At 40.5% G+C, this 288,358-nt stretch overlaps 3 protein-coding genes across 7 annotated transcripts; all 3 read right to left on the reverse strand.

The window, feature by feature from the left end:
* Positions 1–26,414: 26,414 nt before the first annotated feature.
* Positions 26,415–117,412, reverse strand: LOC122450857 (28S ribosomal protein S28, mitochondrial). The gene is made up of 3 exons (XM_043483173.1): positions 117,169–117,412; positions 103,041–103,222; positions 26,415–26,842 (listed from the first exon to the last, which is right to left on the reverse strand). The coding sequence occupies exons 1-3, from the start codon at positions 117,382–117,384 to the stop codon at positions 26,674–26,676; spliced, it is 567 nt and encodes a 188-aa protein (XP_043339108.1). The 5' UTR covers positions 117,385–117,412; the 3' UTR covers positions 26,415–26,673.
* A 4,688-nt stretch (positions 117,413–122,100) lies between these two features.
* On the reverse strand, positions 122,101–239,963 carry TPD52 (tumor protein D52). 5 transcript variants are annotated; one of them, XM_043483172.1, is made up of 8 exons: positions 239,688–239,963; positions 152,950–153,065; positions 143,113–143,261; positions 141,222–141,323; positions 140,145–140,171; positions 129,711–129,752; positions 128,156–128,204; positions 122,101–124,889 (listed from the first exon to the last, which is right to left on the reverse strand). In XM_043483172.1, the coding sequence occupies exons 1-8, from the start codon at positions 239,704–239,706 to the stop codon at positions 124,770–124,772; spliced, it is 624 nt and encodes a 207-aa protein (XP_043339107.1). In that variant the 5' UTR covers positions 239,707–239,963; the 3' UTR covers positions 122,101–124,769. The 5 variants fall into 5 exon arrangements, with proteins under 5 accessions (XP_043339107.1, XP_043339103.1, XP_043339104.1 ...); XM_043483168.1 differs by lacking the exon at positions 239,688–239,963 and adding an exon at positions 168,582–168,893; XM_043483169.1 differs by lacking the exons at positions 140,145–140,171; positions 239,688–239,963 and adding an exon at positions 168,582–168,892.
* Positions 239,964–280,741: 40,778 nt separating this feature from the next.
* Positions 280,742–281,185, reverse strand: LOC122451045 (SS18-like protein 2). The gene has a single exon (XM_043483527.1). The coding sequence runs from the start codon at positions 281,124–281,126 to the stop codon at positions 280,893–280,895; it is 234 nt and encodes a 77-aa protein (XP_043339462.1). The 5' UTR covers positions 281,127–281,185; the 3' UTR covers positions 280,742–280,892.
* Between the last annotated feature and the right edge of the window lie 7,173 nt (positions 281,186–288,358).

Raw genomic sequence — 288,358 nt, forward strand, 5'->3', positions numbered from 1 at the left:
AGAAGATATGACTTAATATTCATTATTTGGCATATACCAAAAGCACAGCTTAAAGCCACCTTCAGGGTCTGATACCATGAGACCTTCTTCAGGATGGAATTATTGTATAATAATGCCTCTGACACTTCAAAAATTAGATTCTTTTCCAGAAAGGGAAATACACTCTGCATTATAGAGAATCATATTTTCAAAAGTTTTTCTTGTAGCTAGAAGTAACTTACACAAACTTACTTCTTTACAAAGCTAGAATCATTTCTTTAATAGGGCACTATTGTTTATTTTTTACTATTTATTTATTTATTTGGCTGCATTAGGTATTCATTGTGTCATGTGGGATCTTTCCCTGCAGCCCACTTTTCCTCTACTTGTAGCAGGGCAGCTCCAGAGTGCGTGGGTGGGCTCAGTAGATGTGCCAAGCTGGCATAGTTGCTCCACAGAATGTGGGATCTTAGTTTCCAAAACAGGGATAAAGTCCATGTCCCCTGCATTGCAAGAGAGATTCTTAACCACTAGACCGCTAGAGCAAATAGAGCAGCTTGGGTTCAGGCTAATATGTCATGCAGTTCAGTTGCTTAGTGTCCGACTCTTTGTGACCCCATGGACTGAAGCCCTCCAGGACTCCCTGTCAATCACCAACTCCCGAAGTTTACTCAAACTCATGTCCCTTGAGTCGGTGATGCCATCCAACCATCTCATCCTCTGTCATCCCCTTCTCCTCCCACCTTCAATCTTTCCCAGCATCAGTCTTTTCAAATGAGTCAGTTCTTTGCATCAGGTGGCCAAAGTATTGGAGTTTCAGCTTCAGCATCAGTCCTTCCTATGAATATTCAGGACTGAGTTCTTTTAGGATGCAGTGGTTGGATCTCCTTGCAGTCCAAGGGACTCTCAAGAGTCTTCTCCAACACCACAGTTCAAAAGCATTAATGCTTTGGTGCTCAGCTTTCTTTATAGTCCAATTCTCACACCCATACATGACTACTAGAAAAACCATAGCCTTGACTAGAGGGACCTTTGTTGGCAAAGTAATGTCTCTGCTTTTTAACATGCTGTCTAGCTTGGTTGTAACTTTTTTCCCAAGGAGCAAGTGTCTTTTAATTTCATGGCTGCAGTTACCATCTGCAGTGATTTTAGAGCCCAAGAAAATAAAGTCTGTCACTGTTTCCATTGTTTCCCCAACTATTTGCCATGAACTGATGGGACCAGATGCCATGATCTTAGTTTTCTGAATGTTGAATTTTAAGCCCTGGATGTTGTTTTAAGCCAACTTTTTCATTCTTCTCTTTCACTTTCATCAAGAGACTCTTTAGTTCTTCTTTGCTTTCTGCCATAAGGGTGGTGTCCTCTGCATATCTGAGGTTATTGATATTTTCCCCAGCAATCTTGATTCCAGCTTGTGCTTCATCTAGCCCAGCGTTTCTCATGATATACTCTGCATATAAGTTCAATAAGCAGGGTGACAATATACAGCCTTGACGTACTCCTTTCCCTACTTGGAACCAGTCTCTTGTTCCATGTCTAGTTCTAACTGCTGCTTCCTGACCTGCACACAGTTTTCTCAAGAGGCAGGTCAGGTGGTTTGGTATTCCCATCTCCTTAAGAATTTTCCAGTTTGTTGTGATCTACACAGTCAAAGGCTTTGGCATAGTCAATAAGGCAAAAGTAGATGTTTTTTCTGGAACTCTCTTGCTTTTCAATGATCGAACAGATGTTGGCAATTTGATCTCTGGCTCATCTGCCTTTTCTAAAACCAGCTTGAACATCTGGAAGTTCACAGTTCACATGTTGCTGAAGCCTGGCTTGGAGAATTTTGAGCATTACTTTACTAGCCTGTGAGATGAGTGCAATTGTGTGGTAGTTTGAGCATTCTTTGGCATTGCCTTTCTTTGGGATTGGAATGAAAACTGACTTTTCCAACCCTGTGGTCACTGCTGAGTTTTTCAAATTTGCTGGCATATTGAGTGCAGCACTTGCACAGTATCATCTTTTAGGATTTGAAATAGCTCAACTGGAATTCCATCACCTCCACTAGCTTTGTTCATAGTGATGCTTCCTAAGGCCCACTTGACTTCACATTCCAGGATGTCTTGCACTAGATGAGTGATCACACCATCGTGGTTATCTGAGTCATGAAGATCTTTTTTGTCCAGTTCTTCTGTGTATTCTTGCCACCTCTTCTTAATATCTTCTGCTTTTGTTATGTCCCTACCATTTCTGTCCTTTCTTGTGTCCATTTTTGCATGAAATGTTCCCTTGCTATCTCTAATTTTCTTGAAGAGATCTCTAGTCTTTCCCATTCTATTATTTTCCTTAAATCTATTTCTCACTTCCATTGTAAGGGATTTGATTTAGTTCATACGTAAACGGTCTAGTGGTTTTCCCTACTTTCTTCAATTTAAGTCTGAATTTGGCAATAAGGAGTTCATGATCTGAACCACAGTTAGCTCCCAGTCTTGTTTTTGCTGACTGTATAGGGCTTCTCCATCTTTGGCTGCAAAGAACATAATCAATCTGATTTCAGTATTGACCATCTGGTGATGTCCATGTGTAGAGTCTTCTCTTGTGTTGTTGGAAGAGGATGTTTGCTATGACCAGTGTGTTCTCTTGGCAAAACTCTATTGCCTTTGACCTGCTTCATTCTGTACTCCAAGGCCAAATTTGCCTGTTACTCCAGGTATTTCTTGACTTCCTACTTTTGCATTCCAGTCCCCTATAATGAAAAGGACATCTTTTTTGGGTCTTAGTTCTAGAAGGTCTTGTAGGTCTTCATAGAACCATTCAACTTCAACTTCTTCAGCATTACTGGTTGGAGCATAGACTTGAATTACTGTGATATTGAGTGGTTTGCCTTGGAAGCGAACAGAGATCATTCTGTCGTTTTTGAGATTACATTGAAGTACTGCATTTCAGACTCTTTTGTTGATTATGATGGCTACTCTATTTCTTCTAAGGGATTCTTGCCCACAGTAGTTGATATAGTGGTCATCTGAGTTAAATTCACCCATTCCAGTCTATTTTAGTTTGCTGATTCCTAAAATGTCAATGTTCACTCTTGCCTTCTCCTGTTTGACCATTTCCAATTTGCCTTGATTCATAGACCTAACATTCCAGGTTCCTATGCAGTATTGCTCTTTATAGCATCAGACTTTACTTCCATCACCAGTCACATCCACAACTGGGTGTTGTTTTAGATTTGGCTCCGTCTCTTCATTCTTTCTGGAGTTATTTCTCCACTGATCTCCAGTAGGACACTGGGCACCTACCAGCCTGGGGAGTTCATCTTTCAGTGTCCTATTTTTTTTGCCTTTCCATGCTATTCATGAAGTTCTCAAGGCAAGAATACTGAAGTGGTTTGCCTTTCCCTTCTCCAGTGGACCATGTTTTGTCAGAACTTTCCACCATGACCCATCCATCTTGGGTGGCCCTACATGGCATGGCTCATAGTTTCCCTGAGTGATCAGATTGGTTAGTTTTCTGTGATTGTAGTTTTCATTCTGTCTGCCCTCTGACGGAGAAGGATAAGAGACTTACGGAGGCTTCCTGATGGGAGAGACTGACTGAGGGGAAAACTGGGTCTTGTTCTGATGGGCACGGCCATGCTCAGTAAATCTTTAATCCAATTTTCTGTTGATGGGTGGGGCTGTGTTCACTCCCTGTTATTTACCTGGGGCCAACCTCTGGTGGAGTAATGAAGACAATGGCGACCTCCTTCAGAAGGTCGCATGCATGCACTGCTACGCTCAGTGCCCCCAACCCTGCAGCAGGCCACCACCAACCCACACCTCCGCCGGGACTCCTGGACACTCACAGGCAAGTCTGTTTTGGTATAATTTTCATTTATTTAAAAAAACAGATCCAGGGAGGCCAGATTGATCAGGAAATTGATTATATTTCTCCATATGTGAAAGAAGAATCCGATTGAGAAGGCTTATCTTAGTCGAACATAAGGACAACAGAAGGAATGATTTCCTGTTTGCTTTCTAATGGCATTTTCTGTATTGGGTTGATTGTGGGAAAGAGCTAGGAACTAATGGCTGCCACATTCTAATAAAATTCCTCTCTGACCTCAATGCTTGGAAAAGAAAAAGTATTCCCTGAGAACCCGAATGGCCAAGGATGACAAAAAATGATGGCTATAACACTGACCTAAAGAATTGCCTCCTTCTGCTAGTAAACCCTTCAGTCATTTACATCAGTAGTGTGAACTTGCTTTTCTCTTAAGTGATAGATGGAATTAATATATTTCCCCACAGTTTAATCATTTCACAAATCATTATATAGTTTATAGTAGAGAGTGTTTATTTCCATGACCTCCAGTCACTGTGAACACCTATTATTAGATCACTAGAAGCTTTGATATGATAGAAAGAGGTGCAAGTCAAGATAATTCTAGTTGCTTATGCCTGGCTTCCTGGATGGCAAGTCTGAGGGTAAGATGAGTATCTGATGGCAAGAGGATTAGGACTTCAAAACTTAGCCACTGAAGGCATTTTATTGTCCAGTGGGAAGGGGAAATAAGATTTCAGCAGATAGATAACGAGGAAAGGAAGGGAATTGTAAACCAAACTTCATATGCTTTATGATTTAACCAGATTAGGTCCTGAGTAGGGGCAGAAATATCGTACACCAACCCTGGGACATGGCCCACTCTTGGCAGGAAGGTTCATGCGGACCTTTACAGCACTACTTATTAAGTCAGAAACAGAGGTTACAGAACTGCTATTATTATACATGATTGAGACAATTATTGCTCAGAAATAATCAAAGCATGGCATCCTAAATTATGGGCTTCCTAGGTGGCGCAGTGGTACAGAATCCACCTGTAATACAGGAGACGTGGGTTTGATCCCTGGGTCAGGAAGATCCCCTGGCAAAGGAAATGGCAACCCACTCCAGTATTCTTGCCAGGATCATTCCATGGACAGAGGAGCCTGACAGGCTACAGTCCATGGGGTCACAAAGAGTCAGACAAGGCTGAGCAGTTGAACACACACACACACATCCTAAATTATAACCTTTCAACTTTCCTGGGTTCCTAGGCTACCTATACCCCTAGGTTTACACATTCGTCTTTTACTTCAATAGACAGACCATATTAAGCCTAATTTCCTGGAAAAAATTAGGCTCTATTTCTTGACCAACAACTACAGACTAATCACTTAAAAACATTTTTATTGTGGGAAAATATCTATAATACCATAAAATTTATCTACCCCCAAAGAATTACAAGTATGATAGTAAAGATGATCCAAGATCTTGGATAAAGAATAGAGGCACAGATTGAGAAGATACAAGATGTTTAAGAAAGACCTAGAAGTTAATTACAATTTAACATTTTAACTATTTTTAAGTGTAGTTCAGTGCCATTAAGTATCTTGTGTGCATCCCTCACCACCATCCATCTCCACAATTTTTTCATCCTCCCAAACTGAAACTCTACCCATTAAGCAATAGCTCCCCACCCTCCCCTCCTCCCAGCCTCTGATAAATGCTGTTCTATTCTCTGTCTCTATGTATTTGACTAGGAACCTCATAGAAGTGGAATCATATCTGGTTTATTTCACTTAGCATAATGACTTCAAGTTTTGTCCACATTGTAGCATGTGTCAGAATTTCATTCCTTTTAAAGGCTGAATATTGTTCTATTTTATGTATATACGATATTTTGTTTACCCACTCATTTATAGACGGAAGTAATTAGTTTTTAACAAGCATGCCAGTACTTACATGTAAAAACTACACAGTCTTTCAGGTTAGAGTGGGGCTTTGCTGATAGCTCAGTTGGTAAAGAATCCACCTGCAATGCAGGAGACCCTGGTTCGATTCCTAGATTGGGAAGATTTGCTGGAGAAGGGATAGGCTACCCACTCTGGTATTCTTGGGCTTCCCTTGTGGTGCAGCTGGTAAAGAATCCACCTGCAATGCGGGAGACCTGGGTTCGATTCCTGGGTTGGGAAGTTCCCCTGGAGAAGAGAAAGGCTACCCACTCCAGTATTCTGGCCTAGAGAATTCCTTGGATTGTATAGTCCACGGGGTTGCAAAGAGTTAGACAGGACTGACCGACTTTCACTTTCACTTTCAGATTAGAGCACATGTAAAGCTATACACTTACTCAGTGATGACTGTTGATAATGGCTGAATTGTGTTAAGGGCTGAATTCTTCTATACAGAATTCAAATGCTGAAACACTAACCCCACATATCTCAAAATGTGACTGTATTTGGAGATAGGGCCTTCAAAGAGGTGATTAAGTTAAAGAAAGCTGTTAGGGTGGGCTCTAAACTAATCTGACTAAAGTCCTTGTAAGAAGAAGAAATTTGGACACACATAGATACACCAGGGATGCACACGCAGAGGAAAGACCATGGGAGGACATAGCAGGAAGATGACCATCTACAAGCCAAGAAGAGAGGCCTCAGGAGATACCAAACCTGTCAACACTTCCGCCTTGGACTTCTAGCCTCCAGAACTGTGAGAAAATAAACTTCTGCTATTTAAGCTCCTCTGTCTATATTACTTTGCTATGGAAGCCCTACAAACTTGTGACAAAAATACATTTAGGGAATTGCCTCAGAATTAGCTTAAGCCCAGGTACCAAATCAGCCCTGTTTTCGAGTGACAAACAATATTAGCCAGCTTAAGTGCTAGCTTTATTCCATCATATTTCGCTCTAAATGGCTTTTGACTCTTTTTTTTTTTTTGGCTTTTGACTCTTTAACAAAAAAGTAAATCCTCTCTTAAAGGAAAAAAATGCCTTCTACTGAGCATATTCAAAAGAATACTCTGCCAACTTCACGGGCACTTCTGAAAGGAAATTGTTTTGAGCAATAGCGACAGAGTTGAAATGAGTATTTTGTCTACCATGGTAACTTGCACTGAAGGAAATAACACTCAGTAAGATATGAATGCTCTGTTATATTTGCTAAAAGTCTATCACTTAATTTTATTTTTTAAAAATTTTATTGAAGTAGAGTTGATTTACAATGTTGTTTAGTTCTTCTGTATAGCAAAGTGACTCAGTTATACATACACACACACATATATACATATATGTATATATTCTTTTTCATATTTCTTTCCATTATGGCTCACCACAGAATATTGAATATAGTTCCCTGTTCTATACAGTTTGACCTTGTTGTTTGTCACTTTATATTTCTTCCTTTTTATCTAAATATGATGCATGTGCATTTGGAACTTGCCTCACCTTTTTTTTTTCCTCCCAAAGCTCAAACTCTTCAAAGAGTGCCATGACCCGACACTTAAACCAAAGCTTCAGAGCCTTCTGTTTCCTTAATCTGCAGCTGGATTGCTTTGATACTGTGGTCAAAGGATCAGCTCTCAATGGGGCTCAGTTCACTGGCAAGCTCCAGGGCGACCCTCTCTGCCTTGCCCTCAGAAGGAGCAAGTGAAGGTGGGGGTCATGATGAAAACACTGAGAGATAAGGAGGAGAAAGCAAGTTCTGGGAAACTAGGCTTTTGTGTCGTGAGGGGAAATGACTTGAAGTTGGGGAACTTAAGCTATTACATGCACTGAGATTGGTGGAGACTTAATATTCTTCAGGTACTCTCCAAAAAGCTTTCAATTACATAGTCTGGTAGAGTTATTCCACCAGGAAAGAGGAGTTTGGAACTAGGAATCATGGTCACTGTCATAATCACATCGATCTCTGACTTTACCCACTGTTCTTGTCTGCCAACATCCCATTCGAAAAATTTCAAAATTGGTGCCAACTAAGAATTGCATTTATTCTTCTAAAAAATTGAGTCCTGTTTCTCACTGGGCTGAGCTCCTTAAGGGTAGGGTCTGTGCCTTCATCGCCTTCCTAATTCAGCACAATATCGGGCACCTAGTGCATGCATGCATGCTAAGTCGCTTCAGTCGTGTCTGACTCTGTGCGACCCTGTGGACTATAGCTCACCAGGCTCCTTTGTCCATGGGATTCTCCAGGCAAGAACACTGGAATGGGTTGCCATGCCCACCTCCAGGGGATCTTCCCAACCAAGGGATGGAACCCAGGTCTTTCATGTCTCCTGGATTGGCAGACAGGCTCTTTACCACTAGCACCACCTGGGAAGCCCCAGGCACTTATTGGCACTCTGTAAATGAATAATGACCTGTAGTCCTTCACCAGGATCTCAGTTCCTGTAATTCCAAAACCCATTATCCTCCATTGTGGTCCCTGTTTCTGTTCCATTATCACTTGATTTTCTCTCATTCTGTAATCTTCATGTTGAAGCCCAAATTTACAGTAAAATGTTGCCCCTGACCAGAATAGTTGTTAGGGTCCTCACAGCTGTGAATCTGAATTGTAAGGTGGGTGGGGGCTATGAAAAGGAAATGGGTGCTATAGAAGTCTGGATGTGAATCGGTTGAAAAAGGACTTAGACTCATGCTGTGTCCTCCTTTGGTTGACCATCTCTCAGACTGGTAAAGGTGTGTCCAAGTCAAAGGAACCTGACCATTACAGTGGACTTAAGCTCCTGTAAGTCATTTAGACTTCAGAAGGTTCATAAAATTAGGTTAATGCAAGAGAATTCTTTTGGTTAAGAAAAAAGAAATCCTAGTGCATGGTGACAATTCTTTTCATGGGAAAGAGACAAATGGACCAAAATATCCATTAAAAGATCCACCTTTGTCCTTGGAGTTCCATGGCTGGTGTGAAATTGAAAGAACTCCTTCCACTGTTAATAACCAACCAAAACCTATTGTACAGCGCATGGAACTCTGCTCAGTGTTATGTGCCAGGCTGCATGGGAGGCAAATCTGAGGGAGAATGGATACATGTACAGGTATGGCTGAGTCCCTTCACTGTTCGCCTGAAACTATCACAACATTGTTAATTGGCTATACCGCAATACAAAATGGTTTTGGCTTTAAAAAAATTAAGTTTAAAAAAATGAGATCAGGTGAAAGAACTCTTTTCACCGTTACCCCAAAACATGCCACATATAGAATGACTGTATGTGGACAGAGGTTAAGAAAGATACCCCCTGCCCCATAGTGAAAGAAGTGTGAATTCTTTACCCTTAGGAAAATACTTTTCCAGCAGACTACCATGTAGGCTGGCAGGGGGAGGGCAGTCCCTTTGTGGACACCAAATTCCTAAGCAACTTAACTGTGCCTGAACTTGGCAATGATGCCTATTGAGAAAGAGTTCTCTTTTTTTGCGGACTGAGGAATGCAATATGTACAATGTACTTTTTTTTTTTTTTTTTTGCTTCAGGAATTATTTTATTCCTCATTAAAGCCAAGACAAAGGGGTTATAAGGGCCCTTGACATGTAAATGTCTAATTAGGAAATTTTCAAAGCTGACATCTAAATCTAAAATGCTCATTTTTTTTTAAAGTCAAGAAAAAGACAAGAGTTTGTCATTATATGGCTAAAGAAGCCCTCAAATAAAATAAGCTTTTTTATTTGTATCGTCCATGCAAGCGAGGCTAGGCTGCTGCTTTCATCCACTAAGTCAAAAGTGCAAGTTTAAAAAAAAAAAAAAGTGCACGTTTTCATTTAGAACAGCCCTTGGGGCAGGTGGTATTTATTCACACACTCCTGGTCTCAGCTTGGGTTTCCCTGGAGGAAGAGCTTGACACCAGGGCTTGTGTGCAAATAGATAATTTGGGAGATGATCTTGGAAAGGAAGAGACAGAGAGTAGAGACAGAAAGTAAGAAAACAAAGAGAACACAGGACTATGGGAAACAAGGGCTTCATTCTTTCCAGAGACCACCCAAGAAACCCATTTAATGCCTTCCAGAATCGTCCTCTTGAAAGACAGGAAGTAGGTCCATTAGTTCGCATCCCATCAGTCAAAGATCACCTTTAGGAGTGTTAACTTCCTGATCTATGCGAACGCTTGGGCCAAGCCAACAGTCATTTTATCTGTGGTTCTCCAGGGGAGAAGGCAAAAACATGTGATATATTAGCTACTGCTGCCTGATAGATAACCTTCAAAGTTAGTAGCTTTAAACCACAAGCAATTATTATTTCATAGTTTCTGTGAGTCAGGCATATAGAAGTAGTTGAGCAATTCTAGCTCAGGGTCACTCATGCTGCTGCAGTCAAGATGTTGACCCAGGCTTCTGTCAACAGAAAGCTTCATGAGGGCTGGGGGGATCTGCTTCCAAGATGGCTCTCTCACATGGCTGGTGGCAGAAGGCCTTGTTTACTCATCACTGGGTCTCTCCGTAGGGCTGCTTGAGTGTCCTCACAGCATGGCAGCTAGCTTCTCCCAGGATGAAGTTTCCAAGACAGTAAGGCAGAAGCTATGACGTCTTCTATGACCTTGCCAGTAGTATCTATACTATTGGCCACACAGACCAATCCTGATACAATATGGGGAAGGACTATGCAAGAGTGGGAATACCAGAAGGTGGAGATAATCAAGGGTCATCACTTAGGCTGGTTACCACGTGTGATTATGTGCTGAAGGGGCTCTGGCAGCACAAGATATACCAAAACCTACACAGCCAACCATGACTGAATAACAACATGAGACCATGAAGATAAAAGTCATGGCGTCCAGATATACCTTTTGGAAACTTCCATCACTCAGATCGGATCGTTTCTTGGGCTCCTCCAGTTCAACCCAGAAGGATGTTCAAATTAAACAAAGATTTCAGAAAATACTGATGGGCAGAGCTAAGCTATAGAGTTCTAAAACACAAATGCAACAGATGATCTGAAAATGGCATGCATCTTGGATTAATTAAACCACCTCAGAAAGTTTATTCCTTGGTTTTCTTTCACTCTGAACCTATAGCAAACAGGCTACAGAAGCCAACACGAGACTGTCTGCTTGTAACAGGGAGAAAAGCTGATCTGATGCTCGAGTTTTAGGGAACAAGGCAAAACACAGCCCTAAGGGGAAGCAAATTTGTGTTAAAACACTAATGTGAATTGAATGATTCATCAAAGAAGATTCATTTTGGTTAAGTCCAGTTAATGCTGCAACAGACTCTTTCAGATTGTTGGGAGTCATTGAAATACATGTGACAAATTTTGCATGGGTGTAGAAAAAAGCAATTTCACCTGCAGAATAGGCTTAAAAACTGTAAGTTGCAAAGACAACTAATTGTCCATCCAACACCCATCTTCCCCCTTTTCCTAATTACAGAAGCTAAACTTAACTTTCATACTTAGCTTTAAAAAGTTTCCCATCTTCTCTGGCAAAGTGAAGTGGTCATGTGACACTGTTCTGACCAATAAAATTTATATGAAGTCTGCTGATGGACTCTGTCTGAAGTTTTGCTTTCCTGATACACAAGTCACTGTTACTGCCTGGAAAACTGAGATAGTGACTCGAGCTGGAGCGTAAGCAGCTATCTTGTAGCCATGAGGAAAAGACCAAGAATCACAGATACCTTGAACCACCAACCAGTCACTAAGAACAAGAAACCTCTCTGTAGCTTTAGCCACTATCGTTGACTTTTCTCTTACATACGGTTGAACCTAATCCTTAATAAACACAGCTCACACAAATACTTTTGGATCACCCCTAACCAAGTGGGTTTCCCTGGTGGTTCAGTAGTAAAGAATACACCTGCCAATGCAGAAGACACGGGGTGGGTCCCTGGGTCAGGAAGATCCCCTGAAGAAAGAAATGGCAATCTACTCCAGTATTCTTGCCTGGGAAATCCCATGGACAGAGGAGCCTGGTGGGCTATAGTCCATGGGGTTGCAAAAGAGTCAGACACAACTTAGTGAACAACTTCAACAACCAAGTCATAATTTTACTGCATTAGTTAAAATTTCACATTTTTCTTCAGCTTCAAAGAAACAGTTTCAAAGTTGTCAGTTTTGTAAAACCATCATTATTGATTTTCTCCTGAAAAAATACTCTCCCCAAGATAATCCTGACCCTTCTGCCCATTGATATTTCTTCAGTCTTTGCATCTGGCCAAGCTCTTCCACAATCCAAGGTCTTCATACGTGTGCCTGCCCTCAGTTTCCCCCATATTTCTTTGCTGAGATTCTTCAATCTAAACCAAGTCACCCAGTTATAGTTTCATGTAAACTGAACTTTTTCTTTACAGAACTTATCAAATTTCTGCTCATATATTTATTTTTGAAAGTATGTGTACCCTATCTGTTTCCTCACTGAAATGAAGCTCTGGGAGGCCAGGGCTGTACCAGCTTGGCTCACCCTTGTAGCCCAGTCTCCACAGTAGTGCCAGGGGGAATGTGATGGCCACACTATCTTTCAGGTAAGCCCTGGAAACTTCCAGTGTCTTGCTCTTGTTCTGAGGATGGAGAAAACTCAGACACTGTCAGAGGTGTTCCTCATACTGGATTCTGCTCATCAAGATTTTTAAGCTTTTCTACTTGTTTCTCTTTGTCGAGTATTCCTCACTGAAATCCTCTAGGTAGCAGGAATACTCCCAGGAACGGGGACCTCCACCACACAGTCCAGGTGGGTTTCCATGAAGTCCAGACAATTGGTCAAGCTTCCAGGGGGACAGGCCAGGGTCTTACCCCTCAGTCTCCCTAAATAGCGGAAAAATACTACTAATTGTCCAAAGTTAGAGACGAGAACCGCTTAAGGCTTTTGTGAGTGTGTGTGCCCACGTGTGTGTTTTAAAGTGCTGCATTTTGAAGAGGTAAATACAGACTGGAAAATATCTGTTTACACTCTGGTGGCAGAGCAAGCATCTGGAGAGCATTTAACTATGGTGATACTTTGCTCCCAAGTAAAGGTTCTGCTTGTTACAATATGACAGAGTTATTTGACTTTTCAGAAAGATGCCATTCTCCTTCTGGGTTCTCTACAAAACCAAAGACAAGATAAGCTATTTTGAGAATATTAAAACATGTGCAAACCAAAGTGAAAAGACCAGGAAAAACTGGAAAGGAATCCAACAAACCATGAGAAAATTAGAAAATATATTACCTACTTGGAAAACATGTTATCATTTGCTGCTGCTTCTGTTTCTTTTACGCACCTACTACCACAGAAATGCGCTAGGTGAGTCTTGCCTGCCCCGAAGTCTAATTAAGCCAGACCATCTGAGGCTTGAATGATGAGGAGGCAGGAAGTGAGATAAGAGAGGTAAGGAGGAAGAGGTTGGTTGGACGCTGCATCTCCAGGCAGAGATTACACAATACGAGGCTGAGAGGTCTTAGTTACAGTGGGTCAGCTTGGAGACAAGTGTTCTGAGATATTTGGGTGCTTATATATTCAGATCAAGGAGATCAAACTAGTCAATCCTAAAGGAAATCAACCCTGAATACTCACTGGAAGGACTGATGCTAAAGCTGAAACTCCAATACTTGGGCCACCTGTTGCAAAGACAGGGTCATTGGAAAAGACCCTGATGCTGGGAAAGATTGATGGTAGAAGGAGAAGGGGACGACAGAGGATAAGATGGATGGATGGCATCATCAACTCAATGGGCATGCATTCGAGCAAACTCTGGGAGTCAGTGAAGGACAGAGAAGTCTGGCGTGCTGCAGTCATGGGGTCACAAGGAGTAGGACACGACTGAGCAACTGAACAACCACAAGTATCCAGATAACTCAGGTTCCAAAGGAGCCAAGGAGAAGAATTTCTATTGAATAAATTAAATCTTAGCAGTGACTGAATTCAAGGTAGTAACTTTTATAAATTGCTCATTTTCTACTGGAATTTTAGGATATAAATCCTAAAAAATTAACATTTAAATAATTAAAAGTGAACATGAAAGTAGGCTATATGAGGAGGGACACAAATCAACTTATGAATCCTTTAGTATTTGAGAGATAACTACTTGAAGAAGGAAAATATACTATTATTGAGATTTTTCAGTGTAACCTCAATACACTAAAAATACAGTGACAAAATAACATTTTGTAACTGATGATACTTTTCACTGCCTTTTAGACAAGAACTTATCAAAGGTTACTGGTAAGTTATCTACCACAGAGGTGACTTATCATAAAGCATTGGCCAGATGGAGAAGGAAATGGCAACCCATTCCAGTATTCTTGCCTGGAAAAGTCCATGGACAGAGGAACCTTGCGGGCTGCAGTCCTTGGGGTTACATGACTGAGCATGTGTGCACAAGAGTGGAAGGAGATGGGTTGGTAGCAATAAAGTGGTAGAACTAAAAAAAAAAAAGAATTAGCCAGAAAATATCAGAAACATGGACATAATAAATCTAAGATAGAGAATTGTATACTTTTGTACTTTCTATATCTCTATAACAAGGGTAATGGGTTTAAATTCAAAGAGGAGGTGTTGTCTTTGCCTGAGACAGATATACTAAGTCTGAATGTTTTTCCACTGGAAAAAGTGTTTTAATTTTTAAAAAAAATTTAATATACTTTTAAAGGTTACTCTCCATTTACAGTTATTACAAAACATTGGCCGTATTCCCCCTGTTATCTGATATACCCTTGAGCCTATCTTATCCCCAGCAGTGTCTACCTCCCCCTTCCCCACATTTGTATTGCCCACCCCCCACCACTGGTAACCACTAGTTCTCTCTATCTTTGAGTCTGCTCCTTTCTTGTTATGTCCACTAGTTTGTTGTATTTTTTAGATTCTGCATATAAAAGCTATCATATAGCCTTTGTCTTTTCTGACTTCTTTCACTTAACTTAATGTCCTCCATGTCCATCATGTTGCTGCAAATGGCAAAATTCCATTCTTGTGATGGCTGAGTAGTGTTCCACTGTGTACATATATAACCACATCTTTACCCATTTGTCTGTTGACGGAGACTTAGGTGGCTTCCATTTCTTGGCTATTGTAAATAATGCTGCTATAAACTTTGAGGTGCATGGATCTTTTTGAATTATTATTTTTTTTTTTGGATGTCTACACCAGAATGGGATTGCTGGGTCATATGGTAGTTCTATTTCTAGCTTTTTGAGAAACCTCCAAACTGTTTTCCATAGTGACTGCACCAATGTACTTTACCACCACCAACGTACAAGGGTTCCCTTTTCCCCACATCCTCGCTAACACTTGTTATATGGGTGCTTTTTGTTTAAAGCCTTTCTGACAGGCGTAAGGTGACACCTCATTGTGGGTTTGATTTGCATTTCCCTGGTGATTGCTGAGGTTGAGCATCTTTTCATTTCCTCTTCGGAAAAACGTCTATTGAGGTCTTCTGCCCATTTCTTAGTTTACTTGTGAGTATCTAACACACACACACACACACACACATATATATATATATAACTCATACAATTCAACATCAAAACAATTTTTTTAAAAGCCAAATGGGTCAGAATATCCATCTAGAAGTTATGTACTTATAATTAAAGTCACTTTCAAGTCCACAAAAGCAAGATGCCCTCTCTTTATCTATTCCCTGGGGGATCAGATGCATAGAACTGAACTTCCAGCATATAGATTATATTAGTGACAAAAAAGCTTAGATAATGGCTTAAAAAACCTTTTTTTAATTGTTGTTGCTGTTTTGTGTTAACTACAACTTGGGATGAACACAAAAAAAGAACAGTTGTACATATCTGTTCTGAAGTTCTAATAGATAAATAGATGAATAAATTCCTAGACCTTGCCCATGAGGGTACATGTAAGAAGACTGATGTCATAAGTGAGTCTAGCCGGGCCTTTTACATATCTTCCACTGCTTACATTTTTAGGTAAATAATAGAAATATTTTACCTACTATGTCACAGCTTAATCCGTGGGACTTGGGCTAGAAGAAACACAGATGGAACGGATGGAAGTTTTACTGTGTAGACCGTGCAATTACTCACTATGTCTGAGTGACATTGTTTTGTGTATAGACGTGGAGAAAAGTTTAACAAGCCATTGTTAATTATGAGAATGGTGGCATAAGAGTGGTTCTCAAACCAAAGAGCAGAGATTATCTCTTCATGAGGACAAACTTGACTAAGAGGCATTCTTGTTCACTTTGGGGGCCATTGAACAGGGAGTCAAAAGATTAGCTCCAATGGAGCTTTCCAGCATCCTTGAGGAAAAAGCTGCTTGTCAACATTTGGGTAAACAACATCTCTGAGTGATGGAGGGAAAAGTACCGAGAGGCAGAAAAGCAGTGGGCACTGAAGCACCAGACCCACAGGCAGCTCATGAACATACCAGAAAGTTCCAAAAAAAAAATGTGGAATTCAGGCCTTCCTCTCTTCTGTCTCCTCAAACTTCCCACATCCTTTAGGCTCAAGTACTCCTTCCCTGGTCACAATAAATATAGTGACTACTCTAATGTTTGTGCCAACAGAGAAATAAAAGAGCCCAGTTAACATAAAATAATGAGACACCCTTTCAAGTAACACACACAGTTACTGCCTCTGTCCCTGCTCTGCAGGCCAGCAAAATGCTAAAGTAGGAGACATGAACCCAGCAACCAGTTTTTGCTAGAAAATTATTAGGAGACATGAACCAGACTCAGATGGATACATAAAATCTGTTCATGTAGCATCACCTCTCAGAGCTTCTGTTCAAAGTCTCTAAAACAAGTGGTGGCTTGGAAAGCATGGGGTGGCAGTGAGGGGAGGAGGCGGGGTAGAGAAGAGCAACGTGGAAGGGAATCCAGGAGATTACTTGTACCAGTCTCATTGCTAACTGTCTGCTTCCTACCATGGTGGGCAGAGTTTAGAGACCATCTAAACTTTCTCTGTTGATAGAGGTTTTTCTACAGTGATGACAAAATGAAACCATTCAGTGTACACTGCATCAACTAGATTACATTAAACAGATACAGATGAATATTTCCTCTGTGTCTGACACTGTTGAGCACAGAAGACACGAAAATGAGTAAAACATAATCCCCATCTTGGAGATATTTACAATTTATTAAGAAACTGTAAATAACTCTCTAAGAGATAAATTTACAAAGTACAGTACTAATAGGCTTCAAAGCAGAAATAATTAATCAAACCATTCATCCATCACTTATTTACTTAGATGCTTCAGGCCTAGAAAATTGTATCAGGATACTCTTAAAATTGATCTAAAATCTCATCAATTCTTTTCTTTTTTTTTTCTCTTTTTTCTAAAACCTCTCATTTCAGTGATAGACTGATAGCAATTTTTAGCATCTAAAACAGAGATGTGGTCTTGAAAATAATGGATTAAAAGGCTTCAAATAGAAAAATAGATATCACGAAACATGTGCACATTTCTACAGTTCTACAAAGTGTCTCTCAATCCTCTTCCAAACTAGTGTAAAACAACCATTTAAATTAGACACAGAGAAGAACACTGACATGAATAAAAGTGACAGCTGACAGAAGAGGAAGGAAGGGGCAAAATGTTTGAAGCAAACAGAATAGCTGAAGGATAGTCACTGAGACTCATTTGGTGTACAGCCACAATCCACCGAAGTTAGATTAAGGGCAGCATGGGGATTATGAGAAGAAGCAGGTACACTGGCATAAGTAAAAAAGCATCAGGCAATAGCAAGGGAGGTGATAGGTAACAAGTTTAAAAATTTCAAATAGTGCAATGGTCCTGGACCACTCAGTAGGAACTGGCAATTCTACTCACCTTCTTAATCCCTGGGAAATCACATCATTTTGAAACTGTTTTCCATAATGGTAGCCCTGAGTCATCAAGGGAAACTTTAAATCCTGTTCAGTATTCTCTATTTTGAAAAGCAGGAAATGTCTGGGGGTGGGGGTGGGGCAGAAGACTGAGTAATCCATTTTAGAGGTTTTTAGGCAAGATTTGGTTGTGTAGACATTTACATTTTTCTGAGCAACTGACATGTCTCTGATTAAACAGGAGTTTACCGTATTTTGGATCAATAAAATTTTAAAAGAATTTTCTTTAATAAATACCAAACGTGTTAACATATAATTAGAAATGGCTAGTCAGAAAAATAATAGATTGTTTTCCATATATCTCTAAAATTATTTTTAGGTATAAATGTGGCTTATACTGGAGAAAGCATTTTGTGTTGAATGTATATTGATGAGAGATGACAGGGAGAACATTGAAAGCAGCAAAACAACTTGAAGAATATGTGGTGTTTTGGTACCTTTGCTAAGGCTCGTATGAACTCACTGAGCTACCAGGTCTGTACTGCTCAGCGCATAGTCCAATAAGTCAAGAGGCGTCGGGGCAAGGAAGAGTGACTTTATTTAGAAAGCCAGCAGATTGAGATGATGGTGGACGAGTGTCCCAAAGAACCATCTTGCCCTGGTTTGGATGCTAGTTTCCTTCATGGAACAAAGAAAGGGAGGTGAGGAGGTAAAGCAAAAAAAGGCAGTAAATTGTTGCAATTATTTTCTGGTTCCGGCCAAGACTCTGGAAGGGATGTGTTAATTTCTTGCAGCCATTTACAGGTTGGCCAGGTCAGGCTGTTTCCTGTGAGCTAAAAAAGAGGTATTTTAACTTAACACTCAGGCATAGGAGGCAGAACTCCCAGAGATGGACCATTATGTGTACTTTAAGCTATATATAGGCAACATCCCTTTGGTGATTAACTTCTATTGTGTGTTGGTCCCTCAGTCATGTCTGACTCTTTGCAACCTCATGAACTGTATCGCCTACCAGGCTCCTCTGTCCATGGGATTCTCCAGGCAAGAATACTGGAGTGGGTTGCCATTTCCTTCCCCAGGGAATCTTCCCAACCCAGGGATTGAATCCGGGTCTCTGGCATTGCAGGCAGATTCTTTACCAGCTGAGCCACCAAGGGAAGCCCTTGTAGCAAAAGCAATAGATACAAAGGTTAAAGTAAAAGAAAGGGATCTGGTATGGAGTCGGATTTGGTCTTCCCCATTACCACTGCACAGAGACTGTGGTGGAAAGTGGAGGTGGGACACCGCATGTGAGGCCCTGAGGTTTGGAGAACGTGCTTCTATGTATCTCGCTGCAAAAGATGTGAAGACTACAGTGTTTTACCCCAATATGCAAATCCTGTCCAGGCCCTGGGGAAGTGGTATACTTCTGGGAATGGGAAATAAACCTGACAAGCAGGTCCTTACATAAGGGAGAGAAGACACCTAAGTGTCTCAGAGCCTCGTTTTTCTGGGCTTTGACTTGGAGCTGTCTAGATATGCTTGAGGTGCTGTGTGAAGGAACACCTGGATGAAAGCAGAAGCTGCTGTCTTGAGACAGGAAGGTAGGAACATAAGCCAAAACACACCCTCGGGTCTTATAAGGATAAGCAAATCTCGTCTAATGAGCTCAAGTTCTTTGTTACAGGTGGGTTCTGAGTCTGTTTGCCTGAATATCTGTGGACACTTTGTAGAGTCTTCCCTAAACATTACAGCCTCTTCTCAAGTGGTCATCCAATCCACACCGTAAATAACCATGATGGATGACTTCCTAGGCTTAGAGAATTATTTAGAAGGTAGTCACTGTGAAGTTAGTTCACCTCACATGAGTAAGACCTTAATTTGTGGTTTCCCAGAGGATCTCACTTTATAATCACTCTTCTCGCTCTTTGTGGAATCATGCCTTTTTTGTTTTTTCTAGTTCTGCTCCACACCAATCAAGGAACATTTAAGTTAGAATATGTGGAGGCTGATTATAATATCCACTTGGTAGATTTTCCAGGACATTTTCTCATCCTTTAGTCATTTCAAATTTTAACACCTGCACCAGAAGCTGAGTGGGAAGGGAAAGGTGTTAACAAAGATAGAAATGACTAATGGACCAGGATTTTTTTAAAAAACAAAATTATAGGCATGGGATTACCTTAAATTGTCACCTATCTTGTGTGTTTTTATGGAAATTTACTAGTGTATTGGTCATCACTAAATATACCTAAAAGATAGTCCTGCTGCCACATAACTCAAATGTACCACAATTTCCCACCAAGAGGCTTGCAGGGTTTTCCCACAATCCTTGTCTCAGCTGCCTGCCTGAATGGAATTCCCACTCCTTTGGTCTGGTTTTGGGAGTTAGGACATCATTTTTATCTACTGGCTTCTGTGGTATCTACTGCATCTAAAAATGAAAGACGCTGTATTTAAATGTTGCCTGGAAAAAAACACAGTATCTTGCTTTCTTTTATTCATTTGAAGTAATTATTGCTATCACAGTCTCATGTGCATTTTTCTCAAACCATAATAATTTGAGACTTATAGAGTATGGTAAAAAAAAAAAAAAAAGTTGGACTGTTTTTTCAAGCAGGCAATTTTGTAAAGCAAATGGTTGTAATCTGAGCCACTTTTTTGGTTTCTAAAGATTTCATCTGTCCACAGGATGATTTTAGGGTCCCATGCAATTTCTTACCTGGAGGCTAAGACCCTGTATTCAAAATCCTGTTTTCCATTTCCTACACATAGAATGCAGGTGTGAGAACATAAAAGCACACACATTCATTCATAAGGGTTTCCTATATCCTTTGGCTTAGAGCATTTCTGAGTTCTTTGTAATTCATTTAAAAGAAACATGGGGGGAAAGTTACAGTCATTTCAAATAAACTACAAGCTTCCCTTAGGAATTTATACTAAAATGAGTATTTATTTTTAAAAACCAAATGATATAAATATAAGACATGCAATACTGGGTCAACCCAATGGTCTAACAGTCTGTGGTTTCAAAGTCTCGTAGTATTGCATTAATGTTGGCCTCAGAAGTTTTCGGATTCATTTCAAACTCCCTGGTTTCCTTTATTACTCAAATCTGGATTTACCATTCATAGATTCATATAAATGCTTCCTGAATTTACTCATATCTTTAGGTTATATCAATTATGGAAACAATGAGTTCCCCAGCAGCAAGGGTTCTACACCCCATACATCATGAGACTAAGAGCAGGGGTTCTACTACAGAGGAAAGAAGAAATGGGGTGAAAAAATTCAACCTATTATGGTTGTCCTCTTGGATACAACTATTCACATCTCAGTCACATGAAAAACTTATTCACGCCCATCCAGTGACCACCCTCTCCCCTAAGCCTCATCTAATTATGGTATTTGTCAAAAGTCCAGGATCCTATGATTTGCATCAGGTCCAGACTCCGCTACTCTCAATCCAGAGACCTATACACTGAATAGAAAATTATGTCTTCCACATACCTGAGGCAGGCAGCCTCTAAGATGACCCCAATGACCCCCACCTCTTGGCATTCATGGCCTTGAGCTATCTGCTTCCTTTTAGTAACCTGCTTCTAACCAACAGAATATGGTGATGGCAAGGGGATGCCAAATTTGTGATTAGGTCATATAAAATAGTGACCTTCATCTTGCCAGCAGTGTCTTTCTCTTTTATCTTGATGACTTTGTTGAAGCAAAGTGCCACATGGAAGATGCTCTGAAGGCGACCTTTACTCAACAGCCACCAGGGAGTTGAAGTCTTCAGTATAGAAACTCCCAGGGAACTGAATCCTGCACCTGCCTCTTGAGAAACCTATATACAGATGATACCATCCTCATGGCAGAAAGTGAAGATGAACTAAAGAGCCTCTTGATGAAAGTGAAAGAGGAGAGTGAAAAAGTTGGCTTAAAGCTCAACATTCAGAAAACTATGATCATGGCATCCAGTCCCATCATTTCATGGCAAATAGATGGGGAAAGAGTGGAAACAGTGCCTGACTTTATTTTTTGGGGCTCCAAAATCACTGCAGATGGTGGCTGTAGCAATGAAATTAAAAGATGCTTACTCCTTGGAAGGAAAGTTATGACAGCCTAGCCAACCTAGACAGCATATTAAAAAGCAGAGACATTACTTTGTCAACAAACGTCTGTCTAGTCAAAGCTATGGTTTTTCCAGTGGTCATGTATGGATGTGAGAGTTGGACTAGAAAGAAAACTGAGTGCCAAAGAATTGATGCTTTTGAACTGTGGTGCTGGAGAAGACTCTTGAGGGTCCCTTGGACTGCAAGGAGATCCAACCAGTCCATCCTAAAGGAGATCAGTCCTGGGTGTTCATTGGAAGGTCTGATGCTGAAGCTGAGACTCCAACACTTTGGCCACCTGATGCGAAGAGTTGACTCATTGGAAAAGACCCTGATGCTGGGAGGGATTGGGGGCAGAAGGAGAAGGGGACGACAGAGGATGAGATGGTTGGATGGCATCACCGACTCAATGGACATGGGTTTGGGTGGACTCCAGGAGCTGGTGATGGACAGGGAGGCCTGGTGTGCTGAAGTTCATGGGGCCGCAAAGAGTCGGACACGACTGAGCAACTGAACTGAACTGAACTGAACTCTGTAAGCGAGTTTGGAAGAGGGTCCTTCTCTAGTCACACCCCCAACTCTAGCTGACAACTTGAATGAAGGCTTGTGACAACTCAGAATCAGAGGACCCAGTTAAGTTGTGCCTGGAGACCTGATCCACAGAAACTGTGAGATAATAAATGTGTCTCATTTTAAACTGCTAAATTTGGGGACAATCTGTTACTTAGCAATAGATAATTACTTTAACACCTAATGTGTAACGCTGGAACATGATGATGACAAATAAATACTCCAATTTGAAAAGGTAAAGAATTGAGGGCACACAGCAATCACTGGACCACAGCAATTCTAAAATCCCACTAGGTGTTACAGACTCCCTATTGTTAACCAGCCAGGCCCCTCTACCTTAAGTTAAGAAGTGTTCCTTAATTAGACCCCTATTCTGCCTCACAGGAGTAGCTCTCAAGTCCATTTTTCTCCGTTGTTCCTGGCTTCTCTGAGGTTCTGTTCCATCATGCTCCTTGCTATCTTGTGACAAGAATACAGGCACATAAAAACATACCAGCTAAGGCATTTTTTAAAGACCCCTTTCTTGCTGTAGGGTTCAGGCCCAAGAAGTCTTTTTATATCTTGAACAGTTTCAATCTAGACTGGAAGCACTTTTGTCAAATTGTGTCTTCCCAAAACTTTATGGGCTTTCTACTTATTTGATTTCAATAACATCATATGCCAAAAAGCACATCCACTTTTTTTTGTTGTTCTGATAAGCCTTTATCTCTCTAAGCTTAATCACCTCAGTTTGGGCACAGTCAGGCTTCTATGACACTCTGTCCTTAAGATTTCTGAGTTCTTCTGTTCATCCGAAAGAATCTACTAGACATATTTTAGTCCTTTTGAAAAGTCCTTTCAAAATGTTTTAGTTACATTCTAGATTTGGTCTTTACCCTGGGATCATGTCAACATTGTGGATTTCACTTTTGTTTGAGGTGTTTTAACACCTACACCTTTGATAAAATTGTCCCTGAATTCATTTTAGTACCTTATTAAATGCAGCTTATGCTTTCAACATTCTGCCTCAAATGTCTCTGTTAATTAGGTAATTTTTCTGCCTTCTAAGTTACCTTAGGTGACAGTTTTAACAAATGTTTTGCTACTATTTAACACAGACTGCTATTTTTTCAGTCCCCCATAACATTTTTTTTGCTGCCCACCACTTAATCCCAGGACCAGTGTCACTTTCAGGTACTAATTTCTGTATCAGTTAACAAAAAGCCACAAAAATGTTAGTGGTTTATAATAAGCTTTCATTTCACTCACTGGTCTACAAGTCTGGGATGGTTCTGTTTTAGGCTTTACCCTAATGTGGGTCCATCAGGCTTGGCTCTACTCTGAGGGTCTGTGCCACAGAGCAAGACCAAACATTAAGGCATGCTTGTCTCTGCTCACTGCCATTAAGATACCATTGGCCTGACAAAGTCATACGCCCAAGTCCAAAGTCAAGGGGTAGAAAAGTAAACTTCTCCATCATGAGACCATGTTGAGAGCATGCATGTACAATATTACTACACTGAAGGGAAGAAGTGACGTCAATAATCCAACCTTTCACACCAAATAAAATTTTATTTGAATAAGGGTTTCTGTGCTGACGGATGTTTTAAATTCCTAGCCTAAATGATTTCTAAAGTCTTTCCTAGTTGTTTGAAACACCATGGAAATAGAAATAACATTTGGGTGGAAAAGGGTAAATCAGAAAATACAGAAAGAATGCAGTACTTTTTGTCAAAACATTGAGGGTGGTTATAGATTTCATCAAACACCTGAAGGAGTGCAAAAAAGGAGTTTGTGAAGATGCTGCACAATGAACCAGCTTATCTTGAATCAGCCCATTATTTATTATGGGATAGCATATTTCTCTTGCGTGCCCCAAATTGTTCAGGTCACAGACTCATTTAATTGCAGGTTGAAAACTATATTCTTATATATAGACCATTCAGGTATGGTCAAATCTCTTATGATTATACAGTGGAAGTGACAAATAGATTCAAGGGATTAGATCTGAAAGACAAAGAGCCTGAAGAACTATGGATGGAGGTTCATGACATTGGCAGGGATCATGACCATCCCCAAGAGAAAGAAATGGAAAAAGACAAAATGGTTGTCTGAGGAGGCCTTGCAAATAGCTGAGAAAAGAAGTGAAAGGCAAAGGAGAAAAGGAAAGATACACCCATTTGAATGCAGAGTTCCAAAGAAAGCAAGGAGAGATAAGAAAGCCTTCCTCAGTGATGAATGCAAAGAAATAGAGGAAAACAATAGAATGGGAAAGACTAGAAATCTCTTCAAGAAAATTAGAGATACCAAGGGAACATTTCATACAAAGATGGGCACAATAAAGGACAGAAATTATACAGATCTAACAGAAGCAGAAGATATTAAGAAGAGGTGGCAAGAATACACAAAAGAACTATACAAAAAAGATCTTCATGACCCAGATAACCACAATGGTGTGATCACTCACCTGGAGCCAGACATCCTGGAATGTGAAGTCAACTGGGCCTTAGGAAGCATCACTACGAACAAAGCTAGTGGAGGTGATGGAATTCCAGTTGAGCTATTTCAAATCCTGAAAGATGATGCTGTGAAAGTGCCGCACTCAATATGCCAGCAAATTTGGAAAACTCAGCAGTGGCCACAGGACTGGAAAAGGTCAGTTTTCATTCCAATCCCTAAGGAAGGCAATGCCAAAAAATGCTCAAACTACTGCACAATTGCACTCATCTCACACGCTAGTAAAGTAATGCTTAAAATTCTCCAAGCCAGGCTTCAGCAATATGTGAACCGTGAACTTCTAGATGTTCAAGCTGGTTTTAGAAAAGGCAGAGGAACCAGAGATCAAATTGCCAACATCCAATGGATCATCGAAAAAGCAAGAGAGTTCCAGAAAAACATCTATTTCTGCTTTATTGACTATGCCAAAGCCTTTGACTGTGTGGATCACAATAAACTGTGGAAAATTCTGAAAGAGATGGGAATACCAGACCACCTGACCTGTCTCTTGAGAAACCTGAATGCAGGTCAGGAAGCAACAGTTAGAACTGGACATGGAACAACATTTCCTGGAGTTTGCTCAAATTTGTGTCCACTGAGTTGTTGACACTAAACAGCAACTTTCAAATGTCTGATACAGTATTAGTAATTATAGTCACCATGCTGTACATTACATCCCTGTGGCTAATGTATCTTGTACCTGAAAGTTTGTACTTTTTAACTGCTTTCACTCATTTTGCCCCCTGTTACCACCATCAACTCCTGCCCTCAACTACCAACAAGTTCTTTATATCCATGAGCTCTTTTTCTTAGATTCCACATATAAGTGAGATCATACAGTTTCATCATTCTGTCTGACATTTCACATTACACAGTGCCCTCAAGGTCAATCCATGTTGTCAAAAATGGCGAGACTTCCTTATTTTTTAATGTCTGAATAATATTCCATTATATATATGATGCATGTGTGTGTATTTATATCACAATTTCTTTATCCATTCATGTATTGATGGACACTTGCAAGTGTTATTCACTTAGTCGTGTCCGACTCTTTGCGACCCTGTGGACTGTAGCCTGGCAGGCTCCTCTGTCCATGGAATTCTCCAGGTAAGAATACTGGAGTAGGTAGCCATTTCTTTCTTCATGGGATCTTCCTGACCCAGGGGTCAAACCTGGGTCTCCTGCACTGCAGGCAGATTTTTTTTTTACTGATGGAGCGACCAAAGAAAACCAGTTTCTTTATCCAGTCTTCCATTGGTGGACACTTCAGCTGCTTCCGTACCTTTGGCTATTGTAAATAATGCTGCAATCAACACAGGGGTGCATATCTTTTTGAGTTAATGTTTTCACTTTCTTTGGAAATACACATAAGTGGAATTGTTGTATCATGTGATAATTCTATTTTTAATTTTTTGAGGACCCTCCATACTGTTTTCCATTGTGGCTGCACCAATTGACATTCCAATAACTAGTGCACCAGGGTTCCCTTTTAAAATTCCACATTCTCACCAACCGTTTTTACTTCTTGCCTTCTGATGACAGCCACTCTAACAGGTGTGAGGTGGGATCTCGTGGTTGGACTCATTTCCCTGACGCTGATCACCCTTTCATGTGACTCTCGGCCGTCTGATGTCTTTTCTGGGAAACGTCTACTCACATCCTCTGCCCCTTCCGCTCTACTCTTGTCCTTAGCACCCATCACTGTCTAACACGCTATATATTTTACTTACTTGTCACCGTCCCCAGCCAAAGGTAAGCCCTACTAGGCAAGCAATTTCATCTGATTTGTTTACCACTGTTTCTTTTGTATTTAGAACAGTGGCATACACATAGAGAACACCCAAAACATATTTATTGAATGACAGAATTTCTCAGTACAGTTTATGCTATTCCAATCCAAGGAAAGAATGGGCATAAAAACAGGGGGAGGGGAGATACAGCTAAAGAAAATTCTAACAAATAAGAGCTATAATTATAGCTTTCATTTACTATGTCTTTTTCTAATCATTTATTCATAATTGTCTAATTGTGTTCTTGATGAATATATGCTTTCCACATAAAAGGAGTGAATGCACTCAGCAAACTTCATTTACTTTTCACGACGTTCCTCTTTTGATTTTGAGTCTTTACTCTCCTGGAGTCCTAACAGAATTGCTTCAGCCTCTAGGATGGTTGTGTCTGTTGTCGCTCCCAAGAACCTAGACGTAAGTTCAAGATCTAATAGTCGCAGCCGGACTCTGGTTCCTTTCTGGTATTTCCTAAATAGTAAGAAAAAAATTCTGTTAATTCTTCATATCATAAAATGAACAACTAAAATCAAACTCAAATTCTAATTCTAATTTGTGTTGGCTCCAGATAAGGAAATTAACACTGGTATCAGGGAAATAGTTGTTTTTGACAGAAAAGTTATTTAGTTGTATCAAAATTTTAATGTTAAAGTCACCTTTAAAGATTTTATAACTGAAATGAAAATGTATTCCAAACTAAATTCAAACAAGTTGGTTCTTGAAACTGACATTTATTTTAATGTCATTCATTTTTAAAGTCAAAGAGTATCAAGGGGAAAAAATGTTTTCAGAAACATTTTGTCTTCTAAAATTAGTATCTTCTTTGAAAAACAAAATGGAAAAAAGTCTCACTGCAAAATACTTACTATAGGGGATTGACTACACTGTAATTAAAATATAACGCTGGCCATACAATGTATGATGGCTCAGTTTGGTAAAAATTAAAATATTCAAGTATTTCACAATACCAAATGAAAACTGATGCTCATTTGTCTTTCTTCCTTGATCAATCATTTTAAGAGCTTAATATCCATATTATGAAAAGGTACGGGAGAGTGAAAATATTGCTACTGAATGAAAATCACAACTCTTTCTTAAAAACATCTAAATACACACCTCAAACACTCTAAGGTAATTTTTAAATTAAAATAATTTTATATAAACAGAAAATGAAGAAACAGAGTTCTCCCAAAAAGAGAAAATGATTTTGGTAGAGCATATAATGAACAGTCTCCATATAATGTTTGATTAGGTATTCTGGAGGAATTTATCGGTAATTCATCAAGTAAACCTTTAGGTTATTTGGCTTTTTTCTAAGTCATTTTTCTTTCTGATTACAGAACAAAACGTCCTTCTGTAAAATTTGAAAAATCACGTCAGTCACACTTCCTAGTCTTTCTATATGTGTATTTATATATATGTACGTGGGTGTGTGTATGTGATGGCATAGATCATACTTCTTTGTTTAAAAAAACTGAAGAGATGTCCTAGAATAGCAAGGTTTATACTCTTAGTTGGCCTTTTGCACTGCAGCGCTGATTGGACTTTCCTTATAAAAAAATCCTATTGGTTCCCAGGAATCCAGGTAGAATGTATCAAACGCAGCCCTGAGAGCTTCCACATTTCCCTTATCAGAATGTAGATTCTGTCACTGGAATTTCCAAGAAAGACAGCATAGCCACAAGTAAGCACAAATGTCAGTACCCTTCACTCACCTCTACTGGTTATTTGTGTAAATCTCTGATTTCTCATTAGATCAAACACTCCCCAAGATCTGTCACTGTTTTTACATCTGTATCCTTCTAGGGCCAATACAGCAGGAACGCAAATGTTTGTCAATAAATTAACAAGACACTTGCTGACAAAAGCCACCACCTCATCGACAGTCTAGATGCTCCATTCTCTTGGCTTCAGCAGCGGTGTGGCCTGGCTTATTCACTCAACCTCTCCGAAGTTTGCCAGGCACAGTGCCTGGTGCATAGTGGTTAATACATGTTAGTCTTCTTCTCCTTCCACTGTTCAGAGTTGGACAATAAACTGACCATGATAAAGGAGAACAGTGATTTTTTTTTTTTTAAATGAAAAGAGTTGAACATTCACAAACACTTGGGACACGCTATCTGGGCATAGTCACACTGAAGGGGCAGCTCTCAGTGGAGACAGTCCTGTGTCTTGTAAATGTTAGCAATCTCCTGTTACAAAAATAAAATCAGAAATACCATGAGTGCCCAGTATGCTTGGTAGTTTGTGGAAAGCAAAGCTGTCCCTATGTTTAGGTGCAGGAGCCTTTATTTATTTATTTATTTATTTTAGGAGCCTTTAATAATATGAAAGTTTTGCCTTCATCTCTAAAAAGCATGGAAATTCTAGAAGCAATCCAGTGAGTTGTAACAGAAATGAAAAGTGAGCTGCAGGCCTTTACGTGTGCTGAATGAGTAAAGAGTCACCCACACTGTGCACTAAACAACAACAAAAATACCTCTAGAAGATTCGCTGACTTCAGTTGTCTGGAAGCAGCTGCTTCTACTTCTATGGTACTTAATTTTCACTGTGCATTATTTCTCTGTGTTATCTTCCCTAGCAGACCATAAGCTGGTTAAGGGCAGGGCTTTTATCTCACCTGTCTCTTACAGTACCCAGAAACCTATACATTTCATACATCAAAAGCAACTGCGGTGCTCCTTAAAAATGCAAATGAGGGGAGAACCCCCAGAGAGTGAGTTGGCAAATCTGGGGTGGGACTCAGGAATTTGCCTTTTTTTTGTTGTTGTTAAGAGTTATGTTTTATTTGGTGGGAATTTTTAGGACTTCAAGCCTGGGAGACAGCATCTCAGGTAACCCTGAGAGAACTGCTCTGAGGAGGCAGGGGCACGGAGGGGCAAGGAGCGGGGAGAAGTCAGGTTACAGAGAAGTTTGCAACAAAGGGTGGGTAGTCTGAACATCAAAAGTATTTTTGTGAATTAAAGAAAACCAGATTATCTCAAAAGTTAAGGAATTTAGTGCTTTCTACTTTTCTATGTATGGGAAGATGCAAGTGCTGGGGCTCACTGAAATCATTCCTTCCACAGGCATCGCAGCGATCCGGAGCCAGTATGCTGAGATTTTTCACATCCTGAGTTCTTCAGGGCTCACTGTAGGGAGGGACTGCAGGGGAATCTGCCTTTTTAAAGCTCCCCAGGTAACGCGGAGGCAGTCTTCTCTGATCAGCATTTGAGAAAAGTCTGGCCTAGAATTACCTGTATTATATACAAGGCATGGCACCCTACGTACACACAAAGGGCCAGTAAAACGAGGCCTTCTGATGGACTGTGTGGCCACCATGAACAGCCTTTGAGAGTAACAGACGTTTTCCACAAGTGATGACAAAACCAACAAACTTCAGGATGACTAATTTAGATAGACCAAAATAATAATAATAATAGAGCCAGGCAATGACAATATATAGTGGAGAAATGCGTCTTAAAAGAGTCCCTTGAACAAAGCCTAGTGACCACTGGGGCGGGACTGACTCTCCCACACACAGACTGTCATCTGAGAAACCTAGGCCGTGGAAAGGTCAGAAGTCCTCACTCAACAGGGACAGCAGCCATACCTTTAATGTGGAGTTCATCCTTGCTTTAAGTTTGAAATAATTCATTAGAGGGCAGTAAAGAAACGACTGATGTACTTCGGAGAACTCCATTTCTGCCAGTGTAATTTGAGGTGAACCTCCAGTACTGCGGTCTCTGATAATCACTTACAGGGCTTAGTCTTCCCAGTCGGGTTTCCATTGTTCCACATAACAAGATTTAAAACGAATATGCCAGCACACTCTTTCCCCAAGACTGCATTGTTCATACAGTTTCCAAATGCTCCTTTTAGTCAAAGATTTTGGCCTAAGTATAAATATCCAGAAAAAGCAATGAGGTGGTGAAGACTGCAGACTCTGGAGCCAAATGACTAGAAACGTGCCCAGCTCCATCCACAAACATGCAGCTCTGAGCTAGTTACTTCATCTCTGTCTCAGTTTCTTCATCGGTAAAATGGAAATAATAATTATGGGCTTCCCTGGTGGCTCAGATAGTAGAGTCTGCCTGCAGTGCAGGAGACCCAGGTTAGATCCCTGGTGCAAGAAGATCCCCTGGAGAAGGAAACTGCAACCCACTCCGGAACTCTTGCCTGGAAAATCCCATGGATGGAGGAGCCTGGCAGGCTACAGACCATGGGGTGGCAAAGAGTGGGAAAGGACTGAGCGACTCCACTTTCACTTTCAGGTTACTGTGAGCATAAAATGAGTTAACACCTGCCAAGTCCTTACACATGCTCAATAAATGACAGCTACCATCATTAATCACCACCACTACCACCACCATCACCATCAAAACAAACCCAGTCACAGCAGATGCCCCAGCCTTGGCATGATGGAGGGTACAAGAACACTCTCGGGGATACAGGTATATGTAAGGCTGACTCACTTTGCTATACATCAGAAACATCAGCAGTGTATAGCAACTATACTCCAATTAAAAAAACTGACTACAAGAAAAAAAATAAGAACACTCCAGATATAATTTCAAGTTATAATTAAATCAGTAAAGGATTTCTACAGACAGTAAGCTTTGGGGATGGGTTTTCTTTCAATAATTTGCTTTGATTCAAACCTTACTTATTTTAGTGGTATAAACATTCCTCTCTTAAAATATATTATAAATGTCCTACCAAAAAGAAAACAACTATTTAAAATGAATGTTGAATTTCTTTTGAGGATGTGAGGCAAACTAGCACTGAACAAAAGCAAGTAAAACTCACAGAACTACATGCCACATTTAAAGGTCCACATTTCCCCGCATTAGCTACATTATACCTGAAACAATAAAAGTAGAAATATACGGTGAGTCACAGAAGGGTCACAGTGACTCATACTCCAGCATTCCTTTTGACAGGGGTTCAATGAACACTGAGGGGCAGGCAGAGCTGTCTAATTTTACCTTCTCCTATCACTCCTTAATTCTTGACGGATTTCAATGAATCTATTTTTAGCACATAACTATTTCTTGGAAGGGGAAGATGATCCTTTCTATAGGTTCATAATTTTTTCTTCTAAGAAGCAATTTTTAGCTCCTTTTAAAATTTACCATTTCAATAACAGACTTAACTTCTAACCTGTCAAATATCCCTTTCTTTATAGAACTGACTCTACTTCCTCTGTCTTCTATGTGTGTTGGTCACTTGATCATGTCTGACTTTTTGTGACCCCATGAACTGTAAGCCCCAGACTCCTCTGTCCCTGGAACTCTCCAGGCAAGAATACTGGAGTGGATTGCCATTCCCTTCTCCAGGGGATCTTCCTGACTCAGGGATTGAACCTGGGTCTCTTGCATTGTAGGAGGATTCTTTACCATCTGAGCCACCAAGGAAGCCCTTTTCTAAAATGAGGTTTTATTCTTCTTTTGGACTTCCAAGGAGACACAGTTGGTAAAGAATCCACCTGCCAATGCAGGAGATGCAAGAAACACAGGTTTGATCCTCGGGTTGGGAAGATCCCCTGAAGGAAGAAATGGCAAACCATTCCCATGTTCTTGTCTGGAAAATTCCATGGACAGAGGAGCCTGGCATGTCCGTGGGGTGCATGGGGTCGCAAAGAACCAAACACGACTAAGCATGCACGCACAACAAATTATTTTTTTCATTATTTTTCCCTCATTCCTTTTCTTGTATCAGTGGACTTTTCCTTCTAAAAGTCACACAAATGCCCATAAACATACCTGGGCTACAATTTCAAGAGGCTCACAGATTACCTGAAGGTCATCTACGGAACTCTAAGATTAAGAAGTTCTGTTCTAGATTTTAAGTCTGTTTATATTTCTGGATATAATATAATTGGGAAAGGAGTACAACAAAGCTGTACATTGTCACCCTGCTTATTTAACTTATATGCAGAGTACCTCATGTGAAATGCCAGGCTAGGAGAATCACAAACTGGAATTAAGATTGTTGGGAGAAATCCCAACAACCTCAGATATGCAGACAATACCGCTCTAATGGCAGAAAACAAAGAGGAACTAAAGAGCCTCTCAAAGAGGGTGAAAGAGGAGAGTGAAAAGGCTGGCTTAAAACTCAACATTTAAAAAATACCCTAAGATCATGACATCCAGTCCCATCACTTCATGGCAAATAGAAGGGGAAAAAGTGGAAACAGTGACAGATTTTATTTTCCTGGGCTTCAAAATCACTGTGGATGGTGACTGCAGCCAGGAAATTAAAAGATGCTTGCTCCTTGGAAGAAAAGCTATAACAAACCTAGAGAGTGTATTCAAACATCACTTTGCCGACTTTGGATAGTCAAAGCTATGGTTTTTCCAGTAGTCGTGTACAGATGTGAGAGCTGGACCATAAAGAAAGCTGAGTGCCAAAGAATTAATGCTTTCGAACTGTGGTGCTGGAGAAGACTCCAAAACTCCCTTGAAAAGCAAGATCAAACCAGTCAATCCTAAAGGAAATTAACCCTGGATGTTCACTGGAAGGACTGATGCTGAAGCTGAAGCTCCAATACTCTGCGTACCTGATGAAAAGAGTCAATTCATTGGTAAAGACTCTGATGCTGGGGAAGATTGAAGGCAGGAGGAGAAGGGGCTGACAGAGGATGAGATGGTTGGATGGCATCACCAACTCAATACATGAGTTTCAGCAAACTGCAGAGATGGTGAAGGACAGGGAAGCCTGGCATGATACAGTCCATGGGGTCGCAAAGAGTTGGACACGACTTAGGAAATGAACAACAATGGGTTCTCATTCTATTACACAACAACATGGCCTTATGCTAATTATTTCTGTTGTTTTATTTCCAATGTGTTTCTTAAGGAAACTTAGGACTTCAATGAACAAGCTCACCGGGCCACTGCTTGCAGCCACAGAGCTGTAAGTGGTAGAGCCAACCTCTACCACAGCCTCATTTTCTAGTGGAAATAAGACAAAATTCACAGCATATGTAAGTAAAAATGGAATTTTTCTTTTATTACCCCTAGTCACTTCCTTAAATCTAACCCTATTATGAATGAATAAGGACAAGTCTTAAAGAGAATTAGGTGCACAGCAGCATAATATTTTCAATTTAAAAAATATGGAACAGGGTGGGGAGGAGAGATAAATTAGGAGTTTGGGATTAGTAGATACAAACTATTATATGTAAAATAAATAAACAACAAGGTTCTACTGTATAGAGAATGATGTTCAGTATCTTATAATAAACTATAATGAGAAAGAATATGAAACAATATATAACTGAATCACTTCGCTGTATAATGAAACTAATACAATATTGTTAATTAACTATCAGTTCAGTTCAGTCACTCAGTTGTGTCCGACTCTTTGCGACCCCATGGACTGCAGCACGCCAGGCCCCCCTGTCCATCACCAACTCCTGGAGTTTACTCAAACTCATGTCCTCTTGAGTCGATGATGTCATCCAACCATCTCATCCTCTATCATCCCCTTCTGCTCCCACCTTCAATCTTTCCCAGCACCAGAGTCTTTTCAAATGAGTCAGTTCTTTGCATCAGGTGGCCAAAGTATTGGAGTTTCAGCTTCAGTATCAGTCCTTCCAAAGAATATTCAGGACTGATTTCCTTTAGGATGGACTGGTTGGATCTCCTTGCAGTCCAAGGGACTCTCAAGAGTCTTCTCCAACACCACAGTTCAAAAGCAACAATTCTTCAGCGCTCAGCTTTCTTTACAGTCCAACTCTCACATCCATACATGACTACTGGAAAAACCATAGCCTTGACTAGATGGAACTTTGCTGGCAAAGTAATGTCTCTGCTTTTTAATATGCTGTCTAGGTTGGTCACAACTTTTCTTCCAAGGAGTAAGTGTCTTTTAATTTCATGGCTGCAGTCACTATTTGCAGGGATTTTGGAGCCCAGAAAAATAAAGTCTGTCACTGTTTCCACTGTTTCCCCATCTATTTCCCACGAAGCGATGGGACCAGATGCCATGATCTTAGTTTTCCGAATGTTGAGCTTTGAGCCAACTTTTTCACTCTCCTCTTTCACTTTTATCAAGAGCCTCCTCACTTCAATTAAAAAATAAAAAACATGGAAAAATTAAATTAAAAAATGTATGCAACAAAAGAACAGGCTTCAGATGACGATCTTAAGAAGTTGAAGGAGGCTACGATCCTGAATATTTATACCAAATATTTCTATCAAGATATGTTCAGAGGTGCTGTCTGGTTGTTACAAAGATCAGGTTGACATCTGGGAGGTGTGGATGGGATGGAGACATTGTATAATGCAAGGAACTCTTCCATGCAAGAGCTGTCCTGCTAGCCATTGATAGCAGTGAGAAATCTGCTTGTAATAATCTAAGCCTGGAACTCTGCCTGCTAAATATTTTTTAAAGGTTGGTTTTTTAAAAATAAGAGTTTAAAAAAACACTATATTTTCAAGAATGAGATTACAATGTGAATTAGGGGAAGACTGATTTTGTCCAGAATGTTAGCAAGAGTTGTTCACAATTTCAGAAAACTCACACTGTCATAAGCAACACCATCATTTCATTTTTGTGTCTTGCTACATGGGTTAAGGGCTTCCCAGGTGGCACTAGTGGTAAAGAACCCGCCTGCCAATTTCAACCTGTAAGAGATGCAGGTTAGACCCCTGGGTCAGGAAGACTTCATGGAGGAAAGCATGGTAACCCACTCCAGTATTCTTGCCTGGAGAATCCCATGAACAGAGGAGCTTAGTGGGTTATAGCCCATGGGGTCACAAAGAGTCAGATACAACTGAAGTGACTTAGCATGCAGACCCATACACATGGGTTAAATGTATCTTCTTTACAGCTTCAGCTTTGGCTTATCCTTTGCATTGGGAGGAGATCAGTCTCCTTTATGCCTGCTATCTAAAAACATACAGTTTATCTTCTTGGCTTTCAACGGAATACATTGATAAAACTTGGCTTCCCTCCTAGCTACGTTGGTAAAGAATCTGCCTGCAATGCAGGAGACCCGGGTTTGATCCCTGGGTCAGGAAGATCCCCTGGAGAAGGAAATGGCAACCCACTCCGGTATTCTTGCCTGGAGAATCCTAATGGACAGAGGTGCCTGGTGGGCTACAGTCCATGCAGTCACAAAGAGGCGTCGGACACGACTGAGTGACTAAGCACACTGGCACACATACCTACTATCCAAAAATATGCAATTTATCTTCTTGACTTTCAATGGCATACATTGATAAAACAATTAAAATATCAACAATTCCAAAACATAACTTTCTATAATGACAGAAACATTCTACATAATGTGGTCGTGGAACTCTTGAAATATAACTAATGTGGAGAGGAACCAATTTTCTAATTTTATTTAATTTGAATTAAATTTAAATAGCTGCTTGACACTGCAGCTGTAGACAACTTCAAATTGACAATAAAAATAGTAAAATACTTGTCCTACAAATATATAAACACAACACTGACAGAAACTCTAGTTTTACAGGAAAAATAGCATTTTGAGGTAATTTGTTATAATAAATAGCTATTCCTAATTAGATTCCACCAAGAGTAAACCATCAGATCCACGCTTGCCATTCCTAACTGCTCATGTGTTTCTCTCCATTCTGTTATGTTTTATATTTTTCCTCATATCTGTGTGGCACTGCACTAGACACATAGCAATTGAACTATCTTTTAGATATTTGGAGGTTAAAACAAAATTCCCTGTAAAGATAGCTTACTCCATGTTATAGGTAGAAACTTAAGATACATGAAGTCATTTGCCAATACACAAAGTTGTATAAGACGATTTACAGATTTTTTTTTCCACTTCCTTTTCTTCAGTTCTCAATTACCTTGATTTCTTCCAAGAAGTGTAAACCTAATCCCTTTGGGAGTGATAAGAAGTTACCACTTCATGTAGTCCCATAATGTCATCTCTTTGAAATAAAATGTAAACCATGTTGCTGCCACCCAAGTCATTGTTTTAATTAGAAAAATGGTTACTTTCAGTGGTAACAAGCAATAAATTATAAAAAAAAAAAAAAAAAAACCCTGAAACTGTATGGCTTCATGCAAGGTTGTCTATTTTTTATACCTTTTTTTTAATTAGGAGGAAAAAAACTTTAGATATTAGTTTTTCAGGAATGCTGTATTTCATATCAGAACTGTTGAATACTGCTGTCTTGAAAGCAAATAGGACGTCTCCAGTGAGTACGTTCAAAGTGAAAATAGTCTGTGTTTTCACTGGTCAATGTGTTTCTTTAACTTTGAGCGCTTGCCTCTGCTGGATCTTTGTGAATTCCAGCCTGAACGGATTCAATCTCAGCCTTCACCATGACTGCTCTCTTCCAATGTGCACTTTCGCAGACCATATGCTGCAGTAAATGAGTCTGCATGTCTGAGCTGTTTAGGAAAAGGGCAATTAAATCTGGTTTTGCATTTCTGCATTAAGGACATGGTTTAAAAACTTTCCTTTTGGGGGAGGGTAGTTTGACATTCTTTCCACAGACATTCTTTAACATCTGTCAGTGCAGGCTGGTGATGGTTCTTGTAGACTTAAAATAGAGACAGTGTCTTGACTAGTTCTTTGATATACATAAATTAAATAATACAAAGCCGACAAATACAAGTCTTGGATTGAATCTCAGCACCCAAAGAGAAATTTTGTAAGGAATTCTGCCTTTGGGAGTCAATTTAGCTGCCTTACTATAATCAAAGTTCACAGAGATTTCAAGAACAGTTGTTTTGAAATCATTAACCAACCATGTTTTCATCCCAACAAGGTAAAATATTTTAGAACTTTTCCTGATTTTCTTACAATTTGTTATTTTAAAGTTTTAAGATATTGGGAGTAAAATTGTCTTTTCTTTTTTGAAGAGAAACAGCTAAGCTATCTCTCATGGTTTAATTACTCCCTATTTGCTTTTTCTGATTCATACAAACGTTCCCAGTAATGCTGACCTCTGTGTGAAGCCAGCACTTCGTGTGCGTACGCTCGCGCACATGTCTGTGAGAGCACCTGAGCAGGAGCGTGAAGGAATGTGTGCACTGTGCTCTCCCTTAATTGGACTCCCTGGGCATCAACTTCCTCATCTTTGAAAAGCATAATCTTAGAACAGACCTAAGGTCTTCTGCAGTTCAATGATTTTATTCTACTTTTATACAACTTAAAGTGTTTGAAAACTAATACAGTGCAGAGAGCTACTGAGTGCCAAACTGACTGGATACACAAGCAAAATGCAAACTGTTAAGGCTTTTTATTAGCTACATAAGATACTATTACAGTCTTAAATATTTGATTACCAAGTAAAATTTCATATGCAGGCTCTCTGATATATTTCAGATATGTCTCCCTTTTTCAGATACCAGCCCCTGGGTTTCTTTGACTGTGTTTCTAGTCTGCTGCTTCTTTCTGCTCAGTCTGCAGGACGCCTATGAGACTGACTCACCACCACACTATTCTGTCTTATCAAGCACAACAGCCACAGTTTTAAAAAGTAAACGTAAAAAGTGCTAGCTTTCTATAATTCCAATAATTATAACTCCAATAATTCCACTGATTAAAATTTAAATTATTGTTCATAATGCTAAAATATACCTCCTTAAATTGCAATCATCCTGGAATTTAATCTTTTTCTGCAACTCTACGATAAACATAGAATTTTGTTTTTCCCTTAAACAAAACGCTATTTAACCTTGCCCTGCTAGTTAGTATTTTGTACCACAAACAAGCTTTATCTCTTGTTCAAACATTGATTTATTTTATGAAATGAAATATTTTTAAATGTCCAATAAAAAATTTCACTTTTTAATAATGTGGAACATGCATTTAATGTAATACATTACATATAGCATCAATAGTGATAATTATATACTTTTCTCAGAGTTAGCAAAATAAGATGTGTCAAGAAATTAGGGAAAGAAATATCCTAAAACCTAATGACTATATAGAGTCTATTTTTATTTTTTGAAAAAAACCAAACTATGTGTTGCTGGTCAGAATATACATATGTAATAAAAAAGAATATATATATTTGGAGGGACAAAAAAATCCAAAGGAAACAGAAGGAATAAATGCTTTCAGGCACCTGAGATATGCTGATAACTAACATTAGAACAAAGCTGGAACTAGAATTAGAGTATCTAAGCAAAAAAAGGATATACCTTGTGGTATACAAGTTTTGTTTTATGAGAGAAGAAAATATATACTTATATTGTCAGAGATAAGTTTTGTCAGGGTACAGCAGAGGAAGGAATATGAGTTTTAAAATGTCGTAGAAAGGTCTAGATTTGACCATGACTGGGTATGAGGCACTTAGCTCGTATGGACTGCCTGCCTGAGTGCTCAGTGCTCAGTTGCTCAGTCATGTCTGACTCTGAGATCCCACGGACTATAGCCTGCCAGGCTCCTCTGTCCACAGAGTTTTTCAGGCAAGAATACTGAGTGTTGTCAATTCCTATTCCAGAGGATCTTCCCAACGTGGGGATCGAAGCCCCGCCTCCTGCATCTCCTGCATTGGCAGGTGTACTCTTTACCACTGAGCCACCCTGGAAACCTTGGACTGCTTACTTAGCTGTAAAGTGAGTATATAACACTTGGCAAAGCTGCTGAGGTGCTTAACACATTATAAGGTATGGCACATAGTACACGCTCAATAAATAATAGGTATTATGAAAGTCATTACATTGATTCTTATATATAATATAAAGTGTAACAGATAACTGAAAGGATAATAATTTCAAATATAAACTAGAATACTGCTCCAATGGACAAGTCTGACAGCAGCCTTCAATATATACAAAAGAAACAAAAGAAAGACAAAACGGACTGAAGGCATTCTTTGAGTCTGAATTTGGGGCTGAGGGATGAGGATAATAAAATCCAGAAGTTACTTTATAATTTATAGGGACCGACTTGATGACTCTGCAGGGAGTCAGGGCTGGGAGGCAAAACACAATCAATTGGCTGTGGAAGCTTTTTATAATTTTTTTCTTTCCTCTTTTTATTTTTATTTTTTCTTTACTTTTCTTAATAAAAATACTGATGGCTGGGGTCTAACCCAGACCTACTCCATCAAAATCAGTAGGGTGGAGCTGGAGATTCACGCACATTTAGGAAAAACTCCTCAAATGAGTCTGGTTTGAAAAGCATTGGCTACAGTATTCATAAGTTACATTCTCTGAGTCTCTGTCTCAGTCAAACTCCGGATAAATGGTTCATGACAGTCAGGGACTGAGCTGAATCTTGGTCAATTCAAGCTTTAGTCTCACTAATGAGTGCATGCAGTACAGACATTACATAGAAAGTCAAAGTTAGAACTGCACATTTTAAATATTAAATATGACATAAGCAAAAAGTTGTTTTCCTATTATGAAACTGAAGAGATTAATAATATGTATTTCTCTCTAAACAAGGGACTTTGCTGTTGGCTCAGATGGTAAAGAACCTGCCTGCAATGCAGGAGACCTGGGTTCGATCCCTGTGTCAGGAAGATCCTCTGGAGAATGGAATAGCGATTCACTCCACTATTCTTGTCTGGAGAATTTCATGGACAGAGGAGTCTGAAGGGCTATAGCCCACAGGGTCACAAAAGAGCTGGACACAACTTAGCAACTAAACAACAGCAAAGTACAAGTTCCACATTATATTTCCCACATAATAATTCCAATCTCCTTTCACTTTTCTGACCACATCTAGGGAATTGTCATCTGTTTGGAGAGAAGACAGTCAAAGAATCTTGTAGTACGTGAATGAACAATTAAGGGAAGGAGCAGTTTGAACAAAAAGTAGAAAAGGATCTTATACCTGTCTAAAGAATTTGGAAGTCTTTAATACTAAAGAGGTCACAGTATTTATTTTGTGCATCTATTTTGTATGCCTCCAAGAAAGCAGAAATAAGAAAAATAGAAGTTATAGGGGAGGGCAGATTTATAGCAGATTCAGCTTTAGTATGAGGAAGAACTTGTAATAGAGTTGGCTGGAAGGGGAACTGGTTGTTTTGTGCATTACTAGAGGAAATCACAGGGAATTTTCTTGACAGATGAGCACTGTGGCATGGTCATCTCATGACAAAGTCTGAATTCAGTAAGGGCTGAATTAGATGACTTCTAAAATTCCTTTCATTTCTAAAATTTTACGAGTCTATGATTCAAGATACTTATTAGGTCTCCCACCATCAGGAAGCACAAAAGCTGGGAAGCAAGTTAAAGAAAGAGCAGCCAGTCAGAAGGTAGGCCAGGTATGCAGTAAAAAATTTTAAATCAGATCAATTTTTAGTGTACCTTTCAGTACTTAACTCTTTTAGACCATGAAGTACAGTTACTCTCATTAATGACTTACTACCTCCTTTGGTGCCTCGACTTATTTTTGGATAGCAAGACCTGTTAGGCACAATTAACTTACTCCTCTGTCTTGAATTTGAAACTAAACGATGCTTCTTGACATGACTGCTTGCCAGATGGCCAGCTAAATTTTGTTTCAGATAGAATATACACTTAATTGAACACAAAGATATTTTACCCTTTCTACTTGTCACTTCCCCCTGCTTGGATGGACTTCCCTTGTGGCTCAGCTGGTAAAGAATCCCCCTGCAATGAGGGAGACCTGGGTTCGATCCCTGGGTTGGGAAGATCCCCTGGAGAAGGGAAAGGCTATTCAGTCCAGTATTCTGGCCTGGAGAATTCCATGGACTGTACAGTCTGGGGTCACAAAGAGTCAGACACGACTTGAGTGGCTTTCACTTTCACTTCACTTCTGCTTGGATACAAATGAGAAAAGTGACAAATAAGCCAAACATAGCTACCATTTCCTGTTACCTATGGTTCTCTCTTTAATAAATTTATGTTAATGTGATACTTTTAAACCTCTACTTTGTAGCACTGTGCTACACTATACATAACAGGCATTTGATCACATCTGTGGAAGACTATAATCAATACACTGGAGAAGGAAATGGCAACCCACTCCAGTATTCTTGCCTGGGAAATCTCACAGACAGAGGAGCCTAGCAACCTACAGTGTGTGGAGTCAAAGAGTCGGACACGACTGAGTGATTGAACATGCGCACATGCGCATACACACACACACACACACAGTGAATACATATTCTCAAGTGCTGCACAAAACTTCTGCAACTGGCTCTGTAAACTGGGAGCCTACATTTGACCCCAGCGCATCCCACCTCCAGTCACACGTGCCTTAACTGAGCTCCAGGCTCAATGCCACACGGATTTATTCACAGTCCTGAGAGCAGCCTTCGTGCTGTCAGTGTGTTACAGGATCTGCACACGCTGCCCGATTGCTGGGTCCTTCCTAGCAGAACAGGAATGTGACTGCACAGTCACCAGGGGCTTCTGCTCAGCCAGTTGAGGATTTTTTTTTTTTTTTTTGCTTCCAATTTAAGAAAAGTAAATTTCTTAAATTGTTGTTTCCTATTAACAGCTAAAGAAAGCCACTGTTTATTGGTTTATTGTTCAGCGATAATCAGGACCATGGTAACAAACTGACAGTGTCTAAGAACAATTCTGTTCCCCAATTTACTCATCTTATGCAAACAATTCTATGATCATTATGTAATGCTGGGCAAGGTTATCTTTATTGTAAAAAGGGAATCACCACAGTATCTACCTCTTAGGACCGCTGAGAAGATGTCCAAGAGAATGCAAATAAAGGATGGAGGAAGCATTCAGCGTGAGTCTAGTTTGCACAGGCCTTGCTTTAACAAAGCAATAGTTCAGGCATATAACTTGCTCTGTCACAAGTAACGCAGGCCTGGCTATAAGGCTCACTGGGGCCGGCAAGTTGACTTGGCAGGTGGGTTGATCTGGGGATAGACACCAGTAGACAAAAAAAGTTTTCAAAGATCTCCTGCTCAAAGAGATTAGGTTTAACTTTTGACGGATGTCGATTGCTTATCTACTGGCTAAGCAGCTGGATTCTTGATGAAGAAGTGTGTTCCTAGGCCCTAAATGGCCTTTCTGTGGCTAGCAGGACTCCTGTGACTAAGGATACAAGAACAGTATATGAACCCTGAGAAAGGTGGCCCTCATGAGTGCTTGCCAGGGACCTGGGGCTCCAACTCGTCAGTTCGTTGATTGCTTCATTCATTCAACAAATATTTCCCCAAGGCCCATCTGTGGCAGGCACTCTTCCACATGCTGGAATAAGCAACAAGAAAGACAAGGCTCCAGTGCTCACTGGCTCATGGAGCTTACGTCGTGGTAGGAAGGAAAAGACAAATAAACAAGTCAGACCGGAGTAAGAGCTACGCAGAAAATTAAAATAAAGTGGTATTATAGAGAGGAGACATATAATGGGGTAGTGAAGGAAGGAATCTCTGAAGAGTGACATTTCAGTGGAGCCCAGAATGGTAAATCAGGGTCCAGCTGTGTAAAGATGGGGGCAGAGCCTTTCAGGCAGAGGCACGGTGAGTTCAAAGGCTCAAAGGCAAGGACAAGCTGGCATGTTGAGAAAAGCAGGAGAAGGCCACTGTGGCTGGAGGGCAGCCAGTGACAGGGACACTGGGAGGAGTCAGATGGCAGAGAGGAAGGCAGGAGGCAGGCCACCCATAGTGCCTCAGATGCCAATGGAAAGGGTTTGGGGAAATGCACCATCAAGTTTGTTTTTAAGATCATTCTGGCTACTCTTCGGAAAGTGAATTGTAGGAGATGAGGATGGAAAGACGCTGGGTCTGGAGGGCTGAAGTGCTAAGTAGGAACATATCCGTGGGCAAGGGTGTTGCACAGATACACCTGTGTTGGCACACCACAAATCCAGGCTCAAAGATCTAATCCTACTGATAACGCTGTGTGTCTTGGTTACACTTCATCCAGGGTCACAGTAGAACTCGGCTGAACCTTTTAATACACCGCTTGTATTCTTCTTGTTTTAACAAACAATTTACCCAGTGCAGAGTCACCTACTTCCTGTTATAATTGGCAGAGCCTGGCTGCAAGGTCCACTGCGCTGGCAAACTGCCTTGGAAATGGAGTCGGATTCTTATGAAGATAGACAGCGGTTGACAAAAGTTTTCAGAGATGTATGGTGGGATCTGGGGAAGCATGGCTTCTGAGATTTCCTAAAACAATGTCTGCTCCTACATTTGTTTACGGAAGTGCATACTAGTGTGTTTGGGCTGCTGTAACAAAACTGGGTGTTCAAACATCAGGAATTCATTTTCTCACAGTTCTGGAGGCCTGAAGGCCAAGGTCAAGGTTCTGGCTGATCTGGCCTCCGGAAGAGACTCTCTCTCAGCGGGCAGACTGCTGGGCTCTTGCACACAGCGAGAGAGGACTCTCGTGTCTACCCCTCCTTTTGTTGCAGGAAGGGGGACCCCTTCCAGGGCCCAAAATGGCACTCCTGTCTAACACTTGGAAATGAACTGTCTGAGGAGAAACACATACTGACAAAGCAAGAGACTTGACTGGGAAGGGGCGTCCAGGTGGAGAACAGGTGGGCAAGGGAACCCAGGAGGACTGCTCTGCCACCTGGCTCACAGTCCCGGGTTTTATGGTGATGGGATTAGTTTTTGGGTTGTCTGGCCAATCACTCTGATTCAGGGTCCTTCCTGGTGGCACATGCATTGCTCAGCCAAGACAGGTGCTAGTGAGAAGGATTCTGGGAAGTGGTAGGACACGTGGGGTTTCCTTTTGACCTTTCCTGAACTCTTCTGATTGGTGGTGGCTTGTTTGCTCCACGTTCCTTACTAGAACCTCCTGTCGTAAAATAACTCATGCAAATATTCATAGTTACTATGGTGCCTGGCCAGGGTGGGCAGTTTCAGTCAGTGTGTTTCCCCTAACACTTTTATAAGGACACCAATCCCACTGGATACCAACCCCACTTAACCCTTAATGCCTTAGCCTCATCCTGACCTCACTTAACCTTTATTACCTCCTCATAGGCTCTATATAGTCATAATGGGAATTGGGGCTTCAAAATATGAATTTGGGGAAGACAGTTCAGTACATAACATTGTATTATTATGAATTCTTATTTGTGTGAGTACATGCAAATGTTAAACTTATTTGAAACATATTTATTGCCATTATATGTCAAGGAGATATTCAGTATATGAAGAATAAATCTGTGCTCTCAAGAAGTTTTACTGTTTATTTGCTCAGTTGTGTCTGACTCTCTTGCAACCCTATACACTGCAGTCCACCAGGCTCCTCTGTTCATGGAATTTTTGAGGCAAGTATACCGGAGTGGGTTGCCATTCCCTTCTGCAAGGGGATCTTCCAGACCCAGGGATGGGACCCGTGTTTCCCGCATTACAGGATTCTTTACTGCTACTGCTACTGCTAAGTCACTTCAGTCATGTCCTACTCTGTGCGACCCCATCCCTGGGATTCTCCAGGCAAGAACACTGGAGTGGGTTGCCATTTTCTTCTCCAATGCATAAAAGTGAAAAGTGAAAGTGAAGTCGCTCAGTCATGTCTGACTCTTCGCGACCCGTGGACTGCAGCCTACCAGGCTCCTCCGTCCATGGGATTTTCCAGGCAAGAGTACTGGAGTGGGGTGCCATTGCCTTCTCCGCTTTACTGCTAAGCCACTTTATATTAGCTCAAAGTGAGTCACTGTGCTTTGGGTAATTGATCTACCATGAGGATTTCCTTTTTCCTGCTTCCTTTCCCTAAACTATCCCTCCTCCCCATCTGCCCATACCTCATCCTTGGCCCAACAATGAAATGTGGAACACTATACTAGAGGTTAGAGGCCATTTATACTAGAGGCCATTTCCTTCTCCAGAGGATCTTCCCAACCCAGGGATCGAACCCAGGTCTCCCGCATTGTAGGCAGACGCTTTACCATCTCAGCCACCAGGGAAGTCCATGCTAGAGGTAGTATATATGAATGCAGAGAATCCTCTTAGGGGAAAAAATGTCAGGAAACCCATAAGGAGAAGAACTGAAAGTTACATTAAATTTTAGAGAATAAGTGGGAATTCACCAGTGAGGCAGACAAGAAAATCCATACCTACCTCAAAACTCAGCTTCTATGAAAAAGATTTTCCTTGGACACTCTCAGCCTGAAGACATATATCCTTTTACTGAGTTTCAAGAATAATTATTGTTTGCACAGTTCCTTTGGCCTTTAAAGTACTGCTTCAAGATACAGCTTCTAATATTATCTTAAATTATTAAGTCTTTCATTATCAGTAAGTTTTAATGAGTGTATGCTTATGTTTCTTTAAGGTGAAAAACATATCTGATGAATTGTTCAAGAATAGTAAATGAACATTCTTTGATTTGATGAGACTGAAGGATGTACAAGAGAAGACTAAGATAAGAGAATTAAGAGCGTTACAATCAGGTTCTGACACCTCATTCACAAAGAGAATATTCCTGGTTAATTTCTCTGGGTCTTCAAAAGAGAGTTGACAGTTTTTGCCGAAAGAAAGAGTTGACTAGGTAGGTATCTATGGTTCTGTCAAAGTCTATGAACATACAAGTTGAATCTCCATGAACCTTCATGTACACACTAATTCAATCTCTTATTCAACAACCCTATTTAATTAGGGGTTTCTTAAAGGTACTAGTCTTCACTACTTTAAAAAAATTTCCTTTCCCTTCTCATTCAGATTTTATACAATCAATTAAAAGTTCATAAAAATTCACCCAATATGATATTTAACATAAACAGAGGGAAGGAAGGAACAACAACAAAAAATTCAATTATCAATCCTTCAAGTTTAAATGTTAACCTTAAAATACAGTTAACATCTAAGGTAATCGTTCTATTTCAGGCAAACCATATGGAAAATCATGACAGAAAACACTGGCAAGCAAATTAAATACTCACTTTTGCTTTCTAATGATTAGATTTAAAACACATGGTCCACGCATTTCACAATGTAGTATTTATGTTTAAACAAAAACACACTCCAGCTATACACAAAGAGATTGCTAAAATGTAAAACATGTAAGCCATGCACCTTCTATTTTGTAACAAAAGCTCATCCCAAATGATCCAGTGGGTTGAGAAGCAGCAACTCAATTAAAAAGATATTTTCTACAACAATTCAGAAACAGACTAGTTTAGTAATTATCCAAAAACTGAAGAGTTCCAAATTTGAAAAGTTGGTTACAGTTCTAACTTTACATTCACAAACTCTTTTGTGGGGTGATGTGAAACAAATTGGTTGTTAAAAACTAGTGCTTGCAAAAGGAATTCTGATGCCCAAGTAAGGGACAGGCTCCATGACCACAAACCTACGCCAGCTCTACCTTTTCAACAGAGTTTGCCAAGATGAGCGTGTTATTAGCCAGGCTTGGCTGGAACAATCCACTGCCCACAAAGTTACTTTAATGTACTGTCTCTATTGAAAATCACAGTAATCCAACAATACATTACGATACTTTCCCATCACTGCGGCAATTCCCACCACAGGCAACACGTTGTCTCCAACAAAGAAGCCTCACATCCTACGTCTGCACAGACCCTGAGCCTGCCTCGTCCTGTGTGGCTGCCAAGTGGAACAGCTGTGGGCTCCATAGCACACAAAACCGGCTCTTTTCTTTTTCTTTTTCTTACTTTCTGTTTTCTTCTTTTTTATTTCCTAGACAATAAACCGTGTGATTGCTGGTAAGGAATGGTCTTTCATTCCCTTCCTCTTCCCTTTTATTTACTTGTTTGTTTGTTTAAAGTGACAAACAACTACATCTGCCATTTACCCTTACTTTAATTCTAAATCCCGAAAGCACATTATTTTAAGTCCAAGCCCTGATTCCCTACGAGTTTAGACTTGTGATCATCTGAAGAGTATTGACTTTAAAGATAAAGATCCTTACAGGTATATTAACAGAAAGAATATATTCAATTCTAAGAATATTCTAGAACTTCATTTATATTTACAGAGTGAAAAAAAAACACTAAAAAATGGTAATATACTCACGAGAATAAAAAACTCATAAACCAATGTTCCTTGTAGAACATTACAACAAAAAAGCTTACAACAAAGCTATTATTTCCATAAAAGATTACATTTTGATGTTTCATGCCAAAGAAAGACTTTTCTATTATGTTTTTCCTACTATATTTCATCTCAAATAAATAGTTGGGCTTAAAAAAGTAAAAGAAATTAAGGCACACCAAGAGACAACTGCACAAAGAATATGACTAGGAGTTTACTAGAGACAAATTACATATTATAAACCAACAACTTCTATCTGCTCCCCAAACAAAAGAGGAAAAACTGCTCAATTTCATTAGTCATCAAACAGACACAAGTCAAATCTGGATACTTTTGCTATCAATATGACTAATATTAAAAACCAGAGTACACAGGTTTGCAAAGGAAGGGAACAGTGGGCTTTTTAAATTAGCACTACCCTTCCAGAGAGCAATTTGGCACTATGAGTGTTTATACCAACTGGCCCAGCAATTTCACTTTTTGGATTTTATCCAAACCAAGTGAGAAGACAGGCATCCAGATGTCTACTGTAGCTTTATTTAAAATAGAAACAATTTAGAAACAGATTAATATCCAATTATAGCGGCTTTGTTAAATAAATTATGATATATTTCTCTGAGAAGTACTATACAACCAAGAACAACAAAGTTTAAGGGAATGTATAATTCATGGCATAGTTGAAAAAATTTATTGCATAGTTACATGAAAATAGCAGGTTATAAAATATGATACATAATGGCAATCCAACTTTTAAAAAATGTATGCCTGCTTAGGAAAAATAAAAAATGTTAACAGTATTTTTTCATGGTGATGTAAAAATAAACTTCTCTATTTTATAATAAACATCCCTTTAGTTTTAAACCAGAAAAAAGTCCCTGAATTATTTCTTCTTAGAATTGATGGAAAATTTTAATTTATTATTATTAAAAAAATAAAGGGTCATTCATTTCTTCTCAAAGATACATTAACATTTTCCCAGGTTTTCAAAAACCTGTTCCATTGAAAATCATGAAAAAGTTCACATGAAAGCAGTACCAAGAAACAAACAGAGGGAATCTGTACAATAATTTCAGATTGAGAATGGAAAAATCTCTTAGATTTACCACTTTAAGTAGAAGTTGGCAATCATACAATTGTAGCTCAAAAAGTTTAATGAAGATAGATAGAGCTGACACTGATTTCAGAGCCTGAAAGACCAGTCCATGTGAAATGTATCTCTAATTTTAGTAGATTAAAACAACATAAACAAACAACTATAATTTATGTGTGTGTGCTTATTGACAGAAATGGAACAAATAGAAAATAATGAAGTTTTTAGTCTTTAATTCAAAGACAACATGGAGAGCATTTTTTTTCTATCTGTCTTACCTTATACTACAAAACTGGATTAATAAGGAAGTGACTTTCCAGTTTTATTCTAACACGATAAAAGGAATTTTCTGCTACTTTATATTTAATATGTTTACTTTCTTTTGACATCTTGCACAGGAGCCAGAAAGCTACAAAGAGAAGATCTGTGAGTTCTGAAAGCAGACAATGTGTGAGCTTTATCCTTTGAGTTATATCATTCTTATTCTATGACAAACTCTATAAATTAGTTTTGTGCTACAATCATCTATGTATTTCTTTTGAAAAAAAATAAAGTTAACTGCTAAAATGGCCATACACAAAAAAAAGTGTTTGCAAAGCAGCTGTTGAAGAAATGAGACAGGCAGAGCTGTACTCTATTAATTGACACCAGTTTACTACGTGGTATTTAAAAGCCATCACAGGAAAAGCAATAAAAAGCGTCCTGCTTTGTGATCTGGATTTCCTCTCACTGGACACAGAGTGCATGGGATGTTTTTAAAGTATTATTATTCTGTATGCTAACTTGTCCATCTATTCTTCACGTTCACTAGCATATGACCAAATATGTTCATAAGTAAAATTAAAGTTCATAAGTAAAATTATGTTCACTAATATATGATCAAATACATTCAGAAGTAAAATTAACCCCTTGCGTTGGAAGTATGGAGTCTTAACTCCTGGCCGCCAAGGAAGTCCCAGTCAATGCTCTTTTTACCAAGTTATCGTGTCAAGAGAAATTGATTGATTGAATTCTGAAATTGTAGGACCCCTTATGGTTGAAGGTTCAGCAGTGACAGCATCAAATCAAAGATACCTTACTTCTTGCCAGTGTTTTCCCTTTCCTTAAGACACTGGCTAAGTCCATTTGTTATGGCACAAGTTAGATCCAAACCACGTGTTTGACATGAGAATTTATAAATAACTGGACAATAACCTTTTTTTTTCCTCTTTCTCTTTTTTTTTGAAAATCTGTCAAAAAGGCATAGCAGACTGTCAAGTTCTAACCTGACATCCAGAGAAGCTGTAACTAACAGATAAAAATGGGTTTTCTGTTCAGGGAATTTTGATTTGATCACGTAAACAAATGAAAAAGAAACAAAATTAATCTTTACATACATTTGAGAATATTAAGTGAAACCAAACATTCAACATAAAATCCATGAGTGGGGCACTCTCTGCCTGTGGGAGAGGGGAGGAGGGTGGCAAGATGTCTGCAGTGACGACTACTTCCACTTCTAGTTTTTGTTGATAGGCATTAGCAATCATAGTTTGAGACATTTATTGAAAGATTAGGGCAGAGTTTCTCTATGAATTTCTTAAGACCGCATTCAGCCACCTGGTTTCATGAATGATTTTCATCCTTCCCTTCAGGATAATTTTGCTTACATTGGAATAAAATACCTTTTGGGGTCACACCACATTCTTACACATTTCAAAGTCACTACTTGCCGAGGGGCTTATTGATTCCTAAAGTCTCATCATGATACAGTCAAGCAATCAAATATCATCCAAGTCATCAGTTGGCCATTTATCATTTTGTTAATCTGTTAACACTTTGCCTGCATGATAATTTTATTTATTTATTAAATTTTTCTTGGTGAATAGGTGATTTACAATGTTGTGTTAGTGCTAGGGGTACAGCAAAGTGAATCAGTTATACATACACATGGACCCACACTCACTCTTTCTCTCTTTTTTTTTAAAGATTCTTTTCCCATATAGGCCATTATTGAGTATTGAGTAAATACATGGTGATTTTGAAGCAGAATGTATACCTAGTCAGAGTTGCCTAAAATATACATAATTCCTTGCCTTTTTTAGGTCACTGAGTATACAACTGCATTTAAAATATTATTGTACAAGCAATGTTATAATAAGAGGTAAAACTTAAAAAAAAGCCCAACATGGTCTCAGTCATCATTAAGATGACTTGGTACTTGCCTCAATTTCCCATTTAGTTTTTACAAGTAAACCACTTCTGATCTCCTCTTAGCTGAGAAACCAAAAAAAAAAATCTTACTAAGGAATACAGGTTAATGAAGGTTGGTGAAGCTCTTTACAAGCGTAGGAATTATACAAACATTCATTTGGAATGAGCACTTGAAGTAGCTGGGGGATGTGTTAAAGGCGGATTTCTGGGCCTCATCCCCAGATGTTCTGATTCTTTACATTTGGGGTAAAATTAAGGGATTACATATTGAGCAGAAAATGTCTAATAAGAAGATATCAGGTTTTAACACAGAAGTTCTATGGCCACTGTTTTCAGAATTCCACATTATTTTCAGGTTCTCTGCTTTGTTCTGAAGAGCTATCATTATTGGAATCTTATTCTAGATAAGTGAGTTTTAAAGTTTTTCTTATAAATTTTGCTTTTGAAATCAGTTTTGTAGGATGGGGTGCATACTATAAATTTGGAAAGAACAACAGGCAAATGGTTAAGAAGCCCTGACTTTATTTCACAGCCAAAGAAACTACACAGCAGAACTATATCCTTCTATTTTTCTGTATATTTATTCTATTAATTTTTTATAAATTTATTTATTTTCTAATTGAAGGATAATTGCTTTCCAGAATTTTGTTGTTTTCTGTGAAACATCAACATGAATCAGTCATAGATATACATATGTCCCCTCATTCTGTTATTTTTGAAAGTTTGATACTGAAATTCCAACCACAAATCTTAATTTATCTACTTACAAAATAATTGTGATATATAGTGGAACTATCCATAACTTTGTTCTGTATTTTTCAAATCTCCTGTAAATGTGTTATCATACTTTCATAATTGAAAAAAATAAAAAAACAAAGAGAAAAAAGAAAAAAAGAAACTATACAGCAGAATCTTTCTTTTTTCACCATCTCCAAAGGTGGCGTGTAGCTTTCCCACAGTATCGGGTTGCTGGTCTAGGTACAAGTACAACTTAGGTGATAATTCACTCAGATTTAAACTACTCTTTGCAAAGCCAACTTTCCCCAACAATGCATCATCTACATTTTAAACGGTAGGTGAAATTCTACCACCACTCTCAAAGAAAGGGAAAAGGAGGTGTATTGTACTGGACAAAAGAAGTGGAGGAACGTATTGACAGTACAATCTATAGTACCCCTGGGTAGAAAGATTTGTTGAAAGTTTTCTCACACGAGAAAAATGCAATGAAGCAGGTAACATTGATTATATTTCATGATTATTTGGACCGAGGTGTTGAAATACCTGAAAAGAAACCATCATCTGTGAATATGTGTAATTCCTTTTCCCCTACTAGTAAAGAAATCAGTGATATAATCCTATGCTTAAATATAAAATTAAAATGTTAGATTAGTAGAACATTAGAAAAATAGGTGTCTCTAGAAAAAGTAAGACATATAGTCAATCGCTGGTTGCTGCTTTATAAATTTAATCATTTGGAGAAATCTATGAAAAGCTCAACTATTCCAGTCCTTTCTCAGTCCCAAATGTGGGAATGTAACATCTTGATCTATTTGCTCCCTCCGAAAGGTGCTCCGAAGGGCACAAGGATGGAACTGTTATTCTCCACATCCTTACATTTGTGTAACTTTTTTTGCATTTGTATAATTTTTAAAAAAATTTTTATTGAAGTATAGTTGATTCACAATATTGTATTAGTTTCAGGTGTACAGCAAAGTGATTCATTTTATATATATATATTCAGCTATATATATAGTTTATATATATTTAGTTATATATGTATATATATGTTCTTTTTTACATTCTTTTCCATTATAAGTTATTACAATATATTGAATTGAGTTCCCTGTGCTATACAGTAGGTCCTTGTTGTTGTGTTTGTCCAATCTCAAACCCAGAGATGTTCAATACTCACACTAAGCTGACACTAAGTTCCCTACACTAAGCCATTACTGATTAAGAAAGGCATCTGTAGAACAGAACAAACTAAATATAGTATAAAATTTACATTCTTGAGGCTCTGAGAAGTCACCCAGTCAAACCTCCTGCCCTTGGTCCTCCTAAATCAAAAGGCTGTATACAGCCATCCTAAATCAACAGGAGCCTGAAATACAGCTCCTTCAAGATTTTAGGTTCAATTTTTTCATTAAAGTCAAAATTAGCTGGCATCAACTAATGAGCTGGAAATGAATTTGAGAAGTTTGGTTTTATATGTTGAAAAGTTAAGTTCAGTGTTACTTGCAAAAGAAGGAGAAAACTGTCAACAATTTATTCAGATCTAAAGAGGAGACAGATATATCTTCCATTATACTATCCATCACAAGAATTTATAAATTGAGTACTGGAGAGCAGGGCGAAAGGGATTAAGGTGAAAAATGTATTTCATGTTCATGCTCATGCTAAGTACTTTGACCATTGCTATGGAAGAAGGAAAAGCATAGTATGTGCATTTAACTTGGATTAATGTGGTCAGATGGCAAGAAAATTTGTTGAAGAGGTTAGTAAGGAAGCTACATCAGATAAAGCACCTGGAGGTCTGAGACTCGACTTAAGACTCCCTAGTGCACACAGAATTTCTTACTGAGGGGACAAGATGTCTGAGAATGGTGACCTTAAAATCTGGGGGTAAGACATGCCGGGTGCAACTAAGTCCGCACACCCAGGGAAGCCTGAGAAATCCTGCGTGCTGCAGCTAAGACCTGAGACACACTCAAATAAATAAACAAGTATTTTAAACATTTTATCTGGGTAAAAATGAGAACATTTTGATTTGCTTGAGGAGGTTCAGGGTCGGTCTTCTAATCCCGTAGAGACGTGGGTAAGGAGATGGTGATAGAGATTACACTGCCTCCCCCGGCCAGGCCAGGCTGCACCTAAGGAAGCGATACACTTGGAAGATGGGTAAAGGTAAAGTCACAATTTCAAGAGAGCCATACATTTTCAACAGCATAAACTGTGCTTTGCAGCTACCTCAGGATGGCTCGGGTTCAAGAACTGATTCTGCTCAAAGTGAAGGCATGACATTTCTGGGATTTTGAAGATGAGTCTCAAAATCCCGGAATTATCCTCAAATTTCTGGCTAAACGACCAATTCCAGGCAATGTTTGTATCTATCTGGTTCTGTGACACTAGTTTCTTTCATAAAATTTCTGTGAACAAAGCCGAGAGGACCAGTACTTCTAGGCCTGGAGTCAGAGTTGTTATGGGTCAATATGAATTTACCCAACCATTCACAAGAATACCAGTGTATTCACTGACTTCATCAAAACTCATCTCTGGGCAATACTAGACCACTATTTGTACACTTTTATCATCCAAAGTTAATTAAGCTGGTCTTAAGATTGTTTTAAAATACTTTAAAAATTAGTATTTTTAAAGTTTCTAACAAGTCATTATAACTATGGCTAACTTAAGATAAAACCTCATGTGCTGTCTATAGGTAAAAGCAATTTTGAATATGTGGACCTACTTTGAATAAAACAAACAGTTGTATATGTCCCTGTCCTAAGTAACTCGGAAAGGGTAGATTGTGAGGGAAATAAAAGGCTAGCAAGAAACTCAATTAAAACTACTTCACTCTCTGTCCATTAATTATCTATATTTTTAGAGGAATAATAGCCCTATTCCATTTGAACTGGCCAAGATCTAAGATTAAAAGACTCAACCCAGCCCCTGCCAATTGTCTTTTTCATACTTCTGTTAAATTTTGTTGTTAATACCAAGTGCTATTTCCCCAGCTGTGAAGTCAGGCTAGCAGCTGCCATAGCAAACTATGCCAACCAACACTACAACAATACATAAAGACAGCTGCCTTGCCTGTCTTTACAGATGAAAGAAGAGTGCTGAAGGCCTAGAAAAATCTCTAGTACTGGCAATGGCAGTGTAGGCAGCTGCCTGCCCATCATACTGCTGTAGAGTGTGCTATGTGACAATAGCTACAAGAGACCAAGAAAGGATGAATACTACTAATTTCTACCAATGACACATCCTATTTCCAAACTGTTTTCTCTTTGGGATATTACATGGTTTTTGATATTTAAAATTTTAGATTCTTCACCATTCTATGCATAGAGGCAAAACTTCACTATTACATAAACAGTACTGATTTCTATTTTAATTTTAATAAATTAAGCAATAAAGGATCTTATAGATTTATACACAAAAATTTAAGAGTTACAAACAATAATAGATTTTTCTAACATTAACACTGTTATAAAGCTTCAAAATAATCTGACAGTCATCCCAGGGTACAACTGACTTTCAGATTGATAAGAATTTGATGGGAACTAACATGTGTAAGAGTGTTTCTGTTTCATTAAAATGGTCCACTTTGTATACATTTCATATGGATTAAAGTCTACATAGAGTTTATAAACAGATCTGATATTTACATTTCTTTTTTAGAAGACATGTTTACTCTAATAAAAATATTGCATACCATACTTGATCAGGATGCCTGCAATTTACTTTGAAATATTTAAAATTATACTTACATACATTTCAGAAGATGGTTAATTGTAGTCATTAAAAAAAAACAAAAACCATATTCTAAAGGTAGTCCCTATAAGTGCCTCTAACATCTGTATTTCAGAGGACAACTGATCTTTTGCTTATCACCATACTGTCAGAAGAGGTTTTGCTGGTGAATATAGAAGCTTATAACCAGTATGATGAATATTAAAAATGGGGTCCCATTTGGGAAATAAAAAGCATATAAGAAATATGGGTTGGATAAATAGTATTTTATCAACTTGTGTCATTCTTTCATGAGAAGAGCCTAGGGATCAAGTGGGCATAAATGCTTTCCTTGATGGAAAGTACACTATAAAGCCCTAATTTAAAATGAGAAATCTTCCTAAAACTACTAAATCTAGTTTGTGTTAGGAACCAATCCAAAAAGGTCTAACACAATTTCAAGACCAAATTTTGCTTATCCAAGGTTCTTAAAATGGAAATCTAAAAAATCTTTTTGACATCAATGTTCAATTTTAAATATCAATTCCATGGCTTAATACTGTCTAAATATTTCATGAATCCATTCTTGCCTTACATCTCCAATCAGTTCAGTCCAGTTCAGTTGCTCAGTCATGTCTGACTCTTTGCAATCCCATGGACAGAAGCACTCCAGGCTTCCCTGTCCATCACCAACTCCCGGAGTTTATTCAAACTCATGTCCCTTGAGTTGGTGATGACATCCAACCATCTCATCCTTTGTCGCCCCCTTCTCCTCCCTGCCTTCAATCTTTCCCAATCTATCAATCAGTTCTTCGCATCATGTGGCCAAAGTATTGGAGTTTCAGCTTCAACATCAGTCCTTCCAATGAACACTTGGGACTGATCTCCTTTAGGATGGACTGGTTGGATCTCCTTGCAATCCAAGGGACTCTCAAGAGTCTTCTCCAACACCACACTTCAAAAGCATCAATTCTTTGGTGCTCAGCTTTCTTTATAGTCGAATTCTCACATCCATACATGACTACTGGTAAAACCATAGCCTTGATTAGATGGACCTTTGTTGGCAAAGTAATGTCTCTACTTTTTAACATGCTGTCTAGCTTGGTCATAGCTTTTCTTCCAAGAAGCAAGTGTCTTTTAATTTCATCGCTGCAGTCACCACCTGCAGTGATTTTGGAGCCCAGAAAAATAAAATCTGCCACTGTTTCCACTGTTTTCCCATCTATTTGACATGAAGTGATGGGACCAGATGCCATAATCTTAGTTTTCTGAATGTTGAGCTTTAAGCCAACTTTTTCCCTCTCCTCTTTCACTTTCATCAAGAGGCTCTTTAGTTCCTCTTCACTTTCTGCCATAAGGGTAGTGTCATTTGCCTATCTGAGGTTACTGATATTTCTTCCAGCAATCTTGATTCCAGCTTGTGCTTCATCCAGCCCAGCGTTTTCATGATGTACTCTGCATATAAGTTAAATAAGCAGGGTGACAATATACAGCCTTGACGTACTCCTCTTCCTCTTTGGAACAAGTCTGCTGTTCCATGTCCAGTTCTAACTGTTGCTTCCTGACCTGCACATACCACTGCCCAAAGTTAAATCATTAAGTAAAGTTAAATCACACCTTGACCATGGCAGTAATTGGTACCTCTCTTCTGGGCTTATCTCACCCTTTCCTCCATCTAGAAAAAACTCAGACAATTCTGTGACAACAGTCATGCTCTGATACACCACACTGTGGATTCTCGGGTTGCTCTCTTAATATGTGTTTGCTCGACGGAAAGAAGGAATAGATGTTGGAACATGAGTTCTTTCCTACTACTGAAAATACAAACAATCCTCCTAGCCAAAAGAGTCTTACTTTTTTCTTTTTTTTAAACTGAAATCCAATTTAATATTCACTTGGAGGTTCAAAATCTAATAGGATGAGAACCAATTTGCCAAAATCATAGCTAGCTTTTAAAATTATCATTCAGTCCTTCTCTGTTCAAGATATCATACTTGGGAAACAAATCCTTAGACTGCAACACACTGTTCTATTTCCAATGGTCATTTGCGAGTGGTATGACTCTTTTTCTTCTTTGTTTTTACATAATTTCTAAATTTTACAGTAAAAAAAAAATATATCAGCAAGTTTGATCCTAGCTGTAGGTTTTTCATGTGTGCGTGTTAAGTCGTTTCAGTAGTGTACGACTGGACCTATAGACTGCAGCCCGCCAGGCTCCTCTGTCCATGGGATTCACCAGGCGAGAATGCTGGAATAGGTTGCCATGCCCTCCTGCAGGCGATATTCCCAACCCAGGGATCAAACCTACATCTCTGTCAACTCCTGCATTGCAGGTACATCCTTTACCACTGAGCCACCGGGGAAGCCCTGTAGGTTTTTCACATATGTCTGTATTAAGTTGAAGAAGTTCCCTTCTATACCTAGCTTGCTGAATGTTTACTATTGAATGTGTGTTGAATTTTGTCAAATGCTCTATGGCTGATTATATTATTCTAATAACATGATAAATTACACTGATTGTGCAAAGCTTACATTCCCAGAGGAAAAACTACACTTGGGTCAAGACTCCTTTAAAAAGTTATTTTTGGATTGCTAGCATTTTAAGGATTTTTACGTCCAAATTCACGAGATACTGTCTGCAATTGTCTTTTCTTGGGACACTCTGGTCTAGTTTTGGTAGTCTACGTGCATGCACACTCAGTCTCTCACTCCTGTCCAACTCTTCGTGACCCCCATGGACTGTAACTCGCCAAGATTCTGTGTCTGTGGAATTCTTCAGGCAAGAATACTAGAGAGGGTTGCATTTTCTACGTCAGGGGATCTTTCTGACCCAGGGATTGAACCCATACCTCTGGCATCTCCTGCACTGGCCAAGCGGATTCTTTGATACTAGTGCCACTTGGGAAGCCTTTCTATTCTGATCATTATGAGTTGGTGGAGAGTGGGCCACCCCACGGAGATCTCTTGGTGTGTGCCACTCAGGGCCTCATGCACAGAGAGGCTCTGTGTTTGGGGTAATGCTTTACGGTCCTTGACTTGAAAATTTTAATAAATTGATCTTTGCATTTGTATTTTTAAGTGAAATATGATGAAACAATGGTGCATGCACTCAAGGCTTCAAGCCTTGCCTTGCGTGTAGCCTTGCCTTCCTAGGGCAGGGTCTCAACTCCCCTCCTCCAGGCCAGGATCAGGGAGGAAAAGCCCACACTCCATTGTCACCCTCCAACCACGGCGGGGGCGGGGGGGGGGGGGGCCTGGGCACAAGTCCAGGAGCCCCTCACTCATCCACAATCCAGGTTCCCCTGGGCACCATGGCATACAGGTGGCAATCCTTTGGGGTTGCCCCCCAAGGTGAATTAGGGTTGTGGGACCACGGGAAGGGAAGATTAATTTCCCTGCTCCTGATTTGGGCATCACACTTTCAGTCTGTACTGAAATCTCGCAAATTTTGCAGCCAGCCCGAGCAGATCCTGACAAGTCTGAATCAGTCATGGTGGTCTCTTCCACCAATTCTGCTTCGTATCTTGGCATATGTTGAAATTCCAGCCAATAACAGAAGGAGGAATATTTGCAGGGGAACCTTTGGGAACATTTTCTTACTCTTAAAAGAGACATAAGAGATACTCCCTTTTTGCATGTGTAATCTGTCAATTCTGGATGTGATACTTGTACTGTCACCACTATTTTATAATCAAAAAGAGACCAGCCTGAGTACAAACCTATATGGAGGGGAGAGCTAGTTAGACTACAGAATGACAAAGGGGAGGACCCAGGGCACTTACCACAACTAAATTACAACTGTCCTACCTCTGGATTCCTTGTGATGTTAGTTAATACATTTCCCTATTGTTTAAGACAGAGTGGCACTTTCTGTTAATTGCAACTGAAGCATTCTAAGTGCTGAAGACATTTTGATATATAAGATACTACAGCTTTGATAGCAATACAGACCTCATAGAACCTACTTTACCAACTGTGAAAAATAACTGCCTATTCGTCCGAGTGAATTCTATGTATTACACTGCTCACATTTTAAACTAAACCATTCAAAAGCATGCCCTTTCAAAACTTGTGAGAATATTCTCATGGTTTCTAGATCATAGCTAGCTAGATAGAAAAAAATTATATTCCTATAGATTCAGGTGAATCATCATGATGGATTTAACATGGTATATTAGAAAGAAGCTAACTTTCTATTAAATCTATTTTCTTTCTCTTCCCATCTTGGCCTTCCAAAATCAAGCTCATCATCAGTGAAGAGTGAAAGTGTTAGCCACTCAGTCATGTCTGACTCTTTGTGACCCCATGGACTATAGCCCACCAGATTCCTCTGTCCATGGAATTCTCCAGGCAAGAATACTGGAGTGGATAGCCATTCCCTTCTCCAGGGGATCTTCCTGACCCAGGGATCGAACCCAGGTCCCCTGCATTGCAGGCAGATTCTTTACAATGTCTGAGCCACCAGGGAAGTCCAAGCTGGGTACCACATAAACAGAGAATATGAACATATTTCCACTGAAACTAGATATGTCACTGTATTCTATCTGCTAAGAGAATGACAGGAGCTTTTGGGCAGAGGTAGAAATGTTCTTCCTATGGAGCATTCCGGTACCAAGATCCAAATGGTCTGGAATCTCAGCTCCACATAGCAAATCCATCATCAAGGAAAGCACCCCAGCAGAGGCATCCCTGTCCTCCTACTCCATACATCTGGATCCTCCACACAAGGAAGGGTCCCACACCCTCAACAGAGTTCCTTTTTTTCCCAGGAGCAGTTTCACTGCTACAGGGAGCCAGCTGTTTGATACAATAGATGGTTAGGCATCTTCTGAGAGCTGCCTGGGTCTGCACAGCAAACGGTCTATTCATGGACAATAATAAAAAGAAGACACCATGCTGACATTCACAATTGGAGAAACGATAAATCTGTGTTAGGTAAAGCCTCTGAGCTTTAGGGACAAAAATCTCATCAGATTTGGGGGGAAAAAATCATAACTGACTGCAAAAAACCCAACCAGTTAAAACACATGATTACAGCTTTCTTAGAGCTAACTTTTGGTGGTGAGAAAACTAATTAAACATTCCTTGGAAGCCATGGGGCTGAAGTCAGTGCGCTGACAACGGAACAGCTGTCAGTGCCGAGTGGGTTTCCGTCCTCGTCCTGTTCCGACCTCAGACTTGAGCCTGAGAACCTGTCAGAAAGGTGCTCTCACAGTGCAAGACATCGAGCAGCAGCTGTCCGCGCTCTGCAGGCTGCAGCCGCTGTCTCTCGATTTAAAAAAAATACACCACCACTCTGCTTGCATACTGCATGACACACGGGGTGGGCGTAGTTCTCCTGCTATCACAGAGGACAGTGAGGTTTCGACTCCATTACTCTGAATACACTGCTGTCCCACAACAAAAGTGACTCCACTCACGTCACATGCAGGAACACAGTCATCTCAACAGGCTAGCGAAAGAAGCCAGACACAAAAACCACCTACTCCTCCACCGGTTCCATTTAAACAAAGGCAAAAACCAGCCAAATTCATCTCTGGCATTAGATGTCAGGAGAGGCCTGACCTGTGGAGAGGAGAGGAGGTGACGACTGGTGGGGTGGGGTGGGGGGAACATGTGAGGCACCTACGGTACTAGTATTAATGGTTTCCTATTCCTTCAACCGGGCTTCCACGGTGGCTCAGACAGTAAAGAATCTGCCTGCAATACAGGAGACCTGGGTTCAATCCCTGGGTTGGGAAGATCCGCTGGAGAAGGGCATGGCAACCCACTCCAGTATTCTTGCCTGGAGAATTCCATGGACAGAGGAGCCTGGTGGGTTGCAGTCGTGGGGTCGCAGAGAGTCAGACACGACTGAGCAACTAAGCATAGCATAGCAAATTCCTTAAACTGGGTAGTGGTTACGTATGTATGTTCACTTTGGGATAAGTTATTGAACTGTACACTTAGGATTGGTATACTTTTCCTTATGAATGGTATTCTTCAATTAAAGATTGAAAAAAGATTGAAAAAAGAAAAAAAAGATTAAATGCCAAACACAACAAAACTCATAACCACTCTGACCAAGCAACCTACCAACCTCGAACTAGGCAGCAGTTCTGAGCCAGGGTTTCCCACATGGTTTCCAGGCATGGCATGTGACATTAGATATGGCTGGGACCTTAGCTGGGGCTGTCACCCAGGATACCTACCTCTGGCCTCTCCATGTGGTCTGGGGTCCCTCACAGCATAGTGGCTAAATTCCAAAGCAGAAAGTGAGGTAGGATCACCTTATGACCTAGCCTCAGAAGTCAGGTCACTTCCTCAGTCACTTCCACTGCCTCCTATTTGTGAGAAGTGAATACTGTAAGGCAAGCCTGTATTCAAAAGGAATGGAACTAGACTCCACCTCTAGGTGGGAGGAGCATCAGAGTGTCTGTGGATATGTTTTAAAATCACCATAGCCCAGTGCTGCCCACAGATTATTTCCACTCCATGCCCAAGATCTCCACAAGTCTCATTTATTAAAATAGCACCAGGCTGTGGCTCAAAGTCCAAGGTTTCGTCATCTAAGTCAAGCTCAGGTGCAGATGAGATAGATGCCCCTATCGGGGTTTCATGGGAACAGATCCTTTATAAGCAGTCCTCTTGATGTGAAGCTCTGTAAACTGAAAACAAACAAAGATCACACCCTATACATAAACACCCCGCAAACACTGGTGGGACAAGCGTAAGGTAACTGCTCTGAACCCTCTGTTCTAAAAAGCGGGGAAACAGGAGGCACACAGCAGACTGTAACAACTCTGAAATCCAGTCAATGTTGCCACTTGCTTGATTAGGACTTGGTCTCACTATCTGGGAATATCTCTCCAGGGCTCTTCTCTGCCTTCTGCATTCTTAGTTCCTCTGAATTATCTTTCCTTTTTCAAAAAATCCAACCTGCATTTGCAGAAGAATGGTAGTTTTCTTAGCCTGGTACCTCCCCTTAGAAATCCAGGAGTCCAAATACCTCTTCATTTTAGACAGTCTACGTCCCTTTTAGTCAAAGCCAGCAGTGACTCCTCCAATACAATTCTCTTCAAAATTTTGTGAGTTTTCTGTGAGTCATACTAGAAGTCACTCCATTAGATCAAAGCAAAGACACACCACAAATCTTGTTGAGATAGCCCTTTACTTTAAAACTGCTATAGAATAATGTCCTTAAGAATATTAGAAGCTCTATTTAATCTATCTAATGAAAGAAGATAAGTGAGGCAAAGCCATAAGACTTGAAGAGAACCTTTTGTCTGTTTAAAAGGGTCGATAAGATACCACCTTATTAAATCATTCTGAGGTCTTGAAAAAGGGTTTTACAGTGACATTCTTGACTTCATCTTTAGACCATGTTTCCCTGAAAACACCCTTGGATTTCACCTTGGCCCATAAGCCATTTCTTAATTTGAGAATCATCTACTATCTGGAGAGGCTAAGAATGAAAAAATAAATTTATTTTTTGAACCCAGCAAAACTTGGCTGATTTATAGTTAACATCGTGTATTTTAGTTTATGTCTCCTCTCTTGTCATTTTATTACAAATGGTAGAAGAAGCTAAGGGATTACCTTTAACCTCTGTCTGGAAAGTTCTTTAGCTAGATCATCTGGTTCCTTAGGTACATTTTCAATCTTCAATCACAATATTGTGATTATGTTGCTAAATTTCCTCCACTTTACATTAAAGATCCCTTTCCTTCAACTTCTGCTAATATCTAAGCCCTCACTGATGGTCTCCGTAAAGTCCTTTAGGCTCCTACTAACATGTCAAGATTCTTACAGCTTAAATCCACTGCCTTTTCCTAGTCCCAAAGCCAAAACTACATTTTTAGGTTATTTTTATATCAGTATTCTACTTTCAGGTACTAGAATCTATGCCAGTTATCTTTTTCTCTGCAAGATACCACTCCAAAACTCAGTGGCTTAAAACAAAAACAGTCATATACTTTATAAAACTATGACTTATCAAATTTCAAAACAAAGGTTTTGGTCAAAACATCTGTTCTTTGAGTAAAGTTCCCTGGTAACTCAGCTGGTAAAGAATCCATTTGCAATGCAGGAGAACTTGGTTGGATTCCTGGGTCGGGAAGATCCCCTGGAGAAGGGACAGGCTACCCACTTCAGTATTCTTGGGATTCCCTGGTGGCTCAGCTGGTGAAGAATTAGCCTGCAATGCGGGAGACCTGGGTTCGATCGCTAGGTTGGGAAGATCCCCTGGTGGAGGGCATGGCAGCTCACTCCAGTATTCTTGCCTGGAGAATCCCCATGGCCAGAGGAGCCTGGTGGGATACAGTCCATAGCGTCGCAAAGAGTTGGACATGACTGAGCAACTAAGCACATGAGTAAAGTTGACCTTCTATAGGTGAAGATGACAATTTTTCACAATTTCTTAGTTATTACTGGACAGTATTAGAAATGTTTCTGAAAATTAAGAATAGCTAGCATTTACTGAGTGCCACAAAACCTTTCAGCTTCTCATTTTCCAAAAGCAAGTGATAAAGGATGAAAGCTGTTGGAATGGGAATCAAAGAGTTCTAGGTGTCAGTCCTGGTTTGAACAAAGTTCTCTGGTTCTTGGTCTAAAAAATGAAAGGCTGAACTGAATACTTCCTTTCTGCACTTGAGTGATTATATATTTCTTAAATAAGAAATGAACAGTTCTTAGAGCTCTTCTTTTGAGAAATTAGCAAAGCCTATCAGGTCCTTGGTACTAGGACCCTGACTGCCTTTCTGGCCTTGCTGGTCTCAGGTGGCAGCTCCTACCACATGGACTCTGACCTAAGATAAAACCTGGGCCACTTGCAGTTCTTGAATTGTCTGGGCTTGTTTTGTTTTCCCCTCATCCCTAGGCCTTGTCACGAGCCATTCACTCTTTCTGCCTAGAAACCTTCATCTCCCTGGTCCATTGTCTTTTTCCTCCAATTAGACCGAACTCTTGTTCTCAAAGAAACTTCCCTCATGCATTGAAGCAGATATAGCATCCCCCAAACCCACTCTAGGATGTCATGTATGACACTGACTCATGTCAGTTGTGCTTATGCTTTTTTGTCTGTCCACTCTCCTAATGGTGAGACTCTGGAGGACAGAAACTATACTTTTGGTCATGTCTATCTTTTTAACATGTAGACTATACCCAGAATATAGTAGAAATTCAACAAATATTTGCTGAATGAATTGTATTTTAACTCTGCTGATAATATGGTCCAAGAAGCCACAAGGTCTAACTAACAGTCAACTTTCAGGACTGTATTGATTAACTTCTATATTGTGGGTATTATTACAAGATATCAAAATCAAGCTAGGCTAATGGTTTAGTTTACATACAACTTTTATTTACTATGCTAAAGTAGTATAATTTGGGAGAGATTATCTATTATGCAAAGAATATTAATTTTTATCTACAGTATTCTATGACTACAGTTTTTAAAAACAGCTTTATTGAGTGAATTCATACATAAAATTTACCCATTTAAAGTATACAATTCAGTGACTTTTAGTATTTTCACAGAGTTGAGCCACTATGGCCACCAATCTAATCTAAGAACATTTTTATCACCCCAAAGAGAAACCCTGCACTTAATAGCAGCCACTCACCACTTATCCCTCTCCTGGCCCCTGGCAGTGACAAATCTACTTTCTGTTTCTATGGATTTGCCTATTCTGCTCATTTCATAAAAACAAAATGATACAATAATGTGGTCTTCTGTGACTGGTTTCTTTCATGTAGCATAATGTTTTGGGGGTTCATCCATGTTGTATTATTACAACATCTTTATCTTTTGCAATGTTTGCAAAATAAAGAGCTAGAAGAGAAACATGTTATCATCACTTTTGCAAATCTCCCCCAGAGAGCATAATATAAAAAGAGATCGCTGAGAGAAGGAGAAAAGGTTGAGATTCAGAGGAACACAAAGCCTATTTAAAAAATAATTTTTATTGCTAATTTTGATTGGTACAACAATGAAAGACATTTACACACACACACAAAGAACAGTCACTAAGTTGATTTTGTTGGGTTTCTCCTTAATGCAAATGGGAGTTCAGAGGCTTCGCTGATGGGTGTGTATCAGCACAAACTGACATAGAGAATGGCAGCTGCCCTGCTCTTCCACCCCGTCCACACAGCTAAAACACTCACAAACGTGACACATGCTCAAAACTACAGACACGGGGTTCTGCTGGTATAAAGGGTCAGGGTGAATTTTTCCTAGGTCTTGTAAGAAATGTTTCAAATTTAACCCCTAAGTATACCAATACTAGTTTGGATCTGCTCAACTCACTTGAATCAAGCAAATTACACAACTGCAGTTAATAAGGGCTCACTGTAAGCCTTTGTACAACACTGCCTTAAAAAAAATATGGGGTTACAATCTAGTCTGGAGAGTTAAATAAATAATACAAGCCCATCTACGACTAAGTACCAAAATAAATGTGTGATATAGACAATGGCAACAGCCTTTTTACAGCTGAAGTTACACAATAGATTTTAAAATGAAATTCTTTTCTGTTTTCACCTGTCAGTTTATAAACATTAGAGTATATAGGATTATGTTATTTTAACTGCAGCAAAGATTACTGAACTAATGATAGTCTATTGTTAATCTGACTTTAATTGTAGGACCAAATCAATTCCAAAATACTAATTTTCTTATGATGGTGAAATAGCACTATATAAATAATGCTTCAAGAGCAGGTCACAGGCTGAGATCTTTGTTACACAAAAGAGTATAAAGCAAATAAAAAACAGAACTGCTATTCCCAGGGAGGCGTTGTATCTTTTTGTAATAATCATAGGAAAAGTGACCTTTCTAAGTAAAATGACGTTAGCACAGCTTTTTCTAAGATCATCAAGATTTTAAATTTACATGTTTGTTGGAGTCACAGTTTTTTAAAGCTGAATTTTATCCTGAAAGATTAAACAGTATGACACTAAATAAATGGGACAGAAGGAGGTTTCTAATGTGAAGTGGTTTCCCCTAACTGAAAATTCACCCAGAAATTTTTTCTGGCAGAAAGAAATACGTTTACTATACGGATTCTTGGTACAAAAGGAAGTTTACTATAGAAGCTTTAAAAACTTTGAGTTATGAATCATCAAACAGCAAATCAATTTATTTTAGCCAGAAAGAGAAGTAAAAGTATTTAATTAAAATCCTCAGTCTTTTAGTTTTGGACACTTCACAAAACCAGTGTGTATGTTTTAAAAACTCACACTGTTAATATCTTATTTCAAAGGCTCATAACCTTGTGATAGATGTTGATTTTACCATTAATAATGACAACAGAACTCTTATACTTTCTTTTCTTGAAAAAGCACTGAGGCTAAATAAACATTGGTGGATTGAAACTTCTCAACCCTTCCAAAGCTCCCCAGGGACCATTCCCAAAGCTCAAATCCTGACAACATCCTGAGCCACAGGGAGGACCTCTTTCCATACTGGTACAGCCTCAGAGAGAAGACGGGCTTTCCGCGGGGGTTTAAACCAGCCCCTCCCTGCATGGCATGAAGTGAACCACTACTGTCTGGATCACAGGTACCCCTGCTCTCTTTCAAAGAGACAAATTACAACAGGAAAGCTGGATGGGAAAATGCCCGGTGCTCTGTCCCTCGTCTGGACGGCCTCTCTTTCCCACAACAGGTAGGCACAAGCACAGACTGTTGCTGAGTGCTCCAGAGCTTGCCAAGATGCTGAAACCCACTGGTTTCCGCGGCTGTCCCATTCTGTACTGATCCTGGCTCTTCGCCAGAGCTTAATTAAGCCACTGAAAATGCTAGATGGTTAATCCTCTCTGTATTGCACCCACCTACAATTATTTGCAAAGCACTTTGATATGTTTTTCCTCTTCCCAAAGATAAAGATAAGCACCAGACTATTAACAGTGTACTTCAGGGTGTGTGGATGGTGCGTGTAGGCACCCAGGGTACTGGTAATTGCTACCAGTACTTACTGTAAAGGAGAAACTCAACTGCTAAGGCCAGGGCTCAGAAAGCCACTCCAAAATACATGTGGAGTTTGGTTTTATTTGTTAGGGTCTGGAATAAAATACAGAAGACTTCTACAGTTTAATCATGTTTAACCTTAGGGAACTAATTTTCCATTAAGAGAAAGAAAACAAGTATTTGGATCACCCTCTATGCTGTGAGTCCTTTTTATCATACAAACAAAACATTATAGCGCTTTTGAAATTCCCAGAGCCTCTGCTGTTCATTAAAAGGAGAAAGCACCCTTTTAAGACTGAGGTGCTTTATCTTTTACAAAATGAAAAGATCAAACATAAAACCTTATTTGTAAGCAGGGCAATGGTGTCTCTGGGTCTCTCGCTAAGATCAACAGCAATGAGGATGAATGAGGGGAAGCGGTGACAATGGTCAAAATGGGTGAAAGGAAGCTCTCTGTTGAGGCCAGCCTTCCCTGATTGCGATCTTTAGACCCAAGCCCATAACTCTGTTTAACTACTATATCCTGACTAAAAAGTTAATTCTGCTCTAATGAGAAGCAAGTGAAGTCACGTGAGGAGAGGAAGCCTGAGTAGCCTAACTGAGCCCCTACAATCTTATACCAGAGAAGATCTGTATTTGAAGATAATTTAAGGATATCTGAATTGGATTCAGGAGAAATTCAGGAAATTGTTTGGTCAGGGTAATTATTCTCTTTTTTTGACAACAGGGTATCCCACTACACACACCAAATAATTAAGTGATCTTTTCTCATTCTGTATTCTCTAGCAACAGACTCTACAGATGCTCAGCTTCCATCTTCCTGATAACAATGAGGAAATTTTAAAGGAACCAAAGTGACAGGAGTCACTTGTCAGCTATCCAGGGCCAAATTCATATTTTCACTTTATCCCCCAAATTTTCCCCATTCTTCTTGGGCTTCAAACACTTGTACTTAAAATTTCCATTACTTTGTAGGAGAATAACACCAGAAGTTAACTGCTTTTCCTAATAACTATGATGGATACACAGGAATATTCCTGTTTGCTTAAGACAGAAAATTTCACACCTATATACACCACAATATGGTCAAAACAAAAGAGTGGTTTAATTAATTGCTGGCTGAGAGCCACGTTCTTTCCAAATCGAGGCTTCTGCAAGATGGCATATGGTTTCTTATTTCTTACAAATATGTAAAGCCTTTTGAAGTGATTATACTTGTATCTGTCAAAATAATTCTATACATGAAACTGTATAAAATTTTTTAAATATTATTTGTAAAAAAAATTCATTATAAGAATTTGGAAATAGTTTTCATTTCTAAGAGTTAAGACAGTGACCAGCATGCATTTTAGCAAATATGTTAATTTCACATAGTGGTTGTTCCATGCAGAATGTACCAACATTACTTAGGAACATTAACAGGAAATACAACGTTTAAATTTTTATTTATTAAAAAAAATTTTTTTTGGCCATGCCATGCAGAATGTGGGATCTTAGTTCCCGGACCAGGGATCAAACCTGAGCCTCCTGCATTGGAAGAAGGGAGCCTTCACCACTGAACCGCCAGGTAAGTCCCAACAAGAAATGTAATTTTTAAAGTGAAAAGATTATTTCTTCATTTTTGGTCAATGTTTTCAAAGGCAGAATATATTCAACACTCGATTTATTATTATTTATTCTATTAAATTTAATCATTATGCCATTAAAAAAATTGTGCTTATATTGAGGATGATTTTTTTAATAAAAGCCATTTAATCTGAGTTCCCTGATGGTTAAGAGTTTTATATTATTCATCATTATAGCTCCAGCACCTAGGATACAGGAGGTTGTGATGATCTGTCATCCCTGCATAATAACAGTCTCCCTGAATAACCTCACAGTCTCAAAGGCAGCGCACCCAGCCCTAGCACTCTCAGAACAGCGCACAGCAAGAAGGCGTGGGCTAAGCCGGGTCCACAGAACTCTGGCTCAAAAGGCAGCACCATCCAAGCGCTCGGGCATCCGGGGTGTTCTCTCCTCAAGGGCCCAGTGGGATGATAACTATCCACTTAGACACATACTGCTGCTGCTAAGTCGCTTCAGTCATGTCCGACTCTGTGCGACCCCATAGACGGCAGCCCAGCAGGCTCCCCTGTCCCTGGGATTCTCCAGGCAAGAATACTGGAGTGGGTTGCCATTTCCTTCTCCAATGCTTGAAAGTGAAAAGTGAAAGTGAAGTTGCTCAGTTGTTTCCGACTCTTAGCCACCCCATGGACTACAGCCTACCAGGCTCCTCTGTCCATGGGATTTTCCAGGCAAGAGTACTGGAGTGGGGTGCCATTGCCTTCTCCAGACACATACTATATACAGCTAAACATTTAGGAGATGGGAAGTGTCAAAACATTAGAAAAACCTCGAAGCTGCAAGGTCTTAAAACTGTTTTACTCTGTCTCCTGCCTCAGTTCCATCCTGATAGACTTCATAATGCTTGCTACTAGTGATCATGTGAATCAGAAAAACTAAGATGGCAGATTTTTATTTTTAAATGGTAACCCAATACCTACTCCAGAGTCGATCACCTACCAGGCTTTAAATAAACATTGTTCAATAATGAATTATGGAGGTACAGTGTGCTCTCGTAGTAAATGGATTTTCATGGTTGGTGGGAACATATTTCTAAAAGTTTTTTCTTCTGCTAATATAAACGTATTTTGTCTCCAAAGGACATCGAAGATGTAAGGTATCAGGGCTGACTTATTCATAACTTTGGCTCCTTAGAATACTGAAAGAAACTAGAAAGGACAGAATTTATTAACATAGTTAATAACCATAAAGGCTCAATTCACTCCGGTGGACTTCTTATGACTGGGGAACACGGACCTCTTGCATATATGATCCGAAACTGGGGGATCAGGGCAATAAAACACAATGGATAAAGCCAGTAGGCAAGCAAGCGAGACAAAGCTATGAGAGGTAGATCTTTCAAAGTGACTTAGTACGATGGGCTTATATGGGATGGAAACATAAAAATTATCTTTACCTCACACACCTGAGAGACTAAAACTGAGCCAGGCTTTCTCCATCTTGAGTCCTGGGAACACACTGTGTCATCAAAGGGAAGTGTATGTGCCAACAGCTGTGGCAGAGGCTATTTTTAAAGTATCCACCTTGCTGCTCTTTTGGTCTCCCTAATCCATTATCTATTTTCAGTTAAAAATCATTAATGTCCAGCATATAAGAAACCGAGAGACAGACAAAAAACACACATTTTTCTTTTCCTATGGGGGTGGTAACCAGATGTCAATAGCTGCAGCTGTGACTATATAATTACCTGTTTGCATTAACGGAGACCACAGTTTAGATTTAATAGGTCAGATGACAATGCAGGCAAACGCATTTAGCCTATGATTACCCCTTTTCAAACATTCTCTCACTCGCAACTTCGACCCTGGGAACATAGCAGGCACAGACTTAGGTCAATAAGAAACACTGGCCGGCACAATGGGCCTCGCCTCAGACAGCGCTGCTGACAGACACCAGCACAAAGGGAATGAACAGAGTTCCCCTCAGTTCTCACACGGAGCGAAGAATGACTCAGCGCACTCTGCTCTGCGGCTCCGTTTGTACAGTGTGTACGGCTTTTGTCCGGCCCAGTGGGGCTAGAGGGCCGAGGAAGCGGAGGCGGGAGCATGGACCACGCTCTTCCCGGCGGCCAGCAGTTGTCTCCACAGGCACAGCACAGGTCAAGTGAGAACTGGGAAGTCACTCGATAAAACTCCCCCTACCCCAGCTTACAGGACTAACGTGATTTCTGAGTTAAAATACAAAGAGGGCATTATTTAGAGTGCCTAGAAAAGCCTAGAAAAGTCACCGTTGGTTTGATACTAATACATGTATTGATTGAACTACTGGCCTTTTGGCATTTCGTCTTCTGTCACATTTCTTATACTTCTTTTTTAAAAGCTTATGTTAGGTGCAGAGAGAAATTGGGGCCAGCTCGCAGTAGGGAACTAAAGTAATGCAGGCCAGGAGTCACTAGAGACCACAGGAAAAGGGGTGGAGAGCAGGTGAGGAGTCAAAATCCAGGCAGGGGGTCTGAGGCATCAGTAAGGCTGGCAGAGGCATTTCTTCACTTACATTAATAGCATACTGTCCCAGGTATATACACATCTCTCTTTATGCCTACTTCCCAAGTTAACAGGAAAGTGAAAGTGAAGTCACTAAGTCGTGTCCCACTCTTTGTGACTCCATGGACTGTAGCCTACCAGGAACCTCAATGGGATTTTCCAGCCAAGAATACTGGAGTGGGTTGCCATTTCGTTCTCCAGGGGATCTTCCTGACCCAGGGATCGAACCTGGGTCTCCTGCATTGTAGGCAGACGCCTTATCATCTGCTACCAGGGAGTTTAACGTAAATAACCCAACCCAGGGATAAAGCAGACTTCTAAGACAATTCAGTGGAGACTATGAACAGATAGTACCATAGGTTTAAGACTGGTTTGCTTGATACTGGCCAAGAAACCTAAATAAAGTGAGGGACAGGTGCCAGTGATGAATGAAATGTCATTGCCTTCAGCCAAAACCATTCTGGCAGAAATGTATTTCCATTTATGTACATGTTTTGAAATTGGACTGTGTTCAAATTCAAATCATACTAGCTGTGTGATTTTGTATAACCCCTCCAATTCTTAATTCCTGCATCTGTAAAATGGGATGTCCCTCTATTTCTTTATCCAAAAAAACAATTATGGAGATATTAATTAATAGTATATACGTGGACCACTGATGCAATGGACATGAACCTGGGCAAACTCCAGGAGATAGGAAGGGACAGGGAGGCCTGTTGTGCTGCAGTCCATGGGGTTGCAAAGAGCTGGACACGACTGGCTGACTGAACAACAACAACTTCATTGGTTGCTGTGAAGATAAAATACACATAAAGCACCTAGAAGAGGACCTGGTATCGTGTAAATACTCAGTAAATATTGCCTATACTCAGTGCTAGTCCCTATTGCTATCAGAATCACTACTCTAATTCTCTAACTAGCACTAACATCACAAACTCCATCACTGCTCCTGCAGAGAGAACTGCCTTTGCAGGACTCTACAGAAAATTCTTGCCAGATAATTAAGATCACTGTCCTCTGAGTCCAGGGGGGTATTTCATGTACTCAGAGGCTGTTTTTAGTGTTTCCCAGTAAAGAAATTCAAGCTTTATTAACTAACACTATGCTGCTGCTGCTAAGTCACTTCAGTCGTGTCCGACTCTTTCTGACCCCATGGACTGTAGTTCACCAGGCTCCTTTGTCCATGGGATTCTCCAGGCAACAATATTAGAGAGGGTTGCCATTTCCTTCTCCATGTGAATGGTATACATGTGACATAAGTTATAAATAAGACACATAAGCTTATTAGTATTCAAACTTTTTTAAAAAATGTGTATGATTTGAATTTTTCTCAAATCTACATCAATGTAAAGCCTAATAATTATTTCTAAGGGGGAAAACAATAGCGATTTTACAGAAGCACTAGTTACTCTGTTGTCTAAATACTCTTCTAAGAGACTTATCCAAGGTATAATATTTTTACAGTGAAGAAATTAAAGGGCAAAGCATTAAGTAACTTGCTTAAGATTACACTATTAAATAAGTAAATCCAGGCAATAACATTCCATCTTGTGCTCATCAACACTACATTGTACTGTTTCATTAATATTCCTATGAAAGAATCTGTAACAACTTGCTAAGTAGTAACTATCCTTACTCTTATACTTAACAAACAAAAGAAGTCCTTTCATGGAAGGTTCTGGCACAGAATCAAACCAGATACCCACAGCAGTCTCATAAATGATAACATACTATGAATTAAAATGTTTAAGGTATATTCTTTCACCCTTTTTGAGGAACAGGTAGCTGCTGACTACGAGTCTAGCAGGAGTCGAAAAGTAAAATGCTTTGCTTAATTGCTTTCATCACCACACAACTCTAATTAGTTTCCTGCTTATGAATTTAATCTTACATGTTAATTATATCTGCAATGATTCTGAGACTGCAGTGAAGTTAATTAATGAAAAGAAACTGCCTTGAGGATAGATGCTTTAAGAATATAAATGATTACAAAAAGAAAAAAAATGTACCCAACTTCAATAACTTTCAGAATGCCTCCCCACCTCTGAATCTCTCATGGTATTGGTCAATGAAACACCAATACCAAGCAAGAACATGTCAGAAGTTTAAGTAAAATTTTGCCCTTATTTAAAAATTCACTCTGTATGGCTCTGATTTATTCTTCAAAATCTAGACTTATATAAACATAGACAAATATTCATGAGTGACCTTTATTACAATGAAATTAAAAACAAAGATAACAGACTTCCATAACCAGCAGTATGTTAGGATAAGTAAACTGACCAAAGCTCCTGCTAAAAAGAAATAAACACAGTGGTTAAAATACCTTGCAAAAAAGTTTTCTTTAATTGTGTCAGAGTCAGCAGTTTACAATTAATTATAGAAAGGTAGAAAAAGAAAAGAGAGCCAGAACTCAAAGAATAAACAGAGCACTGAAGCTGGGTTTTGAAAACTTGAGCTTCTTTTAACATTTTTATAGACACAAAGAGTCACTACACAATGGGAAAAAAGGGGATAGTTACCTAGAGGATAGGAAATTCTAAATTTGTATAAAAGAGGTAAAAAGTCTCAAGTTAAATACAGTAAAAATTTAAAGGATTCCTGGCAGAAAAGGCAAATCCACCATAAAAATTCTTTTAAAAATGGAACAGTTAAAAAAATTGATTCAAAAAATTGACTTTTAAAAAGGAAATTTTAACAAATATAAAAAATCTGGTAATATTTTCTCTGGCCACAAAACAATTATGCTAGAAATTAATAATAAAAATATATGGTTTGGAAATTTGGAATATACTTCTGTACAATTCATAAATTAAAGAAGAAATAATGGAACTTTGAAAATAACATGAAAATACATAAATTAGCCAAGTTGTTCAAACATACTATATGACAATAAAGCAGTTTAATTCTTATAAACTATTTTACTGAACAGCCTGCAGTTTGTTTGGCTTTAGTTTTTTATAATTCATAAAAAGAATACTTGATTATCACAGTATAATCATTTATGCTAAGTATAAAATGTAATCAATATTTTTTCATTAAAATAAACAATGTTCTGTTTGCATGTGTGCTCAGTTGTGTCTGAATCTTTGCAACTCCACGGACTGTAGCCCGCCATGCTCCTCTGTCCATGGGATTCTTCAGGCAAGAATACTACAGTGGGTAGCCATTTCTTCCTCCAGTGGATCTTCCTGGCCCAGGAATCGATTTGCATCTCCTGCATTGGCAGGTGGATTCTTTACCCACTGAGCCACCTGGGAAGCCCCGTGTTCTATTTTACTTTATATTTATCAGGAAGCTTCCTTGATTAGGTTAGCCCAAAGTATTATCTGTTTGAGTTAGTTTGGCATCTTACAACTTTTCATCTTGAAGGTATATAGTTATGATTCTTTGATTCTTATGTAAATATCCTTTTAAAAAACTTTTGAGCAGTTGCATACATGCATTTAAGGCACCCTTGATCCCTGAACACCACAGAAATAATGTTTATGTCCCCCTAAAATTCATATGTTAAATCCTAATGCCAAAGGTGATGGGTATTATTTGGAGTTGGGGGCTTTGGGAGGTGATTAGGTCACAAGGGTAGAGCCCATATGGGTAGAGCGGTTAATGACCCTCTGAAAGAGACCCCTTGCAACTTCCACCAACTGAGAACACAGCGTGAAGATAGCTGCTATGAACCAGGAAGTAGGCCCTCACCAAACACCAAATCTGTAGTGCCTAGATGATGGGACTTCCCAGTCTCTGGGGCCATGAGAAGGAAACACTTGCTGTTTAAGCCACCTCATGTAAGGTATTTTTTTTTACAGCAGCCCAAAGAGACTAAGATACTGAATAAGTTCCATTTTTCTCTATATTAAAAAACTGGCTATAAAACTTGGCAAGAATCATTTGAAAAAAGTTAGGAAAAGAACAGTAAAAACCAGAACCCTGAATTAAGTGTTCAGAGATATACTGGATATGTACTTGGATTTAAAAACTTGTGTTGGAACCCATACCACTGTGTTTCCCACTTAAAATGGCTAATTGCGGTAATGTTCAATTCAAATGCCTAAGCTGGACTGAAAATATGAAGGCCTGACCTGTATTTTGAATCACTGAATCCAAGGATGTGGTCTGAAAGCCAAATACTTTTCAAAAATGGCAGCCTAGTGTGCTTGACAGCACATCCCAGTCGCATATCTTTTAAAAACCAAGAAAGAGACGAGAAAAAGAAGGGTTTGATGTACAGATACTGACTCTCAGCTCTCCAAAACGGAAATTAACCTAAACTAGCTTAAGTGTACTTCCCCGGTGGCTCAGACAGTAAAGAATCTGCCTGCAATGCAAAGACCTGGATTTGATCCCTAAGTTGGGAAGATCCCCTGGAGAAGGGAACGGCTAACCACTCCAGTATTCTTGCCCAGAGGATTCCATGGACAGAGGAGCCTGGTGGGCAACAGTACACGGGGTTGAAAAGAGTCAAACACAATGAAGCAACTAACACTTTCACTTCACTTTCAGCTTAAGGAGAGAGAGAAAAAATGAATTCATTATAAGGATATATGGTGCCTTCAGCAACCCTGGAGCAGACTTCTCTTGCGTCTCTTGCATTGGCAGGTAGGTTCTTTACCACTGCACCACCAGGGAAGACCCTCAAAAAGGGCAGGGTCCAGAAACTATGAGGAGCCATGAGAGACTCAGGCAGTGAACTTTCTCTAATGCATCTCACCTCTCTTCTTGCCACATGACTATGTAATTCCTTCTTCTTTGAACCAGCTCTGTTCTTTAGTCTGCATGGCATACAATATGGTTACTCAAAGCCTTAGAATGTATGTTAAACGCCAAGATACGTGAAGAGACTAATCACCATTTCCTTGTTCACAATTCCAAAATCCAGGGGATAGAACTCTGGTTTGATTCCAGCTTGGGGTCGGTGCCTACTCTGGTCTAATCAGGTGCAAGAGCCCACATGGCTTCAGCATGACTGCCCACAGACCACTGTTTGAGTGGTCAGGTGTCACTAACGGTGCTGTCGGTAAACAATAATGGAAACTGCAAAAGGCACTCAGCATAAGCAAGAAACAAGGGTTGTGCATGAGCAATATGCTTTCTGATGGAATTTCCTATCGCCCTGTACAGATGGGGCTAGAGGTAAAGAACCCGCCTGCCAATGAACAAGACGTAAGAAATGGGGGTTCAATCTCGGAGTTGGGAAGATTCCCTGGAGAAGGAAATGGCAACCCATTCCAGTATTCTTGCCTGGAGAATCCCATGGATAGAGGAGCCTGGCGGGCCACAGTCCATAGGGTCACAAAGAGTTGGACATGACTCAACTAACTTAGCACTGTACCTGGTAGATAGGTGTCATGTTGGATAACCAAGGTTGAGGGCATTGACTGAGGCCTTGTGTAGGGGGATGGGAAACCAACTGGGCTTCAAGCAAAGAGGTGGAGGGTAGATTTCCTCAAGTAGCAAAAGCGGCTACAGCAGAGAGAAGTGTGGCCAGCACTGCCCCAAATAGCCAACAGGACATGTTGAACGCACATTCAACATGTAGAGAAACATATAGGTTTCTCTACATTTGATTAGAGACTTCTGACAGAATTGCTAAGTTCCTTTTCCCTGGAGCCTTTACTATCAATAAATATCTTGAGATTTTGATGCCTATACTAAATATTCTGCTTGGTCTCAATTCACATAATTCGACACATACTGTTTATATTATCTACTCATTCTTTAGGAATCAATTCAAATATGACTGACCTCCTCTGTGAAGCCTTCCTTGACTGCCTCTGGCATTTATCCACTCCTGATTATAGAGTTTAAGAGGCAATCTAGAGGTGGTTAAGAGTATAGGCTTTGTAATCAGACTCCAAATGCTTGAATTCAAGCCCTGTGAGTGGGTGACACTTGGCCTTGGACAAGTTATTCAACTTCTCTGTGCTCTCAGCGGCCAACACTATAAAACAGGAATGATACTGTGTGCCAACTATAATGTTGTAAGGGTTAATGAGTTGATACATGTAAAGCATTTGCCTGGATCATAGCAACTGATCATTAAATATTAGCTTCTTGTTTAAAAGTTACTCCTATAGCTGAGATTATGAGCTAGACTTTTATATTAAGTCAATCAATTTAAGAATTACCTTCCTTAGGTGTAGTATAAAACAACAACAAAACAAAGAGGGTAAGTTATATGTGAACTTCAATGTAATTTCATTTACTTCTCAAAAAGGGACTGAGGATAATGTACTAAACCTATTTAAGAAAAAAAGGCACTTATATGGAAAGGATTTTCTTTTGAAGTCATTCACTAGGGAAGTAGAAAAAACTTCAAATCTTAGATATCTATTTGAATTTCAGAGAAGAAAGCAAATATTGAGCCCAGCTTTGGGCTATTGTTTTTTAAATGTATAGAAAAAGAACTTAGAAATCTGGACTGAAATCTCACAGAGCAAAATTTCCATCATTTATAAAACCAAAAATTCAGCCAAAACTGTATTTCACGAAATCCTGCAGATTTTCAAAATAAGTAGAAACAGTACAAAACCTTTTTATGAGACCTGCCTTTCCTCTAATTACTAAAGTAATGTCCGAAATGGAAAAGACCGAGGGATGGAAAAATCTGGTCATCCGCAACAAAAGAAAAACAAATGATGGCTATGCAAGGTGAGAAGTAAATGGTCCTCAAACGCCTCCTCTGTAATGTTATTAGATGCATTCTCATTTTGTCTTATTTTGCTTCTGAACTATCAGCTATTAAGAAAGGGTAGACGGTAAAGAATCTGCCTGCAACGTGGGAGACCAGGGTTTGATCCCTGGGTTGGAAAGATCCCCTGGAGAAGGGAATGGCTACCCACTCCAGTATTCTTGCCTGGAGAATTCCATGGACAGAGGAGCCTGGGGGGCTACAGTTTACAGGGTCACAAAGAATTGGACACAACTGAGCAACTAACACTTTCTTCACTTTCAGAAAAAAGATACACAGAAATCTGGAAATAAGAGTCACTTCTTCCACAGAACACATTTCTCCTTGGATTAATTTCATTCATTCAATGTTTACAGAGCACCTACTATGACACATGTTTGGACACAGCAGTAAATCGAAGAGCCAAGCATGTGTGTCGCTATTTCAACAAATCCAGCCACCTTATATGCTGCCATTAGGAACATATGGCTCTACCTCCAAATTATCACCATTAGTGACTCCAAAAAATAAAATTATCTTGCTCCCAGATTTCCAGACCATGGATTTTTAACCTAAGTTCATGGGTCTCTGAAGGTTAATGAATGTGTTGGGGGAATTGTGAACCCTGTGCTATTACATGCAAAACGTGTGCATGTAGATACAAGTGTAAATTTCCTAGACACACAATGTGCTTTCACTATATTTTCAAGTTGGCCTATGACCCCCAAAGTACAAACCGTCACTGCTCTCGGCACAGGAAAACTCCTATAATCCTATCCTACTGAAGAGACTGCTGCTGTATACCAACGTGGACGGGCAGCTGGTAGATTCTCATCTGACATTTTATAGCACAACATGCTACAATTTTATTGACAAGTTACATTTTACTCATCTGAGTTCTGACTTCTGATGTTCTGAGTACCAGCAATCTAGCCAAGTCTGTTAGACAAAGACTTCTTCCAAAAAAACTGTTTACAGAACTTGGGCTCCAGCAACTCTTGCAATATAATTCTTGTGTATAACTGAACCACAGAAAAATAACTCCTTAATTTGTGGTTAGAATAACCACTGCAGAAAAACCTACGGTGGGTGGCATGAAACTATCACAATTATAAAGTAACCAAGCAAATAATATACTACGTCTATAACAGATAGAATGTTATAAATCCAAAACATACAGTGCTATAAATAAAGCCTGAGGTTATTTGCTGGGATCCTCTGACTAACAGGGCAATGACAAGGACCTCTCTGAGCCTGTTTTATAAAGGACTAACTAGAGCCATTTGACGGTAGACTCTGTGGCACCACATGTATTGTTTGGGCTAAGAAATGAGGTGAACTGCACTGTATAGTAACTTTGGGAAAATGCTGCCTTTAATATAAACAAACAATGGACTTTCCTTTAGAAGCCATGATAAGGGAGAGGAGGGCAGCAGGATTAGTCCTATGAAATCAGCATGCCTGCAATTTTGGAAACCATGAATAAGAGCAGTCTAAATGCCTATTTGTTGACAGCTGTAATCAGATCATTTCCCCCCAAATTAAAATCATAGATTCTAGAGTTGGTAAGTCACGAAAAAGATCAACAAGCTGATGGGAATGAGGACCAAAGAACATGCGTGACTTGCTCAAGTTCACAAAATGAAACAGAAAAGAAACTGGGCATCCCTAATGCTGCCATTTCTTTTCCAGGAAAGACTATTGCTCTCTGTTTGCATCTACTCAGGATTCAAAATGACCTGACTTGGGGAGAGAGAAGGAGACACACCTAGCTTTATGGCAGGTGACACAAAACTTTTGAGTCCTTTTCTTGGCAGGGAGAGTTGGTCAAGTGAGTGAGTAGCAAGGACAGCATAAAAATCTAACTTTTAGCATAATCTGACTCCTTTCAAAAACTACCTGTTAGAGTAAATCAAAGGGAAGCAGGAAGTTAGAAACGCAAATTCTCATGTGTAGCTCCAGAACCATGCCCTGAAAACCAGCTAGGTAACAGAATGTTCTGTTGGCCAGGTGCTCACTGAAATTTATAAGGAATTCCAGAATACAGTAAGTATGGATGGTTCTCTTAAGACAGTACAGTGCTTTGACCTGGGCTCCCAGAGACACTTTCAGAGTACTTATGAGATGAAAAGTTGTCATAATGCCTCGAAGATATTACTTGGCCTTTTCCATCATTTTCAAGTAAACACTGGATTTTCTAACTACAAAACTGAATGAAAAGAAAACAGAAGCCTATGAAAACCTTTTTTATTTTTCACTCTTAAAGGGATCTATGACAGTTTCAAATATAATAATGAATTATAACAAGATAACCATATGAAAAAAGTTAAAATATAATTCACATAGCATATAATTCACCCATTTAAAGGACTTCAATGGCTTTATGTATACTGTACTCACTTAAAAAAGGGTTGTGCATTCATTATCACAATCAATTCTTAAATACCATCATCACTCCAAAAAGAAACTCTATAGCCCCTAGCCATCAACCCCTTAAGCCCTTCCCCTCATCTTCACATCCCTAGGCAACCACTAATCTACTTTCTACCTCTAAATATATTTGCCTACTCTCGACATTTCATGTATATGTAATTGTACAATATGTAGTCCTTTGTGACTGGCTTCTTTCATCTAGTATAACGTTTTCAAAGTTCAGCCAGGTTGTATCTTCATTACTTTTTACGGCTAAATCACACACACACACACACACACACACACACACACGCAAATAAATACCACATTTTGCAGTTGGTGGGCATTTGAGTTCTTTCCACCTTTTGGCTATTATGAGTAATACTGCTATGATCATTTGTTTATAAGTTTTTGAGTAGACATATGTTTTCATTTCTTCCGGTTATAAACCTGGGACTGGAATTGCTGGGTCATGTGGTAACTCTGTTTATGTATTTCAGGAACTACTAAACTAAATTCAAAGTGGCTACAGCATTTTATGTGCCCATTTATCAGAAAGTTCTTGCTTTTAAAAATCATAACACTTAAACAGATTGTGAATACAAACTCCTTATTTTCTCCTAACAGGTAACTGAAGAAAAAAATACAAGTACTGATAAATATGATTTTTAAAAACTACATACTATTAGCATATGAAATTCAAACACAGAGATCAAAAACACAGAAAGATAGCTTTAAACTGCTATTTTTAAAAAGGGTTGCCATGTACTAAATATTCCCTGTATTACTTAAACCAAATGAAAATATTACACATGGACTATATATATTGGGGCTTCCCTTGTAGCTCAGTTGGTAAAGAATCTGCCTGCAATGCAGGAGACCTGGGTTCGATTCCTAGGTCGGGAAAATTCCCTGGAGAAGGAAATGGTAACCCACTCCAGTATTCTTGCCTGGACATTACATGGGGTCACAAGAGTTGGACACAACTTAGAACTAAACCACCACCACCAGTGATATACATCCCTCTAAAATAGTGGGGAATCTTAAATATAAGTTTAAAAGGACAAAATTAATTTCTCAGAAACTACACTAGAATTTATCTACTCAAGGATAGCTCATATTTTCAGTATTAGAAAGAAGAAAAACTATCTTTAATATGGAAAACTAATTCATAGGGCGAAGTAAAGGCAGTATGCTGATCTGGAGAAGAAAATGAATGCTAGCTTCAACAACCATATAGTAAAGATGAAAAAGAGGTATTATCCAACAGGTTTGTGGCACACAATTCCTACAATTCCATAGTAGGAAATTTGCTACTTCCTAAACTATGCAGTAAACTGCATATTCTGGACAGTGAGGGACTTTACTTCTATAAATTGGGTGAGCTTCCTCTACAAGAAGACAAGGCAAGTTAGTATCTATAACTAAGTGTGTAGCAGAGATTAGAAGAAAATTTGGCCAAGCGCCACTACTCCTATGGGTGCTTCTGCCAGGAGAGAGTTTATAACATTGGAAACAGCAGCAGGCTGACAAATGACCAGGGGGAAAGTGCCATTAGCAGCAGAAGACAGAGGGAAACTATTCAGAAGATCCAGGCACACACAAATCAGAGCTTTTATCACACTCCAGCACCAGCCGCTTGGTCTTCTCTGTCAGCAGTGGTTTCAGTCTTCCACAATTGCCTTTAACCTCACCTTTACAGTCTTCCCTCGTGGCTCAGACAGTACAGTGTCTGCCTACAATGCAGCAGACCCAGGTTCGATCCCTGAGTCAGGAAGATCCCCTGGAGAAGGAAATGGCAACCCACTCCAGTACTCTGGCCTGGAAAATCCCATGGACAGAGGAGCCTGGTAGGCTACAGTCCATAGGGTGGCAAAGAGTCGGACACGTCTGAGCAACTTCACAAATGTCACAAATCATCTTTACAATCTCTGGACAATGATGGCTGACAAAGTAAGAAACACAGTTTACAACATAACCTAGCACCCTCATAAAGAGAGCTCCTTCTGGGATTCCCTGCTGGCTTAGTGGTAAAGAAACCACCTGCCAATGCAGGAGACACAAGTTCGATCCGTGGTCTAGGAAGATCCCACATGCCACAGAGCAACTAAGCCCACAGGGCCACAGTGATTGAGCCCGTGCTCTAAGGAGCCCATGTGCTGCAACTACTGAAGCCCACGCACCCCAAAGCCCAGGATCTGCGACAAGAGAAGCCACCACAGTGACAGCCCTGAACATTGCAACTAGAGAGTAGCTCCCCCTCAACACAACCACACAAAAGCCAGCACAGGAACGAAGACCCAGCACAGCCAAAAATAAGTAAGTAAATATTTTTTTAAAAAAGAGAAATCTTCTATACACACATTAACACACAACTGAAATAAGTTTCCTAAAAGCTATAATTAGTCTTGCTATGTGCAGTGCATTCTAATATATCCTATTCTATTTTACCGATGAAAAAATAAGTGCTGAGAATGACACAATACATCTTGATTTACAGTCGTACATAGCTCACAAATGAGTTAATAATATAAGTGGTCAAAACTAGGGGCTTCCCTGGTGGTCCAGTGGCTAAGACTCCATGCTCCCAATGCAGGGGCTGGGGTTCGATCCCTCATCAGGGAACTAGATCTCACATGCTATAGCTAAGACCCGGCACAGTCAAATAAATAGATAAGAAGAAATATTATTTTTTTAAAAATAGTTAAAACTAATTTTGCATATGGGCAGGCAGTGACAACTACGTCACAAGTGTCACCTGGACAATAGAGATTTTAAGGAAGTTAGAGAGGTTAAAATTAAAATAAATCAGTCTTAAGAATAATAAAAGAAGGTAATATGAACTCAATGCATATCAGTAATTCTTATCATGGAGGGCGGGAAGTAGCAGTTCTGACTTGTTCCAAGATAAATTTTAAATATTTTAAGATAAAGACTGAAATATAAAACTATAAAATACTAGAAGGAAATATATGCCAATATTTCCATGGAGACAATGTTTTTTTCTGAGCATGAAGACCAAAGTAAAAAGCATATAAAATATATAAAGTATATAAATCAATAATAATAGGAAAATGTTATATGACAAATGTAACCAACAGTAAACTGGTAGTAAATAGTTCTAACAGTTTGACAAAGGGTATAAATTAAAAAGTGACAAATCCAAAGACTAATGAGGAACTGGAATAGGCAAATGAAACTGGAATACAACATTCATTTCAGAATTTAATAAATGGCAAGATGTTAACCACTGCTAGTCATCAAAAATGCAAACTAAAACAATGCCAGTATTTTTGTCTATTAGACTACATGAAAGGTAAAATGATATAACAACCAGTGTTAGGGACAAATAAGTCTCTTTGTGGCAAATGGAAGTATGTGTAAATTTTTAGAAAATATACATCCTTTCCAATATTCCCATTCCAAAGAATTTACTTGAAGGAAATAATCAGATAATCATACCAAGATTCATGCAGAGAATTATCTCTGAAGTGTTTATAAAAATACTGGAAACAGGAAATGTCAATATCAATAGTTTAGTAATGGAATGCTACATGAAAAGTTAAAGTGTTAGTCGCTCAGTCTTGTTCAACTCTGCGACTCATGGACTGTAGCTGTAGCCCGCCAGGCTCCTCTGTCTATGGGACTCTCCAGGCAAGAATACTGGAGTGAGCAGTATTCTACAGGGGATATTCCTGACCCAGGGATCAAACCCAGGTCTCCTGAAATGCAGTAGTTTCTTTACTGACTGAGCCACCAGGGATGCCCACTCATCATATACATAGGTCAGGAAGACACTGTAATCTCAACAAGATAAATCAACTATTTATTTGAAACTGATAATTTTAAAAAAAAGGAAATACTATTAACAAATAAACCTATGAAATGTTCAATTGGTTTGCATACGCCTGAAAAATATTAATAAGCTTTGTGTGTGTGTGTTAGTCGCTCAGTCGTGTCTGACTCTTGTGACCCCATGGACTGTAGCCCACCAGGCTCCTCTGTCCATGGGATTTTCCAGACAGGAACACTGGAGTGGGTTGCCATTCCCTTCTCCAGGGGATCTTCCCAACCCAGGGATTGAACCCAGGTCTCCTACACTGCAAGCAGATTCTTTACAGTCTGAACTACCAAGAAAGGCCAACTTATTTCAATTAATCTTTCTTCAGGAAATAGTCCTAGAAGTCTAACCCTCAAGGATGTTCATGGTTGTGCCACTTACAAGGGTTAAAACAGCAGAAACAACCTACATGTCTAATAAACAGGACTGCTTAAAGAAATTTTGTTATATTAGGTGATATATAAAGCATTCTTCATAACAAAAAAGGATGTGCTACAAAATTAAGTGAGAAACTTGTGATTCAAAAGTATACCGGAAGATTAAAACCATATAGAAATAAAATGAAAACCTGTATCTAATGAAAAGACCAAAAGGAAATTCACCAAAATGACTGGTGGATCTATGAAGGGGTTTTTTTTTGTTGTTGTTGTGCCTGTCATCTTAGCAGTTGTATTTTATTTTTTTTGAGGTATAACTGACAATATAACTTTATATTAGTTTCAGGTTGAACAACATTATGATACAATATTTGTATACATTATGAAATGATCAACACAGTAAGTCTACTTTAACACTCATTTCCATACATACTTAAATAATTGGATCTAGGAATTTTTCAAATTTTCCTACTTGGGAATTTCCCAGAGCTTTTTTATGAGACTGCATTACTTTCATAAGTTGAAACAAAAAGAAAAAATTAACAACAGAAATTCCAACGTAAGTGCAATTTTAGTAGTTTGGCATGATCAATGGAGATAATTAGCTTTGACACTGCAGTGATCAATACATAGAATAAATAAATGAATTAAAGTTTTAATCTAAAATGAAGGAACCAACAGATTCAATTGGATTTGGTTTGGTCAGTAGCATATTTTTTATTACAAACAAGAGTATACAGAAAAATGGGAAAGACCAGTAAGCTATCAATTTTCAGTGTAAAAAGAACACAGTATTGGATGATATTTACAATGATAGATGTATACTTTTTTCTACTTTCCTTTTTTAATAATAAAAACACATTTCAAAATACTCTGCTTAATTATCCAATTACAGAAATCAAAAGGATAAACTATGGTTTATACTTAATAATGTTTATTATTTCACAAAAGCTTATTGCAACGAAAATGTTGTGTAAAAAGTGATACCTAGAGGCATTTTTTTCCTGGAGGAGGGCATGGCAACCCCTCCAGTGTTCCTGTCTGGAGAATCCAGTGGACAGAGGAGCCTGGCAGGCTACAGTCCATAAGGTCACAGAGAGTCAGACATGACTGAAACGACTTAGCACACATGCATGCAGAGGTATTTTTTATTTGATAAACATGTTATTAAATATTTTAAAAGAAACAGAATGATCTGTCCTAAGTGAACAGACTGCTAAGGTTTCTATCCTCCCAACACATCGTGCAACAGGTTGGGCTCCAACCCAAACCCTACCACGTACTAGTTCACTGACTGCGGAAGTCGCCTTACTTCTCTAGGCTTAGTCTCCTTGCCTACAAAATGTGAACAATGCTGCCTGGCTCAAAATATTACTGTATCTTATCCTTTTATCTCTACAAAATTCAGTGCAACTTATCTCAAATATTAAAAAGACAAAATAAAAGAGTAAGCTATGGTTATGTATTTGAGGGCTGAATTGAGAATTTGGATTATGACCTTCATTTCACCCACTATTCATCCCACCCCCATTTCTGAAAAAACAAAACAAATAAATAAATATGCAGTTTCCAAGAATTGTGACATAATTTCATTCCAGAAAATGAAATCAGTGGATAACCACCCCTTAGGAAATGAGCACAGAACAAACTCATTTACCATGAGTTAAAACATAATAATTAGAACGGAAAGAGGCAAAACCTTATTACGTTAATGATGTATTGAATATTATGGGTGTTTTTTTTACTACAGAAAGTTGAAAAATGTTATCAGAAATTCCCTGAAATAAACATAACTTGGTAATCATATCTAATAGAAAAGCACTCAATCATTAATTTTTGGCTTATATTTTATTTGAAGATAGGGAGGACACATAATTTATACCTTCAAAATTCAGCCAGCCTAAAAAGGTAAGTAATTTTTATTTTGAAAAACACAAAATTTCAAGAAGAAAAACTGCCTGTACACGGATGTTGGAAATGGTTCTTCAAATTGTTTGTGATGATGTCTTAATTCTTTGAGAGGCAGAATTGGAGAAATAAGCTTTGAAGCAAGACACACCTGGATTAGGCGATTCCCTGGTGGCTCAGTGGTAAAGAATCCCCCTGCAGGAGCTGCAGGTTCTTTTCCTGGGTTGGGACGACCCCCTGGAGGAGGCCTTGGCAACCCACTCCAGTATTCTTGGCTAGAGAATCCCATGAACAGAGGAGCCTAGTGGTCTACAGTCAGTGGGTTGTTAGAGAGTCAGATGCGACTGAGCACATATGCACACACACCTGAGTTAGAATCCCAGCTTTGCCACTGAATAGTTGTTGGAGCTTCAGGAAGATCCTCTGGAGGAGGACATGGCAACCCACTCCAGTATTCTTCCCTGGGAAATCCCATGCACAGAGGAGCCTGGTGGGCCGCAGTCCATGGGGTCGCAGAGTTGGACATGACTGAAGTGACTTAGCATGCACAGGCAAAGCTGCAGGGCCCTCTGGCTAGATAAGAGTAACTCCCCTCCCCTATTCCCTTGTAGCACATCACAATGAAAAGATTAAACTGGTTTTCAGAGTTTTCTCTGCAGTTAGGGAGGAGCCATCTTATACAGGACTGATCAAGGAAAGGTAGGCTGAACTCTGGAAGAGATTTCTAAGAAAGATTTTGTTTTCCTGATAAAAGAGGCAGAGAAACTGACTGCACCTTCCCCCACTCTCTTCCTCTCTTGAACACAAGATATGTAGCCCAGGGGAATCAGCAGCCTTTCTGTACCCCTGATGCAAGAAGAAGGTGACGCTGATGTCAAACAGCTGAAGCCACCCCAGAAACCACCAGCATCCAGGATTCTTATGCAAGAAAAGTAAGTCTCTTATTTGTTTAATCCACGAGTCTTTAAGGTTTCTGCTAAGTGTAACTGACAACCTAAATGATTTGGAAAGTCACTTAATTCTGTGAGGCTCACTTCCTTCCTCTGTAAAGTAAATATGAGAGTTAAGATGTGTATGTAAAGTATCGTTATCTGTTTGACCTGTAGAAAAGGTAATGTCAGCTGTTCATGAGGATGATGACAATGATGACCTTATTTAATTTTCACCCAAACCAACTGGACTAATCATCTCATTCATCCGTTTTAAAGGCAACAAAACTGAGATTCCATGAAGTTAATTGCCTTGACCAAGATCACACAATTAGTAAGTTGAAGAGCCAGGATTCCAGTTCAGGAATTCTTATTTCAGGGCCAGTGGGCTTAAACCACTATGATGCTAAGTAAAGCGACTCAACATAGTAAGAGCTAAAGCTAGTAACTGCTGGCTATAATGATTATGATAATGTTAGACAACTATGAAGACAAGAACAGATACATCCTAATTTTCATTCTGGAAAATAATAAATTCTCATTAATTCAACATTAATTTTATTTTTCTGCTTAAAATTAGGATGATTTCACTTATTTATTGAAACAGGAATACATAGTACTCATCACTGAAGGCAATTTTGTTCCTTTATAACACAAAAAGGGAACTAATAACAGTGTATCGTGTGTACATCCGTGCTAAGTCATGTCTGACTCTTTGCAACCCCATGGACTGTAGCCCATCAGATTCCTCTGTCCATGTGATTTTCTAGGCAAGAATACTGGAGTGGGTTGCCGTTTCCTCCTCCAGGGGATCTTCCCAAACCAGGAATCAATCGAACCTGCATCTCCTGCGGCTCTTGCATTGGTAGGCATACTCTTTGCCACAGCGCCACTTAGAAAGCCCAATAACAGTACATGCCAACCAAAACTTGCAATACCTAATGTGAGCTAAATGCTTTTGTGACTCTTGTCTAACAAAAAGGTAAGCAATGACTATTTATGGTGAACATCTACAAGGCACTATACCAGATATTTTAAAATCATTTTTGCCAAAAGGGAGATTTCATAAGCCAGTGCTAAAGTTTGGAAGTGGCTGCTGCTGGTAGCAATCATCAGTGTCACCATCACCATCAGTTACATACCTAGAACTTATATCAAAGTAGCATATACTCGGCTTTAGGTACCATTTTGGGAATACTTTCCTTCAAACTCCAGAAAGTTTTCTTTGGTGAAATAAATAAAACCAACTTAAAAAAAAATTCATGCGGAAGGTATAGTATTTGGAAAACAAGCAAAATTTGAAATTAAAGTTTCTAAATAAATTACATTCAAGAAACAGGCAGGCTAAAATATTTCCAGTTGTAATTAGGAAAAGATATTTAGTTTCTGGAATAGGCTGAGACTTCAAGAGTTTATGTTTAGCTGTTAACATTCAAAAGTAGTTTGGCATATGTCTTTCCAATAAATAAAGGTAAAGGCTGAAACTAAATGGATGGTGAGTAAAATAGAAGTTTTGAGGTGATGTTAATTCAAGTAAAAATGTTAAGTCTCAAAATACGTACCTTCACATCAACATATTTTGGAAGCCAGATAACTTTAAATCATATATTCCACATTGGAAGACATATAGCTCTCTCCACTACATATCATAACAAGTACTCAATAACCACATTTTCAAAGAAGGACTGTGTATTTTAAATGCTTTCAAGGAAAATACATCAAGGAGAGAATCATTTGCTTAATAAATTCAAAAATGACACAGGCAACAGCATAAAATCCACATGAATGTTATAATATGTTCAATCAGTACTAATTAAGGGTCTAATTATACCTATTTCATAGCTAATTTGCATTTTTAAAGGAACACAAAGTATTCTATTTTAGGTCCAAAATTAAGGTTCCAAAATAAAATTTTAGAGGAAATCTAATTATAGTATACTTATGGGAAAAAATCTGTTCTTAAAAATTAAAACAAGCAAAAAGCAAAGCATCATATTTTCAAGTACAGGACTATGTTGAACCTGAATTTACCAATGAAAGAAGAAGCAATACATATAAACTGAGACATTTACAGGCTTTTAAGAGGGCTTCCCAGGAGCTCAGTGGTAAAGAATCCACCTGCCCATGCAGGAGATGCAGAAGACATGGGTTCAACCCCTGAGTCAGGAAGATCCCCTGGAAAAGGAAATGACAACCCACTCTCGTATTCGTGCCTGAAAAATCCCATGGACAGAAGAGCCTGGTGGGCTACAGTACTTGTAAACGCAGAGTTGAACACAACTGAGCACTATAGTCTCTTAAAGTATTTTTCAATTATTATAAAGCTGGGATTTTTTAAAACAGGAGAGCTCCAATCCACTGCTTTTCGAACAATTCTCTTGGTTAAAGTAGAGCTTCCCAGGTGTCGGAGTGGGAAAGAATCTATCTGCCAATGCAGGAGCCACAGGTTCCATCCCTGGGTTGGGAAGATCCTCTGGAGAGGAAATGGCAACCCCTCTGGTATTCTTTCCTGGAATACCCCATGGACAGAGCAGCCTGGCGGGCTACAGTCCATGGGGTGACAAAAGTCAGCCACGACTGAGACTGAACATGCCTGGCTAAATTAACCTAGGCTTAAATTCTGGGGTTCAGTTCAGTTCAGTCGCTCAGTCATATCAGACTCTTTTTGATCCCATGGACTGCAGCATGCCAGGCTTCCCCGTCCATCACCAACTCCGAGAGCTTGCTCAAACCCATGTCCATTGAGTCAGTGATGCCATCCAACCATCTCATCCTCTGTCGTCTCCGTCTTCTCCTGCCCTTGATATTTAGCAGCATCAGGGTCTTTTCTAGTGAGTCAGTTCTTCGTATCAGGTGGCCAAAGTAATGGAGTTTCACCTTCAGCATCAGTCCTTCCAATGAATATTCAGGACTGATTTCCTTTCAGATGGACTGGTTGGATCTCCTTGCAGTCCAAGGGACACACAAGAGTCTTCTCCAACAGTTTGAAAGCATTAATTCTTCAGTGCTCAGCTTTCTTAATGATCCAACTCTCACATCCATACAAGACTACTGGAAAAACCATAGCTTTGACTAGATGGACTTTGTTGGCAAAGTAATGTCTCTGCTGTTTAAGATGCTGTCTAGGTGGGTCATAGTTTTCCTTCCAAGGAGCAAGCATCTTTTAATTTCAAAGCTGCAGTTACCATCAGCAGTGATTTTGGAACCCCCAAAAATAAAGTCTCTCACTGTTTCCATTGCTTCCCCATCTATTTGTCATGAAGTGATGGGACTGGATCCCAGTCCCATCACTGGACTGCCCATGCCCAGTCACTGGATGATCTTAGTTTTCTGAATGTTGAGTTTTAAGCCAACTTTTTTACTCTCCTCTTTCACTTTCATCAAGAGGCTCTTTAGTTCTTCTTCGCTTTCTGCCACATGGACATCACCAGATGGTCAATAACCAACCGAAATCAGACTGATTATATTCTTTGCAGCCAAAGATAGAGAAGCTCCATACAATAAGCAAAAACAAGACCAGGAGCTGATTGAGGCTCAGATCATGAACTCCTTATTGCAAAACACAGACTTAAACTGAAGAAAGAAGGGAAAACCACTAGATCATGCAGGTATGACCTAAATCAAATCCCTTACGATTATATAGTGGAAGCAACAAATAGATTGAAGGGATTAGATCTGATAGACACAGTGCCTGAAGAACAATGAAGAACAATGGATGGAGGCATTGTACAGGAGGCAGGGATCAAGACTATCCCCAAGAAAAAGAAATACAAAAAGGCAAAATGGTTGTCTGAGGAGACCCTACAAATAGCTGAGAAAAGAAGAAAAGCAAAAGGCAAAGAGGAAAAGGAAAGATATTCCCATCTGAATGCAGAGTTCCAAAGAATAGCACGGAGAGATAAGAAAGTTTTCCTCAGTGATCAATGCAAAGAAATAGAGGAAAACAATAGAATGGGAAAGACTAAAATCTCTTCAAGAAAGTTCAAGATACCAAGGGAACATTTCATGCAAAGATGAGCACAATAAAGGACAGAAATGGTATGGACCTAACAGAAGCAGAAGATGTTAATGAGAGGTGGCAAGTATACACAGAAGAACTGTACAAAAAAGATCTTCATGACCCAGATAATCATGATGGTGTGATCACTCACCTAAAGCCAGACATCCTGGAATGTGAAATCAAGTGGGCCTTAGGAAGCATCCCTACGAACAAAGCTAGTGGAGGTGATGGAATTCCAGTTGAGCTATTTCAAATCCTAAAAGATGATGCTGTGAAAGTGCTTCACTCAATATGTCAGCAAATTTGGAAAATTCAGCAGTGACCACAGGCCTGGAAAAGGTCAGTTTTCATTCCAATCGCAAAGAAAGGCAATGCCAAAGAATGTTCAAACTACTCCACAATTGCACCCATCTCACACACTAGCAAAGTAACGCTCAAAATTCTCTAGCCAGGCTTCAACAGTATGTGAACTGTGAACTTCCGATGTTCAAGCTGGATTTAGAAAAGGCAGAGAAACCAGAGATCAAATTGCCAACATCCATTGGATCATCGAAAAAGCAAGAGGGTTCCAGAAAAACATCTACTACTGCTCTGCTGACTACACCAAAGCCTTTGTGTGGATCACAACAAACTATGGAAAATTCTTCAAGAGATGGGAATACCAGACCACCTTACCTGCCTCCTGAGAAATCTGTATGCAGGACAAGAAGCAACAGTTTAGAACTGGTCATGGAACAACAGATTGGTTCCAAATGGGAAAGGAGTATTGTCACCCTGCTTATTTAACTGCTATGCAGAATACATCATGCGAAATGCTGCACTGGATGAAGCACAAGCTGGAATCAAGATTGCTGGGAGAAATATCAATAACCTCAGATATGCAGAGGACACCACTTCACCCTTACGGCAGAAAGTAAAGAAGAACTAAAGAGCCTCTTGATGAAAGTGAAAGAGAGTGAAAAAGTTGGCTTACAACTCTGGGGTAAAGGAGTTTTCACTGTACATACTGATTGACGGAGGATTAGAACCAAGGGCCTTCTGCCATCCACACTCATGTTCTTCCTTACACTTGTCCTGCTATCAGCTTCCCTACACATTCCAAAAACCAGAGTATCTCCTTCCTATCATTTTTATTCTCTAAAATTTTAGAAAGCAGTTTTAGAGGAATGTAAAAAAAAAAAAAAGAACAAGGAAAGAAGGAGAACCAAGAAAAAGAAGGTATATGACAATTTCAGAAATGAAAATCATCAACAGACAGTATTGAATACTATGGAGAGCTTCAGCAAAAACAACTGGGCAGAGAACCAGAAGGTCACTGATGAATTTAAGAGGGTGCTTTTAGTTAGCACTTGGTGAGGGCAGAGTCAGGCGGGTTGAACTGAGGAAGAAATGAAATTTAGAAAATAAGGGCAATCTGGGAGACAAGAAGGAAGGGAATAGTTTGAAGGGTAAAATGTTTCAAATATTATCAAATTTTCTAGAAAAGATAATATCAGAGAAAATTTAAAGTCGAGAATAGGAAAGCCAGGGAGCATTAAGCTGAATTCATATAATATTTCAGATATTCAACTATTTTTTTACTTTAAAAAGTAGCAATTTCATACAGATTAAACTAATGTATGAACTTAATTTCAATAAAGAAGGAGATAAAGCAATCTGCTAAGGAGGTGGAAGACAGGAACAAGAGGACTAAGAGTGAAAAAGGTAAAGTAACAAGGACTCTACCAGAAATAAATGGAAGCATTTTCAGAACTCTGCTTCAAGTCCTACAATATGATCCTGTGCTGAGTACACATGGCAAGGTTGTTACTCTGAAAGGACCCATCTGTTAGTTTTACCTCTGCATTTATTTCACTTTTAGAAACAAAGCTATTCTGCTCTAACAGGATGCCTGAACCTAAACACTGCAAGATTTCTTTTGGGGGGGGAAAAAAACCACTCTTGCTTAATGGAGCACAAACACAAACCTGCACTGATGCTGTTGCCTTTGTTTTTTTATTTTTTGCAGATACAGAAGATATAGAAACTTAGAGCCCAATATGAAAAGCAGAGACATTACCTTGCCAACAAAGGTCCGTCTAGTCAAAGCTATGGTATTTCCAGCAGTCATGTATGTAGGTGAGAGTTAGGACTATAAAGAAAACTGAGGGCCAAAGAAATGATGCTTTCGAACTGTGGTGTTGGAGAAGACTCTTGAGAGTCCCTTGGACTGCAAGAAGATCCAACCAGTCCATCCTAAAGGAAATCAGTCCTGAATATTCATTGGAAGGACTGATGCTGAAGCTGAAGCTCCAATACTTTGGCCACCTGATACAAAGAACTGACTCACTGGGAAAGACCCTGATGCTGGGAAAGATAGAAGGCAAAAGAAGTAGGTGGCAGAGGATGAGATGGTTGGATAGCATCACCAACTCGATGGACATGAGTTTGAGCAAGTTCTGGGAGTTGGTGATGGACAGGGAAGCCTGGTGTGCTGCAGTCTATGGGGTCGCAAAGAGTCAGACACTACTGACCAACTGAACTGATGAAGTTGCTAATTTCAGGTCTACTGCTTTTCTATATCCTAATTTCTCATAAACTCAGCTGCAAATGGCCAAACATCTACAGAATAACCACATGTCTAAAACCAAGCTCCATGTCCTGCCCTATTAACAGCAACTCTATTCAACTCTCCTTTTGCTGTGACTTCCATCTTTCTAGTCACCTAGGCTGGGAACCTCAAGTACCAAAACCTATCAGTCAGCTTCTTCGAACAGTCTCTCCTAACTTTCCTTTCCCATTTCTTCTTACTCTAGTCCAACCAGTAGTCAGCCTGTCTAGATATCTATGATAGTCTCAGAACTGGCCTTGCCTATCCGTCTCCCATATCACTACCAGTGTCATCATCCAAGAACACCAATCCCCAAATTCAGCTCCTTTGTATCTCTACCATCACAAATTTTCATCTTGAAATTCAGTTTTCTGTAAGGATTCTTGCCTGTCTAGTAAAGCAAATATTTCATTGTTGTATTTTAGTCACTAAGTTGTGTCTGACTATTTGTGACTCCATGGACTGTTGCCCACCTGGTTCCTCTGTCCGTGACATTTCCCAGGCAAGAATACTGGAGTGGGCTGCCACTCCCTTCTCTAGGCGATCTTCCTGACGGAGGGACTGAACCCAGGTCTCCTGCTTAACAGGTGGATTCTTTACCACTGAGTCATCTGGGAAGCCCAAATATTTCATTACTCCTTAAAATTTCATCCAAGCCATGGGCTCTGGACCCATGATGATTTTAAATATGTACACACGTTACGTTCACACCTCCCTCTAAAAGGTGGGGACTAACTCCTCAGCCACTGAGTGTGGGCTGGGCTTACTGACTTCTAATGAAGAGAATATGGCAGAAATGACAATGTATGACTAGGTCATAAAGGACATCACAACCACTTCCAAGGTCTCTCTCACTCAGGGGAAAGCTAACTGTTACGTGGTGAGGACACTGAAGGAGCCCTGGAGAAGTCCATGTGGTAAGGCCTAAGGCCTCCTGCCCACAGCCAACACTAACTTGCCAGGCATGTGAGACAGCCTCTTTGGAAGCAAATTCTCCAACCCTAGTTAAGCCTTCAGATGACTGCAGCCTGGCCAATATCTTAAATGAAGCTCATAAGAAACCTTGAGCCAGGATGGTCTAGCCAAGACACTCATAAATTCTGGACTCATAGCAATTGCATGAGATAACAAATGTTTATTGTCTTAATCCATGAAGTTTTTGAGTAATATGTTATACAGATGGAGAAGACAGACTCATTTTCAATTCTGGGCCATTGCTCAGGCCATCTCCTCCACCGCTGTCCTCTCATTATCCATCGTCCAATGCCCCTTCCCCTACCCTTCAGATTCAAGCCAAAGTTCAATTTCCATGAGGAGCCCCCTTCTTCTTTTCATAAAACCATTTCAACTCTTACTTCTCCAGTTCTACTTTGAACACTTCTATGCTTAATCACATCATTCACTTAGGCATTCATTCATATATTCCTGTGTTACTGGGCTATATGCATCTCTCCTCTTAAAGACATCATACAGTTCTTCTAAACTGTATTCAGCACACTGTAATTAAGATACTCAACATCTGCTGAGAAAATTAGCAAGTCACACATACACGCGCACCCTGGAAGTGCATTTGATGAGTACGTATAAAGTAGAGGTTAACAATATGGACTTAGAGCTAACAGTCTCTCTTCTCCGCTTATTTACTAGCTGCTGTCCTTGGGCAAGTTACTTAAAATCTCTGTAAGCCTTTATTTCTTCAGTGCCTTTTAATAAGGATTCTAACAGTATCTATTTTAGTATCTACTTAATAAAAAGATGTTTAAAAAAACACATGCAAATCTCTTAGCAAAGTGCCTGGAACAGAGTGTTCAACAAATGTCAGTTATTATTGCTTGTATTATTAACCACAAATGACAAAGGACATGTTGAAATTCTGGGTTCCTGAAAGTCGCTAGATGTTATCAAGTGGCAATTTAAATTAATATGAAATTCTACAAACTAAAACAGGATTTACAATTTCTATTAAGATAACTTAATTTTTCTAAAATCTACTTTTAAGTCAATAGAACTACAGCCTGAACCAATTGTACGAGTGCAGCCTTGACTTTTTCTCCTTGTTGTCCTAATAGGATATTAACTTCAAAGCTTTTGTGGGAACACTTAATTGCTTGCATTCCTTAACAAGTAGCCACCATAGGAGTTTCCAGATTCACGTTTAACCTTTACAGTCCTGAGAAAGTATATAAGGCAAACTTACAAGACATTTAAATTTACACAATCTCTGGGTTAATACAGCTGCACGAAAGTGAATAAGCCACAAAAAGTAAATGAATTTTGTACATCAATCAAAATAGAATCCAACAGAAAAAAAATCAAAATAAAAGAACACTGCTATACCATATACCTGAGGGGAGGTGGGTGGGAAACTATAATGTTATTTAAAAAAATTTTTATTGTGGTATAATTGACATTTGCCATTATATTAGTTTCAGGGGTACAATGTAATGATTCACTATTTCTATATATTGTGAAACTGTCTCCACAAGTCTAGTTAACATCCATCACCATAAACAGTAACAAATGCAACTTTTCGTGATGAGAACTTTTAAGATCTACTCTCTAAACTACTTTCAAATATGCAACACAGTATTATTAATTGTAGTAACCATGTGGTACATTTTATCTCCATGACTTATTTATTTTATAACTGGAAATTTGTACCTTTTGACCACCTTCACCATTTTAACCACCCTGCAACCTCTGACAACCACCAATCCATTCTCTGTATTTATGAGCCCCAACCCCTGTCTTTTTTTTTTGTCTAATGTTATTCAGAGTCGGAATTACATGTGTTTCATGAACTCAGATCATTCCTAAGCTATTTTATAATTTACATATATTCTTAACCATTTCCTGAAAAATAATCAGAGCTCTGTTGAGAAAACCTAATGGAATGATTTTCAATAACCACTGTATTTAAAAACAAGCCTACATTTTAACTGTGAACCAAGTCCTCTAGAATAAAAAGAGCTACTTAATTTAAATTCTTATTTTCTCTTTCCCCCTACCAATATACCTTGAAAACTTTAGTTTTTGAAACATTCAGTATCCATTCCACTCTTTATGTGACCCTATACATCATACAACCTGAAATAGAAACAAAGACTGGAAAATTAACTTGTTTATTCCACCTCAGTGTCAAACAAAAGTACAAATAATATTCAGTGCATGTGCTAGTTACCTTAGAACTGCCAATCATGCTTGTTTTGAAACCTTTTGATTTTCAGAGCTGTCAATCTTGTGTGTTGTAAGAGAGAAGTGAGTGTAGAAATAATGCTTTAAGAGATGCAATCTTCATGAAACATGAATAAATCAATGGACTTTACTCATAAAATTGAATTTGAGGATTTGACAGAAAGGTACACAATTCTCACAAAAAAATAAAAATATAAATTAATGAAATAAAAACACTTAGCGAATAAGGCTCTTTAACCAAAAAGGTAAGCATGGTTCAGCCTTAAGGATTTGATATTTCAGTAAAAAAGAAGGAACATTCTTTACCTGATACTAATCAGAAGTATTATAACCACTGAGTGGGAAAGGGAGAACCAAACTAATCTAAATCTGGACATTAAAAAAATTTTTTTTGAAGCAGGCAATAGTATCAATTTAATAAATTTCCATTCTCCACTTCCCCAATGCAACTCAATTTTCTATTTACCTATTCATTCATGTCTAAAATCAAACACCATCAGAAGCTCTGCCCTCTGACTTGCAAGCCACAATTAGTCACCAACACCTGTTTCTTCTATCTCCTAAATTACTAGTAAAAATCTCCTTTCCTGACCCCTAGACTTAATTCACATTCTTGTCATTTCTTTCCAGAAGCTTCCTTACTGGCCTCTCTAACTCTGGTTTCATTCTTCTAGTACACACTCCACATCACAGCCAGAATGATCTCACTGAAATACAGTGTGGTCCCTATTACCTGTCAGGATATTTTAATATCTTTACCACTTTCAGAGTAAAGCCTCAATGTTTGAAAATGATACATAAACTCCTTGAGGATCTGGCACCTGCCCATGTCCCTAGTCTCCCAATTCACTCCTCCTAAACTTAAGCCAACTAAGCCACTTGAGTTCTCTCCCACTGAAAACTTTGGCAAGTACAGCTCCCTCGCATTTTCTGCACTTTGTATCTCCTATCCCTCCTCTACAACTCAGTTCAACTGCTAGTTCCTCTGGGAAACTGTCTCTGACACAAGCTGACTCCATCACTGATCCCCTCTTCTCCATGCCGGTAGGATACAGTAAATAAAACTTGACATGATACTTTGTGTATTGGTTTACATCTCTATCCCCCAGCTGAATCACAAACTCCCTGAACACTGGGACTGTCTTTCATCTGGACATCGCTAACATAAAACAAGAAGTGGTGCACAATAGCTGCTCATTAAATCTTTGCTGACTCAGTGAAAAATTATACTATGGCCTCTTTGTTTAAAAATAAGGTTAATAAAATCAGCAACTTAGTTCTTGAGATTAATAAAATGTATTATGGGTACATTCCAAGCCAACCAAACTAATCAATGCCATAAAGCAATACTGCACACAAGGGCTTCCCTTGTGGCTCAGCTAGTGAAGAATCCTCCTGCAGTGCAGGAGACCTGGGTTCGAGCCCTGGATTGGGAAGATCCCCTGGAGAAGGGAAAGGCTACCCACTCCAGTATTCTGGGCTGGAGAATTCCACGGACTGTATAGTCCGTGGGATCGCAGAGTCGGACCTGACTGAGTGACTTTTGCTTCATTCACTTAAGAACTGGCACCATCTCAAGTAGTACTTGAGATCCAGTAATTCCATTCTATTTTCACTACTGTTCCTACTAGAGGTGTTAAAGTCTCAACCACGACAACTGCTCCTGTCCAAGACACTCAGTACCTTGATTGATTCAACAACACTTTTCTGATGTGTGACCATCCCTATCAAGGGCTTCAGTGAACAGGTAGTCAACATAGGGGCAAAACCCCGACCTGGTTACACGTCACTGATCAGGAAGTTAGTTATCTGGTGACATCAAGTCTCCACAGAACCCAGTGAGAATCAAGCAGGGGAGCTTAAGAGTGGTCAAGATACACACTGACGTTCACGTACTAAAGTACATACACTTTACCTACTTAAGAGGCTGTGAGGTCCTTACTCAAACTCTAGTTGTCTTACTTTAAGCACAATTTTGATGACTGATTTCCCAGGCATCAGAATATTAGAAGAAAATTAGGAAGTCTAAGAAAGCTAAAAATGCAGACACAAATACAAATAGAAAAAGAAACATGACACCCAAAGGTGAAACACAAAAACTACAAAACTGGAGGGTTATGTGGCTGAGGAACAATAATTCCATATATTTAAGTTGTGATACAATACAGAAATTAACGTTCATAATTATGACCTTGGGTCATCAAAACAAAGACAAGTTAAACAACTTTAGGTCTAATAAGGTTCAAGGAAACAAATGATACATTTTATAAAATGAATCAATTAAAAATTGTGTTATACAGAAAGAGTCAACTTTCTACCCTTTGCAAAATAAACTTTTTTGAAATATGTCATGCCCAAATAACAAGAGGCATGCTGACTCTAAGCTACTTATCACTGTCAGACATTAACTAGTTTCTGTGACTACAAGCGTCACCACAATCATGATTCACAACCATTCCAAAACAAAGCCTGGACCTGCTGGCCATTAGATTATCGGTGGTAGTACTAGCCAAACACACTGTCCCACGGACACCATAACCCAGGATATTAGAACTGACTGCCTACCAGTCTTTAACAGACCTCCATAAAGATTCACTACCATACTGCTTTCAAGGTCCCTGGTATAAAGCTGGTTCGTAGGTCAGACTATTTTAAGGAAGTTTCTGTAACACTTTAGTACTATAGCTACATGCCGTAGGATTTAAAGAGCATCACGGCAGACTGAAAGAACACTCCTGAGTGATGGATACACACAGCCCTAGGCTTTAATCTCTGCCTTGTTAATTACAACTGTGACTGCAGCACCTTGTTTATGCTCAGAGACTTACTTTCATTTGGGAAATGGGGACAACATCTTCTACTGCCTATGTTTCTTGTGCAGAACAAATCAGATAATGTACATAAGGTGCCAACATAGCTTTTAAAAAGCCTGGCTATCAGGATTATCAGATATAGAAATGAAATGATCTTAATCCACACTAGGATAAATTTTGTGAAATTGTGTGCTGTATTAATAACACACAAATGTTTAAAGGGAAAAGTACTTTATATTTCTAAGTCACAGTAGAAGTCCCCTGACTCATAGATTGGTTCATGGAAAAGCAGGTCAAAGTGAGGACTCCATAAAACAAGTATGCACATAAACTGTAGAGATATTAACTTAGCAATTAACGCAAATATTCTGAGAGGGGGCAGGCCTTCTTACTGAGGAGAGGTCCACTCACTGGAGCACTGCTCTGATCTCCTTAAATAAACAATATCTACACTGCAAAGTCTGGGATTGCCAGAGTCAGTCACTTTAAACTAACACAGGGACAGAAAGAACTGCCGCCCCCACCCCCATCTTTACAGTTTACTTAAACTAATTCAATAGCAATTTTATTTTAAAAAGATTCCTTTACGGTGCCTTTCTAAACATTAAAATTAGCTTTCATAAGAACAAAGACCCTTTCAAAACTCGTATTTTATTAATTTATGTAATAATCAAATAAATTATTTAGCAATAATATAAATGGGCTTGGAAATAAACACAACTAGCTTTTGCTAAATATATACCTCAACTGAAAGAAGCAAAAATGCCCAGTTATGGTCCAGAACTATTAGTTTCTAATTGTCTAATTCTAAGTGCTGGTACCATCCTAAAGTAGATCAGTCCTGGGTGTTCATCGGAAGGACTGATGTTGAAGCTGAAACCCCAATACTTTGGCCAGCTGATGCAAAGAGCTGACTCATTTGAAAAGACCCTGATGCTGGGAAAGATTGAGAAGGAGAAGGGGATGACAGAGGATAAGATGGTTGGATGGCATCACCGACTCAGTGGACATGGGTGTGGGTAGACTCCGGCAGTTGGTGATGGACAGGGAGGCCTGGCGTGCTGCAGTTCATGGGGTTGCAAAGAGTTGGACACGACTAAGCGACTGAACTGAAGTGCTGGTATGGGTTAATGGGTTTTATAAAAGAAAATCTTGATTAAATTTAACAAGTCAGTTAATTCAAAGATAACTGCCAAAAAAGTTAATGCCAGGGTCATTTTGGTTTGCTATAATCTGACTTCTGATTCCAAGTCATAAACTGATGTTTAAAAAACAAAATGATTAAAACTTTTGAGGCTGGTATTGTAAGAGTTAGGTCCCAACCACACTGCCAAAATTTCTGAATGTAATTATAATATGTCTACTTTGCAACTCACTCAAAGTAGGTCACAACACTATTATTCATGCCTAAATACTATACTTTATATTCTAAATATTACTATTAATGCAATGTCTTTCTAGACTTAATTTTTCTTTTAAAAGTGTTTTTCAAACTTTTTTTGTATGATAGAAATACTCACCACCACTCCCCCCAACACCTTAAACAAGACATTACCAGAACTGTAATATATAAAAACAGTGAAAGCAGAGCTGCTCTGAAATAGGACCTAACTGCCCCCTTTTCTCCCAGAGTAATCTCTGAAGCCTTTTTGCATAACTCTATCTGATTCAATGGATATGAACCTGGGCAAACTCTGGGAGATGGTGAGGGTCAGAGAAGCCTGGCATGCTGCAGTCCATGGGGTTGCAAAGAGTCAGACATGACTTGGCAACTGAACAACAGGCTTCTTGGGACAAAAACTGAAAACTTGTTCTTTTAAACAATCAGAAATGAATATTAAAACAAAAAAAGCTATAGAACTATTAAGAGGCTATAATTGAGCTAATTAGAATATTCAGTTAACCAAAACAATTTGGGATCCTTATCAGTTGTTTATCACTTTTTTTAAAAAGAAGCATTCTGGTGGCATTTTAAACATTTAGCAATAGAAGCAAGGGTCAAAGGTCTTCTCTGATTACTGTTATCTTCTACTCACCAAACATCTTGTCAGCATATTACCTCTTCTTACTCATTTAATTACCAATTTTTAAAACTGATTTGTGCACTAGTTTATTATCTATTCTCCATTCTCCCAAGAGACTAAGTTCCCCCAACTTCATGGACGCAGAGAGCCAGTCTGTCTTGTTTATGAGTCCTTACAACAGTGCCTGCCAAACTGAAGAGATCCTAAACTCTTGGGTACTGTTAGCAAGAGCAACAGCAGATCATTTTTCATTAATAGACAATATATCAGTAATTTGAAAATGAAGTACTGCTTTATTTCATGTAAAGAAATCCTTTCTTCTCTTCCCTACAACTGATAAGCTTTACATCATGCCACCGTGGATGCCACCCAGTTGAACTGGCCATCCTTATTCTTACAAGTTGACCTAATGTGAAGCCAGACCAGCGGGCATTAGCTTTATAAAAAGATGCATTTTATATATAAGTCTGCTGAATTATGAATATTTTACCTGCTCAGCCAAATTTATTATAAACTGGCAAATGCCAGTGATATACATGTTTCTTTATATTTGTATATATTAAAAATTTATGGAAAAAATTCATTTCCATCTTGCTGACTATTGTTTTCTAATCTCAGAGTTTCAGTTCTGCATCTCTGTTCCCTCTTTATATTCTACTCCCAGGTCTCCCACCTTAGTGGTTTTCATAAGGCATATTTATATTCACAATTATCTTTATTTACAAAGACAATAAACAGAATGAATTCTGTTCAAATAATAGGAAAAATGGTAATCCAGAGAGCAGACGCAAAACAGGAAGAAAAGAAAATGATAAAGAATCAGAATTTGGTACAATAAGAGAAACGAACACAAAGAAAGAGAAATCAGAGGTTTCTCTTGAAAGGCAGATAGAGACTGTGAAAAAGAAGAGGCACAAAAGTTACACATACAATGGGTTGAACAGCATGTATTACTCCAAAGATGGTTTTAATTTTATGATGTGGAACGGTTTATTATCAGGATGGACATTCAAATCTTCCCCAAAACTGATCTCACTGCTTTGAGAAGACATGAATCTAGCCTAACTTGACTAATATAACATGAGGTGAACTTAGCCTAAGTTGACTAACTAGCATGATGAAGAGAAATAATCATACTTTCTATCTTTTCAAAAAAATCACCAATTAAAGTCCACCAATACTTTTCAGATATCTCAACTTTTATGCATAATCTTAAAGCATCTGGAAATGATTCTACTTACTCTCCGTCCACTTCCGGTCTTTTACATACACAATGAAACTTGCCACCAAAATCTATATAAAGATCGTTCTCCACGATATGAAAGATTCGTCCAATGACTATTTTGTCCTTTGCAGGTCCCATCTGTGTAAGAGGAGAATGTCTCAGCATAGACGCGAAGGATTCCACATTTTTCGGAGAGCCCTAAATATGAAAAGAGACATTGATATGCATGTAATTCAATGCAAAGGTATAATATGGTAAGCACAGTAACAGCTTCCGTGCCCATGCAGCCACAACCTCTTGACTTCTCTGGTGACTCCGACAGTAAAGAATCTGCCTGCATTGCAGGAGACCAGGGTTCGATCCCTGGGTTGGGAAGATCCCCTGGAGAAGGCAATAGCAACCCACTCCAGTATTCTGGGAAATCTCATGGACAGAGGAGCCTGGAGGAGTCTCAAAGAGTTGGACACGACTGAGCAACTAACACACACACACACAGAGTAATAGCTTACAGGGGAAGTTTTTAAAAGTCAATTTGCTGTATGTATGTTTTGCAGCAATAATAAAAACACTGAAATAAAATCTTGCTTTAAAAAGTCAGGTACACTCTTCAGCTTCCTCCTCATTCTTTTCCTCCTTGAAGAGCCAGAGAAAAGCAGCCATCTGTGCTTGGGTGGAGATGTGGTGGCCCCGGATGGAATCTGGAAGGTGAGTAGGTAAGAAGTGTCTTTAGACAAAGCCTCAGGTCTGGGGTGAGGAGGGGGTGAGGAGGTGAGTATGCAGGGAGGGTATCCAAGAAGGTAACTGGCTTCATTCCTATATACTGTGCTTAGTCACTCAGTTGTGTCTGATTCTTTGTGACCTCATAGACTGTAGCCCTCCAGGCTCCTCTGTCCATGGAATTCTCCAGGCAAGAATACTGGAGTGGGTTGCCATGCTCTCCTCCAGAGGATCTTCCCAACCCAGGGATCGAACCCAGGTCTCCCTCATTGCAGGTGTTCTTTACCATCTGAGCCAGCAGGGAAGCCCTCATTCCTATATGACTAACCGCAAAAAAAAAAAAAAAAATGCCTTTGAATACGGGTTAATGAAAGTGACTATAGTTTTAATACAAATTTAAATAAACATTAAGATAAAAATGATTATGGGTCATATAATTAGTAGTCTGAATTAGCAGTTCTTGTTACATAATATTTTTAAATGACCTGACTTTAATTTTAACATTATATTGTAAGGCTGTAATTTTCTTCTTTTTCCTAAAATAAAATTTTAAAGGAAAGACAGCTTTAACTGTTTTGTGGTACTCATTTCTAGAAGTTGTTTTACATACTGAATTTATTTGAAGTAGGGTTCAATATATAATACAGGCTGATTATTTCTTTTTTTTTTAACTTACAAAAATTTTTTTTCCAAACACATGCTTTTTCAGAAATCCATGAGTACAGATTTGTGCCTTCTACTCATCTTTGGCAGAGAAGGCAACGGCAACCCACTCCAGTACTCTTGCCTGGAAAATCCCATGGGCGGAGGAGCCTGGTAGGCTGCAGTCCATGGGGTCGCTACGAGTTGGACACGACCGAGCAACTTCACTTTCACTTTTCACTTTTCTGCATTGGAGAAGGAAATGGCAACCCACGCCAGTGTTCTCGCCTGGAGAATCCCAGGGACGGGGGAGCCTGGTGGGCTGCCATCTGTGGGGTCATAAAGAGTCGGACACGACTGAAGCGACAGCAGCAGCACTCATCTTTGGGCTTCCCTGGGGCTCATTAGTAGAGAATTTGCCTGCCACTGCAGGAGACACAGGTTCAATCCCTGGGTAGGCAAGATCCCCTGGAAAAGGAAATGGCAACCCACTTCTTTCTTTTTTTTCAACTATTTTTTGGGGGTGGGGGTATTAGTTAAAATTTTTTAATATATGAAGCATATGTGCATTGATGAGTGGTCATTCAACCATGTCCAATTCTTTGTGACCCAAAAGACTGTAGCCTACCAGGCTCCTCTGTCCATGGAATTTTCCAGGCAAGAATACTGGAGTGGGTTGCCATTTTCTTCTCCAGGGGATCTTCTCGACCTAAGGATCAAACCCTCATCTCCTGTATCTCTTGCAATGGCAGGGGGATTCTTTACCATTGAGCCACCTGAGAAGCCTATAAAGCATATGCATAAATTAATATGTATAAAACTATCATGCATATGAAGATATTTATATACAGCTTGGAATCAGAGGAAGCACGAGATATCAGTGAGTGCAGGCACCTCATTTCACACATGAATACCATATCTGCTACTCACAACCACGTGACAGGCTGAAAAGTGATTTTAAATACAAGTTGCCTCAAAAGATGGAAAGTAGAAACATAACAAAAACTTAAAAAGAAGCAAACAGTACAGCAGAATAACAAATATTCAGGAAATCTGGGTTGTATGAGTAACTCAGCCACTAAATAGCTAAAAATCTTGCCTGTCACTTAACCTCTCTGGATCTGTCTTCTCACTTGTTAATGAAAAGGTTGGATACCTATCAAGTTTAGTAGTAGGAATTCTTAAATATTCTACACTATAAATATGGTTTTATAAAGTAATAAACCATTGAAAAGGCAAATCCTACCCAGCTCCCTCTTTTAACACAACAGTAAAAAAATAGTGAACTGGTATATGTGCTTTACTTCATATTAGTTAGCAAGAAAAACATCTTAACATGTATCTTCTCTGACAGGTAATTTTAAAATGACTTCCTTCTATTAACTGTGCTGCAACAACCTCAGTTTCTTCAACCCTAACCAATAAATGCTATGCTCATAACAATGTTCTTTGAGTAAAATTAATGGAGTAGTGGTTCAAGACAGCACAGTGGAGACTTAACATTTCTCTCTCCCTCCCTCTGAAATTCCATTCAGTGATGGTAAAGAAAGAAAGTGAAAGTCGCTCAGTTGGGTCTGACTCTTTGCGACCCCATGGACCACAGTCCATGGGATCTCCAGGTCAGAATACTGGAGTGGATAGCCGTTCTCTTCTCCAGGGGATCTTCCCAACCCAGGGATGAAACCCGGGTCTCCTGCATTGCAGGCACATTCTTCACCTGTTGAGCCCCCAGGGAAGCCCAAGAATAATGGAGTGGGTAGCCTATTCCTCTCTAGTGGATCTTCTCGACCCAGGAATTGAACCAGGGTCTCCTGCATTGCAGGCAGATTCTTTACCAGCTTGAGCTCCTAGGGAAGCCCAACGATGGTAAAAGAATGAACAAAAAAATTACAAACTGCCAATATTAAAGAGAACAGAATGGAGACAAAAAGTATGCAAGAAATTTAAACACCTTTCTAGTGGACCAAAAGCATGCAGAGGGGTGATAACTAGTGAAGGAGAGTGAAGGAAACTGCAGCTAAAAATACACAGAAGAAAGAAGCTATGAAAATAAGTCAATCTATTCTGAAGCATCCCATAAAGGCACAGGACTCCATCATGCCAGGAATTATAGAAAGCTGGAATGAGAAGCGAGGCTGAAAACAAGTGGAATAATTAAAAGAATATAGTCAGGGAAGGCAATTTTCTGTCCAGCACAGAACATTTGACAGAAAGGCCAAGTGCACCACACCTAGAAATAAGGTGTTTATTGCTCTGGCAAAATAAATACAATATATTTTTTCTCTTCTCTAAAAAACATAATAATTAAATAAATGGTCTAGAGAAATAAGTCTGGAGGGCTGATTATGCAGCAACAGGTAACTCAGTCCACCAGGAAAGAGAAGAATCAAAATGACAGCTGTCTGGCAAGGTGTGAACAGTGAGTAGGGCCTGGAGTAGGAGCACAAGGTCCTAAAGGCTCTGAGGCTGGACCATGAGGCTCAAGTCCTGACGGAACCGCTCACCAGCTCTGCGGTTGGGGCGATGCACTCAGACTCTCTGTGCTACTGTTTACTCACGTGTAAAAGGGGGTTCATAATTACACCTATTTCACAGGGCTGTTATGAGGATTAAATAAATTATAGCCACATGTAAAGCTCTCAAAATATGCCTCTGGTAGGACCATCACCCCCTAAAATGTGGCTTAAAAAAATTAATCAATTCACTATAGACCCAGTTATCACTGGGGCTTCCCGGGTGGCTCAGATGGCAAAAGAATCTGCCTGCAATGCAGGAGACCCAGGTTCGATCCCTGGGTTGGAAAGATCCCCTGGAGGAGGGCATGGCAACCCACTCAAGTATTCTTGCCTAGAGAACCCCACGGACAGAGGACCCTGACAGGCTACATTTCAAGGGGTTGCAAAGAGTCAGATACAACTGAAGCAACTTAGTACTCATGCATAGGCAGAAATTTAGATTCAATATAATAGCTTAAGTGGCTGGGAGAGGCTTTTAATAGCTTTCTTGGTGGACTGAATGAAACCTGGACCCAACGACCGACTACACTAGATGAAGCTGAAATACCAGAACTTCCTTAGTATACCATTGAGAAAGGTATTCAAAGGCTAGAAGAGAATATAACGTTAGGATGAATTTATTATTTATGATCTGTTCACCACCTCTTATTATGGCCCCAGGAGGATCCATAAGATACGCACTTTACCAAGACTAAGAAAAACACCTTTGAGAAGGGAGTACCAGCATTTCTGAGAGCCGTGTGGTAGCTGTTCTCCGTAGGTCAGGACTGACGGGGAGAACTGCTGCCAACAAGAGTTCCCTGAACCCAGTGGGAAATAATGAGATCCTTTAGTGGCAGGAGTCAGCTCAGCGCTTCTTAGCCAACAACATGATGGGCATGGTTATCATAATGCTGCAGAGCCTAACAACCTGTAGAGTTCTCTGGTACTAACTGGTTGGTTATGGTGTCCTTAGAAATAAAATAGATGGGAAAACTCTAATTCTAGAGAACAAAAGTCTGATTTGAATCACCACATATGAAACTCACAGCCCCTCAACCAATTCCTTTGAACAAATTCCCAGACATCCAAGTTTTTCGAATGAAGAGGAGGTTTACCGGACCACCAATCTTCCTTCCAACTTTCCCAAGGGATATGTGGCTATTTACCAGAACTGAGGGAGGAGAAATTAGCAGACTTTTCAGAGATAATCTGAACTGACACTAACTCTTCAAGAACAAATTCAGTGGCAGTCAGAACAAGGGCTTATGGAGATCGTGTGATATGAACTGACACTAACTCTTCAAGAACAAATTCAGTGCCAGTCAGAACAAGGGCTTATGGAAATCACATGATAAATGGAGTTTCAGCTCAGATCTATCTCATGAACCTGCTCTATGGTTATTCTCCCTAGAATGCACAATTGGAACACGTATAGTCAGCCACTGGCAGGATCTCCACACTGGTTCCTTGATCTGTGGAGTGAAGGCTATTACAGCAGGAATGGTCAAGTAAGAGATACTAGAACTTTCGCTACCTAACAAAAAAGTAAGTCAAAGGCAAAATACCACCTTCCTAGTGCACTGCGGCAGTCAGCACCTCTGTCAAGGACCTGGAAGATGCAGGCTGGTGACTCCTACCATATGCGCATTCAACTTGCCTACGAGGCCCTGCAGAAAACAGACAGGTCTTCCAGAAGGACAATTTATTGTCATAAATTTAATCAAGGGGTAACTCCAATTGCACCTGTTGTTCCAGATGTGATTTCATGGCTGGAGTAAATTAAAATATCCCTCAGCACCTGGCATGCAATAATTATCTAACAAATGCTTTCTTTTTCTAGACCTGTTAGTAAAGATGATATACCTCCAGGTTACATTAACTCTCTAGCTCTATACCACAGTCTAGTTTACATAGGCTCTGAAGGCCACTCCATTCCACAAGACAGTATGCTACTCCACACATGCTGACTTGACCTGGAAGCAGCAAACTGCAACTACTCTCGACACATGGTAAGACACCTCTATGCCAGAGGGTGGGAAATGAATCTCACAAAAATGCTGGGCCTTGGTTGAAATTCCCAGGGGGCCAGAGGTCTGGGCTATGTCGAGATATCCTTTCTTACCACAAAGAAGCTCAATGCTTAATGGGTCTCTTTGATTTTTGCAGGCAACAAATACTTCATATGGACATGCCTCTTCAAGTCTTTGAACAAGTAACACAAAAAGCTGCCAGTTTTGAGTGGGGCCCAGAACAAGATAAGACTCTGCAAAAGGTGCAGGTCATCAGGCAAGCTCTTCCACTACTTGAGTTTTATAACCTGGCAGACGTGATGCTTGCAGTACAGAGATGGACAATGAGTACTCCGAGAGGTCTCTATGAGTAGCGTATGCAGAATTAGAGTAGCCCTGAACGACAGCAGTAAAGGGCTCTGAGCAGGGCACTTGAATGATTATCTCTCTGCAAAGACAGATGGCCTAAAGTGAGGACCAAAAATGATTTGTGTCAAGTGACTAATGATTGTGCTGGATGGTCAGAGATTTAGCAGAAACAGGATTGGGAAATATGTGGCAAGAAGGTCTGGGAAAGAGATAGGAAGACAGACCTCTTTAAAACAGGCACAGAGTGAGAAAATAAATGAGTCACACGTGAATAATTTCTTTAGCAGAGAAGAATCTTAATAATCAAGGGACAAGACAGCTAGCCATGTGGAGTCAGTCAACGTCTCTCCCTGACACTCTTGTCCACATCCCCAGTGGGTTCAAGAACAAAGCTGCAGGGATGTGCTTCTGTCTTGCGGGTAGGAAGAGTATCTCAACATGGCCCAGACCACTGGCCAATTAGAAATTTTACCAGCTGCTAGGCCCCTGAATTTCTGTGGTATGGAGCTTATGCATAGATTCAGGAATACTGACTTCCACTCACCCTGTGAGTAGTGATCTGGCTATGCTGCTGCTGCTGCTGCTAAGCCGCTTCAGTCATGTCCGACTCTGTGTGACCCCATAGACGGCAGCCCACCAGGCTCCCCCGTCCCTGGGATTCTCCAGGCGAGAACACTGGAGTGGGTTGCCATTTCCTTCTCCAATGCATGAAAGTGAAAAGTGAAAGTGAAGTTGCTCAGTCGTGTCCAACTCTTCGCGACCCCACGGACTGCAGCCCACCAGGCTCGTCCGTCCATGGGATTTTCCAGGCAAGAGTACTGGAGTGGGTTGCCATTGCCTTCTCTGGATCTGGCTATAGTCACTGCTAAATGACCAATCTACCATGGCAGAAACCAATACTAAGCTTCCAAGACAGTATCATTCCCTGGGAGCATCAGCCAGACACCTGGTGGCAAATTGGTGATATAGGACCATTTGAAATGGAAAGGACAGTGACATGTTTATCACTGAATGGACATTTATTCTGAATATGGATTTGCCTTCTCCGTCCACAAAGCTTCTACCAAAACCACCATTCATGAACTTACAGATTCTCATGTTCATTGTCATGGTATTCCAAATAGCATTGTTTCTAACCAAAAAAATCATTAATTATGTGGGATAATGGTGTCACGCTTATGCACTTCACTGGGCTGACTAGTGCTGGACCTGGCAGACTAGTGAAATGAAACTTTTCTTTAAATTAAATTTTCTATTTTGAGACCATTGTAAATTCACATGCAATTGCAAGAAATAATACATGGAGAGCTCCTGCAATGCTTATCAGTTCTCCCAATGGTAACATCTTGTAAACCACAGGATAATATTACAACCAGGAAAGTGACATTGACGTAATCCATCAGTAGTACTCAGATTTCACCAGTTTCAGATGTAATCATTTGTGTGTATATTTAGTTCTATACACTTTTATCATATGTGAAGGTTCATGTATACACCACCACAGTCAAGTCACAGGACGTTCCATCACAACCATCCCTTGTGCTGTCCTTCCACTCCTTATCTCCCTTCTGCCCTATCCTAACTCTTAGCAACCATGTACCTGCTCCCCATCTCAGTAATTACACTATTTCAATAATGTCATATAAACAGAATCACAAAGTATGTAACTCTTTGGGATTGGCTTTTTTCACAAAGCATAACTCACTTGAGAGCCATTCAAGTTGCTGTATGTATCAATCACTGGTTCCTCTTTACTGCTGAGTCGTATTCCACAAGATAGATATACCACAGTATGTTCAACCAGTGACCAGTTGAAGGATATCTGGGCTGTTTCCAGTTTCTGGCTATAATAAATAAATAAAGCTCCTATGGCCACTTCTGTGTAAGTTTTTATATGAACATAAGTTTTCATTTCTCTGGGATAAACATCCTCTGCTCCAGTGTGCACTTATCTCCTTTGGGAGGATCTGACCACCTCAACCTGAGTAGTTGGCCAGAAGCCAGAGGACTTGAGTCACTGACTCCTGGACTGGGAGTCTATCATTTCATGTTTGCCAGGTGACAACAGCAGAGTGCCCCAAATTTTACAAAGAGAGGGAAAAGACAAATGGGATCATCACTGTTAATTTTATTCCTAAATCCCTACAAACCAGGCTCCACTCAAATGCTATTGCTTTCTTTATTTCCTGTTATTTAATGCCAACAGATAAAAACAAATTTAAGCATCATAATCACATTAGAAAAATTAATCAAAAGAGAAAATCTTAATAAAACCTTTAAAAGTAAAAACAAAATAAAGGAAAATCCAAACATATTAAAAGAAGAAAGTGAGATGTCCAAGTAAAAATAAGAGTTAGGAAAGAGACATAGTAAGTGAAAGCTAATGCTGAAACTCCAATACTTTGGTCACCTCATGCGAAGAGTTGACACATTGGAAAAGACCCTGATGGTGGGATGGATTGGGGGCAGGAGGAAAAGGGGATGACAGAGGATGAGATGGCTGGATGGCATCACCGACTCCATGGATATGAGTTTGAGTAAACTCCGGGAACTGGCGATGGACAGGGAGGCCTGGCATGCTGCGATTCATGGGGTCGCAAAGAGTCGGACACGAATGAGCGACTGAACTGAACTGAACTGAACGCTGACTTGGGGCTTCCCTTGTAGCTCAGTTGGTAAAAAATCTGCCTGCAGTATAGGAGACCCGGGTTTGATCCCTGGGTTAGGAAGGTCCCCTGGAGAAGGAAATGGCTAGCCCACTCCAGTATCCTTGCCTGGAAAATCTCATGGACACAGGAGCCTGGTGGGCTGCAGTCCATGGGGTAGCAGAGTCGGGCACGACTGAGCGACTAACACTTACTTACTTACACTTAATGCTGACTTGGGAAATCACAGGAGTCTGATTGTATATGATCAGAGCAGATGACCACCCAAGAAACAGAATACATACAGAATATATTCATCTTTTCTTTTAGGAAATGTATAGTACTATTTATATCAATATGTATATTACAGATGTTGATAAAAACCTACTTTCCTTAGAGATTTATATCTACCTCAATACACTCTTTCATTGTTTTTATATTAATTGGTCATTTCCTCTGAACCTGCTTTGAAAATGTTAGACTCTACCGTGAAACCAAATATTTCAGAAGGATTTTATTACTAACTTAGAGATAATTCTCCTAGAATTCTATAATGTAAAAATCAGGGAATACTATGAAAACCAGAAATGTTTTGCATCATTCCTTTACATATTAGTTTTTAAAACATTGGTGTAATTTTTTAAGTCGTCAATATAAAACTAGTGAGAAAACAAAGGGGTAAATAAGGCGGTATGATATTGCCAGTATATGAATTTAGAAGACTTATATTAAAAATTAGACAACTGAAACCAATCCTTCAAATAAGCTATTTTTGGATTTTTCAGGATTCTGAAAAGAAAAAATATTTGATTTAAATATTTGGTTGGAATATTCCAACATTTTGAAATAAAAAATACCAATAAGAAATATTCATGAAAACAGTTAAAAATATTCACACAAAATCTACTACATTGCTAAAAGGAAACTATAAAGTGTATTATAACATTAGTATTCTACACAAATCAGCTAAAATAGTTACTCACCATCCTAAAACAATAAAATGTTCTGTGTGGCCTTAAAAACTCTTGCAAACGATTTCTCAATGTGCTGTAAAGTAACATGCCACCCTCTACTGTTAAGAAACAGTAACATTCATAAAGCAGAAAACCAGTTATTTGCTCAACTGTTGCCACCTGGTGGCTATAAAATGGGTTTTTCACTACACCACAGCTCCCAATCGGCTTAACAGGTTCAACAAATCTCTGTTCTCTAAAGGGCATGGCAACCCACTCCAGTATTCTTGCCTGGAGAGTCCCATGGACAGAGGAGCCTGGCGGGCTACAGTCCATGGGGTCACAAGAGTTGGACACGACTTGGCAACTAAACTACTACTAAGTGCCATAAGAGGGTTAAAGGTTTTAAAATATTTTTAAAAGGAAAAAGGCATTTGACTTTAAAAATATAATATTTAGCAAATATTTACCAGGTCCTCTATACGTAAGCGTGTGTTATGTTGGTTACAAAAATGAAAAGGACTTGGTCCCCATCCCACAAAAAATAAACAAAACACTTTACAGAGACACATGAATAAGTCAATCTTAAAATAATGAACCAAGGAAAAGAGAAATGAATAAGTGAGCATGGACAAATAAATGGACTTTCAGGTCACTGAAACTTGAGATCCCTTGAGATGGCTGAAATTTTAAGATAGGGAATTCACATGAATTGCCCTTGATTAAATTCCTGCCTGCAGGGGAAAAGAAAGTTCCTTTTAAGGATAACTTGCTTGGTTCTTACTGAATATTTCCTATTTCTGAGGTGCACATATAGATACATGTGTCTACATTTTAAAGATAAGAATTTAACCAATGGGTACAAGGTTAACTTTCATTCATTCACTCATATATATATGTGTGTGTGTATGTGTTCACTTTCATATATACATACATAGGCTTCCCTGATGGCTCAGTGAGTAAAGAATCCGGCTGCAATACAGGAGACACAGGAGATGCAGGCTCGATTCCTGGGTTGGGAAGATCCCTTGGGGGACAGCATGGTAACCCATTCCAGTATTCTTGCCTGGAGAATCCATGGACCTAGGAGCCTGGCGGACTACAGTCCAATGGGTCGCAAAGAGTCGGACATGACTGAGCGACTAAGCGCGCACACACACACACATTTTAATCAAAGCCCCTGGACTTTCAATACAAGTTTCATCTGGTTGGTGAGATGATAAAGGCCTAAAACAAGAGATGATTTTTACTATGGAGTTTGTAGGTAGGGAAGCTAATTTTAGGGGGAAGAGCAAAGGTAAAGATATCATGCTGTGTTTAGGGAACAGCAAACCGTCTACGCTCCAAAAGCTTTCTTTAAAGCAGAAACCATGTTACAAATTAAATCTTATATAGAACCCAATATATATAACAATAAGCATAGTATTTTGTTGGTATAAGTGCATTTTATCAGTTCAAATTCACAGAATTTACTTAATATTAAGTCAAAAACTGTGAACATGCAATTATTTTGATAAAAATTATAAACTAGTATCAGAAGTGAGGGATAAACAACCCAGTTCTCAATTTCTGTATTTTGTTTTGACTGCCCAATACCAAGAAAACCCACTTATAATACCCCCCATGTATAAGTGGGTGGGGAAACAGGCACTGTCATGCACTATAAGTGGGAGTGTGGTACAGTCTGTATCTATCAAAACTCAAACTGTGTGTGCACACTGTTAGTATATATCCCATATATATGGATAAGGGCGTGTTCAGTCATGTCTGACTCTTTGCAACCCCATGGACTGTAGCCCATCAGGTTCCTCTGTTCATGCAATTTTCTAGGAAAGAATACTGAAGCAAGTTGCCATTTTCTACTCTAGGGGATCTTCCCGACCCAGGGATTGAACTGGCATCTCCAGCATCTTCCGCACTGGCAGGTGAATTCTTTACCACTGAGCCACCTGGTGGCTAAGTCATGTCCAATTCTTTTGCAATCCCAAGGACTGTAGCCCCATCAGACTCCTCTGACGGCGGGATTTCCCAGGCAGGACTAATGGAGTGGGTTGCCATTTCCTTCTACAGGGGATCTTTCCCACCCAGGAATTGAACCCCCGTCTCCTGTATTGGCAGGTAGATTCTTTACCACTGAGTCACTGGGGAAAGCCCTATATATCCCATAAATATGCAGAAAAATGTAAATGCTCACTGTAGTACTGTCTGTATTAAGGGGAGGGGGGAAGAAAGCCTAGAAGCTCACTAATGAAGGTCTGGTTAGATAAATAATGCTACATCCAAACCATGGAATGCCAAACAAGTATTTTTTCAGTGAGGTATACAGATAGCCCCCTGTATTTGCAGATGTGGAAGCTGCAGAAGGCTAACTGTACCATTTATATAAGGGACTTGAATATCCAGGATCTGGGTATCACAGAGGATCCTGGAACCAGTCCCTTGTTGGATACCTAGGGAGAAGAGTAAGCACACTACACTACACATATATAATGATAAGGAAAAATATTCTAAGTTATACTTAAGTGAGAAGAGCAATTTTCAGCAGCAGCAATGAAAATATACTGAGTGCTCATTACCAGGTCCCTGTACTAAGTGTTTAAATAATGAATTCATTCAGTTCCATAATAATCCCATGATAGAGTTTCCTGTTATTAAAAAAAAAAAAACGAAAAGAAGATACATGGATATTACTTAACTTTTCAAGGAAACACAGGCAGTAAATGATAGAAGAATCATAATTCAAAGCAAGACTGTCTGAATCCAGAGCTTTCATTCTTAAACACTAATGATGTAGTTCAAAAACCTGTATGTTTTTAAGTATATCTGTATATATAAATAACTTATACTCATATATGCACACATAAAATCTCTAGTAGTATACATTTATAAAAATACACCTCCCAGCTTTGAGAAAATGAGGGAAAGGAGGCTTTTATATGCACATAGTAACCTTCAACACTATTTATATTCTCCTTTCACATCACTTTTATACTTTACAATTTTTTTCAAAATTCCTGATCACACAATAAAGACAAACTTTATTCATCTTGTAATGTCAGGATACTCTGCAATTGAATGGTTCCAGAAACTTCGAAGAGCGAAATGAAAGATTTTTCACAAAATTGAATCTTTACACCAATACCTATCAATTACTCATAGTCCTCATAATAAATATGGCAGAAAAACACTGAATACCTCCAATAAACACTAAAGTAAAACTAACGTGGTGTGTTCGGTTTTCTTATTACTCTGACAATTGTTCTTGCTCTGTTATTATTCTGGACTAGCACGTTTTATTTACGTGCTCAAGCCTGTGCTATCCTCACTTGTTCAACTGTTTGTGAGCTGCCACACAGAAATCTCAATTCAAAGACTGCCCAGGCTGTCTTGAAGTTCAAATGTGCACTGTGCGTTCTATTCCTTCATTCTCTCATCTGGCAAACACGGAGTGCCCACTAACAGTCAAGCACTGTGCTAGATGCCAGGCGGTTTCCTGTAACCCAGGACACTACCCGTCTGTGAACTGTTTGGGGCTGGTTCCCAAGGGGCTAAGTACAGAAACTGGGAGTTTATTTTTATACAGTTTAATACCGCCAACTTCATGTCTGCTAGCTCAAAAAAAATCTAATTTGTATTTCTGCCTATGTCTTCCATTTCACCTATCTAATAATTCTATCGTATTTTACAGAATTATTGCCTGGGGCAGACTTCTTTTTTTTTTAAAGGTCATTTACAGAAAAAGTGAAGCACTGATAGGTTAAATTACTTGCTCAACTTCATAATGACACTAACTCTGTCATTTACCTATCCACTGAATTAAGAAATATTTCTTAAGAGCCTGGAACACCAGACACTGAGCTCCAAGCTGCAGCTACAGTGCACAAGAGAAGCCGAGAGCCCAGCCTCTTCCAGCGTTGAGTCCCACTCGGAGTCCCAGGAGTCGCCCTAGACGTGCCGCCGGCAGCTCTCGCTGCTGGTTTCCCTTCTAGGACTCAATTCAGAAGACGCGTTCAAAGGAGTGTGGACAACGCAGGCCCAACATGTAGATACCATACAGAAGTACAACAAACCGACGAAACACACGGCCGCACATTTTTCCAAGCGACCTGCCCAGACTCTACTTCCTACGCTGGACCCCGGCCCCGGCCCCGGCCCCGCCTCTCGGTCTCACCCAACTTAGCCCGGCCCAACAACGACGCCAAGCTCCGCCCTGCCCCCGGTTCCACCCATAATGGCGGGCTCCACCTTGACTCCGCCCCCAACCCCGGCCCAGCCCGCCAACGAGTGCCTGGCTTAGCTCTCGCGACTCACCCTCGTCCGGCCGAGCTCCGCCTTCCGCTGCAGCTCCGAGAGCCGCTCCAAAGCGTTCGCGAAGCCGCCTGAGCGCGGCCTCGGCTCCGTAGAATCAGAACTCTCGCTTCCGGAACCACTCTCAGTGCCTGCTCCTCGACAGGATCGAGAGAAGAGAAACACTCGCAGAAAATGACTCTCGGCAGTCACGGCACGGGTCCGACACAGCGCCGCCATGACGGATCCACGACCTCTGACCTTTGGCTTCTCCGCAAGCGCGCGGGTCGCGGGGCGGAGCAACAAGGGGCCGCCCATTGCAGAGCCCTGTGGGCAGTGGGCGTGGTCTGGTCGGCGTTGGGGCCAAGTGTGGGTCGAGAGAGATTCGGGTTGGTGGACAAAATCATTGATGGCTAGAAGTCCCCTGTTAGCAGCGGCCAGCTAAGTTTTGCCTGGAAAGCGTTCTGACTCGCAGCAATTTTGCCCTCCCAGGTACCCGTTGGGCCTTGTGCTGCTGTAAATTCTGATAATGCGACACTTGCTGCCCCCGCCTTCCGCGTCCTGCCCCAGAATGTCCGAAGGTTCTTACCCCACCGCTCTTCAGGACTTTGCTCAAACGCGAGGTTCTCCTTGGCTATCTTACGTAGAATTGGAACTCCAAATAACTGTCGGACCCCCGCCACTTAACACTTCTTAATATGCCATGTAATTTACTTACAGTAGTTGTGCTTAGCGTGTGCTCTGAATTTATGAACTCTATGAGGGAAGGAATTGTGCTGTTAAATCCCTGACAGCGAGCACATGGTAGGGCTTAAACATTTGGGTTCCAAGTGTGTCCTTCTTTGCCTATTCTGTGGTCAGCCAAGCCACGTTACAAAAATATTAATTTGAGACGTTTTGGGTTACCTCTGGCTGCAATCCCTTCTCTTAGGGAATAAGTTCCTAATGCCTAAATATGCACCACCCAGAGGATCCACGCTCACTTAAGATTTTCTCCCTTCCGGCGCCATGTTAATTGCCAGAATTTGCCCACTTTCTTCAAAACTGAAGAAACAACACCATAGTTGTGTTAATGAATTAAGCTGTCCATCCTTCTACCCAGAATTTTTATAAAAATACACAATTATTTACTTGAGCAAGCACTGTTCCATCGCATTTGCAAGTACTTTGAGGGAAGGAATTTTTATGTATGACCCCAGACCCTATTTTAATAATGCTTTTGACTATGAGACTTTTGTTTTTGGCCAGGCCAGGCATCTTGTAGGGAGCTTAGTTCCCTGACCAGGGACTGAACCCTGAACTGGACAGTGAAAGCTCAGAATCCCAGCCAGTGGACCTGCCAGAGAATTCCCAATAATGCTTTTGACTCTGGATTTTATAACTCTGATATTCTCATCAATTGTGTAGACAGTGGAAAGAACACAAGAAGTGGACTAACCTTTGTTGTTCAGTCGCTTAGTCGAGTCTGACTCTATGACCCCATGGACTGCAGCACACCAGGCTGCCCTGTCCATCACCATCTCCCAGACCTTACTCAAACTCAAGAAGCTGAAGTTGAATGGTTCTATGAAAACCTACAAGACCTCCTAGAACTAACATCAAAAAAAGATGTCCTTTTCATCATAGGCAATGCCAAAGAATGCTCAAACTACCACACAATTGCACTCATCTCACATGCTAGTAAATTAATGCTCAAAATTCTCCAAGCCAGGCTTCAGCAATGCATGAACTGTGAATTCCAGATGTTCAAGCTGGTTTTAGAAAAGGCAGAGGAACCAGAGATCAAATTGCCAACATCTGCTGGATCATGGAGAAAACAAGAGTTCCAGAAAAACATCTATTTCTGCTTTATTGACTATGCCAAAGCCTTTTTGACTGTGTGGATCACAATAAAGTGTGGAAAATTCTGAAAGAGATGGGAATACCAGACCACCTGACCTGCCTCTTGAGGATTATGTATGCAGGTCAGGAAGCAAGTTAGAACTGGACATGAAACAACAGACTGGTTCCAAACACAAAAAGGAGTACATCAAGGCTGTATATTGTCACCCTGCTTATTTAACTTACATGCAGAGTACATCATGAGAAACGCTGGGCTGGATGAAGCACAAGCTGGAATCAAGATCGCCAGGAGAAATCAATAACCTCAGATATGCAGATGACACCAACCTTATGGCAGAAAGTGAAGAACTAAAGAGCCTCTTGATGAAAGTTTAAGAGGAGAGTGAAAAATTTGGCTTAAAGAAAACTGAGATCATGGCATCCGGTCCCATCACTTCATGGCAAATAGGTGGGAAACAGTGGCTGACTCTATTTTTGGGGCCTTTAAAATCACTGCAGATGGTAACTGCAGCCATGAAATAAACAGACGCTTACTACTTGGAAGAAAAGCTATGACCAACCTAGACAGCATGATAAAAAGCAGAGACATTACTTTGTCAACAAAGGTCCATCTAATCAAGGCTATGATTCTTCCAGTAATCATGTATGGATGTGAGAGTTGAACTATAAAGAAAGCTGAGCACCGAAGAATTGATGCTTTTGAACTGTGGTGTTGGAGAAGACTCTTGAGAGTGCCTTGGACTGCAAGGAGGTCCAACCAGTCCATCCTAAAGGAGATCAGCCCTTGAGTGTTCATTGGAAGGACTGATGTTGATGCTGAAACTCCAATACTTTGGCCACCTGATGTGAAGAACTGACCCATTTGAAAAGACCATGATGCTGGGAAAGATTGAAGGCAGGAGGAGAAGGGGGTGACAGAGGATGAGATGGTTGGATGGCATCACTGACTCAATGGATGTGAGTTTGGGTAAACTCTGGAAGCTGGTGATGGACAGGGAGGCCTGGTGTGCTGTGGTTCATGGGGTCGCAAAGAGTTGGGCACGACTGAGCAACTGAACTGAACTGAACTTTCATCATGGGGGACTGGAATGCAAAAGTAGGAAGTCAAGAGATACCTGGAGTAATAGGCAGGTTTGGCCTTGGAGTACCAAATGAATAGGGCAAAGGTTAATGAGTTTTGCCAAGAGAACATGCTGATCATAGCAAACACCCTTTTCAACAACACAAGAGATAACTGTACACATGGACATCACGAGATGGTCAATACCAAAATCAGATTGATTCTGTTTTTGTAGCTGAAAAAGCAGCTATGGTCAGCAAAAACAAGACTGGGAGCTGACTGTGGCTCATATCATGAACTCCTCATTGCCAAATTCACACTTATACTGAAGAAAGTAGGTAAAATCACTAGGCTATTCTGGTATGACCTGAATCAAATCTCTTATGATTATACAGTGGAAGCGACAAATAGATTCAAGGGATTCGATCTGATAAGAGTGCCTGAAGAACCATGGATGGAGGTTCAAGACATCATACAGGAGACGGGGATCAAGATCATCCCCAAGAAAAAGAAATGCAAAAAAGGCAAAATGGTTATCTGAGGAGGCCTTATGAATAGCTGAGAAAATACGAGAAGTGAAAGGCAAAGGAGAAAAGGAAAGATATACTCATCTGAACGCAGAGTTCCAACAAATAGCAAGGAGAGATAAGAAAGCCTTCCTCAGTGATCAGTGCAAAGAAATAGAGGAAAACAATTGAATGGGGGAAGACTAGAGACCTCCTCAAGAAAATTAGAGATACCAAGGAACTAACCTTAGAATAGTGCATAATTGTATGAATCACACATGACATTATTACTAGCCACCTGTATGGCAAGCCTTAAATTCAGTAGAGAGCATAAGATAAATTCTGCTCCAGGTGAGTTCTCTCCTTTGGTACATAAATTGTTTATTTTATGTACAGTATTTTAACAGTATTTTATGTGCAGTATTTTAACATCATGGCCCCTTCTGATCCTGCTCCGATTCCTTGAACCACACCTTCCTTCTTGATTTATTAAAAATACAAGCTGCTTTTTTCCCATGTAGCTTGCAAATTGTTAGTATGCTTTGTAAAAATAGTAATGGCAGATGGCAAGTGAATAAAATATAATTCAAGTCCTGGCTTTTTGTCTGCTGGCTGTAATCTATAAAGTGATGATAGCATGACAACCTTGAGTGAGGAATTAAAGGAAGTGGGTGTGAAATGCCCGTCACCTACTGAAAGCTCAAATGGTGGCTACTAGTGGCTAGATGGAAGTGATCACAAGGTGATTTAGAAGTTTATGCCTTTCAAACATACAAGAAAACCTGGAAAAGGGGGCTAGTGATAACACTGGCAAGAGAGATGAGTATAACTGTAAAGATAAGTCCTTTCAACCATAGAGGTGAATGCTATCATTAAGGAAATCGTGTAGATGACCAGAGATGGGCCATAACATTTAAGGATTTGGAAGAAGAGAATGCCAGAGAATAGTCAAACAGGAAAATGAGAAAAGAATTCCAGAAACCAAGGGGAAAACTTTCAAGCATGTTGGGATGGAAAGTGTTAACAGTGAAGGTGGCCAAGCAGCATTTAAGTATGAAGTCCTGGCAGGTGATAGGCATGTGAGTTCTTTTGGCTCCTTTTAATTTTGGTTCATTTTTATTTCAGAATCAGAACATGGTAACTGAAATCTATGGTTTGTAGGTTTACTTAAAAGTGATAATGCTTTCTTAGTAACTGAAAACCAAATGGTCTCTATAATTAATCCAATTACAATGGGACAATTCACTAATTAATGGCCCAGTATCTCTCCATTATGGGTAAAAATCTGTTTTGTCATCTGGGTCTTAATATAAAGAAACATGCAATTCTTACATAAGGCCTTATGCAGCATCTCTGGCACAAACTGAGCAAAAAGTCATTTACAAATGTCTTTGTGTAGTCAGCATGTAGCTTTTTTGTTTGATAAATTGATTCCATACAGCTACTCCTGGTTTTTCTATATCCAGGATATAACAGGTCTGGAGAGAAGTTGTATAATTAATGGATTTACCCCTTTCCTCAGCAAATAGGTAATACATACAAAAGAACTCATGCCCAAATTATAGAATTTTTATTGTTTTCAAATACTATACACACACACACAAAATAAACAGTAGTATTTCTTCATTAACAGATCCAGAAATAGTCCAAATTCAATGTGGTTTTTTTCCCCCCCTCTATTTCAGTAGTTTGAATTACTACTAAAATAATCCAATGGTTTCTACTCTTTTCCTTGGATTACTTTGGCTTCATAGGTGTAAGAATTCTTGCTTTTTTTCCCACAAGCTCCATAAATTAAGGACATTCCTTTGTAAGAAGGGGATAATTTTAGGAATTGTTTTCTTCTATCACACTTCTTGAATCCTTAAGTATCTGAGCTCTCACTCTTGTTGTGATGTTCTTCTAGTGTCAAACAAGAAACACAGTAGAATAACCAGGATCCCTCTCTGGTGTTCTTAGTAATTACTGTGTTCTAAATTGCTTAAGTATCTGTGAATTTGTAATATTGGATCTTCCACAGAGACTACTTGGAATAAGATTTCTAAGTTGATGTGTATTTTTCTACATTTATTCTCCCTCTACTTTTTTGTTGCTTCTTTAGAGGCAGAGTGCTTTGCCATAGATCAGATCATTTCTAAATTAAGTTACAGGTAGATGTCTATAAAAGTGTTTCTCCATTTTCTTCTTTTACGACCATCACCAGTACCCACATACACCCATCCCACCTTCCAACCCTATCTCTATCATTTCTCCCATAAAATAAAGAGATTTGAGGATATTTCATTTAACTAAAGAATGCGCCATCTTCTCCATTTTGCCTTATTAAAAAGACAGTAACAGGGCAGGACATCCAAGAATCAATGTGATGAAAGATGTGATAAAAGCAACAGAAAGACTAATTGGTTGAAAAAATAACTTACCAGCCTTATTGAGTAACCAAAGTATCTCTTTTAAAAGACAAATGTATACACATGGATTCCTCTGGGACAATGCTTCAACAACCTTTGCCTTAAAGCCTTTTCAAGTAAATAATTTATGGTAGTCTGATACCATGAAGCAATGATATAAAGCAGATGGTAAAAAATTGTCTTTTTTTTTTTTTTTTTAAAGCCTGGGTACCAGTTGATTATGTAATACAACAAGCTGTTTCCAGACCATTGGTCTCATAATAAATATTGAGACCTGTGCTACTGATACACAGAATTTATTAAGCTTTTCACATGTAATAGAGCATAGTTTCAATTGCATCTGAAGTGCTCACAAAAGCTCCAGCAATCAAGAAGGGCAGCATGGTACTTCATAACAATCAACACTTGTAGCTTTTCAGATTTGGTTTTCATAAGATAATTTATCCCTAAGTAAATCTAGTCATGCTTTTAAAAAATGTTTTAGGTCACTCCAAACTTGGCAATTAACATTTGGCATAAACAATAATAAAACAATCACAACTTGATAAATAACAAATACAACATTGTAGGCCATAACCATATACAGCATAAGGAAAAGATAGTGGTGATGAGTAAGTAACTGCTAGAGTTAATGCGAGTACCTTGGCCTCCATGCAGATACTTCCAGAGGCTTTAGTTCATTCAGCCCTGACACTTTTCAAAACAGGGGGCTATGCCTACAGTATCATTTTGTAATTTCTAACAAACTGAAAACAAGTAAGTAGAAAATGATGAGTTAATTTTTATTAATGCATGAAATCCTCAGGAGTTATCACCAACCCCTTAGTATAAAATTTTTTCAAGTTATATTAGTCATATAACTTGGTGTGCTTATTTTAAATGCTGCTAAGTGAATTAAATGAAGACAGTGTTTCCCCTAATGTGATTGATTTTAGCACTTTTCAGCTGCCTAGATCTAAAAAAAACTTTCAGGCTTTGGAACTGTATGTTTGAGGACAGTGTTCAAATTTCAACCTATTGTTAATACAATATGCTTGATTTAGAATGTTACCTTATAATTTCCTCCAAAACTAAAATTTTAATCTGGTGAAAAGTAAGTAGCTATAAGTGGCATAATAACCATGGCACTCAAATGGTTACTGTCACAGATGGTGATAAAGGGCTCCACTCTCAGGTCACCTAGGATTTGGAATTACTGTACGTAATGTCACTTACAAAACTATAAGAAACTGAATACAGAGCAGATTTCTTTAGTCTGGTGTCTTCAGGCACCCAAGATATCAGATACTTTATCCCCAAACGATATTCAAAAATATTTTGTGTAGCTGATAGTTCTTTCCTCGGAGGTAAAGAACATTTCGCCAAAACTTTTTTAATAACCAGGATGCAGATCATTTTAAAGAACAGTCTAATCTAGGAATCAAATATACAGATTCAAAGAGGAAAAACAGAAACCTGTATAGAAGACAAAGATCAAATTGGTAGCCCACACCCAGAGCAATTGTGTAAGTAATTATGATAACCCACAGCTTCTCAGATCATTCTAGTGAGGATCCCCAGGTACTAGATGTGTTTTCATCGTGATATTTCCTAAATAAAGGGCCTGAAATGCACATTAAAGGGTGTTTCCCAGGAATAGGAGTGAAGATGCTTTTACATTGTTCAACCCACAAGCTATTTGGTCAAAGGAATATGTAAAGCTCAACAAAAGCACATCTGGTGGAAGTTCATGGCAATGAACGTTGACAAGATGTGCTTGGATCTCGCTTGCAGCATCTGGCAGTGAGTAGCAGAACAAAGGTGGGAGGCTCACAGGCTCTCCTGTGTCTGCTCTGGAAGAGGCTCCGTGGTGGTAGCACTAGCGCTTGCAGTCGAATTCAAGACTTCTCCGAAATCACCACCAGCAGGCTTGTTTCCCCCGACTTTAGACTTTGAAAAGTTCAAAAAGGAAGAGACGTTATGACACACACACTTCGCTGACTCTGCATAAAGTAACTCAAATCTTACTTTGAAGGAAAAATAAACCAGGAGCCTGAGAGCTCAGTGATTATTATATTTGTACAGAATTTAGTACTGTTGTCATGTTCCATGCGGTTTCATAGAAAAACTTATGCAGTTTCCATGCTGGAAATATTCAAATTGGTAAATTCTACCCCTTTACTTTTTCCCCCTATCTGCTTATTGTTCTTTATGGGGAAATTTATCTTTATAAATATAAAGTTTATAGAATTTTATAAGACCTGTTATGCTAAAGAATCTACTGAACTCTCTTTAGATAATATTTTGTGAAATATTATTGAGTAAAACAAAGGAAAGAAATACATGTATGTTTCCCAGACACAAATAATGCTCTTAGCTCAGTCATGACTGGCCACAGACTCATTAACAGTGGGAATCTAGTTGAAATTTTCTCTCTCATTCTTTTTGGCCTCCCATCCAAAATCTTTGAATTGTCTGAAAAATTTGCATAACTTGTGTCTACTGTATGGTTATTAAATTTATTAAAACATTCCTTAATTATAAGAAAATGTTAAGAAGACCTCTTGCAATTTATAAGTCTAAAATAACTCCTCCCCACCACTGGTCCCTTCCTACTCCAAGGCCAGTAGCACCTCCCAGTCAGACTGCCTTCTTATCCTTGGTCCTTCCCCATCTTGTTCCCCATCCAGTCAATCACTAACTTTTTGTCTGTCACTTCTAAATTCTAAATCTCTCTCAACTCTGTCCCACTGGCACTAGCTCAACTCACATGCCATCAACTTTGGCCTGATCACAACACCTTCCTCCCACCTGTCTCCTTCTCCAGTCCTTCTCCTGCATTGCAAGTGGATTCTTTACCACTGAGCCACTTGGGAAGCCCTTACCCTCCCTTTATTTTCATTGGCCATTTAATTGCCTCAACATCTTCAGAAAGCATCTGTGTCACTCTTGCTCACTGTGGTATTCCCAGTGCCCAATACTCATCTCCTGGTACATGGCAAATGCTCAAGAATCACAGCTAATGACTCAATCCAAAACCTAAATGAAAGTACAAGTAGACCCCATGTTTAACTGAATATCAATATAAGTTAGGAAAAACTATATCCCAATCATACAACTATATTTTACAGCTTCCTTTGTGATATTTGTCTAATACATTATATGCTTTTAAAAAATTACATTTTTTGAAATCTGAATGGTGCCTAGTCATATTTCAAAAACTGATTTTATAGAGTCTGAATATACTCCGGAGGAAAGTACCTAGTAATGACCTGGAAGTTTCTCCTCCTCTTCACTGTTAAAAGAACGGAGCCTGCCTGGTTTTCCAGCTAATCATTTCAAAAACTAACACTCAGGGTAGATTTCAAGGAGAGACTATGATATTCCTAAAATTTTGAGAACTGAATCAGAGTAAAACCTTGACTTCTTGGAATGCACAGTTTGTTTTCAAATACCTAAGTAGGAATTAACAAGAATAAAGCAGGCCTCTGGTACTGACCTAGAATAATGACTATGATGTATTTTTTTCTCATCAAATATGTATTAAGTAGCTGCAGTGTGTCAAGGACTCTTCCAGGCCACTGAAAAGCATCAGTGAGCAAAAAGAACAGGGGCCTGCATTTGTGGATTCATTAGAGCATGCATGCTGGGGGCATTAAATGAGCAAGTTGCAGGGCTGTGTGTACAGTATGATTCCTTTTTGAAAAACACATTTATGTAAAAGAGAAAAGGTGGGAGTAGTGTTTCTATATGCAAGAAAAAAAGATCCAGCTTGTGATACAGTGTTTGGTTTTTTTCTATTAGCACACCCTGATTCTGTAATTTTAAAAAGCTGCATTTAAAAAGAAGTGACTCATTACAATTCTGAAAGATAAAATATGAGTATTTTAAAGCTGATATATATGAAATACTTAAGATATCAGTTTTATCTTAATACTTAAGATACTAGTTTTAATTTGTTTTTAAGTTTATTACTTAAAATATTTTATTTTAAAGATATTCACCATAATTACCAGAATTAGTTTTGGAAAAAATGAACATATGGGCTTTGCACAAACTCTGTGGAGAAGGTTGGACAGTGGATGGGAACAAATCATCATTTCTCATCACTTGTGATCCTTGATGATTTTATAGTTTCAAATATAATCTTGAAGATAATGCAATTTACAAATTCATAAAGTTGATTATTATGGGCAAATGTCCACCTTCACCAAAATCAAAGCAATCAAAAAATAAAAGTGAATCATCATTGATCACCACGGCATCATCATAATAATAAAAATGTCCAATAATTAAGGACTGAAAAAACAACATCCATTATAAGGCTATGCAAGCAGCGGTTAAACATAATACTGAAGAATACTTAATGATACAGAAAAATGTTTATGATTTATGGTTAATTCTTTTTTTAAAAAAATATTTATTTGGCTGCATCAGGTCTTAGTTGTAGCATACAAGATCTTCCTTGTGTCATGCAGGATCTTTCACTGTGGTGCCCAGACTCCCTAATTGCGATTCTCTGGCTTAGTTGCTCCACAGCATGTGGGATCTTAGTTCCCCAACCAGGGATCTAATCTAAGTCCATTGCATTGCAAGACAGATTCTTAACTACTGGACCACCAGGGAAGTCCCTAGTTAATTTTTTTTTTAAAGTGTAACAGTATAGTCCTACAACATATCACTGTCCCTGGGTTGTAGGACAATTTTTTTGTGTTTTATTTTTTGTGCTTTTCTATATTGTTTTTAATTTTCTACAGTGAGATTTGTATTATATTTTGTCCAATTACAAAAGTATTTGAAGTGAATAATACAAAAAGCAACACAAACTTCTGAAGTACTACTTTTAAAAATTATACATTTCTTTTCAGCACTCATGCTGTCATACTACAATATATACTGAAAAAATTTTATTAAGAGTATGTATCACTTTGGTTGGTTTAGTCACTAAGTCGTGTCCAACTCTTGTGACCCCATGGACTGTAGCCTGCCAGGGTCCTCTGTCCATGGGATTCTCCAGGCAAGAATACTGGAGTGGGTTGCCATTTCCTTCTCCAATATATCACCTTAAATATCCATTAATAAGGTAAGGATTAAAGTTATTAAAGTTCTTTAAATATTTTTGAAAGGAAATTCTAATTTGAATAATCTACCCACAACAAAGAAAGTTCAGGCACCAAACAAGATAACAGAAAGACCCTGTTCATTTCTTTACTTGCCTTTAAGTTTTCGACCTTTTCTTCAAATGATTTGAAAGTTGGAGAGTTTCTATGGAGAGAAAAGAAAAACAGATAATAAAATTACACACACTGAACAAAAATTTCAACAATTCAGAAAACATTATTAGTTGACTATATTCCCCTTCGCCATTATTCTCAATCAGCAAAAGAACACACAAACCATATGTAACACCTGTACCACAGGCATACATACAAATGGTATCTTATTATGTGAGATTATCAACTTCTGTTCTAAGATTTCTACAACAATCTTTTTGATTCTTTGAACAGAGCCAGTGTTAGACATACAGATAAAACATATGTGTGAGAAGAGGGAACAAAGTCAGGTACAACACTGAGTCTATCAATTCCTCAACCAACCTGTCACCGTATAAGAAAAAGCCACTGTTAGCTCAGTCTGACTTTGGTTAAAGTGCTACAGTCTAGAACTAATGTTTAAATTCATATGTTGCCGGGCAAGATTTCTACCTGAACCCATGTCAGCTCAGGAGGGCAGGACAAGCAAACCACAGGAGGTTCCACACCAGAGATCCTGATTCTCAGGAGCAGCATAACAGAGAAACAGAGACCAAAAGGAAGGGAGGAGCAGGAAGCTGGATTTGGCCACTTCACAAAGCTGCCCCAATGAACAGAGGCCCTCCAAGCCCACAGGAAGCCTCTCCCGTGCCTTCACACTCATCCATGTTAGGGAGGATCACAGTGCCTGTGTGTCGCTTTCTCCTGGGTTTCCCAAGCTTTTATACTATCCACCTGACCTCCAATACACTTCCTACTACCATGATGAAATATGAGAAGAAGGAAAAATGGGCTTCCCCCTTCCCACCATGGTGATGGGCAGTCGGTCCCAAAGGGTGGTCCCCAGACCAGCTGTATCAGTAGCCCTTGGGAAGTTGTTAGCACAGCAGATTTTCAGGTCCCACCCCAGGCTTAGAGAATCAGAAAGTCGACATAGGCCCACCAAGCGGGACTTGTAACAAACCCTCCAGATAGTCCCGATGGACACTAAAGTTCAAGTCAAGTGTACACTGTTGAAAAATCCTCTGCCTCTATAGAGAGGTCAGGTGAGACAGTAAAGTGCTTACTGATGGAAGAGGACACAGCATCAGATCCCAGTTGGTTCCAGATGTCACAATGGGAGGAGGGAAGTAGAAATGGGGAGGAGGAGAGAAAGGAAGACTGTAACTAAAGCTAATGTGAACAGAGGAGGTGGGCCACCTACATCCATGAAAAGAAAAGGGTGACCAGATGAGCAGTGTTCAATTTGTTTTTAATTAAACAGATTCCAGAATGAAACAATTTAACACATTTACAAAATAAAGTAGAAATAATAATTCCTTTTTAAAATCACAAACATTTAGTGGATTTCTTACACCAGCCTAATAACATTGGGAGGACCAACTGAAAGCTGGTAACAGGTTTCACAGCTTGTTTAGAGCGGACTTCTAGCTCCTACTTCGGAACAGTTCAAGAGAAACATCTGGATAAAAAGTAAGAAAGCATCAGACCAACTACATTTTGTGAAAATATACTTTACCTCATAGCAGGCATGCTAATTGAGTGTTGAATGGAGCGTATGCTAAGAGGCAGCATTAAAAAGAGACAGAAATGGAGTTAGTAAAGTGGCGAATAGATATTATAAAAAGCAAACAAAACTTAGTTTTCTAGAATCTTGTTCTTCTGGCACCATAAAGAATTACTTGCTTTTTGAGGTGGAGGGGATCAAAGTTAGCACAACATAACTTTTATTCATGAGCCAATCTGATTCCAGTAGTTCATAATTCAGCTAATAAATCAACTTGGCATTTTTATAGCACTTTGAAAACTGTCGTGTGCTTTCACCAGTACCTGTAAGGCATCTGGCATCAAGGCTCAAGAGTTAATAATTTATAGGTCATAACAGAATCATAAATGGAACTTAGGTCTTTGAACTCCCAATCCAGTGTTCACCACCTCCCCTCAAAAGATAAAGCACACACATATAGGTAGGTATGTACGTACACACACACACACACACACACACACACACACACACACACGAGACCACTGAACAGTCCCTGCAGCCATCATTCTCTCACACATTTAGTACCAGAACAGAAAGGTTTCAGAGTCACTATCTGACAACTTCAAGTGACTTTAAAATGACATATCACTTCTTAGTAGCAGTAGTCAGTTTCCCAGTAAGAAACCTGTACTTGCTCTTAATTAAACTAAATGTCCTTATAAGGCCATTCAAATAACATTTGGCCCCCTGTCATTATACAACTTGCAGTTATCAATCAGCCTTGAGCATACGCCTATATGCATTCCCTTTCCTGACTGGTGGTGGGTACAAGCCCTGTTCTGCACAGAGCAGATCAAGAGGAGACAGGGGGTATAAAAAGGGAAGCAGACAGCGCTCACTGCCACTCCTTTGGGGTCAGCCTGCTCCCACGTCTTGAGAATGTACTATCCCCTCTGTTTAATAAAAGAACTGTAACTGAGCTGTAACCAGTCAATCGTTTCGAATCCTTGCTACACTGAGACAGGAACTGAGAAATCCTGTCTCTGTGAGCTGTAATTAGTCTATCGTCCCAAATCTTTGTTACAACAAGACAAGAACAGAGGGAGAGAGAGAAATCGACCTGACATGAAGTTGCCTCTATTGCCACAGCCACCTTCCCAAAGCCACCTTCTACCACCAGTAGAGTTCCACCCACCAAAGCTAGTCTTCTGATAATCTACAAATTGTTTAGACTGAATGAAAAGAAAAACAAAACTATTTGATACAATTAAGATTCTTATCCTGGGATCGTGTAATTAAAAATACTAAGGCACTAATCAGTTAGTGGTAGGCACTTGAGCTACAAACTCGTGGAGGTTTTGATGTTGAGGAAGATATTTTTGGGTAACAGGTAAAAGTTTTAAGAATACAGAGGAAGCCAATTCCCAAAGAAAGATTTGCATATGAGCAGAGAGAGAGGAAGAGGAAAGGAAGGAGAGATGACCATGCAGAAAAGAGGGCTCAAATGGGAGAGAAAAGAGCTTCTTGGTTTCTTTGGGCTCTAGAAGCTACCTTGACTTCTAACAGCTTTCCAATCTGCAGGCCTAGTCTGGATGGGCCTGGGCTTGCTTCCTTTCCTTGCCTTGAATTCCAAAACAACTTTCATTCTGTGCAACGCATTTCCCTTTTTAGGTGAGCAAAGTCACAGTTTTCTCTTCTTCTTAACCAAAAGACTCTTCACTAGAACATTTTGGCAGAAATAATCAAATTCTGGCAGAAGAAAGTACATAGTGGCTAAGCCTGTGATGTCATTTGTCCACAGGACTCACACAGTGAATTCCATAGTATCAACAAAATGAGAAAATGGGTGGATAAAGTAAGTACAAATTCAGAAATGGACAGTCATTGTCTCTAAGCATCTACATAAAAGATCATTTCCTCCAGGGGCCATCTGGTGTGCTCTGTGTCCCTTTAAGCCAGGAGACAAGTTAGTTTAAAGGAACTAGGGCAAAGGCAGAGTGAGGAGAAAGATCATAAAAGTGAATTAATTCTAGATGCATCAAGTTGACTACGAAGTCAACATCCAGGGCAGAAGTCAATTCAGGATTAAGCTCCATAAGAAACAAGTCCTGATCATGAAAGTTGAAAAACTGAATTGCAAATGTCACCTGGAATTTTCAGGGGATGAAGAATTAAAACAGGAAAGCAGTGGGGAGCTATGCATGACTCATCACAGGGTCCTCCCTGGATTAGGTAAGAGAAGGATGGTGGTGGAGCATCACTGAGAGAGGACATCACGGGGACAGGGGAGACTGACCAATAGGGTAAACAGTTAGGAGAAGACTCAATAATGTTGGAAATATAGACAACTTTTAAAAAGTATTTTGTTTTTACAACATTATCATAGGAAAGAACTACCAACACGCTTCTAAGAAAACCAAAGCAGAAATGATAATTTGGGGGCCTTTTAACTTATTAAGTGCCTCAGTTCAGTTCAGTTCACTTCAGTGGCTCAGTCGTGTCCGACTCTTGGCGACCCCATGAACCGCAGCACGCCAGGCCTCCCTGTCCATCACCGACTCCTGGAGTTCACCCAAACCCATGTCCATCGAGTCAGTGATGCCATCCAACCATCTCATCCTCTGTCATCCCCTTCTCCTCCTGTCCTCAATCTTTCCCAGCATCAGGGTCTTTTCAAATGAGTCAGCTCTTCGCATAGGTGACCAAAGTATTTGAGTTTCAGCTTCAACATCAGTCCTACCAATGAACACCCTAGCAGGTGCCAAAGATGTTTGTGATATAACTTAAAGAATGTTAAAAATGATCTCTTTGAGAATTCTAAGAAATAGTACAGCATCTCCTGTAGAGGACTTTAGGGTCCTTTATGGGATAATGATAAAGTTACTCTTGCTGGTATTGCACTTCAGTCAGCAGCTACGGCAGATAAAGAATTTAAACATTTGAGTACCATGAAGGAGGCACCCACTAAATATGTGTAAGTGCGAATGTGTAACAAAAAGCATGGAAGTGATTACAATAAGGTGTTCATTTTGTGATAAACACTGAGTTGAATTTCTGTATGTGTTACTTTTCACAATAAGAAAAGACTAAAAAGAACAGAGAATGAAATCAGAGTAATACAAAGTCAAAGTGTTCCCATTTTTGAAGTAACCATCACAGCAGCAAGAAGAAGGAGTGCATATCAACTTCAAGACCAACCAGGGCTTCTCTACCTGAACGTCTCTACAACTCATATTCAGATGAAATTTTATTTTATCGGTGGCTAGTCTGTAATCTAACAATTGGGCAGCTGTCTTTGCATTTCTAGCTTCCCTATGCAAGGTTACACAAGGTTTCGACTTGCTTCAACTTACATATCACCTCCAACTTCCCTGACATTCAAATATAACATGGAAAACTTCAAAAGCAAAAAGCCACGTTGCTGCTGGACCAGAACATCTAATAGATGTTAATATATTGGGAAGATTAGCTAGCATCTATAAAGCAAATTTTGTTGCAAGTTTTTCCAACTGGATTTCAACCCTCAAAGATAGTAACCTATAATCAAAGCAGGAATGTAAATCTGGATTCCTCAAAACACTAAAGGAAAAAAATCAAAGAGGACAACCTGACTCTCACTCAGACACACTAAGTACTTTACAATCTAATATTTACTCTTACTTTGGAAGTTATTCTTTTAAAAAGCTGAATTGACTTTTTAAATTTTTGTTGTTTCTTACACAGTTGTTTGAACTCTTCATCCCTAATAATATTAAAGAGGGGAAAAGGAGAAGGAAGAATGTAGCAAATGGAAGACAAGAGAAAGAAGAGAGGCTGGTCAACATGGATCAAAGCATACTGTGTGCCAAGCATGCTTTTAAGAGCCATCCGTGTATTATTATTGCCCTTTGCCCTCAAAATAATCTCTTGATCATAGGTGATGAACCAAAGTAACTGCCGGACAGTGGCTGGAGGGTTGAAGTCTTAAGCTATCATCGCCCTGGGGAGACAGAACAAGGCAGGGGGGACCACAGGCTCCTGAACTCGTGTGTGCCTTGGTTCAAGTCCTGGCCTTTAGCCGAATGGCTGTGTGACCATGGGGAAGTCACTTAACCTCTCTGTGGCTCAGTTTTCCTCATCTGAAAAATCAAAAAAACTAATAGTGCCTACTAACTAATAGTGCCTACTATAACTGTTTACCATTATATCATTATTCTAGATGACTTTATTTTTATTTATTTATGTAGATGGCTGTGTTGGGTCTTAGTTATTGCATGCAGGATCTCCCTTGCATCATTCAGGATCTTTTGTAGGAGCTCACGGACTCTCTAGTTGTGGTGTGCAGGCTTAACTGCCCAATGGCATGTGGATCTTGGTTCCCTGACCATTAATTGAACATGTGTACCCTTCATTTCAAGGCAGATTCTTTTTTTTTTTTTTCATTTATTTTTATTTCAAGGCAGATTCTTAGCCACTGGACCACTAGGGAAGTCCCTACAGATGACTTTAACTGAAACACACATTAATACTTATCTAAGATTATATCCTTTAAAGCTTTCAAGTTTCACCCGGCTATTATTTTGGTTGGTAACTCAAACCCTACAGTCCAGGACAGTGCCTGGCACAAAGCTGTCATTCTACAAATACTCTTGAATTAAAGAATGAATGAATAAATAACTGCAGCAACTGAAATCAGGATGTATGAGCATCAAAGACAGGAAAGTGCATTAAAGTTCTTCAAATTCTGGCGCTTCCCTGGTGGTCCAGTGGTTAAGATGCCACACTCCCAATGCAGGGGGCCCAGGTTCAATACCTGGTCAGGGAACTAGATCCCACATGCTGCAACTAACATCTGGCACAGCCAAATAAAATTTTTAAAACCTTTTCAAATTCAAATCAAAAGGTACCCTATTATAACAAAAGAGATAATTTCTTATTAAGTGGTAGAAATTTTCAGCAAAATGGAATCGTCTAGAATAACTTGAATGAGCCCCAAACCAATTTAAAAAAATTAGAGGCTTACATGAAGAGACTCACAGGCCAAAAGCAGTTTCCTTTGAAGAGAAAGGCAATTCCTCCTGAACATACCAGAAATATTTGTCTAATGAGGCTGCTGAATTATTACAGCATGCTCTTAATAACATGAACATCAATTAAACACCTGCACTAAGTGAAATGAAAATGCTCCTTTAAAGTTTCTCTCAACTAAAATAAAGGCATGAGTCCGTGTTTACCCTGTATGTGCAGAAAACAAGCCAATAGCAGGGGAGTGACTATGAACACACCACCTGGGGACAAGATGTCTGTCCTCAGAGGGCTCCTCTGGCCTGCCGCTGACACCTAATTGTGAGGTTGTCAAAAACAGACATCTCTCTCTGTCTCTTCTCTCTCTTCCTCCTTTCTTCTCTCCCTCTCTTTCCCTCTCTCTCCTTCTCCCTCTCCCTCCCCTCCTCTTCCTCTTCCTTACTCACCCACCCAAGGCATAGACAATATCTACACCTCAAGTGCTAACTTATTAACTGATAATGTATTAATAGTACAATCAAAACTGTTGCTGGCTCTAACAAAGCAAGTCAGCATAATGTCCACAATTCCATCAGAGACTGAAATCCTCGCCACAAGTCTTCTGGTTTAGCATGAACTTGGAACAAAGGGTAGTCAACAGGATTACCCAGCTACTGCAAGCACTGGCAAAAAGGGGCCCCTGCATCCATCTCCATGAGAAGAAAGGCCGTGCAGCTCGGATGGAAACCCTCAAGCCTGCTGCCCATGCTCCTCTCCTTGTACAGTTCTTGAGGGCATGTGGTCAGTATTTGCCTCTGTGACTCACTCACCTAAAAAGATGTAGGTTTTTTAATATGTTTTTAATAGGTTTGATAGGTTTTTAAAATGTTTTCTATTATATATGTTTTACATATTCCTATTATATTTTCATATATTTTCTATTATATATAAATCAGATTACAATCAGAACACCTTGATTGAGAAATGATTTTTTAAAGTGACATTAACTCAACTTTTCAGTTGAGTTCAGTGCAGTTGCTCAGTTGTGTCCAACTCTTTGCAACCCCATGCACTGTGGCACACCAGACTTCCCTGTCCATCAACAACTCCCAGACTTTGCTCAAATTCGTCTATCGAATTGGTGACGCCATCCAACCATCTCATCCTCTGTCGTCCCCTTCTCCTCCCACCTTCAGTCTTTCCCAGAATCAGGGTCTTTTCAAATGAGTCAGTTATTTGCAGCAGGTGGCCAAAGTATTGGAGTTTCAGCTTCACCATCAGTCCTTCCAATGAACACCCAGGATTGATCTCCTTTAGGATGGACTGGTTGGATCTCCTTGTAGTCCAAGGGACTCTCAAAAGCCTTCTCCAACACCACAGGTCAAAAGCATCAATTCTTTGGTGCTCAGCTTTCTTTATGGTTCAACTCTTACATCCATACATGACTACTTGAAAAACCATAGCTTTGACTATACAGACTTCTGTTGGCAAAGTAATGTCTCTGCTTTTAAATATGCTATGTTGGTCATAGCTTTTCTTCCAAGGAGCAAGCATCTTTTAATTTCATGGCTGCAGTCACCATCAGAAGTGATTTTGGAGCCAAAAAAAATAAAGTTTGCCACTGTTTCCATTGTTTTCCCATTTATTTGCTGTGAAGTGATAGGACCAGATGCCATGATCTTAGTTTTCTGAATGTTGAGGTTTAAGCCAACTTTTTCATTCTCCTCTTTCACTTTCATCAAGAGGCTCTTTAGATCTTCTTCACTTTCTGCCATAAGGGTGGTGTCCTCTGCATATCTGAGATTATTGATATTTCTCCCAGAAATCTTGATTCCAGCTTGTGCTTCATCCAGTCCAGCATTTCTCATGATGTACTCTGCATAGCAGTTAAATAAGCAGGGTGACAATATTCCTTTCCCATTTGGAACCAATCTGCTGTTCCATGTCCAGTTCTAACTGCTGCTTCTTGACCTGCATACAGATTTCTCAGGAGGCAGGTAAGGTGGTCTGGTATTCCCATCTCTTGAAGAATTTTCCACAGTTTGTTGTGATCCATACAGTCAAAGGCTTTGGCATAGTCAATAAAGCAGATGTTTTTCTGGGATGCTCTTGCTTTTTCAATGATCCAATGGATGCTGGCAATTTGATCTCTGGTTCCTCTGCCTTTTCTCAATCCAGCTTGAACATCTGAAGTTCACGGTTCACGTAATGTTGAAGCTTGGCTTGGAGAATTTTGAGCATTACTTTGCTAGCGTGTGAGATGAGTGCAATTGTGGAGTAGTTTAAACATTCTTTGGCATTGTCTTTCTTTGGGATTGGAATGAAAACTGACCTTTTCCAGTCCTGTGGCCACTGCTGAGTTTTCCAAATTTGCTGGCATATTGAGTGTAGCACGTTCACAGCATCATCTTTCAGGATTTGAAATAGCTCAACTGGAATTCCATCACCTCCACTAGCTTTGTTCGTAGTGATGCTTCCTAAGGCCCAGTTGACTTCACATTCCAGGATGTCTGGCTCTAGGTGAGTGATCACACCATCATCGTTATCTGGGTCATGAAGATCTTTTTTGTACAGTTCTTCTGTGTATTCTTGCCACCTCTTCTTAATATCTTCTGCTTCTGTTAGGTCCATACCATTTCTGTCCTTTATTGTGCCCATCTTTGCATGAAGTGTTCCCCTGTTATCTCAAATTTTCTTGAAGAGATTTCTAGTCTTTCCCCTTCTATTGTTTTCCTCTATTTCTTTGCACTGATCACTGAGGAAGGCCTTCTTATCTCTCTCTGCTATTCTTTGGAACTCTGCCTTCAAATGGGTATATCTTTCCTTTTCTCCTTTGCCTTTAGCTTCTCTTCATTTCTCAGCTATTTGTAAGGCTTCCTCAGACAACCATTTTGCCTTTTTGCATTTCTTTTTCTTGGGGATGATCTTGATCACTGTCTCCTGTACAATATCACGAACCTCCGTCCACAGTTCTTCAGGTACTCTGTCTATCAGATCTAATCCCTTGAATCTGTTTGTCACTTCCCCTGTATAATTGTAAGGAATTTAATTTAGGTCATACCTGAATGGTCTAGTGGTTTTCCCTACTTTCTTCAACTTAAGTGAATTTGGCAATAAGGAGTTCATGATCTGAGCCACAGTCAGCTCCCGGTCTTGTTTTTGCTGACTGTATAGAGCTTCTCCATCAGCCTCTGCAATGTCCCACACTGTCTGTGGAGCGTGTTTCTGTCTAAACAAACCTACTTCTTATTTATCACTTTGTCTCTCACTGGATTCTTTTTGAGATGAAACATCAAGAGCCTGAGCTTCATTAGGTCCTGAAACCAGATGCCAACCACTAAGGTCTTTACTCAATTTTTAACCTGTAAGACATAATTCCAAAATGTAGCTCTCTTATATCTCCCACTTCCAAGTTGTAATATGAAACCTAACTTTAACCAGGACCTGCACTGATACATAATATATTGATACACAAAGAAGACATTATTCATTAATAACTAGGCTGAAAATGTAGATAGAATATGATCATAATTGCATTTTCTAAAAGAAATGAAAAAAAGTGACTGTGTAAGCAGCAAGAAAAGAGCTGCCCAACTCATATTATTTCCAGTGAATTAATAAGACAGCATATACTGAGCCATACTTAAGTACATTTGCTTAATCTTCTCAAAGGTATACAGAAAAAATGGTGGTATGAACTGATGAAATCCTTCTTCAACAGCACTTACATAGTTTTTTTTATTTTTGTTTATATTATAACTAGTGTTGCTTTATAATCCGGTATGAACAGGGCTCTTCCATTCTTTCAAGGCCACACCACACAGCATGCGGGATCTTAGTTCCCTGCTGGCCAGTGGTTAAGAATCCATCTTGCAATGCAGAGGATGTGGGTTCGATCCCCAGTCAGGGAATTAAGATCTCACATGTCACAGAGCAATGAAACCCAAGTGCCACAACAACTGAGTGGCATGACACAATGATGATACCAAGGGCTGCAACTAAGACCCAAGGCAGCCAAATAAATAAAGACAGTGATAATAAGGCCCCACAACACAGCATGAGGGACTTTAGTTCTCCAACCAGGGGCTGAAGCTGTGCCCTAGGAATGCAGCGTCTTACCCACTAGACTACCAGGGAAGTCCCAGGGCTCTTCCATTCTTAACTCATTCTTGGACCCCAACTCCCTTCCCCAGCTCTATGCACTCAAAGATTTTAAGCTCTTTCTTAATAAGAACTGTGTCTGGCATAGGCTATAGCCTTTGGATCCATCCACGCTGTGCACCTTAATGTTAGCAGAATGGATTATGTGAATGAACACATCCTCACACAACCCCATAACATTAGATAAAATTCTCTTAATAGTTTCCTAAAGCACTTAGGCCATTTTCAGTTGAACACCAAAGATACAGAATTGATTCCTATCACTGATTTCTTGGTTGTTGTTGTTTTTTTTAAGCACAATTCTAACCATAAATAGTTTAACACTCTGTTTATCTCCCTGACTTACTCTTTCAGAGATAAGTGAGAGAAAGCCTCAGCTATAAGCACCTATTTGATTACTTAAGAAGGCACAATGCTAGCCACAGCGAATGACTGCTTGAGAAGACAATTCACGTTAATAGGAACAGAGATAGAGACTAGTGTGTTAACTTTCCGACTTATACTCAAAACACCTTCTTCCACCTTCGTTTTCTCTAACTACTAATTGGATAATCAGAGAGTCTGCATGGGAGGGAGAGGAGAGGTTTGCTCAGTATCACAAAGATTCCTTCCAGAAGGGATGGCTTGGGCTGACATCTTTTTAATGTGCTTTCTTTTTTGGCCTGATACACTTTATTTCTCCTTTTGCAGCTATGAAATGTCCTTGCGTGCAGAGTTACAGAATACAACGCGTGTAAGGAAATAATAAAATAGTAAACACTAGAAGCTAACAAAACAAGTAATAAAACATGCTGAATCATGGTATATTATCTTAGGCATATTTTACCATAATAATAAAAAAAAAAAATGTCAGAGTAACCTGCAAAGAAAAAAGACTAACACTGTGAGACAGCACAGATGCATCTGTTACAACTGCATAATGGGAGCCAGGTGAAGGGGGATTCCAAAATCCTGACATAGGCACCAAAGAAATTAAAGCATCAAAAACAAACAAAGTCAGACATTAAAAGGGAGGAATTCTGCATGCCATGGTAAAGCTGATTCTTTTTTACCAAACACACACACACACAAAGAGAAAGTAAAATGTCAAAATCATTTCCATATCCCTTGAATCATGTGTCAAATTATTCTCCTTTTAATGTATCCATTGCCCATGGTATACAAAAAACCCTCCCTTGAAAATAGGAATGCACCAGAGAAAAGATATTCCAAAATGCAAGATTATGTGGTGGACAAACACGACCATCCAATGTGGCGTCACAGCCTAAGCACACTTGTCTTAGACGAGAGCTGGGCTGCAGTGACGGTTCACACTCTCCTTACCTAAAGGAATGTGAAAAGGCTTGCAATCTGCAAGAAGCCAGAGTAAGCATTAAAAAAGAAAGGAAGTTCTGGTAAATCTAAAACAATTAAAGAACCTACTTTTTAAGAGCTGTGTAAAGTTTTAACTGAATTCTAAAGGGCTACACAATCGGGAGTTAGCACAGAAAGAAAACAGCTTACCGAAGAGAAGTATATATAATGGTCAAAAGGGTTTAAGAGAGCTGTGTTTATTACATTGTGTTGAAATGATAATAGTCCAAATACAATGAGCAAGTCATTAGGTACTTTTAGTACAAAGTATAAGACCAATTAACCAAACTTATTCAACCAACAAAATTCTGGTTGTAACATCTACTTTCCCCACAAAAAGAAAACACAAGGTCATGCAATCTGAAGAGTTTAAAAAAACAAAACAAAACAAAACACATAAATCTTGCAGGCCAACAGAAGCACAGCCAATTTAATCCACATTTGTCATTTTCAGCACTATTTTAATCCACGTGGGGGGTGGCCTGAGGTTACCAGTGGACACAAAAGCACTCTGAAGTGGTTGTATCAAAATGGCCAGGAAAATTCTGCAAACACATTGAAAATAAAATGCAAAATAAAAAGCAATAGCTCCAAACAAGACTTTGGCCTGGGCATGAACATAGGTGGTACAAAGCAGTACACGAATGAGCATGTGGCAAGCACACCATGGGCTAAAGATGCACCACCCGGAAGTGAAGGCAGGACTCAGTGCTCCCGGCTCATCCCCACCAGACCCCAGGCTCCGCTCACAACCACAGGTCTGCAGCCACATACTTACCCCATGTGATCAAGAGGGGCTAGGAGGAGGAAAGGTCACAACCAGAATTTTTCAACAACTTTAAATGTATTCATAAGATAATCAGTTTGAAGGCTATGCCTAGAAGGATTTAGGGATTCATTTCAGGTCCTGGTTGAAGGAGGGCTCTTCCTCACTCAAACAGGGGGGGAGTCCAACATCAGCCAGTAGCAGGCAGGAAAGAAATGCAACCACGATAACAGAGTTTAATCTGCCTCATCTTAATTAAGCAAGGAAAAATGAGGACATACTTCACATCTTCCAGCTTTTTGGTGATGACAGAGCCAACAGACGAAAAAGCAGCTGAAGCCTTCTGTCCGGCCTGAGATAAGGTTTCAGAGGTCTTCTTGTACCTATATTAAATCATAAAAGAACAGAGCAAAGAAAGTAAGCTAGCCTTTCCAATATCCATTATGTGGTGACAGAGGATGAGATGGTTAGATGGCATCACCGACTCAGTGGACACACATGTGTGCGTGCTAAGTTGCTTCAACTGTGCCCGACTCTTTGTGACCCTATGTAGCAGCAAACTCTGGGAGATAGTGAAGCACAGGGAAGCCTGGCATGCTGCAGTCCATGGGGTTGCAAAGAGTAGGACACAACTTAGCAAGTGAACAACAACGATCTTTTTAATTTCCATTACGTAGAGTTCAGTGATCACCACCTCTTGGAGAACTCTCAAGAGAAAAAAAAATAGAAAGTCCAAAATTCTTCATGACTGCCAAGTCAACATCATCACATCATCTTTTACTTAACCACCATTCCAAACACAACCTTCTGCAGCAGCCTGGGACAGCTAGAAAGGCCTGTAAAGGCAAGGCTGAAGAAATCTGGGTAAGAGTTAAAAACAGTTATGAAGCCAAGATCAAAATGGGCCAGAGGTTAAATGAAACTATGTCTTTTATTTTTTTTTCCTTTTTCACTTAAGCTAAATAAAAAACAAAAATGAAATCAAATTCCTCACATTCCTTTCACAACTTATTTCCTAGAAAGGGACCAGAAGCAAGGTGGGATCCAGGAGTACTTTTTAATCACCCAAACCAATTTGGGGCAGCATAAAGAGATTTTTCAGTTTTCCCTATATGTAGAGTTACCAAATAAGGACTGGTGCATTCTCAACAGGGTACATAAAAGGTAACAACACTTCAAATGACTCGAGTGGGACATTTGCTGCAGCACAAAAGCAGAAAATTTACCACCTCCCTCCTCCCATCTACGCAGGGATTAGTGAAGGGAAAAACTAAGACAGACAAAGGAATATGGTTCTTACCCCAAAGAGGTTAAAATCCCCACATTGTAGAAAGGGGTGTTCAGGCATTTTTACTTACCTCGTCAAGATCAAATACCAAAAAAAAAGAAAAAGAGAAAATGTTTCAGGTGATACAAGGAATGGCGTCCTGCATGTTCTCCCACTGCCTACTTATATGGATAGAAAGGGAACCAAGCGGGTGGGTACCCCTGTACTGTCATCTTAGGACGCAGTCAGCCTTGCTGCTGCTGGTCACCGGCTCAGCAGACGGGACTGCATAGGGAACACCGTTCGCAGACTCGGGAAACGAAGCTGCATTTTGATAATGCTGTATAAAAACCGCGTGACCAAAAAGGACCAGAAGATTAAGGAGTGGTCGTCTGCCATTCGCACACATCAGAGACGGTGACCTGGGAGAATCTCATGCCATGTATAGAGCAGGGTTAAAAAAAATAAAGGCTCTGTACTTGGCCAGATCTTAGTTCAAACAGTGCCTCCAGACTTTGAGAGATCTGTGACCTCAACACTGATCTGATCCTGTTTCCTTATCTAAGGCTATCTCACTACCCACTCTACTGGGCTATTCTGACGACCAAGTGACTCATGTATGTATCTGGTAAGTCAGTATATAACATTTTAAGAGCTTAGATTTTATTTCTTCAACTCACATAGGAGGCTGGTTTTCTCTCTATACCCTAGAACAGTCCAAAAGACCAGTTAGAGAAGACTCAGATACCCTTGAGAACGGGGGTGGTGGGGAAGGTTGCCCTGTGCAGCATAGACAAAAGCTGCAGAAACCTCTTCGGTCCCTTTCCACCCCTCCCCGCTTCCAGACAAAAGCAGCAAAGTGTCCCCTAGGTTCTCTAGAAAAAGGTAGGGTCAAGGGCACATACGCAGATGTAGCTGTCACATCTTGCCACCCTTTGGCAATGTTCTGTTTTAGTTCCTGTAGTGAATTGATCCCAAGTTTCCGCTTGATCTCCGCTAGGTGCTTCTCTTTTGCTGCTAACACTTGAGACAGAGTCTGGATTTCTTCTTCCACCTGTGAGGAGCGGGGTTGGAGTAGGAATAAAGTCAAAGAGTTAAGATGATGTACCCAAAATTATACTCAAAATTTTAGTCATTTTAAAATATTTTAGATTCATTTCTCTGCTTCTTTTAAAGCAATATAATATGTTAAGCAAACGGGTTGCTTGTTGATCTCTCCTGTAAAGCTGCTTGTCTCTCTTCTCTATATTTCAGTCTTGAGTTGTTCTCAGTCTCTCCCCTCTTCCTATACTTCCTTACTCAGTTATGTCACAGAGGTTCAGGATTCAAACCTTTACACAGATAATATTCAAATTATTCTAGCAGCTACTCTCCTGACTGCTGGGTCTGCATTTCCAGCTGAACATTGATGTATGAATGCCCATAAAAACTCACATTTATGTATTAAGTTAAACTAATCTGAAGTGAAAAGTGAAAGTGTTAGTTGCTCAGTTGTGTCCAACTCTTTGAAACCCCATGGACTGTAGGCCGCCAGGCTTCACTTGTCCATGGGATTCTCCAGGCAAGAAGACTGAAGTGGGAAGCCATACCCTTCTCCAGGGGTTCTTCCTGACCCAGGGATCGATCACACAAACAATTTGAATTCCCACCAAAATACACACAACCATGCCAGATCAAAACACAGCCATATTGCATACTTCATATAAGTTTATGCGTGCATGCATGCTAAGTCCCTTCAGTAGTGCCCGATTCTTTATGACCCTATGGACTGTAGCCCACCAGACTCTTCTGTCCACAAGATTCTCTAGGCAAGAATACTGGAGTGGGTTGCCATTCCCTCCTTCAGGGTATCTTCCCAACCCAGGGGTCGAACACATGTCTCTTGTGTCTCCTTTATTGGCAGGTGGGTTTGTTTTTGTTTTGTTTTGTTTTGTTTTTTTACCACTAGCACTACCGGGAAAGCCCCATATGAGTTTATACTTCCAATATAAATCACAGTTCATACTGTCAATCTTTGTACCTGTCAAAGTCACAGGCATAAATAAAACACACTCTCTCCCAGAGTCCTGCAGAAATGTGGGCCCCTCTGATGCTGACTGACCAACCTCAGCTTGGTGGTTAGAAATGGGCTCCTGACCCATCAAGTGGCTACTAGCCAGTGAATTGCCTGGTGTGCCAAGGGATGCTCGAATAATCAGAGTCTTATTCAGGAATGTAGTTTGAGAAACTAAGATCACATTGGAAGGAGAAGCTGAAAAGACTTGGATAAAGAAGCCCTGAAGGACAGGTGGGACACAGCGAGATTATGAGATGTTGAAAGTGAAGGTGAAGTTGCTCAGTCCTGTCCGACTCTTTGCGACCCCATGGACTGTAGCCTACCAGGCTCCTCAGTCCATGGAATTCTCCAGGCAAGAGTACTGGAGTGGGTTTCCATTTCCTTCTCCAGGGGATTTTCCCAACAGAAGCTTAAATATACTTGAGGAGGCCAAAACTATAAACAGCAGCTATGAAGAAAAAAAAAAAAAATAAAGACAGAGTAGCGGCAAAGGCTCAGCTAGGAAAACGGAGGGAAAAGGCAGACCCACAGACAGAAGCAGACACCCAGGGGAAGAGATTTTGATCCCAGAAGTCGAAAAACTTGGGTCCCTGAAGTATAGTTGCCCCTCCGTATCGAGAGGTTCCACATCCACAGACGCAACCAAATGCAGATTGAAAATATTCAGGGGAAAAAAAAGTTCCAGAAAGTTCCACAAAGCAAGATCTTGAAACTGCCATGTGCTGGCAATTATTTACATAGTATTTATGTGGTATTTACATAGTGTTTACATTGCACTAGGTATTATAAGTAATCTAGGGATTATTTAAAACATATGGAAGGATGTGCATAGGTTATATGCAAATATTATACCATTTTATACAAGGGACTTGAGCATCTGTGGATTTTGATATTCACAGAAGTCCTGGAACCCACTCCCTGCAGACACTGAGGGACGACTGTATATTCATTAATACTCAAGACCCTCAGAAGGAAGCTTCTCTATGCTTATTGCAAAGCTATATCTCAGTCTTGACCTACACAATACTTCTATGCGTTCAAAGACAGCATGGCCTTTAAAAACAACATAGAGTATTGTTAAGCGAACTGAGAGCACGCAACAAAAGGAAAGAAGAATAAATCCAAAGTGATGTGACTGCCAAAAAAAAACCCCAAATAACATACTCTTAGATGGCATTAATTAGAATACAGGCCCAGAACAAAGATAATCATCCATGTTTATAAGACTCCGGGCTTCCCTGGTGGCTCAGACAGTAAAGAAGCTGCCTGCAATACAGGAGACCCGGGTTCGATCCTTGGGTCAGGAAGGTATCCTGAAGAAGGCAATGGCAACCCACTCCAGTACTCCTGGTTAGAAAATTCCATAGACAGAGGAGTCTGGCGGGCTACATGGGGTCCACATACACAAAACTCTCTGACATGAATCAAGAAAAATGGAATAATGAGTAGAAAAGTTACTACAAAGCTATGATAATCAAGATTGTGTGGTAGGCTTGAGAGTCTAGAAATAAACCCATACATTTATGGTCAACTGATTTTCAACAAAGATACCAAGCAATTCAGTGGAAAAGAATACTTTTATTCCACAAATGGTGCTAGGACAACTGAATTTCCATATGCAAAAGAATGAAGTTGGACCCCTAAGTCAGACCATATTTATTAAGATGGATCAGAGAAATCTAAGTGAAAGAGCTAAACTATACAACTTTAAAAAAAAAAAAAAGAGGTAAATTGAAATAATCTCAGATTAGACAACATCTCTTAGATATGACACCTCAAGCATGAAAACCAAAAAATAAACCAACATCATCAAATTTTAAAACTGATGTGCTTCAAAGGATACCATCATAAAAGTAAAAAGACAGCTAACAGAATTGGAAAAATGTTTCCAAATTACAAATCTGATAAGGGCCCAGTATGCAAAATATATTAAAAAACATAGCTCAATAACAGAAAAGCAAATATCCAATTAAAATGGATAATGGATTTAAATAGACATTCCACCAAAGAAATATACAAATGACCAATAATCATATGAAAAGATCACCAATACCATTCATTCTTAATTAGAGAAGTTCAAATAAGACACTACTTCATCCCTAGTAGTATGGTATTCAATAATCAGTAAGACAAACAATACCAATAAGACAAATAATATCAAGCACTGACAAGGGTGTAGAGAAATTGGAACCCTCATACATTGCTGACTGGAATGTACAATTGTACAGTTTGGCAGCAAAATAGCATGACAGCTTCTCAAAAAGTTAAACATGGAGTTGCCATATGACCCACAAATTTCATTCCTAGGTATAAAACAGGAGAACTGAAGGCATATGTTCACCCAAAAACCTGTACATGAACGTTCAGAGCAGTATTATTCATGACAGCCAAAAAGTAGAAACAGTCTAAGTGTCCAACAGCTGATGAATGGATAAACAAAATGTGGTGTATACTTACACAATAGAATATTATTCAACCATAAAAAGGAATGAAGTACTGATAGGTATTACAACATTGATGAACCTTGGAAACATTATATTAAATGAAAGAAGCCTGTCACAAAAGACCACATGTTGTTTGATTCCATTTATAAGAAATGCCCTGAACAGGCAAATTCATAGAAATAGAAAGTAGATTCGTGTTTGCCAGGGACTGGGGAGAGGGAGGATTGGGGTGAACACTAGAGGGAACAGGATTTCTTTTGGGAGTGAGGAAATGTTTTAGAATTAGATAGTACTGATACTTGTATAAACTTGTGAATACACATAAACCAATGAACTATACACATTAAAAGAATGAAATTTGATGTAAATTACATCTCAAAAAGAAGTTTAAAAAAATGGATGGAGGAGATTTTTATCTCTTAATTTCTACAACTATTTCAAGCAGTAATTCTAAGGTGAAAATAGAAAATTATCATGTTTTAAATGTAAATGATTTTATTACATATAATTTTTAGGATAATTATTATCATATTTTATTATGATATCATAATCTTATATATGATGGGCTTCCATGGTGGCTCAGTGGTAAAGAATCTGTCTGTGATGGAGGAGCCACAGGAGATTCAAGTTCGATCCTTGGGTCAGGAAGATCCCTTGAAGAAGGGAATGGCAACCCACTCCAATATTCTTGCCTGGAGGATCACATGGACAGAGGAGCCTGGCAGGCTCAAGTTCATAGGGCTGCAAAGAGCTGGATATGACTGAAGAGACATAGCACACAAGTATGCAAAGTAAGAATATATCTTCCATATCTCATGGAGTTTTCATAAAAATTGTATAAACTTCTGATTGAGTGTAAATACTATACAAATAAAAGCACAAATGCACACGCATCAGAGTTCATGGGGATGGACACAAGACCCAATGTTGTAATGTAAGACCTTTGACCTTAATCTTCATAATTTTGGATTAGGCAATGGTTTCTGACAAGTAACAACTAAGGCACAAGTCACCAAAGGAAAAATAAATTCAACTTCCTCAAAGTTAAAAACTTGTGTGCTTCAAAGAGTGAAAAGGAAAACCCACAGAATGGGAGAAAGTGTTCACATAGTATATGTCTGATAACTTCACTTGTTAAATAATATTACATAATCTGTTGGGCGATTTAGATCTCTGTTTCCTCCTCTGCCAAACCATAAAAAAAGTAATACCTGCCTCATAACGTTGTTATGAGGATTAATGAGATAATGACTATGAACAGTTCAGCCACCCACGCAGCAATAGTCTGTAAATGTTAGTTGCTATTACTATTAAGTTAATATCACTGATAATGAAATAATTATACTGAGGGCTGCAACGATTTGGAAAAACTGTTCTCTCACATACTATGAGAAATCTTCTGGCTAGCGTTTTGGCCTTGTTGGTGTACATGGAAATGACTGTGTTCTTAACACCCAGTAAGCCCAGGAATTCTATTAATACTTCTAGGAATTTATTCTGAAGAATTAATTAAAGGACTTCCCTGGGGGCACAGTGGATAGGAATCTGCCTGCCAATGCAGGGGACATAGATTCGATTCCTGGTATGGGAAGATTCCACGTGCTACAGAGCAACTAAGCTCGTGCACTGCAACTACTGAAGCCTGTGTGCCTAGAACCTGTGCTCTGCAACAACACAAGCCACCGCAATCAACAGCCCAAGCACCACAACCAAGAGTAGCCCCGACTCACTGCAACTAGACAAAGCCCAAGCAAAGCAACAAAGACCCAGCACAACCAAAAGTAATAGAATTTGAAAAAAGAACTAATTAAAGAGGTGCCTAAAGGATTATATGTATCTCCATCAAAATACTGTTCATAATAGCAAAAAAGGGAAATAACTGAAATGTTTGTAAATGATAGGCCCATTAATTAAAAATGGGCTTGCAGCAATTAAAAGAACAGGCTATTCTGCACCAATTTAAAATGAAATTGTATAAGATTATTTACTGCCACAAAATTTTTTTTGAAATTCAATTAAGTGGAGAAAAGTTATAATTGTGTATTCTGATGTCTTCTTAAAATACTGAAATATTATAGCAATACATACATAGAAAAAAGTCTGGAAAGAGATAATCTAAAACTTTTATGCTATAAAGGTAATTTTGCTTTTCTTCAGTGCTTTTTGTTTTTACGATAAACATATGCAACTTGTATAAAAAGTATTTTTGTTTTCTCTTTTCAAAATAACAGTATTAGGTATGTACCAAAAACTCTATATTTTTCATTCTTACTCTCCTGATAGGGTTTATCACCAATCTGCCTTCCCCATCCTATCCCCACCTAGTTTATAAAATCTGATGTAAAGAGGTAGATAGAACGAATAAGGAAACAGGAGGTCTGAACACTATAAATCAACTATAAACAGAACACTTCACCCCAAAACAATAAAATACACCTTCTTTTCAAATGTACATGAAACATTCTCCAGGACAAAGCATACTGTTAAGCAACAAAACAAAGCTCAATAAATTTAAATAATATAAAATATCCTGACCAACCATAATGGAATAAATCTAGAAACCAGAAACAAAAGGAAAACTAGGAAATTCATAAATTTATCCAGTTAAACAACACACTCTTATGCCAGCAATGGGTCAAAGAAGAAATCAAAAAGAAATTAGAAAATACTCTGAGACAAATGAAAACAAATACACAACATATTAAATCTTATGAGATGAGTAACAATAGTGCTCAGAGTGAAATTTGTAGCTGTAAATGCCTACATTAAAAAAAAATATTTCAAATCAATAACCTAACTGTACACTCTAACAGAACTAGGAAAAGAAGAGCAAACTAAAGCCAAAGTTAACAAAAAGAAAGGAATTAAAGATTAAATTAAGTTAAAGATTAACAGAAGAAAGGACAGAAAACCAATAGTGAAAAATCAATGAAATCAAAAACTATTCCTTAGAAAGATCAATACAATTGGTAAACCTCTAGTCAGACCAACAGAGGGTAAAAAAGAGAAGATGCAAATAACTAAACTCAGAAATGAAAGTGGTGACAATACTATTAACCTTATAGAAATAAAAAGATTGTAAGAGAATATTATGAATAACTAAATGCCAATAAACTAGATAAATGAAATGGATGAATTCCTAGAAATTCACAAATGATTGAAACTAAGAAAAATTAGTCTGAACAGACTTATAACATATAAAAAGATTGATTGAATAATCAAAAATTTCCCAACAAATAAAAGTCCAAAACAAGAAGGCTTCATTGGTGAATTCTACTAAACACTTAAAGAAGAATTAAGGCCAAGTCTTCTCAAATTCTTCCACAAAAGAGAATGGAAAACTTCCTAACTCATTCCAAGAGGCCAGCCATTACCATGATACAAAAAACAGACAAAGATATAAGAAAAGAAAATTGCAAGTCAATCTCTCATGAATATAGGTACAAAAATACTTAGTAAAATACCAGCAAACCAAATCCAGAAACATAGTTAAAGGATTATATCATCAAGGCCTAGAATACATAGACCTAGGATAAAGTGGAATTTATTCTAGGAATTTAAGGATGACTCAAAATATGAAAATCAATTAATGTAATATACCATATTAATAAAATGAAAGGAATAAATACATGATTATCTTAATAGGTGCAAAAAAGCATTTGACAAAATCCAGGACCCTTTCATGATAAAAATACTGAACAAACTATGAATAGAAGGGAACTTCCTTAATATGAATAAGTGTATTTATAAAAACCAAGAGTTATCATCACACTGAATGATGAAAGACTGAAAGTATTTCCCCTAAGATTAGAAACAAGACAAGGATACCCACTTTCACCACTGCCATTCAACATAGTCCTGGAGGTTTCAGCTAGAGCAATGGAGAAGAAAAATAAATAAAAGCCATCTAAAATGGAAAGGAAGAGTAAAACTACTTTTGATTGCAGATAACATTATCTTATATAGAGAAAATTCTTAAATAATTCACAAAAAAATAGAGCTAATAAGCAAGTTCAACAATGCTGCAGGATATAAGATTAATATGCAAACTTCAGTTGTATTAATATTTCTACACATTAGCAATGAAAGATCTGAAAAGTAAATTAAGAAAATTCTATTTATAATCACATCAAAAGGATAAAAACGACTTCAAAATAAAGGTAACTAAGGAAGTATAAGACTTGTGCCCTGAAAACTACAAAACATTGCTAAGCTAGAGAAGACCTAAATAAATGGAAAGACACTTCACGTTCATGGATTGTGAGATTTAATAATGTTAAGATGATTATAATCTTAATTGTATTGCAATAATACAATACTCTCCCAAATCAATCCTCAGATTCAGTAATAACCCTAACTAAATCCCAATGGCATTTTTTTGTGTGTGGGTGGAAGTGTAGATTCTAAAATTAATATAGAATTGCATGAGACTTTAAATAACAATTTTGACAAAGAAGAAAAAGGTGAAAAGGTCATACTTCTCTATTTTAAAACTTACTACAAAGCTATAGTAATCAAGAGTGTGATATTCTCAGGAGGACAGACATATAGATGAATATATCAGAATTGAGAATCCAGAAATAAACCTTTACATATACATGAACTGATTTTTGACAAGGATGCCAAGAGCATTCACTGATAGTCTCTTCAATGAATGGTACTAAAAAACCTAAATATTCACATGTGAAAGAATAAAATTGAACCCTACCACAAACCATATATAAAAATTAACTCAATGGACCACAGGCTTAAATATAAGCTTTAGGAGAAAATATTGTATAAATCTTTATGATCTAGTTTTGGAAATGGATCCTTAGATATAATGCCAAAAGGACAAACAACTAAAGAAAAAATAAGTTGGACTTCATCAGAATTTAAAACTTTTGTGCATTAAGACAATATGAAGGAAGTGAAAAGACAATGTATGGAATGGGAAAAAATATTTGCAAATTAATATATCTGATAAGGATCAAGTATCCAAAATATATAAAAAGCTCTTGTATCTCAACAACAAAAAGACAAATAATGTTTTAAAATGTGGGAAAGGATTTGAATAGACTTTCTCCAAAAAAAGGTATGTAAATGACTAATATGCACATGAAAAGATGCTCAATATCTTTTTCATCAGTGAAACACAAACCAAAAGCACAAGATACCATTTTACAGTCACTAAGGTGGCCAAAATCAAAAAGACAGAAAATAAAAAATGTGGCAAGGATGTAGAGAAGCTGGTGGTGGAATGTAAAATGGCAACCCTGCTGTGAAAACAGCTTGGCAATTCTGGAAAATCAAAGTTAAACATGGAATTACCATGTGATGAGCAATTCTACTTCTGAGCATAACCCAAAGGAATTGGAAATGGGTATTCAAATGTACTTTTACACAAATATTCCTTAGCTGAGTATCTACAATAGTTAAAAGGTGGAAACCACCCAAATACCCACTCAACAAATGGACAGATAAACAAAATATAATAGATACATACAAGAGAATATTATTCAGCCATTAAAAATCAGTGAAGTACCAATATGAGCTCAACAAGGTTGAACCTCAAAAACATTATGCTAAATGAAACAAGTCAGATACCAAAAATCACATGCTATATGACTGCATTGAAATGAAATATCCAGAATAGGTAAATCCATAGCGACAGAAAGCAATTAGTTTGTTGCCAGGGAATGAGGGAGGGAAGAGTGGGCATGCCAGCTTAGTGAGTATGGGGTCTCCTTTGGACATGATGAAAATGTCTAGATAGAAATGACAGTTGCACAACATTGTGAGTTTGCTAAATGCCACTCAGCTGTACACTTTGAAATGGTTGATTTAAAAAAAAAATAAAAAAGAGGAAGGGAGAGAATGAGGAATGGAAAGAAAATTCAAAGAGCTTCTATTCACAACATTGCCAAAGATAGAAAGAAGTCACTCAAAGCAATTGAAAGCCAAGTGCATCAGGGCTAGTGAAGTCACTTAGAAGACATTCACTGGTCGCCCTCATCCATTTCTAACTTCACACTCTACTTCTCAGACCCACTTTACCCATAGATACCCTTCCTCATATTAAAAATCAACTGGTCTCATATGTTCCCATTTCCTCCTCCTCACTCAAGCTCTTTAGGGTGAGTAAACACACATTGTTTTCTCTCCCCTGAAAGTGACTAGAGAATATCACCAGGTACTTTAGAAAAACAAATGACAACATATTTTAAGTGCAAAACGAAGCTCCCGAAGGATGGCTCCTTTACCTTTGCAAGTTCTCTTCTCAGCTCCTCTCGCTCCTCCTCTGTCAGAGTCTCGGTAGCACCAATCGTGGCGGCAACATCTTCTCCTTCCTCAGGTACTGGGTCTGTTCTCAGCAGACCTTGTTGAAGACAAAAAAAAAAAAAAAAAAAGTCTGTAAAGTATGAAAGCTAAGTAAAATTCTCCTTTGGACTCCTTCACAGCCCCAGCCAGAAGAAAGCCAATGAGGTAAGAGCCATATCTCATCTTTCTGCCTTTAAAAGGCCTGGCTATCCTGGGAAAGTACACACACACAAAAAAAAAAAACCCAACACACAACTTATGAGCTAACTACTAAAAACCACCAAATTATACTCTTTCAAAATAGGAATTTAGAAAATACAGCATTCTCTCAGCTTCTGTTCATTTCTCCAGTCACAATATACTTAGTGCAAAGCAGAAGAGTTAAGAGGCCAAGAATGAGATCTTGCCAAGACTTTAAATGCTTAACTAGTAAATCAGCATGACTAATATTCACAAAAGGAGACTGTAAATGTCTTTAGCTTCCTCTACTAATCAGATTCAACTCTGAAGAACCGCCTAAAGAAAGTGTATTCCATTTCTCTCCCTAGTGAAAGTAGGAGACACCTTCTTGTAACTTTTTAAAAATATGTCTCATCCACTCCAGGCAAGAGAATTCCACGGACAGAGGAGTCTGGCAGGCTACAGTCCATAGGGTCACAAAGAGTTGGACATGACTAAAATGACTTAGCATGCACGCATTCATCCACTCAAATTTCATGAACAAGTTTACAGTGGCCAGAGGGAAGGAAAAGGGAAAAGGATAATTTGGGGGTTTGGGATGGACATGTACACACTGCTTTATTTAAAATGGATAAACAACAAGGGCCTACTGTATAGCACATGGAACTCTACTCAATGATATGTGGCAGCCTGGATGAGAAGGGAGTTTGGAAGAGAATGTATGTATATATATGTGTGTGTATGACTGTGTATGTGTATGTGTGTATGTGTGTATATATATGTACGACTGAGTCCCTTCCCTGTTCACCTGAAACCATCACAACACTGTTAATCAGTTGCACCCCAGTATAAAATAAAAAGTCTAAAATATAAAATTTTTTAAAAAATGCCTCATCCAGATAACCCTTTAGAATAAAACCCTAATTTATATGCATGCGTGCTAAGTCACCAAATCATATCCGACTCTTTGCAACCCCAGGGACTGCAGCCCCCCAAACTCCTGTGTCCACAGCATTTTCCAGGCAAGAATACTGGAGTGGGCTGCCATTTCCTACTCCAGGGGATCTTCCCAATCCAGGGCTTGAACCCGAGTCTCTTGCACTAGCAGGCAGATTCTTAACCACTGAGCCACCAGGGAAGCTCCTAATTTATCTAGGGTTGGCCAAAAAGTTCATCCGAGTTTTTCTGTAACATCTTACTGAACAAAATGAACTTTTTGGCACAATATATTCAGAGAAATGACGAACACCCATATAAAAGTTTTTCACATAAGACCAATCCTGCCACACCCACTGCCCTGAAAACAGCCAGTGTCTACCTATCCACCAGGAAGAATTCTGTATTTCCAGAGAGCAGCCAGGGAGGCACCTGTCTCTCGGCAACTCCCCTTTCTTCTGCCCAACCAACCAAGTACAAGGCTAAGGGCAAGTTCAGCGAGGCCCCTGATCCTCAGGTGCAGAATTTATGAGGGCACTTAATTCAATGTAAATAATTTTAATATTTTAATGCAACATTTTTTTAAAAATCAAAGCTAATTCAAAGAATCCATGATGAACAAAATATCAAATTCTTAAACAGACAGGCTCAGTATGGCTGATTTTTCCTTTTTCCTCAGGTTTATCACAGCACTGTTTCAGATCTTGTCTTTATTTAAAATGTTAGTATTTTGTTCATCATGCATGGGTGCTTAGTCACATCTGACTCTTTGCGACCCCATGGACTGTGGCCTGCCAGGCTCCTCTGTCCATGGGATTCTCCAGGCAAGAATATTGTAGTGGGTTGCCGTGCCCCCTCCAGATCTTTTTGACCCAGGGATCAAACCCTCATCTCCTGCACTGCAGGCAGATTCTTTATTGCTGAGCCACAGGGGAAGCCCTTGTTCATCATGAATTTCTTGGATTTTAAATTTCTTAAAATAATGCATTAACATAATACTTATCTGGACTGAAGAGCTTTTCAATGCCCCCTTAAATTTTACACCTGAAACAAGACCTCACTCACCTTTCCACAGTCACTGTTTTGTCATCCATTTTCATGGTTTGGAATTTTCAGTCTCCTCTAACAATAGCTTTTTTTTTTTTTTTTTAATATTTTTTTAAAGTCTTTATTGATTTTTTTACAATATTGCTTCTGTTTTATGTTTTCGTCCTCTAGCCATGAGGCATGTGGGATCCCAGCTCCCCGACCAGGGATTGAACCTGCACCTCCTGCATTGGACGGCGAAGTCTTACCCACTGGACCAGCAGGGAAGTCCCATGGTAACAGCTCTTTTGCAGAGGGAACCAGAAAAAGGTCTCCTCCTCTTCCTGCTTTTCGCCTCTTTCTGCCAGTGAGCATTACCGTAATCACACTGTTCCCCACCAGCCCCCACGTCCACTTCTGGGAAGGGCTAGCTCAACCATAGTGCCAATGTGGCACCCACCCAAAGCAAGATGCCAGGTAGCAGATGACAGATGTAGCAGGCGGGCAGAGATAGAGGAGAGAGAACAAGCCTGTTGTTCAACAAGCAGCGAGCACCACGGCAAGCCAGGAGAAGTATTTGTATGTCCGTACATACATTGAGTAAAAGTACAAAGACGCTTGCTCCTGGCCTATTGTATGTTCACTGCACAATAGCAGCTGATAATTAAAATGACAACAATCAACAGCATAACAGTGCCTACCTGAAAGGTGTTTACAGAATTGTTCAAGGCATCAAAGTAATACAAATAAAACAATTCAAAAACTGGAGTGGTGAATAGGGTATGATTAAGTCCTCTCATGCAGAAATGACACGTGACAGGTACAATCAGTGGATGGAAAGGCTCAATGAATAGTTGCTTCTGCAGGCCCCTCCAACATATCTGCAAACGGATTGCCCAAGTCACGATCGAAATCTTATCATGTCACTCTCCGGCTTAAAGTGGTTCCTTTAGTGGTTCCCTGTTATTTTCAAGTCAAAATTCAACCCTGTAGTTAGTACACAAACCTTACTGGATCCATCCGCTGCTATCTGGCACTGGAAGCTTGAGCCAAAACAGACTGTGCCAAGATGCTGTACTACGTACGGTCAGCAACCACAGAGGAGGGAACTCCCTGGTGGTCCAGTGGTTAGGGCTCTGTGCTGTCACTGCCGAGGGCCTGGTTTCAACCTCTGATCAGGGAACTAGGATCTCACAAGACTCACGGTGCAGTCAAAAAAAAAAAAAGAAAAAGAAACCACGGAGGACGGACCATGAACGCTTGCAAATGGGTCCATCTACCAGGTTATTTGAAAAAGAAGCTTCAGCAGGAGAGTGGAAGAGAGGCACACAGGCAGCAATTGTACAAGGCAAGGGAGGAAGCACCGAGACGGAGCTCCCTATAAACATTCTTCATTGTATTTTTAATGTTTTGCTCAGACGTCTCAAGTTCGCTAGGATGCAACAAAGCCCAACAAAACTCAGGCGCTAAACTTACCTTAAATAACAAAGCCTCTTTTGTGCTTTTTAATAAACTCTATTTTGTAAATCTGCTTATGGGGGAAGATGCAATATCTGATGATGATAATAATAATATCTAATAATGCTTTATGAATAACTGTTCAACTCCAAAAATAATCTAAGATGATTCTATTAATACTAATCAAGAATTTAGTTGAGCTGCCAGGGAAAATAAGTGTCTCAGAAAACGGGGTTCTGGGATTGTCCACAGTTAGCTTTGGGACGACCAAAATGACCTTGAGATTTTATATTCACAGTCTAAGAAAGCTAGTAATTACATGTCTGTTTTTTTCATATTAGCCTGTAGGTGGCAGCAAATTATCAATATTAGAATTTAAAGATGAGGTTTGTTTTATGATCATCAACTAGGGAAAAAACTGGAAATTAAGGACATGAAGAAAGAACAGAAAGAAACTGAAATCATCTGAAAAAACCTAACAATCATGACTTAGGAAAATTACTAATAACCACAGCCACTGCCACAAAGTGCATTCTATTTATATCCAAATTTGAGCTGAGTGATCCCAATACATTACATCATTTATGTGTAACACTTGTGAGACAAGGATCACCATCGCCATTTACAGGTGAGGAAACTGAAGCTTACAGAGGTTAAATAACTTCCCCATGGTAACATACCTGAATACATGGTGGACAGGATTGTAAACCTGAACATTTTAATTGAAAGCATATGCTTTAAATCACTGATTATGCAAAACACAAATAAAGACAAAAGTAGGGGGCCGAAGGTTAGACTTGGGAGATACCTAGAACCAGTAATAAATAAAGCTGTAAAAAATGTAGAATAGATCAAAAGCAGTCCTTAAATGACTTTCTAGGTATTATCTACCCTATTTTGTTCAGTAAGAGTATATAACTGGATAACCAATCAGAACGTACTGTATAGCACAGGGAACTCTGCTCAGTATTACGTAACAACGTAAATGGTAAAAGAATTTATAAAAGAACATATGTAACTGAATCAGTTCGCTGTACATCTGAATCTAACACAACATTGTTAACTGTACTCAGTATAAAATAAAACGTTTTAAAAGGGGGAGTGAGAGTATATATTGTAGAGGTAGAATCTGGCATTTGGGAAATTCTCATTCATAACACAGAAGTTGGGAAATGGAAACGCTCTAAAGATTACTGAAAACTGAATAATTCAGAAAATTCCTATTTGATCATTAATTTTAATGTTTCTCCTCAGAGTCTGACAGAGATCTATTTTTAAAATAAATAAGCAGGAATAAGCAGGAAACGACATATTTATTGAGATCTAATACACTAGCCACTGTGACAAGAGATTTAAACGTTTACACGTTATCTAAAACACACACACACACAAGGCTCTTACAACCATCACCCAATGAGACAAGCAGTATTTGTAGTATTTATTCCCATTAGGAAACTGAGGCCCTCTGAGGTTCAGTAATGTGCCCAGAGTTGCAGAAATTCAAACACGGGTCTTCCTAACTCTAAATCCTAGCTCCTTGGTGCATACTTTTCTTAGAGAAATTCCAAAGAGCTGGGAAGACAAAGAGCTGATCAGAGGAAAACTGGAAGCAGAGGGCTTTTCACTCCATTGAGGCTTGAGAACACAGCGGGATGCCTGGCTTGAAAGTCACAGATGCCATTATTGAGCCCAAGTGACTGCAAATTGGTGATAATTTGTTTTGTCAGGTTATTACCATTTCAGCCACTTGCTTAATAATTCTTAATAATTCTTCTAGCTGTGCAAACAGATTGACAACCTGTCTTCAACTGCACACATGGGATCACCCTAAAGAATTTCATCTGGGGAGAAGAGCCTGGCCTCCACGCCCGGGTGAACTGTTGGGCGATCCATGGCCAAGAGATCAACGGACATGAACCAGGAGGAACGCGCCCTTAAGTCCCAAGACACAGTGTTTTCTTCTACATTTTACGTCTTCTTACTGGAGATCATTGTACAACCAACTGGCTAAGTGGTCCTTGCCACTTAGGACCTTGCAAGGTCCTAAGAGGTCCTTGCCTCTCAATGTGCAAACCTATAAAACAAGGTCCTAATGTCACACCCTTATCTTTACACCTCAGGACTCACCCAGAACAAAGCAAATGTCTGTAAATACTTCATTTGAACTGACTTATTCGTTACAGATTTGTTCAAACGAAGTTTCTCTTTTCTCTCCTCCCCTCCCTATGCCCCATGCATAGCCATCCATTTGCCACGTATTTCCCAAAATTTCAACCAAGGAAGAAACTAGTTTTTTAAATAGAAATTTAGAACCTACCCTTAAAGCTACGCCAGGACTGACAGCTTGGTGGGGACCTCTCTGCTCAGTGTGGTGGGTGCAGCCCAGAGCACCCCAGAGTGGAACCCCTCACTGAAGTGGTTCTCTCTTCCCTCCAGTTCTTCATCTTTGACTATTTTTTTCCAGTTAAGGTCAACTGTTTCCCTTCAAGGCTTTCTATGATTATCACTTGAAACGTTTACAATCATCTTCACACAATTTTAAATCTGAAAAGAATTTTGGATCATTTAAATTCAAACACTTTGTTGTGTAAAGATAGGAAACACAGGGCAGAGATTTTTAAAATCAGATGATGTTGTGGGTTGACTTGCATCTCCCCCCAAAAAAGATACACTCTACTTCCAACTCCCAGGGCCCATAAACGATGTGTTTTTATTTGGCAACAGGGTCTTTGCAGATGTAATCAAGACGACGTCATATTGGATTGGAGGGTGGAGTGGGCTCTAACCCAATGACTGGTGTCCGTACAAGTAAAAGGAAGTTTGACTCAGTGACCTGGAGAGAACACTGTGTAAAGATCCAGAGCACGCAGAGGGAGCACCTGGTGTGATGCTGCAGGACAGAGACTGGAGGGATGGAGCGCCAGCCAAAGCAAGCCAGGGGGCTTCCCTGGTGGCCCGAGCAACAAGACGCAGCACAGCCAAAATAAATAAATTGGAAAAAAAAAAGAGAGAGAGAGAGAGAGAGAGACGGGTTACCAGCAGGAAGCTAGAAAGAGGCAAGGAAAGATTTCCCTGCAGGTGTCAGAGGGAGCATGGCCCCGCCGACGCCTTGATTTTGGACTTCCAGCCTCCAAAACCATAGAGGTAATACATTTCTGTCATTTTAAGCCACTCAGTCTGGGGCGCTTTGTCATGATAGCCCCAAAGAACTGAGCTCCGGGAAACTGAACCCCAAACCCATTACCTGTTTTAAAAAGACAATAATACCACCTAGCTCTCTGGGTTTTTAAAGAATGTTTTAAAGGGTCATGAAATAAAAGGTGGGCATATACTCAGTGTTTGATGAGTACCTGCTGTGACTCACCTCCCCAGGTCCTACCAGTCCTCCTGGCTATTTCCTCTCCTCTTCCGTTCCACGAAGCCTGACCCCAAAGGGCTCACTTGCTCACCTCCCATCACTCTCCAAGCCCCTCCTCCCCCTTCAACTGAGGACAGTGCTCCATCAGATCTCACGCCACAGCTCCAAGTGGCGCAGACTGAACCTCGCTCTCAAGTCTCTGGTCCCCTGGCCCCTCCCCGCCCCCTCGCCCTCCCTAGGTTTTCTTCCTGCGTCTCTGAGATGTGGCTCCGTCTCCCTCTCTGCCAGCCCACTTCACACCCCATCTATCTGATCGCACCCCACTCAGGCTGTCACCACGCTTTGCTTAGATTCTTGTCCCAAAGCTGCGTGTCGGTCTGTCTCCTCCACGCCATTCACTATCCTGCCACCAGAGGGCGCTGTCTGAACCGTGACTCGGACTACGGCACTCCTTGCCTTCAATCCCTGTGTGGCTGCCCGCCCCCTAGGAAAGCTCCCTGCTCTGGACAATCTGGAGCCCACCGACTCCACCTCCCGCTCCGGTCCTCACTGCCGCTCCCACACTCGGGGCTCTCCCTGCATCTTCCAAACTGCAGTTCCTCTAGGGAATCCTGTTTTACTAATTTTTTTTTTCTTTAAGGAATGTATTAACGCAAAGGGTAAGAAAAAGTAAATGGCCTCCCATATTCTTTTTCCCAATATTTTTTATTATGCTAAAATATATAACATACCATTTACCATCTTAACCATCTGTTAATAATTTAATTTTTTAAACAACAAAAACATTTTGTATTGGGGTATAGCCGATGAACAACATTGTAATAATTTCAGATGAACAGGGAAGGGACTCAGCCATACACATACATGTATCCATCCTTCCCCAAACCCTCCTCCCATCCAGGCTGCCAGGTAACATTGAGCAGAGTTCCCTGTGCTATACACAGGCTTTTGTTGGTTATCCATTTAAAATATAGCAGTGTGTACATGACCTTCCCAAATCTCTTAACTATCCCTTCCCCTCCCCCCGCAACCATTTTTTAAGCACAAAAGTCAGTGGCATTAATTACACTCACAATGTTGTAAGACTACCTTCACCATCTCTTTCAGGATCATGCTCTCCTTTTCTTATGTCTCTGCGAATGTTAGTTTCTCTTCCCGAAACCCTCTCCTTATTTCCAAGTCCCACTCATTTCAATAAAGGATTAGGAAAACTCTCCTGCTCCTGGAGGAATTCTCTGGCCCTGGTGGCCTGGGCCCACTCTGGGCATAACGCCCTCTGTGTATTGTCTACTGTACTCCGGAAAGAGCTGGCTGGGCAGTTTTTGACCCGAGCACTGTGCTCTGATCCCGCAGCTTCAGCCCCACACAGAATGTGGTGCAGAGTGCCTGGAGATGCTCAGCAACACTATCTGAATAAATGAATTGCAGGAAAGCACCCTCTGGAGTAAGGAAATGGCAGCCCACTACAGTAATCAGGCCTGGGAAATCTCATGGACAGAGAAGCCTGGCAGGCTACAGTCCATGCGGTCACAGAGAGTTGGACTCAACTCAGCGACTAAGCAAGGACAACAACAACCTCGTGAAGTCAGAGGGAGAGATAAGAACCCAGTTTCCCATCACAGTCTACCCTGCCTCTCTTATTTCATATATTTCATTCCCACTTCACTGTTCTCACCTAAAAAGGTTTTCTTATTTAAAACAGACACAAAATGTCACTTTCTGTAGAAATACAACTCTGTCTAATGCATAATCTATCCGAAGATTGTTACCATTCGGAGCAGGGCTCCTACCTTCATGTGACAGGGGTGTGTACACAGCAAACACACCGTGGTTAAACAGGTGGGGCGCCGATGATAACAGAGCAGGAATATAACATCAGCTATCCCCAAGAACAGTCACTCAGGAGGGGAGAAGTTGCCAGAAGTAAGAGGAGTCTAAGATACCTGCTATTGAAGTCTGAATGTTAACACTCCCCACCCAAGAGAATTTGTAAGAGCATAATCAAGCCATAGAAGGTTCTCTGGAAAGTAAAACTGTGTATACACCTCTCTTACACAGTCTTATGGAGAAGGAAATGGCAACCCACTCCAGTATTCTTGCCTGGAGAATCCCATGGACAGAGGAGCCTGGCGGGCTACAGTCCTTGGGGTCGCAAAGAGTCGGACACGACTTCGCTTTCGCTTTACACAGTCTTAAGAGGCAACGACAGCTTTAAGACAAGAGTAGGAATAAGAAACATCAGTCTCTGGGATTTTCTTTAAGCACATACAAGAAGAAATATGAGTTCCCCTTTTTTCTAACCTAAAGATACAAAAAAATAAAAGAAAAACCACATAGTTCAAAATATCTTTAGTGGTCATACCCACAAAGTTGACAAGATAAAAACATTTCCCCTTAAAAGTCTGCCCTTGAGGGCTTCCCTGGTTTCTCAATGGTAAAGCATCCCTGCCAGTGCAGGAGATGCAGGTTCGAGACACGGGTTCGATCCCTGATCTGGGATGATCCCACATGCCGAGGAGCAACTAAGCCCACGCACCACAACGATTGAACCCATACCCTAGAGCCCGGGAGCTGAAACTACTGAGTCCACAGGCCACAACTACTGAAGCCCACGCACCCAAGAGCCCATGCTCCGCAACAACAGAAGTCACTGCAGTGAGAAGCTCGCCCGTTCCAACTAGAGAGCAGACCCTGCTCACAACTAGACAAAAGACGCACATCAGCGAAGACCCAGCACAGCCAAAAATAAATTAAAAATATTTTTTTAAAGTCTGCACTTGAGGCTTTAACTTTCTACACCTTATTCTGTTTCCAGATGTGACAAAATCCAGAATGGGGAGGGAGGGAATACTTGGAGGTCCCCACTTCAAAGTGTTTCTCCTTAAGAGATCCTAAAAGCAAAGGATCCACTTAAGGAGAGGCTTTCCAACTGCTACATGATGGACATTTTGAGCAGGAAGGTTTTTTGGGGGGGGTGGGGGGTGGGGTGTTCTATGCGTCCCATAGGACGTCCTGAGCACGTGCCCAACGAATGTCTGCGGCAACCCCCCTCACCCTGCACCCAGTGGGAACAACAAAAAGCATTTTGAAATCTTCTCCAGATATAGTCAGATGCCCCCAGAGGGATGGGGGCCAAAAATGCCCCCAGTGACTTCAGGCAACAGAGCCTCTGAAACCTGCTTTTTGACTCTGATTATCTTCAGAAGAGACAGATTAAGGAGCATGGGTCATATAACTGATACTCCTTAAGGCTGTTATTTTCTCATATTTGTTCATGGTAAAAAACCCTCCGGAGAAAAAAAATGAGAATAATTATCATCAAGGCAACAAGGAATAAGAAAGCAGAGAAAACTAGAGTCATTCCATTGGGGAGGGGGGGCACCCAGGAACCCAGGAGGTGAATTGGGCAGTGGCAGGGTCATCAAGGAGGAAATTCCTGCAGAAAGGAGGGGAGGCAGATAGCACTGACACCAAAGGGGGAAGACAGCTCTCGAGTCAGACAGGCCACCCGTTCCAGAACTCAACTCTGAAAGTGGGGCCCCACATGGCGGTCAAGCTCCTGTCCAAAGAAAGGTCACTCTCCCCAAACTTTACCTGATAGATGAGTAGAGGAGAAAGAAAAGATGGCAAAAGAACACATTAGTATTTTCAAATGTTTCATGTGTTCCTCCAGATATTCTTAAACTGATTTTTTAATCTCTTTCATCTTTAAAAAAAAAAAGAGAAAATCTTCAGCTAATTATTTCGAGTCATCTGCTCCCTTGACACCAATCAAGTAAAACTAGCAAAACTGGGTAACTCCACAAAAAGGGTGGCAGAAGATCAGCCATGGAGGAATTTGGGGACCCCCAGAGGGGAAGTCTTTAAATTTCCTCTGCGGGAACAAGAAGGTTCTACTGCTCTTCAGTTCTGCTCGGATTTTTATTCTGTAAACCCATATATTTACTATTTAAGACCTGGACAATCCTGAAAAGCTTTCAAGAAGTGATAACCCCTTTTCTAAAAAGAAGAGAGAATGACTCAGAGTCTAAATCAAAAAGGGGAATGAAGTAGAATGAAAAGGACTCTGAGCTAAAGAATCTCAATTTGATTTTCTTCAGTGTTTTTAGAGTTTCAAATACGACAGCAGAAAACTAAAATGTCAGAGTTTTAAATGGCTCCTATTTCCTGAAATCACTAGAAATAACCAGAAGTTTTTTTAAAATATATATATATATATAAGCCAGGGCTTGCTTTATCTTTCTGTACATGAGAAAATCCTTAAGAGGAAGAATGAATCTACATAAATAACACTGAAAGTTATCCTTGTAAGTGTTCACAGACTGGAAAAGAAAACTCAAGCAAGGACAACAGGAACAAACTGCATGGCAAATGTGGAAAGTTCAGGTCCAAGCGGCACACGAGGAATCAACAAATTACCAGTGGTAATCTTTTTTTTTTTTTAAGTCCACACTGCATGGGTTGTGGGAGTTTTAGTTCGATGACCAGGGATTGAACCCGGGGCCTCAGGAGTGAGAGCACAGAGTTATTTATAACAGCTGAACCGCCAGGGAATTCACAACAAACTACCCCTCAGTAAGATCCTTGATCAAAGGAAAGGTTCCGCCTTGAATGATTAACCTGTTCTATGATATCCGTTACTGGGCAGGTGCAGATTTCATCTAATCAAAAAGCAAACAATGCGCGCACACACACATACACACACACACACACACACACACACACAAAACCACTGGCTTGAGAACTGAGGGGTGATGTTGAGTCCTGACTTGAGCTAAGCTTTGTGATTTGGGGACTTTACAACACCAGTCTTGGCCTCCATGTTCACATCTGTAAGGTGATCTACAGCGTGATTTAGCCTTTGCCAGTTCCCTTTCATTCATTCATTCACTCACTCCTTCATTCAACCAACAAATATTTGTAGAGCCACAGCGGTCGAGTGCTGTTATAGGTGCTAAGGGAAAAGCAGTGAATGAAAGACCGACATCCCTAATGGAGCTTGTATTCCAGATTCTGAAATCAGTGTTTTTCAAACTAGAGGCTGTGAAATCCTTTTAGCAGTACCAAATGAGCATCTTTAAAAGAAGAAACAGGAATAATATTACATATCAGAGTACATCACACATAGTAAGGGTAAGTTCTGTTTCACAGAATCCTGCTTTAGCTATTGACATTTTATATCTATGAGGGTTGCGGATCAAGAAGTATAAGGCATTTCTGAATGTGGGCTGGTTGTACCAAGAGAGTTTTAACATCTCTGATAAAAAAATTCTTTTTGTTCCAGCCACTGGCCCTCATCCTGTCCTTCACTCAGATTGCTTGAGGAACATTCTGCCCAGAGATTAAATCTCTTCACCTTTTCATTTGCCCCATGATGGCATTTTGTATAAATATCAAAGACTATGCTTTTCAGATCAGTGTCCCCAGCCTTTTCTGAGTATGATTCCTTTTAACATCAGTTCTTTTTGTGCACTACTTGTCTGCTGATTGGGAAAACTCAGAGTGGCCAATAGCCATGTGAGCTTTTAAATGGAGGGCATGGGAACCCACTCCAGTATTCTTGCCTGGAGAAACCCCATGAACAGAGGAACCTGGCGGGCTACAGTCCATGGGGTCGCAAAGAGTTGGACACGACTGAGTGACACAGCACATAATGTATGTGTCCATCCTAAGAGCTCCTATCTAAAAACACAAAAGTTGCAAACACACAGAAGGCAGCATTCATTCCATCTGTGCCTCCTACTTGATATTCAAAGAGATCTGCAGGCTTCTTGTGCCCTGAGGAGTCACAAGCACAAAGACTGGAGATTCCTGTTGTAGATCCCAGCTTTGATTTGCTTAGTTTAGAATCACCATGTTCTTACCAGGTGACTGCTTATGGCAGTTTCTGTTTGGTTTAATGTTCTCCCTCCCCTCAATCCTTTTTAAAAATTAACACAAACCAATAAAGGCTATGGTTTTTCCAGTGGTCATGTATGGATGTGAGAGTTGGACTGTGAAGAAAGCTGAGTGCTGAAGAACTGATGCTTTTGAACTGCGATGTTGGAGAAGACTCTTGAGAGTCCCTTGGACTGCAAGGAGATCCAACCAGTCCATCCTAAAGGAGATCAGTCCTGGGTGTTCATTGGACTGATGCTGAAGCTGAAAATCCAATACTTTGGCCACCTCATACGAAGAGTTGACTCACTGGAAAAGACCCTGATGCTGGGAGGGATTGGGGGCAGGAGGAGAAGGGGACGACAGAGGATGAGATGGCTGGATGGCATCACCAACTCAATGGACATGAGTTTGAGTAAACTCCGGGAGTTGGTGATAGACAGGGAGGCCTGGCATGCTGCAATTCGTGGGGTCACAAAGTGTCGGACACGACTGAGTGACTGAACTGAACTGAACTGAATAAAGGGGAGCACAACTGGATACATGAATTTGTTTCCAGTTTTTGTTGTTCACTTACTTTTTAAAATCATTTTGTGTCTAATCCCAGGAGCCCAAACTCCTACAAATTGCAACTAGGAATTAGGGAGGTAATTGTTCAAAACAGAGACACACTCAACCCTACCCACTGCTTCTGTTTTTTTAACAGAAAACACCCAAAGGGTGGCAATTACTACAGCTGGGAAAAGGAAAGGAGGTGAAACAGAGATTCAAAAAGAGAGAGACTGCCAACAAGCGGCAGAATCATCCTGGGAATTTCGAAGCCTTGCACGCTGATCACTGAGGTCTACCTGAGATCAGGTTACTACAGTCTAACTTCCTTCTGTGTACTGTTCTTGAAGCATTTCCTACACATAGGACTGAGCAGTGAGGATGGAGGGAGTCATCCTTTGGGGACAGGCACAGTGGAGGATGTACTTTCTGCAGAGCCCATGGTGGACTGTGGGGCCAGGAAAGGGCAGCAAAAGACAGATTCCTGGCAATCCAGTTCCCGCAACAGACATCCAACTGCTGCCTGCCAGTCCCCAACTTCCGGAGACCTGCTCAGCCCAGTTATTGTCAACCTCTTCCCCTTCCTGGAAAACCAAACTACACCCCCAAGGGTGACCACAGATTGTGACCAATGGTGACAGGAATGCTGCATGCTCTCTAAAATACTCACAACTAGGGTTCATGCTGTAGCCTTTACTATCTTTTTTCTCTTTTTTTCTCTCTCTCTTTTTTTTAATTACCTACTTTTTAAGCTTAAGAAGAGTGAAATGTGACCTAATCTTCATTAAAAAGGGAAACATTAACTTCTAGGAAAATCTGCTTACTTCTCTGGCAAGTCACAGAGGTCGTCTAACCGTCTCCAACCGTTAGCTGTAAAATGAGGGGATTGGCCTGGACGTGGCTGAGGCAACTTCTAGCTTCGTGCTGTGTGCTCATAAACTTAAGCTCTGCCCTGATGGTGGCTCCTGGCCTGCAGAACAATCTTCTAGTGGCACGTGGGAAGGAGTGCCTGCATCCAAAGGCACAGTAGCGAGTTTTTCTTACAATCTCTCACCTGTTTAATGCAGGAAGCTCAGGCCCCGGCTTTGTGCCAACCTAGAGGGTGGGGTGAGGGTAGGAGGGAGGTTCAAGAAGGAGGTGACATACTTATACCTACGGATGATTCATGCCGTTGTATGGCAGAGACCAACAAAATGTTGTAAAGCAATTATACTCCAATTAAAAACTTAAAAAATTTTTTTAAGAGTATCGTTCAAGGAAAAAAAAAATCTCTCACCTGGGTATTCCTACACATTGCTGCTCACAGTATTCCAAGCCCAAAACCTGGCCCACCGTTAGCAGGACCTTGAATTTAGTCAGTGCTTCAGCTGCTTAAGCCTCAGTTTCACAAAAACAAAATTGGGGGTGTGGGTCCCTCCTAAATTACATAGGTGACCAGAAGCGAAGACCTCCGGATTCCCCCATTTTGGCTATTTATTAGGTTGATGAACTTAAGGTGATCAGAAGACCTCTAATGCCTATACAAATAGGTCCACTTTTAAAATCTACTCAATGTTCTGTGATATCCTTTATGGGAAAGGAATTTGAAAGAGAACAGACATCTCTATATGTATAACTGAATCCCTCTGCTACACACCTGAAGCTAACACAGCATTATAAACAACTGTGCTGTGAGGCGCGGTGCTAAGTCACTTCAGTTGTGTCGGATTCTTTGTGGCCCCAGGGACTGTAAGCCCACCAGGCTCCTCTGTCCATGGGATTCTCCAGGCAAGAATACTGGAGCAGGTTGCCATGCCCTCCTCCAGGGCATCTTCCCAACCCAGGGATTGAACCCAGGTCTCCCGCATTGCAGGCAGATTTTTTTTTTTAACCATCTGAGCCACCAGGGAAGCCCCAAGTACATATAAGTCAATCCAAATAAGACAGAGGAGTCTGAGACAGTCCACAGGATCTCGAAGAACTGGCACAACTGAAGTAACTTAGTGTGCACGCATGCACATTTAAATACATATACATACATTCTAAACATTTAACAAGCCATCTAGCTCTCTAGGAATCCCGTAACACCTTTACTAACCGGTAGCAACACAGCAACACCCTTTTCACACTAAGAATTATAAAGCCAGGCAAATCCCCAGTTGCATACAGGTTTCATCACAGCAAATGTCACTTTAGAAAACAAGGAGTTACCAAACTTCTGAAGAGTAGGTGATCCTGGTGGAGACGTATTTCCACTGGGAGACAGGTAGAGATAGTTTTTGTTTACTCCTGTATTAAAATCAAATGGAGACTCGTAGTCCTCATAAAAATCCATCTCTCTACCGTCCATCCCAGGCGAATGCAGGACGCATGGTTCTACCGCCGCTGCCTCTTCCTGGGTTGAGCGCCGCTCTGGATCACTGCACGAGGCAACCCCGAGGAAGAGATCCAGCCCGGGGTTCCAAGAGCCTGGCTTCCTGGGACAGGTGCAGCCGTCACACCCTCAGGACAAGGAGGTTGTTTGATAAGTGACTTCTCCCCAGCAACCCGAGGAACAGCTCTGATCACCACCTGCTGTTCATTTCAGCCAACAGCCAACAACCCATGCAGGAAGCAGAGCTTTCTAGAGCTTTCTTCAATAAACAAAGGAGGGCCCAGTGCTGTAGCATCGCCTCCACATACAAACAGTTCAGGCAAACATCAGACACTGGCAGATTTATTAATTTTTTTTACAACTTATTATTATTTTTTAAACCGTTCAGCTGACCACAACTGCACCAGGACAGACTTAATCTTCTAGGACAAGGAAGGATTACCGGCCAGTAATCTCCCAGAAAGGCCATCTGGGGGCTACGTTTTTTCCACCCTGGATTACAGGGGCGGCCTGAGAGAGGAGCTTCCTGGTTGAGCGATCAGTTTTCTGTGTGTGTATGTTGGCAGAGAAATAAAGTTCCATTTCCAAGACGACTTTATCTAAAGCAACGTCTGGCTTGAGTGTAACAGAGATGTCAGTCTGACTTGTCATTCTCACCTTGCTTTTCCATCCCTTCCCTCCCCTTTTGTGCAAAGATCGTGGTTCCCTGACATGTACTGAGAAGAGAAGAAGCCCCCGCAGATGAAAGACCCAGGTCCTCCCACCCTCTCCTCACTAACCCAGGCCAGGCCTGCAGGGTGGCCACCCTGGTCAGCTTGTAAAACAAGACTTCTCAGTCTCCAGATCCACTCCCCAGCCTCTTTACAGACCCTTTCTGCCCGAACTCTGGCTTTGGCCGAAGTGACATCATGTATCATTCCTTCTGCTTTCACCGTTGTGGCTGAGCTCATGTTAAAGAGGTGAAAATAAAAGCGACCCTCCCTTAGATCAGTGGTGGTCTGTTACTGCCTGACAAAAAAAGCCCAAGTTAAATAAATAAATAAAAAGGACTTCCCTGTTTGCTCAGTAAAGAACCTGGTGAACACAGGTTCTATCCCTGGTCTGGGAAGATTGCACATGCAGACTAAGCCCACACACAACAACTACTGAGCCCGTGCTCAAGAGCCTGAGAGTCGCAACTACTGAAGCCTGTGCTCTGCAACAAGAGAAGCCATTGCGATCAGAAGCTCGTGCACTGCAATGAAGAGTAGCCCCCAACTTGCTGCAACTAGTGAAAGCCCACTTGCAGCAACGAAGACCCAATGCAACCAAAAATAAATATTTTTTAAAAAGAGCGGGGAACTTCTCTGATGGTTCAGGGGTTTAGAATCCGCCTTCCAATGCAGGAGATGCCAGTTCAATCTCTGGTCAGGAGAACTAGGATCCAACATGCCTTGAGGCAACTAAGCCTGGCCATAATTAGTGATCCTACCTGCTCCAGGGCCCATGCACCTCAACAGGAGAAGCCACAACTAGAGAGGCCTGCGCATCACAAGGAAGATCTCGCCTGCCCCAGTGAAGACCCAGAACAGCCAGAAACAGAACAAAGCCCACGTTCTACCTTTTCACATCTTTCTCATAAAAAGGGAACACAATATACTCTCCCTAGATTGGAAGCAAGTAGGAAACTTTTTATTTTAAGCACTAAAAAAAAATCTGAGTGTGTATAAAATTATATAAACACCAAGACAGTTCACATTCATCTTAACTTATGATTCATCTTCTATTTTTTTTTCTATTAGTCTACTGTTGTACTCTATTTTTGGCAAGTTCATCTTATTTTAGTTTTTTAAATTTATTTTTAACAATAAAAAAAGATCAATCTGTACTTTTCTCCCAAAAGATACCAAAATTGGGGTAATGATAAATGCTGTTTATTCTATATTTAGAAATAAATGGCTTCTTTTTATTAACTGAAAAAAATGAATTGGTCAATTTCTTGAAATCAGTGGTATCTCTCACTGAGGTAGCACAGGTATTATGGTTACATTCTTAGACAAGAAATGGTTATTGGGGTCCCCGACCCTCTCAATACTCTACATTTGGTCACCAAATCACTGGTAAAAAAAAAACAAATTCTTCATTCTCATTCTTCCTGCTAGTCACAAGTGTCAAAAAATGCTATGGGCTGAAATTTGTGTCTCTTCAAAACTCATATGTTGAATTCCTAACCCGTGGTGTGATGGTATTTGGAGGTGAATTAGGTTTAGATGAAGTCATGGGGTGGGGCTCAGGCTGGGATCTGTGTCCTCATAAGAAGAGGAAGCCCCTTCATGGATCACAGCCTTGTTGTGGCGAAGGGCCTTGCATAGCTCAATGAAATTCTTGCCATGAGAACACCATGAACAGCATACAAAGACAAAAAGAAAGGACACCGAAAGGTTGAGCCCTCCAGGTTGGAAGGTGTCCAATATGCTACTGGGGAAGAGCAGAGAGAATTACTAATAGCTCCAGAAAGAATGAAGTGGAAACGACACTCAGTTGTGGGTGTGTCTGGTGGTGAAAGTAAAATCCCATGCTGTAAGAACAATATTGCATAGGAGCCTGGAGCGTTAGGTCCACGAATCAAGGTAAATTGGATGTGGTCAAGCAGGAGATGGCAAGAAGAAACATCAACATCTTAGGAATCAGTGAACTAAAATGGACGGGAATGAGTGAATTTAATTTAGATGACCACTGTATCTTCTACTGGAGGCAGGAATCCCATAGAAGAAACGGAGCAGCCCTCATAATCAACAAAAGAGCTATGATCTTTCCAGTAGTCATGTGTGGATATGAGAGTCGGACCATAAAGAAAGCTGAGCACTAAAGAACTGATGCCTTCGAACTATAGGGCTGGAGAGGACTCCTGAGAGTCCCTTGGACTGCAAGGAGATCAAACCAGTCCATCCTAAAGGAAATCAATCCTGAATATTCATTGGAAGAACTGAGGCTGAAGCTGAAGCTCAAATACTTTGGCCACCTGATTCGAAGAACTGACTCACTGGAAAAGAATGACGCTGGGAAAGATTGAGAGCAAGAGGAGAAGGAGGTGACAGAGGATGAGATGGCTGGATGTCACCACCAACTCAGTGTACATGAACTTGGGCAAACTTCGGGAGATAGTGAGGGACAGGGAGGGCTGGTGTGCGGCAGTCCACGGGGTCGCAGAGTCAGACACGACTGAGCAAGTGAACAACAACAGGAAGAGGGCTAGCTCAAGCTCTCCTTCCCCCATGTGAGGACACAAGACAGCCATGTGCCAACAAGAAAAGGACTCTCACAGGGATGAGAGCAACCCACACCTTGATCTTGAACTTCCCAGACTCCAGAACTGAGAGAAACAAATGCCTTTCATTACAGGCCTCCCATTCTGTGGTAATTTATGAGAGCAGCCAGAACAAAGACAAATATACTACCAATGATGTACATAATGATGCAGGTCACAGCCACCTCCGAGGTCCTCAGATCCCTCCAAATTTCCATGTTCTTGACCTCTGGTGTTGACTCCCATGCTACATCCTCTGCCTGAAATGCCTTTTTTCTGCTTGCTGAACTCATTCATCCTTCAAGACTCGGGCAGAAACACCACCTCTTCTCAGAAGCCCTCCCTCCCTGGCTGTCCCTTCTGGCAACAGCACGCAGGATGTGACGTGCCCACCTGGCAGTCCAGCCAGCCTTGCCTCCAGAGCGGGGGCTGCATTCTCTGGTGCATTGCCAACTGCGCTGTACAAGGTGGAAAAAATAAACCACACAAATGCTTATCAAGGGGGATTATTTAAATGCTAAATATTCATGCAACAAGAAAGTATGCAAACATGATGATGTAGAAATGTATATATTTTATAGGGAAAGATATTCTTTTTCAAAGTATTTATTTATTTGGCTGGGTCGGGTCTTAGCTGAGGCTCGTGGGATCTTCACTGCCTCCCCGCGGGACCTTTCAGTGAAGCACGTGGGCTCTCTAGCTGTGCCACCCACGTGCCTCCAGAGTGCAGAGGCTCAGCAGCTGCTGCACATGGGCTGAGTTGCTCTGTAACAGGTGGAATCTTAATTCCCCAACCAGGGATCGAAACTGCAGCCCTGCATTGCAAGGTGGATTCTTAATCACTGGACCACCAGGGAAGCCCCGGGAAAGATATTCTTGATACATTCAATAAACATTTCAAAACTGTTTGCACTACATGATCCATAATTGTGTGATAACTGGAGAAACTAACCAACGCAAAGAACATAGGCAGGAGAAATCCCAGGAAAGTGTGAATGTGCTGCAAGGCCAGCAGAGGGCACCGATAGGCAGCTCAGAAGTTAACTGGCCGGCCAGTGAAATGCATACTAACTACACAGGAACAATCCACTGGATGACTCACGTTAGTGGAAATGGAATGAATACAAATATCTGTAAAGAATATTAAGTTTCTACCTACCTGTTAACACATCATTTATATATGTCTGTGTATATCCCCCCTAATTTTGAAGGAGTTAAATGTAAAATCTATATGTGCCTAGTCACTCAGTAGTGGCCGGCTCTGCAACCCCATGGACTGTAGCCCACCAGGTTCCTCTATCCATGAGATTCTCCAGACAAGAGTACTGGAGTGGGTTGCCATTTCATCCTCCAGGGGGAAAAAAAACCTACGTAATACATACAAAAATATTACTGTAGGGGCCTTGAAGGGCACACAGACAGACGATGCGACTGCCCAACCGGAGCGGCAGGTCACAGCTATCAGACCCTGTGGACATGTCACGAGGACACAGCAGCCAGCTGGCCAAATATAGGACAATTTGATCACCAACATAATTAAGGACAGCAGTGGATTATAAACCATTAAAAACAGGAATCTGAGAGTCTGTATCTGGTGGTTAATTGTATGTGTCAATCTGAGTCATGAGGTGCCCAGATAGTTGATTAAACATTGTGTATCGCTGCATCTCTGACGGTGTTTGTGGACGAGATTAACACTAATCAGCAGACCGAGTAAAGCAGATGGCCCTGCCCAGAGTGGACGTGCTTCACACAATCTGCTGAAGGCCTCAACAGAACAAAGAGGCTGAGCAGGGAGGATTCACTCTGCCTGTCTTCAGGCTGGGATATTGGTTTTCTGTGTCTGGATTTGGACTTGGAAAGAAACTGACACCATCAGCCTTCCCGGTTCTCAGACTCAGCCTGGAAGTACAGTGTGTGTTAGTCACTCACTTCTTTCTGACTCTGTGATCCCATGGCCTGTAGCTGCTAGGCTTCTCTGTCCATGGAATTCTCCAGGCAAGAATACTGGAGTGGGCAGCCATTCCCTTCTTCAGGGGATCTTCCTGACTCAGCGATCGAGTCTGGGTCTCCTGCATTGCAGGCAGATTCTTTATCATCTGAGTCACCAGGAATTCCCATGGACATACAGTAGTTCTCCCCTTATTAGTAGAGGATATGTTTCAAGACCCACAGCGGATGCTGGAAACCATGGAAAAAACACATACTATATTTTTTCCTGTACATATATACCTATGATAAAGTTTTATTTATAAATTAGGCACAGGAAGAGATTAACAATAACTAGTAATAAAATAGGATAATTATAATAATATACTATAAGAAAAGTTATGTGAATGTGGTCTCTCTCAAAAATACCTTATTGTACAAACTTAATGCCTTTTCCACCTTAACTAAAGGACTTATCATGCCCTGTGGCCAGAACTTTCACAGTCTGAGATGCAACAGCAAAGCTAGTACGGATTTCTTTTTCCTTCTTCACAGTTTCACAAACAGAGGATTCATTCTTACTACAGATCTTATCAACCTTAGCATGTGATATTTTTCTTTCCTCACTAAGTCAAGAACTTTCAGCTTTTCACTTAAAGGAAGCACTTCAAGGCTTTTCTTTGGCATATCTGAATTGCCAGCACTGTGACTCTTGCATTTGGGGGCCTTTTCTAAGTAAAACAAGGGTGATGTGAACACAAGTACGGTGATATGACAATAGTTGATCTGATAACTGAGCTGGTACCAAATGACTAGCAGGCAGGATACACTGAACAAAAGAATGATTCACATCCAAGGAAGGGAAGACTTCAGTGAGACAGCACGCAGTTTCACCACACAGTTCAGGCTGGTGCATGATTTAAAACTGATGAATTGTTTGTTTCTGGAATTTCTGACTTGCTATTTTTGAATGGCAGGTAACTGAAACTGCAGAAAGTGAAAACACAGGTAAGGAGGAAAGACTGTGTATACTAACCCCTCCTGGGTTTCCAGCTTGTGACTGCTTGGGAGAGTTCTTCCTTCATAACTGTGAGGTAACTGTTTCTAATAAATCTCTTATTTATAGATATAGAGGCACATATAGATATATTATTGGTCTATTTCTCTGTAGAATCCATACTAACATGCCTTACAAGTAATAAATAAATAAACAGAGGAAGAAAGAAGACCTACAGAAAAACTGCATGTTGACCATCACCATAAAGATTCAGGCAAAAATCATCAACGGATGCTAACCAGAGGGAGAAATTTTTAAATAAGAAGCAGATATAAACACGGTCTTATGGGATCTCCCCACAAATTAATTAGATATTGGAAGAGAAAATACAGTAACACCACAGCGGAGAAACTGAACCCACCTTTAGTAGATGATCAACACTGTCATTACCAAGAGTCAGGTAGACCCAGGTCTTCAAATCTGATATACTGAATACCTATGGGATACTCACACTAAGAACACAGAACATGAATCTTATGAGAAAACATCAGACAAATCCAAATGAGGAAACATCAGACTAACCCAAAATGAGAAAGTTTCTTTTTTTAAGAGGAGGAAGAGGCATTCTTCAAAAATGTTGTCATAAAAAGCTGTAGAAATGGTTCATATTAAAGGAGATGAAAAAGACATGACAGCTAGACTCAAAGAAACATTCAAACAAAGTCCAATGAAAGAAAAAAAGAAGTAGTGAATGCCTGCAAGTAAGAAGCAGGCCAAAGAGCCTGAAAAGAGCAAGAAAATACCTGATGATGATGGTGGTGGTGATGATGGTGGTCGGTGGTGGTGGTGATGGTGGTGATGATGGTGGTTGGTGGTGATAATATGGTAGTGGTGGTGGTGGTGGTAATGATCATAACAGTGGTACTGGGGGTAGTAGTGATGGCGGTGGTGACAGTAACGATGATGGTGGTGGTGGTGGTAGTGGTGGTGACAGTTATGCAGTGGTGATGCTGGTGATGGTGATGAAGATGATGGTGATAACAATGACTCACCCCTGAGGAACCCTTACTATGTACCAGACATTCTCCTATGCGTGTCCACCAACCCTGTGGGGTAGGTTTTTTCACTACCCTCATTTTATATATTAGGACACTTGAGCACTCAAAAGTTAAGTAACTTGCCCCAGACAGATAACTATTAATAGCAAGTGATGAAGCTAACTCAATATCCCAGCATATCTGGAAAACTCAGCAGTGGCCATAGGACTGGAAAAGGTCAGTTTTCCTTCCAATCCCAAAGAAGGGCAATGCCAAAGAATGTTCAAACTACTAGACAATTGCACTCATCTCACACGCTAGCTTTGCTCAAAATTCTCCAAGCCAGGCTTCCACAGTATGTGAACCATGAACTTCCAGATGGTCAAGCTGGTTTTAGAAAAGGCAGAGGAACCAGAGATCAAATTGCCAACATCTGCTGGATCATCAAAAAAACAAGGGAGTTCCAGAAAGCAACTATTTCTGCTTTATTGAATATGCCAAGCCTTTGACTGTGGATCACAATAAACTGTGGAAAATTCTTCAAGAAATGGCCATACCAGACCACCTGACCTGCCTCCTGAGAAATCTGTATGCAGGTCAAGAAGCAACAGTTAGAACCAGACATGGAACAACAGACTGGCTCCAAACTGGGAAAGGAGTACCTCAACGCTGTATGTTGTCACCCTGCTTATTTAACTTATATGCAGAGTACATCATGAGAAATGCCAGGCTGGATGAGCACAAGCTGGAATCAAGATTGCTGGGGAAAATATCAATAACCTCAGATATGCAGATGACACCACCCTTATGGCAGAAAGTGAAGAGGAACTGAAGAGCCTCTTGATGAAAGTCAAAGAGAAGAGTGAAAAAGTTGGCTTAAAACTAAACATTCAAAAAACTAAGATCATGGCACCTGGTCCTATCACTTCATGGCAAAAAGATGGGGAAACAATGAAAACAGTGACAGACTTTATTTTCTTGAGCTCCAAAATCACTGCAGATGGTGACTACAGCCATGAAATTAAAAGACACTTGCTTCTTGGAAGAAAAGCTATGACCAACCTAGACAGCATATTAAAAAGCAGAGACATTACTTTGCTGACAAAGGTCTGTCTAGTCAAAGCTATGATTTCTCTAGTAGTCATGTATGGATGTGAGAGTTGGACTAGAAAGAAAGCTGAGCACTGAACAATTGATGCTTTTGAACTGTGGTGTTGGAGAAGACTCTTGAGAGTCCCTTGGACTGCAAGGAGATCAAACCAGTCCTTCCTAAAGGAAATCAATCCTGAATATTCATTGAAAGGACTGATGCTGAAGCTGAAACTCCAATACTTTGGCCACCTGATGTGAAGAACTGACTCATTGAAAAAGACCCTGATGCTGGGAAAGATAGAAGGCAGGAGGAGAAGGGGACCACAGAGAATGAGATGGTTGGATGGCATCACCGACTCGATGGACATGAGTTTGACCAAGCTCTGGGAGTTGGTGATGGACAGGGAAGACTGGCGTGCTGCAGTCCATGGGGTTGCAAAGAGTCAGACATGACTAAGTGACTGAACTGAACTGAAGCTAAGGATTCAAATTCAAGCTCTGGCTCAAGTGCCCTCAAGAGGCAAAAACATGGAAGAAAACCTTTAGTGACCAATATCACAGGAATAATGGGAGGAAAGAAAACGGACAGGACCAAATGCTACACAGACTTACAAACGAGCCCCTGGACTTGGTGTCCTGGGACCTTGCAAAGAAATTTTAGTCAGGGTGATGGTGGAAGACAGATGAGGGGAGCAGAGACAGTGGAGGGAAGAGAGGCTAGAAGTGAATGAACAGGAGGTGGGGCTGACTGGTCTGTTTGTTCCTTCGTTGTGTGTGTGATGAATGAGATACAGGAGGCAGCTCCGGAGCCACATCCCAGGCTCAGGAGGAGGCTTCAATTCCTACATTGGATAATTTGCCTTTCTTTTAAAATTGTGTCAGCTATCAGATTAGAAATGTTACATTAGGATTTTAGGAAATACTCCCTATGGGAATGCCATTACTTTTTCTTTTTTCTACTGCAAAGTATTAGTCACTCAGTCCTGTCTGACTCTTTGTGAGCCAATGGACTGTAGCCATCAGGCTCCTCTGTCCATGGAATTCTCCAGGCAAGAATACTGGAGTGGGTTGCCATTTCCTTCTCCAGGGGATCTTCCTAACCCAGGGATTGAACTCAGGTCTCCTGCATTGCAGGCAGATTCTTTACCATCTGAGCCACTAGGGAAGCCCTGCCTACTGCAAAGGGAAGGGTCTATTGTGGAACTATGTTATAAGAAAAACCTATCCTCTTTGGAAACTCCTTCAGAACAAAAATGCATAAACTAATGGACGGATTCATATTACTCAGACCTAAATACAAATACTCTTTAAGAGATAAAACATCTCTGTAACTTGACCTATTGACTTGCAAAGAAATTCTTACTTGGCAGGAGCTCCAAAAGAACAGAACACTTTGGGTGGAGTGTTTTTCTGCCCTCTCAAAACAATTAAAATTGAGTTTCAGCCCAATAAACAGGTCATGGGCCTTTTTTTCCTTTAAGAAATGTTTTTTGAAACATTAAAGGTCAAGAGGTTTCATTCCCTCCCCTCAACCTACAACCAAACCCTTTCTGATTCGTCCTTGAACTGGGAAAACCAGAACCTGTTGAGATATCTCAAGAACGCCTGAATTCTCTACCCTCAGGGGACTGGAATCTAAAATTGTGTAAAAAAGTCTCTCAATGAGGTCATCTCTTATCCATTCTGACGTGCTCCTGCCACTACTGCCCTCTGACTGAAGAGGTTTCATTAACAGAGCAGGAAATGATAGAACAGCTCGATATCCACCATGTGCCCAGATAGGTAACTACAATATACAAATTTTTCATTTTTTCACCATGTGCCCAGATAGTTAACTACAATATACAAATTTTTCATTTTATTGAGTTTGAGTTCAAATGTTATAGTCCTTTCTCTCACTGATGGGTTGTTTCGGTCATTCCAGGGTCAAGCTAAAGTTCTCCAACCAGCGCTTCTGCAGCTTTAACGTTCACAAACCACCTGGGACCATGATAAACTACAGATTTTGACCTAATAGTTATGGGTGGGGATGGAGACTCTGCCTTCTGGACAAGCTCCAGGTGTTCCCTGATGTTTGCTTTGGACAACAGCTGCTAAATTGCCCTTAGGAAATAAGCGGTTGTTAGTTGCTCAGTTGTGTCCGACTCTCTGCAACCCCATGGCCTGTACCCCGCCAGGCACCCTCACTCATGGAAGAAAACTGAGGCAAAAGTTAGTACCTGTGAGGCTTCCCTGATGGTTCAGTGGTTAAGTATGCGCTTCCACTGCAGAGGGAATGGGTTGATCCCTCCCTTCCCTGATCTTGGTCAGGGAAGATCCCACATGCCTCGAGGCATGACCAAAAAAATAAATAAAATGGTTAGTTCTAAAAAAATAAATCTAATACTTGCCATTTTACATGACCTAAGCACTTTCTAAATATCTATTTTGGAAAATAAGAGACAGATTTTGTGGCCAATGGGCATGTGCTTCTATGGAGTTTGTTTTTGTGTTTCTATTATCCTAGCAGTTAATGAGGCAACCAAGTTTAAAGTGGGGACAAAACTGGCTATGTCACGACGGTGTATACCTGCCTGGTCTTTACAATGTGGTAATTACTTAGAGTCTGGAATTACAATAATATGAAGTCTGGAACAATTGCTCGGGAGTAAGGAAATGACAGCAGGCCATCCTGCCTGAGTATTAATGATGTATTTAAGAGCAAAGGATATCTATGGTGAGATTACCAGAAGATAAAGAGGTTTCACCCAAGCTGAAAGTTTCCAAGTTGTTGACTGAGTTTAAACAGGGCTTCAGGGGTGTAGGGGAGATAAACACACCTGCCTGCCAGAGACCTGAAAGGAATAAATGAGCTGGAGGAGCAAATTTTGATTTGGATAAACTTATACAATGCTTACACAGCTATCCTCAGCAACTAGAGGCTTCATAGGAAACGCTTTTCCTTACGGGAATGGGAGTTGCTCGAGAACAGCAGGCACTTATTTAAAATTAATATCTGGTCATGAACTTCAATCATCAGCAAGTTGAGGCCAAGCACACATATAAAGCAGCTGAGCTTCCTTTTAACTATAATCAGTTACTTGGACATATCCAGTGGAGGGCTTCCCTTGCAGCTCAGCTGGTAAAGAATCCGCCTGCAGTGTGGGAGACCTGGGTTTGATCACTGGGTTGCAGAGATCCCCTGGAGAAGGGAAAGGGTGGCTACCCACTCCAGTATTCTAGCCTGGAGAATTCCATGGACTGCATATAGGCCATGGGGTCGCAAAGAATTGGACACAACTGAGCAAATAAAATAAATAAAATAATCCAGTGGATTGATCGTTAAAAAAAGACATAGCACAAATATCGCCCATCTCTTTCTAAATTGTATTAACAGAATCTCATGCTGAAATATACAGCATTTCTTTCTAAAAACATGCTACTTCATTGAAGAAAAGTCATTTCCTGATCTCCCTTGTGGCCCAGTGGCTAGGAATCTGCCTGCCATTGGAGGGGACATGGGTTCAATCCCTGGTCTGGGAAGATTCCACATTCCGTGGAGCAGGTAAGCACAGGTGCCACAACTACTGAAGCCCAGGGACTTACAGCCCATGCTCTGCAACAAGAGAAGTCACCACAATGAGAAGCCTGAATACCACAACCGAGAGTAGCCCTCACTATCTGCAACTGGAGAAAGTCCATGTTCAGCCAAAGAGAAATAAATAACTAAACAAAAAGGAAAGCCATTTCCAATACCGAATTTCACGTATTTTCCTTTTTAAAGGCAACAGGAAAATACCAATGTCACGAGTAAAGCAAAGAGGAATCTGTTATCTTGAAGCTAAATCAAAGGCCAGAAGGCTTCAAGACTGCCTCCGTCTTCTGACACAAGGACAAAGGACGTGCCAATTTTTAAATATTTGACTTAATAACAACTGTTTTTATTACTGTTAAGGCTTCTTACAGGCTTTTCTCAGTTTCAGGAGCCATCGTCATCAACCAGGTATTGGTTGAAACAGCACATATTTTCAGTTATTCCTATAAGCTCTCTCGGAGGTAAAGTGATAGGATAATTCAAGATGCAATAGGAAGGGACACAGAGTGGGAAATGCTTCTCTAAAAAGTCCCCAGAACTCTGGTATCATGCAAGTACTGTCCTGTCATCCCTGAAAGACCAAAGTAAAGAACTAGTGTATGATTTAGACATTTACTTAATATGGCTAAGACTGCTAACTAATCACACAACCAATGTCCTCTTACTGTTAAACATGTAGCTAGACTCCATTTCCCAGCTTCCCTTGCACTTAGATGGGGCCATATGACTAAGCTCTGGCCACATGAAAGTGATGTGTATTAACAGGAGGGGCAAAGAAAGACTGCTGAGAGCCACTGAGACGTGGAGGCCTTTTCTACAGGCAAAATTTAAGAGGAAGCTGAATGACAAAAAGATTTTCCTAAACACAGTTCAGATGGATTATTCAAATTCCTTTTTTACTTTTTGTTCTTCAGTTTTATTGAGATATAATTGACATAAAGCACTATACAAATTTGGGGCTTCCCTGGTGGCTCAGACAGTTGAGAATCCGCCCACAAAGCAGGAGACCCAGTGATTGCCGAGGGTTCAGGGGGAGGGAGACAGAGCACAGAAGATTTTCAGGGCAGTGAAACTATTCTGCACAATACGTCATGGTAGATACATGACATTTGCCAAACTTGCACTTGTCAAAATTCAGCAAACACTACAACATAAATAGTGAGCCCTACTACAAACTATGAACTTTGGTTAATAATAATGTGTCAATATTGGTTCATCAATTACAACTTCTGTTCCACACAAATGCGGGATGTAATAATAGGGGAAACAGGCAGGGCAGTGGGGGAGACATGGGAATGCTGTACTATCTGTTCAATTTCGATAAACCTACAACTGTTCTAAAAAATAATTTACTAATTAAACAAACAAACGCACTTCACCTACTCTACCATTCAGCCTATAGGAAAGCACCTGGGCACTGAAACTCATCTGCTTAGGCTATTATCAAGGCTTCACATGTTTAGAGCAGGTCTCAGTTCATGATAAGAGAAATAATGACTTAATGATTAAGTTCCATTCTTAACGCAAACTAGACACTCATCTGAGCAGCTCTAGTTAAATTCCTCCCATGTATTTAAAAAAAAATGATAATAATTGCAATGGTTTGAGTACCTGCTTCCCAGCTAAAGACGTTGCAAATTTATGGAAGAATACTGTCATCTTCAAAGAATCTTCCACTACAAGTGAGGTTAGCTCATAGAACAAGCTAGTGGGCTAATACCTCTCTAGAACTACCCAGAAACAGGTCGCTATCTATTCAACACAGAAGTAGGACACCAAGTTCAAGGCCTACACTTATCCTGAAAGTCTTTTATTCTTGGCAAAATTCAGAGAAAACACTCTAGCCAGAGAGCAAACCCATCACTGCCCAATGACTCAATTCCAGTGGGCAGCCCTCATGCCTTTCTGTGGATTCCTAAGAAGACAGATGTGGCCTCAGCGTATCCACTAAAGACTGTTATAAATATTTAACCATCATGTTGATCAAAACAGAGAGCAATACCAAATTTAGATTCTCTATAAGAGGATTTGGTTTAGAAAGATAAACCTCTAGAGAAATCTGGCCTTCAAATTTTGAGATCTGGAAATCCAAGGCTGATAACTGCAGAGGGGGAGAATGACACCCAGAAAATGCTCCCAAAGACCCAAACCATTAAGGTAAGGGGATGTGTGCATGCATGCTAAGTCACTTTAGTTGTGTCCAATTCTCTGTGACCCTATGGACTCTAACCTGCTAGGCTCCTCTGTCCATGGGGATTTTCCAGGCAAGAATACTAGAGTGGGTTGCCACGCCCTCCTCCAGGGGATCTTCCTGACCCAGGGATCGAACCTATGTCTTCTGCGGCTCTTGCACTGCAGGCAGATTCTTTACTGCTGAGACACCAAGGAAGCCCACGAGATGAGGGGGTACTTATCTTAATAAGAAGATTATTGCTTGTTGGGAAGATCCCCTGGAGAAGGTAACAGCTACCCACTGCAGTATTCTTGCCTGGAGAATTCTGTGGACAGAGGAGACTGGCAGGCTACGGTCCATGGGATCACAAAGAGTTGGACACAACTGAGAGATTTTCATTTCACTTCACTATTGATTTAAACAAGCTGATACATGCCCTAACAATTTTACTCTGCAAACTTCTCTTACTTTTAAACAAAAACATAAATACCACCCCAAACAACTTTTCTTTTTAGAGTTGACTGTGCTTTTTTTTTTTTGTATAGTTGCTTTACCATGGTGTGTTAGTTTCTACTATAAGGCAAAGTGAATCAGCTATACATACACATATATCCCCTCTTCTTTTGGGTTTCCTTCCCATATAGCCCATTACAGAGTATCGAGTAGAGCTCCCTGTGCTATACAGTAGGTTCTCATCAGTTATCTGTTTTATACATAATAGTGTCTATATGTCAGTCCCAATCTCCCAGGCCATCCCATCCTCCCTTCCCCCATGGTTGGCTCTGGCGCTTAAGAACAAGCAGAGGAAGAGAAGCAGGAAGATTATGGAGTGTTCGCAGCCCTTTCATCTAAAAACCCGCAGAGCTTTTACAAGAGAAACTAGAATCCTCATCCCTGGGAAACTGAATTGAAGTTTGGTCTGGTTGCTGGCAGAGGCCAGCTCACCAAGTGGCATCTTGACCAAGGATGAGTCATTCTGCTGCCCTCGGCCACGCGACCAGTGTATGTTTCAGTGTTGTGTGCTGAGTTGCTCAGTCGTGTCTGACTCTTGCAACCCCAGGGACTGTAGCCTGCCAGGCTCCTTTGTCTATGGGATGCTCCAGGCAAGAATACTGGAGGGGGTTGCCATTTTCTCCTCCGGGGATCTTCCCGACCCCAGAAATCAAACCCGGGTCTCCTGCATCGCAGGCAGACTCTTTACCAACTGAGCTATGGGGGAAGCTCATTGAGTGTTGTACTGAGTGCTGGGTGATAGACTTGCAAGTAAATAGCACCTGGAACCCAGTCACAGATATACTTAGGAGGAAGGGAGTAGAAATGATCTAGGTAAGCCTAACGAAGGAGTGAATTAGGCAGCCAAGTGAAAGATGTGCCTGTAAATGTGTGTGTGACATGGAGGGGCACCAGGATGTCGGGAATGAAGGGGTATAGCTCAGAAATTCATAATAAAATTGCAAAATGTACTAGTGATCTAAGGCTGTCTAACAAATGATCCCAAAATTCAGCAGCTTAAAACTGCACCCATTCATTACTGCACAGTTTCCGAAGGCCAGGTATCAGAGAGCAGCTGATCTGGGTGGATCTAACTCAGGGTTTTTCATGACGTCGCAGGCAAGGCATCCACTGAGGCGGCAGCATCCTGGCTGGAAGGGCCGCTCCCAAGCTCTCTCACAGGGCTGTTGGCAGGAGGTTTTAGTTCCTCCCCATGTGGGCCTCTCCAAAGAGCAGCTCACAGCAGGGCAGTGAGCTCCCACAGAGCAAGAATCAAGAGAGAGAGACAGAAGCCAGTCCTTTATAACCTAATCTCAGAAGTGACATCAGATATCATCATTTCTGCCATATTCTACACCTGGTACCTTGTCACATGAGGAGACTACACAAAGGTGTGAATACCAGAATTGCTGGAAACATCCCAAGGCTGTACCAACCTAGCATGTGCTGGTTCTACAAGGGCTCCGGAAGAACATCTCAGTCATCAGTTGCAAAACTAGAAACTGGCAAATGGGCTTCCCAGGTGGCACAGTGATAAATGCCAGTGCAGGAGATGTGGGTTCGATCCCTGGGTCAGGAAGAAACCCTTGAGAAGGAAATGGCAACGCACTCCAATATTCTTGCCTGGAAAATTCCATGGACAGAGAAGCCTGGTGGACCACAGTCTATGGGGTCACAAAAAGTCGGACACGACTGAGTGATTGAGCACGCAAATTTGCAAATAATAAAGGCTTCAAGCGTATCTCATGAAGATAAAATTTTTTTAAGTTCTCAACTATACAGAGTGATGCTACTTGCCTAACACAGATAAAGTATGCCCAATGAGGTTTTTCTCCAGTACTGGGAGGGATTTGCACAAATGCATCCAAGCATAAAGAGCATACACTTGCATGATTAAATGGTTGAGTAACTAGATGTTGATTTCATGGAAAAAGCAAGTGCTCTGGAGTTGGGCAGAGCTGGAGATTCATGACAGTTCCACAACTCACTGGCTGTCTCACCTCTGGCAAGCTTCTTCACCAGCGTAAGCCTCCACTTTCTCATCTGTGAAACTGATTAATATCGACCTACCCCTTTAGGGTTGCTGCAAACAGCCTAGAACATGCTTAGCACATACACCCAGCAAACAACAGCATTTGTTATTCAATAAACCACTCTATCTGGAAAATTAAGACATTAATTGACTCATGTTCTAACAAAAGTCACGAAGTACTATTACCCTAGCCCTGAAAGTATTAACAATATAGCACATGGGCAAATGAGCCATTCAGGGTATCTATTAAAAATGAAGATTAATGGCCTCACCTTCAGAAGTTATGATTTAGTAAAAACAAAATAACTGTATCTAAAACTAATGGCTTACAATATGACAAGCAGTGTTCTAAACACTTCACAAGAACTGACTGACATCTGACCCTTGAACAAAGTAGAGGTTAAGGGCATAGACCCAGCACACTCAAAAATCTGCCCCAAAAGCAAAGAAATTGAATATGACTTCCCAAGGGCAAGAAGCTGAACTAGTCTGGATAGAATCAGCATTCAAACCGAATTCTTTTTGTTTTAATGTTTATTTGTTTATTTTTGGCTGTGCTGGGTCTTCCTTGCTGCGTGGGCACTTCTCTTGTTGCCATGATCTGGGGCTACTCTCTAGCTGCCTCATCCTGCCATGGGCTCCAGGATGAGGAGGCTCATTAGCTGTGGTGCGTGGGCTTAGTTACTCCGCCACGTGTGGGATCTTCCCAGATCAGGGATCAAACTTGTGTCTCCTGCATTGGCAGGTGGATTCTTTACCACTGAGCCACCAAGGAAGCCCCAAACCTAGTTCTTTTGATTCCACATACCGTGATGTCTAATTGATCACAAAGCTTCCCCTCCTCCAGTTAGCTTAAAGATATGTAAAATGAAAATACAGATACTATATTTACTGAAAAAAATCCGCATATAAGTGGACACAGTTCGAACCTGTGTTGTTCAACAATCAACTGTATTTAACTCTCACAATGCTGTGAAATAGATATTACTATCCTTACCACTAGTATTATTCCCATTTTACAGATGAAAAAACTAAGGCACAGAAAGGTTAAGTATCTTGCCTAAGACCGCCCAGTCAAGTAACAGGGAAGATTAAGAAGCTGAACCCAAAGGGACTAATCACACACATCTGTTCCTAACCATTATCCCCTCTGCCTCTAAGATCAGGTCAAGGGCAGGGCCCAGGCATGTATATTTTTAAGTAGTATTCCGAGTGATTCTGATACAGGTGGTCCATAAATACTCCTCAAGAACCACTGAACTCTTGGTAATAAAGAATAATGCTAGTTTCGAAATTGTCTTTCTCCTCCATCTAAAAAGAAAAGGAGAGTTTATCAGGTTAGCTAACTGCTGGACTTTATTGCTAAGGTAAAAAGAAGAGCAAGTGGAAACGAAATTCGACATCCAAACTGATGCATCAAATCAGCACCCATGTGATCTTCCTACCTCCAGATCTCTCCGTTCCCTCTCCCTGTTCAGCCCCAAGGACCTGGCTTCCCAGACTCTTCTCCCTAATTAACTACCAGGTTCTATCACCTGCCACCTGCTCACTGAAGCTATTGTCAAGCTCACTTGACCACCTATTTCAACTCACATCTACGTTCTTTCTTAAACACCCCTCCACACACATAACCAGTTCCCATTATCCTGTTCTATTTAATTTGTCAGCAGTATATATTACCTACCGTACTATATACTTAATTATGCATGTTGATTACTGACCTGTCTCCCCTACTAGAACATAAGTTATACAAGAGCACATTTTTTCTTTTTTGGTTTTTTATGCACATTGTGCCCAGGACAGTGGCTGACGTGAATAAATGTTTGTTGAATGAAAATACAAACGAACATCACTGTCCAACCCTAAACTTTTCAATAGCTCCATGCTGTGCTAGGTCACTTCAGTCATGTCCGACTCTGTGCAACTCTATTAACTGTAGCCCACCAGGCTCCTCTGTCTATGGAATTTTCCAGGGAAGAATACTGAAGTGGGTTGCCATGTCTTCCTCCCGGGGATCTTCTTGATCCAGGGATCGAACTTGCATCTAAGTCTCCTGCAATGGCAGGCAGGTTCTTTACCACTAGGGCCACCTGTGAGGTCCCTTCAATAACTGCCTGCCACTTATTAAATAAAGTTCAAGCATCCTCTCAAAGATTCTGGATGCTAACTGACCTCTCCCGAACTCTAATTCCCATAATTCAGACTCAGAAACCCAGGGAATCAGCAATTCCTCTGCTCCCTGCTGCCTTTGTTCATGTATCTCCTCTCCCAGGAATGCCTTGTCCTCTATGATGCCCTTACCATCAACCTCATATCACTTGTCAAAGAGATTCCACTCTCCATGGTCTCTGGAAGGAAGTCTTTTATCAAATACTTGCCTGAATTCAGAAGCATAACAGGGTCCACTCCAAAGGCTTAGCTCTGCCAAGTACCCGACTTCGTCTTCTTCCCGCTAGGATGAGTCATATCTGAGTCACATCTCCTCCACTGATGTGATTAAGAGGTCACTGGTCACATCTGGGGCTGGGGGTACACCTGCTCCCCACAGCACAGGCGACTGGTGTGCTGCACATTTCACAGGTCAAGTCAAGCAAGGTGCCTACCACTTATCACGCTCCCTCCAGTTTTTCAAAATTCCTGTCACGTGCACCTTTTCAAGCTTTTTAACTTTTTTAAACATAAAACTTGTCCTAGTTTCTATCACTTGACCCCACATTTGAAGCCGCAGCTGATCAGTTAAGGAGCTTCCCCCAAGTGCAAAGAGCAGCCCATCAGAAGATTGAATAGAGGCTGGACAGAAATTTTCCACCCATCTTGGGTGGCTTACAATGAACAGTGTGAGCAGCCAGCCAATCTGATCTTTTCTCTGAATGGGAGGCTAACATGGAGACGACGAGAGTCAGTAATGAGAACAGAAGCCGTGATGACATAAAGACAGATGATAACAACAGAAGCCAGCCAGCAGAGGAGAAAGATCAAGTCATTTAAGCAGAAGAAAAGGTGAAGGAACCTAGCAGTTGAACACTACAGCACAGCACAAGGAAGGACTGTCTCTAAGGAGATGGTTTCGGGATTTTCTATTCATCTAACCTGCAAAGAGGGCTTCCCAGGTGGCTCAGGGGGAAAGAACCCGCCTGCCAATGCAAGATGCCCTGGAAAAGGGCACGGCAACCCACTCCAGTATTCTTGCCAGGAGAATCCCATGGACAGAGGAGCCTGGTGGGCTCCAGTCCATAGCATTGCAAAGAGTCAGACAGGACTGAAGCGACTTAGCATGCACGCACACTAATCCAGGAGATGAAGGAGACATGGGTTCAATCCCTGGGTTGGGAAGATCCCCTAAAGAAGGAAATGGCAACCTGCTCCAGTATTCTTGCCTGGAGAATCCCATGGACAAAGAAGCCTGGAGAGCTACCGTCCATGGGATCACAAAGAGTTAGACAGCTCTTACCGACTGAACATACACAACCTACAGAGAACAGGCTGCAGACTAATTTCAGGACCACTGCTGTGTCCCAAGGACACAACTTGATTACATGGCAGATTCTATTCTTCCTATTCTCTATGAATGTTTACAATAAAACACATCAACAGAGGTAAACCAAGCACATTTGTTTCTCCAAGTTCTAAAAGAGCTTAGTTACATGGGAGGCAGCAGTAAATAGTGGTTAAGAAAATAAACTTGATACCAAGCCAAAATCAGAAAGGAAAGGGTAAATAAATTCAACCACACAAAAATGTAAAACTTCAATAAGGCAAACACGTCCAAAAAAGGTAAAAGAAATGACAAGTGGGGAAAAATATTTAAAAGACATACGTCAAAGTCTAATTTCCAAAACGTAACAAAAAACTCACTAAAATCAACAACCCAACAAAAAAGAGTAAGGGATAAAAATTTGTTACAGAGAAATAAATGTAAATAGCCGATATATTAAAAAAAATTAGCTTCATTAATTAAGTATAAATCAAAATAAGATAAAAATGTTCATACATGATAGGGGCAAATAAAAAGTACCATTATTCTCAGTGCTGGAAAGACTGAAAAGAAACTTTCATACATACTGGTGAAAACTCTTATGAATTTGCTAATATCTACTAATACTGAATATGACATTCCATAGTATAGGAATTGAATTAGTAATTAAAATACTACCCACATAGAAAAGCCTGGGCCCAAATGGTAAATTCTGCCAAATTTACCTGGTAAATTCTACCAAATATCAAAAAGTTGGTAATAGCAAGTATTGGTGAAGATACAGACTATTCATCCACTGCTAGTATGGATGTAAGTTTGTACACTCACTGTAGAAGACAGTCTGTGTGTGTGTGTTAGTCGCTAAGTCACGTCCAACTCTTTTATGACCCCATGGACTGTAGCCCACCAGGCTCCTCTGTCCATGGGATTCTCCAGGCAAGACTATTGGAGTGGGTAGCCATTCCCTTCTCCAGGGGATCTTCCCGGGTCTCCTGCATTGCAGACAGATTCTTTACCATCTGAGCCACCAGGGAAGCCCAGACAACAGTTCCTTAGGAGGTTAAACACAGAGATATCAGATGAGTCAGCAATTATGCTCCTAGATATACATCCAAAAGAAATGAAAAGATACATGCACACAAGTGTGCCTGAATACTCAAAACTGTCAAAAAGTGGGAACAGCCCAAATGCTCATTAAGTGGTGAATGGATTAAGTAAAATGTGGTATAACCACACAATGAAATATTTTTTGACAATAAAAAAATTAAGTATGAATACATACTATACCATGGATAAACTTGAAAGCATCAGGCTAAGTGAAAGAAGCCAGTCACAAAAGACCATATATGTATGAATCCATTTACGTGAAATGTCCAGAATAGGTAAATATAGGGAAAGCAGACTAGTGTCTGCCTAGGGCTGAAGGCAGGGGGCTGGCGCGGGGGGTGCTGGGGGAGAGGTGAATGATAACTTTTAACGGTGGTGGGTATCTTTTGTGTTGATATTCTAAAACAGACTGGGGTAGGGAATTTCCTGGCAGTCCAATAGTTAGGGTTCTGTGTTTCCACCGCAGGAGGCACGGGTTTGATTCCTGCTTGGGGAACTAATATCCTGCATGCTTCAAGTTGGGGCCAAAAAATATGTCTATATAAAAAGTAAATAAAACTCTGGTAGAGACTGTACAGGTATATGAATATACTAAAAAACTAAATTATATACTCAAAAAGTAAGCTGTATGGTACAAGAATTTTATCTCAATAAAGCCATTGTTTGTTTTTTAAGTATAAAAGATAGTATGTATAGTATGATCCCATCTGTATACATTTTTACTGATGGTAAATGAATGTCCTGGAACATGGCTAAAAGTTTTCTGGGAAAAAAATTAAAAATTTTAGCTATAGTTAATAATAGAGAAGGGAAATTATGGTGAATGGGTTAAAGAAAGGGATTTCAAGTTTCACTTCATCCCTTGCTTAAAAACTGTGTTACACCATGTAAAAGAAAATATAGGGCATTCCCTGGCAGTCCAGTGGTTAGGACTCCACATTCTCATTGCCAAGGGTCCAGGTTCAATTCATGGTTAGGGAACTAAAATCCCATAAGCCACGAGGTGCGGCCAAAAGAAAAATAAGAAAATGAAAACTTTAAAAATTAAAAAACAAGGGGGGGGGGAAAAAAAAAAAAAAAACAAGACCTTTGCATGGTAATTAAAACCACACAGTGCTTCACAGATGTAGAAAACCAGCTCGTGGTTTCCATTAGGGAGAGAAGACCGAGAGAGGGGTACATTAGAGAAATGGGATTAAGAGACACGAACTATGAACTACTAGGTATAAAACAGATAAGCAACAAAGGTATATCGTATAGCACAGGGAATTATGGCCATTATCGTGTAAAAACTTTTAATGGAGAATAATCTGTAAAAATACTGAATCACTATGATGTACACCTGAAACTAATCTAATTTTGTAAATCAAGTATACTTCAATAAAAATTTTTAAAAACCCACACAGTACTGGCAGGAGAATAAACAGATTTCTGTATACAAAAGAATTTAATATATGACAAAGGTCAGTATCAGTGGAGAAAAGATAAACCATTCTGTAACTCAAGCCAGAAATTCCAGTTGGATTAAAAAGTTATTTAAAAACATGAAAAAATATACTCAATAAAAATGTTTGAAAAACTACATGAGATTACCTGCATAATTTGAGCGATGACTTTTCTAAGATGTAAAACTCAAAGTCACAAAATGTTGACAAATTTGGTTACATGCAAATTTAAACTCTATTACAATAAAACAAGCTAAAACACAAGTGAAAGTGCAAGAAAATTTTTACAACAGAAGGGAGTTTATACACTTCTTTAAACCATACATGTAATAACAATTCAATAGATGTATCTTAAAATTAAAAAAATCAAAATTAACATTTTTAAATGATGAATATATTGAATTACAGGTGAATAAAACTTAAATACAATATATATTATATATATACAATATGAGTATTATATATATATATTCACATATGTAAATGAAGAGCAGTGAAGAACAACTTTAAATTTAAAAGTAGTTTGTAGGACTTCCCTGGTAGTTCAATGGTTAAGAATCTGCCTGCCAATGTAGAAGACATGGGTTTGATCTCTGATCTGGAAACATTCCACATGCCACAGGTAACTAAGCCTGTGAGCCACAACTACTGAGTCCATGTTACAATGGAATATTACTCAGCCATAAAAAATCAAGAAATATTGCCATATGCTATAACCTGGATGGACCCAAAGGTATTATACAAACTAAAATAGGTACATGGCAGAAAGACAAATACCATGGAACTTCAGTCATAAGTGGAATCGAAAACAAGCAAAATAGGAACAAACAAAATAAAACAAAAACAAACTCACAGATACAGAGAACAGATTAGTGGTTACCAGAGGGGTAAGTGAAGGAGGTCAACTGTATAGTGATGGATTGGTAACTAGGCTTATGGCAGTGACCACTCTACGGTGTATACAGATGTCAAACGGTGCAGTACCCCTGACTCTTACATACTAATAAAAAAGCAATGCTTTCAACATAAGTAAAAAAAAAAAAAAAAAAACCTGATTATAATCATTTCAGCTAAAAATATCTGAGATGAATATTTCTCAGTGAGCATGTTTTCTTCAATGACCACGTCGTACAATATAAAGATGGGGGGGGGGCGGTATTTAAAACAAAAACTTCATACTAAAGTAAAAGCTCAAATTGATTTCTGTTGTTTTTCTCTTCCTTTACGTACACAAATTTGTGCATATACCCAGTCAGGTACAAGATCATTACCAAGAAGATCAAAATCAATACTCTACCATTTTCCACTTAGAATGGATAATCAATTTAAAACTAAGGATTATTTAAGGCGAACAAGGCAAAACTGCCACCCTTTCACGGCCCCAGAAAAGCAAGGCATGATAGGAGTCCCAAAAGCCCATGAAGTGACAGAACCCTTCTTTGTGCAGCACAAGAGGTCACATTATTGAATTCAGTTCAAAGATGATGGTCACACAGACTGGGGGTTTGTGTAGGGAACTCTCATAAAGTCTTAGGGTTACTCTTACTTAATGCAGTCATTAATCCTCATGAACACCATGATGCAAAACTAACAAATACATTGTATAAACATAACCAACCCCCAACAGATTAGCCAAATGGTTCCCAGAGACCTCAGGAGCCACTCAGAAAATATAACACCACTATCTCCCCCGGTACTCTGTATGTTTGTTACAAGGAGCTCCTACTGGGATTGCGTTCTCAGTACAAATGCCTGAAATTAATTCCAAAACAATTCAAGCCAGGACTTCATCAGGTTGTATTTAAGATGCTAAATTTGTGTTGGTTGATCACTTTTTCTTTCCTTGAATTCACACAGATAGCCAGGTTTACAGATAGGGCTCCAGTCTGACTTTTCCCCTTTTCTTTACTCATTTGGAAGAGTTTTACTGATCTTCACCTGACTTCCTAGAGCTACAGCTAATAAGTCTTTTTCAATTATTATTAATTATATTAATTAATACTTGATATTTAAATAATTAATATATTAATTAATTAATAAAGGAATTATGTTCATCATGGGCTTCCCTCATAGCTCAGTTGGTAAAAAATCCACCTGCAATGCAGGAGTGATATTTAAATAATTAATATATTAATTAATTAATAAAGGAATTATGTTCATCATGGGCTTCCCTCATAGCTCAGTTGGTAAAAAATCCACCTGCAATGCAGGAGACCCCAGTTTGATTCCTGAGTTGGGAAGATCCACTGGAGAAGGGATAGGCTACCCACTCCAGTATACTTGGGCTTCCCTTGTGGCTCAGCTGGTAAAGAATCCACCTGCAATGTAGGAGACCTAGGTTCGATCCCTGGGTTGGGAAAATCCCCTGGAGAAGGGAAAGGCTACCCACTCCAGTATTCTGGCCTGGAGAATTCCATGGACTGTATAGTCCATGAAGTCACAAGAGTTGGACACAACTGAGCGACTTTCACTTTCATGTTCATCATTATTATTTCTATTTTAAAGATTCCCCTTGTACTTTCAGCATACTATCTTACTTAAGTCTTCCAAAAAAAAAAAAAACCTGGACAACTATGTTTCATCATTAATACCGTTTCAGGGATGAGAAAGTGAAAAGAAGTGAAAGTATGAAAGTGTTAGTCATTCAGTCTTATCCAACTCTTTGAGGTCCATGGGCTGGGGTTGGCCAGGCTCCTCAGCCCATGGGATTTTCCAGGCAAGAAAACTGGAGTGGGTTGCTATTTACTTCTCCAGGGGAACCTTCCCGACCCAGGGAATGAACCCGGGTCTCCTTCATTGAAGGCAGACTCTTTACCATCTGAGCCACCAGGGAAGCCCATAGATGAGAAAATTGAAAATCAAATCAATTATTTCATTTGGCTAAAATGTCCTGAGAAGTAGAAATCAGATCTTACATTATGACAATGTCTTTCTCTATTACAACCCACTGCATCTCCAAACAACACAGAAAACAAGATTAAACCAAGAATGCACAGAGGGAAAAAGGCATTGAACAGGAAGCAGCATTTGGGCTTAATGAATGGTAATAAACAAGGACATGACAGTTTTAGGACAATAAGCAAATTGGTTTACTAGAGAGCAAGATCTGGAGAACCTTCACTGCCAAGCTGAGAATTCTGACTTCTGCCTCCGAAGAAGAGCAGAGCAGGAGCGAGCACGGCTGACGCCGTGGTCACGGGCACCGTTCAGGTCCTCAGGGCAGGAGAGACCAGCTGAGACCCAAGAAAGACAACGGGAGTGGGAAAGGGGGAAAGGAGATAAGTGTAGGTGATGGAAAGTAGAGAGGTGACAATTTAGATGTCCATCTTAGATGAGTCCCTCTGATTACAATGGAGGAGCAATTTGAGAAGGCACAAATTGGAAATAAGATTATGATACTGAGAGAATAACCAAGGAAATAGGTTTATGTTAGCATACACTGGTAGCTGAAAACGTGAGGGCATATAAGCTCTCTAAAGGAGCATATGCAAGGGGGCAAGGAAAGGAATCTTTAAGTGATGGACAGAGAATCTAGAGTCTTTTAAGTCCTGGTCAAGGAGGTATGAGGAGCACTGGGAAAGTTCAACACCTAGAAAGATTAGGAAATAGAGGAGTTTCAAGAAAAGGAATGGGCAGTGGTGTTCAACACAACAGAAATGCCCAGTAAAATAAGGAAGGAAAAATCAGTGGCAAGCAGGTGGTGACTCACGATTTTGCCAACAGCACCTCAGAACAGTGGTGAAGTTCCTAGACCCAACCAAGACCGAAAGGTGAGGAAGTGAAGACTATGAGAGCTGCCTCTCTTTGGAGAACTTTGCAGAAATAGAGGTAAAATAATAGTACTGGAGAGGGACCAATGGGCAAAGAAGGCGGGGTGAGGGCATGTTTCACAGATGAAACAATGGTTCTCCACCTGAGACAGACATTAGTCATCGTTAAAAGTTCCCCTGATGGTGCTAATGTGCAGCTGATTCAAGAACCACTGGAGTCAGAGGTATTCGTTTATCAGAAATGGAACAGTGAAGGTTCAAAACAGGGAAAGGCTGACTGAGGAGCAACAGAATCTCAGGTAGAGATGAAGATGCAACCCTAGTGCGGCTGTAAGGGAGAGAGGATATGGGTCTTTCTTTTTCCAGGCAGTGATGAATAAGCAGGTCACAAATTTTGAGAGATCTTAAGTTAACGTTTTTCAAAATTAATCTGTCCTTTTCATTAAAAAAAAAATATTTCTGCATTTCATCTACTCTCAGATGCCACTGCCTATGGTATGTACGCCAATTTTAGAATCAATAAAATACAGTATTTTAATAATTGTTCATTTCTATGATGTCATCCCAATTTTAGTTTAAGGTCCTAAAGATAGCTGGAATGGTTACAAGTTTAAATGTGAAATATGACAATGCAGCAAGTTTTAAAGATAAACTATTAATCATTGTCCATCCTGTAATAGCAAATAACAGATCTGACTCCATATTGGATCCATTTCTTATACTTCAAACTTTATAGCCTATTACTCTTGCTATGGGGCTTCCCTGGTGGCTAAGATGGTAAAGAATCTGCCTGCAAGGCAAGAGACCCAGGTTCAATTCCTAGTTGGGAAGATTCCCTGGAGAAGGGAATGGCAACCCACCCCAGTATCCTTGCCTGCAGAATTCCATGGACAGAGGAGTCCGGCAGGCTACGGTCCATGGGGTCACGAAGAGTCAGACACGTTTAAGTTAATCACTAATGGGATGTTGCCTATAAAGTATATATGATGGCCTGTCTCCAGGAACAATGCCTCCCATGCCTAAGTGTAAAGCTAAAGTACCTTTGTTCAGCTGACAGGAAACATCCTGACCAGCACACCTGCTGCAAGAAAGAAGAAATTTACATATCCCCTTCAGAGTCTGACTGGAACCATGAAATATTTGCAACAACTTATTATCCTTTTACTTTATTTCCTCACCTATCCTTCTTTGTTATTAAAAAGAAACTAGCATCCAGGGACCTCCCTGGTGGTCCAGTGGCTAAAACTCCACACTCCCAGTGCAGGGGGCCTGAGTTTGATCACTGGTGATCCCTAAATCCCACATGCCACAACTAAAAATATTCCATGCCACTACTAAGACCCAGCACAGCCACATAAATAAATAAATAAATAAAATTCTTTTAAAGAAAGAAACTAGCATTCAAACCCAGACAAAATGGTTCTTTGGGACATTAGTCCATCACCTTCTTCATGTGCTGGTTTTCTAATTGTTATTCCTTGCCCCAACACCACGCTTCTTGATTTACTGGCTTGTCATATGGCGAGCAGTATGAGCTTAGACTCAGTAACAGTGTCTAAGGTGATACAGTAAAGTTCTATATAAAACCACTGACAGCCACATGCTCTATTAGTTTAGTTAAGAAATCCCATCCCAGGGATTTCCCTGGCTATCCAGTGGTCAGGATTCATACTTTCTGTGGCAGGGCCCGAGTTCAATCCCTGGTTGGGAGCCCACAAGCCACACAGCATGGCTGGATAAAAAAAAGAAGAGAAACAAATCCCATCCCAGAATCACCACCCATGGTCCCTGTCAGTATGTTAGAAGGAAACGAGCACTCTCCATTGGCTGCCCTGAATGATCACACCAAGAAGTATGTATTCACTCTAGGAAATAAGCCATACACACATACTGTTTACCAAACTAAGTAAACAGAGAAACTGTACTAACAAGGTGATAAATATAGATAAGCTGAGCACTGCACAGTTTCAATAAAATCAAATGCTCACACTCATAGTTATAGCATTTAAAATTCTCCTGCACCTTCGATATTTGTTTTATTAAACATGTATATTTTGTTTATTTAGCTAATTCAGATGTTCCTTCCATTTTGCTCTAATTAATTTCTGAAAGGCTGAAAACAAATCTGTATCCATGCATGAGAATATAAATCTTATTATTTTGAGAAAGGGGAAAATGTGTATCCAAAATGCCACAGTTCATTATTATTTCAGGTTCTATTCTTCTCTTCAAAAGGGAAAGATTTCATTCTTTAATTTGCTTTTGTTTTCATTTTGAAATCTTTTGAGATGCTTTGTGCAAACATTCTCTGTTCTTTCCAAATGAATTTTAAATATAGCCATTATTTCTCTCTGACTGAAATAATGCTTTTGAAGACAAAAGTTTAAAATTTTGCTTTAAAATTCTTCAGAATATTTTCATTCAAGATAGTACATTAAAAGAAATTTTAAATAAAAGAAAGTCACAACTAACTGATTCAGCAGCTAACTGTAAATTTAAAGAATCTTTTGATACAACTTGCAACATTTTAATATCCTCCAGCTCTTAATTTTCACTTTATGGCCTGAATGTTTTTCATAGATTACAATCTTCCTGCTTTTTGTACTTTCACTTTGTTTACATTTATTTTGATAATTGGATAATCATTTTATAAAAGCATGAATATAATTATAAAATGAAACAGACTGACAAAAAATTAACAGAATTCACATATTCACAAAATCTAATTACTTATAAACTCAGAAGATGTGTATGATAGCCTAAGTACAGAGCTCATGGTTCTTTTTCTCTAATCATGCAAGTAAAATTCTCGACTCACAAAAAATGGAGCCATGCTAGGACTGAACACACATTTTACTCAAATCAATTTCACTTTGCTGTAAATAAATTATTTTAATGCCTACATATATTCATTAAAGAAGCGCCGTCAATAACTGAAGATGTTACCTGACTTCATTAAGATAGCTAGCTGCAGAAGCAAAGAAATGACAGTTTATTCAATAATTGGCAGCAACAACATGACAGCCATTAGGAAAAACACACATCATAAACCATAAAGCTTCATTTCCCACCTCAATAATTTCTTATACACAAAAACATTCCAGGTGAAAAACATAATTGCATATTTTCTTGTACATTCATTTTGTACATTTCTTCCATTTATAAAATATATTATGAATTTTTTTCAGAATTAATCTTGGAGTGGAAAGGACTTTTCAATAGGACAGAAAACTCAGTTATAAAGGAAAAGCTGGACAAACATTACCTCATGAAGATTCACAACTTCTATTTGGAAATATCTACCATAAACAAAGTCAAAAGTTAAATAACTGGGTAGGTATTTGGACTATGTGACAAGCAAAGAGTTAATTTTCTTAATGTTAAAAGAAATTATTTAAAACCAGTAAAAGAAAACTTCTATGTGGAAAGTTTGATAATACTGGGGAGATGGACAACAGGCACTCTGGGTCACTATTTTTTTTTCTAAATTAAATGAATTTTTAAAGTAAAAATTTTTATTTATTTCTGGCCGTGCTGAGTCTTCCCTGCTTGCAGGCTTTTGTCTAGTTGCAGCAAGCAGGGGCTAGTCTCTAGTTGTGGTGCTCCTGTAGAAGCTTCTTTGTTGTGAAGCATGGGCTCTAGGGCACGCGGGCTTCAAAAGTTGCAGCACATGGGCTCAGTAGTTGTGACTCCTGGGTCCCAGAACACAGCCCCAATAGTTGTGGCTCATAGGCTTAAAGTTGCTCTGCAGCATGTGGGATCTTCCCAGACCAGGGATTGAACCCGTGGTCTCCTGCATTAGCAGATGGATTCTTTATCACTGAGACCCCAGGGAAGCTCTTTGATTCACTACTGAAGACACACTACTGCAAATTTTTTGTTAGTATCTGATAATAGCTACAAAAATGTTACATATAGACCTTATAACTCAACCATTCTACGAGTTTATCCTATTATTATACTTACATCAAACACGAGGTTATCCTTTATAGCACTGTTGATTATGAAGAAGGGAGGAAAATAGTGTCCATTAGGATACTGTGAGGCAACAGACTAGTCTGACTCCATTTTTAAAGTGAGATTGCTGTAAATGTCAACATGAAAACATGTCTCATTACATTGCTAAAACGAAAAAAATAAAATAAAACTGCTATGGCAGAGACTTCTGTTTGTTTACTAAATCACATCTCTTCTTCCTCCAGGGCATATGGCTAGACTACACTTCCCAGGCTTCCCTGCAGATATGTGGAGTATGTGACTGAGCCTGGCTAATAGGATGTGTGTGAAAGTGACGCCTGCCACCTTCAGACCTGGCCCAGAAAACCGCCTGTGCAATCTCCAGTATTCTCTCTTTCACATCCCTACAGGTACGAGTAAAGCTACCAGACGGAAGGAGCCTGGGTCCCCAAGATGCTGCTTAATACAAAGCTGCCCAGGAGCACCACCCAGTCAAGACACCACACACTTGACCATTATGTGAGATTTTAAATTTTACTGTGAAATCCCCTGAATTTTGAGGTGATTACAGGTGTCATCCTATAGCCTATAACCTGACAAACACAGGTCCCATTCCTGATTTTTAAATAAACACACGTGTGAGTACACACACACACACACACATGTTGATATATCATAAAATATAACGGTAAATATTAAATCGTTAACAGCTGTTCTCTCTCAGAAATGGGACTAGGGGTCAGAAAATAGATGGGAATGCTTCTGTTTTTCACTTTATGCTCCTTTATGCTATTTGATTTTTTGGATGCTGTTCTTGTACATTCACTAAAAAGGAGTTCATGAAATCAGATATCTGCTGTAAATGTGGAAGATGATCTTAAACAAACTGCCAGCTGTCCATAGTTCTACTGACCATCTTGTATAAACAGAAGAAACAGTAATGTAAACAGAAGAAATAGTAATCTCATTTATAATGCCCTACTATATTTCAGCATTTATTATTTTACTTGAAATTTGTTCATTTTGTGCTTTAGAATTCATAAAATGAATTTTTTTTAACCTTTAGCTTTTATTCTGATTTTTACTCATCTTTATACTCTGAAGGAAAAGACATATCATGCTTTATAATGGTAAATTCTGTTTTCAGTAAGTAAAATATCTGACTGTGAATTTCAGGTACATTCCATTTCTTCTATCTCACATACATAGATAATCATTTGTCATTGAATGTTTTATCTTTTTCATCAAAATTTGCAAAAAAATTTTAAAACACTCATTCCTTCACCTCTTTCACGCTTTTAACTTTCTCCAGATCATTCTTCCATCTTGATTTTTGGGTGGGAAGGGTAGAATACTACCGGAATACGGTCTCCCAGTATAATGTTATATTTCATCTATAAAATATATAAATTATTGCATCTTTTAAATCTTTAAACCTTTCGAGTCTGCTTGAATGTCTTGTAACTAACAGGTAAATTTTTGGTTGATACATTCCTTCACTTATTTTTGAGAGAGTGAAAATATATATGCAAGATCCCCAGTCTCATCTCCATATGATGTATGAGTAGCAGGGACAACTAAGGATTCATGAATTTATTACTGATGAAAAGTTCTTAATTGTTCCTACCACTCATATCTCAGGGCTTCCCTGGTGGCTCAGATGATAAAAAATCCACTTGCAATGCAGGAGACCCAGGTTCAATCCCAAGGTCGGGAAGATCCCCGGGAAGATCCCCTGGAGAAGGGCATAGCAACCCACTCCAGTATTCTTGCCTGGAGAATTCCATGAACAGAGGAGTCTGGCGGGCTACAGTCCATGGGGTTGCAAAGAGTCGGATATGACTGAGTGACTAACTCTTCACTTCACCACTCTTACCTCAAAACATGAATCCTTAAAAAGGACAATTTTGCATAATTGCTATTATTTTTAAAAACCACAACTGGACACAAAATATTAAGTAAATGTCTGATTATAAAATACTAAAATAATTAAAGCATATCCTTCACATTAAAATTGAGCATTACTAAATTGAAAGTTATATATCCACCAAATTTGTATTGAAATTCACATGCCAGCTTTGCCAAATCAGCTAAAGCCCCAGCAGGAACAAACTCCCAAGCAATGGGAACAGCAAGTCAGTCACAAAATGTCAATGCTGGCATTTGTTGGCTGAGTTACCTAAGTGCTTGGAGCTTTTCCTTGCTCTCGTCTTCTATCTTTATGCTTTTGGTGGCATTGTTTTATTTTTCCCCAAAAACCACAATTCACCACATTCCAGGGTCTACACAGCTGACTTCACTGACTTCAACAACTGGAAGGGCTAGAAGTTAGGCGCATCCTGTGTTCCTCTGAAATCCCAATTCTCTCGCTGTATTTCTAAATGTTTACCCTGGATAAGAGGACGGTCAACTCACACACTTCACACCTGAACAGGGAAAGTGATAAATGTTTAAAGTTAAGAAGGTGAGTGGCTCACACCTGGCTCAGATTTGGGTGAAAGAAGCAAGAGCTTGTGGTGGGAGGAATACGAGGCAGGGGCTGAATACAGGGCTTGGAGACACTGTCCAAGTTTGAAAAGACATGATGATAAAAGTGGCAAGAGTGGGCGAGGCAACTGACACAGACAGAGAAAGGCACATGGAGCCTCTATTATAGGCTGGATAGAACCACTTTTTAAAAACTCTAACTCATTTTTCAATGCTTGGGCCAAGGCCAGATCATATTACAAAACAAGTGAAAGTCGCTTGGTGGTGTCCGACTCTTTGCAACCCCATGGACTGTACAGTTCATGGAATTCTCCAGGTCAGCATACTGGAGTGGGTAGCTGTTCCCTTTTCCAGGGGATCTTCCCAACCCAGGGATCGAACCCAGGTCTCCCACATTGCAGGCGGATTCTTCACCAGCTGAGCCACAAGGGAAGCAGATCATATTACAGCACAGCATAAAATCCCACAAAGGCTCCCCAATGCCCTTAGGATCCAATTTACCCATTAATGTAGCACTGAAGATCCTTAGTCCACTGGTTCCCTCTGGTTTCTGCATATACCCCCATCACATCCCATAAACTGATCATTCTCTTCAGTTATCAGTTCCACATCTGTTCCCTCCAAAGCCCTCTTTTTGCCCAGAGCAGGGATTTGTAGATACCCTCTAAACTGAGATGGACCATATGAAGTCTAGAAATCACCAAGTAATACACTAGAAACAATTTTGCAATTTTGTAGACTGAAGTAACAGTCTGTTGTGGTATGAGTTAAACCTTAAGATGCAGAGCTACCAGCTGAATGGGGCAGAGATGTCTAGTTGAACCTTGCCTGCCCTCAAGGTCAGCAGTCACCCTTCATCCAGCCCATCAGGAATATTTTCTTCCCAGCGACAGTCTTCAATTCACTACATGTGTGCTTGCTAAGGTCGTTTCAGTCGTTTGTGACTCTGTGCAACCCCACGGACTGCAGCCTGCCAGGCTCCTCTGTCCATGAGATTCTCCAGGCAAGAATACTGGAGTGGGTTGCCATGCCCTTCTCCAGGGAATCTTCCTGATCCAGGGATCAAATCCGCATCTCTTATGTCTCCTGCACTGGTAGGCGTGTTCTTTACCACTAGCGTCACCTAGGAAGCCCTACAATATCAACTAAAAGATGGAAAATAAGTATCTGATTTCACGTTTCATTAAGGAAAAGAACCATTTTAACATGTTTCAACTGTTTTCACCATTCAAAATAAATTATCATTCAATCCAAGGGCTAAAAAAAGAAAAAAATTTGAGAGCTCCAGGAAGAAAGTAGTTTACCCAGAAGTTCCCCCAGACTTTTCCCCCAGATTTTAGTTATTTTTGTTCCCACTCACATACAGAGTGCCTTCTGTAAATGACTGAAGGGGGAAGCGGTTTTAGTTGTAAGAGTCAGTGACTGAATGGTAATTAAAGCCATGGTCCTGGGCAAGATAACCCCGAGAGAGAGAGTCACAACAAAGGAGAGCAGGGCCAAGAAGAAAGCTTCATACTGAGATGCTGAGGAAGGATCAGCAAAGTAGAACGCTCACCTGCAGTGCCAGTGGTAAAGAATCTGCCAGTCAATGCAGGAGATGTAAGGGACGCGGGTTTGATCCCTGGGTCGGGAAGGTCCCCTGGAGGAGGAAATGGCAACCCACATGTATTCTTGCCTGAAAAACTCTATGGACAGAGGAGCCTGGTGGGCTACAGTCCGTGGGGTCGCAAAGAATCAGACACGACTGAGCATGCATGCCTGCACTACAGGGGAAATAAGTTGCCCAGGTGGCCCGATTTCTATGCAGCATGACTCGTGTTTCTCCTCGTTACTATGAAACTATTATTCTGAGGCTGAGAAGTCTGTTTTGTTCATTACAGCACACATGTGCTCTGTGCACTTAGTCGTTAATTCATGTCTGACTGACTGCGACTCCATGGACTGCAGCCTGCCAGGCTCCTCTATGGAATTCTCCTCTATGGAATTCTCTAATACAGAACACTAGAGAAGGTAGCCATTCCCTTCTTCAGGGGATCTTCCTAAGCCACGTAGGGAACCCAGGTCTCCCACACTGCAGGCAGATTCTTTACCATCTGAGACATCAGGGAAACCCCCACATACACAAACAATTTACAATTAAAACTGACTTTTCAGAAAATAGTGTTTACCATTACAACATGCCAGGCATTTTAGTATTATTTTCTTCTACTTAAAAAAAAAAAAAGAGCTGGTCAGAATCTACACCCAATAATGAGTCCCAACATTTGGTGTGAAAAATATATCCTGCGACATACTACTGAACACTCAGCAACTCCAGGAGTGCTCTGAGTTAGAAAGTAAAAAAACAAGAAAAGTTGAAATAATAAATTCCACTCAGCCCCAATGACATATAAATTCTTCGTTTCACTTCCCCACATTCATAAACTACACATGAATACTTGGGCTTCCACGTGATCAAGGACAACCTCAGGCAGTTTTATTCAAATGCAGATAATTACCCAGGCCCTAAAACTCTTCTTCCAGTCCTAATGCTGGAAACTGGAAAATCCACACACAATCCTCGCTAAAATTCCCTTATCATTCTTACCAAGTTTGATTCAAAGGCAAATATTCAGTGTTGTTAAATGTTTTTTAAAAAGGAAGCAGGAAGGCAGCAAAATAAAACATCAGCAAAAAACTAAATTTGCTTGGATAGAAGACAGTAAACACATTTTTGTACTTCCACAAAATGGACTGCGGGTTGCAGTTAAAAAGAGTACAATCAATCTACAGAGACAGAAAGTAGATTAGTGGTTGCCTGGGGGTGGGAATGTGGAGGGACTGCAAACAGAGAGGGCAGATGAAAAGGTTCTAAAATTGGGTTATGGTGATAGTTGCACAACTCTAAGTTTACTAAAAGTCACTGAAGTGTACACCTAAAGCTAGTGAATTTTAAGGTAAATTATCTATTATTATTTATTATGAGTTATACCACAATGAGGTTTCCCTGGTGGCTCAGTGTTAAAGAACCCCCCTGCAATGCAGGAGACCCAGGTTCAATCCCTGGGTCGGGAAGATCCCCTGGAGAAGGGATATGGCAACCCACTTCAGTATTTTTGCCTGGAGAATCCCGTGGACAGAAGGGTCTGGCGAGCTACAGTCCATGGGGTCACAAACAGTTGGACATGACTGAAGTGACTTGGCACAGCACAGAACATTTGCGGTCAGACTAATCAAAGTGTACACTAATTCATATGACCTGTTCCAATTTGGATTTATTTTGGCTGTGTGGCATGTGGGATCTTAGTTTCCTGACTAGGGATCGAACCCGTGCCCCATACATTAGAAGCACAGAGTCTTAACTACTGGACCACCAGGAAGTCCCCCAACTTGGATTTTTTATACACATTGCTTGCATGGACATTTCTGGAAGGACATCCAAGAAGCTTGATCAAGATAGCTGTCTTTGGGAAATGGGGTTGAAGGTAAAAGTGTTAGTCACTCAGTCCTGTCCGACTCTTTGCTACCCCATCAACCGTGGCCCTCCGGGCTCCTCTGCCCATAGAGTTCTCCAGGCAAGAATACTGGAGTGGGTTGTCGTTTTCTTCTCCAGGGGATCTTCCCAACCCAGAGATCAAATCCGGTTCTCCTGCATTGGAGGCAGCAGAATCTTCACCCATCTGAGCCACCAGGGTCAAAGGTGAGAGTTTTAATTTAATTGTATGTTGCTTTGTACTGTTTGAAGTCTTTTGTCTTTAACATTAAGTACATAAATAGCTCATGAGAAGCCCTCACAGGCAGGACTCTCAGGAGTCCTGAGTAAATTATGGCGCTAATTCATATTGTCTGAGGAAGGGACCTGTCTGGTCCTTTAGAATTTAAATATTTCTCAGTAGAAGACTATGTGAACCAGGAGACTGACAATAAGAGACCAAAAGTGATAGAATCTTTCCTCAATCCTTATTGCATAAAACCCAGCAGGAAGGGAATGCGAACGGCCTTTGAAGAGGAAAACACAGTTTCCTAACACTGAGCAGTCAGCTCCAGTCCTGCTGGAGCAGAACTTGGAGCGATTTCTGCTTTGCAACTGTCCATCTGAAAAGGCATTCAATACCTTCTCTATCTGTACAGGACTACTGCAACTAGGGAACAGAAAATATACTCCTCATCAAGATTGACCAAAAAGAAGAATAGGGACTTCCCTGGTGGTCCAGTGGTTGGGAATCCACCGTGCAATGCAGGGGACGTGAGTTTGACCCCTGGTCAGGGAACTAAGATCCCACACACCTCGAAGCAACGAAGCCCATGAGCCATAACTAGAGCATCCGTGCGCAAAAATGAAAGATCCCGTAGTGAAGACCCTGTGTGCCACAACTAAAACCAAACAACTAACCATAACACAGCCAAATGAATAAAGAACTTTAAAAGAAGAAGAAGAATACACAAATGAAAGAGCTAAAGATGAACCCCAAAAGGCCACTGAACACCACAGTCCCGAAGCTCATAACCAGACCTTGGTTCCTGCCCCGGATGGAGGCCTGGCTTCTGCCTTCTGGCCTCACCTCGTTTCTTGGCTTCTGTTCATCAGAGGACCTGGCTGCTCAAGGGCACTGTGAAGATTAAGAACTTGTGACTCAGTGCATCCTCCCCCTTCCCCCAACTTCCCAAGATGCGGTGGTAGGTCCTCTTCTGCCTTCAGCCTGCTCTGTCACCACTTGGCTTCCGGATTTAGAAGGCAAAGGCACCCAGAATCTGGACCGTGAAATACTAGCATTGCCAACGGTGAAACAGGAGACTCACAGGTGACCTTCACCCAAGACCATCCACGGCCCCTCCCACCCAGCTCCTCACCTGGAAGTGATGCATCTTCTTCCGCTCACGCCACCTTGACAAATATCTACCACCACCACTGCTCGCCACAAGACCCCCATCACCCAACAAAATGTCAACTAGAAAATGGCTCCTGCCAAGAGCATCTGCCAGCGACTGAACAACAAGGGCATCTGCCACCTGCCTGTGCTCTGTAGGTGCAGACCTGCGACACGCCCTGAAGGGAATTCAGGCTGGAAAGTGAGGCACTCTGTGCTCCAAGGACACTGATGGAACATGTCTTTAGACAGACGTTTTCAGGAACTGATTTCATGATCCCAATCCTTGCACCTCCTCATATCTATAATATAAATAGTGGAAACAGTGAAATCACTCAGTCGTGTCTGACTCTCTGCAACCCCATGGACTGTAGCCCGCCAGGCTCCTCCGTCCATGGGATTTTTTAGGTAAGAATACTGGAGTGGGTTGCCATTTCCTTCTCCAGGGGATCTTCCCAACATATCTAGAAAAGCACTAAATCCCTTCTTGGTGACAGCAGCTCCTCGTGACTAGCAGAAAACCTTCTGTAAAATGAGGGCTTGACTGCACTGACCTCCTCCTTCATCAAAATCATATATTGACCTTCCCCCACTGCGTCTTTGGAACAGTCTCTCAGAATTCTCTGAGGTACTGACTCCCGGGCTGCAGTCCTCATTTTGCCCTAAACAAAACTTAACTTTCAGCTCTCACACTGTGCATCTTTTTAGTCTACAAAAGCCTGCCTCAGCTCCACAGGAGCTGCCCTAGGAGTCCCTACCCATCTCTGCACGGCCCCCTGTTGTTTTACCCCCACCACTGCAGCCCCTGCTTCCACATTCATTTATCTGTGTTTATTCAGATTATTTCACTTACAGTATTCAACCCGGAGTCACCTATATGCACTGAACAGCCTCTACATCCAACACACTAGTGGGGAGGCAGCAGTGATGGGGTTTTTGTAGATAACATTTAGGACAGTGTTTTGCTTTATTTTTTAATGGCAGCTTTACTTAGACAAAATTCATGTACCAAATAATCCGCCTTGTAAAAGGGTAAAATTCAGTAGTTTTTAATCTACACAGAGCCATGAAACTCTCACCATGATCTACTGTTAGAGCATTTCGTCAGCCCTAAAAGAAACCCTAACCCAAATGCATTTACCCATTTGCATTCTTTTTTGCAGTTTCAGATATGCAAACTTTAGAACATATAAAATTATAAAACATCCATGCTATCAAAAACCTGTATAGTATGTGATCTAGATTAAAATGGTTAATAATTACTCACTGTTGGACATAATGTAACTTAAAGGGCAGAGGTAAGGGTTTCCATTGTGGGGAAAGTTCAGTACAACTATTAACAAGCAACAGTAAAGAGCAGTTTAGACTTGGATAGTGCCTCATGGCTTACAAAACACACTAATACATGGCTTTTTTCTATCCTCCTGTAAGAAATAAAAATTTAAAGTGGTCCATTTTCAAGGTTAGCTAGCTCTGAGTCACAGCTGGCTGATGTAGCAGCTGTAAGGTTACAAAACTGGAAAGTCTGGGCAAACAGATGGAGGATGGGATGCCTAGGATTTTCATGCAGGCTGATTTTATTGGTGAATTCAAAACATAAGAACAGGAATAGGTCCGCAGGAAAGGAGGAAACAAGATGTCAGGGAGGGGCCTGCCCATAAAGAGGGAGGAAACAAACACTCTACCATTGAGCCACCTGGTAAGACAGTTCACCCCACAGAACTCAGCCAATGAGGAACCGGGGGAGGGACTTGAGTGTTAGGGGATAAATTGCTTGCTGTAATGACTCTGGGTGTGCCTGTCCACCAGACACCCGATCTTGCAAGACCGTCATTAGAGCCTGGCTTCCCGCTGCACCCGGTGTCTCCAAGTCCATTCTTTAGGTTTGGGTCGGTGGGCTTTTATTTCCCACACTCTCAAGCATCCAGGTAGGTTAAATATAGGGCTTTTACAATAAACCGGGAGCCTTAAGTGTCAGAGTGCATGCTTGACCCACAAATTCACCCCAGCGGGTCCCCCAGGCCAGCTCTTCTGATTCCCAGTCCTCTCACTGGACCCACACTTTCTCCACTGTTCCACCCCAGGGAAGAAGCACACAGCCAGTGTAGTGAGCCGGCTGTGTGTGACCATTAAGCAATTGCAATTTTATATCTGCCTACAGAAAGGAAAAGAAAGGAAGCCTATTTATACCCTCAACGCAACAAAACATGCCTTTGTTTTATGAAAAGGCCCTGGAGATTTGGTCAGCACTAGCCCAGCTGCGGCACACACACACTGGTTGGAGAGCCCCTGCAAATGTTTTTCCTTTGTTTAGTGTTGAAAACGTGAGCCCTCGTCCGGGCTATCCTGAGGTCAAGCCAAAGTAGGAATGGAGCCAGGCTCAAGAGGAGAAGTACCAGTACTTTGCCCGGATGCTTGGCGAGACGGGTTAGACACTTTTAATTAAAGTGAGGTAAAATTCTAATTACTTAACATTCTAATTGTCTCCAGAATTACATCATCTCTTACTCACCAAGTGCTTAATATAACCTGAACCACTGGGAACACCCCACTCCACCTGGTTAACAAGAGAAAACAGCTTCTCGCTTTTTCCAGGAACATGAACTCCTTTTTCAGACAGAGGGTAGTATTTAGTGGGTTTACTCATTAGTCACTAAGCTTTTAATGGCCTGAAAGAGATTAACGAATCTCTGGAAAGTAATCCATTGTACGTAACAATGACTATGGCTTCCCCAGTGCCTACAGAAAATACCCGCAGTGCAGGACACCTAACCACTCCACCCACTTAGATCCACACCACACGCACTGACACACACCTCCTGCACTTACTCTATCTTTATCTGACTTGGTTACAGATGGTAACAAACGCTACACAATCCCACATAAATACAACAGTTAGCTGCACCGCCCTCTAGGAAACACTTCCACACCTTCCATTTCCGGAAGATGTAAAAACAGAGAAACAATGGAGGGCTCAACACTATCACACCAGCTAGTGAGGACACTTCAAACTGAACCTTAAAATCCAGTATTTGCTCCAAATTCTTTCATCCTGGCAGGAGGAATAAGCCAAGAGAGGCATTTACAGGGACAACACACAGTGTGTGTGTGCATGCGAGCACAAATCTGACTCAGCTCCCCAACTGGCAGTAACCTCTGAACTCTCACATGTGTGATCTATAGCTCTGTATTTGCACTGGTTTCCACCTCGGAGCACAATTATGTATAAAACGTAACTTCCCACAAGACTAAGCTGTCTGAAGGTGAATTTCACATCCCATTCACACCCCTCTGAGCTCACACAGCACCTCCTAGACATCACCCTCTGTCCCCGTAGGTTCCAGTGGCAGATGCTCAGCATCTTTTCCACACCCGTTACTCCCCAGGCCATCTCTACCAAAAGCCACAAGATGGTTTTCAAGATGGTGGCCAAGGATGGCTGGATGGTACCCACAAGGTACCAGAGACGGTCTACATGAACTAGAGAACACTGCTCCTGGGTCCTCTCTAGTATTATTCACTCTCAGGGAATAATGTCACAGGTAGTCCTACAGGGATCCCCATGGAGTAAGGAACTGACATCTCCTGTCCAAGACTTGTAAATGTGGATATTGTTAAAGTTGACAAGACATTTTTGGCCGTCTTGAATATTTATGGCTTATTTTCTATTAGGACAAAGATAATTCCAAAATACGAATGAATCCTTCATACGTCTTCTGCACTACTGATTTAAACACCAGATATTTTCACTTTTCTTCTCATTCACACCCAAAGTCAACTCTGAGACGACTGAAGCCCCAGCCAACAATTTTACTGCCACCTCATGGGAAGCCCTGAGCCAGAACCATGTAGCTAGCCAGTCTCAGATTCCCAACCCTCAGAAACTGTGCGAGATAACAAATGTTTGGGCTATTTTTTTCAAAACTGCTAAATTTTGTAACTCTTGAGAGTCCCTTGGACAGCAACGAGATCAAACCAGTCAATCCTAAAGGAAACCAACCCCGAATATTCATTGGAAGGACTGATGCTGAAGCGCCAATCCTTTGGCCACCTGACGCGAAGAGCCAGCTCATTGGAAAAGACCCTTATGCTGGGAAAGACTGAGGGCAGGAGGAGAAGGGGACGACAGAGGATGAGATGGTTGGACAGCATCCCCGACTCAACGGACATGAGTTTGAGCAAGCTCCGGGTGATGATGAAGGACAGGGAAGCCTGGCATGCTGCATTGCAGGGGGTCGCAAAGAGTTAGACACAATTTAGCTGCTAATCAAGTTTGGAATACTATGTTATGCAGCAATAAATCCTAAGGCAATCTCCATACCTCTTTTATCTGAAATGTTCTTTCCTAGCTCTAACTACCAAAATTCTCAAATTGGAGATCCAGTGAAGGTGGCTTATCTTTTATGAAAGTGCGCTGGACTGTCCCCTCACCAGAATTACTTAACTCTTCCCCTCAGTTCAAATTACACAGGTCACTCTAACACAGAGCTTCCTTTGTCTTATACTGCAGTTAAGGCTCACAGGCCTGCACCCCATAAGCTCTCCAAGATACAGATCAGGTCAGTGATTCTCACCCATCCGACACCCATGTAGAGAACAAGCTACAGAGTAATTCTATTGGACTCTAGTTAGGGTTTGGCTGGTCCTCAGTAATAAAGACTTGATTATCCATGGAGAAACCAGTTCTAGCTGAGACCACAATTTGTGGAAACAGTCAGAGAAAGTGGGGAAGAGCACAATCAGATTGGTCCCGGGCAGAACCCAACCCTTCCTTCCCTACCCTGTGTTGTTTTTGTTGTTTAGTCACTAAGTCATGTGTGATTCTTTGCAACCCCGTGGACTGCAGCCCACCAGGTTCCTCTATCCATGGGATTCCCCAGGCAACAACACTGCAGGGGTTTGCTATTTCCTTTCCAGGGATCTTCCTGACTCCGAAATCAAACCCAAAGCTCCTGCACTGCAGGCACACTCTACCATTGAGCCACCTGGGAAGCCCAAGGAATGCTGCACCCCTGTACCTTCCCCAGTAACCCCATCAGAAGAGAATGAGGAAGGATGAATAACTGACAGAAACATCGTGTCTGCATCTTCACTGGGGGAGTCAGTAGAGCAGTGGTCTCGGAAGCAACAGAACACCCCCCTCCCTGATTCAGCTGCACTGGATCCAGCAGCTGATGGGGGCGGTCACACAGTGTGAACTTGGGAATCAGAGCCATCTGGGTTTGCATCTTGATCCTACAATCAGAAACCATCAGACCTAGGAAAAAAGAATCCAGTTCTTGAACATTCAGATCTTCCCCTTGTAAATTACTACAAATGACTAAGACAGCTGTTGAAAAGACTAAATGAGATCAACCTACCAGTTTATATGAAACATCCAGAAGAGGGGGAATCATCTCAGCCACTTCCCTTCCCCTCACTGAAGCCAAACTTCAGGAGAAGGTGTGCCCCAAATGGGAGAGTCTAAGCCCTAATGTGAGGACATGAAATCAAGCCACCTCTATTGCCCCTGTCGCTACAAAGCCCAAAAGAGGCTCTAGGATTGGGGAGACAACCCCCATATTCACTTATATACTTACATACAGCCCCAATTTAAAAATCTGACTCCTTCCAAACATATTTTCTCTTTGATCAGAACTCATTAAAACTTAGCAAAGGGCCACCCATAAACATGTTCTAGGCCAACTGCATGTAGTCTCACTCCAGAGAACTTATTGTAGCTAATTAATTAAGCTGGCATCCCCCAACTGACTATAGCTTCCTCAGGTGCCAAAGCCAGGGATTCATTTCGCCGTGTGTGTGTGTGTGTGTGTGTGTGTGTGTGTGTGTGTTAAGCTTCATAATTAGCATAATGTTCACCACTTTAAAGGCAAATAATTGACCAATCAACTAGGAATTATTAATTCTAGAACCTATGAGTGTGACATAAGCCTACTCTGGGAACCAAGGAAGTAGAAACATTAAAAAACCTGGGTAGTTCAATTTTCAACATAAAGCACGTCTATTAAGATTCTAGGGACTTCCCTGGTGGTCCAGTTGTTAAGAATCTGCCTACCAATGCAGAGGACATGGGTCCTATCCCTGGTCCAGGGACTAAGATTCCATATGCTTTAGTGCATCTAAGCCTGAGCACATCTGAAACCCGTGGGCCTAGCGCCTGCGCTCCATGACAAGCGATGACAGCGCAATGAGAGGCCTGTGCATTGCAACAAGAGAGCAGCCCCTGCCCGCTGCAACTGGAGAAAACCCGCACAGCGACTAAGACCCAGCACAGACCCCCAGAAAAGATTCCAGAACATTCCACCGTATTAAACACTAAAGCAGACAAAAAGAAGCAAAACACTTTTCAAAAAACATTATTTACATTCTCATAACATTCATGAAATATAAAGATTACATTTTTAAACAATCGCAAAAGCCACAATTAGTTCACGTGTTGCTCAATCTGTAAGGTGAAATCCATGTAAAAAATTCCAAAATTACATTATATATGACAAATTTTGTAATCTGCTTTAAAAAAAAAAAGCATTCCAAGTATAGTCAGAACCAAACCAGGGTAGTCATGCTTCTTCCAATGAAAGTAATCCTTGTCAGGCAAATGTATATCATAATGTTTTGCTCTTTTATCTACTAGGAAGAATCTCATGATAATATTTCAAACAATTAGTAAGTAATTTACATCTTAGTTTTACCAATACACCAAACTAGGATTTTGCAACAGAAAACCAATTCTGACTAAAGTAATACAGTACTTAAAAAAAAATACTGAACAGTTAAAAATGACATTTTACATCGACATTTTACAATACGGGAAACCACAGAGAAACTGATCAATACTCATCACAACCAACAGGGCTCTTCAAGCTGACTGAGGACAAATGACCTTTGGCTCCTGCTCCCTTCCTGAAGGGCCTGAGTGTCTTGTCACACAGCTGAGACCAGCATCTGTCAGTCTCCATGGCAACTGCAGCAAGCCCTCCAGTGCCTGAAAGAGCACTAGATGCCTCTCCTTAAATACTTAGTAGGTTTCGGAATAGCGGGCTTCTTGGGGAAGTTCATGGGAAGCACACACCACTCAGAGCCCACCTTTCTTCCTTCAAAAACACTGTTTTTTGTTTTTGGGTTTTTTTTTTTTTGCCGCACCATTTGGCTTACTGGATCTTAGTTCCCTGACCAGGAATTGAACCCTAGCCCTCAGCAGTGAATGCGTGGAGTCTTAACCACTGGATTACCAGCAAATTCCCCCAAAACACTCTTTAAAAATATATACATATTTATTCATGCATTTATATGGCTGCACTGGGTCTAGTTGCAGCATGCAGCATCTTCATTGTGGCATGCAGACTCTTAAGGCATGTGGGATCTAGTTCCCCAACCAGGGATCAAACCCAGGCCCCCTGCATTGCAGATGTGGCATCTTAGCCATTGGACCCCCAGCGAAGTCCCCAAACATTCTATCAGATTCACTGGAATAAATCCAGAAAGGGAGTGTTCACAACTGGTTCCTTGGGTCAAGCAGGTGCTGGTCTGTCCCTTTTTACATGGTATATTCAGTGTCTATTTCGGGTGTTTAGTGCCCATTTTAATCAAATCTAAGTGTTTTCCTTTTTTTTTTTATGTCATCTCAACCCCCTCAAGTACTTCATCCAATAAGCTGTATCAGAAAACAAAAATTTAATAAAGCACTGTATCTAAAATCTAATAAGCCTCTTAGATCTTGGCTATTTGGACAGAATTAACATTGTAATAAGTTACTCTGTGGGTTATGTTTTAATTTGTTTCCACACACAAAGTAAGATTCCACAAGATGCACAGCAGTCTCAAGCTCAGCTCCAGTACCCCTGGAGGAGGCTGTCTTATACCTGGGACGCCCTCATGGTAAAATCAGCACAAATTTTGTTGTTACTCATTAGGGTGTTTTCACATCCCAAAGGGGCAGAAGCACTGTATCAGGTAACAGATACTCAGGTCTCCTTAATGACAGAAAGGATTTTCTTTTCATGAAAAGCTGATTCTCCCAAGAAGCTCAAAGATACAATAGTGACCTTGTTTAAACCCAGCCTGGGGCCAGAAGTGAAAGATTTTGATGGCGGGTGATCCTAGGCATGCGTGGCAGCTGTCTCCATCAAAGTTTGAACACATCTTCCTGGGAAAGCCATCTGTGTGCTCCAGAAGAAGCCAGACTATAAGGGAGCTGCTGAAATATAAGTCCTTCCTCTGCTTCTTTTTCTCCAGGACCTCACTCAGTGTCTGGCATGACGGGACCACCCCACCCGCAGCAGTCCATGCCAGCAATGAGGAGTGATGGTCTGACAAATCAGTAATGCCTGGCACGCACACATGCTAAGTCCCTTCACCTGGGAAGCCCAGCAAGTGCAGACATCAAATCTTTCATTCAAGAAATGACCAGTTTCCTTTACACACTATGACTCTAGACTAAATCATCAGTTTTCACTTGTCTGAGGCAAAAGAGAAAACAAATTTTCTTGAAATTGAACTTAAAAGTAATAACCCTTATTGTGAGGTATTCTTTCTGATTCTGGAGGAGGAAGAGCGATGATAAAAAAAAAAACTCATATTTTAATTTTAGAAATGGTGGCTTTGTGTTTACTGGTCTTAATGACTTGGCGAAACAAGGACGTGAGGACCCAGTGTGAACTCCCCAACCCCAAATTTTAATTTTGTTGCTGTTTAGCAGCTAAGTCATGTCTGACTCTTTTGAGACCCCATGAGCTGTAGCCCACCATGCTCCTCTGTCCATGGGATTTCCCAGGCAAGAATACTAGAGTGGATTGCCATTTCCTTCTCCAGGGGACCTTCCCGACCCAGGGATTGAACCCGCATCTCCTGCTTGGCAGGCGCGTTCTTTACCACTGAGTCACTTGGGAAACCCAAGTTTAATTTTACCTATGAAATCCCAGGGCTCCCTTGGTGGCTCAGCTGGTAAAGACTCCACCTGCAATGCAGGAGACCTGGGTTCAATTCCTGGGTTTGGAAGATTCCCTGGAGAAGGGAACAGCTACCCACTCCAGTATTCTGGCCTGGAGAACTCCATGGACTGTATAGCCCATGGGGTCGCAAGGAGTCGGACACAACTGAGTGACTTTCACTGCCATGAAATCCCAAGTATTAGGAATGTTAGTTCTAGGATGGAACACCCACTTACCCTGCACTTACCTATGACCACAGCCCCCCTAATACTTCCTAACTCACCTAGCACATATCACTGCCCAGGAGAGAACAGAAAAAGAGGAATAACTGGTGTACAAGATGGAGGGCACAAGGAATGTTGCATCTGGTTATAAACAGAGAGTCTGAAAGGGCAGGGGGCAGAATATCCAAGATTAGTCTAACAGTGACTTCACCTAAAAGACACATTTGGACCTAAACTCTCTAGAAACTACATAAGCCACTGTTACTGAGGACAATGATGATCCATCAAGGGTGTTGAGCGGGGAAAAAAACAGTTGAATATCACTGTTTTAGGAAGTCCACAAAAACTGAAAAAAGACCAGCCAGCAGCCTGAAGATCATTTCAGACTGAATTTGTAAAGAGCCCAGTCAGCACTCTTTTACAATTTTCCTAGCAACTTGGCTTAGCCCTAGATTAGAAGAATTAAAACAAATTACCCAGTGCTGCGCATTAATGTGGTAAATATGGCAGAGAATCAGGGACACATCATCTATTAGAACAAAAATAAAATAAAAAAGATACGTGCTCAGCAATTTCACTTCTTCATATTACCCTAGACAAAACAGCCTGCATGAAACAGGAATTAAAATGAAAAGATGCTCAGTGCAGCATTTGTTTATTATAGCTTTTTTTGAAAAATACTATTAATAAGTGTGCTGAGTCTCTCAGCCATGTCCGACTCTTTGTGACCCCATGGACTGTACCCCGCCAGGCTCCTCTGTCCATGGGGATTCTCCAGGCAAGAATATTAGAGTGGGTTGCCATACCCTCCTCCAGGGGATCTTCTCAACCCAGGAATCGAACTGGGGTCTCCTGCATTGCAGGTGGATTCTGTATCAGCTGAGCTACCAAGGAAGTCTATTAATACAATGAATCAAACTGCCCATTAACAGAAGTCAAACTAAGGCATATTTATACTCTGGGACATTATGCAGCAGTTTAAGAATGAAATGGTCAATATGCACCAATTTAGAAAGCTCCCCACAACCCAGAGCTAATGAAAAATACAGAGCCATGTATGGTATTGATAATGTTTGCTTTTTTATTTCTTTAATTTTTAAATGAATTACTGTTGTATTTATGTGTTTACATTTTATCTTTTAGCATATGGAGCATGTGGAATCTTAGTCCCCTGACCTGGGATTGAACCCACGCTCCCTGCATTGGCAGAGTTGAGTCTTTTAACCAATGGACCACCAAAGAAGTCCTATAGCATTTGCTTTTTTAATAGGTGAGCACAAACACGCACAAACCAATTCTTCAAGTGTACCCAAATTGTGGTACCTGAACCTGGGAACTGGCTCAAAATGCAAGTTCTCAGACCTTCCCCCAAAAGGACTGAATCAGCCATCTGGATTCAGCAACACATATCTGCACAAGCCCTCTGATGCATGCAAAAGCCAGAGGACTGCCAGTCTACACAGCTCTATCTACACATCTCCAAGGAAGGGATTGACAGGACTCACACCAACTGAGGTCTCTGAGCAACTATTTTTATCTATACACCTAACCCCCTTTTTAAACAAGGAGATAATATTCATGCATTGCTCCATGAGATAGAAATAATTTTTTTCAGATACTACATGTAGAGATCAGGGAATGATTAACTACACAATTGTATTAACAGTGGAGGAAACTGTGATGGAAAGACAGAACAGAAGTTCCCTAAGAGCTGCTGAAATGTTGGAGGTCACAAACGGGAAAAACAAGCCCTGTGGGAATTTTACTCCAGAGCAACAGAGTTTAGTTGGTCTTACTGTGTCTCCTGTGAGGAAAATGCAGGACAGTCAACTCTAGTAAAGGACAGCTAGCTACCAAAGGAGAAAAAAGAACAATGCAGACATTGTTTTGGAAAAGCTAAACTTTCATAGTCTTCCGTTGTACTGTTTTGTGATTCTTCAGCATCACTCTGCAGTTGTCAAGGCCACGCACTACACCACTGTCATCCTCCCATCTACGGGGACTGTTCTGCAGGTGACAAAAAATGGAGCTTTGGAACCGAAGTAATGAATCTTAGTGCTCACCTCTAACCACTATGCTTCTAAGTGTTGATTATCCCCCTTCAAGGGAGTGGGACCTGGAAACACACACGCACACAAAGACCTACACACACATTGTATTTTATTTCTTAACTTGAACATCAGAAGGAAAATCAACCATTACTGTCAATATTTAAAAAAATAAACACACAAATGTAGTCAGGAATCCTCTTTAAAATAAGGTTTATAGGAACATGTATTTAAAGCCTAAATATTTAAACATATATAGGAATCTGTATATTTAAAACATAAACCTATATATTTAATTTTCAGTTGAGAGATGGCAATAAGAGGTGACCTATCAACCTCCATACTATTGCTAAAAGTCATGCTCTAACCCAGAGATACAAATAAGTGGTATTTTACAAAGATTTATTAATTTTCCAATTCTAAATTTTTTTAAAAAGTGAGAGCTTAGCTGACTTTGTATCAAAAGTGCATGGTGTTACCCTTGACATATACAACAATTTTAACAGCCAACATCTAAAACAGCCTAGATACTCTTCCTTAACTTTGCCACAAAAGATCAAGTAAAAGTTTTGCTTTCTATAACAAGTGCTCTTCAAATTTCACTGAAGAGAAAAAGCTGAATAAAAGCACACTCTCACTCCAGGGTTTTAAGAACATCAGCTCCTACAGTTTCAAGCTTTATCCTCTTGCATATATCGAGGTCATCACAACCCACTTGTTCTTTGATACAAGCAAAACCCCATGCTGGAAGCAACTGCAGAACTACAAAAAAACAGCTGTATGCCATTCAATTTTCTGAGCCATGTTTCTCCATGGTACAGAGAAAAATAGTTTCTTTTTTTAGCCTAAAAGCAAGCACAGTTCTCCTCATCTTCCATCATTCAACCAATTATCTGTCTTCCTTTAACAAGGCCAAATTTTTACTTGTATCCATGTAAGCAGCTTCAGTTCTTTACACAGAGAAGACGAAGCAAAAAATGTTGTGACACTCTCATATAATGGAAATGTCCAATTAAAAAAAATTACCACTACATCAAGAGTATTAAAGTCACAGACATAGAGAACAGACCGGTGGTTGCCAAGGGGCAGGAGAGGTGGAAGGGAGGATTGGAAGTTTGGGAATGATTAGCAGATGCAAACTATTCTATATAGAATGGAGACAACAAGATCCAAGTGTACAGTACAGGGAACTATATTCAATATCCTGTAATAAACCATAATGGAAAAGAATATGAAGAAGAATGTGTGTATGTATGTATGTGTGTATATACATATATATATAACTGCATCACTTTCCTATACAGTAGAAACTAACCCAACACTGTAAATCAACTATTCTTCAACCAAAGAAAAAAGCATTAAAGAAAAACATACTTTACCTCTAAAGAGAATAGACTTAAAACTTAAGAAACAGAGAATAACTGTAAGGTGTAAACCATATTACAAGATCATTTTGCAATCTGTCTATTGCAATATAGCTATGTCTAAATGCGTTAGGAAGCAAGTTCATGTAAAAGCAAGACATGGAATATAATTGCCTTTAGGTCAATATTTGTCAGAGAAGGACTAAGCATTTACTGATAAGCAGCTCTCAGTATAAACAAGAGCCTGGCATCTGTTAGTTCAACAAAGGAGCACTGAAACCCTGGGAAGCTGTGCCTTCTGGGGGCGTGTGGGCTTGAAAGGCACCTTCTAGAGCAGACATTTCTGAATGTCCATTAACGCTGAAGAAAGGAAAAAGGCTAGCCCTGCCTCAACCTCCCCATCAGGGCCCCCTGACCTTGGGAGCAGGTCAGTCTCGAACATCTTTTTCCTCCCCTGCCCCAACTCCATCCTCATCACCTCCACCCAGAGGTGTAGAGCTGATGCTGAGATGAGGGGCTGGCCACATTCTCAGGGTAGTCTGGAGGAGCCAGGCTAACTGACAGGACCACGTGGGCAGAAATGAACCACCTTGGCTACACAGGGACCCAAGACAGCTGCAGCTCCCAGAGGAGGTACCCAAAGCAGCTGTGAAAACATCTGTCCTCCTTGACACCCACCCCCACCAAAATGTCCCTTGCACTGAATACTGGAAACTATTGCCTGGCAATCCCAGCTTTAAAGTCGATCTCTTGGGTGAAAGGAGTCAGGCACAAGCAGTTCTTAGGTTCCCTTTGAACTGAGGAAACCTGACCTCCTGAAGGCCTGCCAAAGAAAGCAGCCTGAGTTTCAAGTTAATGCTTGTGATTAAGAACCTGAGTCCTAACTCGACAGGGTGTGTGCAGGGCATGGGGAGGAGGGGGGGCAGACAAGTATTACTGAATAAAGAAAATGAGGTCTGCACCTCGGTTTTCACTTTCATGAGAATGTTTTTTTTCCCTGAGTACATCTGTCCCTTTATTAACATGTATATTCAAAGGCAGAATGATGCTTATATACCAACAAATAAATGTGGGAGAGGAGTACTTAAGATTACAGAGGTCACTCAGTTCTTTATAAAAGGAATGCTTTATTACAGCCTATAATTATGCAATATCTTCAAAAATAGAAATATTTTATTGCTTTGCATTTCCACATGCTTCTCTAACAAGATTATGTTTAACTTATGCCCCCCAGAATGATAAAGAATTACTGCAAAGCATATAAAAATGCTAAACATATTAAGTAGAGCTGCTTTAATGACACAATGCCCAGGAACTGAAGGAAATTAACAATGGCCACGAAAGTGAAAGTTAAAAGTGTTAGTTGTTCAGCAGTGGTCCAACTCTTTGCAACCCTATGGACAGGCTGTCGGACTCCTCTGTCCATGAAATTCTCCAGGCAAGAGTACTGGAATGGGTTGCCATTCCCTTCTCCAGGGAATTTCCCCGATCCAGGGATTGAACCGTCTTCTGCATTGTAGGCGGATTCTTTACCATCTGAGCCACCAAGGAAGCCCCAACAATGGCCGAGCGCTATGTGCTAAGTCACTTCTGTTGTGTCTGACTCTTTGCGAGCCTATGAACCATAAGCCAGGCTGGCCATAGTTGCTTCCAAAAAGAAAAAAAAAAAAAAAACTTGGGGGCCAGGGTGCTGCCTGAGAGCTGCTCACTGTTCTCACTGCTCACTGCTCATTCAAACTGGGACGAGCCTCAGTAGGAACAACAGTTCCTCAAAGGGGGCCCAGGTTTCAACGGGCAGTGGCAGGAGGTGACCACACGCCTCCCTCCCAGCTCTCTCTTTGCCTCCATCTCTGCCTCTTCCCCACAACAGTCATCTCAAGCCTGCATTTGCAGATCCAAACTTTCTTTCTTTCTTTTTTTTTTTTTCCTGCCCTGGGTCTTCATTGCTGCTCTTAGGCTTTCTCTAGTTGCAAAGAGTGAGGCCTATTGCAGGACATGGGCTTCTCACTGTGGCGGGTTCTCTTATTGCAGAGCATGGGCTCAGCAGTTGTGGCCCAGGGGCTCAGCTGCTCCTTGGCATGTGGGATCATCCCAAACCACGAATTGAACCCATGTGTCCTTCACTGGCAGGCAGATTCTTACCCACTGTGCCACCAAGGAAGTCCGAGACCCAGGGATTTTTGCCATATGGGTATCAAAATAGTCCACGCATCCGCGGTTCCCACAACGTTCCACAGGCAAGATTCCTTACACTGGAGACTTGATATTATTAAATCATCTCCACTGAGGCAAATCTATGTTTGCAACAAATTAATTTAAAATGAGATCTCTCTACCTGAATCCCAGGTGCCTCAGTGGTAAAGAATCCGCCTGCCAATGCAGGAGAATTCAAGGTGCGGGTTGGATCCCTGGTTCGGGAAGATATCTCGAAGGAGGGCACAGCAACCCACTCCAGTGTTCTTGCCTGGAGAATCCCATGGGCAGAGGAGCCTGGCGGGCTGCAGTCATAGGATCGCAAAGAGTCGGACAAGACTGAGCGACTGAGAACACACCTACTGAGAGGTGGTAAGTATTGCAGAGAAACTACATGATCCTGGGGGGCTCTCTAAGCTCCTACATATCAAACCCTCTCACCAGGAAAACAGAAGAGGAAGAGAACATCTACAGGGAGCTGAGGCGAGGGTAGGAAGAGGTGTTTGCCGCCCACCACTGCTTGGCTGGAGCCAAGCACTGAATTAATGTTTTAGCATCATCACCACATAAAAGTCCCTTTCTATGCACATAGCACTAGCCGAAAAGAATTAAGAATTTCAAATTCTTCCAAAACTAAAAGACCCAAACCGTCCCCACCTTGTCCTCTATACTATCATTCACCTTTTGCAAACTCGAGAGAAAGGCCAGCAGAAATGCCGCTCTCTCTTGTGCAGGACGCACCTGCAAAGGACACAACGTTTGAAAAGAATGTTCAGTGTGGAAACTATGGGTGCAGCATACTGCTATTAAGGGGAACACGAACACACATTAACAATTCCCCCAAATGGCATTTCCCTGTCAAAAGCAAGAGGGTGGCTGGGCAGACAGGCAAGTTGCTCAGGAGAAGCAGAGGAGTCAGAGGGCACAGGGTTCCTGAAGCTCTCGCCCAGTAACAGCGCCCAGAACCCGCGTGGAAGGGGCCACCCAGCCAGACGCCCCTCCCTCAGCTCCGGGAGCCGGAGCACCTGCTGGTGGCCAGCGTGTCATATCTAGAGTCCAAGGTGGAAGTCACAATATGACAAAGGTCCACATCCTGGCACGGCAACAGACTAGAACTGCAACTAACCACTTCCTTTAATTCCTTTTTTAGTTTATTTTATTGAAATATATTTGATTTATAACATGTTAATTTCTGCTGCATAGCAAAGTGACTCAGTTATACATATATACATTCTTTTTCATATTCTTTGCCATTATGGTTTATCACAGGATATTGAATATAGTTCAATAGTATAGGAGGACCTTCAGTCCAGTTCAGTTCAGTCACTCAGTCACGTCTGACTCTTTGTGATGCCATGGACTGTAGCATGCCAGGCTTCCTTGTCTATCACCAACGCCTGAGCTTGCTCAAACTCATATCCATCGAGTCGGTGATGCCATCCAACCATCTCATCCTCTGTTCTCCCCTTCCCCCCTGCCTTCAATCTTTCCCAGCATCAGGGTCTTTTCCAATGAGTCAGTTCTTTGCATCAGGTAACCAAAGTATTGGAGCTTCAGCGTCAGCATCAGTCCTTCCAATGAATATTCAAGACTGGTTTCCTTTAGGATTGACTGGTTTGATCTCCTTGTGGTCCAAGGGACTCTCAGGAGTCTTCTCCAACACCACAATTCAAAAGCATCAATTCTTCAGCACTCAGCTTTCTTTATGGTCCAACTCTCACACCCGTACATGACTACTGGAAAAACCACAGTTTTGACTAGATGGACCTTTGTTGGCAAAGTAATGTCTCTGCTTTTTAATACACTGTCTAGGTTGGTCATAGCTTTTCTTCCAAGGAGCAAGAGGTTTTTTAATTTCATGGCTGCAGTCACCATTTTCAGTGATTTGGGAGCCCAAGAAAATAATGTCTGCCACTGTTTCCATTGTTTCCCCATCTATTTGCCATTAAGAGATGGGACCAGATGCCATGATGTTAGTTTTCTGAATGTTGAGCTTTAAGCCAACTTTTTCACTCTCCTCTTTCACTTTCCAGAGACTCTTTAGTTCCTCTTTGCTTTCTGCCATAAGTGTGGTGTCATCTGCATATCTGAGGTTATTGATATTTCTCCCAGCAATCTTGATTTCAGCATGTACTTCATCCAGCCTGGCATTTCTCATGATGTACTCTGCATATAAGTTAAATAAACATGGTGACAATATACAGCCTTGAAGTACTCCTTTCCCAATTTGGAACCAGTCCATTTTCCATGACCGGTTCTAACTGTTGCTTCTTGACCTGCACACAGATTTCTCAGGAGACAGGTAAGGTGGTCTGGTATTCCCATCTCTTGAAGAATTTTCCACAGTTTGTTATGATTCACACAGTCAAAGGCTTTAGTGTAGTCAATGAAGCAGAAGTAGATGTTTTTCTGGAATTCTCTTGCTTTTTCTACAATCCAACAGACTTTAGTGTTGATCTATTTTATACACAGTAGTGTGTATCTGCTAATCCCAAACTCATAATTTATCCCTCCCCCATGCCCAAGGGTAAGGGTAACCCTTTGGTAACCCTTTGGTAACCATCAATTTGTACTCTATGCCTGTGAATCTGTTTCTGTTTCATAAATAAATTAATTTGTATCATATTCTGAATTCCACATATAAGTGATATCACATGATATTTGTCTTTCTCTGACTCACCTCACTTAGCATGATAATCTCTAGGTCCATCCATGCTGCTTCAAATGGCAATATTTCATTCTTTTTATGGCTGAGTAAATTATGTATGCACACTACATCTTTATCCATTCCTCTGTCAACGGACATTTAGATTGATTCCATGTCTTGGCAATTATGAATAGTGCTGCTATGAACATTGGGGTGCTATTAAGTTTTAAGAATTATGTAGCCTCTGAGTGTTTCTAACTTCACTGAGACTCCACACACAGAAACACAAATAGGTCAACTGCTAAAGTATGATTTCTGAAAATTCCCAATTAATAATTTGAAATAATTTTTTCTAAGCTTTGAATCACTATACACATACCAACGGGGGCGGGGGGATCTAAATTAGCTACACAATAGCAATGAAATTAATAATAAATGAACAAACTAGGAAGTCTGTTTTCAGGGCTTTTTTTAAACCCCTACAGAAAAAAATTAATACTAATAAGAAACATAAAACATCTTGAATAAATCCATGACATCCCTTAAGTAAAAGCAAAACAAAAAGAACAAGAGCAACAAAACCTCTGAGTTCCACACTGTGTCCCAAATGGAGAAGGATAAAAAAGAAAAAGAAGAAAATGGAAATTAGGTGGAATAAAAAGACACGAAAAGGGAAGAATGCAAAAGCAAAGAGGGACGACAGAAAACTCAGAGAAACAACTATGTATGCGCACACCCAAACTGAGGGGGGCGGACAGACTGACGTGGGATTTGAGGTTCACGCAGCACTGGGTTTTAGAAAATTATCAAAGTGACCTACTGCACTTTGCTTTCTGTTTGTTTTTTATACTGAATGAAAGATTCTTTAAATTCTAGAGTGCTTCACAGTTTTCAAAAGTTTCACACATGGTTTCACATAATCCCATAGTAACCTTTCCCCCCTTACCCCTACATGGCCCTTCCCTGTTCCCTCTCCCCAGTGCTGAAAACCAGTTCGTTCTCTGTACCTGTGAGCCTGCTTCTTTTTTATTTTACTTACTAATTTGTTGTATTTTTTAGATTTCACATAAAAGTGATTATCATACAGCATTTATCTTTCTCCAACTTGTTTCCCTTAGCATAATGCCTTCCAGGTCCATCTGTACTGCTACAAATGGCAACATTTCATTCCCTTTATGACTGAGTAGTATTCCATTCTATATATACACCACATCTTCTTTATCCATTATCTGTCAATGGACACTCTGGTTGCTTCCGTACCTTGCCAATCGTAAACAATGCTACTGTGAACACTGGAAACCTAATGCCTTGCCTTGTAAACCCTGTTGCTATGAACACGAGGGACCCAGTGCACTCTGAAAAGTTGGCTGTTTCATCATAGGTCACTGCTTTTCAAATTTAACAGCAATGCTGCCATTGTGAAGAGAATAATCAGACTAGAAAATGTCATCAGACCTTCATGGGCAGTGACCACAGGCCCAGCCAGAGGTCACTGCAGGGCAGCAAGGTGCCCAGCCCTGGAGTCTCTGCTGCTGCTGCTAAGTCACTTCAGTCGTGTCCAACTCTGTGCCACCCCATAGACAGCAGCCCACCAGGCTCCCCCGTCCCCGGGATACTCCAGGCAAGAACACTGGAGTGCGTGGCCATTTCCTTCTCCAATGCATGAAAGTGAAAAGTGAAAGTGAAGTCACTCCTGGAGTCTCTAATCAGGGCTAAAAAGAGGCAGGAAGTTTGGGGAGGGACTGTAATGAAGGGAAAAATAAAAGCCAAGAGAAATCTGCCATGTTATCTTTGAGTGTGTTATGTGTTCAGTCACTCAGGCATGTCCAACTTTGCAACCCCAAAGACAGTAGCCCCAAGGCTCCTCTGTCCATGGGATTTTCATTTAATTTCATTCAGGCAAGAATACTGGAGCAGGTTGCCATTTCTTACTCCACGGGATCTTCCCAATGCAGGGATCGAACCCACATGTCTTACACTTCCTATATTGATGGGTAGATTCCTTACCACTGCGCCTATCTTTACTGTTTGTCAAAATCTTAACTGAATGCCTGAAGCAGCGAATAGCAAGTAGCCACCTACCGAACAATCACCAGGGCAGCCGACTGGAAGGTCAACAGGGGCCCAGCTGGCTGACTGTCCAGTGGGGGGACTGCCATTCTGGAGGGAAAATATTTCTCAACAGACTATTTGACAAATCCAGATGCGGCATAAATCAATCCTGCAGCTGAGATCCTCCATGAAGAAAAGGGAGCGCTCACAACTTCAGATATGCCCTGAGAAATTGCTGGTATTAAAAAAATATATATATATCACAGCTTTACTATGCTTTGGCTCTAATGTCAACTCGAGGCTAAATTGCTTCTGTGGCCCTCACTCCACCTGGAGAATGTATCATGCTTTCATTTCACAGATATTTAATAAGTACTTATTCCCCACAAGGTTCTTACACATTCAAGTGAATTACTGCATACAGACTTGAGCACCTTGAAGGTCAAACTCTAGGCTAGGACTATTAAAATACATTGTGCATTAAAAGCATCATAACCAAAACCAGTGACCTACACAGGACTGGCACATCCAGTCATTCTCCCTTGCCTCACTCTCTTCTCTCATTTTACAAACAGGCACAAAGGTCAAAACAGCATCCTCTCTGTGTCTGGAAGCAAAAAACAACAGTACAGGCAAGCAAATCACCAAGGTAATCCAGATTTCCCCTTAAAACACCATCTTGCTTCTCAAAAGGGCAGTCTCTTAATTTGTATTTTAAAAAACCAAAACACACACACACACATTCGACCCTTCTCAAAGGCCCAAATCCTTAGCATCTGCCCTGTTCCTTCTCCTCAACTCCCCCCTGACCACTGGAGCTTGAATCCCTCAGCATTATCCATAATTGGTCCTCATCACCAAAGCCATTATCTACTGTTTCCCCTCAATCTACCTGGCCTCTCCAGAGCCTGTGAAAGTTACACTTCCTACCCTGCACCTTCCTCTCCCTGCCCTGAAATCTTCAAATTCCATGTTCCGTTCTACTTTTGTTCCTGGGCCATCTCAGCTACTTAATAGCTTCAAATATCACACGCACTAATATGGAAGTAACATGCTAATAATTAATAGCTACAAATGATCACATGCTCTCCTGCCCAGCTCCTTCTCTTAGAGATCCACAGTTCACCCCTAACCCAGCCACACCGACATCCCACAAGGACCTAGCAGCAGTTTTAAAACATGTGCACACATCTGTCGTACGCACGCGCTGGCCCTTGTGACACGTTCCTAACAGAACAAGGAGGAAGTGACTCCACATGACTTTGAGGCTAGGTCATACAAAGCCCACACAGCCCCTGCCAGCCTGTCTCTTAGGACCCATGGGTTGGGAGCACTGGGGTAATTTAAGAAGCCTGTTACAGGGCATCCTGAGGGGGCCTGCTGCTGCATCAACCGCATGGTCTCCAGCTAAAAACAGCCAAGCAAACCACCATCCTCAAACAGGTCATGCTGTTTCCACCAGAGATCGTGGGGATTGAAACAGGTGCCCCAGGAGCCCCAGCTGCTGGCCCCCATGTGGGTGAGGAAGCCTTCAGATGAGCCCTGCCTCATGCTACAAGCCTCCCAGCTGAGCTGAGTGGAGGAGAGACAAGCTGTCCCCACCAAGCCCTGCCCACGTACAGGTCTGTGACCATTAAAAAAAAAAAAAAAACAATGCTGTTGTTTTAAACCACTAGGTGTGGGGATGGTCTGTTATACAAGTTTGGACAAACGGAATAGACCTCAGATGTAATACACAATCCAAATGAAACCCCCTCTCTCTCCCTTGCCTCTGGTCCCTTTCCAAGTCCATGCGGTCTGAAAAGCCCAAGGGCTTTTCTTTATTCTCTGCTCTTCTTTATTCTGAGATCCTCGCCCTTCACATCTGACCCATTCTACCCAAAAATCCCTCAGGAATCCAGCACCCCCCACCTCTAGCATGGAACACAGTGCCATCCCCCACTGGGTTAGCTAGTCCCTTCTACACAGATGCCAAAATGTTACTCTAAAACGAAACTCCGACCTGCCACCACCAGCCTATTCCTGACCAGCACAGTCCTGAATCTTGACCCCAGCACACAAGCCCGCTCACACACCCCTAGTGACCACCGTGAGCTCCAGTCACAGGGAACTTCTGAGGATCACCAGCATCTTTTTGCCCTTTCATGCCTCTGCACCTTTGCACATACTGAAGCTTCCCAAATCCTCTTCCACACACTTCCTTCTCTTACCTCTTACCAGGATTCCTACTTCACCTTCAAGTTCAAAGGTTACTTGAGGATGATTCCTGTCCTGACGACCAGCCAGAGTTCCTCATTTCCTTCTCAGTCGGCCATGCAGTCCTTACAACCTCCACTTCACACAGTGGCCAAATTCTCTGTAAGATCTTCCAGCCTGGCCTGTGAGGGCAGGCATCACGTCATGTGTGCGTGCATGCTTAGTCACTTCAGTCGTGTCTGATTCTCTGTGACCCTACGGACTGCAGCCTGCCAGGCTCCTCTGGCCATGCGATTCTCCAGGCAAGAATACTGGAGTGGGTTGCCATGCCCTCCTCCATGGGATCTTCCCAACCCAGGAACTGAACCCACATCTCCTGTGTCTTCTGCAGTGCAGGTGTATTCTTTACTGCTGAGCTACCAGGGAAGCCCGCATCATATCATAATTGTCTCCAAATAAATGAAATGTTTAATTTGAATTGGAAATCAGTGAATTAGCATTTTACAGAAATACAAACACTCCGTTTTAGCATTAGTATCTCTTGAGCCCCCATGCCAGTCACAGATTTTTACTTAAATTTCACAAATAGTTGAGGGATAATCAGCCTCAAAGAGGTTGAGTGACTTATTCAGTGTCTCATCACCAGAAAACGATGAAGCCAAATTTTCAACCCAGACATAACTTCGACTCTAGCATTCTTTACCCTGAATATTTACAATCAGTTCTGGTGCAGGAGGACAGTTCTGGTGTGGATACCGGTCCCAGTGCTCCCTTCCCCATGGTAGCTACCACAGAATGGCATCATTTTGAATGACACCTTTCATTATACTTTTAGGTAGCATAAGGACAGGAACACTATGGCCAAATAATTCGGATTTAAAACCCAGCTCTGTCTGTCTCAAGCTTTGTGCCCCTGGACAAGTTATTACTCCATTTTCTCACATCTTGTTTCTTCATCTGTAAAGCAAGGATGTGGCTCACAGGTTTGCTCTAAACATTTTCAAAATGAAACATGAAAAACATTTAGAACAGAACCTGGTATACAGAAAACCCTGAGCAGATGTTGTTGCTGGTATTAGTGGTAGTAGTGGTATTACTAAAAGTGACCCAGTAAAACCCCAGCTGGAAAACTTAGGTCATTATAATGCAGAGCTTGCAGTGGTGTCCCTTCAGATTCCAATTCTGTTTTAATTTGATGGAAGGAAAATATTTCTAAAAAGTGTGAAGTGTTCCTAGCCTCTTAAACTGATTTGCAAATGTAGCTGAAACAGTTCTTAGCCACCCAGTTACCCTTTGAGAAACAACAGGTGTGGGACAAAGGTTTTGTAACAATCTCCACATCTAGCAGAGAATGGGGAAGTCGTGATCTCTCTGCTTCTGTTTCCTCATGTATAAAACAAAAGTGATACCAATCCTATTACCTTGCATTAGGAAAGACTGAATTGAAATAATATGAAGAAAAATTAGGAAGAGTTGTGCAAAAAGCAGGTAGAATCATCATCATTCCCACTGCTAACAAACTGATATACCAAAAATGATATACCCAGTATATACCAAAATGGAAAGTTGGTCATCAATTTGCTAAAATGCTCCAGCCGGCGGAAATATTTGCATTTTCCCTCTTTATATAATTTTCATTCTGGTTAACTAGTAGCAAACCCTTTCCACCACTGTCAACATCCCCGCTGCCCTTCTCAATTTCATTGAAGGAAAACTTCTAAAATGTATCAATACCATCTGTGCCTCTTAAATTCAGGATACATTAGAAGCAAATAACTACTTTTGACAAAATAGCATAGAAAACATTTAAGAAAGTACTTAGTGAGCACTACATCCAACTTCCTTTGGGGAACAAACATTTAATTAGCACTGTCTCCTCCTCTACTTGTAAATGTGTACATATATAATCTTACGCATACTCTTGCACTTGAGAAGTAAAGTACCAATTTGGCTTCTATTTACAGATCAGACTTTCAGTGATTACGTATAAAACTATAAACACATTTGGAACAGGTATTTTTGTCTCCCTGCCAAACTATTATCTTTCCCTGTTAACTGTTTCTACCTAATCCCATGTGACTCTATATATGCTAGAAATCTTTCTAATGAATATATGTACAATAGGACAAATATTTATGGAGTACCAGCTATGTACACACTTGAATCAGAGTTTGGAATACAAAACAGAAAAACAGTCTCCTACTGACACTTCATTCCTAGCCAAGTCCAAATCTTTTTTTTTTTTTTCCAAGTACAAATCTTAACAGGTTAAGATAACCTACTATCTTTATTCCTAGAGCCCTATTCATTACACCATAAGCTCCTTTACCACACCACAATGCCTCCAAAAAGCTCAGAATACAAGGAGTGAAGTTTAATCCTATTAAGTAAATTCTCAATCCAAAACTGTATATGGTGATGTTTTATATCATTTTTAAGCTGACATTTACATTTGCATAGCTGTAACATGAAATACAGTCACCATGCCTATAAGCCAAAGCGTGCAAATGAACAGTCCTACCTAAAACCACTACTTTTAGTATTGATTACAAAAGCATCTAAAGACATAAACACACAGAGAAAAAAGTATTGAAGGCAACTGAGATCCATGAAAGTTACTCTAAAAACTGTCACCAAGAAAATGCTGCTGTTGCTACTGCTAAGTCACTTCAGTCGTGTCCGACTCTGTGCGATCCCATAGACGGCAGCCCACCAGGCTCCCCCGTCCCTGGGATTCTCCAGGCAAGAACACTGGAGTGGGTTGCCATTTCCTTCTCCAATAATGTGAAAGTGAAAAGTGAAAGTGAAGTCGCTCAGTCATGTCCGACTCTTAGCGACCCCATGGACTGCAGCCTACCAGGCTCCTCCATCCATGGGATTTTCCAGGCAAGAGTACTGGAGTGGGGTGCCATTGCCGAAAATACCTGCTCTTAATAATGTCTTCTGTTAGAAAAATAACATAAAAGATGCAACATAACCAAAACCAAAATAGAAAAAATAAATATTTTCCATAAAACACAAACGTTTAATATGACCACGGGAGGGGGGCAACAGAAGAAGGCAAAGATGCAAATTTTAAAATGAAGGCGGGGACTACCCTGGTGGCTCAGCAATAAAGAATCCACCTGCCAATGCAGGGGACATAGGTTTGATTCCTGGTCTGGGAAGAGCCCACACACTTTGGGGCAGCTGAACCCATGCTCTCAAGCCTGTGAGCCACAACAACTGAGTCTGTGTACCACAACTGCTGAAGACCGTGCACCCAGAACCCAGGCTCCGCAACAAGAGAAGACACTGCAGTGAGAAGCCCGCACACCACAGAGAGTAGCCCCTCCTCGCCACAACGAGAGAAAGCCCACATGCAACAACGAAGACCCAGTGCAGTCAAAAAATAATAAGTCAATTAAAAATTTTTAATTTACTAAAATAAAAAGATATCAAAACAGTGAAGGAACAACCAATGTCAAAAGGGGACCACAATGGCTAATATCATCTACAGCTTCTTAGAAGGTGGAAGAAGTTTAAATGAAACGAGATGGCATTTTTTTTTTTTACCTATAAGCTTTATAATTTTTTTTTTTTCAAGGCAATGACATCTGTGCAGAAAAAGAAACAACCAAGAGTGACAAAGGCAATTTACAGAATGGGAGAAAAATATGTGTAAACCACATACCTCATAAGGGCTAAGTATCCAGAATACATTAATAATTAATAACTCCATCATAGACATTTCTCCAAAGAAGACATACAAATGACCAAGAAGCACTCAACATCACTCATCAGGAAAATGAAAATCACAACCACACTGAGATATTATATTATCTCAGCTCAATTAGGAAGGGCCCTGTCAAAAACAGAAAATGAAAAGTGTAGCTGATATGGAAAAATCAGAACCCACACAGGCTCCCTCTCTCTGCAGGTGTTTGGTCCCTACACTGTTCTCTTTAAAATAACTTTTGGTGAGAATGTAAAATGGTACAGCCACAATGGAAAACAGGAGAGGAGTTCACAAACCGAACAAAACAGAACACCTAAAAACAGAACTACCATATGAACCAGCAATTTTATTTCTGGCTATTGAGGAGTTCAGAACAAGTCTCCCTCAAACATACCACTTTGGAATTGTGGCTATTTTGAGCTGAAGGCAATCAAAATCTAGCAGACGGAGGAAAACCTTTTCTCTCTCCCTTATCTATCTAAAAGAATTTAGATAGAGGGTCTGGTCCAGGAAGGGAACTATCTCAAGAGATAACTACAAACAGTACAGGTGAGGTGGGGTGAACTTCAGGCAGTCAGACTGGGGCTAGAGATCAAAGTCCTCTCTGGGCCCCAGGGTCCTGCAGGGAGTGGAAAACACTTTACCAAACCTTCTCTCCATCTTCCTGTGAATTGTCTTTCTCACCTTTCAAGACCCAGAACCCTATCCCTTTCTCCATAGCTCAGAATGCTGTAAGTCTCAACTGGCTAAATGCCTGAGGGTCTCATATATATTTTTGTAGGATCCCCGAACATATGCAACTAAATTTTTTTTTCTCCTGTTAGTCTGCCCTATGTTAATTTAATTATTAGATAAGCCAAAGAACTAAGAAAGGTAGGACAAATAAACATTCCTTTCCTACAGTATATACCCAAAAGAGTGGGAAACAGGACATAAAAGAGAATTTGCACACCTGTCATCACAACAGCCAAGAGGCGGGAGCAACCTAAATGCCCAGTGAAGGATGAACAAAGAAAATAAAATATGATAAAGAAAATGTGGCATACATACCCACTAGAATATTATATAGTCTTAAAAAGGATAGAAATCCTACAATATGCAATGACATGGATGAACTCTGAAGACATTATGCTAGGTGAAATAAGTTAGTCATAAAAAGACAAATACTGCATGACTCCACTTTAATGATGTATCTAATCAAGCTCACTGAAGCAGAAAAGAGAATAGTGGTTACTACGGGCAGTGGAGAGAGAAAAATGTGTGTTGCTCAGTGGGTCCAGGGTTTCAGTCATCAAAATGAAAAAGTTCTAGAGATGTGTTACACAATAAAGTACATAGAGTTAACAATACTATCCTATACACTTAAATAAAGTTGTGATAATATATTTCTTGTCATGCATTTTTACTGCAATAAAAAAGCAGTAATAATATGTTTTCCAGAAAGCAATTTAGTCAAAGGCTTGAAAAACCTAAGCATACTTACATCCTTTATCCTGTCTCAAGAAATTTATCTTAAAACAATTTCTCTTTAAAGTATTATAATAGCTAAAATGAAAAGCAATCTATATTCCCACAAAGAAAGTTAAACATCAAATGCTTTTTGGGTACAGTCGTCAAAAAATATAGTTTCAAGATACTTTTTTCAATGGTACATTAAAATTCTTATTATCTGGTAGTATCCAAAATGCAATATAAAATTGAATATATAGTATGTACAATACAACTATGATGAACATATACTGGGACATTAAATAAAGAAAAACACAAGGAAACAAGGTCTAATAAAAAAAGAGAGAGAAAGGGAAACGAGGAGGATAGAGAACAGGGGAAGGGAAGAAAGCTGTATCAACTGCATTTCTGTTGGATTTTCATCCAGACCAAGTTGATTCTAATGTTCATTTGGAAATAAAATCTGGCAAGAACAGCTAGAAAAACATCTAGCAATAAAAAGACAAATAGAGTGATCAGGAGAGACTAGTCCTTCCAGACATCTTAACATGTTATAAAACCACAATAATTTAAACAGTTTAGTTGCTAGGAGTGAACAGACAGAATAGGGGGAAAGAAAAGAATATAGAAATTTAGTACGGACAACAGCAGTATTTCAAAGACCCATTAGTCAGTGAACGGTGCTGGACAATGGAGGAGCCAGTTGAGTTGGGAAGGAGGTTAATATTCATAACTCACATTTTTTAATCAAAATAAACTCCAGATGGAGGAAAGATTTAAAGGTAAAAAATAAAAACATAAATTCAAAGTGAGGATAGCATCTCTATGAATGATTCAAAAGCTCAAAGCTATTAAATGAAAACTGCCATCAACTAATATTTCTGCTCAGAAAAAAAAAATCACCAGAAAGTCAAAAAAGGAACGACAAACTAGGAAAAAATATAATAGCAATTCATGTCATGAAAAAATCAAGAAGAAAAGGATAAAACAACAGAAAAAACTGGCAAGGTATATGATCAGACATGTCACAGAAAATGAATATAGACAGATCTCAAACATATTAAAAGAAGTATAATGGCCTTCATAATAAAAATATATAATAAAACACAGCCTGTGAAACATCTTTCCCCCCACAAGAGGAGCAAAGATGAAAAATGTGACAACACCCTGGCCACATGATAGAGAGAAGCAGATGCTCACACATGGCTGGCGGACTATAACTGGCACCACTTCTATGGAGCAGAATCTAGCACCATCAAAATTGAACAGTCACATTCTTCTAAGAATTCTTCCCATAGATACACCAGCACATTTATCAAATAATTTGCATTCAGATTTATTTGCTGCAGCTTTAAGAGCAAAATATTAGGGGAAACCTAAATGTCCCTCAATAGGGAACAAGTATCATCTGTTATGGTACATAACATGGTACATCTAAAAATAGACATCTACAAATAGCCCTGAAAAATGAAACAACTCTATATAACACTGTGTTGAATGATCTCTAAAATATATACTGTATTTAAGTGGCAGAAGTTAGGTGCTAAATAATTTGTGCACTACAGCTTTTATAACACACACACACTAATATCATACATATTTAAATATAAGTGTGTATACCTACATAAGTAGAATCTCTCTGGGTGGATGGAGAAGAAACTCTTAATAATGGTGACATCACTGCCCAAGGGAAATAGCCAAGGAGACAGGAATGGAAGGGAGATTTAACATTTTGCAACCTTTTAATCATTCTGAACTCTATCACGTGCATTAATCACCTGGTCACACTAGTCAAAATGATGCTGCAGAAGGGTATTTTTATACTGAGTTTTAAAGAAGAGGCAAGATACAAGATGACATATTCAATAAGAGATTAATTTGTGATTTGTTTAAAAGGACAGCTATATGGATGGATACAAACCAACATGCTAACAGTGATTTTCCACAGTAGGATTATAGGTGGTTTTATGCTCTTTCTCTCCATCTGTGTTCTCTGATTTTTCTAAAATGAATAATTCCTCTCAGCTACCAAGAAGTACTTCTAATTCGAACATTTTTCAACTTGCACTAGACATTAAATCCCTTGATCCCTTGGACATTTATTCTAATAAAAATACACTGCTAAATCTATGGTTTCTGGTACCCACCCAGTTTAAATAAAATTTGGGAGTCTCAGAAGACAGATTTTAAAACAATCAACAATTAAACAGAAATAATTAACCCTACAAGGAAAATAAAATAATGTGAGCCTCCAATACAAGGACCAGGAGCACAGAAGGTCGGGATTTGGGTGTTCTCTTCAGTTGGGAACCTTGAGTGTATTTGCTTTTATTGTGTACACAGATTATTCTGAGATCTCACTGATGGATCCCAACGCCTCCTACCACTCAACTGTCCCCTAGGGACCAAGCAGACTGCTGCATAGAAACAGATGCAGGAAGTGAATGCAAGTTAACAAAGACATTAGCACCACATGGAAAGCAAGACTTGACCCAAGAAACCACGAAGCTGAGTGCCTCACACCCAGAGATCTGTGAGCAGACCCTCAAAGCTGTTACCCATTCATTTCTACGTTTGTTTTATCTGTAAATCAACAATACCTCAGCATTTTGTTATTTCGAAGGCATAATTACCAGGCTGAAATTATAGTGACCTACTATTGTGTCACTGTTTCATTGCAGGCTTCCCCTCTCCCCAGTTGTTTCGACCATAGCAGCCTTCCCTTACCCCCTTAAAATAAAAAGCTGTGGTGGTGTTTTAATTCAAACACAGATAAAATGCTTAGTGGCTGGGTGACTGTCAATATAACGGTGCTAAACTACAAGTTATTACTAATATAAGAGAGTGTATGCCTATATGTGTGTGTGTATATGCACGCACGTGCTTAATTATGTCTGATTCTTTGCAAACCCATGGACTGTAGCCCTCCAGGCTCCTCTGTCCATGGAATTTTCCAGGTAAGAATATGGAGTGGGTTGCCATTTGCTCCTCCAGGGGATGTTCCCAACCCAGGGACCCAACCCAAGTCTAGTGTCTCCTGTATTGGCAGGCAGATTATTTACCACTGCGCCACCTGGGAAGCCAATATAAGAGAGTACTCGAGCACAATTATCTATTCAGCCCCATAAAAGGCCATCAGGAGTTTTTTTACATGGTGTATTCTACAGTTAGCAGGCCGCTGCGCTTTCAAGGTGGGAAACGGCACACACGTTAAGTGTGCTGAACCCATAGAAACTCCTAAGAGGCAGCAGTATGTTGTTTATGGTGAATTTTAAATCATCTGATGTTGACTGTTCTCAACGTAAGCAGAGTACTGTATACAGAGTCTGGGTATGGGGGAGGGCACGAAAAATGGGCAAATCTCAGACTGATAGTGAAAAGCATTCAGAATACAGCGCTGAAAATAAAACTGTTCATTTCAAAACATTATAGGTCTGTTAAATAAAATCAGTAGCAAAGGCTAGATTTTGACAACTTCATATAAGAAGGAATGGATAAGGAGACATTCAGCAGAGACATGCATTCAAGACAAGTAGTAGGCCATTTAATTTTGTATCTAGAGGATTTTATTTTCCTGGCCACGTTGTGCAGCATGTGGGATCTTAGTTCCCCAACCAAGGCTCCCCTTCATTGGGAGTACAGAGTCTTAACCACAGCCCCACCACAGAAGTTCCTAGAGTATTTTTTTAAGGGACAAACACAACAAAATCCACACATGTTAAAAAAGTAAGTTAAAGCCTAAAATATTCTGATTTGGTTTTAGGTACTTTGAAAAAAATCACAATTCAGCAGAGAATCACAGATTTTGTATAAACCTTATTCCAGCCAACACACTTTGCCGGTGAACCTGCAAGTTAAAAATCCAGGTTCCTCCTTCTCACTTTCAGCCAGGAGTCTATGTGGACTTGCTCAAGACTGAACTGTCTCCTTTGCTAGCTCAGAGAGCTGACAGATAAACTTACCTCCACACCCACTGCAGTCTTATCAGCAACTTTGTCCACCCAACCAGAGTTCTGTTTCTTTAACACACAGAGGAAAAAGGACAGGAGGAAGTGGGAAGCAAGTGACCAACTCAAAGGGAATCAGTAGGTTCCAGGGGCTGGGAGGAGACTGGCCCTTGGGCACTTACCTTTCATCTGAGGCCATCAACAAACATTTCTGAAAAACTGTATGCCACAGGAACATAAAGATGAAAAGACAAAAAAGAGGCAGAAGGAACCCAAAGTATAAGGAAAGGCCATGTGGTTGTTAAGACTGCAAAGCTATGCAGCCTCAGCTGACCTTGCCCAGGCAGCGAGCTCATCTTTCATTTAGAGTCTAGCCTCCAGGTTCTCCACTTTAAGAGGATGGATTTCCCTCGCCCTCCAAGAATGACAATTAAACACAAGGAGTAACATGACTAACAAATATCTTTGCCAAAGAATATCATCCGAAAATTAGAGACAGAAAAAGACTCCTCTTATAAACCAAGGGATTTATTAAACACATCTTAGACACACATACACAAGCACACGCACAAATAGTAATCCTACCACAACCACATAAAGTGTATCAGCAAATTGGAATATTACAGAAGTACTACTGGCCGTGATTCTTACCAGCCAAACTAGAATACAAAATCTAATAAAATCAGTCACTCCATTCACCTAATTCAAACACTAATATTTCACCTACTTTGAGGAGTGCCAAACATAGCCACATATTCTAAAAACATCATTATGTTAAATATCACACTGCAAGACATATATACGTATGCATGCTCACATGCTGGACACCCTCACTACCCCATCAAAATCCAGATAGAAAAATGTTGACTTACATGGTGGCCCCTAGGTCTTCTCCTAACAATAATACACCTGAGACCTGTGAGGAGCTTTCCAACGCAAACATTTAAATGTTTACCAAGTGCAAATCACCAGGTTACTCAACTGCGGGCAAAAATGAAACACATGCTTCTAACTTCAAGAAGTTTGAAATCTAGACAATATGTGGACAAGTGTATATATGCACATATATAATGTATTACATATATATTATAAAATACATATTGTATGGGGCTTCCCCATTGCTCAGCTGGTAAAGAATCTGCTTGCAGTGCTGGAGATCTGGGTTCAATTCCTGGGTGGGGAATATCCCTTGGAGAAGGAAATGGCAATCCACTCCAGCATTCTTGCCTGGGAAACTGCATGGACAGATGACCTTGGCGAGCTACAGTCCATGGGGTGGCAAAGAGTTGGACACAACTGTGCACACATGTACATACTGTATAAAATGAATGTAAGATGAAATTAATTTGAGGGGTTCAAAGGAAAAGCTGGAAGGCTCCAAAAATCCTATTTTACAACTGACCAGAAGTAAACTACAAAACAGTATACATGGAATATGGTTTGACTTAAATGAAAACTCGTATGCATGAAGGCAGATACTGGAGGGTAGTACATTTAAAAAAAAAAAAAACTGTTGTGTTAAGACTCAAATAGTAATAATTCCTATCCCCACTTCCCAAAATTAACCTCAATATTGTTACTTTTTTTTAGCCTTTATATGTATATATTTAAAAGCTTGCCGCGAATCTGTGTTATGGTTAGTGTGGTTACTGTGTTATTGTCAGCAAAGATTTCTAGGATGTGGCAATATTTAAATCTGAAAACCTAGTTCTACTATGCCACATCTCTCTTAAATAATGTTTACCGGAGGCAATTTCCCTTGAGATACTATTTTCAGAAACAAGTGCATCCAAAGCTAGAGTAATCAGACTAAGGTTTTGTGTTGGGGGGGTTTCACCTTTGATGGATAAAAGAGGACCCTCGCTACGAAAAATTCCCCGCCTCCAAACAAACCTAGAGACACTGCTCCACAATTGGGGGATGTTAAATGTTCGCAACCAAATCCAATGCCACAGGCTCAAATGCCACCAAAAATCCTAACCACGTTAAGGAGAGGGCAGAAAGTCTTCACATGCGGGTGGGAGGGCTTCACGCGCCCCTCGTGCGGGGCCAAACGACCCACCGTCCTCAGTCCCTCAGTTTCCACCGGTCCCAGACCGGGGTCAGCAGGGCTCCCGGGCGCCGCTTTCCACCAAAGCACTTCTCGATCCGCCGCCCCGGCTCCGAACGCCTGGCGCCGACCCTCCGCCGCCTCCCAGAACCTTCTTTGTATTTCCCTTCCTCTCTGCTCCGTCTCCAACACCCGCGCACCCTCGCGCGGTCCCATCCGCCCCCTCCGGCCGCCGGTTCCCGGCAGCCCGGCCCCACCAGGACCCGGGATCCGGCTCCGGGGACGCAACTCGCGGCGCCGGCACCGCAGGCTCCGCACCTGCCCGGGCGCCAGGCCGCGCGCCGCCGCACCCCGGACTCGGGCCCGGGCCCCCAACCGCGCCGCGCCGGGCCCCGCGCCCACCCCGGAGGCGCCCGCAGCCTCACCTTGCTCGCTGCGGTCCATGTCTGCCTCTCGCCGGCAGCCCGTCCCCGATCGGCCCGCCCTCCCGCCGCGCCGCGCCGCGCTCCTCCCGTCCTCCGCCCGCTGCTCCCGGGAAGTCCCCTCCCCCGGAGGCGTCGGGCGCGGTGGCGCCGCCCGCGCGCGGTGGGGAGCGCTTTCCCGGGGCGTCACCCAACCACCTGACCCCGCGAGCCGGTGCGCTCCGCCGCGTCGGCGCGGGAGGAGGACCGGCGGGCGGTGCCGGGCGGCGGGGCGGGGAGGGCCGGGTCAGCGCCGGCAGGAACCCGCCCGGTAGGAGAGGGGAAGGCGGGGACGGCGAAGACGCGGCGGAGGCTGCGTGGGGACCGCGTGGAGCCAGGGGTGGCGTCCGTCCCACCCTCAAGTTATTTATCATCAGAAGTTTCCTCCGGGGCATTGAGGATGCCCTTTCTCTGCCTCCCCAGCACCTGCTCTTCTGGGCTTACTGAGTGGCAAACGCAGGAAGGTTGTTTCAAAATGCCAGTGGCTCCCTTTCCCTCTCATTCTTCATGTTCTCCTGATCCCGAAATAATACCCTAGACTGTCTACCAGAGTCGGTTCGAAAACAGGCCAAGAGGTTAAAATTGCAAAGAATCTCTAGAAAAAATGATGTGGCCCTGTCTTTTTAATAGAGTGCAGGGTTTTAGGTGACAAATTGAGAAGATTTTTCGTGTAATAAACTCTGACTGTTTTGAGTGCAGAATTAAGGACCACACTCTGAAATGAGTTAAATGAATTAACCAAAGGGTAGAATTATCAACAGGGATCTTTTGAAAATATCAAAAGGCTTCACGTCCATTGATCAAGGGACAGTTTGAAGTTCCTGTAATAACACTTTTCGTAATTAGCATCAACATTCTGTTTCTTAAGTGTTCTGCAGTTACTGTCTTCCGTGAAGTCACGTTGATTAGTACATAGTTCTAAGGTGGTAGCCCAATTTCCTAAGCCATCTCGGTCTAAGGAGGAAGACAAGCTTCCTTGTGTGTGCTACATAGAGACTCTGGCTAGGCCTCCAGCCCACATTGCCTGAAACATCACAGGAGTTTGGCTGTTGCTACTGTTTTTAAATTAGCAATAGTTACCTGAAGGGACTTAATGCAAGTGTATGTGTTTCCCACCTGCAGTGACAGCCTCTTCTTCTGAACTTTATTCGGTTTATCTCAATCCGATGAGACCTCTCCTCTTTGATTCTGCCTACTCCCACTGCACTTGGCTTCTCTCTTATAGCACACACCACTCTCACTCATTTCCCAGGCCAGCCTGCCATAGTCATAGGTGTATGTTCCCAGGCCCTCTAGGTTATAACCCAGCAGCTTATGAGCTTCAGGAGGTCAAAGACAGTTTGGGTCATCTTTTCACTGCTTTAATTATGCCATGCAGTGAATCAATATTATAAGTTTAGCTCTCAGACTAAAATTTCAAAATAAGATAAATTGTGTCCTCAGTCATGTCTGACTCTTTGGGGCCCCATGGACTGTAGACCGGCAGGCTCCTTTGTCCATGAGTTTTCCAGTCAAGAGTACCGGAGTGGGTTGCCATTTCCTACTCCAGGGGATCTTCCCAGCCCGGGGATTGAAACTGCTTCTCTTGAGTTTTCTCATTGGCAGGCAGATTCTTTATCACTAGTGCCACCTGGGAAGCCAAGATATTAATATACCATATCTACTATTACCAACAATCCAGTGTTTATAATAAAGAAGTGCAATGATATATCTTTTTCTTTTTAAAATATTTATTTATTGGCTGCATGGCATAGCATATGGGATCTTACTTCCCAGTTCCCTGACCAGGGATGGAACCCTGCATTGGACCCACTGCATTGGAAGTGCAGAGTTTTAACCACTGGACCTCCAAGGAAGTCACCTGCTTTTTGCTCTTAAATGACCTTTTAAATGTAACAGTAGTATATTTTTGCGTAGGCTGGAAATATAATGTGGTCAAGAATTTTTGACTAGCTGCTGCTCAGATAAACAATTGGAAAGACAATCTCTCAACCTATGAACTAACTTGTGGACAAATAAATAGCACTTGAAAATAGCCATGTTTCAAAATGTTATTATTCATATATGCTTGCTATACAGTGATGATCCTGTTAATGTATGTTGGGAGAGAGAAATGACTTGTATTTTGAAGAGTGTATGCTTGTTCGCATTTGTGGCAGAGATGGCTAATTACCTACCCATATCCAACATTACCATTTTTCTTCCTAAGAAAACTCAAATATAATTTGGGGTACTGGTGTGTCCAGCTGAAACGCTGGCCACGTTAACCTCCTTTGCAGCGGGAGGTGGCTCTCTGACACATTCATGACCAATGAGATATGAACTAGAAACCTTCAAGAAATCATTAAAAAAGAAAGACTTGGCTGGCTCTCGAGATGATCATTCTAAGTGAAGTACTAGATCAGATAAAGAAAGACAACTAATATATGATATCACTTATATGTGGAATCTAAAAAGACAATACAAATGAACATATTTACAAAACAGAAACAGACTCACAGGCATAGAAAGCAAACTTATGGTTACCAAAACGGAAATCAAAGGAGGGATACATCAGGAGTATGGGATTAACAGGCTTCCCTGGTGGCTCAGACGGTAAAGAATCAACCTGGGCTCGATCCCTGGGTTGGGAAGATCCCCTAGAGGAAGGCATGGCAACCCACTCCAGTATTCTTGCCTGGAGAATCCCATGGACAGAGGAGCCTGGTGGGCTACAGTCCATGGGGTCGCAAAGAGTCAGACACGACTGAGTGACTAACCACATGGGACTAACAGAAACAGACTACTGTACATAAATAGATAAACAACAAGGATTTACTGTATAGCACAGGGGACTATATTCAATATCTTGTAATAACCTATAATGGAAAAGAACCAGAGAGAGAATATATATATATGTAACTGAATCATTTTGCTATACAACTGAAATTAACACGATGTTGTAAATCAATTACACCTCAATTTTAAGAAGACTTGACTACATTGTTTTTCTTCAGCTTCCTCCTTCCAGCCTAGAAGGGCAGCAGCCATATTGAAAGCATGAGAAAGAAAGTCAGGTTTGGCCGAGGAGAAAGGCAGAAAGAACCTAGGTATTTAGTGGCATCACAGAGCTGTTTCTTATGGGAGAAAAATAAATGCCTGACTTTTTTAAGCCACTAGAGTTGATTTCCTGTTACAATGAGCCAAAAAAAAAAAAATTCTGACTGGTACAACATGCCATTTTAAAATTCCCTTCCTGGCACATACCAACAGAAGTGGATTCATGCCACCCTGGACCTTAGGCAAATATTAACTTTTCTCTACAAGGCTAAATAAGCACTGTTTATATTATAAACAACCTAGTATATGATAGTTCCCCCAAAGCCTACTTTTCTCTTGTGTCTTCCAGATACTTAATTTTTTTTTTTGTCTTGACAAATAGAATCTGCCCTTGTAACTCATGCTGTGTTACTTCTGAAATGAACAGAGCTTATGTTTTAGCACACCAAAGGGCCTCCGGAGAATGGTTAGCACTTAAACTGAGCACCTGGGTACATTACGAGAGCTATCCTTTAAAAGGCTAGGTACAGGAAAGAGAAACTAGATTTATTTTGCAGTGCTGTTGTTGTCAATGGTAACATGGAATTTTTTTTTTCTTTCATTTCTGTTTTCAAATACCCACTCATTGGTGAAATTTCTACAAGGAAATGTACAAGGGAATTCCCTAGCCGTCCAGTGGTTATGGGTTCAACCCCTGGTTAGGGAGCTAAGATCCCAAAAGCCACGTGGCATGGCAATGGAAGAACAGAAAAAAGAAAAGAAAAAAAAAGCAAATATACCAAAAGGCAGATGAATTGAAGCAAATGAAGATATTAAAGAGGATAGAAACAGAAGCCATACATTAGAAATGAAAACTTACACTCTGCCCTCATTGTACCCATTCCCTATCTGATAGCCAGCAGAAAGCATGTGTACGTGGTCAGATGCTCTCTACAGGCTTGACATTTGCAGAGCCCAGGGTAAGGGGACAAAGGCCCCAGCCCTTTCTTCTGGCTCGGTCTTCTCACCTAGGACTCTATCCTACGGCCATACCAGCCTAGCATGCTCCTGTGAACAGGCACCTCAGCCACAAAGACCATCTCGATCCACCCTTTCCCATCAGCCACTCCTTGCTCACACCTTTAGACTAGCATTGCAGATACCCAGAACATGATGTATAAAGAGGGTACAGGAATGCGTGGGAATGTCTGTTTTGTGCCAAGGATTCCTCATCCTTGAAAGGCACCCATGGGTGATCTCTAAAGCCTGGGGCCCAGTATAGGGGTCCCCAGTCACCTGGGTCTAGGATTGCCAGATAAGATACAGGACACTCAGTGCAATTTAAATTTCAGGTTAAAAAAAGAACCAAATTATGTTATAGTATAGGTACATCCCCTGCAATATTTGTGACATGCTTACACTAAAAATTGTTATTCACTGTTTATCTGAAATTCTTAATGAGGTCCTGTGTATTTATTTGCTGACCCTATCAACCCAAACTCTTTCTAAGGGAAGTTCTAGCACTCTGATCAGTCAAACCACTAAAGGCCTATGATACCACAATTTTGAAAAAATGATCATATTTTCCAGCAGGAATACAGACTCTGGGTACTTGAACTGTGGAAGTAAACAAGGTCCATATGCTAGGTGAAGGTTAGGAGGGCCAAGAAATCAAGAAGATTTGGAGAAATATTGATTAAATGACAGGTAATTAACAGTTAATTGCTTTAGAAAATATTACAGCCATCTTTTATTTTCTCAACTATGAAAAAAACTCCCTGTGACTATGCTATAAACAGTTTTAAAATGCATGAAAATGGATGTTGGCAGGAAACAGTACTTAATACTAATTGAAGTTAGACATGTAAATCCCTAAATGTTAACAGGAAGAGATCTCACATTATTGATTTTGGCTATGTTAAGAAAAGCCATAGACCACTTAAACTTCCTTGTATTTTTTTAGCCACTTTGAGTTCTGTGTGTTTGTCATATTACATCATGGGAGCTGGGTGGGGAGGGGAATGCAAGGAGAGCCAAGGCCCCTTTCCTCCTGAAGCCTTAAGTATCACTGTTCTCAGTATTTTCATCTATCTTTAAGATATTGCATAATACAAATTGTATTAGTTATGTATAGATTCAATCATTAAGTGATCAGAAGTATTTGTACACTTTTTAACTGGCATTGGACTCAATGATATGCAGGCCATTTCACCCTGCAAAGATGTTTAGTTTTTATGAAGCTCCAATGTTCCTCTTCTAGAAATGGTGCAGGCTAGAATGACCAAGACTGGGGCTTGAGAAGCCAAAGTATATGCCACTGTCCCAAAATGCAACTCAGCAAGGCCAGATACAACTTAGAAAACATGTGGATTTAGTTGAACAGTCATTTAAAAGTTGACTTAAAACTGTCACGATTCTGAGCTGCTCACTTTAAGCTTCTTCAGCTCACTGTCCTCTAAAATTAGGAAGCATATGTTGGGATAATGATAGCATATCACACACATCCTTTCATTTTTAAAATGTATTTTATTGAGATATAACTCACATGCCATAAAATTCACCCTTTTAAACCTCACAACTCTGAATGAACATTCATTTATTCTTACTTCCTCCCAATGCTACTAAAGTTACAAAGGTGAAAACCCACAAGAACAAAGAGAATGCAAGAGGTTGCATAATCATAACTGACCTTGCATATCTGAGAAAAAAAGCTGATTGCTAAGCTGGCAGTGGGGAAAGTAAAGAAGAACCTAATTTATAATGCAGAACATCCAGAAACCTCAGGACTTGACACCAGGTATCTGCGGATGTAGGAAGATGGTGGGGCTCAAAACAGGAGGATTGATTGAAAATCTACTTAAGAAGGAGTTAGGTTGCAATCCCTCCCCAGATCTGCTCAGAAGACTGAAGCAGTTTCTCTGGAGAAGGAAACCGGCCTATCTCTTGACTAGAGCAAAGTAAATATATTTGAAGGTAATTTCCTACCACAAGCAGAGAAGTTCATTAGAAGTTCATTAGTATCTCGAATGCTAAGATCCCCAACTTCCCTTGATTCTCAAGAAGGCAGACAGCCAGGTCTATGAAAGTTGGAATATCCTGGAAGTAGGAGATTAAAGGACCCAACTCTTAGGAATTTGACCAACACAAGAAAGAAAAAATCTAAACTGTTGATGTTGTAGAAGCCAGATCACCTAATCCTCAAACTCATGGTCCACAAGTCATGCCTAGACACCAGGGAGATCAGTCAGCTGTTAAGGCCTATAACAGGTGGCCACGAACTAACAGAGAATTCCACAGTAGAAGACAGAAACCAAAATAAACTCAAAAGAAAGGCAACTTGCAGGAAACAAAATATACAGGGTGAAGAAAGCATTTTTTTGCTATAACTTTTGATATACTATCATGATTATACTCAGGAGATATCCCAAACATGAAACAAATACTTGCTATATACAAAAAAAGGAACATTCAGAAACTAAAGAATTTTTAGAAGCTAAATATGTTATGTGTGTGTGCTCAGTCATGTCCAGCTCTTTGCCACAGACTGTAGCCCGTCCGGCTCCTCTCTCCATGAAATTTTCCAGGCAAGATACTGAAGCAGATTATCATTTCCTACTCCAGGGGATCTTCCCAACTCAGGGACCAAACTGTGCCTTTTACGTCTCTTGCATTGGCAGGCAGATTCTTTACCACTGAACCAACTGGGAAGCCCCCCAGATATATTATAGTAGACATTAAAATACCTGTGGTAGGCAGAGTAAGGATCCCTAAAGATGTCTACATCCTAAACCCTGAAACCTGTGTCAAAATGGACTTTACAGATGTGATTAAGGTTAGGGATCCTGAAATGAAGCAATCACCTTGGGCTATCAAGTGGGCCCAATCTAGATAAATGAGCCCTTGAAAGCTGAGAACTTTTCTAGCTGGAAACTAAGAGATGCCACAGTAGAAGGGGAAGAGAGATGAGATGCATCAGAGGGAACCCACTCACTATTAATGGCTTTAAAGATGAAGGAAGGGACCATGACCCAAGCAATATGGGTAACTCTGGAAGCTGGAAGAGCCCTGAGCTGACAGCCATCAAGAAGAAATGGACTGCAGCCCGATAAGCGTATGAAACTGAATTCTGCCAACAACCTGGATAGGCAAATAAAGAGTCTTCCCAAGAATCTCCCTGACGTCAAGAGACAACTCATTGGAAAAGACCCTGATGCTGGGAAAGATTGAAAACAGGAGGGGAAGGGGACAGCAGAGAATGAGATGGTAGGATGGCATCACCGACACGATGGACATGAGTTTGAGCAAGCTCCAGGAGTTGGTGATGGACAAGGAGGCCTGGCGTGCTGCAGTCCATGGGGTCACAAAGAGTCGGACGTGACTGAGTGACTGAACAAGAACAACAGCAAGAATCTCCAGAAAGCCCTTTAGACTCCTTGACTCTAAGTCCTTGACTTAGAATCTGACTCCTTGACTCATGAGTCCATAAGACTCATGTTAGATTTCTGACCCTCAGAAGTATAAGATGGTGTGTTTGTGTTATCTTAAGTCACTTTATGGAATAGAAAGTCAAGTAAATTTCCTGGAAAGAGAACAAAAGACAAAGACCTGACAAATAGAGGAGAAAATAGAAGAAAATTAGAAGACTGATCCCAGAGACTCAATATCCAAAAATGAGCCCAACAGAGAGATGGAGGAAATAGACAGAAGAAAATCTGTGTGTTTTTTTAAAAAAAAAATAATAATTCAAGGTATTTCCCCAAATGGAAGGAAATGCTGATGGCATGGCATGTTTTAATATTTATGAAATTCAGAACACTGAAGACAGATCCAGAGATGAAAAAAAAATGGTCACTTTCAAAAGTAAAAAGAAAAAATGATTTTTAACTTTTGAATAAGACTAGAGGACCATGGAGCTCTCCCCTTAATTTACTAAAGTGATTTTCTCCTCATTTTCCCTTTGTTTTGAGAAGACAGAGTAGGAGTAGATGGGAAAGGAAGTTAAGAACAGGTGGCATAGAGGTGTGATGGAGGGCAGAAAGCCTCACCTGTCATAGTGGAAAGTTGGTGGATAATGCCCAAAACGGATAATGTCTAAAACTGGTGTGGGTTGTCATTTCTTACTCCAGGGAATCTTCCCGACCAGGGATTGAACCCATGTCTCTCACGTCTCCTGCATTGGCAGGTAGATTCTTTACCACCAGCACAACCTGGGAATCCATAAAACTGAACAAATACCCACATATACATGTTATTTATTAATAAAGATAGGAAATTTTTTAAAAAATTATTTTAAAGTGGTTGCCTTCAGGGAAGCTCATAGGAATGGTGCAGGCAGGGTAGACTTAGAGAGTTTTTTGCAACAATTCTGATTTTCCACTGTAAAATATGTTTAACTTCAATGAAAACTAAAGCCTGGGAAGTGGAAATAAACCAGAGAAAGCAAAGTCAATAACTAAAGTGATTAAGTTTGATAAGGAAAGTGACTTGAAAACATTCAGTAGCCCAAAATAACTTCAAAGAAAGCTATTTTGCATTTCCCTTGAATTGTACTGGCCTTGAAATAGCCAGTGAAATATCTGTATTTGTTCTGTGCAGAAAGCTCTCAAACGCTTCACATTTCCAGCAGGATATAAGTCTCCTGGTATTTCCAATCTCTCTTTCAGCTCTAAAGATCTATGGTGCCTAAGAAGATGGAAAAAATATACTGTGGGAGATCCAAATATATCACCAGGCAGTGTGCAATCATATTTTTGGAAACATACATTTGAGTATTGGATCATATGCTTAAAAGGATATCTAGGAAGATATTGACCAAGCATTAATAATGGTTATTTTTTGATGGTAGGATCGAATTTTTCATATTGTCCTCTGTTGTTTCTTGTTATTTTTCTTAACACTGAGCTTGTGAAAAGCAATAAAGACATTTTTCCTAAGGAAAAAAACCTAAGGAGTCAACAACCAAAATATTTTGTATTAACTCTTTCTATCCCACAGAAGTCTTAAAACTCCCAGTCCTAGAATAATCTGCAAACACTCAACTTCCCGCACCTTTTTAATCACTTTATTTTTATCCTTAGCAATCACCATTTGCACAAAGCCAAATTCTTTGGAATCATCTGGGATTTCTGCCGTCTCCCTTTCCCCAAATTCAACTTATTAGAACGAAGAGGAATAAAAACTACAGTATCAGGTCCAGAGTTATCCATGTCATTTAACAGACACAGAGTTTCAGTTTGGGATGATGAAGAAGTTCAGGAGATGGAGCCTGGTGACATTTGCACATACCTATGGCTTATGTGTCGCTAAGCCATACACTTAAAAATGGTTAAAACAGTAAATTTCATGTCCTGTATATTTTTCCACAATTAAAAAAAAAAAAAGACTTATCCCATACTTGTACTTTATTCACTTCTAACTGATCATTATAAATAATAGTTGACTATTATGGAGGGACAGAGAAAATGTTGAATAAGTTTGAGAAAGATGCCAAGTGCTATAAAATCTGTTTACCAATCCATGTTTCCTGAAGGCAGTCCTTGATGTGATGCAACTTCAAAGTTTCTATCATGAAATAAATTTTAGTTGTTCTTCCTTTAGGGGAAAAAAGTGAAAGTGTTTGTCATTCTGTCACTCCCGACCCTTTATGACCCCATGGACTGTAGTCCGCCAGGCTCCTCTGCCCATGGGGATTCTCCAGGCAAGAATACTGGAGTGGGCTGCCATTCTCATCTCCAGGGGATCTTCTCAACCCGAAAGACTGAACCTGTGTCTCCTGCATTGGAGGCAGATTCTTTACCATCTGGAGAAGCTAACAAAATGCATTTTAATTTTATCTCAATAAAATATATTTTAATTTCCTTAGATTAGGGAAATTAAGAGATAATCGATTTGGAAGAGGGAACAAGAAAAAGAGAGTAATATGATTCCCTCATGCAAAATGTTTTGGTCATTGTTACAGATTCCCCAGGAAGGAAGCTTACTGGTGAGTCCTCTGGGGAGTGAACTTGTTGGGGTAGAGAAGCAAGCAAGATAAAGCTAAGAGCAAACCTTGAAATTGTCGCAATAAACACCTCGTTCCCCACCTCTGGGAGCTCTGCAGCTGGGATGCTCGTTCAGAATGTCCCAAATTGAGGCAAAGAGCCCTGCCTTATTATCTGTATGTTGACAGGAACCAGAGATCAAATTGCCAACATCTGTTGGATCATCAAAAAAGCCAGAAAGTTCCGGAAAAACATCTATTTCTGCTTTATTGACTATGCCAAAGCCTTTGACTGTGTGGATCACAATAAACTGTGGAAAATTCTGAAGGAGATGGAAATACCAGACCACTTGACCTGCCTCTTGAGAAACCTGTATGCAAGTCAGGAAGCAACAGTTAGAACTGGACATGGAACAACAGACGGGTTCCAAATAGGAAAAGGATTATGTCAAGGCTGTATATTGTCACCCTGCTAATTTAACTTATATGCAGAGTACATCATGAGAAATGCTGGGCTGGAGGAAGCACAAGATGAAATCAAGATTGCTGGGAGAAATATCAATAACCTCAGATGACACCGCCCTTACGGCAGACAGTGAAGAAGAACTAAAGAGCCTCTTGATGAAAGTGAAAGAGGAGAGTGAAAAAGTTGGCTTAAAGCTCAACATTCAGAAAACTAACATCATGGCATCAGGTCCCATAACTTCATGGCAAATAGATGGGGAAACAGTGGAAACAGTGGCTGACTTTATTTTTTGGGGCTCCAAAATCACTGCAGATGGTGATTGCAGCCATGAAATTAAAAGATGCTTACTCCTTGGAAGGAAAGTTATGACCAACCTAAACAGCATATTAAAAAGCAGAGACATTACTTTGTCAACAAAGGTCTGTCTAGTCAAGGCTATGGTTTTTCCCGTGGTCATGTATGGATGTGAGAGTTGGACTATAAAGAAAGCTTAGGGCAGAAGAATTGATGCTTTTGAACTGTGGTGTTGGAGAAGACTCTTGAGAGTCCCTTGGACTACAAGGAGATCCAATAAGTCCGTCCTAAAGGAGCTCAGTCCTGGGTGTTCATTGGAAGGCCTGATGTTGAAGCTGAAACTCCAATACTTTGGCCACCTGATGCGAAGAACTGACTCATTTGAAAAGACCCTGATGCTGGGAAAGATTGAGGGCGGGAGGAGAAGGGAACGACAGAGGATGAGATGATTGGATGGCATCACCAACTCAATGGACATGGGTTTGGGTGGACTCCAGGAGTTGGTTATGGACAGGGAGGCTTGGCGTGCTGCAGTTCATGGGGTCGCAAAGTGTTGGACACGACTGAGCAACTGAACTGAACTGAACTGATCCATCCTAGAAAGTGGGCTGCCCTCAGGAAATGATTTTGAGCAAGGTGGCTTTCTCCTGATGAGGGCCATTCTCCTAGAGAAACTAAGCTGAAAGCAGCAGCTGCTAACACTCCCAGTTCTAAAGAGAGCACCTGGGTGGTACTGCTCCACATCTTCTCCATCATATCCTACAGACTTCTTGGGCATTGCTACCCACTGAATAAATTAGTAATAAAATCAGAATAGAACTTAGCAGTGCCAAGCAAAGAAGTAAGAATTAAACCTGCCATCTAATAAAATTGAAATTTAAGAAAAATGTCCCGTTGCCCACATGGTAAGCCCTTGACTAAAAATTTTTGCCATCTTCAAAGGGCCAAAAGTGTACTCCTAATGATATCATAATGATGTACTATAATGTTACCAGTAAGATCTTTTCAAAAAGCTCCAGAGAGCTTCACTCATAGTGTATTTTAAGCCCAGTTCTCATACTCAAGAAGAAAAAAAAAAGGAAGGAAAGAAATAAAAGGAAGGAAGGAAGAGAGAAAAACAGAAGAGAAAGGAGGAATTTTAAGCCATTTCATAGACTCTGTCCTAAAGCCGAAGATACATAGTAGGGTAAGTGCCCTTCCTCCACAAATGTAGCAAAATTAAAATGATGGATGACTAAAGAGAATCTCTTTTCCTCACTTATCTTCTCTCTTGCTTCCTCCCCAGGGAAAATGCCAAAGAAGCATGAGGCTTCTAAAGTAAACCATTAGATGCAGATGTGAAAGTAATTACCCAAGAGCTACTGCTTCTAACACAAGAAAGAAAAATAGCCTGTCTTCAGTCTCCACTAATAAATCATCTGAGGGTTCCTATTAGTCAAGGGGCTTATGAAATCCCACTTGCTGGCCTACAGATGAACTGTCTGAAAAGTATTTCCTATGGTTCTCAACATTTTCTAAGCTTTAAACTACACATGCGAAGTCATGTAGCTTGTGTGCTAAGTTGTGTCTGACTCTTTGCAACCCTATAGACTGTAGCCTGCCTGGCTCCTCTATCCATGTATTGAACAACAAATTGAACTATTTCCTCCAATCCCCTTTTCGTTATATTCAACATGTAAATTTTAATGGAACCAAAAATCAATGCAAGGTCATATACAATTAATAATACTCTGATTTCCCCAACAACCTTGAAGTGACAGGATGACGTCTTGCAAATGAGGACTTTGAGACAAAGATGTTAAAAACTTACTCAAAATCTTGTAAATGTCAGAGCTGTAACTCATTAGAGATCTCCCTTTGAGTCTAGAGAGCCATCTAGTACACTATGAGAGCAAAACAGCTCTGAGGATGAACTAAAACATTGACACAGCTTTATTCAGGGATGAACACACACACACACAAGTGAACATTTCTTATTCAACCCACCAGCCTGGTGTCATCCCAATAGACAGACTTGAGATCAAAAGATTATAGAATAATCATGTGACTCTAGGCTGGAAACTATTTCAAGTGAACATCTGATTTGCTCCTTTGCCTTCAGGGAAATAACTTTATCATTATGTCTATTTTAGTTGAGTTCCAAAAAGGATGATAAATACCTAGGATGTATAGTTATTAATGAAGGGATAGCCAGAACTCAGGTTTCTTCTACTTCCTGAGGTGAACTAGACCTCAGGTGGAGTTCTCAAAACCACTTTGTGGTATAGGCAACAGTCAGACTCTTTTAAACTGATATTGGTCACGTTTGGGGCAGCCCAGGAAAGGACAATCTCCCAATAGATGGAGTAGACATCTGTCTACACAATATAATTTAAGGGGTCTCTGATTACCACTGAGGCTTCCCTGTGGCTCAAACAGTAAAGAATCTGCCTGCAGTGTGGAAGACCTAGGTTTGATCCCTGGGTCAGGAAGATCCCCTGGAGAAGGGGATGGCTACCCACTCCCGTATTCTTGCCTGGAGAACCGAGGAGCCCGGGTCCATGGGGTCACAAAGAGTCAGACACAACTGAGCAACTAACACTTTTCCCTGATTACTACTAAGAGGCTGAATAAACAAACAGACCATGCGCAGACTAGATATGACAGTAGAACTTTCACCCACAACCGGCAGAAACCAGTCTAGGAAGCCGAACCACAACCTCTGCAGTGATAGGCCCAGAGCAGTCAGGACTTGGTCACTGACTGCCAGCCTTCCTACTTGTTGCCCACCCTTTCACCTCACGGCCAACCAGAGAAAGGCAAATATGGTCCCCAAACCAATCACATAAGATGCTCACTGCTAGTCGGCCTACCTGTAGCTTCCATAGGCCAACAACCTCCAATCAGAATATACCTGAAGCCTCCCCATTTTTTCACTATGGCCATCCCTTGTATTCACATGGGGTTTGTTTCCAGGACCAAAATCCAGAGATGCTCAAGTCCCTTGTCTAAAATAGCACAGTATTTGCATATAACCTGAACAATCCTTCAGTTTAATTCATCTCTAGTTTACTCACAATACCTGTTCGTGTTCAGCCACTCAGTCATGTCTGACTCTGTGACCCCAAGGATAGCACACCAGGCTCCTCTGTCCATAGAATTTTCCAGGCCAAGAATACTGGAGCGGGTTGCCATTTCCTACTCCAGGGGATCTTCCCCACCAAGCCCATGTCTCTTGCGTCTCCTGCTTTGGCAGCTGGTTTCTTTACCACTGCTATATAAATGCCATGTAGATAGTTGCCAGTGCATAGCAAATTCAAGTTTTGCCTTTAGAACTCTCTGGAGTATTTTTTCAAATATTTTTTACCCCCAGTTTGTTGAATCTGTGGATGCAGAATTCATGGACATGGGAGGCTGACTGTATAAATCTTCCTACTCTCCTGTCTGCCGTTGAGGCTCTGCCAAACACTAATGATGGTGGCTGACTTCCTTGCTATCACAAGCTCTGAACAAAATAGCTGCTGTTTGTTCTAATTGGGTGGTCTTTATTTCCACAATTTCCCTAGAGGCTCCAACAAGATATGATCTGCCTTGCCCATTGCTGCTGACTGCACCCTTCAACCAGGTGTGGTACCACGGAGGCCCCTTCTCTGGTTGTGGCTTTTGAGTCCATGTTAACATAGGAAATCAGCAACAGGTTTAAACTCCATTCTCTTTAAACTGAATGCCTTGGCTATTTATTCTCAATTTGGTGAAAGTGTTAGTCGCTCACCGTGTCTGACTCTTTGTGACCCTATGGACTGTAGCCAGGCAGGCTCCTCTGTCCATGGAATTCTCTAGGCAAGAATATTGGAGTGGGTTGCCATTTTCTTCCTGACCCAGGGACTGAACCCATGTCTCCTGCATCGCCTGCATTGGCAGGCAGATTCTTTACCATAACACCACCTGGGAAGCCCTCTCAATTTGGTACCCAGATTATGTATCAGTTCCCCCTCTTTTTGGCATCTTTTGTAGAATCAGACCATTTCTGTTGATTCTTTTGCTCTATTCAATACTTTGAATGTGTGTTGTTCTCTTGTTTGTCTTGTTGGTCATCAACAGAGGATCACAAGGTAGGACACAGACGCAGACCCTATCAGTCTGATTTTCAGCCTCAAGGACCGAGTTTGTGGTTTTCACCGAATCAGCAGCAATTCAGGCAAACTTTGCTGTGGGTCGCCAACAAACTTGCATAAGGTTCATGTTGTTTGCCTTGGTTTTTTTTTATTTCATCCTGAGAGCTTGTCTTTGAGAGGATATGTTGTCTGGTTTCCTGCCTACCAGGGGGAAAACCCTGTCTGTGTGCCTCAGCCAGTTGTCAGGGTGGCTCTTCAAAGATGAGGTTTCAACTAATTTTTACCGGCTTTTGTGGGGTCATCTAAGTCCAAATCTTCTCCTCCTCCAGGAAAAAAAAAAAAACAAAACTTCTGCTTCTTATAGATATGCTCATTACAACCCTAATTCTTGTGATTTTTTTCCCAAATGGCTATCAGTTCAAAATATCAAGAGTTCCCTGGGTGAAATTTGAAACTGGCCCCTGCACACACAGAGGACAGGAAAGAGGCAGACCTCTCCAGATTGGTAGGTGTCTGGTCTCATAAACAGGAGAACTCACATATGAGGTTTGTGTTGGGTGGACACAAGACGAGGAGATCTCCATACCATTCAAGGGTTTATACTCCATACCAAACTCCATACCAAGAGTTTATACAGAGGCCTTAATGAGATTTAGTCACACACACCATCCAGATGATCATAAAAACACTTTACTCTCTAATTTTACAAATCTATTGAAATACTAGCTATTTTTCTCCTTTATTGTTGACCTAGAGACTTACATTCTGGTATTGAAGCATGCTTGCATTCCTGATACAAACCCTATTTGGTAAGAAAAACTTTTTGTTTATTTTTTGTTATTAATTCTGTATCTTTTTTGTTCTTTAGTCGCTAAGTCATGTCCGAATTTTTTGTGACCCCATGGATTGTAGCCCACCAAGCTCCTCTGTCCGTGGGATTTCCCAGGCAAGAATGCTGGAGATGGTTGCCATTTCCTCATCCAGGGGATCTTCTCAACCCAGTGATGGAACCCACGTCTCCTGCTTGGCAGGTGGATTCTTTAACACTGAGCCACCTGGGAAGCCCAATTCTGTATTTCAGTTCAGTTCACTCACTCAGTCGTGTCAAATCTTTGCAACCCCATAGACTGCAGCATGCCAGGCCTCCCTGTCCATCACCAATTCCCGGAGTTTACTCAAACTCATGGCCACTGAGTCGGTGATGCCATCCAACTATCTCATCCTCTGTCATCCCTTCTCCCACCTTCAGTCTTTCCCAGCATCAGGGTCTTTTCCAAGGAGTCAGTTCCTCGCATCAGGTGGCCAAAGTATTGGAGTTTCAGCTTCAACATCAGTCCTTCCAATGAATATACAGGATTGATTTCCTTTAGGATGGACTGGTTGGATCTCCTTGCAGTCCAAGAGACTCTCAGGAGTCTTCTCCAACACCACAGTTAAAAGCATCAATTCTTCAGTACTCAGCTTTCGTTATAGTCCAAATCTCACATCCATATGTGACTACTGGAAAAACCATAGCTTTGGCTAGATGGACTTTGTTGGCAAAGTAATGTCTCTGCTTTTTAATATGCTCTCTAGGTTGGTCATAACTTTTCTTCCAAGGAGCAAACGTCTTTTAATTTCATGGCTGTAGTCACCATCTACAGTGATTTTGGAGCGCAAAAAAATAAAGTCAGCCACTGTTTCCCCTGTTTCCCCACCTATTTGCCATGAAATGATGGGACCAGATGCCATGATCTTAGTTTTCTGAATGTTGAGTTTTAAGCCAACTTTTTCCACTCTTCTCTTTCACTATTATCAAGAGGCTCTTTAGTTCTTCTTCACTTTCTGCCATAAGGGTGGTGTCATCTGCATATCTGAGGTTATTGATATTTCTCCTGGCAATCTTGATTCCAGCTTGTGCTTCATCCAGCCTAGCATTTCTCATGATGTACTCTGAATATAAGTTAAATAAGCAGAGTGAAAATATACCCTGTTTATTTAATTATGTATTCTGTATTTAGTTTACTAATATTTAATTTGATTTTGTATGTATATTTGTAGGTGAAATTGGTCTGTAGTTTCCTTGTCTGGTTTTGCTGTTACAGGGGAGAAAATCTTTTCCTTTGTTCCCTTCTAGGTTCTTTGGTTGGTTTAATAACTAAATTGACAGAAGATGGACTAATAGGAGAAAAACAAATTTAATTTCATATGTCTGTGGGGACTAGTAAAAATATGAGACTCAAAAAAAAGAACACTTTTCTCTCTCAAGGCTGGATCCTTGAAACAGCTCTAAGTGCAGGAATGGTGGGCAGACAGTACATTCCAAGGGCAGGGGAGAGAGTCAGGAGCCTCCAATCACTTGGTTTCCATCTTGCAGGTTAACCAGAGGTCACGTCCTCTGGTGACCTCCTCCATCAATGACATAACTTCATCACAGGTGACTTGGGTCCTCAATGGCCTCTCAAAGGAAACACTTAGTATGATGAATACTGTTCATTTGAGAGGCACCTGAGTAAAGAAAGGGAAGAAGATTTCTCAGGCACAGTGTTTCTTGAGTGGTATGTGGAAGCCTCCAAAGGAAATTCTGATTCAGTGATTGCTTCACTAAAAAATTATTTGGCCAAAGCTAAAAAGAATCTGGCAAATTTAACAGTAAGAAATTAGGCTCCTTTCCACAATAAACCCCCTCCCACCGCCACCCCTATCCATCTACCCCACTGCCTGTCCGCTTCTAGCTTGCTGGCCTCTTCTTTCTCCTTCAGACCTCTCTCCTACCTTCACAGACTTCTCCTGTTACTAAAAGCAGGGGTCCAGCTACTTGCCGCTCATAAGCCAGTAAAGAGGCCAGGCTGGTGGAAAGGAAAGTTTGCTTTATTTTGGATGCTGGCAACCAAGGGGGATGGTGTGTCTGTCCAAAGATCCATTGCCTCCACTGACAGTCAGTGGGCAAGAGCTTTTTTAGACAGGAGGAGAGGGTTACATGCAGAAATAGCAGTCATTCATCTTGAAATCGGTCATCAGCGAGCTGACCAGCATCATCTTGATTACTTTAGATACACTTAATCTTCAGTTCCAGGATTAATTTATTTCCATTTCTTAAGGCCAGTTCTCAGAATTGTGGCAGCTTATATTGTGGCTACAGTCTGGTCATTGTGTAGTTAACTTCTTCCAGCTGGTGGGGGTTTCCGTATCTATAAGACAGCTCGCAGGAAATGACTCAGAATATTATCTATAGCCCTTGAGAAGGAACTAAAGGACCTTGACTTTGCTTAATGACTACATCATTATTTTGTGGTCTTCTTTGAGTGTTTTCCTTTGTATCTGTGTGTTCTGACTTCTCTGATTAAACTTATTCTCTGGTTAAAGTTTTTCCACTAACAAAAGGCAGGCTGAGGACATGGAGGACAAAGACCATAGGGTCCTGCCCTGTTTCACTCCCTTCACTTCCCCTTGCCCGGACTCCTACGTTTACCCAACAACGCTCCGAAGACCTGAAAATACTACTTGCCTCTAAAGATCAACCAGCCCATGAACCAGCATGCAAGCAACTGTAAAAGTTAAACTTTGGAACTAGCTGAATTAAGACCCATAATTAAGAATTGCTGCAAACCCAGATAATGGCAGCAACTCTTCAAAGAAAAATTTAGAATTATCTTGCATGTGACCTGGATGGGTATAACCCTGGTTACCTGAGCTATGTCATCTATGTGTTGGTCACAACCTCAGATGCTAAAGGCTGGAGGGCAAAAGCTGACTGCTCTGACTCAGGAAAGGTTCCAGAGGATTCATCTTTACACAGTAAATTTGAGGAAAAAAATCATCCCCAAAGTAGGACAAATCCCCTAGTAGTCAAACGTGAAATACTTCTTATTAAATCAATTGGACCCTAACTCAAACACACAAATAAACAAAAAGCGAAAACTATTGATGATTTGGGGATGATCTAGAAAATAACTTTCAGCAACATTTGTAAAATAAAGATTACATTAACAGTGGGCTGAGTGATCTAGACAAACCCTTAGAGTTTTAATTCAAGATCACGGGAAGCATCATCACCCATTGCTTATTAGCACTGCATCTCTGACCTGGTTGTAAAGGCTTATTCCCCTTATTTGGGGGGCAGTGTAACTACCAGTACAAAACTGTCAGTGTTTCTGATGAATAAGTTCCAGGCTCCCTACTTGACCTTGTATTTCCTCATACAATCCAGACATTACTACTTACTGAGAACACACAACGCCTTCACCCAGCCAATTAACTTCTTTGGATATTCTGTTGTTCTCTCCCCCTCACATCACTATTCACCATCTCGACACCTGATTCTGGCTTCTCCCTGACTCTACCCAAAGAGGGGAACCCCATGGTTGACTTACCCCAGTTAGCGTATTCACCTTGTGCTCAGTCGCTAAGTTGCATCCAACTCTTTGCAACCCTCTGGACTGTAGCCCACCAGGCTCCTCTGTCCATGGAATTTTCCAGGCAAGTATGCTGGGAATGGGTTGCCATTTCCTTCTCCAGGGGATCTTCCTGATCCAGGGATCAAACTCGGGTCTCTTGCATTGCAGGCAGATTCTTTAATATTTGAGCCACTAGGGAAGTCTGGTGACTTTTTGTTTGGTCTCAGGAAGTAGGAGTGCATCTAAAAGGTCCTTAAATTTGTTGTCCATGTTGGAAGGAGATTCCAGCAGAGGTGTGAAGCCCCTTTTGTTTCCAAAACATGTCCTGCCAAAAGCATACCTGCTTTCTGTGTGTATGTTAACTCTCTGGTCTTTGGACCAAACAAAAAGTCACCAGGCTTCCCTAGTGGCGCTACTTTGTGGCACCAGATGATTTCAAAGGGATATGAGCTAAATTTCTCCATGAAACTATTCATTATGGTGCACAAAATCTGGTTACCAGCTTAAATCAACATTAGTAGGGAAAGTTTTAAAAGACAGCTGGAATTATTCTCAGGTCATGTGTAGTTTGTCAACAACATAATCCTGAAAAAATGACTCACAGGCCCTTTGAATCCCTTTAGGTGAATTTTTCCTGCATGTATTTTATTCTCTCTATGGAATTTGAATATGGTTTAGTTATTGTACATCTATTTTCTAGAGGAGTTGAGGCATTTCCTTGCCAAAAAGCTACAGTTCTTCTAGTTTAGCTAAAGAGCTATTTGATTTCGTGTTCCAACCTGGGGTATACCAAGTTTTATATCAAATAACCAAGTCCCACACTTGGAAAGCACACTTCTATTACAAAAGAATTGTGTAACATGTTCTCTCTTACCCAAAAATGTCATACCCTTTTCTACCCATAATCTCCTGGAAAAACCAAAAGAACCAATGGCATTCTTAAATTAAAATAAGCAAAATTTTCAGATATCCTTGAGCTCCCTTGGCCAAAAGTATTCCCAGTAACCCTATGGCCCATGCATTTAGGAATTTCACCTCTACTATCAGCTCAGGCTTGCTGCAAGCAGATATGGCAAAATATTGCAACAGATTCATGTACTATGCCAAGTCCTATTGCTAATAGATCAGGACTGTCTTCTTGCATCTTCTGAAAGAGCCTCTTCTTCATCTTCAACCAAGAAATCTATTGGAAGAGACATCTGTCTATTGGAGGCTCTTGGACTTCATCAGAAGAAATCTTATCAAGCACTGTAAGCAACAAATAGAACAGGCCATAATTCCACATTGAAGGAGAGATCCAGAATTCCACACACAATCAGCAAGCTACTCCATTGGGGAACTCAGACTGTGGATCATCAGGGATCCACTAAAAGCAGTAGATCTTGGGGAAGTAGACAGCTCAACCAAGACTTCTGAAACAAGCTGATGACCGCAGAAAGTAGATAGCTTCCATCCAAATGTTGAGCTAAGACCACTGCCTCGTTTCAGTTGTTGTTTTTTAAAATCTGCTTATTGATAACCATTCTTCTTATTTTCTACAGATCTCCCAGCTGTTATCTACTCATAATGACATTTAAAAAAAAAAAACTTCCTCCTTATTATAATTGTTAGGTCAGAATACACTCATTTCAATGCCATTCTCAGATAATTCTAAACTGGTCTAAATCTTACTGACTCCTAAATAAGCCATCCGTCACTGGATCCCCATGATAAAAAAAAAAAAAAAAAAAGCTTCTGGGCAATTCTGGTCTCCTGACATAAAAACATATGGAATTATAGCTGATGATATCTCCATTTGCTCCTACAGGGTTAAAGAGCTTTGAACAAATCAACCTGTGACTTTGTTAGTATCCCTCCCACCCAAGACAAGCAAACTCACAAAAAAATCCATTTATTGCAATTTATTGATCAGACTCAGTTCAGTTCAGTCTCTCAGTCATGTCTGACTGTTTGCGACCCCATGGACTACAGCACACCAGGCCGCCCTGTCCATCACCAACTCCTGGAGTCTGCCCAAATCCATGTCCATTGAGCTGGTGATGCCATCCAACCATCTCATCCTTTGTCGTCCCCTTCTCCTCCTGCCCTCAATCTTTCCCAGCATCACAGTCTTTTCAAATGAGTCAGCTCTTCAAGACTGAATTCAACAAACTGCATAGGGCAATAAACCAAACCTTTGCTGCCTGGAAGAGACAACCAGAAATTCAAATTCCAATCTTGTAAGGAAATTCTCTTTTCCTAAGTCTCAATATGCCAATCCTAGGTATTACTGCCTTTGTGGTAAGATACCTGATCCTATTTACCTCAGAGTAGCATCTTCTGCACTTCACAGATAATATTCCAAGACTTGTCTGGAGCAGAGACCCTAATTCTCTAAATCTCCAGCGCTGGAAACTCTAACTCAGACTTGAACTAGAAACAAGGCACACTTGATTATTCAGGCACTCTCTCTTGAGGAATTACTGATTCACTGCTTATGTGAATAGTCAGAGCAATGTTTCCAACAGTAGGAATCATACAAATAAAAAAGACTGTAGGACTTCCCTGGTGGTCCAGTGGTTCAGAATCTGTCTGCCAATGCAGGGGACACAGGGTTCGATCCCTGGTTAGGGTAGATTCCACATGCCGCAGGGCAAAGAAGCCCATGAGACACAGGTTACTGCAATGAGAAGTCCTCACCCCACAGCTAGAGTGTAGCTAGAGTGTAGCCTCCACTTGCCACAACCACAGAAAGTCTTGCACGCAGCAACAAAGACCCAGCGCAGCCAAAAATATATTTTATAAAATAAGACTGTAGGAAGCATGTCACCAACTCTGGCAGAAGTTATTAACAAAAGCACCTCTGCCCTTGATGGACTACAGATCAGTCACAACTCTTTGGCACAAGCAGAAACATAATAGCATAGCGCTGGATTCCATGTTGGCTGGTCACGGGAGCATCTGTATCATTGCTAGTACTTCTTGCTGTGCTTAGATCAATGAAGCAGGTGAGCTAAGCAGGCTATGTGCCTTATGAAGTAACAAAGCCACTTGGCTTCCTAAGCTTGGTCCTCAAGGTCAATGGGATTTGTCCTCTGGTCCTGGATTGGGCAATTGAGATTCCTAGTTTTGAAGCATCTTACAGATAATACTGATTTTTCTCATGTTTGTCATGGTGGCCATGATGCTGGTGCATTGTAGTCTCTTGAGAAAGTTTTAACTGTTTCTGCTTAGTCACCCTCTTGCCAGATAATCACCATGATGATAAAACAAAAAGTCATGAGGATCTCTCAAAACATGTGGCTATGGAAATAATTAGACAGTTCCCAAGAGGTAAAGGTCTGAAACTCAAGCTCCCTGTTTTTCAGCTTCTGAAAAGTGACAGAACGACCAAAAGGAGGCCTGAGAGACTAACTATAGAAATGGATAATAGTCAGATTGTATATGACAATAGAACACTGAACCACAACCAGTTCAGGAAGCCAAATCGCAACCTCTGCAGTAAAGAGCCTTGAACAGTAAGGAACTTTGGTCACTGACTGCCAGCTTCTCTATTTTTCATCCGAGCTTCCAACTCCCTGGACCAAGCAGAAAAAGCCCACTAGGCTGACCATACACTCATGTGATTAAAATCCTTCACTTGTGACTACAATGACTACATGACTTTCAAGGTTTAAACTGTACTCCTTAGCATATCTTGTAAGTTTCTACTAAATTCATCAGAGGAATCGGGTGGAGAGGGAGGTGGGAGGGGGGATCGGGATGGGGAATACATGTAAATCCATGGCTGATTCATGTCAATGTATGACAAAAACCACTACAATATTGTAAAGTAATTAGCCTCCAACTAATAAAAATACATGAAAAAAAAAATTCATCAGCACTCTTGATTGCAAATGATAGAAACCCAACTCAAGATAGCTTAAGTTAAAAAAGGAATTACTGGCTCACATAACTGGAAATGACAGGGGTGAAGTCAAATTCAGGCATACTTAGGTTTAGACTAGGCTAATGGGATTTGAAAATGGAAAAGAAGCTAGTGTGATCTTCTTGATGAAACCCTTTTGGTCAAAGTTTTGTTGAACTTTCTGCTGATGATATATAATTGGTATTGATGCTTTATATGCTTGTCCTGTGAATGATCATAAAGTTCGGAGAGGATTGTCTTTCTTCATGGAGAAGACCTGATAGTGCTCGTTCCCTTGGAGCTTCACAACCCTAATCACAACTTTGAGCTTTAAGTCTCTCTGACTGATGATTCTGCCAGCTGGAGCCTTTGGCAGAGGAAGGCAGGCTCTGGGGGAGGAAACTTTGAGCTTTTGGAATTGTCACCTCAGAAAAGAAGCAGCTAGAGTTTCTGTAGGCTTTGAGTGGGGAATTAGGTGTTTATCTCTTGCTATATTAAATCTCCTGTAAGAAACCTTAAAAAAAACAACAACAACAAATGAGAGAAGCCACAGCTAGAAGCAAATACTGGGCTGTGGAAGAAAGTGAATTCCTGACATTCCTAGATCTTGTGACTCTTCTTTTTGATATTCCTATTTTGAAGGACTATCAATGTGAAATCAAGGACTAATAATGTAGAAAGGGCTGAAACGAGCTCACTGGCCAAATGCAGATGGTATTTTCTAGAATGCAGCCAGCCTGGCCTCAAAAGTATCTTGACTGTATAAGAGAAAGCAGCAGCTATCCCTTTGGGTTTACAAGACCTCAATCATAAGGATTATGACCATATGGAGAATAAATGTGTCTGTATCATAGGACTGCTCAGAGGATTAAATTGGAGAATTTATAAAACATTTAAAACAGTCTTGGTACATATTGTATTATTATTGTTGTTTAGTCACTAAGTCATGTCTGACTCTTTTACAACCCCATGGACTATAGCCCTTCAGGCTCCTCTGTCCATGGGATTCTCCAGGCAAAAATACTGGAGTGGGTTGCCATTTCCTTCTCCAAGGGATCTTTCTGACCCAGGTGGAACCCACTTCTCCTGCATTGGTAGGCAGATTCTTTACCACTGAGCCACCAGGGAAACCCACATACTGTATTAGCTGATTGATTCTTTTGAACTGTGGTGTTGGAGAAGACTCTTGAGAGTCCCTTGGACTGCAAGGAGATCCAAGATGGATCCAACAAGTCCATCCTAAAGGAAATCAGTCCTGGGTGTTCAGTGGAAGGACTGATGTTGAAGCTAGAACTCTAATACTTTGGCCACCTGATGCAAAGAGCTGACTCATTTGAAAAGACCCTGATGATGGGAAAGATCGAGGACAGGAGGAGAAGGGGACGACAGAGGATGAGATGGTTGGATGGCATCACCGGCTCAATGGACATGGGTTTGGGTGGACTCCAGGAGTTGGTGATGGACAGGGAGGCCTGGTGTGCTGCAGTCCATGGGATTGCAAAGAGTTGGACATGACTGAGTGACTGAATTGAACTGAAATGTATTAGTTGTACTTAAAATGCTACCAAATTGAAGATACAGCATAATTTTATATAGAATTTCCAGGAAAGAAAATTCTTAATCAAACTATCATCTACTCCCACTTTGTAAGACACATCTCAATCTCAGAGATGGTAAAATATAAAAAATATCTGTCCTGGAATGAATGAAGTACAGTAGCATGCTTATAACATGCTTTACTAATAATATATTAGCACCGTGACTACCTAAAATGTGTGTATGTGTCGACAAAAAGAATCATTTATCCCATTTTACCATTTTAATCATCAATGTATTCACATTTCTAGCAATAAGAATGCTGAGAAATCAAATAGCTTGTATTAATGAATACATAGCAAATAAATAGGAGAGGTTGATTATTTTTTCAAAATAAAACCAAACACAAAATTTAATGAGTTTTGAAGTTCAAAATAGTGTGTGTGTGTGTGTGTGTGTGTGTGTGTCTGTGTCTGTGTCTGTGTGTGTGTGTATACATATATATATATACGGTGGTTTAGTTGCTAAGTCATGTCAGACTCTTGGGGCCCAATGGACTGTAGCCTGCCAGGCTCCTCTGTCAATGGGATTTTCCAGGCAAGAATACGGGAGTGGATTGCCATTTCCTTCTCCAGGGAGATATATATATATATATATATACAAATATTTTAAACATACAAGGAATATATATATATATATATAAATGCAAAGATTTTAAACATACAAGGAACAGTGGTGGGGCCATATGATAACACTTGCCATCATAAAAAAGTGAATGCAAAATTAGGAGTTTTCTGAACAATTCATAAACATTTCAGAAAAGCATGTAAGCTTACATGAAAGCAAGGAGAATAGTAAGTATATTTACATCCTCAGAAAAGGATTAGCAATTGGAGAGAAATTACAAAGGAAGGGAATTGGCTGAGGTGTGTTCATCTCAAGGCTGTGGGAATGAATTTATATTGTATAAAGTAAAATTCCTGGAAACAAGTGAATACAGGCTACCAAACTTGGAAAGAGAAGAGAAACTACTATGTTTGTACAAAAGAACTTCAAAGGGAGATACAGTTTTTTTCTTTTTTTACACCATTGCAACTAAAAATAGAAGAGCCAAGCATAGCCAAGTGAAGAGTTTACAGCTGTTACACAGAATACAGAGCTTTGAGCAGGCTATAAAACACAATGACCTTCAGCAAAACTTGACTCCAAGCCCTTTAGAAGCAATCATTTCTTCTGTGGAAGTCTAACATGCAGCCTAAGAACTGGCTTTTGACCTCAAAATAACTCCAGAGCTCAGCACACTGCTTCCAGCTTCATTTACCTAAATACATACTTGCCAGCTGACCACAGCTGAGAGCTCTGCTGGAAGTCATTTGCAAATCAGTTTTGTCACCGTGATAGGAAAGTGAAAATCCCTCAGTCATGTTCAACTCTTTGAGACCTCGTGGACTATACAGTCCTTGGAATTCTCTAGGCCAGAATACTGGACTGGGTAGCCTTTCCCTTCTCCATGGGATCTTCCCAACCTAAGGATCAAACCCAGGTCTCCTGCATTGCAGGCAGATTCTTTACCAGCTGAGCCACAAGGGAGGCCCAAGAATACTGGAGTGGGTACCTATCACTTCTCCAGCAGATCTGCCCAATCCAGGAATTGAACAAGGGTCTCCTGCATTGCAGGCAGATTCTTAACCAACTGAGCTATCAGGAAGGACAGTCCCAAAGATCAACATAATGGACATGAGGTGAGATCTAGAATCAAGGCACTCATTTCTGGCATGTCATTTTTAACTATGCCTCAAGCAAAGGGGCTTGTGATCCTCTGAGTGATCAGAAGAAGAGAACGATAAAACTTGCCTTCCAGAGGTCATGAGATTCTTCTCCACCTCCACTCTCCAACTCCCATATAAGGACTTAGTGATTTCCTTGCTCCCATCAAGAGTCATGAGACTCCCAGAAGGATCAAAACATATATTTTTTAAGTGTTTAGGGACTGCCCTGGTGATCCAGTGATAAAGACTCCAAGCTCCCAATACAGGGGGCTGAGGTTTGATCCCTGGGTCAGGAAGATCCCCTGGAGGAGGAAACGGCAACTGGCTCCAGTATTCTTGCCTGGAAAATTCCACAGACAGAGGAGCCTGGCGGCCTATAGTCCATGGCATCGCAAAGAGTAGGACATGACTGAGCAACTGAGCATATACACACACACACAAGGAACTAGATCCCACATGCTGCAGCTAAGAGTTCACATGCTGCAGCTGAAGATCCCACATGCTGCCAGGAAGATCAAAGATCCTGTGTGCTGCAACCAAGGCCCAATGCAACCAAATAAGTGAATAAACAGTTTTTAAAAGAAGTGTTTATAGGACTTCTCTGGTACAGGGGATAAGAATCTGCCTGCCAATGTGGATCTCTGGTCTGAGAAGATCCCACATGCCAAGAAGCACCAAAACCTGTGTGCCACAACTATTGAGCCCTCACTCTAGAGCCCCTGCTCCACAACAAGAGAAGCTGCTGCCATATGAAGCCCGCGCACTGCAACTAGAGAAAGCCGACGCTCAGCAATGAAGACCCAGTGCAATCAAAAATAGAAACAACAAATAAATACATAATTTTTAAAAAGTGTCTATACATATTTTAAGTTGTAAAAGTGCTTTACAAATGTAACAAATGAATTATTATCAGTGCTACCTCCATCACTCTTGTAAGAGTGAGACTCTTATTACTATGCTACTGCAGAGCCGGCAAAGAGGCTCTGTATCATCCTTGTATTAAGAACTTGGGACAGAATTCTGTACAAAAATGATCATAATAAGGACACATTAACATGTCTTCTTAAAAAACTAAACTCTGTTTCAAGACAGAACTTGCACTACATTTTCTATGATAAAATCTGAGGGAATGCCAGAACTTTTAAGTCAGACAGACAGGGATTTCAATCTGACTTTAATATCATAACTAGCTGTGCAAGAGTGGACAGATTACTTAATCTTTCTGAGTTTAGAAAGCCCCACCTCCCAAGTTCATTGTGGGTATTCCATTACATAAACTGCCTAGGTCAATACATTATAGCTTCCTCCTTCTGCTTTTAAATATTTTATCTTTTTGTTCTTTACACGTTGTAGGGAGCTTTGGAAGAGCTCAAGGGTTTACAGGTGATGATTTATAAATCGATAATAGCATGTATTTCATTCTTTCTATGTATCAGGCACACTGTTAAGCCTTTACATGGCAGTTTCCATTTAATCCTTGCATAACCCTGCATTAGATTCTTATTGTTACTGTAACAAATACCCACAATTTACTGGCTTAAGCCTCTTCTCCCACAGTTCTGGAAATTGGAAATCTAAAATAGGTCTGCAGAGCTCCACTCCTTCTGGAGACTCTAGAGGGATCCATTTCCTCCCCTTTTCCAGCTTCTAGAGAGCAATCGCCTGCCTTGGGTCATGGCATCACTTTGACCTCTGCTTCTCTTGTCACATCACCTCTCACTTTCCTGCCTCCCTCTTTCCTGAATAAGGACCTTTATGAAGACATTGTTCATGATAACCTCCCCATCTCAAGATTCTTAATCGTAACTGCAAAATCATGTTTGGCATGCAAGGTAACATACTGACAATTTTTAGGGACTAGGATGTGGGCATCTTTGAGGGCTCCATTCTGCCTCTGCACATGCCTAGCTAACCAATGAGGGAGTCAAGGCTTCTTGGGTGATGGACTCAGTGAATCATTGTCTTTTGTTTTGCTTGTTTTTTGTCTGGCCGAACCATGCAGCATGCAAAATCTAGTTCCCCCGACCAGAGATGGAAATCACACATCCCTCAGTGGAGGCACACAGTATTAACCACTGGATCACCAGGGAGGTTCCGGCTTTGTGAATCGGAACCCAAGTTCTGAATCTCAGCAGCAACTTCTACCCTTTATTGTATACCCAGAAGTAATGCTGCCATTTGATATGAACAGATGTGTTTCATTGTGGGCGAGGTTATTACATGGATTGTGGTGGCCACACCATCGATAAGAATCAGACAGGAATTTACTTCCTGCATTTTATTGAGTGTAACAGCCATATTAATTACCTACCATTAAAATGATCACCTAAAGATAAACTAATAGCTAGTTGGTACTGTACTAGGTGTTACACAGAATTAAACAAAGACCCAGTTCTGTATCCCAGAGGGAATTTCCAAGAGGAACAGCATACAAGTACAGAAGTATAGGTGTCAAACTGAAGGCCAGTGGGAACTGCTGCACCAACTGGGAAGGACAATTAGCACATTCATTAACTTGGAATTGTCTTTTGGGTCTTTTGTAATCAAGTTGTTGACTTACCTCAGTTACTCTCTTAATTACAACTACTTTAGTGAAAGGATTGAGGTTGGACGTTTGCTTTAAATTTTTAAAATGTGGAGTTTAACCCTACTTGTAGGAGTTCAAGCAATGATGATCGCCATAGATATAACATATATTTGCTCAAGAAAATAACTCAAGTTTTCCTCGCTAGAAATTGTCGAAAATACTTCACTATGACTGGAGTTTAGAGGAACATATAACCATGTTTCCTAATAATGAGTTTGTTAACATTAACTGTTTTCTTTGCTTGCTTTTGTCACATTTTAAAGTGCATTCTTTCTGGTGAAAATGTTGGTGCTATTTATATGTCGTTGTTTAGTCGGTAAGTCGTGTCTGACTCTTGTGACTCCATGGATTGTAGCCTGCCAGGTTTCTCTATCCATGGATTTCTCCAGGCAAGAATACTGGAGTGGGTTGCCATTTCCTTTCCTTCTCCAGGGGATGTCCCAGGGATCATCTCCTGCTTGGAAGGCGGATTCTTTACCACTGAGCCACCTGGGAAGCCCTATTTACATGCTGAGGGGAGGGATCCTGGAGGGGAAAAAAAGCAAACACAGGAATTTGAGGTTTCGGCAACTGTGGGGCCTCAGGAAAAGGGAATAATTGCAGAAGAAGAAAGAGAAAAGCAAGAAGGAATTAGAGAGCGGGGACTGTGTGTGGAAAGGAGTAGCAGGAAATGCAGAGAGCAATAACCACCAGCTTCTATCAGTGAGGGTAAAGGGATCACAATTTCACTCCTCTTTCGAGCACTTTTCTTTCTTTCTTTTTTTTTTAATTCAGAAGGAGCTAGAATGAGACACCTTTAGGTGCTGAGGTCCTGAAACTGTTTTTCCAGAGGTGTGTGAGGGCTCCTCTGTCCATGGAATTCTCTAGGCAAGAATACAGGCGAGGGTTGCCATGCCCTCCTCCAGGGGATCTTCCTGACCCAGGGATTGAACCTTTGTCTCCTGCAGGCGGAGTCTTCATGACTAGCACCACCTGGGAAGCCCTGATAGACACCTATTTGTCAGTGCTGATGAAAGCTACTGATATCTCTTCGGCAGGTCTCTGGCTCCTAATGTTAGGATGAGAGTAGTTTGGAAAGGAGAGCAGAAAGGAAAGAAGGGAGAAAGGGAGAGGAAGGAGAGAGGGAGAGAGGAAGAAAAGCACTCTGTCTTGCTGGGGCTGCTGGCCGGGTACTGAGCTGGCTGAGTAGCCTTTGGCCTTTGGAGAACAACTTGAATCACAGCTCCTAGGCCAGTTTCTGGACCATTCAGATTGCATGTCCAAATCTGGAAGTGCATGACATATATGCAGGTGTGGGTGAAATGTGCCTTTGACCTTGGGCTCTGAAACCATGTGTCACTCAGGGAGACAGGAAACTGAACCTCGGACCAGGGAGGGAAACGGAGCTCCCAGAAGTCCTGTGGGCGCCTGTCAATGTCAGCAGGCTGCCCTGTTTTCCCTGGCAGCACTACATTGAGTGGCTTTGAAGAAGTACCCTACCTCAGGGGTGAGAGGGGTCAGAGAAAGCCACATGTGAAAAACAGTAAGTTCTCCATCCGTATTTAGTACAAATAATGTGGTCATTATTTGTTCATCTGGTCAAATTTGAAGCTTCACTGTCTCTGTGGCTTTGCTTCTCCAGTTGGTCCATTTGTGGTTTTGAAAAGAATCAATGCCCCAATTCAACTCCACCATGAGCCTGCTGTTTATCTCCATCCCACACTGCAATTTTATATGTGCAATTCAATTACGATATTTATGTCTGGGAAAATTTTTGCTCAACTCTTCATAGAGTTCAGTAGTAAAATATTGCCTATTGAAACATAGAGAAATGAGATAAACAGTTTTACTTTGGATGATGACCTCCTGTATCTTGCCAGATCTTAAATGTTTTTCAGTCTCTTCTCTATATGAGGAGGATGAACTGTGCCAGGAGCACTAGCTAATGGCCCATCAGCTCCACTTAATTTCCTTTGAGAAGATTTATCTTTATTTATGTCAGTACAGGCAACTTGCAGCAGCGCACTTACAGCTTGTAAAGCATTCTTCTCCTTAGTCCCACTCACATAAGTGAAGAACAAAACGCTACCATTTTCCTCACATGTGTCACCACTCCCAAATGAAATATTCATTAAGTATTCTAAGAAGCTTTTTTTTGTTTTGTTTTGGTAGGAGTTTCAAAGTTTATTTCACCATTCTTTAAGCAGTTACGTACAGTCCAATGGGACAGACAACTGGACCCCAAGGCCTTCCTGGATCCTTATAATATGACTCAGAGGGTCAAGACAGATCCCGTCCCAAATCAACCCAATTAATTACACACACCTTGCTGCTCAGCTTCTACACAAAAGCCCCCATAAAAACATTTTAAATAACCAACAGACTGGTTGGCTTGCAGTCTGAATCCTGGCTTATCAAATAGCATTCAAGGGTTATGCTGTAAATAAACACCATTATGGCCGACTAATTTAAATCACCATTCATTATAACACCAACCAGGTTAAATAATTCTGTTTAATATCCTTCCCGCTTTGGGTTGGGGGTCAGATTCTTCTTTTTCTGCAGGTAATTTTTCTGACTAAAATCTTTAGTGCTTTTTACTGCCTCTTAACCAGCTGTACCCAAGACCCCCTTTTGTAAACAGAATGAGGACTTGGACCTTTGTAAGCCAACTCTTTCTCACCCACTTTGTTGTTGTTTAGTCACTCATTCATGTCCAACTCTTTGCGATCCTATGAACTGTAGCCTGCCAGGCTCCTCTGTTCATGGCAAGAATCCTGGAGAAGGTTGCCATCTCCTTCTCCATGAAGTTGTTTTTACAGACAAAAATCATAAGCTATGAAACTTCAGTAATGAATAAAATTTTCACAGAAGAATTTTTTTGTTTCTGTTTTTTCACTTCTGTTTTTGTTCTTGGCCATACCACACTGCTTGTGGGTTCTTAGTTTCCTGACCAGGGATTGAACCTGTGCCTCCTTCAATGGAAGCACAAAGTCCTAACCGTTGGACCACCAGGGAATTTCCTGCAGGAGAGTTTAAAAATTCTTTTTCTTTTGCCTTTACATTTGTTGACCTCTGGTCAGGAGTGAGAGCTTTTCAATCTAAACATTGTCTTGGTCCTCTGAGCTGACTCACAAATACGTTAGCTGTTGGGAGAAATCTTCCAAGGGCTGGTGAGGGGCACGGAGGGCTTGGCTCCTTCTCTGGGACAGATTAAGAACCTTCCCTGTGACTCTTCTCCATTCATTTTGTCTCCTCAGAAAATTTTCTAGAAGTAAACTCATACGGTATGAGTTTTGAGGCCTACTATGGGCCAAACTACCTCTCTTGGTACCAACTTTCTGAGGTGAATAATATCCCAATTTTACTTTTAAGTGGTACATTCAGGCCTCACCAGTCTTTGATTGCAAACAGGGTTTGGGCTTTAAACCCTCCAGTGAGGCTGCTCTGAAGTCGCTCTGAGGAAACAGTAACTGGCAAGCGTCTCAGGTGAGTGTCTTGACCCTGGGGTGCAGCTCCCGCGCCTCCACCTCACTCCTCGTGAAGTCACCAGCACAGGCTGCTGCTGCTGCCGAGGCCCTGGAAGAGCTTGAGTGGGGACGAGAGAGAAGGAGGAGGAAAGGAGAAGAACGAAGGAAAGGAAGGGTCCCTGTCACTGAGCGTTCACATGTGTCGGGCGACGGGCTACATACTTTGCCTGAATTATCCATTTGTCCTCACAACAGTCCTATGAAATAAATGCTATTATTATCTCCCTTTTATGGGATGAAGGAGGACAAGGGGCCTCTGAGAGGCTAGGGGACACATTTGGCTCGCAGGTGGCAGGCAGCTGTCACACATGTAGGTTTGTCTCCTCTCATGCACTTAAACTGCTGGGCTAGAGCTAGAATTACTACATTCTCTATAAATTATAGTAATAGATTTATTGCCAAATATGTGCTTTTAAAAATGAATATGTTTTATTTAATTCTGCCACGGAACAGTAAAAACCCATACAAACCCTCAGTGGCTCAGCAGTGAAGAATCCGACTGCAATGCAGGAAGTATGGGTTCTCTCCCTGTCAGAAGATCCCCTGAAGGAAACGGCAACCACTCCAGTATTCTTGCCTGGGAAATCCCATGGACTGAGGGGCCTGGTGGGCTATACAGTCCGTGGGGTTACAAAAGAGCTGGACACGACTTAGCAACTATTCAACAACAGCAAAGATAAATCCTATTCAGCATGATTGTATTAGTCTCTTCAGGCTGTCGTAACAGAATACCACATGAATTTATTTCTCACAGTTCTGGAGAGGAGGGAAGCCCAAGGTCAGGGTGCTGGCTCATTTGGTCTCACGTGAGAGCCTGCTTCCTGAATCATAGATGGCTGTCTTCTCTCTCATATGGCAGAGAGAAAGAGAGAGAGAGAGGGGTGGAGGGGAGCTCTTTTGGTCTCTTCTTATAAGATCACTAATCTTATGAAGAAAGCTTCATCCTCATGACCTAATTTAATGACTTCCCAAAGGCTCATTTCCAAATACCATGGAGGGGTGGAGCAGCTTCAACTTATGAATTTTTGGAGGACACATTCAGTCCATGGCAACAATGAATATAGAAAACCATTCAACAAGAGATGTGTGTGCTTTCTTTCACATCAGAACTATTTGTCCTGTATATTCTTAGATAGCAGTATGTTATTAAATACCTTAAATGTTATAGAAACGAATTTGTTCTCAGTTGATCACATGCCATGGTTTCCCCAGTACATCTGGGATTCTGCCTATTATCCTGGTGGAGTTATTAATAACACCTCATTTTACTGTCAAATATGTTCTAGTTTGGGTAATAAATTATATGATCAACACCTTTATTACCAATATTTCAAAGACATATTTGTACCTTAGAAAGTTTTGTTAATTTTTGAAGCTGTGTGATAGGTATGCATTTAATTTCCATAATGAAAATCTCAAATACACATATTTATAGCTATTTTTTTCTAGTTATGGTTTAAACATACATGGAGTAGTACTTTATTTTTGTTCAAGCAATTGTCTCTCTTTCAAATATAAAAACATCATCAATGGGGCAATAACTTGGAGTTCTGTTTTCAAGTATAAAAGTATGTTCTTGAAGAGTTGTTATAACTGAAAAGCATACAAGTTGAATTATTATAAGTGAAAGGTTTTTGAATGAATGAGGAGTATCTGTTATATTAAAAGACTAGAGGGAATTCTGTCACTCAAAAAACTCTTTGTGGGAATACTCTGGTGGTCCAATGGTTAAGAAGCTGTGCTTTCACTGCTAAGGGCGCAGGTTCAATCCCTGGGTGGGGAACTAAGATCCCACAAGCCACATGGTATGACAAAAAGAAAAAAGAATCTCTTTGTAAAGAGATCATTAATGTCCTTATTTTCCTTCTGTGCAAATAAACACATGCACTTCATATAGTCCTGGGACCAAGATAGTTTACACAGTTTTCTTATCTGTAAAACAAGAAAAATACTACTACTTTTACCTAGAAAGTTGTGAGGGTGAATTTTTTAGTTTCATGTGAAGAATACAGCTCCTTGTCTGGCACAGAGCAAGAAGTCGGTAAATGTTACTGTTTTTATCAGCTATTGCCAACGCTGTTCTTTATGGAGAGGTGATGTATTACATTAAGTAAAGCGTTAAATGACAGTAGTAACAAACCACTCTTGGACCTCATTACTTTTTATTACCCTATGGATTTTTTTTGTAATTGAAAACAGAGAATGAATATATTTAATGTGCCCAAGTGGGCAGTGTTGGAGCAAAAATTGTATCAAAAAGATATTAATAGTTAAATGAATTTTGCAGTCTCCCATTAATTCATGCAGCCAGCCAGCCAGTCAGGAACTATTTACAGGATGCCCAGTGCGTGCAAGCCAGGACCTGCACCACTGAAGTGAGAGAGCTTGTGACATGAGGGTAGGTGATGCTGGAGCACCGATAATAGCCACAATATTGCAATCTTTGCTTTGGATGAATTAAGAAATCCTGGTTCAATTATAACTCTTCTCAGTAATCAGTACTATACCTTTCCACCCTGGATAAGTGATTTTCCACAGGTTTTAGCAAGGAGCAAAGATGTCTCTGATGTGCTTTTCACTTGTACATTTTCTATGCCTGGAGGCTTAATACAGCCTATGAAAAATCGTTCTTTCGTTCTTTTCATTCTCTCTCAAAGCTTGAAGCCTCAGGGCCCTTGAAATAAATCAATACTTAATTCATTGACTTGGGCATTCCAACAGAACAAAAGGAACTTCAGAGACCAGACAAAGCATTAAAAACATTTGGAATTTCTTTTTCCCCCAAAGTGCCTCCCTTTTTTCTTATTGGAATAGCAACAGTCAACAGTATTCTCGCAGCAGGATGGCCATTGTTTTGCCTGCAAACAAACTAAAAATCTTGTCAATCATCACCTTCACAAATTCATTTTATAAGTAACAAATTACCATTTAAACAATAATCGCAAATTTTAAAAAGAATGTAATGATAAGATGCATGATTTTATATAACCTGCTTTTACCCTACTTTATGAATAGTTTTCAAACAACATGTGTACTCAAGTGTATTTCTGGGTCATCAATATACTTAATAAGAGTTCCTGAATATGCAAAATAAATACTTTGACCTATTTCTGGAAAGCTTAGAACATTGCCAAAGGAGGATCAGGAGACAATAAGCAAACACCTGTGGTATTATAGATCCAATACCTTTGGGGTTGCTAAATATTCTTTTTTGGTTTCTAGATCAATAAACAGCAGGAAGCTCTGGCTTCTGTCTATTAGCATGCTTTCAGTTGTAAGAAAGCTCAATTCTATTAATAATCAGTTAACAATAACTAGAACTGCTTAACAATAAAATAACTAATTTAGAGATAGGGCAGCCTGAATTAAGCAGCTCAGATATCAGCTGTGTGATATCTGAAGAACCCATTTACAGAGACAATCAAAATGTCACACTTTTCCCTCTACACACTCATTTCTTTTCTAGACTCTTACTGTCATATACAATCCCTCAGTGTTACATCTGTCTAGAACTGAGCCTACCAATAGACTATGATTTCCAACAAATCCTCAAACCCTGTAACCTCAAATATCTCACTCATTAATCGATCATTCTTTAGAATAATACTGCCTTCACAATACCTTGCTCAAAGATATTCTGTGTAGTAATGGGAGCAAAGAATTTGGTATCAGAGGAATATTGCTTCTACCCCACATAATTATGAGACTTGTGCATGCTAAGTCGCTTTAGCTGTGTCCTACTCTGTGTGACCCCACGGAGCCCAGCAGGCTCCTCTGTCCATGGGAGTCTCCAGGCAAGAACACTGGAGTGGGTTGCCATGCCCTCCTCCAGGGAATCTTCCTGATCCAGGGATTGAACCTGTGCCTCTTACGTCTTCTGCATCGACAGGCAGTTTCTTTACTGCTAGAGCCACCTGCGAAGCCCTATGAGGCTTACGACAAGCTATTAATTCAATGATTTTGTTTCCTAATCTGTAAAATGGAGGTTACAAATAATTGTGTTCCTAAGACTTTATGAAGAGTACCTAACAAAACTCCACAGCAAACATGTTATAGGATGATAATGTTTAAGAGACTTCCTTGAATGTCTGCAGCAAGCCATTCATGTACCTATTGCATGTGGCCACTTTGGTGCTACTCTGGCAGAGTAAGGTAGCCAAAACAGAGATGACAGCACTCTTGAAGTCTACAATACTAAATCAAAAGGTATCACTTATATGTGGAATCTGAAAAAGCATACAAATGAACTTACTTAAAAAACAGAAATAGGGAGATTTCCCTGATGGTTCAGTGGCTAAGGCTCTGTATTCCCAATGCAAGGGACCCAGGTTCCATCCCTGGCCTAGGAACTAGATCCCACAGGCACAACTAAGCGTTCGCATGCAGCAACTAAGATCTCCCATGCTGCAATGAAGATCGAAGTTCCCATGTGCCACAGCTAACACCCAGCACATCCAAATAAATTTTAAAAATATATTAAAAAAAAAATAGACCCACAGACATAGAAAACAAATTTACAGTTACCAAAGGGAAAAGGGGCAGGGAAGGGGTAAATTAAAAGGATGGAATTAACATATACACGTGACTATATATGAAATAGATAAAATAGCCAACAATCAATTCAGTTCAGTTCAGTTGCTCAGTCATTTCCAACTTTTAGCAACCTCATGGGCTGCAGCACGCAAGGCTTCCCTATCCATCACCAACTTCCGGAGCCTACTCAAACCCATGTCCATCTTGTTGGGGATGCTGTACAACTATCTCATCCTCTGCCAACTCCTTCTCCTCCTGCCTTCAATCTTTCCCAGCATCAGGGTCTTTTCAAAGGAGTCGGTGCTTCCAATGAATATTCAGGACTGACTACCTTTAGGATGATCTCGTTGGACCTCCTTGCAGTCCAAGGGACTCTCAACAGTCTTCTCCAACACCACAGTTCAAATGCATCAATTCTTTGGCGCTCAGCTTTCTTTATAGTCCAACTCTTACATCCATAGATAACTACTGGAAAAACCATAGCTTTGACTAGACGGACCTTTGTTGGCAAAGTAATGTCTCTGCTTTTCAATATGCTGCCTAGGTTGGTCATAGCTTTTCTCCCAAGGAGAAAGTGTCTTTTAATTTCATGGCTGCAGTCACCAACTGCAGTGATTTTGGAGCCCAAAAGAATAGTCTGTCATTGTTTCCATTGTTTCCCCATCTATTTGCCATGAAGTGATGGGACTGGATGCCATGATCTTAGTTTTCTGAATGCTGAGTTTTAAGCCAACTTTTTCACTCTCCTCTTTCACTTTCATCAAGAGGCTCTTTAGTTCTTCGCTTTCTGCCATAAAGATGTTGTCATCTGTGTATATGAGGTTATTGATATTTCTCCTGGCAATCTTGATTCCAGCTTGTGCTTCATCCAGCCCGGCATTTTGCATGATGCACTCTGCATATTATTTAAATAAGCAGGGTGACAATATACAGCCCCTGTATAATACAGAGAACTATACTCAGTATTTTGTAATAACCTATAAGGGGAAAGAATCTGAAAAGTAATTGATACATATGTATGTATAACTGAATCACTGTGCTCTACACCTGAAGCTAATATGACACTGTAAATTGACTATACTTCAATAAAAGAAAAGTTTAAAATATTTACTATCTGATCTTTATGAAAAAAGTTTGCCAAACCCTGAGCTGGAGAAGGAAGGCTTTAATACCAGAGATGTAGCTTCACAAGGAGTCTTGTTTTTCTAAATCATTTCTGGATCATGGGAAAACAGGAAGAACAATTTAGGAACATCCATATTTTTGTCCAAAAGTTGTCTGTCAGAGTCCTAATAGGAAACTCATTATTGTTGTTCAGTCACTCAGTCACGTCTGACTCTTTGCAATCCCATGGACTGCAGCACGTCAGGCTTCCCTGTCCTTCACCATCTCCTGGAGCTTGCTCAAACTCATGTCCATTGAGTTGTGATGCCATCCAACCATTTCATCTTCTGTTGCCTGCTTCTCCTCCTGCCTTCAATCTTTCCTAGCATCAGGATCTTTTCCAATGAGTCGGCTCTTCACATCAGGTGGCCAAAGTATTGGAGCTTCAGCTTCAGCGCTAGTCCTTCCAATGAACATTCAAGGTTGATTTCCTCTAGGATTGACTGGTTGGATCTCCTTGCTATCCAAGGAATTCTCAAGCATCTTCTCCAGTACCACAGTTCGAAAGCATAAATTCTTCGGCGCTCCTCAGGTAATTGAAGAGGGTTTATTTTCAAAGGTGTGAATTTAGGAGCTGGGGCTCACTGTGGGAAGGGGATAAGGGGAGGGAACAGTTGCCAGGATCATGGAGAAGAGGACTCTGTACAGTTAGTGGCCCTGAGAAAATGGGGACTTCCCGTCTGAGGAACACAGCCAACACGATGAGACCTCTCAGGGAGGGAGGAAGGGGGATAACAACCCGACTTTGCTTGCTTTCCTCTTCCATCATTTTTTCTTACTGGATTCCTCCCTGGCTGAACTCAACCAGAGTGACAGATGACTTGAGAATAGCTCATTGAGTCCATACCACACAGGCACCAAGCAGAGAGCAGAGTGGAGACATGCAATGGTTTTTTTTTTTTGCCACTTTATTATTTTTTTAATTGAACTATATTTGCTTTACAGAGTTTTGTGGTTTTCAGTCTTACATCAACAAGAATCAGCCGTAGGTACACCCATGCCCCCTCCCCATGCACGTTTCTAGGTTCACAGAGCCCCTGTTTGAGTTCCCTGAATCACACAACAAATTCCCATTGGCTCTCTGTTGTACACACGGTAATGTATGTTTCCATGTTACTCTCTCCATATATCCCACCCTCTCCCTCCTCCCCTCTCCTCATGTCCTTAGGTCTGTTTTCTGTGTGGTTCAGTTCAGTTCAGTTGCCCAGTTGTGTCCGACTCTTTGTGACCCCATGAATCGCAGCACGCCAGGCCTCCCTGTCCATCACCAACTCCCAGATCTTACTCAAACTCATGTCCATTGAGTCGGTGATGCCATCCAACCATCTCATCCCCTGTCCTCCCCTTCTCGTCCCACCTTCAATCTTTCCCAGCATCAGGGGCTTTTCAAATGAGTCAGTTCTTCACCTCAGGTGGCCAAAGTGTTGGAGTTTCAGCTTTAGTATCAGTCCTTCCAATGAATATTCAGGACTGATTTCCTTTAGGATCATCTGGTTGGATCTCTTTGCAGTCCAAGGGACGCTCAAGAGTCTTCTCCAACACCACAGTTCAAAAGCATCAATTCTTCGGTGCTCAACTCTTCATAGTCCAACTCTCACATCCATACATGACCACTGGAAAATCCACAGTTTTGACTAGACAGACCTTTGTTGGCAAAGTAATGTCTCTGCTTTCTAATATGCTGTCTAGGTTGGTCGTAACTTTTCTCCCAAGGAGCAAGTGTCTTTTAATTTCATGGCTTCAGTCACCATCTGCAGTGATTTTGGAGCCCCCCAAAATAAAGTCTCTCACTGTTTCCATTGTTTCCCCATCTATTTCCCATGAAGTGATGGGACCAGATGCCATGATCTTAGTTTTCTGAAAGTTGAGGTTTAAGCCAACTTTTTCACTCTCCTCTTTCATTTTTATCAAGAGGCTCTTTAGTTCTTCTTCGCTTTCTGTGTGGAGACGTGCATTTAAAAGAAACTTTTTACCCATGCATTTTGCTTTAAATATATATGTGTGTATATATATTTATCTGTTTATCGCTGTGTTGGGTCTTCATTGCTGCATGGGCTTTTCTCTAGTTGTGGCAAGCGGAGGCTACTCTCTAGTTGTGGTGCACTGGCTTCTAATTGCAGTGATTTCTCTTGTTGCAGAGCATGATCTCTAGGGTACACAGGCTTCAGTATTTGTGGTGCTAGGGCTCAGTTGTTGTGGGTCCCAGGCTCTAGAGCACAGGCTCAGTAGTTGTGACACACAGGCCTAGTTCCTCTGTGGGATCTTCCCAGATCGTGGATTGAACTCGTTTCTTCTGCATTGGCAAGTGGGCTTTTTTTTTAACTACTGAGTCACCAGAGAAGCCCCCCCCCCAATACATTTTAATTTCATCTAGTCATATAAAATTATGTGATCATAATATTATATCAAACTTCCACATTTTAATATTTTATCTAATTAGCTTCCAGCATCATTTGCATTCTAAATGCTTGTACTTTACTTGATTTTACTTTTTTTTTTTTTTTTTGTGGGAAGGCAAGCTTTATTTCAAAGTAACATAAGAGCAGTCAGAGGTCCACAACCACAAACTGGTAGGAGGGAGAAACAGTCACATGTCCATTTGGTAGTGTCTCAGTGGAAAGTCTCACCAATTCCTGCTGATCGCCCAATACCTGCTCAGTTTCCTCTTCAGTTTGAAACTAAAAAGGTTGACTTGAAGATGCCCATTATATCTCTGTTATCCAAACACACTTATTTCAGGATGGAGGACACTTGGAGTCAACTTAATTGAGGGAATCCACTTAATTATTAAATATTTATACTGAGAATATGGTTAAGTTAGTAGCTTTCTTCACATTTTCACATTTTTAAAAGAGCCACAGAGGTTCCATTCACATTCTAAGCAGTTGAGTTGGCAAATATCCATTTCATAGGACATAGATCACATTCAATTACTCCTCACAACAGCCAACTGGAAGACTATTCCATTGCTTTTGAAGCACTGGTTGGGTTGGCATCTGCGATGGTAGCCAAATAAATGAGATTTCTGTGTAACACATGCTGGTACTGGACGCACTCATTCGCCCGGCCTTTGTTCTGATATTCCACGATACAGCGGATCAGCTGGTCATTCTCCTCCAGGAGCCGCTGGATGGTCTCCTGATTGACTTCTGCCTTCCCTCTCAGCCAGTCCGGTACGAAAGCCACCGACATCCCGGGAAGCCAGGGTGGAACTCGGCCTCAGGCCCGGCAGATGCCCTCACATCTAGACCGGAGCGCTTGATTTTACTTTTAACATATATTTTTTCAGATTAAAAAATTTGTGGTTAATATAAAAGTTAAAATTTTACTGAAATATGTGATGTAGAAAGCAAATGTCCCCAAATCCCCTCAGCAAGGATAATCATTGTTGATAATTGGTATATTCAATAAGATTTGAGTGTATATATACATATATATAGATATTTTATTGATATTAGTAGTAAGAGAAATGGCACTTGACTTTATACACCATTTTTATTTTATTTTATTTTTTTTGGATAATGAAATAAGGTTTTGTTTATTTTAGAGATCTAATGACTTTAAGAAGAGTTCCCCATGTCAAACAATACCAAACATGTCTCTAATGATGAATACAAGTTATCTGAAACTAAAAGCTAGATATTCCTTACATTTCTATTACTACTACGAATTCTCTAAGATATCGTTCTCTTTTTTTTTTTTTCAATTATTTTTATTAGTTGGAGGCTAATTACTTCGCAACATTGCAGTGGGTTTTGTCATACATTGATATGAATCAGCCATAGATTTACACGTATTCCCCATCCCGATCCCCCCCCACCTCCCCCCCCCACCCGATTCTTCTGGGTCTTCCCAGTGCACCAGGCCCGAGCAACTGTCTCATGCATCCCACCTGGGCCGGTGGTCTGTTTCACCATAGATAATATACATGCTGTTCTCTCGAAACATCCCACCCTCGCCTTCTCCCACAGAGTCCAAAAGTCTGTTCTGTACATCTGTGTCTCTTTTTCTGTTTTGCATATAGGGTTATCATTACCATCTTTCTAAATTCCACATATATGTGTTAGTATGCTGTAATGTTCTTTATCTTTCTGGCTTACTTCACTCTGTATAATGGGCTCCAGTTTCATCCATCTCATTAGAACTGATTCAAATGAATTCTTTTTAATGGCTGAGTAATATTCCATGGTGTATATGTACCACAGCTTCCTTATCCATTCGTCTGCTGATGGGCATCTAGGTTGCTTCCATGTCCTGGCTATTATAAACAGTGCTGCGATGAACATTGGGTGCACATGTCTCTTTCAGATCTGTTTCCTCAGTGTGTATGCCCAAAGTGGATTGCTGGGTCATATGGCAGTTCTATTTCCAGTTTTTTTAAGAAATCTCCACACTGTTTTCCATAGTGGCTGTACTAGTTTGCATTCCCACCAACAGTGTAAGAGGGTTCCCTTTTCTCCACACCCTCTCCAGCATTTATTGCTTGTAGACTTTTGGATGGCAGCCATCCTGACTGGCGCATGTAATGGTACCTCATTGTGGTTTTGATTTGCATTTCTCTGATAATGAGTGATGTTGAGCATCTTTTCTTATGTTTGTTAGCCATCTGTATGTCTTCTTTGGAGAAATGTCTGTTTAGTTCTTTGGCCCATTTTTTGATTGGGTCATTTATTTTTCTGGAATTGAGCTGCAGGAGTTGCTTGTATATTTTTGAGATTAATCTTTGTCTGTTGCTTCATTTGCTATTATTTTCTCCCAATCTGAGGGCTGTCTTTTCACCTTACTTATAGTTTCCTTTGTAGTGCAAAAGCTTTTAAGTTTCATTAGGTCCCATTTGTTTATTTTTGCTTTTATTTCCAATATTCTGGGAGGTGGGTCATAGAGGATCCTGCTGTGATTTATGTCGGAGAGTGTTTTGCCTATGTTCTCCTCTAGGAGTTTTATAGTTTCTGGTCTTACATTTAGATCTTTAATCCATTTTGAGTTTATTTTTGTGTATGGTGTTAGAAAGTGTTCTAGTTTCATTCTTTACAAGTGGTTGACCAGTTTTCCCAGCACCACTTGTTAAAGAGGTTGTCTTTTTTCCATTGTATATCCTTGCCTCCTTTGTCAAAGATAAGGTGTCCATAGGTTCGTGGATTTATCTCTGGGCTTTCTATTCTGTTCCATTGGTCTATATTTCTGTCTTTGTGCCAGTACCACACTGTCTTGATGATGATACACTGTTTTTAAGTTTCCTTTTTCTCAGCTAATAAATGACTTGGGAAATAAACAGGATATCAGATATCTGGAAGCCTGGTGGCTTAGTGGTTAAGATTGCAGCCTTTCACTGCCATGGCTGGGTTTAATCCTTGGCCAGGGAACTGAGATCCTGCAAAACCATGTAGTGCAGCAAAAAAAAAAAAAAAAAATTGCACTCCCACATTTATTGCAGGATTATTCACAATAGCCAAGACACAGAAACAACCTAAATGTCCCTCAATGGAAGAATGAATAAAGAAACTGTGATATATATATATGTGTATATATATATATATGTATATATATTCCTGTATATGTAGAGAGAAAGGAGGGATATTTTTTAATTTATTTATTTTTAATGGGAGGATAATTGCTTTGCAACGTTTTATTGGTTTTTGCCATGCATCAATATGAATTAGCCATAGGTATACATATGTTCCCTCCCTCTTAAACCTCCCTCCCACCTCCCACCCCATCAAGGGGAAATATTATTCAGCCACAAGAAAGAAGCAAATCTTGATATTTGCAACAACATGGACAGAATTTGAGGGTATTATGTTAAGTGAACTAAGTCAGAGAGGAAGACAAACACAGTATTATCTCATTTATATGTGAGAATCCAAAAAAGTTGAACTTGTGGAAACTTGTAGAGCAGAATGGTAGTTAATAGGAACCGAGAGTAGAGGAATTACAGAGAGGCTGGTCAAAGTGTATAAACTTGCAATTTAAAGATGAATAAGTTTTGGAGATCTAATGCCCAGCCTTGTGATTATAGCCAACGATACTGTGTATATAACTTCAAAGGTGTTAAGAGACTAGACCTTAAATGTTCTCATCACAAAAAAGAAGTGATGTGATGTGGTAGAGTTGCAAGCTAAAGTTGTGGTTGTAGACTTCCTTGGTGGTCCAGCGGTTAAGACGCTGCCTGCCAATGCAGGGAACGCGGGTTTGATCCCTGGTCCAGGAAGATTCCACAGACTGCAGGGCAACTAACCTGTGTAGCACAACTACTGAACCCACATGCCCTGCAGCCTGTGCTCTGCAACAGGAGAAGCCACCGCAAAGATTAGCCTGTGCACTGCAACGAGAGAGTAGCCCCCGTTCAACAGAACTAGAGAAAGCCCACACACAGCAATGAAGACCCAGTGCAGCCAAAAATAAATAAATAAACAAGATGAATTTTTTAAAACACAGACTTGAATAAAAAAACAAAGTTATGGTGGTAATCATATTGTAATACATAAAAGTATCAAATTGACAAATTATATACCTTAAACTTGCACAAAGTTACATGTTAGTTATATGTCAATATAAACATATTTTGAAAAATTTCCTACACATTCATTCAAATATTATATATAAAACATTTTATAAGTGTATACTAAGATATTTGTTGTATTAATATTAATGGGGCTTGACTTACATGCTGTTTTTTTAGTTTTTATCTTACATTGGAGTATAGTTGTTTAGTAATTTTGCATTGGTTTCAGTGTACAGCAAAGTGATTCAGTTGTACATATACATGTATCTATTATTTTTCAAATTCTTTTCCCATTCAGGTTTTTATAGAGTATTGAGCAGAGTTCCTAGTGCTATATAGTAGGCCCTTGTTGGTTATCTATTTTAAATGCAGTAGTGTTGTACATATAATTTTGAAGCTTGCTTTTTCTTTCAGTTAAATATATATCTTAAGAAGATTTCCAGCATTCATTCATTCATTCAAAAAATACTAACACCTATTATGTGGCAGGTTTTGTTGTAGGTGCTAAAGAGGCAGCAGTGAAATAGATGATGTCCCTAATATCGATGTAGATGAGTAGAAGGGGAATAAAGAGAGCAAACAAATAAATGAGTGGTAAGTTATAACATATCTAGTAAGGGGGTAGAGATAACAAGTGAAGTTTTATTCTTGATTGGTCATGAGGAAATCTCAAGAAGATGAACTAGAGAAGATAACTGAATAATAAGGTCAGACTACATGATGATCTGGAGAAGGGCTTTCCAGGCAGAGGAAAGAGCTGGGGCTGAGTTCCAGGAATGGGAGCAAGCTTGGTTTGAACCCAGAGACCAGCGGATTTGGGATGGAGCGAGCAGAAAGGGAAGATGGTGGCTGTTGTGAGAGATCACTAGGGTCCTGGGAAGAGGTTTGCAATTTATTCCTGAGAATAAATAAAGCCACAGAAAACCATTAAAGATTGAAGCACAGATGTGATGTGAATTTTTCTAGGATTTCACAAGATCTGTCTGGCTGCTAAGTAGCTGGTGGACTGTTCAGGGGGCAAGAACAAAAGCAGAGTGACCCGGTAGGAGTTCATTTCAGAGAAAAGTTATAACCCAGTGAGGTTCTAGGAATATAGTGAGGTGTGGTCAGACCCAGGATATATATTGGATGGAGAGTTGATGGGATATGCTGATGGACTGAATGGAGGAGAAGGGTGATGGTGAGGGAGACAAATATCAAGAACGACTCTAGGCTTTTGGCAGGAGTCATTATTTGGGTGATTGCTGGCTACATCAGCTGACATGGGAGAGACTAGGGAAGCTCTGGTTTTGAAACAAGAGGTGGAAGAAATGAAGAACCATAATATGGAAATGTTAAGATTGAATGATCTATTAAATGTCAAAGTAGAGATGGTAGTTAGGTGTTTGAGTTCTCCAAGGGGAGGTGAGATGATGGTTGGGCTTGGAGATATTGACTGAAAAGTCATCAACAGGGAATTCACTGGCAGTCCAGTGGTTAAGATCCCATGCTTCCTCTGCCGGGGTTTCTGGTTCTATCCCTGGTCGGGGAACTAAGATCCCACATGCTTGCCCCCCCCAAAAAAAGTCATCTACTCATGGATGCTATTTATAGCCATGGGGATGGATGAGGTCATTTTGGAAGAGAATACCATTGCAGAAGAGATCAGGGCCCAAAACCATGGAGTTTTCAACCGTGAAACATGGGAAAGAACAGGAAAGGGCTGAAGAAGAAGTCATCACAAATAACAGGAATATGTTTTATAAAGGCCTACTCGGTCAGACAGCTTTGACAGAGTAAGTAAGATGACGACCAAGAATTGCTGTAGGATTTGGCAAGACAGCGGTCAGTGGGGACCTTGATGAGGGTCAGAGAGAAATGGGGATAGAAACTTGGGTTGGGTTTCTAGAAAATGGAAGGTGCAGAAATAGAAACATCTGGGAAAGAAAAGACATTCAAAGAATTTCCTCTAAGCTCAGCAAAAGATGGATCAATTGAAAATGAACCAAGTCGAGGAGGAGTATTGTTTGTGTTTTGTTTGTTTTTGAAATGATGATAATGACATCATGCTTTACACTGATGGGAAAGTTATAGTTGAGAGGGGAAAAATGGTGATTGATGAAGGGTTGGCAGCACAAGTCTTGTTTTTGAAAATGTGGGAAGGGATGAGTTGGGAGGCACAGATGAAGATGTTAAGCTTAGTGAGGGACCCTAATGGGTGCTTCCTGAATATTTGTTGAAGGAATTTAGGTTGTGTCACAGTTTTCATTTTAAAATATATATACCACTTTGGATATCCTTGTACATTTATCTTCATATGTTCATGCGACTTTGTTGTTGGTTAGTCTCTAAGTCCCGTCTGACTTTTTGTGACCCCATGGACTGTAGCCCGCCAGGCTCCTCTGTCCATGGGATGTCCCAGATAAGAATATTGGAGTGGGTGGCCATTTCCTTCTCCAGGGGATCTTTCTAACCCAGGGATCAAACCCAGGTCTCCTGCATTCCAGGCAGATTCTTTACCATCTTAGTCACCAGGGAAGACCAAATTTTGTCACATGTTCGATAAAAGCTACTATGGTATGTTTCTAAAATATTTACCTATTTCCTTCTTTAAGACATCTCTTTTTTAATTTCTGCCATTTTACTTCTTAATTATTTTTTACTGAATGGCAACCCACTCCAGTATTCTTGCCTGGAGAATTCCATGGACAGAGGAGCCTGACTGGCTACATCCATGGGGTTGCAAAGAGTTGGACATGACTGAACGACTAACACTTTCACTTTTACTTTATTAGGTTAAGCACTTTATAAGTACCTGCAGTAAAAATATGTTAATTGATATGGAGATTCTCTAAAAATATTTTTTAAGTATCTGTTTATCACTTGTGTTTTTTTTCCCTAAGAAATTTAGCCTGTGAGACAAACCACTTCTGAGGTGGGAAAATGTACATATGTAATTTATTGATATGTTAGATTGAATTACTAAAATATATTAAATGCTTTAGAAAATACTGGAATTGAGTTCCTTTAGAATTAGATGTCCTTGTATTGGATATTTCCTTTAATATATAGCATAGTGTGTAGAAAAGAGTTTCACCTAATAAAGTTGCTTTAAATAAAGTGAGTAAATAAATAAATAAAATTCATCAGATGTTGAATAATTGCCTTCCAAAACATTTCATTTTTTAATTCCTAAAGTTGGAAATATTAGCTCTAATCATCTAACCTATTGTTTTTCTTTGTCTCTTGCAGGTCTCATTTTAGCTATTACTGGTTTTTATCTATTTAATTTCTTTCCCCTCTTTCATACTGCTACATTCCCCCTTTGTTTTCCTGTATTCCTCTGTGATGACTCATCTTTGCACCGTTTGGCCAGAATCTGGGCCTGCAGGAGTGTGAACCACACGAGTTTACATTGTAAACAAGACACTCTCTCCCAGCTGCTCAGGCACCTGCTCCCTTGGCCTCCTATGAAAGCAAATTCCCAGGGCAGTTAGCCAGTCTCTCTCCAAAGAATCACCTCCAAGCAGAGTCAGCAAACTCAAGGGTTAAGTCTCTTCAGAGCCACAAATTTCACAGTGAGGAGGACAGGTAAGATTTGCTTTAAACGTGTTACATATTGAAAAGTTACATGATTTGGCAATTATGTAAAAAAATCTCTTGTGGGGGAATTCTCTGGTGGTCCAGTGTTTAGGACTCCAGTTCAGTTCCTGGTTGGGGAATTATAATCCCACAAGCCACACAGCACAGCCCAAAAAAAAAAAAAAAAAGACTTCTTCTGGTAAAACCTGTGGGCTCCAGTTGGATTTTATGCCAACTGCCAATGTTAAACCACCAGACAGAAGGCAGTGATGACACAGAGGTGGATGTTGAGGAAACAGCCTGGGTTTGGTCAGGAAGCAGGTGGTAATAAACCTCAGAGACTGGCAAAGGAGGTGATAGA

This window comes from Cervus canadensis, chromosome 12 (genome assembly GCF_019320065.1).
Source record: "Cervus canadensis isolate Bull #8, Minnesota chromosome 12, ASM1932006v1, whole genome shotgun sequence".
NCBI classification, from domain to species: Eukaryota; Metazoa; Chordata; class Mammalia; order Artiodactyla; family Cervidae; genus Cervus; species Cervus canadensis.

Bases quoted from the DNA above. Each gene is read 5' to 3' on its own strand.
- LOC122450857 (XM_043483173.1), bottom strand. From the start codon at position 117,384: ATGGCGGCGCTGTGTCGGACCCGTGCCGTGACTGCCGAGAGTCATTTT. The intron at 103,223-117,168 runs GTGAGTCGCGAG...TTTCATATTTAG, and splicing joins CGGAGCTCGGCCGGACGAGG to GGCTCTCCGAAAAATGTGGA. The intron at 26,843-103,040 runs GTAAGTAGAATC...CTTACTATTTAG, and splicing joins AGACCGGAAGTGGACGGAGA to GAAATACCAGAAAGGAACCA.
- TPD52 (XM_043483168.1), bottom strand. From the start codon at position 168,720: ATGGACGGTAGAGAGATGGATTTTTATGAGGACTACGAGTCTCCATTT. The intron at 143,262-152,949 runs GTAAAGGAGCCA...CGCTCCTCACAG, and splicing joins TGAGAAGAGAACTTGCAAAG to GTGGAAGAAGAAATCCAGAC. The intron at 141,324-143,112 runs GTATGTGCCCTT...GATTTAATATAG, and splicing joins GATGTGACAGCTACATCTGC to GTACAAGAAGACCTCTGAAA.
- LOC122451045 (XM_043483527.1), bottom strand. From the start codon at position 281,126: ATGTCGGTGGCTTTCGTACCGGACTGGCTGAGAGGGAAGGCAGAAGTC.